Source organism: Balaenoptera musculus, chromosome 11, assembly GCF_009873245.2.
Source record: "Balaenoptera musculus isolate JJ_BM4_2016_0621 chromosome 11, mBalMus1.pri.v3, whole genome shotgun sequence".
NCBI lineage: Eukaryota > Metazoa > Chordata > Mammalia > Artiodactyla > Balaenopteridae > Balaenoptera > Balaenoptera musculus.
In genome coordinates, this window is record NC_045795.1 from 51804358 (window position 1) to 52034330 (window position 229973).

Below are 229973 nucleotides of genomic sequence, written 5' to 3' on the forward strand. Positions count from 1 at the left end.
GGGTGGATTGTATAAACATGTCATTGGAGGAATGGACATCCCATCAGGAGGCTTCCAGGCAGAAGATGAGCACCTGAATTTAGGCAGCAGTTGGAAAGGAGCAGCCCGTTTGTCAACAACCAGTGTATAATTGCTTCTTTGTAATTCTGAAATCTAAGAAGCTGAAAACCGAAAGTTTCAAGTTTGCAGAAAATGTATTTGGTAGAAACATATGACTTAACCTGGTGTGAAGTTATGGTGTGAAGTTATTGTCTTTTTTTATCCCACTTCATGGATTAAAAGATGAAAGGCCGTGGATTAAAAGCAAAGGCCACAGTCCTTTGCTGCTTCTCTCATCCAGACATGGTGTCTATTTCCCCTCTGTTTGAATCAGGCTGCCCTTATCACTGGCTTTGACCAATAGAATGTGGCAGAAATGATGCTCTGTAGATTTCAAGGCTGGATCTTAAGAGATCTGCAGCTTCTGCTTATTTTTTCCCCTCTTGGAAGCCAACTACTGTGTAGAAGTCCAACTACTCTGAACCTACCATGCTATGAGGAAGCCTAATAAGCTTCATGGAGAGAGAGAGAGGCCAGGTAGAGGAGCACTGAAGTGCCAGAAAGGGAGTGAACAGAATGTGAGTGAAGGCTTTTCAGCCTTTCCACACCTGCCCTGCCACCGGCTGAAAACAGCTGCATTAATGACTCCAACCAACACCGTGTGGAGCAGAAGACTCTGCCAGCCAAGCTCCGCCCAAATTCCTGACCCACAGATTCATGAGTAAGATGGTTGTTATTTTAAACCACTGATGTTTGGGAGCATTTATCGCACTGCAGTAGATAAGCCAAACACACACTTAATTCATTCACGTATTTTCATTGCCGAAAACTAGTGTATTTGATTAAAGTACCACTCCAGACCTCACTGAGGGTGTTATATGGTGTATGGTATATGTACATTTTTACCTTTCTAAATTAAAGATCTGAGTTTTGAAATCCATTTGGCCTCAGGGGTTTTCTGAGAAGGGCTTGTCCTTTGTAATACAGAAATAGAGCTGTTTCGACTTCCTTCCTGCCTTCGCTAAATGTCCTGCACGATGCCACAGACAGCTTCTCCAGCCATTCCATGTGTGTATCTCTTATTTCCACAGCTGCAAAATTGGTTTCTCTAAACCAGTAGCTCTCAAACTTCAGTATGTATCAGAGTCTCCTGGAAGGCTGGTTCAAAAACAGCTTCCTGGCCCCTGCCCTCAGAGTTTCTGATTCAGTGGGTCTAGGATGGGGCTTGAGAACTTGCATTTCTGAGAGTTCCTGGTTGACACTGATGCTGCTGGTCGGGGTACCAGACGTTGGCAACCGCTGCTCTAGGGGAAAGGGCTATATTTCTTATTCTCTTTACCCACCAGCCCAAGATGCTTAGCAAACGCTCATGGATGGAATTTGTCTAAATCGTCGTCTTTGTAATGCTTTTTTAAAAAAAAATAATTAATTAATTAATTAATTAATTAATTTATTTATTTTTGGCTGTGTTGGATCTTCGTTTCTGTGTGAGGGCTTTCTCTAGTTGCGGCGAGTGGGGGCCACTCTTCATCGCGGTGCGCGGGCCTCTCACTATCGCGGCCTCTCTTGTTGCGGAGCACAGGCTCCAGACGTGCAGGCTCAGTAGTTGTGGCTCACGGGCCCAGTTGCTCCGCGGCATGTGGGATCTTCCCAGACCAGGGCTCGAACTCGTGTCCCCTGCATTGGCAGGCGGATTCTCAACCACTGCGCCACCAGGGAAGCCCTGTAATGCTTTTGAAGCCTTAACTTTTACTCCCTGAGGTCCTCCTGAGTAGGCCCTAGACTAAAAGAAACGAATTCCTTGTTTTGTTTTATTAGATTGTATGCAATAGTTTTTGCTTTCTCAGCTCAGCTGATAGGACACTGTGGAAAAAAATGTCCCTTCTGATCTTTTTTAAACGTGTCTTGGGACACATAAGAGGGAATGGCTTTGCGGTGACACCAGAGCAACCCTTTATTTGTGAACAAGGATTATTTCCTTTCCTTTTGGGGGTTTCTGAATAAAATAGAACATTTCTTGCCATCCTTTCACAATACAAGAGAGCGCCACGAAGATGCTTTTGTTGGCAAGATGGCCATCTACGCATTCTACAGATGGCACCACTGAGGCACAGAGAGGTGGAGGCCCTTGCTCCTGGTCACACAGCTAAGAAATGCAAGTGCCGGTGTTGGAGCTCGGGTCACCCTGACCCTCTAACAAGCTGCCTCACTGTGTGGGCCTCCCTCATCCTCTCCCGCACCCCAGGAAAGTACAGCCCGTTAGTCAGAAACTTCAGTTTGCACAACACACACCGTTCAAGCTTTCCTCCAACATTTCCTACCGAGGGTGATGGGACACGGATTCATCATGACCAGGGATCCCAAATATCTCCCCGCTCTCATCTCCGGGCCAGGCGCCGGCCCCGAGGCTCCACGGATCCCGGCGATCGAGCCACTGCGAGCGCCAGGAAGCATCTCGCCTTCCAAACCCGGCGAAAAAGTTGGTTCCTCAAGTTGTTCCTGGCAGGAGGAGCAAGAAATCACGCCGGGCTTCGGCAGCGGAAGCGGCGGCAGGGGGAGAAGCTCTGGTTGGACAGTCCCGGCGGCCTCGCATCGATCTCGGGTCTAAGGTCCGGCCGGATCGTAATTCCAGCCGCTCTTTCGCCCCTGGAGTCACCGCCCCTCCATTCCGGGAGTCGCAGGGCCCGGAGGCCTGGCTCTCCCCGGGGTCCACGGACCCAGGGCTGGCCGCCGCCAGGTGGAAGGAGACAGGTTAACGGCGGCCCGCCCTCGGGAGGCGGGGCCTGGCAGAGCGGCCGCGACCCCCGCCCTCCCTCCCCCGACTCCCCAAGCCCTCCCTCCCTCCCCCCACTCCCCAAGCCCTCCCTCCCCCCACTCCCCAAGCCCTCCCTCCCTCCCCCAACTCGCCGTGCATGCCGCCGCCCCGCGCGCGCCAGCGCGCCCTCCCGGCTGCGAGCCCCGCAACAGGTGAAGCGGCCTCCGCGGGGCGGTCTCTCTCCGCCAGCCGCGCGCCCGCCCCTCTCCACGCCCCCTCCCCTCCGCCCGGCCTCCGCCGCCTCCCTTGGCTGTTGGCGGCCTCCCCTCGCCCGGTCTCCTGCTGCGGGGCCCCCGCGCAGGCCGAGAGCCCGCGCGCCTAGGAGCAGGGGCGGCCGCGCACTCGCCGGACACGCACTGCGGCCGGACGGATCCCGGCGGGTGACCCCCGCGTGCCCTGGTCCCCGTGCCGCCGCGCTCCCCTCCCCCCACGCCGGTGTCCCCGGGCTCAGGGCCGCGCGGCCAGCCCCGACGCACCGGGGGTCCCCGAGGCGGGGCCGGCCCGGCCGGGGCGCGACGATGGAGGAGCCGCAGCGCGCCCGCTCGCACACCGTCACCACCACCGCCAGCTCCTTCGCGGAGAACTTCTCCACCACCAGCAGCAGCTTCGCCTACGACCGCGAGTTCCTCCGCACCCTGCCCGGACTCCTCATCGTGGCGGAGATCGTGAGTGCCTCCGGGCGGGCGGGGCCGGGGGCAGGGGCGCAGGTGGGCCCCGCGCCGTGCTCCTCGCCTGGGAGCTTGTTCGCATGCTCGGGAGGGCTTCGAAGGAATCCTTTTTGCTCAGCCTCTTCTTCATCCCCAGGTGCCAAACTCAGAGACCCCCTTTCTGAACGAGGTCCCATCACCTTGGGCTCTTTTGGGGGAGAGGGTCGTGACCCTTGGGAGGTCCGTTGGAGAGAAACTCGACTTGCTGGGCCCTCTCTGTGGTCGTGGTGTGTTCTGGGAGCAGGATGCTTGGTGGGCATTGAGTTTGTGTTAATGAGCGTCAGGGACACCTGGTGCCTCTCTTACCTGCCCTCTACCTGGGTGGCCTTTTCCCTAAAAGCAAAACTTTACGAAGATCAGAGGAGAGGAGCAGACTTTTTCTTTTTCTTAATTTATCTACCTGGTAGTAAAATCGAGGTGAATCAGGAGACGTTTACTGAATAAAATCTGAGGGTTTCCTATCTGGTGCTCTTTGAAGACCAAAGGGTCTCCTGTTTGGTGCTGTGCACATCCTGGTTTAAGACTCAGAACGTTCTGGGGAAGGAGGCCGGGCATGTGCCTTCTCCTCTCCATAGGAAGACATGGAGGCTGAGAGGTCAAGTGATCGCCCCTTAGGATCCCTTCGTGGCTGAGAAAGGACGCCGGCCGTGTTAACAGCTAGTGGTGGCCACTATTTATTGTCTTCATCCTGTGCTAGGGTCTCGTCAAGCGCTTTAGATGCTTTTGTGCTCTCATGTACCACACAACAACCCTATCCTGTGAAGGTAGCTTTAATTATTATCTCATTTTGCATGTAAAGAGACTGAGGCTTAGAGATAGGAAGTCGGTCGCACCTGGGGGTGGTGGAGGTGGGATTCAAACCCAGGCCTGCCTGACTCCAGGGTCCTGCTCTTCACTGCCAAGGGGCATCCTTTCTAGCTGTCTAAGCAGCACCCCTTTTGCTGTATCTCATATACTTTCACTTAAACATTTGTGAGATTGAAATCTAGCCTATATGGGGCCATGACGGTGCCAAAGTGACTGAGGACCCCAGTGGTTCCTCTGAGAAACCTTCAGCAAAACCTGTGCACATCAAGTAGCTTGCTTGCTCCTCCAGGGTCTCAGAGCCCAACCCAGACCAACTGAATCAATCTCAGGTGGATCCAGTGCACGAGGAGTTTGAAGTGTTGGCTTAGCCCATGCCCCAGCTGGTTCCCCCAGCTGGTTCCCCCAGCTGGCATTGAGGCCTTCAGGAGATCCAATAAAAAGCTGGGGTATTGGAATCACTGTGCAGGGCCTGGCTTATAGGAATTCAATAAATATTTGCTGTGTGAATGAAGGAGTTGGCAGGCTCCCCTGCTCCAGCAGAATGAGCAGAAGCTAAAATGACAGAGATGGGGCTTCTACCCTGGGGTGGATGTGGACCAGGCTTAAAGTAAAACACCTCTTGTTTTCTGATTTATGGTCAATAAACTCCATGTTACATACTTTTTCCGAAAGTTGGAAAGTGAAAGAAAAAATGTAAATGGTCCACAATCCCGTTACTAGAAATAACCACTGTTGATATGTTGGCATGTATACTTTTCGATTTCAATACGTTTTTTGAAAAAAATGGAAAAATATGTAAGAAAAATTGTCCTTATTACTACTAGAGTTGGGTTTTTATTTTTGACACATCTATACATGCACAAGTTTTAAAGAGTCATAATTCTACGGGTGGAAATGTAAGTTTTCCCCACCATCGCTATAGCAGAGGTACCCACGTTCACATCTCTTAGAGCTCTAAATAATGTGTTTATAATGCTGGTTCTTGATTCCAACTGCGCCCTTCCCCCCCTGCCAACTGTAGATGTTATTCAGTGGCTTCCCACTCTGAAAGATGAGGCTTTAGCTCTCTTGGACCACTTCTTCCCCACCCCCATTATACATACACCTTTCCTGTCTTTGGGTTACATCACTAACCAGTGCTACCTTAGGATACTGGGAACACTGTTCACAGAGGAGCCACTGAGTGGTCTAGGAGTGCTTTTCCTTTTCTGCCCAATTTCTTGTTTTCCCTGGAGTCTGTAATTCTGTTTCCGTTTTTTAGTTCTCTAGATATTTAGACACTAACTTTACCTTAGTTGTTTGAATCCCCTCTCAGGAAACTGAGAGGCAGCTGGTACTCAGTTAGGGTCATCCTTCTGACCAATCCTCTCTGGGAGCTACTGACCTCCTCCCACCCAGCCTGCTCACCTGGGCACAGCTGATGGCCTGGGATCTCCTGCGTGTCCCCCTGGAGATTCTCTTCCTCTCTCTCCTGGGTTGGAACCCCTCCTTCCCATGACCTGTGTCCTTCTCTGTCTTGACTCACTGCCGCTGGGGGAACACACAGCCTCTGGTAGTCTCCTGAGAAAGGATGCATGTGTAAATCGAGATTTGCATCTTTCAAAATGTCTTGATTCCACTGTTACACATAATTAATAGGTTGACTAGGTAAAGAATGGTAGATTGGAAATCGTTTTCCCTCAGAATTTTGAAAGTATTCCTCTATTATCTTTTAGCTCTTATAATTCTTTAAAAAAAATTCCAATTCTTGATTGCCCCCCCCCTTTCTGGAAGCTTGTAGAATCTTCTTTCTCCCCAGAGATCTGTAACATCATAATGATGTGCCTTCATATGAGTCCGTTTTCTTCCATAATACTAAGGACCTGGTGTGTTCTCTCAATCAGGAAATCTCATGGACGTTTAAGGAGATTTTTAAAAATTTGATTTTTTATCTTTCCATTTTCTTAGTTTTTTTTCTGAAATTCCTTTTATACTTTTTTTCCCCTACGCATGTATTATAATTTTTCTCATGGATTTGTTAACTGCTGTGTTTACTTACCATGAACATTTTTCAGGGTCTTGGATCTCTTGCATTATTACAGTTTTCTGTCATATAGAAGTACTATATTTGATTTCCTCAGCTTTCTGTTTTAAAACTAACATGTTCTAGGTTTTACTAGTATAGCCAGTGGTGTAGCAATCTTCCTGTTTTTCCCTCTCTTTCCACACTTTTCCAGTGACTTTCTTTTCTTTTTTTTAATTAATTAATTTTATTTATTTATTTATGGCTGCATTGGGTCTTCGTTGCTGCGCACAGGCTTTCTCTAGCTGTGGCGAGCGGTTGCCACTCTTCATTGTGGTGCGTGGGCTTCTTATTGCGGTGGCTTCTCTTGTTGCGGAGCACGGGCTCTAGGCGTGCGGGCTTCAGTGGTTGTGGCACACGGGCTCAGTAGTTGTGGTGCATGGGCTTAGCTGCTCCGCGGCATGTGGGATCTTCCCAGACCAGGGCTCAAACCCGTGTCCCCTGCATTGGCAGGCAGATTCTTAACCACTGCGCCACCAAGGAAACCCTCCAGTTGACTTTCTTGAGGGAAGGTTCCTTGAAGTATATATTGGTGTGTCAAAGGGTACACAAATGTACATATTCTGTTTTGATACATATCCTGAAGTTATCTTTCCCCAAAGTTGTATTAATTTAAACTGTCATCAGTAATGTGAGCCTATTAAACTAAATATTTTTTTACGTTAGAAGGACTTTTAAAATTAAAAATGCTAAGGATCACCCTAAATGGTATACTATGTTTTATTGATCCAAGATCGTTTTTTGTTCATGTTTTAATATCTGGGTCAGGATGCAGCTTACAATGGATGGTTTCTTGAACTTAGTGAAAATGGTACCACTACTTCTTTATCCCAGGATGGGGGCGGGGCGGTTTCAAACTATTACACTTCCAGCCCTGAGATTAAGTTAGACCTGCCCCCAGAAGAATGCTACTTTCTGCCTTGAAAATACAAAATACTGAGACAAAGAATTACTAAGAACCTGACTCCCCCCTTGAGCCTGGGGGAAGTAATAGAGAACAAAACACAATGTTTCCCCAAATCTGTTGTCAAAATCCCTTGCCCTGGCTTTCTCACAGGGGTGAGTGGTAATAGCTCAACCTGCTAAAATACTCTAGGCTGTGCCAATGTAACACCGTGTAGAAACCAAATTGTAATGGTTTCCTTCCTTTTAAAGTTTTATAACAAACTGGAAGCAATCTAGTACTTGACCTGTGACTCGTAGGATGCTGTGATCTCATAACAGTTATGAGTACATGAAGAATAAAAGTGATTTGTCAGAAGGTGAGTTAATCTCACTCTTCCTGTTATTGGTGACTTCAAAATGAGTTATGTCATCCGTGTAATAATGTCAGATCGCCTTTCATTTACTTACTGTCATGAGCAAACTTAGGGGAAGGACAAAATAGGGTTTCCCCGAGAGCTGGAATCTAAATTATTCTATTCTGTTGAGTTCTTTTTAAAGAATAGTGAACGTATTTTTTCTACTTCACAAAAACAATACCTAGTCTTGGTAGAAAAATTATAAAAACGCAAGTAAGAAAAAAAAACCCTTTAATTCTCACCCCCACGGTGGTTACTATCAGGCATGGTACCAACCTATGTCTGGGAGTGGGGAGGCTTTTCAAAAATTTTTGGTTATTGTAATGCCTGAGGTTTCTATTGGTGTTTAGTGCCCTGGGGGCAGGGAGGCTAATGTCCTAAAGTGCCTGGGACAGTACCCAACCATGAAGAATTGCTTTGCCAGCTGCCAACAGCACCACCGTTGAGGAACTCTGGGTGAACCACTGTTTACTCCTTGGAGTAAACCATTCCAGAGTTTCTTAAGTGGTTGTATGTTACTTATCTGTAGTTTTTTAAAAATGTAGTCACTTGTAAACTACTCCTTGTTTGCTGCTGTGACCATCTGTGCTGGACATCTTCCATTTGTCACTTGGATGCACTCTCCACCCGGCTCTCCACCCTGCAGGCTGACTTGCACGGATCGTGTCCAGGGTCCCCTCTGATGTCCCACTGGATTCCGATGTCCTCCCGGCACCCGCAGGAAGCTGTAAGGTGGGAGGGGAGCAGGTTCCTGGGGTTCCTCCCTGCTGGGGCTCAGCAGCCTGGCTGTGTCGCTCTGTGCTGGGCGGGCTGTCTGGCAGCGCTCTGCACTCGGCTGTTTTCCCTGGCTCTGCTGACTGGTCACTCCCAGCCGCTTCCTCTGGCCAGGCACTGCGCTATGGCTTGTGGTCTTCCTGCACCCTGCTTTCTAAATAAGACCTTTATTAAACTCTGCTCAGATTACCCAATCTAAATGTGCCAGTTTCTGGGGAGACCTGATAAGTTACCTTTCCCCATCAGTGATTAATTTCTTCTGGCATTCTTTTTTTTTTTTTTTTAATTTATTTATTTTTGGCTGATTGGGTCTTCGTTGCTGCGCCGTGGGCTTTCTTCTAGTTGCGGCGAGTAGGGGCTGCTCTTCGTTGCGGTGCGCGGGCTTCTCTTGTGGAGCATGGGTTGTAGGCGCACGGGCTTCAGTAGTTGTGGCATGCGGGCTCAGTAGTTGTGGCTCACGGGCTTAGTTGCTCCGCGGCATGTGGGATCTTCCTGGACCAGGGCTCGAACCCGTGTCCCCTGCATTGGCAGGCAGATTCTTAAGCACTGCACCACCAGGGAAGCCCCGGCAGCTGGGATTTTAATATGGATTGTGTTCAACCTGTAGATCAGTTTGGAGAGTATTGCCGCCTTAAAAAAATTGTTTTCCAATTAATGAACATGGGATGTCTTTCCATTTATTTAGATCTTCTCTGATTTCTTTACGAATGTTTTATAGTCTTCTGCATACATGTCTTGCATTTCTTTTGTTAATTTATTCCTAAGTATTTTATTCTTTTTGATGCTATTGAAGATGAAATTATTTTCTTAATTTCATTTTCAAATTGTTCATTGCTAGATCATAGAAATCCAACTGAGTTCTGTATTCTTGACCTTGTATCCTACAACTTTGCTGACCTCATTTATTAGTTCTAATAGTTTTGTGTGTGTGTGTGTGTGTGTGTGTGTGTGTGTGTAGGGGGTGGGGTGGGGTTGGCTTATGTGTTTTCAAGCCTTTTGATATTACTGCCAAGTTGTACAGAAAGGTTTAAACTGATTTGCATTCCCTCTAGTGGTGTTTCGGTGTTTGACAGGGTTTGTTTCTGCAAATGCTCAAACTTTTAATATTTGCCTGTTTTCTTGGGGTGGGAGATGTTCAGATTAATAAATACTGACTTGGCATAGACACCCACCAGGCAGACCATCAGCTAATATTCAGGGGAGCCCTGCACATGTGAAAAAAAGCAAACTTAAAAAAAAAAATTTTATTGGAGTAGAGTTGATTTACAATGTTGTGTTAATTTCAGGTGTACAACAAAGTGAATCAGTTATACATATCTCCACTCTCTTTTAGGTTCTTTTCCCATATAGGTCATTAGAGAGTATTGAGTAGAGTTGGCTGTACTATACAGTAGGTCCTTATTAGTTACCTATTTTATATATAGTAGTGTGTATATGTCAATCCCAAACTCCCAGTTTATACCCTGCCCCAACCATAAGTTTGTTTTCTACATCTGTGACTCTATTTCTGTTTTGTAAATAAGTTCATTTGTACCATTTTTTTAGATTCCACATATAAGTGATATATATTTGTCTTTGTCTGACTTCACACAGAAAGCAAATGGTTTTTATTTGTGTTCCTGTGATTATTAAAATTGAACATTTTAAATATGCTTATTAGCCTTTTTTTTTCTTTTAGTAACTACCTGTTGTATTTTTTTTCCTTCACCCATTTAAAAAAATGGGGCTCTTTTTTTTTTTTTTTTTTTTTGGCCGGCTGCCTGGCTTGTGGGATCTTAGTTTTCTGACCAGGGATTGAACCCGGCCCCTTGGCAGTGAAAGCGTGGAGTCCTAACTACTGGACCACCAGGGAAATCCCGGGGCTCTTTCTTTCTTTAAAAAATGTTTTAGAGATATAAAAGGGAGCAAAGACGTTAATGAAAATTACCTCCCAGGAGGGAAATAAGAATGGTTTGGGGGACGTGTTTGAATAGGGAGGTTTGCTTTTTAACTCCTTATCTTTTGTATGGTTTAAATTTTTTATAATGAGAATATATTTAAACATTAATGTAATTACAGAAGCTTAAAGCAGTGTGTTCATTGTACAAATAAATTTAAAATCATGTATATATGGAGTGAAAACTGAATGTCTCTGGTCTCCGCTAACCTACCTCCTTAACTCCACATTTCTTTCTTTTTCTTTTTTTGGCCGCGCCCTGCGACGTGCGGGATCTTAGTTCCCTGACCAGGCATAGAATCTGGGCCCCCTGCAGTGGAAGCACGGAGTCCTAACCACTGGACTGCCAGGGAAGTCCCTACCATTCACATTTTTCTGTACACTTGTTCTGTACACTTGCAAATACACACGTAGTATAAAACAAATACACACGAATGAGTGTATTACATATTCTGCAATTTATTTTTCATTTAATAATATCTTGATATTTTTCCATATCGCTTTTTGTTGATTTATGTTTCCTGTGTATTATGGGTATTAATTTTCTTTTGTCATTTGTTATTAGTATCACTCATGACATTTTTCATCAAAATAAGTTTCTAATTTGCATGAAATCTAGAGTGTTACCTTTATTTAGCCTTGCGGGGTTTAGTTTGCTTAAACATGGCTTCCTTATCCCCAAGATTATACAAATATTTGAAGAAAATATAGTTTCTTTAAATGCTAAAAATATTTACCAGTGGGAGTTCCCTGGTGCTCCAGTGGTTAGGATTCAGTGCTTTCACTGCCATGGCCTGGGTTCAATCCCTGGTCGGGGAACTGAGATCCCGCGTGCTGCACAGGGTGTATTTATTTACTGATAAATACAAATTATACAATAAATACATAAATTAAAAAAATATTAAAAAAAATTTGCCATCTAAAGCTGTAAGTTCTTTCTGTGTGGATAAGAATGTAATCTCACTTTTTTCCCCCAAATGCATAGCTAGTTGTCTCACCATTAATCATATTATATTCCCACATATGTGTAACTATTTCTTGACCCTGTTCTATTTCTGAGTCATTTCCAAATTGACTATAGCTTTATCATGCATTTTAATATTCAGTAGGGTAAATCATACAAATTTTTCTCTTTCTTGCTGTGCTTGTGTGCTTACACTAACACTTAGAGGTGATTTTTAAAATCAATGTTCCTTACATTCCACTACAACTTTGATTGAGATTGCATTAAGTTTATAAATTAATTTGAAGAGCTGTCCTTATGATATTGAATCTTATCACCTAGGAATATTATATCTCTGTATTTATTTAAGGTCATTTGATGCTCTTGAAGTCGTAAGTTTTTTCCAGATGAGTTTTATGTACTTCTTAGTATATTTGATAAATAGGATTTATAAAAAATGAATTGGATTTGGCAATTTCTATTTGTGGTTTGTAAGAAAGCTGTTGATTATCTTGTTTTACTCTTGTGTGTAGCCATTTTATTTGAGTAATTAGTTCTAATAGTTTTATTATTTTATAAGTAAATTATAGTAATATCTGTGAAACAACGATGGTTTTTGTTTCCTTTTTATATTTATACTTTTTTTTTCATTATTACTTAGGTTAGGACTGCCAGTGTAATGTTGAATGATTGGGATGAGATGGGTATCCTTGGCGGACTCATAACTTTAATTGCGACTTTTCTAATGCTTTAATGATAATACAGGTTTTACTGTAGGTTCTGGTAGATATTCTTTATTGAATTAAGGAAGGTAGGTTTAACTGTGTAACTGTTTTAATCAGGAATGGTTTTTGAATTGGGGAGATAGGATTTGGCTGGGGGGGTGCCTTTTTATTAGGTGATCATACAGGTTTTTGTTTCTTTCTATTTGCTAATGGAGTGAATTGTATTAGGAAATCTAATGTTGAATCATTCTTGTACTCCTAGGATAATCTCTATTTAGTTGTAAGGTATTCTTTTAATAAACTAGTGGATTTTAAGACTTTTTTTTAACTCTTGGATTTGATTTGTTAGTATCATATCTGAGGGTTTTGTGTATGTTCATGTATAAGACCAGCCTTGTAGATCACTTTGCTGTGTTCTATTTTGTCTGATTTTAATACTGCCACCCACCCCAGCTTTTTTTAGCTAGCATTTATCTGATATGTTCTTGTCCCTTTTTAATTGAAGTTAGATTCACATAACATACCTCAGAGATATTGTGGTTCCAGACCACCACAATAAAGCAAATATCAAAATAAAGCTACTCACATGAATTCTTGGGTTTCCAAGTGTATATAAAAGTTATGTTCACACTATACTGTAAGCTGTTATGTGTATAATAGCATTACATCTCAAAAAACAAATGTACATACCTTAACTAAAAATACTTCGTTGCTAAAAAATGTTAACCATCACCTGAGCCTTCAGTGAGTCCTAATCTTTTTGCTGGTGGAGGGTCTTGCCTGGATGTTGATGCTGCTGGCCAATCAGGGTGGTGGCTGCTGAAGGTTGGGGAGGCTGCGGCAGTTTCTTAAAACAAGACAGCAGTGAAGTTTGCCACATCAATTGACTCTTCCTTTCATGAATGATTTCTCTATAGCATGCAGTGCTGTTTGATAGCATTTGACCCACAGTAGAACTTCTTTCAAAATTGGAGTCAATCCTCACAAACCCCACCACTGCTTTATCAACTAAGTTTATGTAATATTCTAAATCCTCTGTTGTCATTTCAGCAATCGATTAAGTTCACCATCTTACATGGACCAGGTTCATGGCGCCCCAAAACAATTACAGTAGTATCATCAGAGATCACTGATCACAGATCACCATAACAAATGTAATAATAATGAAAAAGATTGGGACTTCCCTGGTGGTGCAGTGGTTAAGAATCTGCCTGCCAATGCAGGGGACATGGGTTTGAGCCCTGGTCTGGGAAGATCCCACATGCCGCGGAGCAACTAAGCCCACGTGCCACAACTACTGAGCCTGCGCTCTAGAGCCCGCGAGCCACAACTACTGAGCCCACATGCTGCAACTACTGAAGCCTGCGTACCTAGAGCCCATGCTCTGCAACAAGAGAAGCCACCACAACGAGAAGTCCGCGCACCACATCGAAGAGTATCCCCCGCTCTCCACAACTAGAAAGAAGCCCTCACGCAGCAACAAAGACCCAACGCAGCTGAAAAAATAAAATTAATTAATTAATTAAAAAAACCCTACTTAACATAATGAAAAAGTTTGAAATATTGCGAGAATTAACAAATGTGACAGAGACACAAAGTGAGCAAATGCTATTAGAAAAATGGTGCCGATAAGACTTGTTTGATGCAGGGTTGCCCCAAGCCTTCAACTTGTAAAAAACACAGTATCTTTGAAGTGCATTAAATCAACGTGCAATGAAATGAGGTATGTCTATAAAATTAACTATTTTAAAATGAACAATTGAATGGCATTTAGTACATTCACAATGTTGTGTGATCACTTCTATCTAGTTCTGGAACATTTTTATCTCCTCAAAGGAAACCCTACCTTTAATTTTCTTCCTTTTTGTCATCTGGTTATATCTTCTGTATTGATCATATAACTAGATTTTAGTTCTATACCGAGTCTGAGAGTTTGTCTTTCAATATGGAAATTTTTAACACATTCATATTTATTGTGATAACTTATTTAGAATTCTTGATTTTCCTTATTTTTTCCTCTAGTGATTGAAAGTTATAAATTCCATTTCTATTTTGTTTGGAGTTACTATTAAAAATCTACCCAGAATATTTATACTTATTTTTCTAACTACCCACAGAATTAAGATGTGTAACCACATTCCATTCAAGAGATAACACTTACCTATTCCTCACCATGCACTTTGTGTTAGACAATTTTTTGTTTTTTTAATAACCTTTATTGAGATATAATTCACATACCATATAGTTTACCTACTTAAAGTGTACAACTCAGTGGCTTTTGGAATATTCACAGAGTTGTGCAGCCATCACCATAATCAATTTTAGAATATTTTCATCATCCCAGAAAGAAACCCCATACCCATTAGCAGTCATTCTCCATTTCCCCACAACTCTCCCTATGCTATCACTAATTCTACATTCTGTCTCTATAAAATTTGCCTATTTTGGACATCTCATATAAATGGAATCCCACAATATGTGGTCTTTTGTGACTGTCTTCTTTCGCTTAGCCTAATATTTTCAAGGTTCATCCATGTTGAAGCATGAATCAGTACTTCATTTCTTTTTATTGCCAAATATTATTTCATTGTGTGGCTACATTTTATCTATCCATTCATGAGTTCATGGACATTTGGGTTGTTTTCACCTTTTAGCTATTGGTAATGCTGCTAAGAACATTTATGTACAAGTTTTTATGTAGACATATATTTTCATTTCTCTTGGATGTATTCCTAGGAGTGGAATTGCTGGATTATGTGATAACTTTATATTTAACTGTATGAGGAACTGCCAGACTGGTTTCCAAAGTGAATGCACCATTTTACAATCCCTGGGCTACTTTTTAAAAAAATGATTTCTTAGGAATAATTACTTGCCAGTTGCCTGAAGCTTTCCACCCATATTACCGAACAACTATTTTGACGACTACAGGTTTAATTTTTTTCATGCTGTTTTTTGTGTTATTTGCTTTCTTGGTTTATTTTTCACTTTTGAAGTACCTCCTTGAGTAATTCTTTTAGCAAGGGTTTGAAGGTGTTGAATTTTTTGAATCCTTGCACATCTAATAACATCTTTCTTTTACCTTTATACTTCAATAATTTGGTTGGTATAAAATTGTAGGTCTTAAAATTTCTTTTCATTAATTCTTTGAAGATGTTGCTTCATTGTCTTCTAGCATCTGGTGGTGTTAATAAGAGACCTGATGGTCTGGTAGTCCCTGGACAGGCCTGTAAGGTTCAGTCCCCCCTACCCACCTTGGTCTCGTGATTGCCATTCCCACAGATTTAGTTGCAGTACAACCTTGCATGAATGATGCCTTGCACATTAAATTACCTATGAGAATGTAGAAAGCTGGTGTTGATGGTGTAGCAAGAAATTGTAGGTGGAATGTTGTTACTATATCAGGGTGAAATGGCTCATGAAAGGCAGTTTTGCAACCATATGAGGTAATTATACTGGAGCATCAGGTTGATGTGGTTGGGAGTAAAAGATTGTTAAGCCTCCACCTGGAGTTTCCTGAGTCCTGGTGGGATCTGTGCCTGGGCAGGCTGAACACCCTCATTCCAGCCTGGGAGAAATCAGGAAGACCTTGAAACCCCTCTCTCAGGACAGCTCTAGCCAGATGTTCCCTGCTGAGAACATGTCCTTTGCATCAGTTGCAGTAAACTGTGAGCTTTATAGTATTTAAGTCAAAGGCTTGTTTTACTAGGCTTCAAACCCACTCTTCTGGGGGAATCAGGTTCTCACTTCCTTTTTTTTTTTTTAAATTTCCTTTTAAGTAACCAAATTAAAAAAAAAAAATCTCCCTGAAAGCTTTTGGAATTTTCTCCCCTTCTTTAGAGATCATATGCTTTACCACTATGAATCCAGAAGGGCATTTTAAAATTCATCTTTCCCAGTACTCGTTGGGCCCTTTATAACTAATATTCAAATCTGTCTTCAGTGCAGGGAAATTCCTTGTATTTCCTGCATCTGTTTTTTTTCTGTTTTCTCTTTCAAAAAATAATCTTCATTCAAAAGAAGTTCCAGAAGAGATTAAACTGTCTTCAATATCTCCTAACTTTTCTTTTATACTTTCCATTTCTTTGTTCTTTTGCAGAGTTCCAGGACAATAACACTTCCAGCCCAAATTCAGGTGGTTTTCAGTTGAGTATGTTCTGCTCTTCAGCCCAACTGCTGAATTTTTATTTTGGCTTTGATAGTTTTAATTCCCAACATTTTGTCATTCTTTTACTTTGTAGTCTGATTGCTTTTTTATTGAATCACTTTAAGACTCTTGGGTATACAGTTGACCGTTGAACAACACAGGTTTGAATTGCCTGGTTCCATTTACAGGTGGGTTATTTTCAATAGCAAATACTGCAGTATCACATGATCCGAGGTTGGCTGACTATAAGTTATACTCGGATTTTCAACCGCAGAGTGTCAGAGGTGCTCCTAACCCCTGTGTTGTTCAGAGGTCAATCGTACTTAAGCTTTTCTTAGTTTACAAAGAGACCACTTCTGCTTGTTGAGTTTGTTGCTTCTATACGGCTGTTTTCCTCAATCATTTGGTGATTCATGATTGTCGATTTGTAATTGTAGATGAAATGGTTGGAGACTGTTTGCTCAGCTTAAGTGAGCATCCCTGTGCCCACAGCAGCGAATGCAGGTTTTCACCACATGACCTGCATCTAATGTCTTTTTCTCAGAGGAAAGGAATTATTAATGGGGTAGAAGGGGCGTTGGGGGCAGTGTGGCTGCTCGGGCTTTGTTATGAGGTATGCAAATAGCTTGTGGAAGAATCTGGAAGTCTTGAAGCTTTATCTTGGAGACTGTTTCCAGAAGTAACTGCTAGAGGGGATGTGGAGAGAATGATTAACTCGACAGCTTTCTAAGTCTTTAAATTTAGTCCTTATCAGATTACCCTTGGCTCATTCCTTTTCTCACTTCTGCTGTTACCTTTTTTTTTTTTTTAAACTTACTGACACAGGATATTTAATATTTTATTTATTTATTTATTTTTTTATATTTATTTTTGGCTGTGTTGAGTCTTCGTTTCTGTGTGAGGGCTTTAGTTGAGGCAAGCGGGGGCCACTCTTCATCGCGGTGCACGGGCCTCTTCACTGTCCTGGCCTCTCTTGTTGTGGAGCACAGGCTCCAGACGCGCAGGCTCAGTAGTTGTGGCTCATGGGCCTAGTTGCTCCGCAGCATGTGGGATCTTCCCAGACCAGGGCTCGAACCCGTGTCCCCTGCATTAGCAGGCAGATTCTCAACCACTGCGCCACCAGGGAAGCCCCTGCTGTTACCTTTTATCTTTGAATTTTTCTGAGCGTCTGCTTAGAAATTCCCCTTTTTGATGGTCCTCTGTTTTCCTCTCCAGGGCTGAACTGGAAACCCCATTACTTATCCTTAGTTTGTTCCCATATGTCTCCCAGGAATCCCTCATGGCTATAGGTTGTTGCTGTTGCTCTTTCCAGCTTCTCAGCACTACTGTGTATTTTAAAATTATTTGCATGTGTGTGGTGTTTTTTGTTTTTGGTCATTTCAGTGGAATTTGGGAAGGATGGAGAGATAAACATACAGGTCTAGTCAGCTGCCTTGAGAGAGAAGTTCTGCTGTTTTGTTATTCATGTAAAGGCATTTTTTATGTATGTAAAGAGTATTGACCTTCTTTCTGTGTTGCAAATATTTTTTCTAGCTTTTCGTGCCTTGACTTTATTTACACAATGTAAAGCTTATCTTTAAATTTATCAGTCATGTTTTTTCCTTATGTCTGGTTCATTAGAAAATTCTACTTCTCTAACAAAACTAAATATAATTAATTATACATTAATTTTTAACCTGTGTTTTTCCTATAGTACTTTTTAATGTTTAACCTTAATATTGAAATTTATTTTAGCTGAAGGTAGAAAGTTGGGCTCTAACTTTGCTTTTAGATATCTTCTCGGTTGTCCCAACATGATATAATGATAATCTATAAATCTATTTTTCATTCACTAATCTGGGTTGCTGTCTTTATTTCATTTATTTGGTGCTTGGATCGACTTGGGCTCAATTCTGTACTTTCTAGTCTATTCCAGTCTTTGTTCCCAAGTTTTAAAATCTGTCATTCTAGGATACGTTTTAACATCTGATAACGTAAACCACCCCAGCCATAAATTTTAGAATTTTTTAAAAAGTCATTCACTGCTGTGTCCCCTCTCCTCTGTCAAATTATCTTGGCTTTTGATTGGGTTATTATATAATACATAGATTAATTTTTGGAAAAGGGATTTACACTATTTTATAGTTCCTAAGAAGAACACTCCTCAGCTGTTCCCTTGTCTTCTGTTACATCTTCTTATTGATTCTTAAGCTCTTCAAGGTCTTTTCCAGTCTATAATGCTGTGAGTTTTACAGTGTAAATTAATAATGTGTATCTTATTTATTCAGTCATCAAATATGTGTTGAATAGTTATTGTGTTCCAGAACCTTTGTCTAGCATTTAGAATATAGTGGTATAGCACCTTTCTATTTTTATTTAAAGGAATGATCAATGATAGGATGTAAGACATGAAAAGAAAAATATGCTTAGGATGATATCGAAAGATAGTTTTTAAAAATCCTCAAATTTTCACATTTGAGCAGAAACTCAAGAGGCATTTATTCCTTGCTGGCCTTTGGTCCTTTATTCATCTCAAGGACTTAAATCTGAAATTTAACACATGCAGAATACAATTTGTTTCCTTTTTTTGCTAAGATTTATGGCTAGAGTTATTCCCAGGAAGGTGGTAGTACTTTTCCTTAGATGAGCATTTTACCATTCATTTTCATTTAAAAGTAAATGAATTTCCATGTTTATTATCTCACTTGATATGAAGCCAGCCCCAGGTTTTGGGGAATTCCTTCTTTCATTCCCATTTCTAGTTGAGCCATTATCTGAGGAAACAGTTCTCAAATTATATGTGAATGAGTCAACCACACCTTTGTGGGGTGCATGGTGAAACAGTTCCATTGGTTGCTTCTCCCTCTTCCATACCTACCCATGAGATTCCTGGTAACCAACCCAGTGGAATCTCCCTTCTACGGGAAAGTACTGTATCCACTGTCTCGGTCAAGGTTCAGTTGCAGACGACAACATCCACTTTAGCTAGTGGGAGCATCAGGAGACTTATTATAAATCACTAGATGGCTTCCAAAATTTTTGGTAGAGCTGGGGGAGCAGGCTCTAGGCTGAGCTTCCAGCAACACCTCCCAGTATAACACCACAGAACTGGCCTATCCTAGGAAGGCAAGGAAGCAGGATCTCCTCATTGCTGCTGGATCTTGGACCTCCATTGTGACACACGGCCCCACGTTCCCCCTGACTTATCTGTCAACACTCTGAAACTAGGGATGGGACACAGGGGTTTCAGTTACGGCTGCCACAAAAAAACAAACGCTGCCTCGGCTGAGTCTGCCAGTGGGAATGCAGAAGCTGCTGAAGCATGTCTTCTGGCCCCACGATGTGGTCTTTGGCTTCTAAATCCGGCATGGGTGTGTCTGCCAGAGCTCCATCATGGGTGGGACCTGAGCTGCAGTGGTCTGGCTTTCCAGGCTCTCGTGAGAGTAAGCAACGCTGCAAGGGGAGGGGCGTGGAGCTGAGTGGCTCCACGTGCAGTGCTTGCTACAGCCACCTTCAATGTTTTTCTAGAACATTCTAAGGACTTGCCCTTTTTCCATTTAGATGTGCACTTTCTTTTCTTTTTTTTCTTTTTTTGGACATGTGGCTTGTGGGATCTTTGTTCCCCGACCAGGGATTGAACCTGTCAATTCTGCCAGAGAATTCCTTCTAGATGTGCGTTTGATTTCTAGCTCTGTGACCTTGCATGACCAACCTAAGATTTCTTGAACTTCCATTTATAATAATGAGAAGGGTGATGATGACTTCACAGGTTAGCAGATGAAGTGAGCTAAAATATACGTAAGCCCTGTCTCAGAGGGAAATATTAGTTTATTTCTTGGGTAAATGTAGGTTCATTTCTTCCCTCAGTAGGTCCAGACTGTAGATTAATCCTCCTTGAACAGGACTGCGTTTGGAATGAGTGGCCAAATCTTAGTTTCTTGTGAGTTCTCATGCACCCAGCAAAGAGCATGAATATAGAATTTAGCCTCTGTGATGTGTAGTGGGGTTAGGGTTAGGATTAGAATTTTAACTAAAGAAAGCTTAAAAGTTACATTGAGAACAAAGACCTGCTTATTTTAACTTTCAACAGGATTAGTTCATTTAGACTGTGAAAGATCAGGAGAGTGATCTAGCCACAATTATGAGTGATGCCAGGTTTGTAGGTGTAATGGAAAGATTTCATCTATTTGTGTTCCTGTGTAGACTTTACTCAGAGAAGGTCTAAAAAGCCACGGGGCGGGTCCGTTTTCCAAAGGTCTGAGTTTAATGCGGTGTTTTGGAAAACACGAAAGGCATTGACCTTGCTTCTTATCTTGCCTCCCCCTTTCCTTCATCTATCCCATATCTAATTATCAGAAGTGCCACTTTCTGGGGGAAAAATAATTCAGAGGAGAAAGACATGTTTATCGTTGATTTATAACCTGCCTTGTTTCCAGAAAGGACTTGGGGCAGGGCAAAAATCTTTGAATTGAGGTTTTTAAAGGATACAACAAGAAATCTATATCAGTCATGGATTGGCAGGCATCAAAGATCACTTTAGAAAAAGAAACACTTTATCTGAAGCACTAAACTTTGAACAGACTCGAAGGAACATTCTTGAATAAGATTCTTGGAGGCACAAAGCCACTGTGTTGCCCGACACTGCATGTGGCCGTGGAGGGGAGAAAGTATGGAAGATTTGTCAGCCAGTCTTCCTTCAGCTTTAGGTTTACTTTAGGGGGAAGAAAGTCTGTGTGCTTTGAGGCTCTGCCTTTCTTCGGATTTCACAGGCCCAGAAGTTTCTTTAGAGATGGATGTTTGAGAAGATCTATAATAGCTGTATTTAATATTCTCCTAGCTTATAGTGTGGAAGTCATGGCTAAGGTTCCTTTAACTGTGACGTGAATCTTGAGCAGTTTTCCTTTTCATTCACATTTCAAATCATGAGCTGATGTTCACACTGCCCTGGGAGGCGAATGTTGATTTTTTAACTTCCCTTTAAGTGATTAGGTTGACTTAGCGACAGGTGCAAGACCAGAGCTCAGGTTAACTAGGCCACTCGTTAAGATCAGGCTGGCTTAGCTGCCAGCTGTGGAACGAAGCTCGGGTGGGAGTTGGCACTAGCATTTCCCAGCTCCCGAGGCACTTAAAAAAGGTGGAGCCACAGTCTTTTCATGGCTGACATATAATTGAGAAGTGGGGAGGTGTGTCCTCTGCAGACTTTATCATGCCCCCAGAATTAAGATTCCTTCAAACTTTTTTGTGTGAAATAACATACATCACTAAACCCATATATAATTTAAAGAATAATAAAACAAGTAATCATATGCTATCCACTCAGTTTAAGAAATAGAACATGACCTTATCTTAGAGGCCCCTGGTGTGCCCTGCCCACTTCCCCAGAGGTAACCCACTGTCCTGGCTTTGTGTTCTGTAAAGTTCATGGTCCGGCCATTCTTTAGCCTTGACTTATTTTGACCGTTAACAGAATATAGGATCACGTGATATTTTCTTCTATGACTTGCTACTTTCATTCATCCCTCGGGGTCTTCCACGTTGCTACATGTGTATTCACTCGCTTTCCAAGTTGTAGTCCGTTATATCAATGTACCGTCACCTGCCTCTTCTGTGTTGATGGCCGCCTGGACTGCCATGTTTTAGATGGATTAAATTCTCTTTTTTGTGTTTCTCTTTTTTTTTCCTTTCTCCTATTTGTTTGGAAGTTATGCTCTGTCTGTTAGGTAGATTCTCTACCTATCGTAACAAGCAGGCTTAGTCTGTCATCCAGGTTAAAATGAATCCGTATTTTTCCCTTGCTCTTACACAGAAACAGAGACCTTGGAACTCTAACTCAGATGACGTCCCTCACAATTTAAAATATGGTCTAGCCATTTAGTTCTGTCCTCTTTTCTACCTACAAGATAGGCATGACACTTGTTGTAGACAATCAACAATTTAGTTTTATCCACAACCCACATGGTTGCCTGACATCTTTGCTCACTGTTCCTTCTTCCATCTCAGACCTCCCATCTGTTTTTGTTTTTCTGAAAATCTTTTTCTTCCTCATTCTTGAAAGATTATTAGGCCAAATTCCAAACTGACGGTCATTTTTGTCTCAGTTCATTGAAAGTATTGTTCTTTTGTCTTGTTGGTTTCCATGGTTGCTGTCAGAGTTGGCAGTCAAAGCGTAATTCATCATTCCTTTTTTTTTAAAAAAATGAATTTATTTATTTATTTTTGGCTGCGTTGGGTCTTCGTTGCTGCGTGTGGGCTTTTCTCTAGTTGCGGCGAGCAGGGGCTACTCTTTGTTGTGGTGTGCAAGCTTCTCATTGCGGTGGCTTCTTTTGTTGCGGAGCACGGGATCTAGGCACATGGGCTTCAGTAGTTGTGGCACGTGGGCTCAGTAGTTGTGGCTCGTGGGCTCTAGAGTGCAGGCTCAGTAGCTGTGGCGCATGCACTTAGTTGCTCCGTGGCATGTGGGATCTTCCCGGACCAGGGCTCGAACCCGTGTTCCCTGCATTGGCTGGCGGATTCTTAACCACTGCACCACCAGGGAAGTCCCCATCATTGCTTTTTTTTTTTTACTATTTATTTATTTACTCAGGCTGCGCTGTGAGGCTTGAGGAATCTTAACTCCCTGACCAGGGACTGAACCCGCGCCCTCGGCAGTGAAAGCGCGGAGTCCTAACCACTGGACCACCAGGGAATTCCCTCCATATAAATTTTAGAATCGTCTTGTTGATTTTTTTTTTTTTTTTAGAATTTATTTATTTATTTATTTATTTTTGGCTGTGTTGGGCCTTCGTTTCTGTATGAGGGCTTTTTCTAGTTGCGGCGAGCAGGGGCCACTCTTCATCGCGGTGCGCGGGCCTCTCACTGTCGCAGCCTCTCTTGTTGCGGAGCACAGGCTCCAGATGCACAGGCTCAGTAGTTGTGGCTCATGGGCCTAGTTGCTCTGCGGCATATGGGATCTTCCCAGACCAGGGCTCGAACCCGTGTCCCTTGCATTGGCAGGCGGATTCTCAACCACTGCGCCACCAGGGAAGCCCCCCCATCATTGCTTTTTAATTAAACTGCTTTTGCTTTTAAAATTGTCTTTGTATGTACAGCAATCTCATTATAATAGGTCAAGCTGAGGATTTCTTTTTATATATCCTTGGGCTTAATTGGGATTCTTGAATCCAGTGATTGATCTTTCAACAATATTGGAAAACCCTCAGCCATTATCTCTTGAAATGTTGAAAGTATTACCTTTCTCATTTTATTTCATCTCCTTCTGAAACTCTAACTAAATATGTGTTAGATCCTCAGACTCTATCTGCTATGTCTTTTATTTATTTTTTTATTTTATCTGGCCACACTGCGAGGCTTGTGGGATTTTAGTTCCGCGACCAGGGATTGAACTCAGGCCCTCGGCAGTGAGAGTGTTGAGTCCTAACTCTGGACCACCAGGGAATTCCCTGCCATGTCTTTTAAATTGATAATTTCCAACTCTGTGTTCTGATATACATATGTATCAATGTTATTGCTATATCTTCCATTTTAATAATTCTTTCTTTAGTTTAATTCATATACTCAAACTTTAATTTCAATTCTCTTACGTTTCTAGAAGTTCTTTACCTTTTTCCTATCTACTATGCCCATCATAGTCTTCATAGACCCAGACCCAACCCAAAGGAGAGACTGCATATGGCTGTAAATTGAAAGGCAGATTTTCCCCCTCTACCATTGCCAAGGGTATTGGTGAAATGGCTCAGAACCTCAGTATCCCTGTAGGCAGAGCCTAAAGGCCTCCTGCCAGTGTTTTCTTGGTCTTCCTGCCTCCTCCCCCACCTCCCCTGCCCTTCGTTGTTGCCTGTCTCCCGTGTCCATAAGAAGCCCACCCGCCCAAGTGCTGGGTTAGTTTTGGGCACTGACCAGTGATGGGGGCTGGAGCTTGGCCAGTGCAAACTGACCTCTGCCTCCATTCTAGTGTTGTTGTGTCACCCTTCCCTCCTGGCTTACTCGCCCTCCTCGCCTCCAAATCCGTCTGCCTCTGTTATGCATCTTAATCCGGTGAGGGTGCCACACAACAAGGGTTCTGCAGCAAGCTAGGAACCAGCTCCCTAGAGGGCAGATGGCACTATAAATAGGAACCACTTTTTCTATAACGTGATTGGTTTTGTTTTGTTCATTGTGCTCCTTGAGCAACAGTAATGCCCTGGTGTTTCTCCTGTCGTTACATGGGCTCGCGAGGATGTCACGTGGTCTGCACCTGTCTGAGCACCTTGATGGGCGTCATCGCCTCTGGGCAGTGAGAGGAGTTGCCTCTGGTTAACCGTGGACCTTTGCGTGGGTGATCCCCCTGCATTCCTGGGCAGAAGGAGGGCTCAACTGAAGTTGCGTCACCAGGAGATTACTTTTTAGAAGGATCACTTGGGGCCCTGCCCGGCGCCGATGCCACTCAGGTGGTGGATGAGCAGTGGATGTCATACCTTCTAGGTCTTCTGCCACCTCCCACTCCTTCTCCAGGGAGCTGTCTGTCTGGGTGAACCTGTTCGGTGAGGCTCCCAGCCCTTCCGTAGGAAACTGAGGGATGCCTTTCTCACCACCTATTTTTTTTGCACAAATGGGTGACATCTCCAGACACTGCTGTCCATCCCTGTCTCATGAGGAATTCTTTAATCTTGAAAAGAAGGGGGAAGGGAGAGAAAGAAAGGGAAACGTTCACCCTGGCAGAGGCCGCTGGTATCCAGGGAGGCCCTGCATGGTGGGCTGCAGGCAGGTCAGACCCCATGGCTGCTGCTGCTGCTGTGGGGCTTGGACAGCTGGTGCTCTGGGGGTGGAGTTGCCCTGAGGCCTGTACTGAGTGATGAGAGCTTGTAGGAACTCTCGTGTGGCCCAGACATTCAGGACTCAGAATGTCTTGTCACTGTTGTCACCTTAAATTGTTATTCTAATGACAAGTCTTGGTTTCAGAGAAGCCCGTAGAACAGAAGTGAGCCTGGCCTGTATAGTGTTGAAAATCAGAATCCATTGCCAATATGTAAAAATCAGATATTTTAAGAAAATTTAGATTTCCCAGGACTTCCCTGGTGATCCAGTGGTTAGGACTCTGCGCTTCCGCTGCAGGGGGCACGGGTTTGATCCCTGGTCGGGGAACTAAGATCCCGCATGCCGCACAGCGGCATGGCCAAAAAAAGAAAAAAAGAAAGAAAGAAAAAAGGAAAAGGAAATCTAGATTTCCCTGTTCTCTTGGAAAATTGGATCAAGGCACAACATGGGGCCTACAGTCCCTCATGGCAGTCATCCTCTGGAACCAAAAGGTGGCTACGGGTTAAATGCACGTTTGACTGTTGTGACAAAGACCAAGATATGGAGCTTAAACCAGGCAGGAATGTGTTTTTCTTGCATTCAGCAGCCAAAAGCCTAGTTTCCCAGAGCAGATAGGACGGCTCCAAGGTGCCAGGGATCCAGCTGCTTTTGTCTTGTTTTCTCTCTGCCCTGAACAGTGGGTTCATCTATGGTCCCAGATCCTACTTGGTTTCCCACCGTCACGTCTGCACCAGGCGCCAGTAGGAGGGCAAAGTGGAGGCTGCACCCCTTCAAGACCCAACCTGGAAGTTGCATGTGTCATTTCTTCTCTGTTGGCATGTCCTGTTGGTTTAGCCACATCTGGCTGCAGCTAAGGCTGAGGAAACATGGTTTCTGTCTCTATGGCCGTGTGAATAACTAAAACCCATTTCTTCATAAGGAGAGACGGTGAGAGTGGGTCCTGTTTTATGCCACTGCAGGCCCTGTGTTCACCTTGATGCAGCCCTCCACCCCGTCCAGACTGCTCACAGCTGAGCCCAAGAGTCCTAGCTGTTCATTGCCTTATACCTCACGGGTTTCACTCATTTATGTTACCTGCTTGGTCCCAGTAGACATTTGAGGTTGCTTGCTCAGCTGTACCCTGATCATCTCTTTCAACACACCTTCAGGCTTTTATACTTCCGTTACCTCTGTTTAGAATTCCCTTCCCTCCCTTTCAGGCCTGGCAAACTCCTTCTCAGGATAACTCAGCCCCTTCTTCCTTTCCCAAGTTGAGTTCTCTCTGCTTTGTCCCATCCTAATACACAAACTGCTAATTCTACACGATACCTGTTACTTACCTTTATATCCTCGATGCCTGGCAAAGCACCTGGTGCATAACAGGGTAATGATCAGTACCATTTATTGAGTGTTTATTCAGAGAAATACACTTTGTAGAACTTGTATAAACATTTTTAATGTACCACAATGAAATAGCGTGTTAATCGTGGCCTTTCTAGTTGTAGATGATGGAAACTTGACCCAAACCGACTTGAACAACAGCAGAAAGGAGAAGCACTTATTGGTTCATGTATCTGAGAAATGGAGGTATGGGTCTAGCTTCAGGTATGGCTGGAACCAGGAACACAAATGATAGCAGAGCTCAGTCTTTCTCCATCTCTTGGCCATGCTTTTTTCTGTGTAGACTTTGTTCTCAGGAAGGCTTTCTCTACATGATGACAAAGATGCCACCCACGGTTCAGTATTATTTTTATAGTTACTGATTCCAGGAAAAAAAAACAAACATGAATCTTTTTCTTCATAGTGGTAACCAAGTGCTGGAGGAGGTCTCGCATTGGCCTACCTTAAGTCGTATGGCCATTCCTGGTCCAGTCAGTATGGCCAAGGAGATAGAATACACTGGCCACACCTGGGTCATCTGTCTACTTCTGGTACCAGGGAGTGGAGTCATCCCCTCTCAAATTACATTGCAGAAAAGGTAGGTCTCCAAGGAGAGAGAAAACAGGCAAAAGCATGAGCCCACTATATCTGGAACTACCCTTATCCCATTTCACAGATGAGGCTAAAAGAAGTTATGGTGACCTGAGATCACAACCAGGAAGTGGCAGAAATGGGATTCAAACCAGGTCTTTCTGACTCCAAATGGTGGGTGCTTAGTTCACTGCACCCAACTGTTTGGAGAGTGAATGACCCTGGAACTCCTGTCTTTGTCTGGGGAAAACTGAGGTTTGATGCCTTTATGTATGACCGTCAGAATATGGAATTATCTAGTAGCCCCACCATGGGAGGATTTTGTGTAGAAGTACACATGTAGCTATAAGCTCTGCTTTCCCTGGAATACATCTGGTGGCTATACCTGAAAACACTTTCCTTGGCTAGCAAAGAACTCATTTTACATTAATGGAAGTAGGAGGAGTCAGGTAGCTGGATTCTTTTCTTGGAACATTTTGGTTACTTTAGCACATGCATTCCCAATGGAGGCAATATTATCTGCAAGGGAGCGAAAACTGGTTCCCAGTGGGGGGGAACAAAAAAAAAAATCTTACTCTTTTCACGTATAAGTGCATATATACGTATAGTACACAAATAGATGTATTGTTTATTTGTGGTATTTTTAAAAATAGTTTTATTTCGGTATAATTTACATACCATAAAATTCACCTGTTTTTAAATGTACAGTTCATTGTATTTTAGTAAATTTACAGTTTTTAAAAAATTAAATATAGTTAATTTGCAGTATTGTGTTAGTTTCAGGTATACAGTAACGTGATTCGTATACGTGTGTGTGTGTATATATATACACACACATACATATATGTTAGATTCTTATCCATTATAGATTATTATAAGATATTAAATATGGTCCCCTGTGCTGTACAGTAGGTCCTTGTTGGTTATGTTTTGTGTATAGTATATACATATGTGTATATGTTAGTCCCAAACTCCTAATTTCTCCCTGCCCCCCATTTCCCCTTTGCTTACCATAAGTTTGTTTTCTATGTCTGTGAGTGATTTGTCTGTGGTATTAAAATTGCATGAGGAGGGCTTCCCTGGTGGCGCAGTGGTTGACAGTCTGCCTGCTAATGCAGGGGACACGGGTTCGAGCCCTGGTCTGGGAAGATCCCACATGCTGTGGAGCAACTAGGCCCATGAGCCACAACTACTGAGCCTGTGCGTCTGGAGCCTGTGCTCCGTAACAAAAGAGGCCACGATAGTGAGAGGCCCGCGCACCACGATGAAGAGTGGCCCCCGCTTGCCACAACTAGACAAAGCCCTCGCACAGAAACGAAGACCCAACACAGCCATAAATAAATAAATAAATAAATAAATAAATAAATAAAATTGCATGAGGAGACTGTGCTCTCATGGGACCCCTCTCGAAAACAACAGCAAATTTCTTCAAGATCGTATACGCCTCCAGTTATCACTCTTTTCTCTGTTCGTCTTTGCAGTAAAACTTTCTTGCGGATCTCAGTTCCCCGACCAGGGATCGAACCCGGGCCACGGCAGTGACAGCACTGAATACTAACCACTAGACCACCAGGGAACTCTCTGCAGCAAAACTTCTTGAAAGACTTGTTTTTATTTCCTAATTCCTCTCATCCCATTTGCTCTTTTTAAAAACTGAATTATAATTGATAAACAGTATTATATTAGCATCAGGTGTACGCATAGTGATCACCACCGTAAGTCTAGTAGCCATCTGTCACCGTACAAAGTTATTACATTATTATTGACTGTATTCCCTATGCTGTACATTACATCCCTGTGACTTATTTATTTTATAACTGGAACTTTATACTTCTTAATCCCCTTTGCCTATTTTGCCCATCGCCTCTGGCAACCACCAGTTTGTTCTCTGTATCTGTGAGTCTTTTTCTGTTTTGTTTTGTACGTTCATTTGTTTTGTTTGTTATTCCACATATGAGTGAAATCATATGGCATTTGTATTTCTCTGTCCGATTTATTTCACTTAGCATAACGCCATCTAGATCCATCCATATTGTCACAAAGGGCAAGACTTCATTATTTTATTTTATTTTAATTTAATTTTATTTATTTTATTTTATTATTTATTTTTGGCCACATTGGGTCTTTGTTGCTGCACGCGGGCTTTCTTTACTTGCGGCGAGTAGGGGCTACTCTTCGTTGCAGCATGTGGGCTTCTCATTGCGGTGGCTTCTATTGTTGTGGATCCCGGGCTCTAGGTGCGCAGGCTTCAGTAGTTGTGGCATGCGGGCTCAGTAGTTGTGGCTCGCGGCCTCTAGAGCACAGGCTCAGTAGTTGTGGCTCACAGACTTAGTTGCTACACGGCATGTGGGATCTTCCCGGGCCAGGGATTGAACCCATGTCCTCTGCATTGGCAGGCGGATTCTTAACCACTGCGCCACCAGTGAAGTCCCTATATGTTGGCTATTGTAAATGATGCTGCAATGAACGTAGGGATCGAACCCGGTGCCCCCTGCAGTGGAAGCGCAGATTCTTAACCACTGTACCGCCAGGGAAGTCCCTATGATTCCCAATTTCTATCTCCAGCTTGGACCTCTCCCCTGAATCTTCCCTGAATCCCTGATTTGTATAGGGCAACTTACCGTCTCTTCTTGTACGTTTCATTGGCAACTCAATGCTAAGTACCAATTTTCGGGAAATATGGGGGTCAGAGAAACATGTTAAAAGAACTCACAAGATTGCAGTTAGTGGGGGCTTCCCTGGTGGCGCAGTGGTTAAGAATCTGCCTGCCAGTGCAGGGGACATGGGTTCGATCCTTGGTCCAGGAAGATCCCACATGCCATGGAGAAGCTAAGCCCATCCGCCGCAACTACTGAGCCTGTGCTCTAGAGCCCGCGAGCCACAACTACTGCAGCCCACGTGCCTAGAGCCCGTGCTCCGCAACAAGAGAAGCCACCACAATGAGAAGCTTGTGCACTGCAACGAAGAGTAGCCCCTGCTTGCCACAATTAGAGAAAGCACGTGCGCAGCAACGAAGACCCAATGCAGCCAAAAATAAACAAATAAATTAATTAGGGCTTCCCTGGTGGCGCAGTGGTTGAGAATCTGCCTGCCAATGCAGGGGACACGGGTTCGAGCCCTGGTCTGGGAAGATCCCACATGCCGCGGAGCAACTGGGCCCGTGAGCCACAACTACTGAGCCTGCGCGCCTGGAGCCTGTGCTCCGCAACAAGAGAGGCCGCGATAGTGAGAGGCCTGCGCACCACGATGAAGAGTGGTCCCCACTTGCCGCAACTGGAGAAGGCCCTCGCACAGAGGCGAGGACCCAACACAGCCATAAATAAAATAAATAAATAAATAATTTTAAAAAATTAATTAATTAATTTAAAAAAAAAGAATGCACTTATAGGACAAATTACCCAATTTCTTCAAAAAACACATTTTAAAGAAAAAATAAAGTGAGTAATGGGAGAGAAACCTTATAGATTAAGAGAGACTTAAGAGATAAATGTCCGTGAGTTACATTATAGGGACCTTATTTGGTTATTGATTAAACAAGCCAGTGGTAAAAACAATTATGAGATAATCAGGGATATTTGAATATTGGCTGAGTATTGGTATTAAATAATTACTGTTAATTTGTTTAGCTGTGATGATGGTGATTTGGTTATACTACAAAAGAAAGTTAAAATCTACCCGGAATGTTACCAGTTCTCCCCACCTCCAGTATTACCACCCTCAGCCAAACCAGCATCCTTTCTTGTCTTATTTTTACAGTTGCCTCCTAACTGATCCCCTTGCTTCTGCCACCCCAGCCGCAGTCTGTTCTCAGCAGAGCAGCCAGGGAGATCCTGCTAAGATGTGTCATGTTATGCCCCGTGCACTTCATCTGGAGTAAGAGCCAAAATCTGTTCAGTCTACAAGACCCCATGTCCTGCTCCGCTCCTGGGTCAGCCTCTCCAGCTACTCGGCTTCCTTGTACCTGCCTTATTTTTCTCCATAACATGTATCACCATCTGACAATCTGACATACGTACTTTTGTGGGGCTGATACTCCCACTAGAATGAGAGCGATGTGAGAGTAGGGACTGTTTATGTTGCTCACTGCTATACCCCCAGGGCCTGAAATATCTCCTTACACATCATAGGCACTAAATAAATGTTTGTTAAAAGAAAAACATGTTTCATGGAGGGGAGAATTGGAGGACATTAGGGAAAAACTGTTTACAAAGGTTCCTTGGGAATGAGGGACAATCACGAAAAAAGGTTGAGAAATGGGCCTTAGCCCAAGTCGTGGGAAAGCACGTGGTCATCTAGGAGCTGCTATTCCCTTCTTACTGTATTGTTCTTTGCTCTTTTCCCATGTGGGACAATCTCTGTCATTTTATCCGTGACAGCTACATGTCATGGAGCAGAACTTGGCTAATTGACTCTAACAGGGGAAAGCCCACTTGAATTTCTTCTTTTTGGACTGAACCACAATCTCTTGAGCTCATCCTATGTGGCTAATGTTGACCATTGCTTGGGACTCTTTCTCCATGATAGGATGTTTACTGCCTCTGGCTCCCAGGATTGATCTTGACACCAGAAACATCTTCAGTACATTTCACACACGTGCACATACCCCCATTTGAGAACTGGGGTACAGAGAGCCTTTGAGGAGGAATAACAAAGAAATGAGGCAATCCATGCAGAGACTCCAACGCACTGTTAGTTTCTGGCCAGAAAATGATGCTCTGTATATTCAGAATGCCTTTGGTGTCTTTTCTGAAACTCCGTTTATAATTATCCACTGGGTATTTTATTTGTAGCCCACTTGTTTCTAAAAAGGATTTGAAGTAGCTTTATGAGTATATATAAACCCCCATGCAAATATACACTTAAATTTAACGAAAGAAAATGGGAAAAACTCTAGCCCGGGAGAGCAGGAGGAAGCAGGTGAGTGAGCACCATGGTGGTGGCAGGTAGGAGGGGCCCACTATGGGGGGGGGTCACCTGCGCCTCGCGCTCTCTGCTGCCCACCGACCAGGAACTGGGGAGGTGCGCTGCCCCCCACGACTGCCGCACTCTGCTTTGTCACTCATAATTTTTTATTCCTTTTAGTCATCATGTTGTGTCTTTTATTGAAAAATCTAAGTAACTGATTCTATAACATCATCGAAAAAAGTGTATTTAGGACTTAGAGTAGACATTCTAGATGATTCGTGTCTGCCTCCACCTCTGGCCAAGATCCCAGCTCACAGAGGCCGTGAACTGTGCCTATTCATCTTGGTACTCCGGTACCTGGAAGGCAGGAGGAACTCGATAAATATTTTATTGAGTAAATGAATGGCATTACAGTTCTCCTTACTGGAACAGAAGAAGCCAGTCAATTGTTTGAGGGAGAGTTTGTTTGGTTGCTTGGTTTTCTTCCTGGCTCATTTTGTTTTGTTTCTCTCTTTTTATTTTATTAATTAATTTATTTATGTATTTATTTTTGGCTGCGTTGGGTCTTCATTGCTGCTTGCGGGCTTTCTCTAGTTGTGGCGAGCGGGGGCTGCTCTTCGTTGTGGTGTGCGGGCTACTCATTGCGGTGACTTCTCATTGCAGAGCACGGGCTCTAGGCACGCGGGCTTCAGTATTTGTGGCACGTGGGCTCTAGAATGCAGGCTCAGTAGTTGTGGCACGCGGGCTCAGTAGTTGTGGCTCACGGGCTCTAGAGCACAGGCTCAGTAGTTGTGGCACACGGGCTTAGTTGCTCCGCGGCATGTGGGATCTTCCCAGACCAGGGCTTGAACCTGTGTCCCCTGCATTGGCAGGCGGATTCTTAACCACTGCGCCACCAGGAAAGTCCGTGTTTTGTTTTTCGTGTGTGTGTGTGTGTGTGTGTGTGTGTGTGAATTTTCTTTTCTTTTTTTAATGGAAGTATACTTGATTTACAATGTCGTGTTAGTTTCAGGTATACAGCACAGTGATTCAGTTATACATATATATATTCTTTTTTTCAGATTCTTTCCCCTTATGAGTTATAACAAAACATTGAACATAGCTCCCTGTGCTGTACAATAGGTTCTTGTTGGTTATCTACTTTATATATACTAGTGTGTATATGTTAATCCCAAACTCCTAGTTTATCCCTGCCCCCCTTCCTGGCTCTTTTTGAGTGTTCTCTCACGTGGACAGTTATATCAGGAATGTTGAGTGGTATCCTGGATCTTGTCCTCAGAGAAGCTTGGGAGAAACTTCAGACGCAGGGTCCATGTGGCCTTTCCTTGTAGAGGGAAGTTGCAGGCCTGGCATCGCAGGGCAGTTGAGTGAGGGAGCGTTTCAGAGTCTCCAGTGATGCAGTCTAGGCACATCTGACCTGACCCAAGAAGGAAGCTTAGGACCCTCAGGGCACATGGAGAGCAGCCTCTAAATGTTACTGTTTCCGGGGCAGCAGTGGGTACATGCTGGAGGGGGTTCGGTTGGAAGTTAGGTAATATAGTAGTAAAAAGCAGGGGCCTTGCACAGAATTATACATAAGCGTATACCCCAAAAAAGTGTTTGCAAAAATGGATGAAATCCACATAATTTCTGTAGACTAGTTAAGTGTATTGTGCCTGTCTTAATGTATCAGTGTCCTGGTTTTAATAAAGTACTGCAGTTACATAAGATGCCACTATTGGGAGAAGCTGGGTGATGGGTACCCAAGACCTTTCTGTACTGTTTTATGAGTCTATAATTTAAAATAAAAAGTTTGTTTTTTGGGGTTTTTTTTGTTTTGTTTTTTAAAGCAGGGACTGGCAACAGAACTGGCTTCCGCCCCACACTACCCTGTGCTGATCAGTGACTTTTCTGTATCCCTTATCCCGACTGATAACTACATCCTGCTCTTTGCCTTTCTCCCCTTGGGAATATAAAGTCCTTGAAAGCAGAAGCTGTATCCGTTTTGTTCACTGCTAAATTCCCCCCTACTTAGCACAGTGCCTGGCACCTGTTTTTTGTACTCAAATGTTTGAATGAAGGTAGCGCAGGTGACTTTGAAGTTGAGGCTGTTCGGGTTTTCTGACAAGGAGAACAATGCCACCTCCTTCGTGCATTGGGAGAATTAAATGTCTGTAATGTGGGTGGAACTCAGGGCCTGCCCGAGAGCAAACACTCGACTCAGGGCTTGGCACACTTTCCATAAAGAGCCAGAGAAAATGTTCGGGGCTTTGCAGGCCATGCAGCTCTGCACTGCAGTGAGGCAGCCATGGGCAGCCTGTAGCTGAGTGAGCCTGCCTGTGCTCCAGTGCAATTTTATCTGCAGACATTGAAGCTTGAATTTCTTTTTTTTCTTTTTAATTTTATTTCTTTTTATTTTTTGGCTGTGTTAGTCTTTGTTGCTGCGCACGGGCTTTCTCTGGTTGCAGCGAGCAGGGGCTACTCTTTGATGCGGTGCGCGGTCTTCTCATTGCAGTGGCTTCTCTTGTTGCAGAGCGCGGGCTCTAGGCATGCGGGCTTCAGTAGTTGTGGCACATGGGCTCAGTAGTTGTGGCTCACTGGCTCTAGAGTGCAGGCTCAGTAGTTGTGGCACACGGGCTTAGTTGCTCCGCGGCATGTGGGGTCTTCCCAGACCAGGGCTCGAACCCGTGTCCCCTGCATTAGCAGGTGGGTTCTTAACCACTGCACCACCAGGGAAGTCCCAACCTTTTTGTTTATCTATTTTATGTATATTAGTGTGTATATATTAATCTCAACCTCCTAATTTATCCCCCACCACCTTTCCCCTTTAGTAACCAGAAGTTTTCTAAGTCTGTTTCTGTTTTGTAAATTAGTTCATTTGTATAGATTTTTAGAAAGTGATACCATGATATTTGTCTTTGTCTGCCTTTCTTCATTTAATGTCATAATGTCTAGTTCTATCCACGTCACTATAAATGGCATTATTTCATTATTTTTTATGGCTGAGTACTATTCCATTGTATATATGTACCACATCTTCTTTATCCACTCTTCTGTTGATGGACATTTAGGTTGCTTCCATGACCTGGCTATTGTAAATAGTGCTGCAGTGAACATTGGGGTGCATGTGTCTTTTTGAATTATGGTTTTCTCAGGGTATATGCCCAGGAGTGGGATTGCTGGATCATATGATAATCCTATTTTTAGTTTTCTGAGGGACCTCCATACTGTTTTCCATGGTGGCTGCACCAATTTACATTCCCACCAACAACATAAGAGGGTTCCCTTTTCTCCACACCCTCTCCAGCATTTGTTATTTGTAGACCTTTTAATGATGGCCATTCTGACCAGTGTGAGGCGGTACCTCATTGTAGTTTTGATTTGCATTTCTCCAATAATTAGCGATGTTGAGCATCTTTTCATGTGCGTATTGGCCATCTGTTTTTCTTCTTTGAAGAAATGTCTGTTTAGGTCTTCTGCCCATTTTTTGATTGGGTTGTTTGTTTTTTTTGTCGTTGAGTTGTATGAGCTGTTTGCATATTTTAGAAATTAAGCCCTTGTGCATAACTGCCGTTTTTATTGGGTACCTTCTGTGATATTTGAACCCAGATGAGGTAAGGGAGTTCCCAGCTAGAAAGGAATAAAGTAAGATTGCCACCATTTTCTTAGACACACACACACACACACACACACAGCTGCTCAGTTCTCTCAATTTGAAGTTTTTCTTCAATATTTTATCTTTATCAGAATTAGCATGACACATAGCCATGAATTTTTTTTTTCAAAGTTTTACTTAAACCTCCCAGATATTTTGTTCCTAACCAGGTTGGGGGCCAATGTGATCATCACTTTTACTCTTAAAATCACGAAATACTTCAGCTGCTAATACTATTAAACTATTACTAGGTGAATTATTTTCTTAGTGTTTAAATAAATTTTAGTGTTAGCTTTATTGGGTGCTAGTAAAGTTTTATATTTTGTCATTGTGTATGACAGGAATTACAGTTATTCTACCAAATCAGAATACATTTAAATTAGAACATTGGATTTAGTGTGATATAAGTTTAGTAGAATATATAAATGCCTCTTGGGAGGCTTTTAAAGGTTGATTAGATTGATAGAATCTGAATAAATACTTTAGAAAATTAGTCTTTGTATAAAAATCCTCATTATTTCATGTATCCTCCAACTGTCTGGAGATGGCCAAGTCAATTCCATTTCTGTACACAAGCAATAAACAGTTTGCAAGTATAATTTTTAAAACTTACTATATATGACCTTTATAGAACAGAACTATGAAAGATGAAGATCTAAAAAAATGGAAAGCTATACCGTGTTCATGAATGGAAAGCATCAATATTGTACAGATGTCAACTCTTTCCCAAATAAATTCATTCAAAATAATTACAGTATAAATCACAAAACCCTTGTGTGGGTAAGTGTAAGGTATGTGTAACTTAAGCTGCTTCTAAAATGTGTTCCTATGTGAAGCAAGATAGTCTGGGGCCAAATTTCGAGTACTTCGGTGCTAGATTATGGAGTTTAGATGGGATCTAATATGGCAGTGTTTCTTAGGCTGGAGTCAGTGTTTGTGTTTTCAGAAATTAAAAAATTTTTTGAGTAACTGTAGTGTTATAAGCAAATTCTGGACATTCTGAGTTTGCCCAAGGGTTGCCAGGCATCTTCAGGGCAGACACTTGTGTTTGTGTTTGCATCACCTTGATGCTGAGCTGTAGTCATCCATCATGGGCTAATGACAAAAGAACAAACAGACTGATTATATAGGGGTCTGGTTAGACCAAGTGAGGCCAAGTAATGCCACAGTTCATGAAGGGGCTTGCAGCAGCTGGAGTGAAGTGACTGGAGAATTGTATTTCCACACAGGATATGACATGGCTAGTAAACACAAAACAACTGACACACTGCTCTCAGTACCATATCTCAGTTGCCAGGAGTGTCTGGTTTCATAAAATCTTGCTACCGAAAAATAACTAGTGTTGTTGATTAGAAGTTTATTGGATTTATGGTTTTGTGTTCTATTTAATTGCAAGTTTGGTTTGGTTTATCAGTGTGGAGGAACCTATAAATAAAAGATGTGTGTTTGGGAATTCCCTGGCAGTCCAGTGGTTAGGACTCCGTGCTCTCACTGCTGGGGCCCGGGTTCAATCCCTGGTCGGGGAACTAAAATCCTACAAGCCGCGAGGTGTGGCCAAAAAGAAGAAAGAAAGGATGTACATTTAGTTCTCATTCATACTGACATTACATGACTTAGTCATCACTGAGGGTTGTTGTAAGAATTATGTTCACTTTAAAGAGGCCCATGTACTATTCAAGATTGAGAAATACTAAAACAGGCTGAGTAGGGCTGGAATATGATGTAGATTTTATTTTTCTTTCTCCGCTGGCAATCTCATGGGAGATGAGAGGCAAAGATGAGTTTGGGTGGAGAAGCGTATTTGTTGTAGGTCAACTGTTGACAAGTCTTTAGGCGTTTCACTTAATCAGATGAAGAAATGGAGAAAAGTTAAGTGACTTATCGAAAGCCACGTCGCTGTAAGTGAAACAGGGAGGACGCCAGTTCAGCCCGCATCCCCTTCTACCAAGCTGTCCTGCAGGGATGAGTGGTGGCCTCACTGGGATGGTCACAGTTGGATCCAGGAAAGGAACGAATCTGGAAACCTTATTCCTTGAATTTTCCTTTTCCCACCTAAAGGTCTGAGGTACCCGGCACCCGCCTGGTTTGTGGTGAGTTAAGCCAGTGACCTGGGCACAAGTCCTGGGCCCTACATCCTGCCCCCTTACACCTAGTTCGTCCCGTGTGAATTTATTTTTTAGAGGAGGAGGTGGCCTTTGCCGCCACTCTGCGGATGGCTAGTGGGAGTTATTTTCCCAGCCTGTATGACTTGGTAATTGAACATAGGCTATGAATTAGGTGAGATTATATCTCCTTAATCATTAAGGGATCACAAAATCCCTTTAATGTCAGGGATCATTAAATCCCTCCCATGATCTGTAGCTCTCATTTTCTTCTGTCCAGGCTTACCTCGTGGCTTGATTTTTAACAACATGCTCTGGAAACAGAGAATGTTTGGTGTTTTTCAAGGCGATTATTGGAGAGAATATTCAGAAAAAAAATCAGCATTCCTGAGTTTGAGTTTGCGTGTGGGAGAAATGTCTGCCCCCTCATTCGACCCACATCACCTTGGGTCGTGACCTCCTTGTGGTGCAGGGCAGCTTGGAATTGGAGGAGATTCCCGAGGGACGTGGAGCTCCTCTTACAGAGGTGCCTCGTTTCACAGATGAGGAGGCTGGGCCTGGAGACTGGGGTGTGGCAGAGCTGGGCCCCCGAGTCCCAGTGTGGAGCCTCTCTTGTTTCACACACATCACGACTTTGTGTTTCTGTTTTCTTAATTGCACTTAGTTTCCAAACAGGCATATACTAGGTAATATGTCTACATGGTTCAAAAGGCAAACTTACGAAAAGCTGTGCCCAGAAATACTGCTCCCACCCCTGTCATTAACCCCGCCTCTTACACAGGACAGCCTTAGGCTTCTTATTTATCCTTCTGTCATTTCTTTAGTCTGGGGTTCCTCACTCAGCCTCAGCACTGTTGACATCTGGGGCTGGGTAGTTCTTTGTTGGGGGGCAGGGGGCTGTCCTGTGCATATGCACTAGATGCCAGAAGCACCCACCTGCCTCATGACAATCAAAAATGTCTCCAGACGTCATCAAATGCCTCTGGGGGCAAAACTGTTTCAAAGTTGAGAACTGCTTCTTCAGGCGAATACAAGCAAGTATCTTTATTTCCCACCTCTTTTTACCTTAACAAGCTCTATATACACAGCTCCTCTTCCTGCGATATCTGTCTGCCTGTCTTTCTGTCTGTCTGCCTATTTTTACTTTTCCGTGTACAGACATCCCAGCCACCCCCCGGGTCCGCACACCTGGGCAGCTGCTCACATCCTTGGTGGCAGCACCGTGATGGAGTCCGCGAGTCCCCTCTCGTTGGGCCCTGGCTTGTAGGCTGCTGCTGGTTAGCCGCTTATTCATGGCCATGGTCCCCTTGTGCGGGTGTATCTGTGGGATAGGTCCCCAGAAGTGGGGCTCCTGGATCAAGGGTAAACACCTCTCATTTTGGTGGCTCTTGCCAGCTTTCCCCTCCACGAGGGCCGTGCCCTTCGGCAGTCCCGTCAGCTGTGTCCCCACTGCCACACCACCGGTGTTGTAGAAACTTCGGATTCTTGCTGGCTCTGTAGGTGAGCAATGCCACGTGTTTCTTCATCAGCCAGCATTACATCTATTTAAAAAAAATTTTTTTTTAATTTTCTATTTTTTTGGCTGCGCCGCACAGCACATGGGATCTTAGTTCCCCGACCAGGGATGGAACCCGTGCCCCCTGCAGTGGAAGCTCGGAGTGTTAACCACTGGACCGCCAGGGAAGTCCCAACATCTATTTTAATAACCTTATTCATGTTGAAGAAGGCGCTCAGTGAGATTCAGCCTCATCTGCTTTCCCGAGTGGCAAGTGTCCTGCACTTGTCCATTTCTCGGTCTTTGCTCTTGTTGTTCCTCCACCAAGAATGCGCTTCCTCCTTGCTTTCAAAATTTTCACTGTCCTTTGAGGCTTCCAAACGCCATCTCCTCTGAGACAGTTGAAGCATAGGACGGACCGTGGATGCTTGTTCTTGTGTGTCTTTATTCAACCTGGCCCAGTTGGAACCTGTTTTCCTTTGTAGGAATCTGGTTTCCCTTTGCCACTCCCTTGAGACAAGCCACATGTTCTGCTTCTGGCCCCATTACCGGCCCGATGACCCTGGGGAGATCACTTGTTCTTCTGGAGCATTTATTAAATGACCTGCTGGGGCTGCAGTGTTGCTTCACTCTGAGGGCTCTGTCGACGTTATTCCATGGGAATGGTGCCCGTAGGGTTGCATAATGTACTGTGTTGCTTCAGATGTTCCTACTGGATTTGAGATTCCATGGGTTTCAACCTCCGCCTTGCTCACCCAGGTTTTTCTTGGGAAGAGCAGTGCCTCGCTTGACCACAGAGGCACAGGAGGGGTGTGTGTGTGCCCACGTTTGCGTGGGTGCCTTTGTGTGTTATTGATCCTTGGCCCCGCCAGTACAGGGCAGCAGAGCAGCCCGCCTAATGTCCACGTTTTTATCATTTTAATAAGCCTCAGGAGGCTACCTTTTCAGCTCATTCCCCATGTGTTTGCTCTCAAAAGATGGTTGTTTTTCTGGGAGATTGGTGTTCTAGCCACTGGACAAAGAATCAATCCCCATATTATGTGTTAGTGTAAAAAGATGATTTTAGGGAAATTGCCCTCTACTTTTGAGGGATCACACCATTTCCTTGCCTTGAATGGACACAGTCTGAACTTGAACTTTTAACCAGGCTATTCTCTTCTATGAAGCAACATTTGTGACTCAAACTCCCCTTGTGGAATAAATGGTTGCCTCACCCGGACAACCCCATAGCTGGTCTCAGCCCTGTCGCTGCTGGGGTGGGTGCTCCAGGTTGCTTTGTCTGCCTGAAGTCCCAGTGGTGTCGTTACAGCGTCTTGCACAAAATGGTGGTGAAAGATAATTTCTTCTATTGTTCACCGGCCTTATCTGGAGGAACACTTCATTACCAGCTTGTGGTAGTTAAAGAAAATAAAGTTCTTAAACTCAGGGGGCTTTGGCAGTTTAAAATAGGAAAAGAAGATCTGTATGTGGGAAGAATTTGGGGGAATAGTTTGGGTACTAATTTAAGGACTTGGAGTGTTTGTTTAAGAGGGAGCCCTGGATGAGAATAGCCAGGGAGAAGTCAGAGATGCCAAGGAACTCCAGGGCGAAGGCAAAGAGGCCTGGTTTGAGTTCCCCTGCACATTTCATGGTCATTGGCAGTGTTCTTTGTTCATAGAATCCCCACACACTCTCGATAATCTCCTAACTAAAAACTTTGAGTATTGGAAGATCTAAAATATGAGACATGCAATTGGCATGTGACTCATTGCTTTTCGAAATCTTTCCTTAAAAATTATTTTCAGAATTCTTGGTCTCTTTCCAGAGAAACCTTAGTGGGAATTTTTCCTTACATCCAGCTTTGCTTATAAAATGAAAACAATCCTGATTTTAAATTTCATTTGCTCTCCCCTATCAACCAGCCCCTCATCACATGGCTAGTTTAAACCCATCGTGGTTGAGTTCATTCTTCAAAGAGTCTGGTGTATTTCCACGGAGAACAGTCCGAGGTCCTAGACAAACAGCCCGAGGTCAGAGGATGTTGCGGCACCATTTTCAAATATAAGTGTCTCTTCTACTCCTCCTTTTGGAGATGTGTTCAAAAGGGAGCATTGGTTTAAATCAATGAAAACGTTTGCTTAGGTTACCCTATATTTTGTAAACACGTTGGAGTACTTCGGTTTAACCATAAGAATGCCAGGATTCTATCTAGCTTGGCTGTTCCTACACTAGACATAGGTTTTTCTTCTACAGGAGTCATTAACTCAAGGGGAGAAACATCAAAAACTGGTGGAAAGATTTAAGAAAAATTTATCCAGAACTTAAAAATACGGCAAAAAGAGATGACCGAGTGCCCTTTCCGTATCCTACTAGAATGTTGTCTAACAAGCCTCCTGAAGATCATCTGATGTTCTAGGGCAGAAGTCAGCAATTTTTTTTCTGTAAAGTGCCACATAGTAAATAGTTTAGGCTTTGCACACCGTTTGGTCTCTGTGGTAACTACTGAACTCGTTGTATTGTGAACACAGCCATAAACAATGCATAAATAAATGCATTCAACTGTGTTCCAATAAACCTTTATGAGTGTTGATATTTGAATTTCATGTAATTTCCACGTGTCATAAAATATTTTTCTTTTGATTTTTTTCAATCATTTGAAAATATAAAAATCATTTTTCACTCACAAGCCCTATGAAAACAGGCTGATATTAATAAGTTGCAAATGATTTTTGTCCAATTAAGATGTGAATGATTTCTCCCAGGTAGGAAAGGCCCATCAAGGCTAAAGCTTTATGCCCTGTAGGACATTAGTTAGTTTTTGGGTTTTGTGTTTTGTTTTGTTTTGTTTGGCCACGCCACGCGACTTGTGGGATGTTAGTTCCCTGACCAGGGATCGAAACTGCGACCTCAGTAGTGAAAGCACAGAGTCCTACACTGGACAGCCAGGGAATTTCCTAACTAGTTTTGTATCAGAATTTCTAATCTATTCCAGAGTTTGTTTTTTCCATAGATTTTTTTTCTCCACTTTGGTTTTTGTGCCCTCCTTTGAGCCAGCTTTGTCATCCTACTGATTCCTTCATCAATGAGTTAAATCTTTGGCATGTCTCCTCTATATTTACATGAGAGGCAAGTGTTTAACTTTTCAGAAAGTATACTTTGACAGCCACATGGATAAAAAGCAACATGGTACCTTTTAATTAACAATGTAGAAATTTCTGTTCATTTCTGTTTAAAACTAAGAACAAGGCAATTCAATAAATCATTCAATATAAGAGTAAAAGATTTATGCCTTATCTTCCAACCTGCCAGTTGAGTGCAGGAAATGGTCAAGGTAGGGCGGAGGTGGGTGAAGAGGGGCAGAGGGGAGACACAGCTGGGGGGGGATCTCTTGTGCCCACTTGGGCTCAGGGGAGCTGTAGCATTGCTCCTCCAGGCACAGTGGTGACATTGTACTGGAGATTCCTGACAGCTCACACAGTTTTCCAAGAATGCTTTTTGGCTCCAGCCAGAGGTTCTTATTATTGATAGTCTTAAAACAAAGAAGGAGGAAAAATTTTTTTTTCAGAAGGCATTAAGGTGGAGAAGCGGGGTGGTATTCCAGAGAACATTGGACTGGCTTTAGAGGTTCTGAGTTTTGAGTTTGTAGCCAGCTAGCTGTGTGACATTGGATAAGTCAGGGTACTTTTGTTTTTGCATATCATATGTAAAATGGAAAGCTGGGACTCTCTAGTCATTAATATTCCTTCTGGTGCTGAAAATTTTGTAACAAAAATAGACTCATTCCTTTGGTGGAATTAAGAGTAGTCACTAATTTCTAATTTTTTTTCCTAAATAAGAATAACATACTCTAAACGACAAGGACCTACTGTATAGCACAGGGAACTATACTCAGTATCTTGTAATAACGTATAATGGAAAAGAATCTGAAAAAGAATATATATATGTGTGTGTATGTGTATATATATATATACACACACACACATATATAAAATGAATCACTTTGCGCTGAACACTTGAAACTAACACAACATTGTAAAATTAACTATACTTCAATTTAAAAAATCAATTAAAAAAAAGAATAGCATAGTCTGTATTTAGAATCTAGACTTCTACTTTAGACTTCTTATATAAAGCATAAAATAATCATATATAATAAAATAACATATAAAAGATAAAGATAACCACTTTCAAGTTAATTCGCTACTTGGAACAAATAACAGTGGAAAAGTACGAAGTGGAATTGTGTGCCTTTGTTTGCTATTCAGTTTATGGTGCCAAGTGCCTTTAACAGGATCTTTCTGTTCCCTATACCTTAGGGCCACTTCTCTGTTCAAAGTCAGTTTTTAAGTCTGAGAGCAAAGATTTCCTGGGCCAAGGGGGGAAAAGATGAAACAAAGCTTCAAAAAAGCAGGTTGGCATCCTGACAAGCCAGAACCTTGGGGAGAGAGATGGAAACAGAAAATAAGGAATCAGAGGCTCTTTTGAATTAAAAAGTACACTTGTGGGGTGCTTGAAGCTCCCTGGGTATTTCAAGCCCAGAGAAGGGATTATAGCAGATCTCAGAAGGCGTTGGCCCTTAACCTTTTGCGGAGGTCAGGGGTCTGTGGAGAACCAGGGAAATCTAAGCTTCCTTTCCTCATAAATGTGTGCACACACACACCAAGTTTTGCCTGTAGCTTCAGGGTCTTTTGAGATCCCAGACAGAAAGAGATTGACTCACTAAGTTTGAACAAAGGAACCAGGGCATTTGGTGCAGAAACTTGTCATCTTTGAAGAAGGACCTGGTCTTAATATCCAAGCGGCCCTATTAAACAATTTAAAGTAGGGACTTCCCTGGTGGTCCAGGGGTTAAGACTCTGTGCTTCCATTGCAGGGGGGCGCGGGTTCGATCCCTGGTTGGGGAACTAAGATCCTTCATCCCGTGTGCAGCGGCGCGACCAAACAGAAAAAACTATTAATTTTCTCTCTCTAACCCCCAACCCTTACAAACAACCATGTGCCCAGCTGGGCAGCCTCCTCCTTTTCTCAGCAGATTGTTCTTGGTCACCATTACATGAACTCTCTACTGACTGTCCAAACTGTACAAGTCTCAGAGTCCAAAGTAAATAAATTTGGGTTGTAAATACATAAGGTTTTTTGAAGAGAATCTTTGTTGTCTTATTCTAAGTTGCTGAGAGTCACTGCTTGCTAGGAAGTGGAGGCCTTTCCTGGCAAGATTTCTCTATTTTCAGTTTGTTGACATGTTACAAAGATTACTTTAATCTTTGCTTGGGATTCACAATCTTGAAGCCCATTATTGTATCCATGAGAAATTTCTAGGATTTTTGAGAACTCTGATGCATCAATACTACTGATTTCAGATCATTCTTTTTATTTATTTATTTATTTATTTATTTATTTCTGCATTGGGTTTTCGTTGCTGCGCGCGGGCTTTCTCTAGTTGCGGTGAGCAGGGGCTACTCTTTATTGCGGTGCGTGTGCGTCTTGTTGTGGTGGCGTCTCTTGTTGAGGAGCACAGGCTCTAGGCACGCTGTAGTTGTGGCACGCATGCTCAGTAGTTGTGGCTCGCGGGGCTCTAGAGTGCAGGCTCAGTAGCTGTGGCGCACAGGCTTGGTTGCTCCATGGCATGTGGTATCTTTCCGGACTAGGGATCGAACCCGTGTCCGCTGCATTGGCAGGCGGATTCTTAACCACTGCGGCCACCAGGGAAGTCCCTAGACAACTTCATTTAAATTTCCCATTTAACATTTTGGCACACTTGCTGTATCTCCTTGTGTGTGTGTGTTTTTTTTTAAAATACATCTTTATTGGAGTATAATTGCTTTACAATGTTGTGTTAGTTTCTGTTTGTGTATTTTATTTTTTCTTCAGTCACCCTGAAGTTGCAGATATGACAGTCCCTAAATACTCCAGTGTATCTCCCAAGAACAAAGATACTCTTTTCTATAATTGCAATTCCTTTATCACACTGAAGGAATTTAGCATCAGTTCAATACTATATAGTTAATGCAGCCCATATTCGCATTCCCAAAATGTTCTTTAATGTCCCAGTATGTCCCTGTAATGTCCTTTCCCTCCACCTTTTCTTTCTTTGTTTTTTTTTTTTTAAACTTTTTACCGAAAGGAACATTTGTTTATTTATTTATTTTTTGGGCTGTGTTGGGTCTTCGTTTCTGTGCGAGGGCTTTCTCTAGTTGCGGCGAGCGGGGGCCACTCTTCATCGCGTTGCGCGGGCCTTTCATTGTCGCGGCCTCTCTTGTTGCAGAGCACAGGCTCCAGACGCCCAGGCTCAGTAGTTGTGGCTCACGGGCCTAGTTGCTCCGCGGCATGTGGGATCTTCCCAGACCAGGGCTCGAACCCGTGTCCCCTGCATTGGCAGGCAGATTCTCAACCACTGCACCACCAGGGAAGCCCTCCCTCCACCTTTTCTGTTCAAGGATTCAATCAGGATCACAAATTGCATTTGGTGGCCATGTCTCTTTAGTCACTTTTAATCTAGGAACGTCCTCAGCCTTTTGTTGTCTTAGGACACTGACATTTTAGGAGTCCCGGCCATTTTCTTCTGGAATGTTCCACAGCCTGGTTTGTCTGTTTCCTCATGATGAGGTTCAGGTTAAACAGTGTGGGCAAGAATACAAGGTAGGAGGTGCTGTATGTTTCTGACCAGGTCACATCAGGAGGCACATGATCATGGCTTGTTTCCACAGCAGCGTTGCTGAGTGTGGTCTCCGGGTTACAGGGGTATCTGCCAGATCTTGTAAAATGGGGCGCTCTTGTCGTAAGTCTGTGGGGGCCTCTTTTGAGACCGTGGGAGTGTACTCCTCCCCAATAGACTTTCACCCACTGATGTTCTTCTTAGCCCTGTTTGACTTGTTGTTGGAGGCTGCAAGGGAAGAAGAAGTAAAAGGAAGGGCGTCCAGTCAGATCTGTGTAGAACCATCCCTGTTGCTCCTTTATTTGTATAATTGCAAGAAATGAATGATGTGAGTGCTCTGTAGTTTCCAGATTGTTTCACTCAGTCTGTAGGAACAAAAGGAGCTTAGCTGAGCTCCGTCTCCCCATAGAGAGACCTGCAAGGCAAATATTTGTCTGGAGCCAGTAGCCTGCAGTGATTACTGAAGGTCTGGGTGAGGTTATTGAAATGCCTGGTGTTTGCCCTGGTGGCGCACACAAGGCAAATGAGGCAGAATTATGTGAGCGTGGTTACGCATCGGTTTTCGTGTTTAGTTAATAGGACAGAACAGGGATGTCCGCTTCAGCAGCGCTGGCTAGATAAACAGCCTCTGCAGTGTCATGAGAAAAATCTGCAGCATCTACCGCTGGCTTAAAGGGACATTTAAACTTTGTAAATAAAAAGTTTGACTGTAAAATGGATAACCAGCAAGGACCTACTGTATAGCACAGGGAACTATACTCAATATTTTGTAATAACCTATAAGGGAAAAGAATCTGAAAAAAATAACGTATAACTGAATCAGTGTGCTGTACACCTAAAACTAACATGATACTGTAAATCAACTATACTTTAATTAAAAAGAAAAGCAAAGGTTTGACTAAAAACTTAGAAATATTTCTGCATGGACTTGAAAACTCAAGTGGATTTTGTATTGAATATTTCATCTCTCCCCTTAGGGTAGTGAGCGAAGACACTAGTTTTGGGCTACTGGATGAGAACCATCTAAGAAGGAAAAATGTTGGCAGTCTGAATCCTCCTGGAGAAGTATTCTGTAGAGTGTGGTATAATTTAGTCATCTTAGACGTTATTTGTTTCAAACGTGTTCACTGTTTGTAAAGTGCCATCTCAGAATCGTAGCATCATGTAGCCCAATCCTTTATGGCAGTGGTCCTCAACCAGGGAGTGGTTTTGACCCATAAGGAACGTATGGCAAAATCTGGAGACTTTCTTTTTTTTTTTTTTGGCTGCACCTCATGGTTTGAGGGATCTTAGTTCCCCAACCAGGGGAACTGCATTGGGAACGTGGAGTCTTAACCACTGGACCACCAGGGAAGTCCCTGGAGACATTATTGATTGTCACAACCAGGAGGGTGCTATTGGCATCTACTAAGTAGAGGCAGGGATGCTGCTAAAATATCCTACAGTAAACAGGACACCGTCCTCCACCACACATACGTACTACCAACAACAAAGAAATATCAGGTCCAAAATGTCAGTAGTACCAAGGTGGAAAAGCTCCTTTTTACAGGATAAAAGAGTTCTGTTATCAACAAATGTTTGCAGTATGTGAGGCACTGGGTGTTGCAAGAAAATTAAGACACTGTGCTCAAAGCTGAGCATCTCATTAGGAAAACAGACCAGTAGACAATCACCAAACTCTGGGAAATGCACGTTCTTAGTTTACAGGCCACCTTAGCTGTTGGAGAGGAACTGGTGCATTAGGCTGAGAACAGCCGCTTCCTCTGAGCTGGAATTTACAAGATGAGTCAGCGTGGAGGGTTACGAAATCACTCTTCTGTTCATACATTAGCATTGACCTCTGTGAGGCCTCTTATTGTTTCCCCTTTATCCTCCTTTTCCTCTACACCATGGCAACCATACTTAGGGTTTAAATGTAAATCTTCGATTTTTCTTTTTTTCCATAAAATGCGTTTTATTGACTTGTGTGGATATCTTAACACAATTGCATTTGCATAAATCATCTCACTCACCTTTTTTTCCAGTTAGCTCTGTGCCGTTAGAATCAATTCATTTTGCTACACACCCATCTGTTCTGTTGCTTCTAGTTGCTGCATAGTACTCCTTGGAGTGTGTTATCAGTTAGTCATGCTTAGCGACAAACCACCACAAACTTAGTGACTTGAAACAACAGTCGTTCAGTTTTCCTGAGTCTGAGTGATTGGTTGAGTGGTTTGGCTGATCTGTGCCTGGCCCTGCTCATCTCAGCTGGTATCACCCATTCATCTGGGGTCTGCTGGGGGCTGGGTAATTTCAGAGGTCTTTGGTATATTGTGATCATCCTCCGTGAGGCTAGCCCGAGCTTGGTCACGTGGTGGCAGGACAGGAGTCCAAGAGAGGGAAGTGCACAAGGCCTAGACTTGGAACTTACACACACTCATTGCCATCATATTCTGTTGGCTAAAACAAGTCGCAAGTTCAACCCATATTCAAAGTGTGGGGAAATACTCTACCTCTTGAAGGAAGGAGCGGAAAAGTCACATTGCAGAGGGCATGGTAATAGGTTAATTGGGGCCATCAGTGCGATTAGTCAGCCAGAGTGTGCGTCCGTCACCTTTTACCTATCCTGTCTCCCAGAGATGCTTGGCCAAGTTGCTTCCAACCCTGGATGCTGTGATAACCATCCTTGTACATGTCACCCGTGGACCTATGTGAGAATATGGGGGACACAGTCCCAGGAGTAAGATTGCCGAGGCATAGCATATACCTACACATAGTTTGACTACGTGCAGACATTCTTCAAGACACTTGCTGTAGGCCTCACTCAGACCAGCCGTGCCCAGTGTTCTTGTAGTTCCACACTGCCACCGACTCTTTGGAAGCACCCAGGTTAGGCCAGCTGAGACGTGATGAGGACCAGACGTAAGGCCCTAGAAATGGAGAGAAGAGGTAGAATTGACCTGGCCTGGTAGCCGATTGGATGAGGAAGGTGAGGGAACAGCAGGAGTCTGCGGTGTCTTGGCGGCTCGTCCGGGCAGGTGGGGATGTGGCATTGGGAGTATGGGAAGAAGGGACCCTGGGGGAGAGAAGAAGTCACTGGGGTCAGTGTCAGCACACCTGCATGTGTGGATGTGCAGCTGGAAAGAAGTTGAGGTTAAAGGTGAGGATCTGGGCACACACGATGAGGGGAGGTGACTGTGGGCTGGAATTGTCGGGGGCAGCGGTTCTCAAACCTTAGGATCACCAGGAAGATCACTAAATCTCAACTCGCTGATCCCCCCGCAGGGTTTCTGACTCAGTATGTCTGGAGTGGAGCTTCCGGTGATGCTGCTCCTGGTCTGGGGACCACCAGTGTAGGGCAGAAGGACAAGCGGAGAAGGCCCTGGAGGACCACGTTCAGGGAATGTGCAAAGGAAAATAAAGCAGCAAAGGAATCTGGCAGAGTGTAAGCTCTTAGAAGACAAGAGGATACTGCTTTAAGAAGAAACTGAGGGGCTTCCCTGGTGGCGCGGTGGTTAAGAATCCGCCTGCCAATGCAGGGGACACGGGTTCGAGCCCTGGTCCGGGAAGATACCACATGCCGCGGAGCAGCTAAGCCCATGCGCCACAACTACTGAGCCTGCGCTTCTAGAGCCCGCGAGCCACAACTACTGAAGCCCTCGTGCCACAACTACTGAAGCCCGTGCGCCTAGAGCCCGTGCTCCGCCACAAGAGAAGCCCGCGCACCACAACGAAGAGTAGCCCCCGCTCACCGCAACTAGAGAAAGCCCACACGCAGCAACGAAGACCCAAAGCAGCCAAAAATAAATAGATAAATAAATAAACAAATAAATTTATTTAAAAAAAAAAAGAAGAAACCGAGGTGCAAGTTAAGGCCATTCCCGTTAGGAGCACAATTCAGAAAGAAAAGAGAAAAAAGGGAGATGGAGAGAAGCAGATTTTTCTTCCTTTATTATTATTAGTAGTACTATTATTAATATTAGTATTATTACTATTATTATTATTCCTAATGTTACTACTTCAGGATGGAAGAGACATAAGCTTCCTTTTCAGAAAAATAGAAGAGGAGCCATGGCTCCCTCAGACTCCACCCACCGCTGGTCTCTAATTTGGCCTGGGTAGGAGGATGCCTTCAGGCTAAACGGTCCTGCTCTCAGCAGCATCAGACAACACAGAAGCAGGTTCATGTCTACAGACTGTTAGGGACCTTAGTGATGTGAAGAAAAAAACAAGCAAGCCGCAGAGTAATCTGTTGAGTTTTCTATATGGGGAGAAACAAATGTATAACGTTCCCTGCCCATCTCTGTGTGTGTATGTGCTCGGAAGAAAACAGACGATTTGCAGGAATGCCCCTTAGCACACACCTGGGTACCTCCACTGCCCAGGTCCTTCTCCAGAGCCTTGGAGTGTTGGGTGGGACAGTGGGAAGGACACTGATATAGGACACAAGGAGATTGGGCTCTGTCTTTGTTCACGACCTCGGTATTACTTAACCTCTCTGTGCCTTGGTTTTCCCGTCTGCAGAGCCCGGATCCCCTGCATTGGGAGTGTGGAGGCTTATCCGCTGTGCCACCAAGGAAGTCCCCTAAGTTCAATTCTTTTTTATTTATTTATTTGGCTGCATTTGGTCTTCATTGCTGCTTGCGGGCTTTCTCTAGTTGCGGCGAGCGGGGGCTACTCTTTGTTGTGGTGCGCGGGCTTCTCATTGCAGTGGCTTCTCTTGTTGCAGAGCACGGGCTCTAGGCACACGGGCTTCAGTAGTTGTGGCTCGTGGGCTCCAGAGCGCAGACTCAGTAGTTGTGGAGCACGGGCTTAGTTGCTCCACGGCATGTGGGATCTTCCCGGACCAGGGCTCGAACCCATGTCCCCTGCATTGGCAGGCGGATCCTTAACCACTGCGCCACCAGGGAAGTCCCAATTCTCTCTCTCTCTCTCTTTTTTTTTCTTTTCCCCTAAGTCATAGAATATATGGACTGCTGTGGGTTTGTTTTTTTTAATGTCAAACATTTTCCATTTATAAATATTTCAGGGCTCCATGCTCAGCTCACATCCGACTGGTTGTGAGTACAGATTTGGAAGTCTGTTTGCCAATATGGTGGACATTTTCCTCTGATAAGAAAATGCTTTTGTGTATAATTTATTCCTAAAAATGCAGGACAAGCCACTGTTTGAAAACAGAACACCAGACTTACATGTTACTGTTAGAGACCTGGATATTGGGAAGTGGCCTGGAATCTGAATTTGTAAGTTTTTCTAACCATCAGAGTGGTGGAGGGAGAGGTGGGGGACCCCTGACATCACCTGTCACTCCCGAGCTGTGTAACCTGGGACGGTCACTCAGTCCGGGCTTCTCTCCTCATCTGAACTGAGACTGGTGATAGAATTGATCTCAAAACTGTACAGGGTCTAAGTGTGTGGGTCCACGGAAAGGGCTCGAAGCACCGCCTGGCTCTTAGGGGCTGCTCAGTAAATGTTAGCTTATTTTTTATGTAAGGACTTAAAACATAGATTAAACAGTAAGCATGGACAATTGAGATTACTTCTTTAAAGTAAACTCTTCACGTCTGACCTGGTCCATCTCACTTGAAATGACATTTAGTAGGAAAACAAGCATTCATGTCGGAGGAAAGACAATGCTAAAGGGAAGGAGGAAAGAGATGCTCGGAACTTTGTCTGGGTTTTATTTTGAAATTCACATATTGTTGGTGGGAAAGTAAATAAAAGTAAATGAAAGTCTAACCTTTATGAAGGGCAGTTTAACAGCAGGTATTGTAAGGACAGGCACAGGTACTCTTTGACTCAGGAGTTACACTGCTGTATAAATCTACCCCACAGCGAACCTGAACGCATACAAAATGGTATTTGTGCAAGGTGAGCCTTTGCAGCACTGTTTGCAGAGCTGGAGACCGGAAACAAACCCAAATGTCCACCAATACGGAACTAGCAGAGACTCTACACTCGGGAACATTATGTAGCAGTTTAATGAGACGTAAGGATGCTTTCTAAGTTCTTGGAAAAGAGCTCCAAAACATATTAAGTCAGGACAACAAGGGGAGGTGGAGGGGGAGAGCTAAGTGTAATTTCGGAAAGATGCGCAAGAAACTAATAACAACGTTTGCCTCTGGATGGAGGGAGGGAGCGGGGGAAGCTGTGGTAGGAGAGACCCAAGAGGGATCCGGTGACCTGGAGACGCTTCGCTGTCTGACTCTTTATACTTTTCCATTTCCAAGCCATGTCACTGTATTACCTGTTTGACGAATTAAAATAATCAGAAGGAATTTCCACCACAACCTTCCACTTTTGATAAAGGTGACAGCAAACTGTTGCCAAACAGTGCTGAGACCCTGGGAATTTCTCTCCGTGTTTAGGTCTCGGGAATGTGTAGTTTTATTTTAATTTTATTGTGGGAAATTTCAAACGGAGGGTAAAAAACTCCCATCTACCCACCGCCCAGCTTCAGTCATTTTTTTTCCCTTGTTTTTTATTTATTTATTTTATATTTTTATACAGCAGGTTCTTATTAGTCATCAGTTTTACACACATCAGTGTATACATGTCAATCCCAATCGCCCAATTCATCACACCACCCCACCCCTCCCGCGGCTTTACCCCCTTGGTGTCCATACGTTTGTTCTCTACATCTGTGTCTCAGTTTCTGCCCTGCAAACCGGTTCATCTGTACCATTTTTCTAGGTTCCACATACATGCGTTAATATACGATATTTGTTTTTCTCTTTCTGACTTACTTCACCCTGTATGACAGTCTCTAGATCCATCCACGTCTCTACAAATGACCCAATTTCATTCCTTTTTATGGCTGAGTAATATTCCATTGTATATATGTACCACATCTTCTTTATCCATTCGTCTGTCGATGGGCATTTAGGTTGCTTCCATGACCTGGCTATTGTAAAGAGTGCTGCAGTGAACATTGGGGTGCATGTGTCTTTTTGAATTATGGTTTTCTCTGGGTATATGCCCAGTAGTGGGATTGCTGGGTCATATGGTAATTCTATTTTTAGTTTTTTAAGGAACCTCCATACTGTTCTCCATAGTGGCTGTATCAATTTACATTCCCACCAACAGTGCAAGAGGGTTCCCTTTTCTCCACATCCTCTCCAGCATTTGTTGTTTGTAGAGTTTCTGATGATGTCCATTCTAACTGGTGTGAGGTGATACCTCATTGTAGTTTTGATTTGCATTTCTCTAATAATTAGTGATGTTGAGCAGCTTTTCATGTGCTTCTTGGCCATCTATATGTCTTCTTTGGAGAAATGTCTATTTAGGTCTTCTGCCCATTTTTGGGTTGGGTTGTTTGTTTTTTTAATATTGAGCTGCATGAGCTGTTTATATATTTTGGAGATTAATCCTTTGTCTGTTGATTCATTTGCAAATATTTTCTCCCATTCTGAGGGTTGTCTTTTCAGCTTGTTTATGGTTTCCTTTGCTGTGCAAAAGCTTTGAAGTTTCATTAGGTCCCATTTGTTTATTTTTGTTTTTATTTCCATTACTCTAGGAGGTGGATCAAAAAAGATCTTGCTGTGATTTATGTCAGAGTGTTCTTCCTATGTTTTCCTCTAAGAGTTTTATAGTGTCCGGTCTTACATTTAGGTCTCTAATCCATTTTGAGGTTTTTTTTGTGTATAGTGTTAGGGAGTGTTCTAATTTTATTCTTTTACATGTAGCTGTCCAGTTTTCCCAGCACCACTTATTGAAGAGACTGTCTTTTCTCCATTGTATATCCTTGCCTCCTTTGTCATAGATTAGTTGACCATAGGTGCGTGGGTTTATCTCTGGGCTTTCTATCTTGTTCCATTGATCTATATTTTTGTTTTTGTGCCATTACCATATTGTCTTGATTACTGTAGCTTTGTAGTATAGTCTGAAGTCAGGGAGTCTGATTCCTCCAGCTCTGTTTTTTTCGCTCAAGACTGCTTTGGCTATTCGGGGTCTTTTGTGGCTGCATACAAATTTTAAGATTTTTTTGTTCTAGTTCTGTAAAAAATGCCATTGGTAGTTTGATAGGGATTGCATTGAATCTGTAGATTGCTTTGGGTAGTAGAGTCATTTTCACAATGTTGATTCTTCCAATCCAAGAACATGGTATATCTCTCCATCTGTTGGTATCATCTTTAATTTCTTTCATCAGTGTCTTATAGTTTTCTGCATACAGGTCTTTTGTCTCCCTAGGTAGGTTTATTCCTAGGTATTTTATTCTTTTTGTTGCAGTGGTAAATGGGAGTGTTTCCTTAATTTCTCTTTCAGATTTTTCATCATTAGTGTATAGGAATGTAAGAGATTTATGTGCATTAATTTTGTATCCTGCAACTTTACCAGATTCATTGATTAGCTCTAGTAGTTTTCTGCTGGCATCTTTAGGATTCTCTATGTATAGTATCATGTCATCTGCAAACAGTGACAGTTTTACTTCTTCTTTTCCAATTTGGATTCCTTTTACTTCTTTTTCTTCTCTGATTGCTGTGGCCAAGACTTCCAACACTATGTTGAATAACAGTGGTGAGAGTGGACATCCTTGTCTTGTTCCTGATCTTAGAGGAAATGCTTTCAGTTTTTCACCATTGAGAATGATGTTTGCTGTGGGTTTGTCGTATATGGCCTTTATTATGTTGAGCTAGGTTCCCTCTATGCCCACTTTCTGGAGAGTTTTTTATCATAAATGGGTGTTGAATTTTGTCAAAAGCTTTTTCTGCATCTATTGAGATGATCATATGGTTTTTCTTCTTCAATTTGTTAATATGGTGTATCACATTGATTGATTTACATATACTGAAGAATCCTTGCATCCCTGGGATAAATCCCACTTGATCATGGTGTATGATCCTTTTAATGTGCTGTTGGATTCTGTTTGCTAGTATTTTGTTGAGGATTTTTGCATCTATATTCATGAGTGATATTGGTCTGTAATTTTCTTTTTTTGTAGTATCTTTGTTTGGTTTTGGTATCAGGGTGATGGTGGCCTCATAGAATGAGTTTGGGAGTGTTCCTTCCTCTGCAATTTTTTGGAAGAGTTTGAGAAGGATGGGTGTTAGGTCTTCTCTAACTGTTTGATAGAATTCACCTGTGAAGCCATCTGGTCCTGGACTTTTGTTTGTTGGAAGATTTTCAATCACAGTTTCAATTTCTTTACTTGTGATGGGTCTGTTCATATTTTCTATTTCTTCCTGGTTCAGTCTTGGAAGGTTATACTTCTCTAAAAATTTGTCCATTTCTTCCAGGTTGTCCATTTTATTGGCATAGAGTTGCTTTTAGCAGTCTCTTAGGATGCTTTGTATTTCTGCTGTGTCTGTTGTAACTTCTCCTTTTTCATTTCTAATTTTATTGATTTGAGTCCTCTCCCTCTTTTTCTTGATGAGTTTGGCTAATGGTTTATCAATTTTGTTTATCTCCTCAAAGAACCAGCTTTTAGTTTTATTGATCTTTGCTATTGTTTTATTGTTTCTATTTCACTTATTTCTGCTCTGATCTTTATGATTTCTTTCCTTCTGCTAACTTTGGGTTTTGTTTGTTCTTCTTTCTCTAATTCCTTTAGGTGTAAGGTTAGACTGTATATTTGAGATTTTTCTTGTTTTTGAGGTAGGCTTGTATAGCTATAAGCTTCCCTCTTAGAACTGCTTTTGCTGCATCCCACAGGTTTTGGATCGTCATGTTTTCACTGTCATTTGTCTCTAGGTATTTTTTGATTTCCTGTTTGATTTCTTCAGTGATCTCTTGGTTATTTAGTAACGTATTGTTTAGCCACCATGTGTTTGTGTTTTTTACGTTTTTTTTCCTTGTAATTGATTTCTAACCTCATAGCGTTGTGGTCAGAAAAGATGCTAGATATGATTTCAATTTTCTTAAATTTACTGAGGCTTGATTTGTGACCCAAGATGTGATCTATCCTGGAGAATGTTCTGTGCGCACTTAAGAAGAAAGTGTAATCTGCTGCTTTTGGATGGAATGTCCTATAAATATCAATTAAATCTATCTGGTCTGTTGTGTCATTTAAAGCTTCTGTTTCCTTATTAATTTTCTGTTTGGATGATCTGTCCATTGGTGTAAGTGAGGTGTTAAAGTCCCCCACTATTATTGAGTTACTGTCGATTTCCTCTTTTACAGGTGTTAGCAGTTGCCTTATGTATTGAGGTGCTCCTATGTTGGGTGCATATATATTTATAATTGTTCTATCTTCTTCTTGGATTGATCCCCTGATCATTATGTAGTGTCCTTCCTTGTCTCTTGTAACATTCTTTATTTTAAAGTCTATTTTATCTGATATGAGTATTGCTACTCCAGCTTTCTTTTGATTTCCATTTGCATGGAATATCTTTTTCCATCCCCTCACTTTCAGTCTGTATGTGTCCCTAGGTCTGAAGTGGGTCTCTTGTAGACAGCATGTATATGGGTCTTGTTTTTGTATCCATTCAGCAAGCCTGTGTCTTTTGGTTGGAGCATTTAACCCATTCACGTTTAAGGTAGTTATCAATATGTATGTTCCTATGACCATTTTCTTCATTGTTTTGGGTTTGTTTTTGTAGGTCCTTTTCTTCTCTTGTGTTTCCCACTTAGAGAAGTTAGCATTTGTTGTAGAGCTGGTTTGGTGATGCTGAATTCTCTTAGCTTGTGCTTGTCTGTAAAGCTTTTGATCTCTCCATCGAATCTGAATGGGATACTTGCTGGGTAGAGTCATCTTGATTGTAGGTTCTTCCCTTTCATCACTTTAAGTATATCATGCCACTCCCTTCTGGCTTGTAGAGTTTCTGCTGAGAAATCAGCTGTTAACCTTATGGGAGTTCCCTTGTATGTTATTTGAGGGTTTTCCCTTGCTGCTTTCAATAATTTTTCTGTGTCTTTAATTTTTGCCAATTTGATTACTATGTGTCTTGGCATCACGATGCTGTCTCACTTGGAAATTGACCATGCTGGGGGTTTTTTTGAAATGTTAATTCTCAGTCTGTACTTTAAAAGGTTTTACCACTTCATTCATCACTTCACCTTGCTTCTTAGGTGCTCTCCAGAGAGCTACTTCCAGCATTTTCTATGTGTGAAGTTTGTTCTTCTCAGTTGGACCGTCTACTGACTTCCATCCTGTGAACACATAGTTAACAATGCTGTCGCCTGCATCGGTGGTTCCACTGTTCCATTTAACACTTGCTCTAATGCGCTAAGAAGGGGAAAACGCCACAAAATATTCAGATATTGGTGCAAACTAGCTCTGCTGAGAAGGGAGGCATGGCAGAGCTGTCAAAACCATCCTCGAAAAAAACAACCCTTGGTAGAAATAGTGGTTTGTCAGTTCACGTTGGGATACTTGACATAAAAGGCTTTGGGAGCTGCAATCAGTAATGTGCAGAGTGAACTTGAAAGTTGAGGCCCCTGTGGACATCCTCCTGCAGGCGTGCTCCACTGGAGCAGCTGTGTCGGGGAGGGAGCACCCCGAGAAACTTCTGCTTCTCACCCGAGATCTGTGCGTCTGTTGTTGAAAACCTAAACTGACCCCAAACGGTGCCACTCCCTCAGATCCTTAGTCAGTTTCCCTCGTACATCTGAAATCAAATCAGACTTCGGAGAAATGAAAATGTATGTCCACACAAACATTATGATAGTGAATCATAAAAGCCAAAAAGTGGAAAGAACCCAAATTTCCATCAGCTGATAAACAGACAAACACCATGTGAGGTGGCATACAATGGAATGTTATTCAGCCATTGAAAAAAATACATGCTGCAACAAGGAAGCCAGACACAAGGGCTGGGTATCGCATGATTCCATTTATATGAAATGTCCAAAATAGGCAGATGTGTAGAGACAGTAGATCAGTGCTTGCTCAGGGCTGAGGGTGGTGATGGTGGGAGGAAAGGGGGAGGGATTGCTGATGGGGAAGGGGTTTCTTTAGGGTGATGAAAATGTTCGAAAATGATGGTGACAGGTGTACAGTTCTGTGAATACACTAAAATGCATTGCATTGTACACTTTAAATGGGTGCGGTTTATAGTGTGTAAACTACATCTCAATAAAGCTGTTATTAAATAGCATTGGATTAATTTACAATGCCTCGAGATGTACCTGAACCTCTTCCTTGGCATCTGTTTTTGCTTTTTGTCCTGGACTTGGGGTGTGGTAGGTGAGATGACGGAGGAAGGAGATGTGGTTTCCTTTCATCTCTGAAACTCCACATAAACTTAGTTTCTCTCCCCGCAAAATCACCGGAAAACAGAAGTGACTTTATTTGACCCTGTGATCTTATTTTACTTCCCGTCCTTCATTCGGGGTTAGGACAGTGGTTCCTTAGCAGCTAATGGCTTCCTTTCTTCTCTACCCAAGCCCCCCCCCCCCCAAACTTATTTTAAAGCATTGTTGTACTTCTTGGGTTATAGTCGGTGACTTTCCTTTTCTGGAGTTTTCCTATGTCGGCAGTTACTTTGGTCTTGAGAAATCAGTGCTGGTATCGGCTAAGGACCAGCCATTTTATTTATACGACCCACAAGGAGACAGGGTTTAAATACAACACCCAAGGGGATTCCCTGGCGGTCCAGTGATTAGGACTCTGCATTTCCCCTGCTGAGGGCCTGGGTTCAATCCCTGGTCGGGAAACTAAGATCCCGAAAGCCAAGTGGTGAGGCCAAAAAATTAAAAAAATAAATATAAATAAAAGCAACACCCAAGTCAGAGGTGTATTTTCCTGCTGGTGTAAAAGCTGTGCCAGCATGCTTCCCAGGGAAACGTGGCGCTATTTAAACGGCATTGGGGACCTAAGTGAGGCTTGGGTCTTGCACCAGCTTGTTCACTTGACAATCTGCTGAAAATAGAACATTGTATGGGGAGAGGGGGAGGACCACACAGTTGGTGAAAGTGTGCCTGTGGGCGTGCGTGTGCGTGCGTGTGCGTGGACTGACTCCTCGGGCCTCCCTCCTGGGACACAGGGGGGAGAGGCACTTCCTGTCCTGACATCTTCAGGGAGATGTTCTGGTGAGTAGCAGCGTGCCTCACAGGTAGGGGAGCCCCACCATAGTATCCCAAACCGCTTTTGAGGTGCAGGGAAATTGTGTCTGTAATCTGCTAGATCAGGAGTTGGCAGACTACAGCCTGGGGGCCAAATCTGTGCTGCTGCCAGTTTTCAGGAATCTTTGTTCAAACACAGCCATGCCTATTTGTTTGCATATCAGCTGCTCCCAGGCCTCAGCCATGGAGATGAGCTACTGCAACTCTCTGTCCTGCGAAGCCTAAAATATTTACTCTCTGGCCCTTTACAGAAAACGTTTGCTGACTTCAGTGCTCAGTGATGAATTCCCTTCCCATGGGAGTCTGGGAACAGACCTATATCCGTGGTACTTGGAACTTTAGCCCTATGTGTGTTTGAGAGGAAAAACCACAGGTCCCAGAGCTAAACTACAGAACCCAAGTTAGCAGGCAGTTCCAGATTATTCTGCACGGCACGTTAGCTCTGCATTAATCAGATGGCTTTTTCGTTTTTTTTTTCCCTTGGAGTTTTATCAGGTAGGTCATTATTTTTGGTCATCTTTCAAGTGTTCTTTAGTGGTGAGTTTATAACTTACTAGGAGCATTTAAAGTCATTGAGAAGCTGGCATGAAGCTAATTTACATTTTGCATGACACCAAGTTTAATATTTTATCCATGAGGGTTTTAATGTCCTCGTGGATTGGTAACTCAGGTAGCTTGCTTGCTGGGCCACTTTTAATGCTGTCCTGGTCCCAGACACCTGTTGAGTTCTTTGCTTACAGGGTTTCTAGGAATTTTCCTTCTCTCTACGAATGGTGGCAGTGGAAGAGGCAATGGTGGCAGCTACCTCCCCCCACACCCAGCCATGGCTACAGTTGGGTGGTCTGGGGATGGGTAGCTGACCCAAGTCAGCCCATCAGTGGTGTCCCCGGGAAGTTTTTTGTTTTTTGTTTTTTTAATTTATTATTTATTTATTTATTTTTATGTTTGGCTGCGTTGGGTCTTTGTTTCTGGGCGAGGGCTTTCTCTAGTTGCGGCAATCGGGGGCCACTGTTCATCGCGGTGCGCGGGCCTCTCACCATCGCGGCCTCTCTTGTTGCGGAGCACAGGCTCCAGACGCGCAGGCTCAGTAGTTGTGGCTCACGGGCCCAGTTGCTCCGCGGCATGTGGGATCTTCCCAGATCAGGGCTCGAACCCGTGTCCCCTGCATTGGCAGGCAGATTCTCAACCACTGTGCCACCAGGGAAGCCCCTCCTGGGAAGTTTTTTTAAAAAAAATATTTATTTATTTTGGTTGCGCCGGGTCTTAGTTGCGGCGCATGGGATCTTCACTGCGGCATGCAAACTCTTAGTTGTGGCATGCATGAGGAATCTAGTTCCCTGACCAGGGATCGAACCCTGGCCCCCTGCATTGGGAGCGGAGAGTCTTACCCACTGGACCACCGAGGAAGTCCCTCCCCAGGAAGTTAGACTTGAGACTTGAGTTGCTGTCATCTCTCCCTAAGTGGCCAGAGCACTGACACTGGCAACATGGCTGGCCTTTTTCTTCTTCGTGGCTGGGTTACAGAGAAATCCAGAGGCGGAGACAGCAGAGGGAGCTTCTTGCCTTTCCCACGGCATCTTGGTCGATCTTCGTTCCTGTTTCTACAGAGTGGGTGTTTTAGGGGCGGGTGGGGTTGGACCTCCTGGAGAACTGCATGAGCTCTCACCATAAACGCTGGCCCAGGTGCCAGCCCTGGGGCCTGACCTTTCCCATAAGCAGGGCGGCAGTGAGGTCCAGCATAGTGGTTGTCAAACAGCCCGAGGATGCTGGAGCGGATGCAGGCGGTTTGGTTGGAAGAGGTTTGGTCCTCCCGACTGCACTCTGACAGCTGCTCAGCCCCCGAGGCCGGCAGGGCTGGGGGCAGAGACGGGACTGCGGGGTGGATGTTGTGGACCTGCCCTGGTAGCTTTCCACTTGCCACTCACCTGCCAGGCTTCCTGTCCCCAGTTCGCTTCCTCGAGATGCATTCATGGGTTTCTGGGAGCGAGCATCAGCGGTAAAACAGCCATTTCCGCTTCTTCCCCTGACTTTCCATCTTCGTCTTAAGTAGTTTACACACACAAGCTCTATGTATAAAAAGTGTGTTTTTAAATTGATACCAGCAGGGCCAGACTTTGACTCTCAAACTTGGTAACTTTCACCCATAATGTAGCTCTGTAGTCTCTACCCCTAATAATCCTCCCACATAAATAGTTCCCCGTAGCTCCTGAACCAGAGGCCGAGTCATCACAAGCTTTTCCTAGTATCCAACAGACTCCCAAGAGCTCTGAGGCTTTGTCACAGAGCGGTGTCTGTCATCCAAGGAGTCTGACCTGCTACATCCCTTTCTGGCTTTTTGAGCATAACTCCAAAGAGGCGGCGCAAGATCTTGTAAGTGACCACAGCCTCTAGAATCAGAAAATCAGGTGCAGATCCTACACCTGCTGCTGGCTTTGGGCAAATTGCCATCCTCACTTCTGTTTCTGCATTTTAAAATGTGGACAAAATTACCAACATTGTCAAGTTGTTGCCTTGATAGGTGGTGATACTTAGGAATCCCCTAGCGCATAATATGGACTCAGGGAATGCTAGTTGTTTCTTTTTTTTTTCCCCCGTGTAAAATGATGCAGACCCAGCCCAAGGCTGATCAGTTCTGCTAGTTGCCAACACATTTGGGTAGATGCGGCAATGAATGGCTTTGAAACTGGCCAAGTGAATTTGGGGTATTTCTGGTGAACTTTGACTTGGATGCCAGCCCCACGTTTCTACAACTGAGTTGGCTGGGCTTTATTTTTCCATCAGGGCCCTCCCCTTCATTTCTGTGTGTTCACAATGATGAGACTTTTCACTGGTGGCTTGCAACACGATCTGTTGGACCATTTACTTAAGAACAGTGAAGTGTGGTGTCGGGGGCCTGGTCGTGAAGCTGTTTGCTTGTAACGTGAAAACATTTCTCCCGTCTAGGACCCCTCCCTCGTGAGTAGTGGAAACCTTCTTCCATCCACAAATGCCTTCTAGTTATCCCCCGTGAAAGATGTTCTCTGGGCTCTCCTTTCTGAAGACAACATGGACTTGTTATAAATATTATAAATGCCTATTTGTTAAAATGTTCTGCCTCCAGTGGGTTGCTGCCAGTTTAGTGTAATCGTCTCAGGTTTATTGGCCTGTGTGGCCTCCTCTTACGTGAAGCTCTGCCAGGCCTCTCTGCGAGAGCGCAGGAAGTAGCAGGTGGACCTTTTTTCCTCATTTAGGGAGTTATTACTGTTAAGCTCGTCTAAGGGAAGAGGAGGCTGGGGTCTCTCACATCATCTTGCCCAGGAAGGAGCTTGGTGAACTGTTTAAAATTGCAGCTCCGTTGGCGGCAGCATCTTAGTTTTCCAGTTTTAATGGGAGCACTGGTTTGTGACCATGCCCGGTGGAGCATCGCTTGCCTATTTAAATTGTGAAATAAACTAAGGGGTTTCTAGGTGTAACTCAGCTGCAGGGAAGAAGTTCCAGTAATAGAGAGATGCATTGTTATTGGCAGCCTTAAAAAACCCTCCATGGTCGCCTGTTCTTCAGAGAAAAGTCCAAGCTGAGCCACGGATAATTAGCTTCTCCCAGGGGAGGGGAGGGGAGGGGACTTATCATTTTTAGACACTCAGTGGAAGGAAAATGTGACAGTAAGTATCCAAATTAACAAGTCTTGTTTCTGTCAGCCTGAGCTTATCAAGTTTTTCAACCAAAACTCTCCCCAACCTCTGAGAGTGAACTCAGGGATCTGAGAGTGAGGCTTGGTGCTGCCCAGGTGGATTTTGTGGGTTTTTTTTTGGAGTTTTATATTTTATTTTTAAAATTCCTGTGAGCCTTCTCCTCTGCAATATTTCTGGTTTTGATTTTCAGCAAAAAGGTACTGTTCTAGTCCGTTCGGCTGCTGTAACAGAATACCGTAGACTGGGTGGCTTGTAAACCTCAGAGATTTCTCTCTCACGGTTCTGGAGGCAGGAGGTCCAAGATCAAGGTGCTGGCAGATTTGGTGTCTGGTGAGAGCCTATTTCCTAGTTCATAAATGGCTGATTTCTCACTGTGTCCTCGCATGGCAGAAGGGAAGAGGAAGCTTCCTGATGACTTTTTTAGAAGGGGCCTAACCCCATTCATGCACTGGCCTCGTGCAAGCTCCACCCTCATGACCTAATCATCTGCCAAAGGCCCCACCTCCAAATACCATCACACTGGGGGTTAGGTTTCAGCATATGAATTTGGAGGGGGCACAAACTTTCAGTCTATAGCAGGTATTTAGTTATTTATCTGTGATAGCACTTTTCCCCTAACTTACCCCAAATCTTTGGATAAAATTGATGCTAAGATAATGTGGCTTCCCATACAACTGTGCTGCAGTGTTGTTTTCTGTTTGTTTCATCTCCCTGGCCACACTGAGCATTCTTCAAGGGAAAGAGCCATGTCTTTTTTCTTGCATGCGCTGGCCTCGTGCAAGCCCATCTCTTTGGTTGTCCTGGTGTACAACCAGGTGTCCTTTGGTGTCCTTTGGTTGTACCTTAGTGCCCCTCATTCAGCTGGTGGAAGAAGGAATGTGGCAAAGTGCCACGTCCTCCCCAAGATTAGTCGTGTGTACAGTATTCCTGGACAGTCACAAAGGAAGTCCCAAGGGGCCAGTGGCTGACTGTAAAATGCCGGGTTGAGCATCTGAACCCACTGAGTGGAGGGACATTACCCTCCCAGGAGCAGTGGTAGGTGATGGCATCACCTAGGATGCAGACACTTAATGGGAGCCGTGAAATAAGCCGGCTCAGGACAGCTGGCTTAGAACCTTCCCTCAGAATCGCAGGTCTGCTCCTAAGGTGAAGCAGACGCAGCCAGGTGGTGCAGAGGCCAGCCCGGCAGGGGCCCCGGCACTCCCCCGACCTGCTGGCCGTCCAGGCAACATTACATTGAAACAGATCCTCCCAATGACGAGCCACGCTCGATTACATGACTGGTTCACCCCATGCAGCCATTGCCAAAGGAGATTTTGAAGGTGTGCCAAGAGAAATGCTGATGCCAGAAATATCTGTTTCCAAAAGTGCCTCTGGTCCTGTCATGCCCTCCTGGTGAATAAAATCTGAACTCCTTAACCTGCCGTCCCGAGCTCTCCACAGTGTGGCCCCAACCCCTCTGTCCCTCCGCGTCTCTCGCTGCCAACCCTCTGCCTTGGCCCACATCCTTAAAGCAGGTGGGTGCCAAGCCCCCGCCTCACCACTGCCTGCCGTCCTGGCCTTCCTGAGGCTGTTAGTCCTCTCCGAGCACCCAGAGTCATTTTTTGCTCCTCCTGAATGAACCTCTCAGCATTTCTTGACGTGATTGCACTTCCTAGGCTCTTACCCTGGGCTGTGCTGCAGTGTTGTTTTCTGTTTGTTTCATCTCCCTGGCCACACTGAGCATTCTTCAAGGGAAAGAGCTGTGTCTTTTTTCTTGCATGCACTGGCCTCATGCAAGCCCGTCTCTTTGGTTGTCCTGGTGTACGGTAATATTAGTGCCCCTCATTCAGCTGGTGGAAGGAGGAAAAAATGGAGTTTCACACAGATGTGCTATAAATAGATGCAGTCTAGGAAAACTCAAGTTTACATGGAGTTAGAAGGTAATTATGCTCCCAAACAGGATTTTATGCATCCTCTTGTGAATGGCGCTTCTCTAAGGCTTTTAAAATAAATTTTGATTTACGGCAACTTGATAACATCTTTTAGGAAAAAAGCTAGAGTGAAGTTTGAATTTGAGACTCCCAAACAAAATTGCCAAAATAATCCCATTGCATTTTTCTTAATTACAAAATATCAGATTCAGCACATGACGGGTTTTTGGAAGGCAACTGGAAGGGTCCATTCCAAACTACCAAATTGTATAAGCTGTGCTGCAGCCTCTCCTTGTCCTTAATATAGAGAGAAATTTCATTTTTTATATGACAGGTCAAAAAGACTGAAGTGTAGAATATACTGATAACGGAAACTGCCTGGACAGTCTTCAGTAATATGGCAAATTGGCCTCCTTCTCCGTGGATTCTTTTCTGTTGCAGTAATAGGTGAACCTTCAATCAAAAAAGAAACACTTAATTGGTTTTTTGAAAAGATCAACAAAATTGGCAAATCCTTAGGTAGGCTAACTAAGAAAAGAGAAAAAAGACAAACAAAATAAGAAATGAAAGAGGAAACATTACAACTGATGCCACAGAAATAAAAATGCTCACAAGAGACTATTGCAAACAATTATACATCAACAGATTGGGCAATCCAGAAGAAACAGATAAATTTCTAGGAACATATAATCTTCTAAGACTGAATTGTGAAGAAATTAAAAACTTGAACAGACCTATAACTTAGAAAGAGATTAAATCAGTAATCAAAAACCTCCCAAAAAAGAAGAACCAAGGACAAGATGGCTTCACTGGAGAATTCTACCAAACATTTAAAGGAGAATTAACACCAGTCCTCTCAGACTTCCCAGAAATTGAAGAGGAGGGAACACTACCAGACTTATTCTATGAGGTGAGGATTACCCTGATACCAAAATGAGACAAAGATACTATAAGAAACCTGCAGACCAATATCCCTAATGAATGTAGATGAAAAAATCCTCAACAAAATACTAAGAAACCCAATTCAACAACACATTAAAAAGATTATACATCGTGATCAGGTGGAATTTATTACTGGAATGCAAGGATGGTTCACCATATGAAGGTTAATGTATAACACACCACATTAACACAATGAAGGACAAAAGCTGCATGATCCTTTCAATTGATGCAGAAAAAGCATGTGACAAAATTCTACACCCTTTCAAGATAAAAATGCTCAACAAACTAGGAACAAACTCAACATAAGTAAGGCTATATATGAAAGCCCATAGTTAACAATGTACTCAATGGTGAAAAACTGAAAGCTTTCCCTCTGAGATGAGGAAAAAGGCAAGGATGTCCACTCACCACTTCTTTCAACATAGTACTGGAAGTCCTAACCAAATTAAGTAGGCAAGAAAAAGAAGTAAAAGTCATGCAGATAGGAAATGAAGAAGTAAAATTCGCTCTCTTCCCAGATGATATGATCTTGTATGTAGAAAACCCTAAATATTTCACCAAACAAAACTCCTGTTAGAACAAGTAATGAATTTAACAAAGTTGCAGGATACAAAATCCACACACAAAAATTAATTACATTTCTATACACTGGCGGTGAATAATCCGAAAAGGAAATTAAGAAACAATCCCACTTACAATAGCATCAAAAAGAATAAAATACTTTGGAATAAACTTAATCAAGGAGGCAAAAGACTTGTACAGTGAAAACTACAAAGCACTTTTGAAAGAAATTAAGACAAATAAATGGAAAGACATCTGTGTTTGTGGATTGGAAGACGTAGTGTTGTTAAAATGTCCGTACTACACAGAGCAGTCTACAGATTCAACGCACTCCTATCAAAATTCCAATGGCATTTTTTGCAAAAGCACAGAAAAATAAATTTTTTAATAACATCTTTATTGGAGTATAACTGCTTTAAAATGGTGTGTTAGTTTCTGCTTTATAACAAAGTGAATCAGCTATACATATACGTATATCCCCATATCTCCTCCCTCTTGCGTCTCCCTCCCTCACCTCCACCCTATCCCACCCCTCTAGGTGGTCTCAAAGCACCGAGCTGATCTCCCTGTGCTATGCGGCTGCTTCCCACTAGCTATCTATTTTACATTTGGTAGTATATATAAGTTCATGCCACTCTCACTTCGTCCCAGCTTACCCTTCCCTCAAGTCCATTCTCTACGTCTGCGTCTTTATTCCTGTCCTGCCCCTAGGTTCTTCAGAACCTTTTTTTTTTTTTTTTAGATTCCATATATATGTGTTAGCATACGGTATTTGGTTTTCTCTTTCTGACTTACTTCACTCTGTATGACAGACTCTAGGTCCATCCACGTCACTACAAATAACTCAATTTCGTTTCTTTTTATGGCTGAGTAATATTCCATTGTATATATGTGCCACATCTTCTTTATCCATTCATCTGTCGATGGACACTTAGGTCGCTTCCATGTCCTGGCTATTGTAAATAGAGCTGCAATGAACATTGGGGTGCATGTGTCTTTTTGAATTATGGTTTTCTCTGGGTATATGCCCAGTAGTGGGATTGATGGGTCATATGGTAGTTCTATTTTTAGTATTTTAAGGAACCTCCATACTGTTCTCCATAGTGGCTATATCAATTTACATTCCCACCAACAGTGCAAAAGGGTTCCCTTTTCTCCACACCCTCTCCAGCATTTATTGTTTGTAGATGTTTTGATGATGGCCATTCTGACCAGTGTGAGGTGATACCTCATTGTAGTTTTGATTTGCATTTCTCTAATGATTAATGATGTTGAGCATTCTTTCATGTGTTTGTTGGCAATCTGTATATCTTCTTTGGAGAAATGTCTATTTAGGTCTTCTGCCCATTTTTGGATTGGGTTGTTTGTTTTTTTGATACTGAGCTGCATGAGCTGCTTGTAAATCTTGGAGATTAATCCTTTGTCAGTTGCTTCATTTGCAAATGTTTTCTCTCATTCTGAGGGTTGTCTTTTCATCTTGTTTATGGTTTCCTTTGCTGTGCAAAAGCTTTGAAGTTTCATTAGGTCCCATTTGTTTATTTTTGTTTTTATTTCCATTTCTCTAGGAGGTGGGTCAAAAAGGATCTTGCTGTGATTTAATGTTATAGCGTGTTCTGCCTATGTTTTTCTCTAAGAGTTTGATAGTGTCTGGCCTTACATTTAGGTCTTTAATCCATTTTGAGTTTATTTTTGTGTATGGTGTTAGGGAGTGTTCTAATTTCGTTCTTTTACATGTAGCTGTCCAGTTTTCCCAGCACCAAAGCACAGAAAATTTTTAAAATTCATACAGAATTTCAAAGGATCATGAACATCCAAAAAATCTTGAGAAAGAAAAAGTAAAGCTAGAGGCCTCACACTTTCTGATTTCAAAAACTTATTATAAAGTTGCAGTAATCAAAACAGTATGGAAATGACATAAAGACAGATGTCAAGCTGAGTACCATCACTAGTTTTCAATCCCAAGGGAGCAGAACATCTTGTACTGATCACCAATCTCAGGCAGCACTTCAAACACTTCTGCCACTGCACCTTGGAATTGGAGTTACCAAGAAAAACACAACTGGATGGGACATCGCTTTACCTACGTGGAGAAGAGACATTGGTTTCAATAGTAGACATCAGTCCCTCCTCACTAGGCAGTGCCTCTGGTGGCCAACACAGGGCAGTTGGCCTGTGAGCACCCTTCTTAAGCCACAGCAGAAAGGCCCCAATGCTTCCCCTGTGGAGTGTGAAAGCTGGGGACATGCCTGAGGGCCATTGTGTACATACTAAAGCAGAACAAAGGAACACTCTATTGCACTTTGAAACAGGGAAAGATACTCCGACACAAGGTGATAAGCCCTGCACAGGCTCTCTGGGTTCTTTATCGCTTGGTAATGCTGTGTTCCAGGCCCGAGGCCCATTCTTTTTTTTAAGGGAACATACATACATACGTTTATTTAATTATTTATTTATTTATTTATTTATTTATTTATTTATGGCTGTGTTGGGTCTTCATTGCTGTGCACGGGCTTTCTTTAGTTGCGGCGAGTGGAGGCTACTCTTCATTGCGGTGCACAGGCTTCTCATTGCGGTGGCTTCTCTTGTTGCGGAGCACGGGCTCTAGGCACATGGGCTTCAGCAGTTGTGGCATGAAGGCTCAGTAGTTGTGGCTCGCGGGCTCTAGAGCGCAGACTCCGTAGTTGTGGCGCACGGGCTTAGTTGCTCTGCGGCATGTGAGATCTTCCTGGACCAGGGCTCGAACCCATGTCCCCTGCATTAGCAGGCGGATTCTCAACCACTGCTCCACCAGGGAAGTCCCTGCAAGATGGATTCTTAACTGCTGGACCAGCAGGGGAGCACGTCGCCGGGGCCTTTCCAGCTCCGTGGAAGCAAGAACTGACTGCTGAGGGATCCGAGCCCTCGGCTAAAGATGAAGCACAACCTTATTTCCTGCACTCAGAGTCAGTTAGACACCCAAAGGGCGCGTGGACCGAGGGAAGGACAAACTGCAGAGAACAGGAGCCTGGACAAGAGACCTGCAGAGCTCCCCACGTCCAGCACATTGATCCAGCTTCCTCATTGTGAGGGTTCGGCTTTTCACACCGCAGCTGTGGGTCGAGCGCTCGGCATCTTTGGTGGAGGAAAGCAGTTCATAATCCTCCTTGCTTGGTTTTTATTACAGTGCTTTTAAGGTTGACATTAAAGAGCGGCCGTGTGACTTCTGATACTGTACTACAGTGTCTGAACTGCTTTGTCTGATCTCCTCCTTCTCCTGGTGCCTCAAGGGCGGAGGACAGAGGTGGAGCCCCACCCCTGGGGTGACGTGCCCACAGGGGGCCTGCGATGCAGTAGAGTCAGCACACAGGAAGGCTCGTTCGTGTGAGATGCTTCCTTGACCTCAAGCAGAGCTGTGCTCCTGTGGGCGGTGCTGGGAGGTTCCATAGCAGAAAGGAGTCCTCAGACCCGGCTTTGTAGACTGTGGATTTGGACCTGACCTTACACTGGGGATCATGATCCTCTACACCACGCGGCTGTGTGTGGCTGAATGAGATGAGTGATGTAACTGGCAATACCGTAGGCAGACACCGATGCTGATGAGAGGCAAGACAGTTATTGTCGTGATGGGATGGAGGGTCCCCCCAGGTCAGAGAGGAAGGTGTTGCTTTGTAGTGATCCCCACTCCCCATAATTCCTTTCTTCTCCTCCTTCCTATCGCTTCTTCCCTATAAGCCTTTCATCTCTCTTCTGCTCCTTAAAAGGTATCCCTTTTCCTTCCGCCCTTTGCCTTTTATACCCCAGCGCTTCACCAAAACGGAAGGAAACCATTATTCAAAGAACTTTGCTGAAAGAAGCAAGCAGCGCCGGGAGCCGGGCCGGCGTCTGACCACAAAGGGCTCCCTCAGCCTCAGGGACTGAGGAGGCCTTTGGGTGTCACTGAACCCAATCCCTTCGCCCTGAGAGTGCTGCTACCACACAGTTTGTTCTGTTTTCTTGAAGACTCTAAGCCCTTTGACCAGGACTGACTGCTCCTTTGCTTACTGGTGACCCAGGACCGTGAATCCAGTGTTGTTCACTGATTCACGGAGAATATTGAGGTGGTGTGTGTCCTTTTTGAGGCCTGAGATCTTTGATCAGGTCATTGTCACCCAAGATCCCTTGTAAGCCCCTGGTGTGTGGGGCTCGGGGGAAAGGAGGGAAGGCAGGCGGGCCTTCTCAGAGCTGAGCTGCTGGAGGCTTTCAGAACACGTGGCTGGACCCCTCCCCCAGGGATGCCGATTCAGTGCTGGGTGGCCTGAGAATCTGCATTTCTTCTTCTTCTTCTTTTTAAAAATATGTATTTGGCTGCTCTGAGTCTTAGTTGCGGCACGCGGGATCTTTAGTTGCAGCATGCGAACTCTTAGTTGCGGCATGTGGGATCTAGTTCCCTGACCAGGGATCAAACCCGGGCCCCCTGCATTGGGAGCGCGGAGTCTAAGCCATTGGGCCACCAGGGAAGTCCCAGAGTCTGCATTTCTAACAAGCTCCTGGGAGGTGTGACTTGCTCTGGGGACCACACACTTGGAGAAGCAAGGCTTGAGGGCAGAGGTTGGCAGATGATAGCCTGCCAGCCAGTCCAGCCTGCCACCTGTTTTTGTAACTAGTTTTCGTGGAACACAGTTACTCCCATCCTTTTGCATATTGTCTGTGGCTGCTTTCATGCCACAGTGGCAGAATTGAATAGTTGTGTTGGAGACCATATGGCCCAGAAAGCCCGAAATATTTACCATGTGGCCCTTCACAGGAAAAGTGTGCCAGCGTGTCCTCTAGCACGTCCTTAATGCCCTGAGCCCCATGGTTCTAACTACAGGAATAAGACCCCACTTTATTTCACTGGCTCTATACTCTAGGACCCTTACTGCCAAGATGCCAGCTCTGCTAAGCATTGCATCATGTTTCCTAGAGGAGAAAAGCATGAGACCAGTGATCACTGCTGTTTATGTAGCTCTTTGCAGATCACAAAACACCTTCAGACCCTGCAGCAACCTAGATGGTGCCATGCCCATCTCATGGAGGCACAGACTGAGGCTTAGAGGGGCCAGAAAGTTAGTGATGAACTTAGGTCTTCGGTCCTCCCTCCCTACCACTCTGCCTCTTGGACACAAGCCCACATTGGTTGAACTTCGTGTATTAGTCATCTCTTACTGCGTAACAGATTACCCCCAAGGGTAACCGTTTTAAACAGCAGTAAATATGTATTATCACTCGCAGTGTCTGTGGATCAGGAATTCAAGATCAACTTAACTGGGCAGTTCTGGGTCAGGCATTTTCCTGGGGCTCAGTCAGGTGTCTTCCGGGGCTGCAGTCAGTTAAGGCTTGACTGAGCCTGGAGATCCACTTCACCAAGGCAGTCCCTCGCCTGGCTGGCAAGTTGGTGGGAGGGCTCTGCTCCTCTCTGTGTGGGCCTCCCCGCAAGACTGCTTGAGTGTCCTCACAACGTGGCTGCCAACTTCCCCAGAGCCCAGGAGAAGCTGGATCCTTTTTATGACCTAGCCTCGCAAATCACATAGCATCATTTCTGCCACACTCCGTTCAACAGAAACATTTGAGAGGAGCCTGCATTCAAGAGGTGTGTCAAAGAATTTGTAAATATATATGAAAACCAGCCCCATATGCAGATTTCCATTCAGTTGCCTGCTGGGAATATTGAGGTTCTGTGGTTTCCCTCAGAGCAGGCCTTTAATTGATCATAGATGTCACACTAAAGTTCCAAGCAAGAGTAAGGTTAAGTCACAAACTACTAGCATCACGTAGGCCTCAAGCTTTGTTCTGCTCTGCAGCACCCAAGGGTCTCCTATAATGGTACTTGGGGAGCGGTCAAGCAGGGCCAGAGGGAGACACCCACCCTCATGGTGTGTGAGAGTGGGAAGACGACCAAGAAGAAAGTGGTTTGAAATACCCCCGGGTGATTCACATATGCATCTCCAGTGGTGCTGGTCCCCCCACTCCCATTTGAAAAGTGCTTTCCTAACTCTATCTTCCCCATTTCCCAGATTGGGAAGCAGAGGCCCGAAGAGGCACAGTTTCTTGTTGAAGAAAGCAGCAGGTATTAAGCATACTTCAGTAAAGCTTAGTCGGGGCGCATGGATTAAATTTGCCCTTCCAAGTCTTTGTATTAATTAATCCTTATCACAAGCCAGCCGAGTACATTTCTTGTCAGATCTGTTTCCAGGCAACGTCTGGGTCTAATGGGTGGGTCCCAGACCGAGTTTATTCTTCCACATCCTGCCACCTCTGTGGAATGTGCTTCCAGTGTAGGAACTTATCCAGACAGATGGTAAACTCTGATCTCATCCCACCAAAGAGGGACCGTAGCTCCTAAATCTTTCATAAGCAGTGTTTGGTCACCCTCTAGTGGGTAAATGGAAAAGTTCGCCATGCTTGCTGAACAGAAGCACTGCTGATCTGGAAGGGGCGTGGAGGTGACTGACAGCACTCAGCAGGTATAGGGAGCTGTCATCTTGAGCATGATACAGTTCCTCGATGGTGCAGGGAAAGGGTGCACGCTTTTCCCCTGTCATCTCCTCTGGCTCAATGTGTTAATAATCTGGTTTATTTGAAACAATGCAGGAAACAAAAATCTAACAACTGTATGTGCATGTGTGTATATTTCCTGATGCAGAGAGTGAGTGTGATGGTTAACAGGATTGGCTAAATTTTTTCTGTAAAGGTCCAGATAGTAGATACTTTAGGCTTTGCAGCCAAAGGCCATGCACTCTGCTGTAGTAGCATGAAAACAGCCTTAGATAACGCTTAAATGGATGGGCATTGGCCGTATTTGTGGATTGTACATAACAGGCAGCGGGCTGTAGGTGACCATGGCCCACAGTTGTCAACCCCCGTGAAAAAGAAGGAACTGGATTGTGTTCATCTCTCACACGAGGTGGTAGAGTCCTCAGGGGTGGGGACTCGTGACCTGCTCACCTTTGGACCCTGAGTACCCAGCACTGTGTCTGGCTTGTAGCAGGTGCTCACGGCGTGGTTGCTGACCTGAGATGGCTCTGATGTCAGCCTCTGCAATATATCAGCTTTCTCCCAGGATTTCCTGGTCTTCATTGAGTTAAAAACAGCAACTCTCTGAATCGGATGTTTAAAGCATCAGAGCAGATAAGATTTGCAGCCATCCCTGTTTTCTTTCCATCTGTCTCTATTTTAACTGAACCAAGGCGCCACGGGAGAGGCCAGCAGATAATAGGCTTTGTAACGATGAGCTCGAGCACTGCCTGGTGGCCCAGCGTCAGTGGGCAGCTCTGGGGAATTTTGTTTTGCAGAACCAGGCATGGGTTTGCATCAAGGCATCTGCTCATTTTACCAGAGCTTATTTCTGCCCAGAGACTTGTGCTTGGGAGGGGTTGGCTGGTGGCATTCTAGGTGATGCTCCGAACCAGCACAGCAAGAAAACAGAGCAGGTGCTGGCCTCTTTAGCCTTGCATGTGGCTGGCCCTCAGGGCAGGTTTGTGGTCTGCCAAATGCTCTGTTGTTGCCATTATTAATCACAATAGTGGTTATCGTTTATAGAGCATCTTGTCTCATGTGAATTCTAGAAGATACATTTTATCCCTGGGTACAGATGAAGAAACTGAGGCACGGAGAAATTAACTGATTTGGGGCATGTTATTGATATTATGTGACACCATAGTTAAAAGTCAGGACTAAGTTATGTAACACATAGTTAGTGCCTGTTTCTCCATTTGTAAAACGGTCCTGATGAAAGTTATTCAGAGGGCAGCTGTGTGGGTTAAAGTGAGGTGAGGCATGTAAAGCTCTTCCTTACTCTCTAGGACATAATATGCTATTACTATTACCTGGGGCCTGGGCACATAGTAAGTGCTCAAAAAATATTGGTTAAAGAGATAAATGTTATTTGCCCAGTCACACAGCTGGTAAGAATTCAAAGCCTGAATCTTTCTACCAGGCCAGATGGCCTTGGCATTGTACCATTTAACCAAATAGGAATGGAGGACATGGTAACCATGATATTGAGGGTGTCCACACAGGCAGAGAGGACAGAGCTGAAGGGTCAGACGCTCCTGGTTCACTTAGCCTGGCATCTTGTTGGGCATCTTGCCCATAGGAGAGGCCTCAAGTTCAGCCCATATGTCAGGGGGCTGGACATAGGTAAGACTCCTCGGCTCCTTACAGGTGTAAAAACCTTGAACGATAGAGAAAAGGATCCTGGGAAAGGAGGAGGGGACGGACTCCTGAGAGTCATTGTCAACCCTGTTAATAATACTAGCATAACAGTAATAACTGACCCAGCAGCCAGCTGGTCCCAAGCACTGCTGTGCATATATTAACTCACTTTGTCTTCCAACAACCCTATGAGGAAAGTTTCTGTATCCCCATTTTACAGATAAGGAAACAGGCTCAGGTTGGTAACTTGGCCAAGGACAGGCTGACTCTGGAGTACCTGATTTCCCCACTGAGCCAGCTCTGCTTCTCAGTCTGACGTAACCACGAGTGCTAGCATCACCCCAGCCAGAGAACGGGGAAGCGGAGAAGGGGAGGAAGACATCAAGACCCGATGCTACAAATTAAAATAACATCAGACTAGACGTTTGGTTCTGCTCTGACCACTAACTAGCTTTAAGCTTGTTGATCCCAAACATCTCCTGAACTTCTCTTCCAGCATTCACATTCTTTGGCCCTCAAACCACTGTGGAATGAGTCTTGACTTTGAGAAAAGGTGCTGTCTGGAGACTGACATCCGATGCCAAGCCATGGGTCCGTCTCCTGTGGAACTGAACTTCCATCTGACCTTCGTGTATTGGGTCGGAGCCTGTGGGAGACTCACGTCATCAGATGGGATGTCTTTGAGATCTCAGAGTCTTGGCTTTCCCTCCATCACCCAAATGTTGCCTGGCTAACTCCCATTGACCTACTTAATCTTAAACTGCCTCTGACCCTCCAGACCTGGTTGGGTCCTTGTGCTTTACATTCTTGTATCAACCTAGTTTCCTTTCATAGGGCTTAACCACAGTTCATAGTCGAATATCCATTGACCGACCTTTTCCAGAGGCAGAGACCATGTCTGTTTTCCCATGTCATTGCACCACCAGTGCACACTCAGTGAGTTTTTTTTTAAAATAAATTATTTATTTTTGGCTGCATTGGGTCTTCGTTGCTGCGCGTGGGCTTTCTTTTTAGTTGCAGCAAGCGGGGGCTACTCTTCGTTGTGGTGCGCAGGCCTCTCATTGCGGTGGCTTCTCTTGTTGCGGAGCATGGGCTCTAGGTGCACGGGCTTTAGTAGTTGTGGCACATGGGCTTAGTAGTTGTGGCTTGCGGGCTCTAGAACGCAGGCTCAGTAGTTGTGGCGCACGGGCTTAGTTGCTCCGCGGCATGTGGTATCTTCCTGGACTAGGGCTTGAACCCCTTGTCCCCTGAGTTGGCAGGAGGATTCTTAACCACTGTGCCACCAGGGAAGCCCTCAGTGAGGTTTTTGAATGATTGAATGTTGTCACGTGTGTGTGGTATTAAACATGGCAGGAGGAGACAGCCTGGCATGGTCACATTGTTTGGTTCTCTCCTTGCAGGACACGTAAGAGTAAGTCTACAGTAGCCAGTTTCCAACGCCACTTTATTGCAAGGAATTAATATGGTCAATGGTCTAAAGCCCATTGAGGTATTTTGGAGGTATGCTGAGCTCACATCTGGATTAACACAGCTCCCCGGGGCAAAGCCAGCCGGAAACAGCTGATGCGTTGCTCCCAGGGTAGCCTAGTTCACTGTCAGAAGTCACCTGTCTGTTTTCAAGGCTGAAGGACAGATGGTGCCCATCCCGGTTCCAGGCTAAAGTCAGAAAGAAAGCAGCCAACCCGTAGTGCCTCGAAAAAACCCTGGCTCATAAGAGATGCTCAGTGTACATTTGAATAAATGAGACCCTTTAAACTCCTCTGAGCAGCAGAACAGCTGTCACAAAGTTCAGAGGCTTCAGAGGCAGGAGAGAACTCACAGACAAACTCAGTGTGTCTTTCAGTGTGATTTTTAAAAATCTAAGGCATCTGTTTCCTTGGTCCACAGGACCCTAGAATAAGGAAGCTGCGTGGGGGGCATGTGCATGCGGAGGGTCCAGCAGGGCTGTTGGAATCAGCTCGCTGACAGTCTCAAGAGGTCACGATGTTGAAGGTTTTCAGTTTTAAAAAACTTTCTTCATAGAAAAAACACAGATATCTGGTACCATTCAGGAAGTGGGGTGGGTGGGGCAATCAGTCTCATTCCACAAGGCAGGTAATTGAAATATTCAGTCCAGTGCATCATCCCTATTGCTTTCCTCCCCTTGTTATCATTTGTTCAGGTCAATATTCAATATTTATTATCTCTGTAAATATTAGAGTCAAGTGTTACAGTGAACACTTAACTACAAACAGCTGCTAATAGTTTCTTTTGGTATTTAGTGACGTTAATAACGTACATATTTTTTAAGAATTTGCTCACTTTTCTTCGTAGCTAATTCACCTTGCATTTTTCTAATAGCCTTTCAGTAAAGTTTCCCACAAGCCATTCCCATCAGATAATCAGAGTTCTCATTTTTATCTTGGATGCATTTCTCCTGGGGATCTCCCTTCACCTTGGCATTCCCTTTACCTTTCTGTTGGGCTGACTTTCTGGTTTCCTGGATCCCTTGTCTTCCTCTTTCTTGGCTTCCTCCCTCACTTGGGGTGGAGCAGATTCCCTAATAGACTCACCAGGTTAAGAAGAAGGTAAAGTGACAAAAGGCACGGTGGTGATGGCCTTCACCATGCCTGTCTTTTGTTTTTGTTTTTTTTAAATATTTATTTATTTATTTGGCTGCGCTGGGTCTTAGTTGCGGTACGCAGGATCTTTTAGTTGCGACATTGGGGATCTTCCCTGACCAGGGATGGAACCGGGGCCCCCCTGCATTGGGAGTGTGAAGTCTTAACCACTGGACCACCAGGGAAGTCCCTGTCTTTTGAGTCACTCGGCTCCGATCTGACCTGGTTACCTTCTGTGCCTGGGGCGTTTGTCATGCCTGGATTTCCCCTCCTTCTGGGGATTACCCTCACCTTTCTCCCACAGAGTTCTGTTGGTTTACTCAGTAGTTCCTCTTTTAGAGTTTATACCCTCATTTTGTTGGGTCATATCCTTCAGTTGATTACTGAGAGAGAAGGTGTGGAAGGTGGATTTTTTTTAGATGTTGCATATCTGAAAAAAAAAAAAAAGTCTGCCTCTTGCTCTTCATTGATTATTTTCCTGGGTAATTTCTGGGTTAGAAACCACTTTCCAATTTGAAAGCATTTGCCATTATTTTCTAACATTCTGTCTGCTTCTGGAAAAGGTTAAAAGCCTTTCTGTTTTCTGATCCTTGGTAGTTCTCTGATTGTTCAAAACATCTTCTCTTTGCACCTGAGGTTCTGAGATTTCTGAACCTCGGTTGGGTCTGTTTTCATCCATTATGCTGGGTACTCAGGGGAGCCCCTTCCAAAAATGTGTCACTTTTGTCTCCTTTCCTATTCATCTCATTCTGATGATAATTTTAGAAGGGTTTGGGGAAGGAACAAAGTTAGATTCATGTGTCCATTTTGACATCTTTACCCAAAAGCCTAAAATACATGCTGAAGCTACAGGAATTGGTGCTAGCACAGCAGTCAACACAGATGAGTGGAATGAAGATTCCAGAAACTGACCCAAAATGTGAGAAGTCACCAGTAAGTGATAACAGATCACCTGACCATCTGCTAGAAAAAAAATAAAGTTGGACTTTCTTCACCCTGTATATAGAATTCAATTCTAGTTTGTTTAAAGATTTAAGTATACACACAAAACTATCAGAAAATATAGGAGAATATTTTTATAATCTTGTGCTGAGGAAGCCCTTCCTAAGCACATAGGAATAGAAGAAGGCTCAAAGAGCTACCAGTTAACTGTGTAAAAATTTTAAACTCCCATGTGACTAAAGACTGAATTTTAAAAAGCTGGATGGGAAAATATTGCCACATGTGTAGTTTGTTACCATCCCTGTTATGTAAAGATTTCTACAGATCAGTAAGAAAGAGATTTTTTTAAAATGTCGATAAATCAGAACTAGAAGTGGCTAATAAGCACTTGAAAAGATGCTTTTCCATCCTCACGACTGATCAGGAAAATGCAAACTAAAATAAGAAGGATACAGCACATCTGTTCTTAGTGTGTGGTCCCTGAACCAGCAGTATCCCCTGGGAACTTAGAAATGCAGATTCTCAGATTCCTTCCTGGACCTACTACTAATCACAAACTCTGGGGGGAAGCCCATCCACCTGTAGGTTAACAAGCCCTTCAGTTGATTCTGACGTTTGAGAACCATCGCTGGGCAGCTGAGAGAGTGAACAAATGACGTTCAGTGTCGTGGATGAAATCACAATGTTGAGTGAGAGAAATCAAACATGGGAGCACGGACGATAGGATTCCATCTCTGTGAAGTTCCAAAACAGGATGACAGAAACCAGGGGAGTTGGGACCCTCGGAGGAGGGAAGGAGTAACTAGGCGTGATGGAGCCCCCCCCTCCGCCGCAGCGGTGCTAAACATGTTCTCTTTTTCTTGAGTGGGTGCTGGTGACACAAGTTGGTCCAGTTTGTGAAAATTCATTGAGCTGTTCACTTAGGATTTGTACACTTTTCTCTGTGCTGTACTTCAGTCAAGCAGTGAAGGGCAAAACATGAGATCTCTTTTGTGTTTTAGTCAGGTTTTTAATCATTTAAAACCCGGGCATTTAATGAGGTTGGAAGGGAAGAGCAGGCATACTCAGATGAGAGGATGAATCAGCACAAGTATTTTGATGAGTAATTTGACAGTACCTCTAAAGCTTAAAATATTCTAGAAATTCCACTTCTAGAAATCTATCCTGGAATTCAGGTTTGCAGAGGTATACATTATATAAGAATGTTCCCTGGGTATTTTTTGTACAAACATAAAGGAGACAACTTAAATTTTTCTCCGTAGGGAACTGGTTACATGAATTATGGAAAACTGGGCAGCTGTTAAAATCGACATAGATCTGGAAAGAGGTCCTCGGTGGCATGGCTGACTAAAAGAAACAAGTTATAGGCACCATATACTGAGTGATCCGTATTTTTAAAGGAGAAAGAAAAGGATTTGCAGGTGGTAGTTATAAATGCAAGCGAAAGAAGTTAGGAAGGCTGGATGTAAAATTTTTATATTGGTTTCTCGAGAATTTACAACTGGTGTTTGTGACTTCTTTGTGTGTTTTATATATAGTTTTTATACTGCTGTGCTTATTTTTACCTGCACTTATCACTTTCTTAAACTTTTTTAAGTCTTAGATTTACCATTCAAAAAAAAGGGTTGGCTTAAAATAATGTTTATCAGTGAAAAAACAAACAGTATTTTTGTAGTCTAAACAAATAAAGATCTAGTTACACACACACACACACACACACGGAGCTGTTTTTGTAGAGTGCTTTTCATCAATATTCGTTATAGTGAGACAAGAAGTGTGCTTCTGGATATATTTCACTTACCTAGGAAATTCACTTGGGTAGAGTAATTCTTTTCTTGACAGTTCTTTTCCTGTGTTTGCTGGTGAGATCTTGGGTCAAAGATTTCTGTTTTTTGAGAGACAGCTCAGTTAGTGATATTATCTCCGTGTGTAAAAGATGACCGCCGCTAGCACTTTAGACAGAGCGTCTCTGGATAGTGAACTCCGCCTGCTTTAATAATGATAACCATTTTCACATTCAGAGCCAAGAGCTGTTAGCCGAGCCTGTTTAGCTGGCACAAGCTTACGCTGGCAACTCTTAAACTCTTGCACACTCCTGGAGAGACAGCTGCCACGTTGCAGTGGCTCTTCCTGTGGTTATTTCCTGTGTGAATCAACAGAGGGCCCTTCTGACCCCTTCAGTTTGAATCAAGAAGCCCTTGTTGTTGTTTCAGACCCTACCATGCTGGATGAGGTGTGTTACCTGTCTTACTGATCCAGCGGAATAGCACACCTGTGTGTGTAGATGACCTGTCAGTTGTGATGAATTCCAGACCAAAACCCCATGGGTGTCGAGGCTTGGCCCTTTCTGGGATTTTATCCTGTTTTGTGCTTCTTCACTTTCAATAAATTCCATTGCCACAGATGTAAACACAAAAATACATCTCCATTAAATGTTTCTTCGGAATTCATATACGACATCAAGCAGATAAAAGAACATCAACTTTCAGCTCTAGGGAGGGGAAGCAGCAGCACTTAGAGTCTGTTCCCTGCTCCCCAGCACAGACGTCCGGACCTCGCCAGGGAGGTGGGTTTGTCTCAGTGAACAGTTTAAAAGGTCCCCTGGAAGCCTGTCTGAGGGCTAAGTGATCCTAACAGGAAGTCTTCTTTCCTAAAGAGGGGCCTGAACTCTTCCCCCTGGACTGTCCACTTCTAACCCCATCCTGAGGTCTCTGGCTCCCCTAAACTGGATAGGTTGTAAACTGAGCCCAGGTCAGTCCTTTAACCTGTTCCTGTTTCATCTTTCCAGCTGAGGAAGTGACACCCTAATCCACTGGGGAGTCTTTCCAGAAACCCGGGGGTAATTCCACTTTATCCTAATCTGATATATCAAATCTGTGAAGGTCCTGTCTCCTTCTGAAATTTGCCTTGAATCACTCACTTCCCAGTATTCACCAGCATCTTGGTCTTGGGCGCATCATCTTCTTCCACTTGGATTATTACAGCAGTCTCCGAACTGTTTCCCTACCCCTACCCCCACTCTGCTTGCCTGTTCTCGCCATGCAGTCAGAGTGATCTTGCAAAAACTTAACCTGATCTTATCATTGTCTTGCTCAGAATCCTCCTGTAGCTCTTAGGATAAAGTACAAAATCCTTAGGTGTCCTGGGCCCACGTAATCTGACCCTCCCCAAGCCCTCTAACATCTTGTACCCATGTCCTAACGTCCTCCACTCTCCTGCAGGTTCTAGAAGGCCCTTCCCCTGCAGCCCTCTGCCCATGCCATGCTCTCTGCCTGGGACGGTGTCTTCTGCCCGTCTTACTAGCTCCCAGAGGGTCTTCAGGCTCTTCCTCAGCACAGCCCCCTCTGACATTTGTTCCTCTTGCCAAAAAGGTCACAGCCCCCGTCACAGACCCTTGTCACACACTTTATTTCCTTCAGAGCATTTTCCCAACTGTAACTATTCAGATATTTCCCCCCATGAGACTCTAAGTCGTGCATGAGCAGGTCTGTTTGGTTTCTGCCCTGCTCTACCCTCGGGGCCCACGGAGCAGGAAGCCTGGCCTGTGGCATGTGCTCAGGGCAGGTGCTCAGGTGTCAACGCCGAATGACCAGCTTTGTGATCAGAGTCAGTTTCATGTCTTGTCCCACATCCCATGGAGAGAGCTGAGACAGGAAGGAAACCGCTTGCCCCGAGTTACACAGCAGCCAGGTCTGCTGCCAGAGTCCGTCCCACATGCCTGATGCTGTCTCCTGGGAATAGGGTTTAGATGCCAACTTTCCTTCCTATGGGTTAGGAATAAAGTCCTCCTGGGCCCTGGAAAGCACACCTCGCCGTGGCCTCCCTCCTTGAGGACCAGAGACTCACACAGCGTAGACCAGCATCCTTCCTTCACTCAGTGGTGATGTGGTGGGGCTTCGGGCTGGTCTTGCTCTGTAGCAGCAGTGAAGTCGGGTGACCGTTGCTGGAATAAATGCATAACTTATGTCTTGTTCCCTTGACAGCTATCGGGAGCAGATTCCAGCCACAGATGTGTGTTGTTTTGCCCCTGTTTATTAGTGCTGACATTTAAAAATCGAGGTCATCATGTACAAACTTGAGTTTCTGTGTTCTCCCTGGGGTGGGGGTGGGAGAAAGATGGAGAAAACCAGCCCACAGCTGGCCGGAGCTGGGCAGAGACTTCCCCCAGAAACAAGGCGTGGGTTTCTTGTTTGTCCTGGTCTCTGCCCTGCCTGTTCTGTTCATTCATTTTACCTTCCTGGCATTTGCAAGAATGTGAGCTTGCGGCCAGATCACATTTGGTACATGTACCCATATATATGAGTAAAAATTGTGATTGACACTTTGTATGATTACTTTTTTCTCTGTCCCCACTTCCTCCTCCTTCTCCATTTTCTCTTCCCCCTCCCTTTTCCTTTCCACGGCCTCTCCTGTTTCACAGGTTCTGGGACTGCTGGTATGGACACTGATCGCTGGAACTGAGTACTTCCGGGTCCCTGCGTTTGGCTGGGTCATGTTTGTAGCTGTGTTTTACTGGGTCCTCACCGTCTTCTTCCTCATCATCTACATAACGATGACCTACACCAGGATCCCCCAGGTGCCCTGGACCACGGTGGTAAGGAAATCATGGGTGTTCTTCCTGTTCACTGCCCATTAGGTAGGACGGAATTTAGTCCTTCTCCAGACAATTCGGGATTGTCTCTGCCAACAAAGCAGAGGGCAAAGTCAGGGAGAACCCAGCACAGGTGTTTTACACCTGAGCGTGAAACAGCATTGTTGGAAGGTCCAGGAATTCCTTTTAGGCAAAGTAGCAAACCGGTCCTCAGAAGACTGAATCAAGAGAAGCTCTGTTCTCTGCGTACACTCTTGTTTTATTAATTCCCTATAAACAGTGTCATCTAGGAACAGGTGTGTCAGGGCATAGCCTCAGCAGATCTTCTGGCCTCCAAACCCCTCCTGGGGCCGTGGCTTTAACCCTTTGTGTACCAGAGTTCTTTGATGTTGAGAGGTGAAGAGTTGGAATGAAAAATGAACGTCACTGTTAGAACAGCTAGGTGACCTCACACTGGGGAGCAGGAGTAGGTCAAGAGTGACTGGATTCTTGTCCTGACTCCATGCTGGATGCATGATTATTACAAAGGGAGACACAGCCTGGGGGCGGGGCGGGGGGGATAGATAAGAAAATGTGTAGATTACAGAACCTATCTTTGTCTGCTTGGGCGCCAAAACAGAATACCCTAGACGGGAAGCTTCAGTGACAGAAATTTCTCGAAGTTCTAGAGGCTGGAAGTCTAAGGTCAGGTGTCAGTACAGCTGGTTTCCGGTGCAAGCTCTCCTCCTGGCTTGCAGATGCCTGCGATCTTGCTGTGTCCTCACATGGCAGAGAGAGGGAGAGGATGTGAGCCCCCTTTCGTCTCTTCTTACAAGGGTGCTAACCCTCTCAGGGGGACCCCACTCTCATGAGCTCCTCCAACCCTAATTACCTCAAAGGCCCCGTATCCAAATACTATCACGCTGAGGGTTAGGGCTTCAACATATGAATTTGGGGGGACACATTCAGTCCATAATATTCTGCCCCGGGCCTCCCTGGTGGCGCAGTGGTTAAGAATCCACCTGTCAATGCTGGGGACACGGGTTCGAGCCCTGGTCCGGGAAGATCCCACATGCCACGGAGCAACTAAGCCCGTGCGGCACAACTACTGAGCCTGCGCTCTAGAGCCCACGAGCCACAACTACTGAGCCCACGTGCCGCATCTACTGAAGCCCACGTGCTCTAGAGCCTATGCTCCGCAACAAGAGAAGCCACTGCAATGAGAAGCCTGCGCACCGCAACGAAGAGTAGCCCCCACTAGCCTCAACTAGAGAAAGCCTGCGTGCAGCAACGAAGACCCAACACAGTCAAAAATAATATGTAAATAAAAATGAATAAATTTATAAAAAATACTAATATTAATAAAAATAATAATATATTAAAAAAAATTCTGCCCCCCCAATCATGACCATCTCACATGCAAATACATTTGTTCCATCTCAACATCCCCCAAACTCATTCCAGCATCAACTAAAGTCTTGGTCCAAAGTCTCCTTTAAATACCATCTATGTTAGATATGGGTGGGGCTTGAGGTACAGTTCATCCCGAGGCAAAATTCCTCTCCAGCTATGAACCTGTGAAACCAGACAAATTGAGTGCTTCCAAAATACAGCGGTGAGACAGGTACAGATAGACATTCCCATTTCAAAAGGGAGAAATAGGAAAGAAGGAAGGGGTGACAGGTCCCCAGCAAGCCCAAAAGTTACAAGGCAAATTCCATCTGATCTTAAGGCTCCAGAACAATCCTTTTTTTGGTTCAGTGCTCTGCCTTCCCGGTGCATTGGGGTAGCAATGTCACCCTGGTGTCTCTGCAGGGTGGCCCTGCCCCTGGGGCACTGGGTAGGGATATCCTGACTCACAGAAATCCCACCCTTTGAAACTGAGGAGGAACCAGCCTGCCCACTGGGCCCGCGATGGGAGTGGCAGCCCTGATGATCTCTGAATCACCTTCGGGTGATTCATTCTTTTCGTGAAAGATAAAGCTATTTCGCAGTCAAATAGTTCTATGGTTCTGTCCCATAGAATCCAAGAAGTTCCACAGCCCTCCTTCATTTTGGCCCATCTGCATCCCCTTCAGTTCAAACTGGTAATGTTTCTACTGGTATAATCCCTTACCTATTCCTGGCTTCTGCTAAGATGGTCGATTAGATCTGTGGTTTGTACCTGTAATCTGTTTATCAAAAGGCTGTTCGGCCACACCCTGAGTGTTCTCTTCTGAAAGAGCTTTCTCATTTTTCGCAATATGGCTGAGCTGAGAATTTTTCAAAACCTTCTTTTTTGTTTTGTTTTTTTTTTTGTTTTTTTGGCTACGCTGTGCGGCATGCGGGATCTTAGTTCCCTGAGCAGGGATCGAACCCGCACCCCTTGCATTGGAAGTGCGGAGTCTTAACCACTGGACTGCCAGGGAAGTCCCGGTTCTGGTTCTTTTTTGCTTAATGATTCCTTCTTCAATTCATCTCTCTCCTTTTGCATTTTCCTCCAAGCTGTCGGGGGAACCAGGCCACTCCTTCGGCACTTTGCTAAAAAAATTTCCTCAGCTAAACGTTCGATGTCATTGCTTGAAGTTCTCCCTTCCACAAAACACTAGAACACCTTTCAGACAAGTTCTTTGCCACTTTATAGCAAGGATCACCTTTCCTCCAGTTTCCGATAACATATATTCTTCATTTCCATCTGAGACCTCACCAGAATCTCCTTAAACATCCATATTTCTAGCATGTGCCTCAGAACTCTCCAGCCGCTCTTTATTAGCCAGTGCCAAAGCCACTTCCATATTTTTAGCTATTTTGTGACAGTTCTGAAGGGACTCAAAGTCTTGGTCTCCTGACTGCTGGTCGGGGTTCTTATTTTGCTGACCTCTGGCCTAGAGCATCTATTAGTCTGTCTCTCCTCCAAGCCTAAGCCTCCTTCATTGATTTATTACATTAAGAACTTAAAATATTGCCTTTAATGTTACTTTTTTTTTTTTCTTGTTTAACACTGCTCCCTTCTGAAACTCCCTGGTTTGAAAATGCTCTGATTTGCATTTTCAGAATTTATCATCGTGAGGTGTGTCCGCATTTTATAGCTAAGGAAACTGAGGTTTGGAGCCTCCTGACTTTGCACGGGTTCACGCACAATTGGGCCCATGTCTCTCGACTTCCATCCAGCAGTTTTTTCTGATGTCATCCTGCTCCGGGAGCTCCTCTGCCGGAGTAGTGATTAGAACCCTGGCCAGCAGTCAGGACACCCCTCCATGTTGGGGTTCCACACTCACACGTGTGAAGAGACCAGAAAGTCATGCAAGTGAGCATGTTGAATCCTTGCCACCCAGATGCACTGACTTAAACAACCTCAGGGTATTCTTCACAGAGAAGTAAGCTGGAAATGTGCTCCCAGGATCGCTAGATCTTCTGTTGTTGTTTTTTTTTCCCCTTCCTAAGAGAATCCAGAAATCTGGGTTTCTGTGTAAACTCCCCCAGTTTTAAGATGTTTACAGCCAAATTTTGAAAATTTTACTCGCTGCTGGCAGATGCTAAACGTCAGACGCGTCTGCCTTCTGGTTGGGATATTTTGTTTGCTGCTCCAAGTGAGGAGCCCCTTTGCAACCCCTCAAAGCGTTGGTAAGCGAGGAAGCAGCGTGCACCGAGTACCCCCAAGGCGCCGAGGAGCTGCCTTCTCATGGCCCTTGTCCCCTGCCCCCCTCACGAGTCCAGGTGGGCCCCTTGCCACAGCCGGGGTGCGCCTCTGGCCGCTTCTGAGGTCCGGGTGTGCCCAGACCTTCCCAGGCTCCCTAAACACTCTGCACCTCTGTCTCCCAGGGTCTGTGCTTTAATGGCAGTGCCTTCGTCTTATACCTCTCTGCCGCTATTGTGGATGCGTCTTCTGTCTCCCCGGAGAGGGACAGTCACAACTTCAACAGCTGGGCAGCCTCGTCGGTGAGTGAGCACTTCATCCCCACGGTCTCCTCCTCCCTCCCCAAGGCCGGCTGAGGATCTGGGCGAGGAGGACAAAGTTAACCTGCAGGGAAAAGCATCACCTGCGGGAGGGACACCTTGGCAATGAACTTCCTGGTTTGAGCATCATGGGGCCTCCCGTTGGCCTGGAGCACAAAGAGGCTGAAAGAGTCCGCTCGAGTGAAAGCCAAATGCTAGAACAAAATAAGTGTTTGAGGGAGAAAAAAACATTTGAGGGATTCTAAGAATAATTCTGCCTACAGTGTCCGTGGGAGAGAGAGGCAGAAAATGAGCACACTAGGATTCTGTGTGTTGAAGTAGAAGTGTTTGTTTATGCTCTCAGGATGCCTGGGAAGATAGACACCAGCAGAGGGTCCTTCCAGGGACTGTGATGGGCCATGAGGAGTGTGGGATGAGGGGCTTCTACTTTTTAATTTATGTGCTTCTGTACTGTTTGCATTTTTAAACCATAAGTGTGTATTTTTCAGATTTAAAAAACTAATTTTAAAAGTTTCTCTGAGACGGGCCTTATAACATTCCGTCCGCAGGAGAAGTGATGGGGGCGGGAGGTGAGCAGTTAGACAGGAAGACCAACAGTATGACGTTAAAGCGGGTGGGTGATCCGTGGGTGTTCATCGTATTCTTGACCTGTATTTCAAAATCTCTATTGAAGGGTAAAGAGCGTGGATCCACGTGAGATTAAAAGTCACAGGGCTCAAGTTAGCACACAGCACGAGTAGTCAGCTGGGCAGATGCAAACTAATATGTATAGGATGGATAAACAACGAGGTCCTACTGTATAGCACTGGGAACTATATTCAGTATCCTGCGATAAACCATCATGGAAAAGAACATGAAAAGGAACGTACATATATGTATAACGGAGTCACTTTGCTATACAGCAGAAATTAGCACAACATTGTAAATCAACTGGACGTCAATAACATTTTTTTTTAAAATGAAGAATCAGGTGGAACTGGGCTGTGGTTGCCCCAGGAGAGGGCCCGGCGTTTTCCCGGCTCTGCACTCACACCCCCTGGGGGCCCCTGGCTTCCTTCCGCCCACTCAGCTTGTTTGTGTAAACTGAGCCTGTGACAATCTGAGGTTAAGCCTCGGTCTAAAATCACCGATACTAAATTAGAAATACACGGGCTTTTCTCAGATGCACACCACCATATTCACCCCCACGTGAACACCCTGGGCTTATTGGAGTAAGACTACAGGCTTTCCAGATAGGTTCCCAAAAAGAAAAACAGCCTAGCCTGAAATTGTTTCAGAAGGAAGATAATTGAACCAATAAAGCAGTTTTAGATGAGAAAGCTTGGAGTCGAGGGATGCCATAAGTGCATTATTCAGTAGAGGTGAAATGATAACTTGTGCTAATTAGGATGTGCCCTAAACCCCCTTTCTATTATGCTTTGTTTCTCCAGTTCTTCGCCTTCTGGTCACCATCTGCTATGCTGGAAACACGTATTTCAGTTTTATAGCTTGGAGATCCAGGACCATACAGTGATTCGCCATTTTGAGAATTAAAAGGGAAAAAAAAAGGAAGAATCTCACTGTAAAAACAGGTGTAGGTATAATGTATATTTCCAGAGAATTGTATTTAACTAATGTTTTTATATACTTAGTTAAATTTGCTCACAGTGGTTTGTTATAATTAAACTGGATACTTACTTGCAAAGTGCTGTAGCTTATAATGAATCTTAAATATCTTGTTGATGTCTTCATAGACCTTATTTTCTTAGGCAGTGTATTAGAAATAGATAAATTGCTAATATTAAGAATGCATCAAGTTTGTAAACCTAACTTTTAAAAATGCCAGATTCTTTTTTCATTAAATGTTTCACAATCCAGGGTAATGTGACATCTGACTCAAGAAAGGAGACCTATTGCTGAAGCCTGAGGCTGGGGGCTGGGGGGAATTCTTCATCCTCATGGTGTTGCCAGGGGTGATATTGCCAGGAGACACTGTCCACAGCCCCCAGGCCAGCGTGGTCGGAGAGACCCATCTCCCCAGGTCTGGGGATCGCCGGCGGCATGAGTCTCACATGCCAACTGGTTAGCCCAGAAAGCATCTAATGAGACACTAGCCTTAGAACTTAGTAATGAGCTCGCCTTAAGTGGTGCTCTGAGCACAGTGGCTGATGTGCTGGTGGTATTTTTTCTAATACAGATTAAAATAAGCTCATAACCATTAAAAGGATAAATACTTGCATGTACCCTTAAAAACCATCTTGCTGACCACAGAGACACAGGTACCATATTGATGGAACATATCGGACCAAAAGGCTCCAAATCTCCAAGCCCTAATATTTTGTAACATTGTTATTAGATATATGAGACAGTGGGAAAGAACCCCGTCCGGAGGCAGATGTGCACTTAGAGGAAGTGTTTTTAGGCTAGGTGGTTCTTGCTGGAATGGCAGTGTATCTTGGGTGATTTTTCAAACTGCAAAACAAAAAACCACAGAAACGTTGGTATAGTTGATGGTAGGGAGAGGGTTTGGCCGTGCACTCTGTGGACATGGCCCCGTGGCCTCCTCTCTTCTGCTCGTGTGGCAGTGCTGTTTTCTTTCTGTTGTGTGTTGTTTGCGTTGGTTTTCCTGTTCATCTAATTCCTTAGCCAAGCTCTGTTTCCCCCTATAAAGGAGAGTTGGGATTTCTTCAGTGTCTAATGACACCCACCCCAGACCTTTGAAAGGAACAATGAAGAATGTTCTTGGGTTGTGTGTCCAAAAAGGTAGGGGGGAGGGGACACCAAGAGGGAGAGGTGGGGTGGAGGGTGGGAGTGAGTGGGCGTGGGGAACACGAGAGGCCTCTTTGGGTCCCGCATGTAGCCATGAAGCTTCAGCTTCAGTGACGCAGACCTGCAGGTGACCGGGGCTGCGATCTTTCTGGAGCTGCGTTCCCAGTCATCACCCGGACAGCCTCTGACTCGCTGATTTTGCAAGAAGAGCTGAAATAACTAGTCAGGGTTTGTGTGTGCTGCCTGTCTGTCCATCTCTCCCTCTCACACTCCCAGAAGCATGTTCACCTTGCATGTACCTGGTGGATTTTTTTTTTAATTGAAATATAGTTGATTTACAATGTTGTGTTAGTTTCAGGTGTACAGCAAAGTGATTTAGTTATATATATTTATATACACATATATTCTTTTTTACATTCTCTTTCATTACCTGGTAGATTTTTAAAGTACTTTATATTGCAATCAAGTCTCCATAAGAGGCAGAAAAACTGTAACCTAAGAGATCTCTGTTTCTGGAAACAGTCATAAAGAAAGAAGCCTGCTTTTATGTTTGTGTGTGTGTGTGTGTGTGTGTGAGAGTGTGATTTCTATAATCATGGACACATACATAGGAAGTAACTTCTGGAGTAAAAGGTTTCATAAGCCACTTTGAAATGTCTTCCAAATAAACCACAACCAGCTGTGGGCCTTTCCTGAACCCGTAGCGCCAAAGAGATCTATTTCAAGAGATCCGTGATTCATTTGCGTCCATGCGGAGGAGACTTGCTGTCATGTCTTTATATGTGTCTTTTCAAGAGCATGACCCTTTGTGTTGCCTTAAAAGTTTACCCCAAAAAACCACCAAAAAACATTTATTTTTGGCTGAAAGGAAATCATTTCTTCTTTTGAATACTGAGAGACTTTGTTCATGAATAATTTTTAAGTGTGGGTTTTTAGACAACAAAATGATTCTCTGTTATTCAGCTAAAGCTATAAGTTTTGAACTGGGTTTAATTTTTCTCTTGAGAAAGAAGGAATAAGCAAAGCCACCTGCAACACAGCCAGCATAACAAGAAGAATAGGTTTCTGGGGTTGAAAAATGTTATTACAGGGATGGTATAGAGTGTGCTTACACTCTGCTGTCTGTGCTCACTGTCTGCATTCACCTCTCAGCCCTTCCAGAACCATCACGTTCTCTTTGATAGAGCCGGGTGGGTTTTAATTTCATGTATTTCCACACTCATGGCAAATCAATGAAATGCTTTAGGCATTTAATCTCTCTCCATTGCTATTTCCAACTCATAGCCCCAAAAGGTAAATATTTAGCCAATATTTTAAAACTGTAAGAAAATCTAGAGACAAGAATGTTCAGTGTCAGTTGCTTTTGTACATTTTTAAATTGCTCCCTTCATAGGAAAATCCCTTCAGGGTATCAGCACACAAAAGATTTTAAATACATAAAATATCTCTGCTTAGAGGACAGACATTTAAAAACACTAACTGAAGATGCAGCCCTGGGTAGAATATCAATTTAAAAGTCTGTATTTCTGTTCCCTAGACAATTATTAAATTGAAAAGAGAGATTTTTCACAGAAAAAAAAATCCAGGCATACAGGCAGACCTCGTTTTATTGCGCTTCACCTTACTGCACTTCACAGATACTGTGTTTTATACAAATTGAGGGTTTGTGGCAACCCTATGTAGAGCAAGTCTATTGGTGCCATTTTTCCAGCAGCATTTTCTCGTGTCATGCCTCTGTGTCACATTTTGGTAATTCTCCCAATATTTCAAACTTTCTCACGTTTCTTATGGTGATCTGTGATCAGTGATCTTTGATGTTACTATTGTTCATTGTTTGGGGGCACCACAAGCCATGCCCATATAAGATGACAAACTTAATCAGTAAATGTGTGTGTTCTGACTGCTCCACCAACCAGCTATTCCCCGTCTCTCTCCCTCTCCTCAGGCCTCCCTATTCCCTGAGACACAACAATATTGAAATTAGGCCAGTTAATAACCCTACAATGACCTCTGAGTGTTCAAGTGAAAGGAAGACTCACATGTCTCTCAGTTTAAATCAAAAGCTAGAAATGATTAAACTTAGTGAGGAAGGCATGTCAAAAGCCCAGACAGGCTGAAAGCTCAGCCTCTTGTGCCAAACAGCCAAGCTGTGAATGCAAAGGAAAAGTTCTTGGAGGAAATTAAAAGTGTTCCTTCAGCGAATACACGAATGATAAGAAAGCAAAACAGACTCACTGCTGATATGTAGAAAGTTTTAGGGGTCTGGATAAAAAGAAGATCAGACCAGCCTCAACATTCCCTTAAGCCAAAAAAAAAAAAAAAAACCTAACCTAGAGCCAGGTCCTAAATCTCCTCAATTCTGTGATGGCTAAGGGAGATGAGGAAGGTGCAGAAGAGAAGTTTAAAGCTAGCAGAGGTTGGTTCATGAGGTTTAAAGAAAAAAGCCGTCTCCTTAACATAAAAGTGCAAGGTGAAGCAGCAAGTGCTGATGTAGAAGCTGCAGCAAGTTGTGCAGAAGATCAGATAATTCATGAAGGTGGATACACGAAACAATAGATTTTCAGTGTAGACAAAACAGGCTTCTACTGGAAGAAGATGCCATCTGGGACTTTCATAGCTAGAGAGGAGGAGTCAGTGCCTGGCTTCAAAGCTTCAAGGGACAGGCTGACTCTGTTGTTAGGGGCTAATGCAGCTGGTGACTTTAAGTTGAATCTAGTGCTCATTTACCATTCTGAAAATCCTAGGGACCTTAAGGGTTAGGCTAAGTCCACCCTGCCTGTGCTCTGTAAGTGGAACAGCAAAGCCTGGATGATAGCACATCTGTTGACAACATGGTTTACTGACTATTTTAAGCCCACTGTGAGACCTACTGCCCAGAAGAAGATTCCTTTCCAAATATTACTGCTCATTGACAAGGCACCAGATCACCCAAGAGCACTGATGGAGATGTACAATGAGATAATGTTGTCATGCCTGCTAACACGACATCCATTCTGCAGCCCGTGGATAAAGGAGTCATTTCAGCTTATTATTTAAGAAATAACATTTTTCATAAGACTCTGACTGCCATAGGTAGTGATTACTCTGACGGATCTGGGCAAAGTCAATTGAAAATCTTCTGGAAAGGATTGACTGTTCTAGATACCATTAAGAACATTCTTGATTTATGAGAAGAGGTAAAGGATATCAACATTGACAGGAGTTTGGAAGAAGTTGATTCCAGCCCTCAGACTTTAGTGGAGGAAGTCAGTGCAGATGTGGTGGAAATAGCAAGAGAACTAGAATTAAATGTGGAGCCTGAAGATGGGACTGAATTGCTGCATCTCCTGATAAAACTTGAACAGAAGAGAGTTTGCTTCTTATGGATGAGCAAAGACAGTGGTTTCTTGAGAAGGAATCTGCTCCTGGTGAAGATGCTGTGAAGCTTGTTGAAATGACAACCGAGGGTTCAGACTGTTCCATAAACTTAGTTGATAAAACAGTGGCAGGGTTTGAGAGGATTGACTCCAGTTTGGAAAGAAGATCTATGGGTCAGATGCTATCAAACGGCACAGCAGGCTGTAGAGAAGTCATTTGTGAAAGGTAGAGTCAATTGATGAAGCTGACTTCACTGTTGTCCTATTTTAAGAAACTGCCACAGATGCCCTGACCTTCAGCCACCGCCCTGATCAGCAGCATCAACATCCAGGCAAGACCCTCCACCAGCAAAAAGATTAGGACTCCTGAAGGCTCAGGTGATGGTTAGCATTTTTTAGCAGTAAAATTTTTTTTTTTTAATATTTCTTTTTTTATTTTTTATTTTTTATTTATTTATTTTTGGCTGTGTTGGGTCTTCGTTTCTGTGCGAGGGCTTTCTCTAGTTGCGGAGAGCGGGGGCCACTCTTCATCGCGGTGCGCGGGCCTCTCACCGTCGCGGTCTCTCTTGTTGCGGAGCACGGGCTCCAGACGCGCAGGCTCAGTAGCTGTGGCTCACGGGCCCAGTGGCTCCGCGGCATGTGGGATCTTCCCAGACCAGGGCTCGAACCCGTGTCCCCTGCATTGGCAGGCGGACTCTCAACCGCTGCACCACCAGGGAAGCCCAACAGTAAAATATTTTTAAATCAAGTTTGTACATTGTTTTTTAGACATAATGCTACTGCACACTTCATAGACTACAGTATAGTGTAAACAGAACTTTTTTCTATGCACCGGGAAACCAAAAAATTTTTGTGACTCGCATTACCGTGGTGGTCTGGGACCAGACCCGCCATATTTCCGAGGAAAGCCCACAGAAGCCTGGGGCAGACGTGTGCACACTTAACACTGAAAAAGGGCAACCTGAGAAGTATTTCCTAACTTGGCCTTACATAAATGTTCTGGCTACGTTCTTGCTGCCAGTTGTAAGCAGACAGCTGTAAAGGAAGGTGAGGTAACTGTTCCAGTGCTGATGACCTAGGATAATGGGGAAGATTAGAGTATGTGTTGTTACAAGTAAACTTAGTAAACTTAGGTGTTCGGTGTCTAAGAGGATCAGTTTTGGGGGAAAGTGCTTGGCAACCTAGAGGTGATGATTTTTCAGAAACTTAGGAAGGTGAGTGGCAAGAAAGTTGAAGAGACATTCCATTTGGAAGGTGTGTTCTGAGAAAACTTGTGTGTCAATGGCCGACTTTTTTCTAGAATATTCGGAATAACTCATCCAGGATGTAGCCGGCCTTGTTGCTGCCTCAGCATCCCTTCTCCCCGCCTCTTGTTATCCGACTACCCTAGTTTTTATTGCACATTCATACCACCCACTTACACCCCAGCAACTTCGGGGAAAGCCAGCTCCACTGTGCTCTAGGAATGGCCTAAGCCAGTCCCACCGCAGCCACAGCGACTGGTTCAGGCAGGGGCACGTGACCAGGCTTGCTGGGGAGTTCTGAGAAAGGAGTTCTGAGGAAATGCGTAGGCAGGAAGTTGTTGGCAAATACCTTGCGACCACAAGGAGAAGCCAGTCGCGGGATGAAGGTGACTGGAAGAGAGATGGAGGGGGAAAGAAACTTCTTTGTAATGACATCATTGAGCTTCCAGCTCCTCCAGCCTAGTGGATAGAGAACATCTGTACTGTGAGGAAAGGAACCAGGTGAAAACTACATAGGCTGTAGGGATGAAGTGGTACATTTCCAGAAATCTATTTCAGTGTACATATGAAGAGCCTTAAAAATTATCCATTCCCTGCACTTGGGGATGTTTCTCTTAGGAGTCTAAGATTCATGCACAAAGATGCTAATCCTGGTCTTATGTATAATAGGGGGGAAAAAGAACTAAATTAGCCTAAAACCCTAACAGGAGGAGAATGATTCAATAATTAATTAAATTCATTGAATGAGACTTTAGAAATGAATGCACTACAACCCAAGTTTATTCAGAGTCAGAATTGGTTAGCACCATCATTAATGATTTAACTTTGTATTTTTAACACATTTTTCAAGCTGTTCTTGAACTGTGGTTGCTAGATTGGTTATTAAAACGAAGATCAGTTGTTAAAGTGCTGTCTTCCTAAAAATATATAATGGAGAAAAATAAGTTGTACACACACAAAAAATCAATGCTGCCACTAAAAACCCTTTGTGAGTAATTTTTAACAGGAAATGTTTGTGGTATAACTTGGTGTTTACAAAAGGCAGAGCAAACCAAACTGTAAAGGGTGGTGGGATCATGGGGTGATTTCAGTTTTCTTTGTTTTTTCTGAATTTCCCCCAGTTTTCTACACTGAGCAGGAAATACCTTCATCATCAGGAAATAAATATTTTTAAATAAAAGACGAGAGAAGGCAGTGGTTTCAGCAGGTCAAAAAGAAAAAAAGGATCCTTATTACTTGTGGAAAAATTAACATCTTCAAGTTCTCTTATAAAGGTGGGCAGGTGACCAGAGCAATTGCGTAAAAACCATTCAGGGGACTATGCCCATTCCTTGGTCTCCTTTTGAAGGGAAGTGTAGTCATCTTTGGTCATCATTTATTTCATTTATGAAAGATTTCATGGATAAAGAAGGAAAAAGAGCCTCCTCTCCTCTCCTCCCTCTCCCCTTCCTTCCCTCCCGTCCTGATAACTTCATAGGAATACTGATGCTGATAGAAAACGTTAGCACAAAAATCTAATTATTCCTTACATTTGTATGTTGCTTTGTTACCTTTCTTAACATTTTCAGATTCATTTCTGTTTGAACCTCAAAAATGAGCGCGATCAGCCCATTTCACAAATAGGAACACTGAGGTCCAGATAACTTCACTTGTGGGCAGACCAGCAACCAAAGTCCCATCTCCTCATTCCAAAGGTCAAGCAAATAAAACCAGGACCCTTATGCAGACTGTCCCACTGCTAAAGGAGTTAGGGGTCCTCCATTGCCCCACTCTTGCAAATGTACAGCCGCAAAGCATAGCAAGTCACAGCCAGTGGAGAGCATTCACAAAGCAGATGGTCTACAAGGAGCCTACCTACAGTCTACTTGAGAAGTCATGGCAACACACAGGAAATTATCAGAAAATGAGAGAAAATTGTCCAAGGCCAGCTTCACTGCTGACCCATCCAATGTCACCATGCTCTCATCAACCACTGCCAGACATCAGTCTGCAACGTGACATCCACCGTAGGGTGGGCTTTCCAGAGACACACTGGGCGGGGGTGGGGGTAATTCGGGGACCACCTGTGTGAGTCAGCGCTAAATTCTCAAGTGTAGGCAGGAACCAAGTACAAACATCCTGAGCCAGGCAGCAAGCGTCAGCAATGTTTCGTGTCCCTCAGTTGTTTACAGACGTTTCTTGGGGGTATCGGAGGGACATGGTACAAGGCATGTAAGCTGGTCAAGGTTTATGAACAAAAAGGGCAGATCTGAACCAAGGGCAGCCCAGAGGTCTTCGCTTTGTTGTTTGCTTGCTTGTTTTTTGCTAGGTCCTGGCTCAGAATGCTGTTTGCCCCGTCTGCCAGTGCCCCAACCTGCCAGACACAGCCGTCCTCCATCCCAACCTATTTCAGGGTCCATTAACGTGTACCGAATGCCTGAACACGTGTAATCTCATTCACTCCTCACAGCAGCCCTGTGAGTAAGCAGCGCCGCCCCCTGCTTTGCAGATCTGGAGATTCCTGCTCCGAGGCACCTGGATTCCCAGCCAGGTCTTCTAACTCTGAATCCAGTGCTCTTTCCATGCTACCCTTTTCTTGAATCTCCAGATAGGTTTCCCCCCATTTTCAAGTAGAAGATTATTCCTTATGCACAACAAACAATGCAGAGTGAGCATTCATGTTCAGACTTAGTTTTAATTTAATAGACCAGTGAAATTGATGTGACCTGTTAGTCACATCTGATAGTAACGATTATCCTTGGGCTTCATGGCAATTAAGCATAAATGGTTCTTCCACTATCAAATTGAAAAGTAATAAAGATGCACCGTTGTGTTCCAGGCATTGTGATTGGTGCCATGGATGTCAGGATAAAGGCCCAGAAGAGCCTGCACACTGCTGAGGACTTGCTATGTGCCAGGCACTTTGCTGAGGACTTTCCAGGCCTTAATTTATCTAATCCTCATAGGAGTCATGGCAGGTGGTTATTTTCCAAAGATGACTTGACAGTATCACCATGCAACTTCCTAATCAAATGATGGGAGCCCACCAGGGTCACCTTACCCTTACTGGGAAGTGGTGGGAAGTCAGGGAAGGCTTCCTGGAGGAGGAGGGGCCATCTCATCCACACACTGAAGGATAAAGAGCTGTTAACCAGCCGTCAGTGGAGAAAAGAGTTCAGACAAACACTCAGAGGCATGATATAGCAGAGGGCGTGACATTCATTCAGGCTTGAGCATGGGGTCCAAAGGAGTGGAAGCTGCTAGATGTGGCTGGTGAGGTGGCAAGACAAGATGGCAAAGGTGGGTGGGCCCCCTCTTTTGAGTGCACCCAGCCCTGCACCCACCAAAGCCCTTCCTCTCCAGGGGGCAGCCCTTCCCACCAAGAAGTCATCACCCCATGTAGACACCTCTGTGTACTTGGCCGCAGGTCTGGTCTGTGGAGCCTCTTCTTGCACTCCCGACCAGCACGCAGCTCTTGTGCTGCCAAGCCTCTCGCTCGGGCTTTTAAGTGATCATGATAAAGTGATTAACACAGAGTGGCCACCACCAGTGATTATTTCCGATCTAAGCTGGGTGGCACGTGGGCCAACGGCAGTCCGAGAAACCCAGCCAAGGCTCAGCTCCAGTGGACTCCGGAAACGCCAGTGGTTCTCAAACTCCGGCATGCCTCTGAATCACGTGGGAGGGGGAGGGCCGACCTTGCCAAAACACAGATTGCTGAGCCTCACCCCCAGAGGTTCTGATTCAGCAGGTCTGGGGCGGATGAGGGGGGTGGGGCTAAGAATTTGCATTTCTCACCAGTTCCGGGGTGATGCTGGTGCTGCTGGTCTGGGGACCATACACTGAAAATCACTGATTTAGAAGATTGCTGGAGAATTGGATGAAGGCCCCTGGAAGGAGGGGAAATTATCCACTGCTGGGTTTTTCTGCTTCCCTGAAGCCTTCACTTCAACAAAGACCCCCTGTCATCTCCATGATGGGGTCCGAAGCCTTGGAAAAGTACAAAAGTGATGATGTAAATCTGTATGGAAAACGACATGCATCTGGAGCTGTCACAGAGCGACTGCACGGCTATCACATTATCACAGCAGCCCCGAGATGCAATTATCTTTGTTTTATAGAGAACGAAATGGAAGGCACTGTGACTATTATCTAAACAGAAAACAGATATTAGAGGCAATTTTTTTTGGTCATGAAGACTTTCAAATGTACACACAAGTAGAGAACATGGTATTACAATTCCTGAAATGCCTCAACTTTGGCAATGATGGTGCTCAACTTGAGTGGTCATCAGAATCACCTGGGAGACTTGTCAAAACAGATTGCATGAGTATCTCGACATTCTAGAATTATCAGGACTTTGCCACATTGACTGTCTTCTGATGACAGGACAGCACTGGCATCCAATGATGTCATGAGGTAGATTTTTTGTGTTATTTCGAAACATTTGGAGATATATCAAGTGTGGCCACAGGGACACTCTGCCCAGAGAGGACACTGATAACATTTCATTTCTGTAGTCCTGCTTGCTCATTTTAAAAGTAACCCGGGGGATGGGGCTTCCCTGGTGGCGCAGTGGTTGAGAATCTGCCTGCTAATGCAGGGGACACGGGTTCGCGCCCTGGTCTGGGAAGATCCCACATGCCGCGGAGCACCTAGGCCCGTGAGCAGCAATTACTGAGCCTGCGCGTCTGGAGCCTGTTCTCCGCAACAGGAGAGGCCGCGATGGTGAGAGGCCCGCGCACCGCGATGAGGAGTGGCCCCCGCTTGCCGCAACTAGAGAAAGCCCTCGCACAGAAACGAAGACCCAACACAGCCATAAATAAATAAATAAATAAATAAATAATTTTTTAAAAAAATAAAAAAAAATAAAAGTAACCCGGAAGGAGTGCAATGTAGCATCTCTGTTTGACAGCGTCTACTAGAAGTAAACCTATGTTCACCTTGTGACCCAGCAAACCCACTCATTAAGTATTTTCCCGGGAGAAATGAGAGCTTCTGTCCACCAAAAAATCTCACCAGAATGTTCACCACAGCTTTATTGGGATTAATCTCGATGCATCTTGTTGAGTGAAAGAAGCCAGACACAAATGAAAATATTCTGTATTATTTCAAGTACATCAAGTCTGAGAAGAGGCAGAACGAATCTATAGTGACAGAAAGAGGGAAGGAGCACGAGGGAACTTTTTGGGGGGTATCGGCCCGGTATTTGTTGCTGTGGGCGGTGGTTGCACAGGTGTACATACACATACATAACAACGGAGCTGAACACGGAAGGTTTGGACATTTCAGTGTATGTGAGTTACACTTCAATCAAGTACCCTTAGCACATATCCGCAGCCGCACCCACACCAGATCCCAGGAGGCTGAGACCCAGCTGTGCCCGGGCCTCGCCCATCTCGGAAAGGCCACGGCCCAGCGCGTCCGTTTCCCCCCTCCCTCCAGCCCAACTTTCGCGCCTCCCCGAGGGCGGGGGCTGCCGCCACCTTTCCGGAGAGCTCAGGCCAGGCCCTCCCCTGCGCGTCCGGCGGAGGCTGGGTGGGCGTCCTCAGCGCGGGCGGGGGGCTCGGGCCCCGCCCCGGCGCCACGCCCCGCCCCGGCGCCACGCCCCCGCGGCCCCACCCAGCCTCTCTGCTTCTGGCCTTCGGCCTCGGCAGCTGGAGGCTGCCGGCCGGCGAGGGCCGCGCGATGTCGCACGGACCCGGGCTCGTCCGCACCACGTGCAGCAGCGGCAGCGCCCCGGGAGTCGGGGCCGGCGCGGGGCAGCTGGGCGCGAGCTCTTCGGAGGGGCTGCTGGACCCCGTCTACCCCCGCACCCACGGAGCGCTGCTGAAAGTGGCGCAGATGGTAAGAGAGGCCCGGGCGCGAGCCGGGGTCACACGGGGTGGCCGCGGAGGGGACGCGCCCGCGGCGGGAGCATCGCGCCCCGGGCGGGGGTCTCGCCGCCCAAGTCAAGTTGGAGGGGGCTTCCTCGGGCGAGTTGCGCGTGCAGCCCCCGCGCTGGAACTCGGCGCACCCATCCGGCCTGCTCGCGCCTCCCCAGCTCGGAGGTCCCAAGTTTTTCCAGCCACTCTGCGGAGGCTGCGAGCTGGTGACCGAAACCACGGCCAAAGTTCCTGTGTGTCTTCCTTCCTCTTCTCGGGCCGCGCCGCTTCGGACCCGGGCCGGGGGTGGAGAGCGGCCGGGCGGCAGCGCTCAGGCCACGGAAGCCGACCTTCTCCCGCCGCCTCTTTCCCCGGACCCCGCGCCGCAGGGCTTCCTGCTCGGGGCTCACCCTTGCCCGAGCGCGGGGTCCGAAGGCCAGGCGTTCACGGGGGTAGAAAGCCCTGGGACCCTTGGGGCAGCCGTCCCGGGCCCTGCCCCTCAAGTTCCAAGGGCGGGCCGGTTCTCGGGGCCGTTGGACGGCAGCGGTCAATGGGGAAGGCCTTTTGGGGAGCCGGTACTTATCTGGGGAGAGCGGGAGTCGCCGGAATGGGGCTCACTGTAGAGTGGGCAGGGCGAAGGCCTGGGCGCCGAGTGCCACCGGCGCTGCAGGGACCTCCAGCAGCGCAGACCTTGCCCGGCCTGTTATCCTGTTCGCCACTCTTCTCTGCCTTCCCATGTTTTTCTTCCTTACAATTTTAAAATTTCAACACCTTTCCCGTTTGTTCGGTATGTTTTGAAACTGGGCTGGGCTCTTTGTGACTCCACTCCTTGTCATGTTTGCAGCCAGAATGGTGAGGGGGAAGTGGTAGTTTTGAAAGGGAGGGTGAAGGAAGAGATGTGGGTTAGACGCAAGGTCACAGACCCAGAGGCAGGGCCTACCAAGGTGGGCCAGCCCCAGGCCTGGACACGGGGTGAGGGCTGCCCAGGCATCCACAGCTCTGTTACTCTGGGTGCTGAGCGTGTGTAGAGGGGGCTCTGGTTTCCTGCCTGGGCCAGACCTGAAGGGGAGAGGGACTTAGTTCCCTTTTCTCAAAGAAGAGCGTCTAGATGGACTAAAAATTAGGAAGTAGAGGCATTTTAGTTACTAACAAAAAAAATCATGCTGAGCTGCGTTGGTTGTTTGTTTTTTTTTTTAATAGTTTATTTATTTTTATTTATTTATTTTTGGCTGTGTTGGGTCTTCATTGCTGCGCGTGGGCTTCCTCTAGTTGCGGCGAGCGGGGGCCACCCCCCACCGCGGTGCGCGGGCCTCCCACTGCGGCGGCCTCCCCCGTTGCGGAGCACAGGCTCCAGGCACGCGGGCTTCAGTAGTTGTGGCACGCAGGCTCAGTAGTTGTGGCTCGCGGGCTCTAGAGCACAGGCTCAGTAGTTGTGCACAAGCCCAGCCGCTCCGCGGCATGCGGGATCCTCCCGGACCAGGGCCCGAACCCGTGTCCCCCGCATTGGCAGGCGGACTCCTCACCACTGCGCCACCAGGGAAGCCCGCTGCTTTGGTTTTGAGCAAGGTGACATTTGAGTTGAATCTTGAGACATGAATGTGGGTGTGTCGGGCTGGGCATGCCCCGTTGGCCTCTCCACGTCCTAATTCAGTGTGCTTAAGTCAGAGCTGGGTGATGCTGGGGTGGTGGAAAGGAAGGAGATACGGTGAGACATGGGCCAGTGTTGGGCAGTTCTTCCCCTTCCCACCCTGACATGTAGAAAGAGGCTTCTCTCACTTCTTGAGCATTTGCTCTCTTCTTACCTCTGTGCAAGCGAGGCGTGGGGAATACAGCCGTTAACAAGATAGATCCTTTCGGCAGTGACTGGGACATTTGCAGAACCATAATAGGGAAGGAGAATCAGAGTGTAGTTTCATAAGCAGTAAAGATGGAAATGTAAGTGTCTTCCAGAAGATTCCTTGATTTTATTTTTATTTTTTGGCTGCACCACGGGGCTTGTGGGATCTTAGTTCCTCGACCAGGTATTGAATCCAGGCCCTTGCAGTGAGAGCACGGAGTCCTAACCACTGGACCGCCAGGGAATTCCCAGAAGGTTCCTTTATTTACTCAGTAAATATTGAGCACCTACTGTATGCTAGAGCAGTGTGGAAAGCAGAGTAAACCAGACAGGTCAGCTCCTGTTCTCTTTATAATGTAATAGGGAAAGTATTAGTCAAATGATTTTAAATATAAAATTATAAACTGGGACAAAAGCTATGAAAGAGAGGTCCTCAGTGTCATAGAGAATTAACTAGGGGGTCTGCCCTGTCTGGGAGGTAAGGATGGGCTTCTTTGAGGAAGGAATATTTGAAGGATGAGGGAACAGTGTTACCAAAAGAAGGAAGAGCACAGACAGTGGCTCTGAGACTGGAGGAAGAAGTAGTGATAATGGTTGGAGGGTAGGAACAAGGCTGGGAGTGATGTGGATGAGTCTGGAGAAATATGCCAAGACTAGACCATCTAGGGTCTGCCAGATAGTGCTGAGGATATGGTCCTTATTCTAAGACTATCCCAGAAGTCATCATGTCGATAATCAACCCACCATTGAAGTGATGGTTCTCAACCTGGGGCTGTACAGCCCCCTAGGGGTCATTTTGGAACTTTGTGGAAGCTTTTTTTGGTTGTCACAGAGATGAGGATCATATGCAGGATGCATTTTATTCATTTCAGTACAGTAATGAAGGCACTGCAAGTACTTACTATTCTAAAGAGGTGAATTGTCCGAAATATGATTGAAGGAGCCTAAGTGGGTGTGTGAGTCGGGGGAGAGTGCCTGAGTTTTCTGGCCAGAGAGAGCATCCTAAAGACTTTCTAGGAGGTCGGAGCAAGTATGGGCTTCCCTTGGACATTCACAGCCGAGATTCCAAATGGAGTTAGACTTTGGGGGATCGCAGCCTCCGATATAACCGTGAATAGACCTGTGAGTGGAGAATGAGCCAGCATAGCCCAGAATGGCCCACCCCTCCGTGTTCTGTTTCAGATCATTTGGTTCCCAAATGCAACCTGCACCCCCATGCCCTGTTTCCTGGAAGCTGCAGAGTTAAGGGCAGCAAAGAACCTCACTGTCAAGAGTCTTTGACCCCAACCCAATCCCGATGCAAGAAAAAGAAACTGCTGTCCATCAATGGTCAAACAAATAAAAATAATAAGACATAAGTTATGGGCTTTATTCCCAATAACAGAAGTAATACTTGTTCATTGTAGAAACTTTGAGAAACACAGGGAAGAAACTAGAGTCTTCCCCCAAGTCTCCCCCAAGATTGATATTTAAAGTAAAATTTTCTACTATTTCATAGGAGAGATATAATTTGTGGTTGTTGGTTTTGTTTTGGTTTTACAAAAGAAGGATGATACTCTACAGTTTGTAAAATGCTTTTTTTGCTTAATATGTGATGAATGATTTCTCATGTCACTTAAGGTTTGTCTGCAATTAGGTTTTCAACAGTGTTTTTATAGCCAGTCACGAATGTCCCTTTGTCTGTGTGACCAGCCCCCTCCCCCTTTTTGTGGCTCAAGGAGCTTCCAGTTCTGCCCATTCACGAACAAGACAGTGATGAACTCCCCTGTAGAGAAGTTTTGGTGTGCAAAGCCATAAATACTTCCCAGGGATAAATGGCCCTCACCTTTCACAGAGAGGAATGGAGCGCCTCTTGCCCTGCTGAGCATGCTGGCATTAAATAACTGTCTAGACTTGTTAACATCTAGAAATTAATGGTTGTCCCTTTATCATCCAGAAATTTCAAGGAGCCAAGTGTGATAGTAGTAATATTTTAAGTCATAGTAGTATTTTTGGTGTCTGATGGTTTGGAAAAGGAACAGTGACATGGATGGACTGGGAAATTTTGTAATGCTTTTATTTTATTTTTTTAGAGCTTAATAAGAAAAGATTTATTTCTTCATAGTTTATATCAGTCATTGGTTGCTGGTGTGAAAATACATCTTTTTCACAAGTCACACGGTGCAAGGCTGATGGAGTCACCACCGTGACTTTGGGACACCCTCTATGACACATGCCTTCTTCAATTGAAATCAAAGAAGATAATAAGCACATAAGGATCTTACAGGTTCTCTTTTATTCTTTGGCTCAAAGGTGATACCATTGGTCAGAAGCAGCCACATGTCCTTTCCAAAAGCAAGGGGTCTTGGAGAAATCATCTTCTGTATGTCCAGAATGAAATGAGAACTGTATAACGTCTACTGCAGTCTTTCTTTTTATCAAATACTTTTAAAGGCACTTGTATTTAAGCTATGGCAACAGCCGCGTACATTGGAAGGATGATAGTACCACGCAGGTATGAGGCATTATTTATTCAGGCTGCAGAGCATGTGGATTTCCTAACTACTGGCAAGAATTCCCCTCCAGGGCACCCCAAATAACTGCCTGTCCCCGCCACCCCCGATTGGGAACCACTGGCCAGAGAAGATGGTCCTGATGCAAACAGCAGCTGAAGGGTCCATGAGGCTGGGGTACCAGGGTGGGGATGGGGCTGGTGCATTGTCCCGCATGAGTCTGGACAGAGTTGCACAGGGTTTCTGGCATTACAGTGGGTCCTGGAGACCCTCCGGGACATTCCGAGGCCTCCCTGTGTGGGTCAGTGCATTGATTTCAGTTCTGTACCAGGGAAGGCCTTCTCTCTGCTCCCTTCCTCCCATCCCTCATCCCCCACTCTCAGTGCTGGCGCTTCCTGCCCGGGCCCCTGGCTGTCCATCTGTTTCCTCCCCCTGCCATCTGCCCGAGGTGCTGCCCCAGGCCTGCTGCCTGGGGGCCTCCCTCTGACCCGCCGCCTGCCACATGCTCTCCTTCTTTGTCACCAGTTTGGCTCAGCAGTTCCTTTGCCCACTGCTCACTCCCGGGCATTCCTCTCTGGGGTCCTTAGCAACTCCTGGCATCCGTGGCCTGGCTCAGGGCCTGGTGCTGGCGGCTGGCCCTCCAGCCCCAGGTCTTCCTGGGAGATGAGGGCTCTCAAGGAGAACGGGGCCTCTCCCCAGCGCGGCCCTGTCCTGCTCCCTGGTGGAAATCAGCACCGAGAAGCTTCTCAGCATCCTGCTGAGAAAGCCTTTCACCTGCTTTGTGTTTTACTTCGCAGCGGCAATGACAAGGCTCTTCCTTTCCCTTGAGCCGCCTTTTACTTTAGATAAATAGAAGGATAGATTGATTGATAGAGAAAGAGAAATTGTCTATAAAATGGTTGCCACACATTACTCACGGAAGGGGTTGCTGTGAAATTTAAGAGTAAAGAGGGTGTCATTTTCTTTTTTTAGAGATGGAGAAAGTGAAGGGAATTCAGAAGGGAATGAGAAGGAGGGGGGAGAAATTAAAGGCTTTCGGGTACAGAGTAAATTGGACCTTCTGGAAGGCAGAGGGAGTGATTAAATATAGCATGACCCTCCATATCTCTTTACTCACTTTTTCCTCTTAGGTTTTCTTTATTCCCCTAAGGAGGTGGCAACCATGCTAATATTGTTTATAAAGAAATCTTTTTTAAACTTTTCCTCTCAAATGATGAAAGTCATACTTAACTAATATAATAATAGCATCTATCACACATTGAGTTCCTGTTAGGTGACAGCCACTGGGCTAGGTGTTTTACATGTGTGACCTCATTTAATCCTCATGATAGGTAGGTCCTATTATTATCTGCACCTTACAGATGAGGAAACACAGAGAAATTAGGTAACTTGCCCAAAGTCACAAAGCCATAAATAGTGAAGCAGTTTGAGTCCAGATCTTGAGCTCATAAAAGGACAATTTGGGGTTATTTTTTTTTCATTATCATTATGCCATGAGAATTTTTCCATGTCATTAAACCTTATTTGAAAAGGATGCTGTGATAACTACACATGGTAGTTGGTTGGACCATAACTTATCCATTTGGCTCCTCATTGGTGGGCAGACGGTAGCAGAGCTAAAAGGAGGTGCTCTGAGATGTGACAGCAGGTACTAATGACAGTTTCACCTTTTGCCAGAGATGAACTCAGCCAGAGTGGGGAAAACCCCTCACTGGGGTATAGGCCAGACAGTGTGTGTCGTATTTTATAAAGCGTTTCACATGTTACTGTCTGGGCTGCTGGAAGGCTTAAGAGGAAACCATTAGTATCATCTTTGTGTTTAAGTCCTAAGTTCCTCCTGAGAGGAGAACTAAGGTTCGGGTGTCTGCTTTATTATGTCAGGCAATTTTACATGCAGTTGCCCTTTGTTTAACCCTTAATGACTCTGTTATTTATTTTCCCCTTCTGTTGGTTGAACGAAGGCTGAGAGGTTTTGTAACTTGCCCAAGTTTCAAAAATTCCATTAAATTCTGGAGCCAGCATTTGAGCCTAGGTGTGGCCAAGGCCCAACCCTTCCCCGCCATGGTGTGCTGTCTGTCTGTCTGTGTATGGCAGACAGGTTCCCAGGCTAGCCCACTGTGGCAGACACACCCTAGGGGGACCCCCAATGAGTCACAACCTTATGTAATTCCATCCTCTTGAGTGTGGGCAAGACCTATGACTTGTTCTAACCAATAAGAAATAGCAAAGATGATGGGATGTCATTCCCATGGTTATGTCATATGCCAAGGTGAAGGGATGCTGCAGATGTAATTAAGGTTCTAAATCAGATGATTCTGAGTTGATCAAAAGGACATTATCTCCAGGTAGGCCTGATCTAATCAGGTGACAGCCCTCAAAAGAGGTACAGTTAAGTCCCCCACATATGAACGAATTCTGTTCCAAGAGTGCGTTCGTAAGTCCAGTTTGTTTGTAAGTCCAACAAAGTTAGCCTAGGTACCCAACTAACACAATCGGCTGTATAGTACTGTACTGTAATAGGTTTATAATACTTTTCACACAAATAATACATAAAAAACAAACAAACACAAAAAATAAAGAAAACATTTTTAATCTTACAGTCCAGTACCTTGAAAAGTACAGTAGTACAGTGCAACAGCTGGCATACAGGGGCTGGCATCGAGTGAACAGGCAAGAAGAGTTACTGCCTGGAGGAGGGAGAGGAGGTGGGAGATGGTAGAGCTGAAGGATCGTCAGCAATAGGAGACGGAGGGCAAGCTGCAATTTCACTCACGCCTGACATTGATGGCACAGGTTTGGTTCCTTGCTGGATTCAATTCTATCTACCCTCTTGAAAAATGATGCAGTGATAGTAGTAGCTATCATTGGGTAGTAGCTCCTTTTTTCTCATCATAGATGACACGGTAGCACTGGATTGCGCTTTGAATGGCTGCTGCAACCTTTATCTACCATTCTACGTTCAGGTCCTGTGCTTCAAGAACTAACAGTGCCTCCTCAAATAAAGAAAATCCCCTTGCCATTTCCTGCATCGTGAATCTCTATGGATATCCTGGGCTTGAATTAAAGATACTGTACTACTGTACTCTATACAGAACTGTAAAGTACACAAAAGCACAACCACTTGTAGAGGATGCACGCACGTGACAGTGTACGCCAGATATGTGAACTAACTTATGTGATTGGACTTGCGAACGCACGTTCGCATCTTTGAAAGTTCGCAACTTGAAGGTTCGTACATAGGGGACCTGCTGTACTGGGTTCTTCCCAAAGGAGAGATGCTCCTGCTGGCCCTGGAGAAGTGAACTGCCTTGCTGGGAGAGGGCCTGGCAGAGGACCACGTGGCGAGCATCTATAGGTTCTGTCTAGAAGCTGAGAGCAACCCTCTGCTGACAGCCAGCCAGGAAACAGGGACCTCATTCCTATAGCTGCAGTAGCACATGAGCTTGGGTGAGGACCCCAAGCCTCAGATGAAACCCCTGTCTGGCCACCACCTATGCTGCAGCCTTGAGCAGAAGTCTCTTGCCAGGGCTTCTGACTGGTGGGAACTGTGAGATGATAAATGAATATTGTTTTAAGCTACCAACTTGGGGTAATTTGTTATGCAGCAGTAGACATCTCACACACCCACAGAAGCCCGGGCCTCCTGCATCAAATCTGGTGCTCTCACGGCTGCTCCTTAGCAAGAAAACATGGGGCAACAGCCGTGCAGGAGACAGGAGGTACAGTGGCCATTTTTACAGTAACAGTTATACAAGTTTTTATCTGGGCTGTGGTCACGTGTCATTGAATTCCTGTGGAGTAAATCTGTTGGTTGAGTTCTTGCTCTTGGCATTGTGCTGAATGCTTTAAATGCAAGAACTCAGTCATCGTTACAACATCCCTAAGAGGTGTCAGTATTTCCACTTTACAGATGAGGAAACCGTGTGGGGAATTTAAATACCTTCTGTGCAGCTACTAGACATGTAAGAATGGCCCCCATCGCCCAGTAGTCCCACTGACCTCCAGGGTCACTTCCCAGAGCCATTCTAAAAAATAAAAATCCTGATGCAAACAGTAATTATGGTTGTACAATTGTTAAAATTGTATTTGGTTTTTTTGAACAGATAACGTTCACATGATCAAGATTTTAAAAGTTCAAAAAGTCCTCCAATTCTCGCTTTACCTTCCTGGAGGCTACCAGTGATACTGGTTTCTTGTATATCCTTCAGGAGTTATTTTATGTTTCGATGTGTGTGTATATGTGTGCGTGTTTGTCCATCTTCTTTCCATCTTGGGGATAATTCCGTATGTGTTCAGTGTATTCTCATTCTCCTCATTTTCCTTAACAGCTGCATTGTGTTCCAGAGAGTAGATTTACCATAATTTATTTAACCAGTCCCCTCTCAACAGGCATTTAGGTTATTTCCCATCTTTTGTTACGTCATAGTGCTGTTGTAGATACCCTTGTACATATCATAGTTCTGTGTGTGTACAAGGTAATCAGAAGGAGAAACTCCTAAAAGTAGAATTCCTGGACCAAATGTTGCCTGCTCTTGGTAATTTTTTCATCTGTCCTGTAATTTAGATTCTCACACATCTCCTGTGATCTTCTCCCAGAGGGTTTCAGGGGTCTTCCACATTCATTGCCATTGAGAGACTCTACTTCGTGTTCAGGGTTCAGAGTTCCACTGCTCTAGACTCCCACTTAACTTTATTTAAGATGTTAAGAACCAGAAAAGTCTAGGGAACAAGAAGACCTGCGTGACCAGCATTTTTCTTAGAATTTCCCAACATCCATCACAGGGAGTGTTGAAGTCAGCTTCCCTAAAAAGGCAGAGCTAGAGATGGGGATTCTTGTGCAACTGGTTCTTGAGTGAGGGCAGCAGTCAAGGGCAAGAGGAGGACTAGACAGATGGGTTTGAGAAGTCTCGCCTCAGCCTGATCTTGCGGGGAGCTCTGGAGAGTGAGGTGCACCATAGAGATGCTCCTGTAGCCGTTAGCGAGTCATAATCTTTTGGCTGGTGGAGGGTCTGGCCGTGGTGTTTGATGGCTGCCGACTGATCAGGGTGATGGATGCTGAAGATCGGGGCTGCTGTGGCAATTTCTTAAAATAGGACAACTGAAGTTTGCCGCATGGATTGACTCTTCCTTTCACAGATGATTTCTCTGCGGCCTGCAGTGCTGTTTGATAGCATTTGACCCAGTGGAGAACTTCTTTCAAAATTGGAGTCAATCCTCTCAAACCCTGCTGCTGCTTTATCAACCAAGTGTTTGTAATATTCTAAATCCTCTGTTGTCATTTCAACACGCTTTATCGCATCTTTACCAGGAGCAGATTCCATCTTAAGAAACCACTTTTCTGCCCATCCATAACAAGTGACCTCTGTTCTGTTCTAGTTTTATCAGGAGATGCAGCAATTCAGTCCCATCTTCAGGCTTCACGTCTAATTCTAGTTCTCTTGCTGTTTCCACCACATCTGCAGTGACTTCCTCCACTGAAGTCTTGAACCCCTCAAGGTCATCCATGAGGGCTGAAATCAACTTCTTTCAAACTCCTGTTAATGTTGCTATTTTTTTTTTTTTTTTAATGTTGCTATTTTGACCTCCTCCCATGAATCATGAATGTTCTTCATGGCAGCTAGAATGGTGAATCCTTTCCAGAGGTTTTCAGTTGACTTTGCCCAGATCCATCAGAGGAATTCCTATCTATGGCAGCTATATAGTCTTAACAAAATGTATTTCTTAAATAGTAAGACTTGAAAGTCAAAATGACTCCTTGATCCATGGGCTGCAGAATGTTGTGTTAGCAGGCTTAAAAACAACATTCACTTTGTACATCTCCGTCAGAGATGTTGGGCGACCACGTGCTTTGTCAACGAGTGGTCATATTTTGAAAGGAATCTCTTTTTCTGAGCAATAGGTCTTACCGGTGGGCTTAACGTGTTCAGTAAACCATGTTGTGAACAGATGTGCTCTCATCCAGGTTTTGTTGTTCCATTTAGAGAGCATAGGCAGGGTAGATTTAGCATAATTCTTAAGGGCCCAGGATTTTCGGAATGATAAGTGAGTATTGGCTTCAATTTAATGTTGCAATAGCCCCAAACAAGAAAATCAGCCTGTCCTTTGAGGCTTTGAAGCCAGGCATTGACTTCTCTCTAGCTATGAAAGTCCTGGATGGCGTCTTCTTCCAGTAGAAGGTTGTTTTGTCTACATGGAAAATCTGTGGTTTAGCGTAGCCACCTTCGTGAATTATCTTAGTTAGATCTTCTAGATAACTTGCTGCAGCTTCTACATCAGCACTTGCTGCTTCACCTTGCACTTTTATGTTATGGAGACACTTCTTTCCTTAAACCTCATGAACCAACCTCTGCTCGTTTCAGACTTTTCTTCTGCATCTTCCTCATCTCACTCAGCCTTCATAGAATTGAAGAGAGTTAGGACCTGGATCTGGATTAGGTTTTGACTTAAGGGAATGTTGTGGCTGGTTGGATCTTCTAACCAGGCCCCTAAAACTTTCTGTATATCAGCATTAAGTCTGTTTTGCTTTCTTATTTTTCGTGTATTCGCTGGAGGAGCACTTTTAATTTCCTCCAAGAACTTTTCCTTTGCATTCACAGCTTGGCTGTTTGGCCCAAGAGGCCGAGCTTTCAGCCTGTTTGGGCTTTTGACATGCCTTTTTCACTAAGTTTAATCATTTCTAGCTTTTGATTTAAACTGAGAGATATATGACTCTTCCTTTCACTTGAACACTTAGAGGTCGTTGTAGGGTTATTAATTGGCCTAATTTCAATATTGTTGTGTCTCAGAGAATAGGGACACTAGAGAAGAGGGAGAGAGATGGGGAACAGCTGGTCAGTGGAGCAGTCAGAACACACACAACAGGGACTTCCCTGGTGGTCCAGTGGTTAAGACTCCATGTTTCCGCTGCAGGGGGTGTGGGGTCTATCCTGGTCGGGAAACTAAAATCCCACATGCTGTGGGGTGCAGCCAAAAAAAAACCCCAACAAACAAACAAACAAAACCCCACAACACCTACTGGTTAAGCTCACCATCTTTTTTTTTTTTTTTTTTTGTATTTATCTCTTTTTGGCTGCGTTGGGTCTTCGTTACTGCGTGCGGGCTTCCTCTAGTTGTGGCGAGAGGGGGCTACTCTTCGTTGCGGTGCGCAGGCTTCTCATTGCGGCGGCTTCTCGTTGCAGAGCACGGGCTCTAGGTTAACAGGCTTCGGTAGTTGTGGCGCGCGGGCTCAGTAGTTGTGGCGCACGGGCTCCGTTGCTCCGCAGCATGTGGGATCTTCCCGGACAGGGGCTTGAATCCGTGTCCCCTGCATTGGCAGGCGGATTCTTAACCACTGCGCCACCAGGGAAGTCCCAGGCTCACCGTCTTTCATGGGCATGGTTTGTGGTGCCCCCGAAAGAATTAAAATAGTAACATCACTGATCACAGATCACTATAACAAATATAATAATAATGAAAAAGTTTGAAATACTGCAAGGATTACCAAAGTGTGACACAGACATGACGTGAGCAAATGCTGTTGGAAAACAGGCACCAATAGATACTCCAGGAGATCAGTGATGCCAGTGCTATTGTAAAAAATGCAATAAAGCAAAATGCAATAAAACAAGATATGCCTATATTTAGCGCTGTGATCACCATTTCAACATATAATTGTCTTAGTGTCATTTAGGGATAAAAAATTGATTTCCAGATGTAGTGGGTCATCTGGTCCCCCTCCCCTCAAATTTATATCCCCGTCCTAAACCCAGGGACCTGTGAATGTTACCTTATTTGGAACAAGGGTCTTTCCAGATTTAATCATGTTAAGGGTCTTTAAATGATTATCTAGATTTTCTGGGTGGGCCCTACATCCCACGACAAGTGTTTTTATAAGAGACTCAACAGCAGGGTTGTGGGGAAGGCGATGGTGATGTGAAGATGGGGCAGAGCTTGAGTGATGCAGCCATGAGCCAGGATGGCCAGAGCAGCCATGGAAGCTGGGAGAAGTAAGGAGCACACCCTCCTGAAGTGTCCAGAGAGAGCTCAGCCCCGCCAACTCCTTGACTGCAGCCCAGTGATATTGATTTTGGACTTCCGGTCTCCAGAACTGTGAAAGAATAAATTTCTGTTGTTCTAAGCCACCAATTTTGTGGTAACTTGTAACAGCAGCCACAGGACACTAATACAACCAATTAAAGACTGTCCATTGTGGGCAGACTTTTCACAGTTTGTCCTTTTAATTGATTAATTTATTTATTTTTAATATTTATTTATTTGGCTGCGCCGGGTCTTAGTTACAGCACGCAGGATCTTTAGTTGCGGCATGCATGTGGGATCTAGTTCCCCGACCAGGGATTGAACCCAGGCCCCCTGCATTGGGAGCGTGGAGCCTTAGCCGCTGAACCACCAGGGAAGTCCCTAGTTTGTCCTTTTAGAAGCGCTTTGCTTATTTCCAGGCATGCAGTTTTGGAGAGGCAATGGCCACCCTCCGCCACTCTGGCTGGCATTACGCCTCCATCTTCTTTATTTTAGCACATTTTTTTCCTTAATAGGTTTTTCAGAGAGAGAAGCGGTCCTTGAATTTTTGCTGAGAAAAGCAGAACCATAAAGACAGAGCAAACTTGAAGAGAGCATCAGAGTCATTCTCAGATGGCAGGGTGGAGGCAAAAGATGAAAAGTGGGTTCCAGAGATGTGCTGTCTGGCCTTCCACAGACAGTGAATGAAGTGTCCCCAGTTCCCCCAAACTGTTAGAATGCCAAATAAATTTTACCGCATTCTAGTAGAATCTTTACAGGTAAGAGACTGCAGCTCAAATACGTCTTAAAATGGTCGAGTGAACCCTGCTTAATTTACTGCTTGTGAAATAGTTCCTGTTTTAAATGTTTGTAGAAGTGCCCAATGATTTGTCTCTAAACTATGTATACTTTTGTAACTTTTTATTTATAAATAATTCCAGATATACAGAAACTTTGCAGGAACAGCACAAAGAACTCCCCACATACCCTTCCCTCAGGTTCTCCAGTTGTTAACATTTTGCCACATTTGTTTAATCATTTTTTATTTATATACATGTTATTTTTTTTCTCTGGACCATTTGAGAGTAAGTTGCAGACATGATGCCCTTTGGTCCCCAGTGCTTCAGTGAGCATTTCCTAAGGACCTTCTCTTACAAACTGCAGTATGGCTCCCTCCATCAGGAGATCAGTGACACCAGTGCTGTCGTGTCTAATCTATCAGCCTTATTCGGGTTTCCAGTTGACCCACTAACGTCCTTTTTCTGGTCTAGTGTTGCCTTCAGTGGTTGTGTCTCTGTAATCTCTTCAACCTGGAACGGTCTCTCTTATCTTTCGTGACTTTGACATTTGTGAAGAGTCCAGGACAGAGCAGCCCCATCATTGGATATTGAAGTTGGTTCGGAGGGACCCTCTGATTCTCCGTGTTTTGTGGCTACAACAGAGGCAAAAGAGAAAGAAAGGAAAGAAAAGTGTTTGGATCATGGTGACTTATCTCCCTTTTAGTGCTTTTATTTTCACAAAAGTCCCTTTTGCAGACTTCCTATCTGGGGGTAATAGTTCATGTTGAGCTTAACTGCATGTCCTGTTAATAAAAAGAAAAAGCAAAAATGGCTTAACTCAAAGGTAACATCCTTAGGGGACTTCCCTGGCGATCTAGTGGTTAAGACTCCACGCTTCCACTGTAGGGGGCACAGGTTCAATCCCTGGTCGGGGAACTAAGATCCTGCATGCCTCATGGCTCGGCCAAAACGAAAAAAAAGGGTAATATCCTTGGGACAATGGCTAAAATTGCTTGGGGGATTCCTCACAACAGCCTCTATCATTTTTTTTGCCATGCACCCGAGTTCACAGTAGTTTATGCCATCAGATACAGAGTTCAGCTGAAGTATTTAGCTGTTGACCAAAACCCCGGGCTCCCTCTCCCAGGGTGCAGGCTTGTTTCTGGTCCACAGCTATGCAGCCGTGCAGCTAGTTCTCACCCATGGAATGAGTGTAGAAGTGTTATTTGTCGCTTCCTGTTTGAGGCTTTTAAGAGGCAGGATTCTCTACTCTTTTTTCTGTCAGCTGTGTGCAGAGGACTCCAAGGCCCCATTTTTCATACTTATGGTTTAGTTTTGTTTTTTTGGGCTGCATCATGCGGCTTACAGGATCTTTGTTCCCCGACCAGAGATCAAACCTGGGCCCTCGGCAGTGACAGCACTGAGTCCTAACCACTGGACCGTGTGGTTTTCCCCTTTTTTTCCTATTTAAATATAAGGAAACAGAAACAATCCTAGGTCTAGAGATGGCCTGCTTCCCCCTGTTCTGCCTCTGAAGGACCCCCCCGTCTGAAGTAGTCCCCCACAACTCCACCCAGCCAACCCCCATCACCCTGTTCTGTTGCCCAGTTCTGCTTTCTTCCCAGCACCTCTTTAGCTGAAATCCCCTTGCTCACATCTTCATTACCTGTCGGTGGTGGGTCTTCTCTACCAGGACCTGAACTGCGTAAGGGCAGTGACCGTCCTGTCTGGGTCACCACAGGGTGCCTGGAATTTAGAAAGCAGTCAGGATCTTTTTTTCTTGTTGTCGTTTTTGTTTGTTTTTGCTTTTTAAAAAAAATTTATTTTTTTATTGAAGTATGGTTGATTTACAGTGTTGTGTTAATTACTGCTGTACAGCAGAATGATTTAATTATACATATACATACATATATATATATATATATATACACATTCTTTTTAAAAAATATTCTTTTCCATTATGGTTTATCACAGGATATTGAATATAGTTCCGTGTGCTATACAGTAGGACCTTGTTGTTTATTCATTCTGTATGTAATAGTTTGCACCTGCTAATCCCAGCCTCCCTCTCCATCCTTCCCCCGACCCCCTCCCCCTTGGCAACCACCAGTCTGTTCTCTATGTCCGTGCAGAATCTTTTTTTTTTTTTTTTTTTTGAATGAAATGAAGGAAGATTTTCTTTGCCAAAGCCTCTGGTAACAGCACTCCTTTCAGAAAAGTCAGCTTGGGTGAAGTGCTTGAGAGGCGTGGACCTCCTCAGAAGACCCAGTAATGATAATTATTAATCATGATCATTAATAGGGATAATGAGGGGGAGGGGAGTGGCCGAGCTGTGGAAGGGCCCGGGGCAGTCACTTCAGGCCTGCAGGCCAGGAGGCAGGAGCCTGCGGGGAGAGGCTGGATGCCCGATTTTATTTAGTTGGGTCAACAGCTTTCCACTGACTTACGCACTCAAAACGGGGTTCCGACGCCAAAGCAAGCAGAGGTGAGCCGAGGGATGAGAGAAGTGTCTGCCGGTTTGTCAGGCTGTCAGGACGGAGCTCCTAATTTAAAGCAACACCAGCAAACACTGAACAACGGCATCGCTGCAGTGGATCAAAGGCTGAGAGAATAGAAGACCTGACGCAGCCGGCTCACTTTCGGATTTCTAGTTCTGGCCCGAGTGATAAACCTTTGTGTGGTTCTAGTCGTGGCTCTTTGTCTGGCAGAGGCTCTGCTTCAGGTCACTGCATCAGATATTTATTTGATGCTTCCTCTGTCCCAGCCCTGTGCCAGATGTTGAGGGGGACAGCGGTGAACAAGGCTGATCAGACCTTTCCCCTTGGGCAGAAGATCTGGACACTATACAGGTGTTGTATATCATCACCTCCAAGGCCGCATTGTTTTAGACACTGCTAGGAAAGGAAGCCAGTGTTAACTATATGAGGATGCAGATCTCTTATCATTTAGAAATTTTATTTTATGCTCCTTGAAAGAGTTCCTTTAGACTTAACTAAATGGAGATTTTATATATTCTTGTGAATGCATAAAAAGGAAACTTGATGAAGGAAAATAAATTGGTTAAGATATTCCTAAAGTGGCCCTCTTCTAAATTTCTTTTTTTTTTTAAGGACTCTTTTTAAAGAAATCCTTTTTAAAGTATCTTTGCATACTCTGGTCCTCTGTGCCATCCAAAGTGTGAGCAGTGCAGCATTCTTTAGAAGAATCTGTGAACTAAAAGCTACTGGTGCTGGGCTCGTAAGCTGGCTTTTGACTGTTTTGATGTGCCTGTTTCACCATCTCGCCATGTCAGCCCCACAACCTCTGGTTCCCAGGGCTTCGAAGAGTGCTCCGCTCTGGCCTCTGGGATTTTCTTCCATGTGCTGACACCCATTCGCAAGTTTTGATGCGGGCACATGACAGGCAATGGTAACTGCTCCACAGGTGCTGTCTGGTCTGGCCAGCAGCAGGTATAGCTCCGCCTCCGGTTGGAGGGAAGAGATGGTGTGAAAAGACGGGGCGTCTTTGAATCCGTGAAGTGTGATTAGCATAGGGGCCGAGGGTTTTGCGGGAGGAGTCAGAGGGTGCTCTGGGTCCTCCCAGCCTGTGCTCAGACCTTCCTGGGAAAGGCACCTCCAGGCTGAGACCTGAGCGTGGGATGATGGCGAGGCAGGAGGAAAAGGCGGGAAGAGCATTCTGGAGGAGGGAACGGCCTGTGCAAAGGCGTAGAGTTTGGAAAAATTCTTGATTGGTTCCCAGAATGGGCGTTTTGGTAGTGGTGAGGTATGGAAGCGCTGTTAGCCATAGAAATCAGTTCGTCATGGTTCTGTCAGGCTTTGACAGCTTCACCGTCATTGTCAACCGCCTCAGCAAAATTGCTGGAGGAATTAATCAAGCAGTGAGGGTGTTAATTTTCCTGTTTCATCTGGGTCTTGCATTGAAAGTCTAAAAAGGATAAACCGGGAAATAGTTTCTTGACACCTCTGTTCAGTTGCCACCCTTCCCTGGTCGCAACATTATTTCCATGGTTCGGGTCTACTCACAGTTCCCTGTACGTTGCTTTTTAAAGTTTTTATAATGGGGAATTTTCAACATAAAAATATTGAGAATATTATAATGACCCTGCATCCATCACCCAACTAAAACAATTATCAACACATGGTCAGTCTTGTTTTATGTCTGTCTCCCATCTACCCCATAGATTGTTTTGAAGCAGATCCTAGATTCCATATTTCAGTATGTATACTTTTTAATAGTGACCACTATGATTATATTATATTATATTGTTATATTACTATTGTCACAACTTAAAAGACAAGCAACATCAAATATCCAGTCTGTTCAGGTTTCCCCAGTTATGGGTGTGTGTGTCTAAACAGTTGGTTTGCTCAAATCAGGATCCAGATAAAAACCACACACTGTATTTTGTTCATGTGTCTGTCTCTCAAGTCTCTTTTAATCTGTGGCTTCCTCCTCTTCCTTCTTTTTCATTACAATTTATTTCTTGAATAAAGCTGTTCATTCATTCCTGTGGTTCACTCCCATTGAGTAGATGCATCTGAGTGCATCCCTGCAGTGTCCCTAACAAGTTCTTCAGTCCCCAGTATTTCCTACCAGTTGGCAGTTAGATCTGCAGGTTCAGTTGATTGTGGTATTGATCTTGAAACCTGTAACATTGCTAAACCCATTTATTAGTTCTAGGATCTTTTTCTGTAGATTCTGTCGGGATTTTCCACATAAATAATCATGTTGTTTACAAATAAAGACATTTTGTTTCTTCCTTTTCAATCTACATGCCTTTTATTTCCTTTTCTTACTGCAACCTTCGGAAATATGTTGAATAAGCGTGGTGAGAGAGGACATCCTTGTTCCCTATCTTAGGGGGATACATGCAGTCTCTCATTACTAAGTACATTGTTAGCTTTAGATTATTTTGTAGATGCCTTTTATCAGGTTAAGGAAGTTCCCTGCTATCCTAGTTTGCTGAAAGCTTTTATCATAAATGGATATTGAGTTTTGTCAAATGCTTTTTCTGTATCAGTTGATATGAGTATTTGGGTTTTCCTCTTCGGTCTGTTAATACGGTACATACATTGATTTTCAAATGTTGAACCAGCCATGCATTCCTGGGACAAACTTTAGTTAATTCTTGAGCATTTATGTTTTTTTATAGATTGTTGGATTCAATATGTCAATATTTTGTTGAGGGTTTTGATAGCCTGGAAAGAGTTGATCCAGCAGCTTGCTAATGACCCAGCCCACTTCCAGACCTTCTCTTTGAGATATTCACATACTGATAAGCCAGTGCGGGTTGTTCTGAATCCTTGTCTCTCATTCCTCTTCCTGTGGTTGCTGCTCTTTTGGGCTTTACCTGTGTCTCACTTCTGCCCATGTGTTAGAACAGCATAACGTAGTGAAACTCAGTTCAGAAACAGGATGTAAAAAGAAGCATCTGAGTCCAGATCCAAGGTGATTTGTCTCACCTTACTGAGGTCCTGCTCTGTGCCCAGCCCCAGTGCAGCCCTGGGGACAGTGTATTTGTGCTGCATTTATCTGAGTGGTCTGGTTCCCTCTTAGCAGGTGCACGAGAGGCGGCTTTGTTTAGGATGAACTTTACGTTCGTGTCTCTGTCCTTCCTGCTTCCTCCACAGGCATCTAGACCAGGGCAGAGGCAGGGCTGCTCCGTGGGGACCAAAAGGCCCTGTGTCTTACCACCAGGCAGCTTTTACAGCAGCCAGGAGGCTCAGGGTGACCCTGCAGGCCTGGTGAGGGGAAGTGTAGGGAGGGGCCGGGTTCCAGCCTGACCGGTTATTTTGTAAGTGAAGGTCAAGGAGGTGGGGAACTTTCTGAAGGAAAGTCTTTGTTTTCACCTGGCACACAGGTGACTCGAAAGTGAGAGAGCAAAGGAGAGCGAGGCATCAGAGAAGGGCCTGCTTTTGGGAGTGATGTCACTGAAGCTGGGGGCGCAGGTCACAGTGACTGTGCCTTTGAACCGAGGACATGGTGGCTGGAGAGGGAAGAAGACAGGGGCGAGGTGTCCGTGCCAGCCCCGTGGTCTTGTCCTCTCTGGGGAGTTGTTCTCTAGAATTGGGCCAGAGGGCAGGAGAGGGGGCACTGGTAGCCCGCAGGAGGGGGAGGCCTGGCGCATTTTTCTTTCATGAGTGGCTTTATCTGTGCCAAGGTCTGGACAGATGGGGCTGCCAGCTCATGTGGAGCCTGTGGTCAGCACTCTGAGGAATCCGAGGCAGCCGCCTCCCGAACGGGCTCGCAGGGGGAGCTTCCTGTCGGCCTCCGCCTGCTGTGATGCGGGGGCCACTCCCCACGTCACCCCCAAGGGTCCCTGGGACATCTGTGCCACCTGCCGCCCTCCTCCCACCCGCCTTCTCCGCCCGTTCCTCTGGCTGTATCTCTGATTCTGCTCCTTGTGCCCCTGCAAGGATGGGCACAGCCTCCTCCTAACTGACCGCGCGCTCCTTCTCCCCCATCTCCACTAGATTCGTTTTCCAAGCCTGCAGTTCTGTTGTGGTTCTTCCCTGCTCGGTAACCTTCACTGGCTCCCCATTGCCTGCCCGGAATGTCTACTTCCTCAGCCTGGAATCGGACTCCCCCCCGCCCCTGCCAGCTTTGTTCCCGTCACGCACATGTGCGGTTTGCCTGCAATGGAGAACAACTCACCTGTCCCCGGATACGCCTCGTGCTTTTCCACCCCACGCCTTCCCACCGGGTTCCCTCAGCTGGAAGCCTCCTTTTCCCTTCCCTGTGTGTTCAGATCCTGCCTCCCGTGGGTCCACACTGGGCCACACCCGCTCTTCACAGAGGACGTGCCTGGCCTTCCTCTCCTCCAGCATCCTTCCTCACAGATGGTGCCTCCCTGTTGGCATTCGTCCCCTGTTTTCTTTTTAGGTACCTGTGTCCGGGTCTGAGGCTCCTCGCCCTTTGGGCAGCACGGGTGTCTAAGCTGTCCTACGTTGTGCTCATCTCCCGGTGACAACTCGCTGCACTTCAATGAACCGCCATTTAAGTGCTGCTCTGTGCTAAGAGCTTCTCAGACATCATCCTGTTTACTCTTCCCAAAATACCTCTGCAAGGACTTTTTAAAAAATTAATTAATTTATTTTTGGCTGCGTTGGGTCTTCATTGCTGCGCGCAGGCTTTCTCTGGTTGAGGCGAGCAGGGGCTACTCTTTGTTGCGGTGTGCAGGCTTCTCACCGCGGTGGCTTGTTGCAGAGCAGGGCTCTAGGCGCACAAGCTTCAGTAGTTGTGGCACATGGACTCAGTAGTTGTGGCTTGTGGGCTCTAGAGTGCCAGGCTCAGTAGTCACGGCGCACAGGCTTAGTCGCTCCGCGGCATGTGGGATCTTCCCGGACCAGGGCTTGAACCCGTGTCCCCTGCATTGGCAGGCGGATTCTTAACCACTGCACCACCAGGGAAGCCCTATCCCCATTTTAAAGATGAGGAAACTGAGGCCCAGCGAGGTTAACTGGCCCATTAGTAATTGTGTTTGTTAAGTGACAATTTGACCTATCATGGTTGCTGGCTGTGCTTTACTGTTCCCCTTCAGCCTCACTCATTCTGATTGGAGGCGGCCTTTGGCCAACACTCAGGCTTCCTTCTCCACTCCTCACAGGATACCAGACGACAGTCATGCATCCTTAACCACTGTGGTTTTCCATCAGTGACACATGCTTACAATCCTTTAATGGTTCTTAGGTATTTGCTTTGTCATTTTTTATCCCAGACTAATTTCTTTTTCCCCCAGGCTGGCACTGGTTTGGCATCATGCTGCCTGGGTTTTTTTTTTGTTGTTTTTTTTATTTTTATTTTTTATTTTATGGCTGTGTTGGGTCTTCGTTTCTGTGCGAGGGCTTTCTCTAGTTGCGGCAAGTGGGGGCCACTCTTCATTGCGGTGCGCGGGCCTCTCACTATCGCGGGCTCTCTTGTTGCGGAGCACAGGCTCCAGATGCGCAGGCTCAGTAATTGTGGCTTACGGGCCCAGTTGCTCCGCGGCATGTGGGATCTTCCCAGACCAGGGCTCGAACCCGTGTCCCCTGCATTGGCAGGCAGATTCTCAACCACTGCGCCACCAGGGAAGCCCCGCTGCCTGGGTTTTTAATCAAGGTATCCCACACCCGCATTCTCAAATTCAGCAGGTGCTTACTTCTGGCACGTGCCCAGGTCTGGATACCAGGCCTCCTGCTGGGGCCGGCCGCACAGCTTCTTCAAATATTTACTTCCCCAGGATCTGGCCAAAGTACTGAGTGGCATAACCCTTTCTTCTGCATCAAGGTTTCCGTAGGATTGTTTTTGGCAAAGTGGAAACCAATGTAGCCTTGTGTCCCTCAGCAGGGCTGGGAACATGGTTAGGACTCAATAAATAATCACTGAATAAATAATTTATTCTTCTTTTCACTTTAAAAACTGGGGTTGCCTAAATGGGAAATCAGGGAAATTCTGAAAACAGATGCATCGGTTAGCTTTTGCTGCATGACAAACAGTCATAAAATCTTGGTGGCATCAACAATGAGTGTTTGTTGCTCACATGACGGAGGTCAGCTGGGGTTGACCCTGCTAATCATGACCCGGGCTGGCTTCCATGTCTCGAGGTTAGCTTCTAGTCTGATCTGAGCTGGGTTCAGCTGGAGTAACTGGGTTCAGCACTATCCACGTGTCTGTCACCCTCTGGGAGCAGCAGCCTAGCAGCTTGAGTCTCGTGACATGGTGGGAGGTGGCGTTGTCGCAGAGCTCATGGTGGGCAGTACCCGCTCCCCAGACTCAAGGACCTGCCTGTGCTCAGCACTGTGTAGACGGTTGCCTCCCTGAATTTAAAGAAAATCAATACGTAGATGTATTTGGTAGGAGGATCTTCTTTTCAAGTGAAATATTACCAGGAAGCATAAATAAGTGGTTCTCACCAGCTGAGCCACTCGGGGTGAGCCGAGAGGATGCTAAGGCAGCCGTCCTGGGCTCCTGCTTTTCCCTCTTAGTTGCCACGGCTGCAGGGAAGCCCAGACCGAGAGCTCGAGGATGTAGCCTCTGACTGTCACTGGCATTTTTCATTTTTCTCAATCGAACCCGGAGCCTCCAGGCCCAGCAGTTTTTGCCCCATCAGGGCCTCTCGTCGAGGACGATCCAGGACAAGCATCCTCTCGGATGCGATGTGGGACGGAGGTGGGGATCTATCGAGCCATCCTCCGCCGTCCCCTTTACAGCGGCTTCATTATGTAATAGTCAGCGACAAGGTTCTCGGAGGCGACAGCTGCCTTCCAGCTGAGCTGCCCCAAGAGCATCTCCGCAGAGGGGACGTGTCTAAGCCAGAGTGCCAGGTGCGAGACGCAGATGTGATCTCTCACCTGGGCCCACCACTGCCCTCTGAGCGGACCTCAACTTCCCCTTGCAAAGAATCAAAACACGAAACCCAGAACAATGCATACTTTCAGAACAGGCCAAGCGGGACCTTTTTTTTTGTTTAAGCGCCTGCTCCAGCTACTGTGCTTGCACAGCAAATCACGCCCAAGGTTAGTAGCTGTAAAACAGCCACTTATTACGCTCACAGAGTCTGTGGGTCAGGAGCTCGGGCAGGATGCAGTGAACGGGGCTTGTCTTTGCTCCAGGATGACTGGGCTGCGTCTGGGAGACCTCGAGAGCTGGGGCCGGAATGATTGAAGACTAGCTTTCTCACGTGTGGTGGTTGATACTGGCTGGTGACCAGCCCTCAGCTGGGGTTTTGGCCAGACGCCCACCCGTGGCCTCACCAAGTGACCTCTGGTGGGAGAGTTCCAGGGGTGCGTCTGCAGATGGGGGGGGCCACAGGGAAGCTATGTCGGGGCCCCTAACCCAGCCGTGGGAGGCCTGCCATGTCAATCCCACCACATTCCAGGCGGTGCCAAGGCTGCCCAGATTCAAGGGGAGCGGATGGATTCTGCTTCTTGCTGGGGAGCAGCAAGGCTCTGGAAGAGCACAGCAGCCTGGAAATGTTGCTGTGGCCGTTTTTGGAAAACACAGCCACAGTGTGCTAACGGGGGGTCGGATGTTACTTTTACCCTGCGCTGCTGAGGCCGAGGGAGTCAGAATATCTGGTTGCAGAGAGTTTAAGCTTCTTGTGCAGCCCGGTCGGGTCCCGCCCCGTCTTCTACCCCAGCCCATTGAGTCCTCAGGGAAAGCTTTACAGTTAAAGCTTTGCTGATGAAGTCATCTGCCCAGTCCCACAGCTTGGGAAAAAAAAAAACACATAAAAGAGGCAGGAAGCAGGGTACTGTGGTTAAGAACCGCATTTGGGAAGCAGATGGAAAAGACTGAATCCCATCTCTGTGCAAATAGCTCTATGGCCTGGGGCAGGCACCTCTCCACATCTGTTTCCTCATCTGTAGAAGGGGAGTCATAATAGCACAACCCTGTGCCGGGCACGTGGGAGGTACCTAATGAGTAGTAGCCATTCGTGAGAATCATCGTCATTATTTCAGCACTTTGTAAAAAGCTCATGTCCCAGCAAGGGCTGTGGACCCCGCCCCTGCTCCCCCGGTCCTGGAGAAGATTCTTGGCAGTCAGCCTCTTTTATTTTATTTTTATTATTCATCAGGGAACCTCTGAGAAACACTAGCTCCTACTCTGAGTCAGACCCTGGCTGCACACAGGGGTCTTATCATCTGATTTTATCCTGATCTTAGAATCTTAAAAAAGAGCATTTAATGTATTTTCTATGTTTTCCCCTATAAGTTAATATTGTGTTCCCTCAATTGAAAACCCACCACTGGGGAATTCCCTGGCGGTCCAATGGTTAGGACTCAGCGCTTTCACTGCCAAGGCCCAGGTTCAGTCCCTGGTTGGGGAACTAAGATTCTGCAAGACTAGAGGCCAAACAAAAAAACCAGGAAAAAAAAAAACCCACCACTGTTTCAGTAGGATAATTTACTAGAGATGGCATTACTGGGTCAAATGATATGCATTTTTTAAAGATATTTGACAATTTGGTGTTGAGCCCAGCAGTGCCTCCCAAGCCCATGCTCAGTTTTTTTTTTAATTAATTAATTTATTTTTGGCTACGTTGGGTCTTCGTTGCGGTGCGTGGGCTTCTCATTGCAGTGGCTTCTCTTATTGCGGAGCACGGGCTCTAGGCGCACGGGCTTCAGTAGTTGTGGCACACGGGCTCAGTAGTTGTGGCTCACAGGCTCAGTAGTTGTGGTGCATGCGCTTAGTTGCTCTGCGGCATGTGGGATCTTCCCAGACCAGGGCTCGAACCCATGTCCCCTGCATTAGCAGGCAGATTCTTAACCACTGCGCCACCAGGGAGGTCCCCAATGCTCAGTATTAACCCTCACATGTTAGTTCACTGTTAATGTTATTTCACAGTTCATTGCATACTTGTTTGGGGTGAAGCACCAGGACTTTCCATGTGTTAACTGAAGTTAATCCTCATCGCATCCTTAGAGGGTGTACTGTCACCTTCATCACCTGCTGTAACAGTCACCAATTCATGCCCAGTCCTCCTTGAAATACATCCTCATCCCCTTACTCTTCCCATATTACATTTTAACAGCTTTATTGAGGCATAATGTACATATTGTAAAAGCTACTCGTTTTAAACATACTATTAAGTGATTTTGAGTAAACTGACAGGGTTGTGCAGCCATCACCGTAATCCAATTTTAGAACATTTCCATCATCCCCCAAAGACCTCTCATGCGCACTTGCTCCCATATTATTGTGAAGCAGCTCCTGTACTACGTTTTGGCTCATCCATAAATATTTCCGGGTGTGTCTCAATTGCTGGGCACTCCATCTGCTTGTTGTGCTGGCCCCTGCTAAGGCAGCCCCCCTCCTGCTTGTGCCCCCAAAGCAAACCCCTGTGTCCAGTGCTGCCTCCTGTAACCTGAGAGCCAAGGGGACACGATTGCGGAGAAGAGGCTGCAGTCTGCCCACAGGCCATGTTTACTACGGGGTCCCGGTGAGAATCCAGTTTCACCCCAAATGCAGTTCTGCACACGTCACTGAAGGCCTCCTCTGCGCTGGGCCCTGGGGGTAGAGCAGGGAATTCGCTCTGGGCCCTGCCCGTGTGCCCACAGCTGACCCATCTCCAATGAGGAACGCACTGGCCAACGGTGGCCCCGGCTGGGGTGGCCAGCTTGTCAAAGCATCACTCTGGCCTGATCCACACCTGAACGTGTGCGTGTGTATTTTGCACAGCTTCCCTGGTGACCCCTTGCTTCTGGGGTTAAAGCTCGCAGTTGTTTCAGATGCGCAGGAGAACCGCAAACGTACTGGTCTCCTCCCGCGCGTAAAAGGTAGGGCCTGTCCAGGGCAATGCTTTTTCCTTTCTCTATTCCCCTCTCAGCACGAGGGAGCAGGAGCGTGGCCCTGCCCAGTGCCTGGAACGTGGAAGGCCTCAGGGGTGCACCGTAAACGGTATTCATTCATTCCAGCCACAAATAACTGTGGAGAACCCACGCACCATTTAGGGTTCCTGGCTCTGGGGCAACAACAGTGAGCAAAACAGATCAAAGCCCCCATCATCAGGGGGCTTATGTTCGGGGGGGTGACAACAAAAATAAACAGGTGAAATACACAGCTTGCTGGAGCTCTAAAGCAGAATAACCGAGTGAGGAGAGACTGCAAATGATAAAATACTTAATCTTTTTAAAAAGCAGAGTATAAAACTGTATATAGCATGTAATCCAATCTTCAAAAAGGAAAAATAATATATATGTGCTCATAACATCCATATGTGGAAAGAAATACCCCAAAATACCAGGGATGGTGGTTATCTCTGAGAAGTGGGATTATGGGTGACTTTTGTTTTCTTAAATAGACACCTGTATGAATTAATTTTCTATACTGAATAAGTATTGATTATGTAATTAGAGTAACCCTATTGTTTGAGCAGGACACTTGACATGACCGCCATTTTTAACGGGCCCACCTTTCTGAGTTGGAGCCCCAGAGCCCTGCCTCCTGAATCAGGGTAGGATTCCCTTCTTTTATCCGGGGTCCCACAGGCTATTCCGTGCTCGCCCCTAGTGGGAACCGGACAGAGAGTTCAAGCCCTTGGCTGAAAACAGAGGCAAGAGCCAGGAAACGGTCCTGGAGAGAAACAAGCAGGTCCTGTAGGCAGGGCAGTATCATGGTGGGGAGCAAGGACATGCAGTCGCATGCCGGGGGCCCAGCTGGCTCTACTTCCCTGCTGTGTGACTTTCAGCAAGTCACTTAACCTCTCTGTGCCTCATTTTCCTTGTAAAATGATGACAGTAGTATTTACCTTCTAGGACTGTTGTGAGGATGAACTTGGTTAAAAATTGTAGAGCACTTAGCCCTGGGCTTGGGTATAGTAAGTGCTCGCGAAGGGCTGTCCTTTGTGGAGCATCAAGGCAAGGAGGGCCAGTGCGACAGGAAGGAAATCCACATGTGAAACAAGAGACCGGGTGGCAGCTAGGCATCCTGCAGGGCAGCCGCCCACGACAGCGCGTCCTCCTGGTCAGTGTCAGCGGTGCCGAGGTTGAGAGACCCTGAGTCCAGTGAAGCCGCAGCTGATTAAAAGGAAAGGGTAGATCTGTATATGTGCCATTAAAGAGCTCCAAGACGTGTCATAAAGTGCTTTTTTTTTTTTTTAATTTTATTTATTTATTTGGCTGTGTTGGGTCTTAGTTTCTGTGCGAGGGCTTTCTCTAGTTGCGGCGAGCGGGGGCCACTCTTCATCGCGGTGCGCGGGCCTCTCAACTATCGCGGCCTCTCTTGTTGCGGAGCACAGGCTCCAGACGCGCAGGCTCAGTAGTTGCGGCACACGGGCCCAGCTGCTCCGCGGCATGCAGGATCCTCCCAGACCAGCACTCGAACCCGTGTCCCCTGCACCGGCAGGCAGACTCTCAACCACTGCGCCACCAAGGAAGCCCATAAAGTGCTTTTTACAACTTGACGTGCGATCTTTGTAATACAAGAAAGCAAAATAAGTGAATTTTAATAACCAATGAATAATCCTTTGGCACGTGGCTGTTCATGAGATTGCACGGGGCCATTTCCTGGTCCCTAGAGGGGGCTTCACCAGCAGACAGGTGCGTCTCCCCGCGCCCCAGGCCAGAGCTCAGCCACAGCTGGAACACTGCAGAGTCTCCTGCCTGCCAGCCTGCTGCCAAGCAGAGTCACTAGGGGCCTGCTTGCATCTACAAATGCAGTTTCCCATCACTGTATCATCGTCCACATCTCTGACTTTTTGAACAAGCTTGGCCTTCATCTCCTGGGCTTTTCCAGAAAAGCCTCTTAGAGTTGGTCTGAGGCCTTTTGATGTTGCCTTTTATCAGTTGCTTTCCCTCCTCCTGCCTGTCTCTCCCACTGAGACATTATCCCAAGGTCAGAATAAAAACCCTGCGAGAGGGTGGGGTGGGTGACCTGCTGGCATCCAGCCCCGGCCTCTCAAACAGAGGTGTCTGGTGCCATCTGCAGCCAGACACAGGCACACTCAGTGCCCCAGACGTGGCAGGGCATCGGGGGACAGGCCTGCCGAGGGAATGTCCCTGGGCACAGGCAGCCGGGACCCTGAGACCACCAGAGGTCATCTCCTGAGCACTGCCTCTGGAGGCTTCTCCAGAACTTGTCCATCTTAGACTTCAAAATTCCATTTCCTCCTTGAGGGAGACCCACCCAGGCCTGGGCCTGCTGCCTGGCACCTGGCCATGGACTTAGGGACCAGCCTGTTTTAGTTGCAAAATTCTCAGGGGACAGTCGTCTCTTTCAGGTAATGTTCAGTGTGCTTCGTCTCCTGTGAAATTGAAACACACTGCTGCTTTCACAAAAATGATCTCTTCTTTCTGATAAGAATTCTGATAGCATGGAGTCAGAAAGGACACGGTTTGAGGGGGACGAGGTGGTTTCTAATCTGAGGGAAAGCCAGTGGCTGTAAACATGCCGCGGTGGGTCTGTGAGACCCGGCTTTGAGTTAAGGGTTCTTGCAACATGACTTTTAAACCCCTGGACATTTATGTTAGATACCTTATTTTCAACTTTTCATGACAGTTCGTTATAAAAGAACAGACCTGGGACTTCCCTGATGGTCCAGTGGTTAAGACTCTGCACTTCCACTGCAGGGGGCATGGGTTTGATCCCTGGTCGGGGCGCTAAGATCCTACATGCCGCGCAGTGAGGCCAAAAAAGATAATAATAATAAAAAATAAAAGAACAGACCTTTATGAGAGGAGCTAGGAAGCACCCAGAGAAACAAGTGAGTCCTTTAGGTGGTATCACATTGACGTTACTCCAAACAGAACCAGGACTTCCTTGGTGGTCCAGTGGGTAAGACTCTGTGCTCCCAAATGCAGGGGGCTCGGGTTCGATCCCGCATGCGTGCTGCAACTAAGAAATCTGCATGCTGCAACTAAAAGATCCCACATGCCGCAACGAGGATCCCGAGTGCCGCAACGAAGACCCAGCACAACCAAAAACTAATAATAAATAAATTTAAAAAAAATAATAAATGAATAAACAGAACCGTATGTGTCTTCCAAAAGCCTCCCAGCCTTCTTCACTTCAGCTTCTCTGAATTCAGGCTTTTCTCACTGAGAACAAGAAAAGGTCCTAATAGGTAAACAACAGGGTCCTACTGTACAGCACAGGGAACTATATTCAATGTCTTGTAATATTGAATAATAGAAAAAGAATCTGAAAAAGAACATATATGTATAACTGATGTATATATATATATACACACACATATACACACACACACACATATAACTGAATCATTTTGCTGTACACCTGAAACTAACACAACATTGTAAATCAACTCTACTTCAATTTTTTAAAAAGGGTGGGGGAAGAAGAGGTCCTGAGAGGGCTGGTTGCGGGGAGCGGGGCGGTCGCCCACATCCCAGGCCTTTTCTCTCCATTGTCCTTTCTTCTGCTTCACCTTCCTGGCTGCCCCCTGAGTATTGATCTAGAGGATTCAGGGCACTTGCAGAGGTTACCCACTGGCCCTGGAAGAGTTCTTGAAAAGTTTAGAGTCAATCAAGTCTCTCTTTTTCTTAAGTGCACTAGCTAAGATGCTGGCTAGCTAAAGTAGTAATAAATGACTCCTTCGGCAAAAAGGACACTTTCGGTAGTGTGCACAAGTACACACCATCTGCTGTCTAAACGAGATTGTCCAAAATTGGGCTCTGCTGGAGAAGAGCACGTGGTAGGTGGCCTGAGACCCAGGGGTCAGAATTCAGGAAGTTTTATTTCACAGTCAGGTTTCCCAGACAGGTCTGAGACAGTTTGGGGTAGAGCAATAATGTACTTCCTGCTGCACGGCGCTCAGCCCCGGGGCTCAGAGGGGAAGACCTGCCCGGGCCCCTTTCGTTGGTTGGGGAAACTCCCACCCACGTGTCTGCAGACTTTGTCACAGATGAAGACCTATAAAAATTATTTTAATCTTTGAATTAAATTAGGTGCAAAACAGCTTCTCCACCTAGAAATCCACTGCATAATCCTGGGTTATTTGCATTTTAAGGCAGGCCTTGAATTAAAATGCCCCAGTGTGTGTGAGAGGGTCAGTGCAAGGCTGGGGAGACCCCCCAGACTCCCCAGAGAGACGAGGCCTGGAAATGGGGGCTTATAGGGCAGCAGAGCTCTGACCATCATGCACACTCCTGAGTGAAGCAAAGCCTCCCTTTGAGGCTTTAAAACAACCTCTAGGTGTGAATCATTATGTCACTGTGGCCGACTGGCTGGAGAGGAACTGAAAAAATGAAAATCCTCTTGCTGCTCATTAGCAAAGGGAAATACGCAAATGTTGAGGGTCCCTGTGTGTCAGGGCCACACTCTTCTGCTTTGATCTGTTAAGCAGAACACTCTTCATGCCCACTTTAGGCTCAAGCTGAGTGTTCTTTGCTAGCTGGTGTCCCTGTACCCGAGGACCTTGGTAGAATGCTAGCAATGAGGGGCTTTGGAAAATAGAGTTCTTAGCGTTAGCCACTTTAACCAGCATTAGATCCATTTCGTGATCTAATTCTCATTGTAGACTCACATTTTCTACAGCGGGGTTTCTCCACAGTAGGGCAGTAGTTTGAAGGCTGCACTTGAGGCCAGATAGTTCTGTATTACGGGGCCTGTCCTGTGCATTGTGGAGGGTGGGTAGCACCCCCCCTGCAACTGTGACAACCAGGAACGTCTCCAGACATTGCCAAACGTCCCATAGGACACGAAATCACACACACACCCTCTTGGAGAATCACTGTTCTGTAGGAAAGAGGCAGTGTGAAATATTTAAGCTTTGTCCTAAATTAGTTGTACTTTTAAAATAGATCCTGAGACTTTACATACGTTTAACACCTGTGTGTTATTGGTTTATCCCCTGTGTGGGGTGAACAAGACTTTGTTCTCTGTGAGTGGCCTTCCCAGAAACTCAGAATCTTCTCTCCCCTCTTCCAGTCTGCCCTTCCATGGTATTCTTATGTTGCTAATAATTGACCTGATCTGTTCATTCATTACTAGGTCATTAGTTTATTGATTCTGCGCACTCATTCATTCATGTTACAATATACTTAGCAAGCTCTCACCGCAGGCCCGGGGGGGAGCAAGTACCACCTTGTAGTCAGGATTCCCACACATCTGGTGGCACATCCACCTTCCTCAGGTCGTTTGTGGTGAGGGCTCACAGTTTTTGGAAGGCAAAGCTGCATCTGACATGGAGGAACAGGGTCCCTGGAATCAGACAGACTAAGGTTCAAATCGTGCCTCCGCAGCCTACAGTGGACGTAGCCTTAAGCTAAGTATGGTGGCTTGTGTGCCTCCGTTTCCCCTTATGAGCATGGGGATGATCTTGTTGACCTGGTAGAGTTGTGGGGAGTCTCAAGGAGATCATGTACATCAAGCATCAGTAAGTGGTAACGGTGAGGAAAATCGTAAATTTTCTATGGCAGGACAAACAAACAGAAAAAAACAAACAGAACAGCAACAACAAATGACATGCCCCCTTTGTGGTAGGCCTTACCCCATGGGCAGTGTGCATCTGCATTACACATTAACCAGACCTCCTCAAAGCAGGAGGATGAGATCAACGTTTGAGAAAAAGCTGGCCCCTTTCTTCACATGCCAGCATTGTAATTCTATGATTAATATATTTCTTTTTCATCTCCTATAAGGGGTTGCATTGACTAAAATGTTTGTCTCTACATGCATAATTGAAAAAAAAAAACAAAACACTTGAGGAACTGTGTACACAATGCTAACCTGTCAATATGATACATAATTTCTTTGTCTCAAAAATATATAAAACTGCGGGACTTTCCTGGTGGCGCAGTGGTTAAGAATCCGCCTGCCATTGCAGGGGACACGGGTTCGAGCCCTGGTCCGGGAAGATCCCACATGCTGTGGAGTAACTAAGCCCGTGCGCCACAACTACTGAGCCTGCACTCTAGAGCCCATGTGCCACAACTACTGAGCCTGTGCACCTAGAGCCCATGCTCCACAACAAGAGAAGCCACCGCAGTGAGAAGCCCACGCACTGCAACGAAGAGTAGCCCCCGCTCGCTGCAACTAGAGAAAGCCCGTGGGCAGCAACAAAGACCCAACGCAGCCAAAAATAAATAAATAAATTTATAAAAAATATATATGTATATATAAAACTGCATTTCTAACTCCTGATCAATGGAGCAGTTCTCAGAGCTTCTGATAATCTGTTTCCCAGGTTATAGTCCTCAGGGTGGCTCGAATAAAATGCTCTTTTCTTTCTTCTTAGCTTGCTGGTTATTTGATTTTTCGTTGACAGTAACTTACTGTCTGCCAGCTGGTAGGTTATACGTATGAACTGATGTTTTGGTGGCTCAAAAACAGTCAAATACTGGCAACTTCCTTCAGTTCAGCCTAACATGGAAACCTGGGGTTCAATATCACGCTGACTCCGTGGAGGTCCAGCAAATAAGGGAGGTGGTCCTGCCTGGGTATTTCCAGAATTCCTGCCCTCTCCCTGAGGATGCATCCTGCTGGCACATGGACCTCAGAGAACAGAGAGAACAGACCACTCCCTGCCGTCCTCAGCATTCACAATGGCTTGTGTTTCAAAAGCTTGTACTGTGGGAAATTGCACTGTTCCAGCCAATTTGTGGTGGGGTAACCTGGATTGTGGCAGCTCCTCAGTTCCCTGTGGTTGTTTGTGTTTCTGTTGTTTTGTTGTTCGTTCCCTGGGTGCCCATCTTGGGTGGGCATTTCTCTGATGTCTCTGTGTTCACGTCCCAGATCTCGCTGCTGATCGCCTTCATCTGCGTGAGGAGCTCTCTGTGGACCAGCTACAGTGCCTACAGCTACTTTGAAGTGGTCACCGTTTGCAACTTGATCATGATTCTCGCCTTTTACCTGGTCCACCTCTTCCGCCTGTACCGCGTGCTCACCTGTATCAGCTGGCCCCTGTCGGTAAGGGAGTGGCCGGGCCTGCTCTCGGCCTGCACGAGTCAGAATGCTGGCTGGGCACTGAGACCTGACGGAGTCCTTCCTGTCTGCCTACCCTGCCTTCCTGCACCATCCTTGGCTGCTTCAGCTCTGAATTTCCCACTGTTAGGTGGACGTCTATGCCTCATGTCCCACTGGTTTCTAAAACTCACCACTGGTTTCTAAAACTCACCTTCCAGCTACAAGAAGGCTGTGCCTCTCACCTCAGTGCTTGTTTTCTCAAGTGACAGAAAATGGGCTGTGTGTGTGTGTGACTCGGAGGAGGAACATGGAAGGAAGAAGCTGACAGGGGTGATGGGTATTTACACTGTGTGAGTATTGATAAGATTTGTCAGCTAAAGTCGACTGGCAGAGTCTGAGGAAACATGTCAGAAGTTGCTAGGATTTTTTCTTCCCACTATATTCTTTTTAAAAACAGCTTTATTGATATATAATTCACATGTCATACAATTACCCATTGAAGTGTACAATTCAATGGATTTTAGTGTGTTCCCAGACTTGTGTAACCATTACCTCAGTCATTTTTAGAATGTTTTCATCACCTCAAAAAGAAACCCTGTACCCTTTAGCTGTTACCTCCTATTCCTCATTCACCTCCAGCCCTGAGCAACTACTAATTGGCTTCCTGCCTCTGTAACTTTTCCTATTCTGGACATTTCATATAAATGGACTCATATATTTGGTCTTCTGTGACTAGCTTCTTTCATTTAGTAGAGTGTTTTCATGGTTTATCTATGTTGTAGCATATATCAGTACTTCATTTCTTTTTATAGCTAATATTCCATGGGAAGGATATACCACATTTTGTTTATTCATTCATCATTGATGGACATGTGGCAATTATGAATTTCTACCTTTTGGCAATTATGAATCATGCTGCTATGAACATTTTGTGTATAAACTTTGTGTGTGGACATATTTTCATTTTGCTTGGGGATATACCTAAGAGTGGAACTGCTGGGTCACATGGTAACTATGTTTAATTGTTTGAGGAACTGCCAGACTGTTTTCCAAAGTGGACATACCACTTTACATTCCTAGCAGTGGTATATAAAGGTTCTAATTTTTCCACATCCTTGTCAACACTTGTTAATTTCCAACTTCGAGATTTTATTAATTCTAGTGAGTGTGAAGTTACAGCTTGTGGTTTTGATTTGCATTTCTCTGATGACTAACGATGTTAGTCATCTTTTCATGTGCTTTTTGGCCATTTGTATATTTTCTTTAGAGAAATGTCTTTTCACATCCTTTGCCAATTTTTTGATTAGGTTGTTTTTTTGAGTTGTAAGAGTTCTTTGTATATTCTAGTTAAATGTCCTTTATCAGATATTTTCTCCCATAATTTTTTCTTTTTTTTTTTTTTTACTTTCTTGATAGTATCTGTTAAAGGAGAAGGTTTTTATTTTGATGAAATCTAATTTATATTTTTCTCTTGATTATGGTTTTGATATAATATTAAAAAGCCATTGCCAATTCAAGATCATGAAGATTCACCTCTGTGTTTTCTTTTAAGCCTTTCATACTTTTAGCTCTTACATTTAGGGTGTTTGATCCATTTTGAGTTAATTTTTGCATATAGTATGAAGCAAGGATTCAGGTTCATTCTTTTGCATGTGAATATCCTGTTGTCCCAGTTATCTGTTGGGAAGGCTATTCTTTCTCCCATTGAGTGGTCTTGGCAGCTTGTTGAAAATTAGTTGGCCATAAATGCATGGATTTATTTCTGGACTCGCAACTCTGTTGCACTGATCTTACTATACTACCTTGGTCACTATGGATTTGCAGTAAGTTTTGAAATTAGGAAGTGTGAGTCTTCCCATTTGTCCTTTTTTTTCAGGATTGTTTTGGATTTTTGCCATTTCATATGAACTTTAGAATCAGCTTTTCAGTTTCTACAAAGAAGTCAGCTGGGATTCTAATACGAATTGCATTGAATCTAGATAAGTTTGGAGAGTATTACCATTTTAACAATATTAAGTCATGATCCATGAACATGGGAGGTTTTCCCATTTATTTAGATCTTTTAAAATTTCTTTCAACAGTGTTTTGTAGTTTTCAGAGTATGAGTTTTATACTATTTTTGTTTAGTGTTTTCCTAAGTATCTTATCCTTTTTGATACTATTTCAAATGTAATTATTAATTTCATTTTTGGAGTGTTCATCACAAGTGGATAGAAATACAATTGATTTCTGTATATTGATCTTGTACCCTCAATCCTGTTGAAATCATTTATTAGATCTAATAGATTGTTAGTGGATTCCTTAGGATTTTCTATCTATAAGAGCATACCATCTGTGAATAGAGACAGTTTTACATTCCTTTCCAATCTAGATGCTTTTTGCTTCGTTTTCTTGGCTCATTGCAAGAAATTAGTTGAATGTTGCATTGAAGTGGCAAGAGCAGATATCATTATCTTGTTGCTGATTTTAGGAGGAAAGCACTCATCTTTTATCATTAAATATGATGTTAGGTGGGGGTTTTGTAGGAGGTTTATCAAATAGAAGATGTTACCTTCTAGTCCTACTTTGTTGAGTGTTTCCATCATGAAAGGGTGTTAGAATCTGTCAAATGCTTTTTCTTTGTCTGTTGAGATAGTCATGTAGGTTTTCCCCCCAGGATTCTATTAATATGGCGTATTACATTGATTTTCACATGTGGAACTAACTTTGCATTCCTGGGATAAATTCTGATTGGCTGTGGTGTATGATTCAGTTTATGTGTAGCTGGATTTGGTTTGCTAGGATTTTTGCGTTTGTATTCATAAGATATATTATTGGCCTTTAGTTTTCTTGTGATGTCTTTGGTTTTGTTATCAGGGTAATACTGGCCTCATGGAATGATCTGGGAAGTGTTCCCTCCTCTTGTGTTCTTTAGAAGAGTTTGGGAAGAGTTGGTATTGATCCTTCTCTAAATGTTTGGTAGAATTCTGCAGTGAAGCCACCTGGTCCTGAGCTTTTCTTGTGGGTAGTGTTTTTATTGTTAATTCAGATTCTACTTATTATAAATTTTATTCAGATTATTCCTACTTGAGTCATTTTCGGTAGCATGTCTTTCTAGGAATATCTCATCTAAGTTATCTAACTTATTGGCATATGATTGATCATAGTATTCTTTTAAAATCCTTTTTAACTCTGTAACACCAGTAGTGATGTCCCCACTTTTATTTATTTATTTATTTTTGGCCGCACCTCTTGGCTTGTGGGATCTTAGTTTCAAGACCAGGGATTGAACCCAGGCCCCAGCAGTGAAAGCACCGAGTCCTAACCACTGGACCACCAGGGAATTCCCATCTGTCTTTCATTTCTGATTCTGGTCATTTGAATGTTTTCTTTCTTTTTTCTTGATCAGTCTAGCTAAAGGTTTCTCTATTTTGTTGATCTTTTCAACGAACCAGCTGTTGATTTCATTGATTTCCTCTGTTTTTCTTCCATTCTCTGTATCATTCATTTCTGCTCCAATCTTTATTTCCTTCTTTCTTCTTGCTTTAGGTTTAGTTTGCTTTCCTTTTTCCAGTGTCTTAAGGTAAAGGTTAGGTTATTAATTTGAAACCTTTCTTCATTTTTAATATAGGCCTTGACAGCTATAAATTCCTCTCTGGAGCACACCCCACTGTCAATGGCCGTAAGCCCCAGTTCTCCTCTGATCTGGCGTTTGTGGGGAGGGGAAAGGATGAGGCGAACCATTCCCTTGTTGTCGAATGACAGAGGCGCCCCGCCTCATCCAGGGCCTGCAAAGACCCCATTTTATCACGGAGAGTGAATGGGGCGGAAATGGGTGCCCCTGTGGACCCAAGGGAAGCAAAGGCGGAGTCAGCCCTTCCTGCAGACCCCTCGGCAGTCTGGCCTGAGGGCACACTTCCAACAGAAGAGAAGAGAGAAGACAAAATGAGGACAGAACTGGGAGGACTTTTGTTCACAGAATGGGGAGACCCTCCAGGCAGCCACCAAAACCAGCACATTGCTAGCCCAGAACTTTCTCTGAAGCAGAAGCGAAGGCATACATCTTTTTAAGGGGCTTTGCTTCTCAGAGCTGGAGCTTCATTTAAACTCTCCATCCTTGGAGTTGCAAGCAGCTCATTTGCTTGTTAGTAGCTTTGGCCGGAGGTCAAGGTACCATGGACAGATTGACCTCAGGAGTGGAGTGGTCCTAAGGGGACATCTCTCCTCACCCGAGAAGCATCCTTTCTCTTTGTCGCCTCTCTTCCTGCCTGCCTGGCGTCTTTTCTCTCTTGTGTGGCCTCATCCTGGCTGGCCTTCCTTTCTCGTTGCCTGTGAGCTTCGCTGCTCCTGCCGGGATGTTACAGAGAGAAGAGGAAGTGTCACTCCCTCCCCTCCATGCATCTCTCCTGACGCCCAGGTGCCTCTGAGAACCAGGAGTGGAGCTCCCTACCCACTGCTCTGCTTTGTTTTTGCCCCCAGGAACTCCTGCACTATTTAATCGGTACCCTGCTCCTCCTAATCGCGTCCATCGTGGCAGCTTCCAAGAGTTACAGCCAGAGCCGACTGGTGGCTGGAGCGGTGAGGACATTCTCCGGGAAGCGGCAGGAATGAATTCCTGTTCCGAATGCTCATTTTCTTCCTCTCAGGGCAGCAAAGGGGTTGTTCTCTGGGGCCTTTCTTTCTCAGAATCAGTCCGGACCTTGATCCACCAGCAGTGGTCTCCAAAGAGCCTTAAACTTGGGCCCACGGTGGAGGGTGTCAGAAGGTGGATGGGCAGGGCTGTTACAAACTCAAATGGCCCCAGCGGCCCAGGCCTCTTTCTCTTACAGCCACTACTTAAATCAGGGGGCAAGTAGGTTTTAATTCTCATGTTCACTCTGGTCATTTGCTCATGGCTGTCTCAGCCCCGTTCAGGGAAAGGTTCTGAGGCCTCTTTCCAGCCCAGGGGAACATTATTGTGATCAGCTAGTGATAATCTGCCATGAGTCCTAGCTTTGCCATTCCTGACTTTTAACAGTATTCAGGCCAGGAAATAACACTCCTATACTTTTCAGAGGTGAAAATTGACCCATCTGCTAACCTGAATAGAAGTAGCATGGAAGTGGACAAAACATAGTGCTATGGGAGCTATATATATTTATCACACAGATACACATATGTGTATATACATTATTTTAAAAAGATCTATAGATTCCTGTCATCTGATTTCTGATTTAGCTAATTGTTTACAGTTTGGAAGTCTGTAGGCCAGAACTGATTTGCCTCACTTTTCAAATGAGTTTTAAGAAAAGCTCTCTGTGTGATAGTCACTCACTTCCACACGGTACCAAAATTCTCTTGACTTTGGGCCAAGAGTGGGTGAGTGCCTGGAATTCCACGGAGGGGTGGAGTCTGCGTGGGGCAGAAGGTCACCGCGGCGGGGCAGCCAAACCCCCGAGCACTCGTGCCCCTTAAGCACCTTCCCCCCCTCCCCAGGCAGTTTCCAAGAAGAGGGATGGTTGCCCCCTGCCCAGCTGCAGGCAGGCTGGCAGAGGGGGCACAGAAGAGCTTGGCGCCCGCTGTGTTTCAGGACCATGTGGGGAGATTCCCACTGGGTTTCCTGATTGAGGTGGCACATTACAATGTTAGCCCTGGAATCCCAATAAACCCCATTTGTCATACACGATCTCTGTGCCTAGGACCAAGCATGGGCCAGGCGAGGGGCCAGAAGAAATGAAAAGACATGGTCCCTGCTAATGAGAAAGTGGTGATCTAGCTTAGGAGGCCAGGGCACATGAAACGATTAGCACACAAGGCACTGTCATCCAGAAGAGCATTGTGTAGCCCTATAATAAACTGTTCAGTTATGCAGTGTGGACAGTTGGAGACTGGGATGGTGTATAATGTGCTAATTGTGCAGAACAGACAATGAGAGGCCAGGCCAGGCTCTAATAGGCCGATTATGTGGTGCAGACAATTGGTACAAAAGGAGCCACAGCAGTGGACGGGGTCGGGGCGCGGTGCCGGGCAGCCACGTGTGGAAACCAGCAGCTAGGTTGGATAATCCTGCGCTTGGTCTGGCTGCTCCTGGGCCGTTCCTTCTGGACCTCAGGGAGCTCCCAGCCGTGCACTTGGAGGGCCCGAGGGCACCTGGGCAACAGGCAAGCAGAGGTGGACTCTGGGCTCAGATCTCTGGTCTGGCCCTTGCTGGCTCCACGTTCCCGGGCTGAAGAGTTGACCTCCTGTCCCTGGTTTCTTGAGCTGAAAAATGAGCGGGGAGAGGTAACAGCCGCGCCCACCTGGCAGAGCTGTGCGGGTTCCTTTAAAGGGCTTAGAACACTGCGTGGTACGAAGTAAGTGCTCAGTCAGTGTTAGCTGCTGCCGCTGCCAGTGTTGACAAGTCAGGAGAGGCTACAGGCTTCCAAGTTCCAGGCAAAGACACCTGAGTCCCTGCCTGCTTCTTGCTCCATCATTTAATGAGCCACCGTGAGGCCCTTTCCTTATCACAAACGAGGCGGCTGCTCTGGGCTAGGTGCTCACAGCTGAGCACAGAAAGGAAAGGAGCGCTGCCTGAACTTATTTCAGCCTAACGTTACTTAAATACATGCAAACCTAAGACTAGGTATTGGGGCCTCAGCTTCTGGCTCCGACACAGCTGTAAAGCCAGACAGACAGAAAGCCTTTACGGATGAAGTGCAGATGATGCTACCACACCAAGAAAATCCATTTGAATGTTAATGTGTTAAAAACCCAAGTTAAAATGTACTATTCCTCCTTTTTCTGTCTTATTAGCCCAGGATAATTAAAGTCCGGTGGCTTGGCCCCAGCTCGGTTGTAAACATAAACCCGAGCGTGGGCAGGTAGTTGCCTAGAGAAGAGGTGAGGGGTGGCGACCGGAGGCCTGACTGTGTCCCAGCTGCGGGCCCGGGCGTCACCTCCACACCTGAGCGAGGACGGGTGGCCGGGTCACTTGAGTCCCTGAGCTCCCTCCCAGCCACAGCTGGTATAGGAAACAGGCCCAGGGATGAGCAGCAGAAAGGGCTGCCGCGTGACTGCCCTTGGCCTGGGCTCTTCCTGCCCCCTTTCTCCCGTGCAGATCTTCGGTTTCCTGGCCACCTTCCTCTGCCTGGCGAGCGTGTGGCTGTCCTACAAGATCTCGTGCGTGACCCAGTCAACAGGTGAGTTCTGGCCTGAAAACAGATGACCGAGAAGGTTCCCTCTGCTCAGGAACGGGAGGACACAGGCTCTGGAGCTCGGCAGTAGGGAACCACCCTGCTGCAGAGGACCCTCTGCTCCGTCTTGTCTCCACAGCGCCCAGGGGCACCCTCACATCTGCGTCTCTGATGGCCTAGCGTTTTCTTTAAATGAGTTTCCTAATGACAAAAATAAAATGTAGTACATTTAGAAAATCGAAATAAGAAAAAGAAATTTTAAAAAATAAAAACCATTATCACACTACCCAGAAATAGCACCTGCTGGGTGTCTATCCCTCCTGCATTTCCTCTCTGAGTATATATATAGAGATGTGCTTGTTTTGTTTGTTTGGCTGCCCCGTGCAGCTTGCAGGATCTGAGTTCCCTGACCAGGGAGCGAAACCATGCCCCCTGCAGTGGAAGCACGGAGTCTTAACCACTGGACCGCCAGGGAAGTCCCTGCACATGTGCATTTATTAAAGGATCAGAGTTCATGTATTATTTTGTAACCTTCTCTTCTGCTTCTACCTAACCCCCTATCAGGCACTTTCCCCACATCATTAGGTGTCCTTCTCTGGCATCCTTCATGGCTCCACGGTGTTGCACTGGCTCCACTGCGTGTCGGTGCCGTAGTTTACTTGTCTCCTATTTGGGGACTTTATGTTTGTTTTTTTATTTTTTAAAAGAAAATTCTTTCCTACTAAACAGTGCTGTAATGAATATCCTTATAAATATATCCCTATACACACACTTAATATTTTTTATCTTTAGAATAAATTCCTAGAAATAGAATTGCTGAAAGTCAAACCAGCTATTTCGGTTAATTTACTTCTTTCTTTGATCCAGCACTTCCTTTCTTTCTTCTTTTTCTTTGTTTTTTAAAAATACATTAAAAATATCGAAGCACCTTACCTTGCCCAGCAGAGAGGTTGCCACAGCAGCGCTTCAGTCTTAATGGTCCCAGTGGCAAAAAGCTAACAGAAGGCTAGGTGAAAGGAGCCAGTCACCAAGGACCACATATTGTAGGATTCCATTTAGGAAAAATGTCCAAAATAGACAAATCCACAGAGTAGGGTAGTGGTTGCTTAGGGCTGGGGGAAGGGATACAGGGGTGACTGCGCATGCCTGTGGTGCTGCTTTTGGAGGCGATGAGAATGCTCTAAAATTGGGGTAGCTGCACAGTTCTGTGAATATAGTGCAAGCGGCGGAATTGCACACTTTAAATGGGTGAACTGTATGGTATATGAATTATATGTCTGTGAAACTGTTTTAAGAAAAAATGAATGATAAAAAAATGCGAAAAAGTTAATAGGTAATGTCTAAAAGTAATCTATAAATGTAAGTATACATATACTAGGTAAAATTACGGAGGAAGAGCCAAAAGAAACAGCTGAAGAAGTTACAGTACCTCTGAGGAAGAGGCCTGGCTGGGGTGGGGAGGAGCAGGGAGGGGAATCATCATTCCCACGGGCGGTGGTGCGGCCGGGGGGGGGGGGGGGGGCGGCGCATGCGCAGCCGTTGGGCAGCCCTGCTGGCCGAGCTCTGCCAACTCTTCCGCTTCCTTCCCCAGATGCCGCCGTCTGATACCCTAACAGCCCGCCAGCCCTGTAGGAGGCGCTGCAGGACGTGTGACCCACGCGGATGGAGGGGCTTGAGCCGGCGGCCGCAGGAGAGACCGGGGTCTGGGTCCCCGGGCCGGTCGGTGCGGGAGGGGCCCTTCCTCCGGCTCCTGAGCGGGTCCAGCCTCTCACGCCAGCCTTCTTCACTTCCTCAGAGAATATTCCTCCCCGTCCGGGAAAGAAAAGCAGCCTCCAGGGAAATATGATCTCTCCCTCCTTCTTTAGGACCGCCTCAGGGACTGATGCCCCCCTCCCCCCGTTAAGGTGAAGGGGGTGGTTTTTGAATATTCCTGCCGAACCCTTCCCCTCTCCCCAGCCCTCGGGGAGGGGCGCTGCCTAAAATCCTCTTGTGAAAACACAGCCACCTCCTAATTTATCTCGCTTGGAAATCTGGTCTTGAAGGTACCCTCTTTCTTAAAGTGAGGCTTATGGGAGCACCATGCAGTCAGCCTGTCCCCAAATAGGAGATCTCGGTTCCTTTCCTTTTGTTACCATTGTGTACGTGTTTGTATGTTTTTAAATAAAATGTTGACTTGGCCAATTGCAGAAGGATTTCTTATTAAGTTAGAAGAAGGCTGTGAAGTGAGCGCTACCTGGGGGCCCACTGGGTTTGTGTGCCCCACCGGCGGTAAGAGGAGCAGAGGATGCAGATGGTCCTGGCCTCTCAAGATTTGAGTATTTTCTTTCTTTTTTATAAATTATTTATTTAATTTTGGCTGCGTTGGGTCTTTGTTGCTGGGCGCGGGCTTCCTCTAGTTGCAGAGAGCAGGGGCTCCTCTTCCATGCGGTGCGCAGGCTTATCATTGTGGTGGCTTCTCTTGTTGCGGAGCACGGGCTCTAGGCGCGCGGGCTTCAGTAGTTGTGGCACACGGGCTTTGCTCCGTGGCATGTGGGATCTTCCCGGACCAGGGCTCAAACCCGTGTCACCTGCATTGGCACGCGGATTCTTAACCACTGCGCCACCAGGGAAGCCCTTGTGTATTTTCAAAGTAAATTGATGTAAAGGGTGGAAGCCAGTACTGTTTACACAAGACTCAAAAGCAACACAGGCAGCCTTTAAAAAGAGGGCAATTCTGACACATGCTACACCATGGATGAACCTTAAAGATATTATGTTAAGTGAAATAAGCCAGACACAAAAGGACAAATACTGTTTGATTTTAGTTACATGAGGTGCATAGCGTAGGCAAAATTCAGAGAGACAGGAAGTAAAATGGTGGTTGCCAGGGTCTGGAGGGAGGGGCCATGGTGTGAGTGTTTAATGCGTACAGTTTCCATTTGGGAAGATGAAAACATTCTGGTTGGGACTTCCATGGTGGTCCAGTGGTTAGGACTCCGTGCTTCCACTGCAGGGGATACGGGTTTGATCCCTGGTCAGGGAACTAAGATCCCACATGGCGAGAAGCCAAAAAAAAAAAAAACATTCTGGAGATGGACGGTGGTGATGGCTGCGCAATAATCTAAATGTAATTAATGCCACTGCACTGTATAACTAAAATTTGTTAAAACGGTTAACTTTTATGTTATGTATATTTTACCACAATTTTTTCTTTTTTTAAAGCAATGCAGGACCTTCTGTCTAAGGCACCTAAGTAGCTGCAAAGCTACTTGGGAAATGGAGGAAGGCAGAGGTCCAATTACGCACACCCCACAGCAGGCACCACAGCCCAGCAGAGGCCAGCGCCGTGTTCTAACAGCTAAGCGTCGCAGGTCTAAAGGATACAGGCTGCAGGATGTGGGTGTCTTCTCTACACCAGGTGCTCTCTGGGGCTGCTCACCCAGGGGGAGTGCCCACGCGTAAGCCAAACTCTGTCCCAGCACGGGGAGGTGACCCACTGCACAGACCCAGCCAGGCAGGACCAAGCCAAGGTGTGAGAGGAGGGAAGACTGGACCCGTGGGGGGAGGATGGGAGTCAGGTACCTGCCCCAAGGACCAAGAGCCAGCCTTGGCTCACTGTGGCCACCACAGGCCCAGGATAGGGCGTTGGCACCTGTGGCACTAGGGACACTGGGAGATGAGACCAGAGTGGGTCTGCCCACATCATCTCCCACGAGCGGGCAGCTCCTGGCCAGCAGAGACCTGGGGAGGAGGGCTGGACAGTGGGCTGGGGCCCTTTGTCTGGCAGGCCTCTGCACAGGTGTTTTCTCACCGCCCACAAGAAAGACTGCTGCTCAGAGAGGCTCTGGAAAACAGCTTAGCTGTGCTGCTCTCTGCAGGAGGTGGCGTGCAGCCATAGCACTGCCTCTTTCTCTGAGGGCCCTGCTAGGAAGCACATCTATCCTGAAGGTCGGGCCGTGGAGTAGGGAGATCCAAGGAGAAAGCCGAGGGGAAGAGAGGTTAGGGCTAGAGCTGGGATTTGAGTCCAGGTCTGGCCTGTGACCACCCCACCCAGGTCCTCTGGGTGGGCAGGCAGGGCGGGGCCAGAGCCAGCCTGTGCTAGCTGGCTTCCTCCACAGGCAGGTGGCCCTGGTGTCTGCAGGAGGCCCAGAGAAGGAAACAAGTGTGTTCTTGACGGAGGCCCTGGCCTGACACAGCCCTTGTGCTGCAGCGGGCCTGGCGGCTTCTCTTCCAGACATGGTGACCTGCTTGGCCCTCAGCCTGGGCCTCCAGCCAGGACGCTCAGGTGACCCAGAGCTGTCCCACTCCCTGTGCCACCACCTCCCAGGCCTCTTCCTTAGCAAGGATAGCTAACTTCTGTTGCCATGGAAACACCGCAGACCTTTGGGCCCCTTCTCAGCGCCATCTTTTCCCCACTGTAGTGGTTTCTGAACTGCAGCCTGTGAACTCTCACAGGTGCTCCGAGGAGCTCACAGATGTCGATTTTATGTGCAAAATATATGTTAACATCTTAAAACGCACACTCTTCTGTTATCAGTGGCAAGCACTGAACGGTGGGAACCCCTGGGCCGGCCCTGCTCCAGCACAGGCTCCCTGGCCTCATGCAGCCCTCGGGGAAGGCTGGCCTTGCACCTGGGCTGGTCCAGGGAGACGCCAGGAGTGGGAGGTGAGCGGCTGAGAACCTTCCACGACGTCCTGGGCGAGCCAGGCTTCCTCCAACTCCTGCCACCAGGACCAAGCAGCGGAATGAATGGAAGATGAGGCTACAGCCCCAGTTAGCTCCTTCCTCCAAATCGTGCGCTTTTCAAATTAGTCCCATTACTCTTCTAGACTCACTTCATAAGAAGTCAATGTTATAAATGTAAATGAGTAATTTATATGAATACTATATTTCCTGTTTTATATAATGGAATTTCATGGGGGATTTAGATTGAGAAAAGGGATTTCTCTGCTTTAAAAAAGATAAAAAGTCAGGCACCCCCTGCCCTGAAGGGAGCTGCCAGGCTGCCCACGGGGCACCAGACAAATGGACACAGCGACCGGCCCAGGTTGAAGGGGGCAGGAAACCAGGAGAAACTTCCTCAGGAGACCGCGGTGAGAACACCTGGTGCCTCTGGACCTTGTAAGGAGACTGAGGCCACTGGTGGCTTGTTGAGGATTTACTGTAATTTTCTGTATAGATAAGTAATTATGCCAAAAAAAAAGACCATGATTAATATATAAAGTTGTGCAAAAGAGGAAATGCTATGGTATGAAGCGTTGCGCAGGGCTCAGTTCTGAAGAGTGATAGCAGCCAGGAAAATGGGCACTCTATTGATCTGACCAAAACTGTAAAAAAAAAAAAAGGAAAAAGAAACCCTCATTCCCCAAGTGACTGAGAGAAGTGGAAATCTGGATTTTTAGGCCAAACAAAACTTGCGTGGGGCTGGCTGCGGCCTGCGGCGGCCCCAGGTTTGCTACCCCGCCCCCGGCGGCGGTGCTGGGGCGGGTGGGCGCGGGGGCGGTCGGGGGGTGGGGGGGGGACGCAGGAAGTCAGCTGCTTCCTCCCGACCGCTGGGCGGGGGCGGGGGCGGGGGCGGGGGCGGGGGCGGGGCCCTCCCCGGGGAGCGGGAGCCGGGTCCCCAGCCCTAGGAGCGCTGCCCGGCGCCGCCGCGGCTCCCCGGGGGCTCGGCCTGCCTTTCTACGGGAAACTCACCGGGCCCCGCAGGTGGCCGCCCGCGCCCACAGCGCCGCCTTTTGGTGGCCGCGGGGAGCCCGGTTCGTCCGACTCCAGGGTTCGGGAACAGAAGCGCAACTTGCACGTTTTATTTGGACTTCAGGCGCTCAGATGAATCATAATTCTCTGGTTTGCGACCGCAGCCTCCATTTAACTGTAACTACACGCTTCCCATCCCCCACCCCCACCCCCGGTCCTCTTCCGAATCTACCATTCACCACACCTTTGCTTTTCTTATTACATAATTCTACCGTCGCTCGATGTATTGCCTAAAAAGTGCAGCGAAGTATGGCAGTTATTTATTAAACCCCACGCTGTATGTCATCCTTTCGCTGTGTTGCTGTAACAGACACCGCATTTTAGGCAGCACTGGACATCCTCTTGGCCCCCCCATCTCTTAATCCAGCCGGCACCGTGTGCCTGCCTTGCAAGGGCTGTGACCAGTTTCACTCCAGCGCAACCACGGAGCTGGGCTGCACGCTTCACTGACAGCTCTTGACTGTCACACCAGAGCTTTCCCGTGGTCGCCGCCAGGGGTGTCCAGCCCGCAGGTTCAGGAGTTCCTGCCCCGTGGGGTGATGCTAGCTAATGGGACATAGGAGTCAGTGGATACATTCGTCCTCCTTCTCTCCCGGGACAGACTGTCCTGAGGCAGGTTTTATACAGTGTCTCCAAGGACAGTCCCGTGGGACCATGCAAATGCTAACACAGGGTGGTCTACTCGGCAGCGCATCCTCGTACTGGCTGGTTCTCTCTCCTTCCCGGCTTCACTGCCCACGTAGATGGTTCATCTGGATCTGTGGGTACAAGCCGACAATATGCGGCGGCTGCACCAACAGCCTTATTCAGGGGCAGCCTCAGAAGACAATAGTGGAGATTGGCGGCCCCATTGGCCAGAGCTCTGAGCATCTGACTCATCCAAGGAAAGAAAATACACGGCCTCAAGGGGGCAGTGAACGGCCAGGGACCCCAAGAAGTGGGTGGACAGAAAGCCACTAAGATTCTCAGATGATCAAGTCGTTTGAACGAGAGGTGAGTCACCTACCAAATAAAAACCCTGGCTAATGAGGCCACTGAATGCCAGGAAGAAGGCAGCCCAGGAAAACTCCTGCACAGATGCATCTATTTTACGACTAAAAGCCAAGTCAGGTGATTGACAGCCTTAAAGGGGCGGGCGGAGCGGACCAGCAGAGGCAGAAACCTGGAGTGAGTCCACGGCTCCTGTGCAGCAAAGAACTACTCAGCGTGAGCTGATACCACTCAGACCGGATAAACTACAGCCATGAGACAAGCAGGGACAAGACTCAGGTATAGGATCGGGTGGCGGGATTCACCCCCACCCAGGGGGAAGCCCTACATATTCCTAAACTCTATTATAGATACTGCCTGTAGTTTTGTGGGGTTTTGTTTGGTTGGTTTTGGTCTGGACTGTGCTTGCTGCTCTTTTGTAAAAACCTGCTCACAGGATCCGTTCATTGCATCCACTGTTGGTGGCTCATGTAAGGGGTCAGAGGCAGAGCCGCCAACAGGGTTTCCCCATAAAGCTTGCCGAGCGTTTGAAACAGTGCCTCTTCCTGGGAGAAGAAAAGGTACAAGGTCTTTTCACCCAAGGTTTTGGATGGCCAGGGGTGCTACGCATAGCTTCCAAGCTTCCTTGGAGGTTGCACCCCGCTGTCTGGCCGATGGAAGCTGGGAGCTTTACTGTGGACTCTGGGCGCTTAAATAAGAAGGTGGCCACTTTCATTTCCACAGTGCCCGACGTCTCCAAAGTGGATGGAGGTGCTGCTGCCGTCATACCTGGCTCTTAGTTTGCAGCCTGGGGTACTGCTAACACTTTATTTTGTAAATGGGGGCGTGGGGGGGTGAGGGACGGGTGGAATGAGTTTGCCTTTACCTGGCACAGCACACAACACACTTATTGCCCTGAATTCTCCAGTGAGAGAGCATCAGTGGTTTGGACACACCTGGTATCATGTGAACTGTTGGTGGGTATGCAGGCATCTCTGTAATGGCTCCACAGAGAAAACTGCTTTGCTGCATCAGCCAAGCACAGCTGATGAAAGACAGATGGGCCCCTCAATGAGGACAAAATCCACGTGACCTGCCTTCCAACTAACCATCTTGGGAGCTGCGTCACAGCCAAAGAGACATTTCACAATCAGTTAAGGACAAACTTTGTCGTAGCTACCGCTTACCAAAAAAGGGGCCCCACCCCCAAACTAGCCACTTTGCATATTGGCTGTTGGAGACAGTAGTACATCCCAAACCTGGAAATATTCCCACAGCCTCCACCCCAAGTCATCAGATGTGTGGCCACCTTTGAATGAGGGCCCCAAATAACCAATAATCTTGGAAGCCATTTGGGCAGCAATGAAAGACGCCTTACCCTAGCACCTCTGTCTTCTTCACACCTAGAGGAAGTACATGTGTCTGTGACCAACCGCACAGCTGAAGGGGGCCTTTGGCAATGACCACTCCTCCAGTTCCTCTGGGCCTCTGAGCTTTTGAACTTGAGAACTTTCTCCTGCCGCTGAGAAGTGACTGTGAGAATGACTGAGCTCTAATCAAAACAGCCTCCAACTTGACATCCTGCAAGTCTGAACTAAATTCCATAGGTGGGAAAGTTCTATCATGAAAATATCATGGATCTTCCAATTAAGGCCAGCCCCTAAGGCTTTAACTAACTTCACAAACAGGTGTCTTCCCTACTGGGCTTCTGGTTTCATGAAGGCCAGCTGACAAGAATCAGTGATGAAGGAGCCCACCCGCCTCCAAGGTGAGCAGGTCCTCTATGATGCTAGAGCCTTTCAGTGAGAGCAAACGGCCGATGGCCCGCAGCAATGGACGTCCCTTGTGATGAGCTGAACTTAAGGTGGGACTTCTAGCCAGAGTGCACCCCCCCAGGATTTAATGAACAATATCTGTATATAAGCTCATGGGCTGTCGCTAACGGCCTAGCTGTAATGGTCAGGTCTTTGGGCCGCCCAGGACTGGACTTGTAAAGACATACCATATATTGGGTGCATCCCCCGTGTAAACGTAAATAATTACAGACTCAATATTTACATTATATGTATGTTTAGATGAAGCAACCACATCTAGAGAAAAGTGTTGAGACAAACATACATGGAAAAAGCCAACACGTGTGGCCATCACCTCTACCACAGACTAGTGGGCTGTGCTCAAGTCCACCATGGGTAAGCAAGCAACATAAAGCTTGAGATGCCCAGTGAGAAATCATGCAAGAAACTCTTCACTGCAAAGACTTGTATTATTTGCCAACTATAACAGAGTCCTCAGTGATGACTTCCACAGGGCCAGCTGGTCTGTCTTCACCTATTTACAACTTGCACAAGGTGATTACCGCCTCTGTCTACCTGAGCTCCTAGGTACTCAAGGACTTTTGCACCTGCTTTGACCTCAACAGATGAATGGGTGGATGTTTCATTTCATTCAAATCTATGTAGACAAACTTGGACACTTTGTCCCAGGTATTCTATGGCCACCCTCTTCTGCCCACTGTCTACTTACATTGGAAAATGGCAACTCCTGAGTCCAGAAAGGAGGATGGTGTGGCTCATCCCTGACGGGGGATGACAGATCTCAACTGATCAGGTGTGAACATGTCTGACCCCAGAAATACACGGAGGTCAAGGGGACATGAGTAACTTTTTTTCCCCCTTTTACAAGTATGGACCAACAGTTTCAAATGTCCTTCCCCTAATCTTCTAGTTCTCATGATGTTGACTATGTCACCCTCATCTAACCCAGCTGCAGGGCCCCAGGGCCAGGGGTGGATTAAGACAAATTTGGATGGCCCTGGGGGTTCATTTCCTCCCTCATTTTGGTAGCTTATTGGAGAGACGACTCTAAAGGTTTGAGTTAGCACAATGGAAAAACATACTGATTGCAGCCCTTGAGTTGTTTTCTTTTTTTTAAAATTTTTATTGGAGTATAGTTGTTTTACAATGTTGTGTTAGTTTCTGCTGTGCAGCAAAGTGAATCAGTTACACATTTACATATATCCACTCTTTTTTAGATTTCCTTCCCATTTAGGTCACCACAGAGCACTGAGTTCCCTGTGCTATACAGTATTTTCTTATTATCTATTTTATACATAGTAGTGTATATATGTCAACCCCAATCTCCCAGTTCATCCCACCTCCCCTTCCCCACTTGGTAACCATAAGTTTGTTTTCTACATCTGTGACTCTTTCTGCTTTGCAAATAAGTTCATCTGTACCATTTTTCTAGGTTCCACATATAAGTGATATTATACGATGTTCGTCTTTCTCTTTCTGACTTACTTTACTTTGTATGACAATCTCTAGGTCCATCCATGTCACTGCAAATGGCATTATTTTGTTCTTTTTTATGGCTGAGTAATATTCCATTGTATATACCACATCTTCTTTATCCATTCCTCTGTCAATGGACATTTAGGTTGCTTCCATGTCCTGGCTATTGTAAATAGCTGCAATGAACATAGGGGTGCATGCATCCTTTTGAATTATGGTTTTCTCTGGATATATGCCCAGGAGTGGGATTGTCCAGCCCCTGAGCTCTCGAGGGTCTCCTTTTCCAATAAGGCCGCTCTTCCAGAGAGCTTCCATTCTTTGAGAGTTGAATGATTACTCGAGTGCCCCCTGTACCTTCTGTACATACACATGGGAGCACTGTGGGGTGGGGTCCCTCTCTGCCTGTAGTCTGTTTATGTCCCGAACAAACTATAGGCTAATGAAAGCTTAGGGAACTGCACACGCTCAACTTCTAACCTGCTTGATTCCCCCCAATATGCCTTACTTATATCTGTACCAAGAGGCACAGTGTCATATGAAATTGGATATCTTTCCATATCAGTAGAGAATTTCTGTATTCCATTCAGTGAACGTATTCCCCTATAGATTCACGTTTGAGGGAAAATAGTCTTTAATCAGAGGATGCCCATCAGGGTGGCAGCTACCACCCTTCGTTGTGAGGGCATGTGCTCAAGGAAGTAGAGGCATGGGTGGGATGTTAAAACAGGATAAAACAGGGACCTGAAAAGCACTTTCCCTTTGGGGCTTGTCCCTCTTGCTTCTCCCACTGCCATGAGAACATGTTTGGGCCAGCCTGCTGGCAGGATGTGAGAGGCACATGGAGGAGGACTGGTTTCCCCTGTTGACAGAGAGATGACCCAGAAGCATGAGCTTCCAGCCAACAGCAAGCCTATGCCCAGACTTCAAGTCAGCCCTGCCAAGGACAGAAAAGCCACACAACCTAAACTATGACCCACAGACTCATGAGCTAAATACATAGTGTTAAGTCACTGAATTTGGGAGTTACTTAGTATGCATCATTATTTGTGGAGATAGTTACAGAAGGCACCAAGGCGGGGTTTAGAACTTCAGAGTCTCCAGCTATACCTCCTGCTCCATAGAGGCTGGTTTTATTAAGAGCTGGCTTCTGGGAATTCCCTGGTGGTCCAGTGATTAGGGCTCCGGGCTTCCACTGCAGGGGGCATGGGTTCAATCCCTGATCAGGGAACTAATATCCCACATGCCTTGCAGTGCGGCCAAAAAAAAAAAGATCTGGCTTCTCTGTTGCCCATGTAGATTTTAGGTTAAACCCTAACTTGAGAGGATTTCAAAGGCAGAAGCAATGGGTTGACATTGGTTTGTCCAGAGCCAGGATTAGGTTCCAACTGGCTACTGGCTTCTGGTGGAACAATCTTTTTGTAGATGTTAAATATTCTGACTGTGAGGGAAGGGGGGTAACTGGTGGCTGGGAAAGGTACTCAGAAGCTAGGCCAAGTGTACAGGTGGTTGAGTCGAACTTGAGGATCAAATAAAAAGGGCTGAGCCATTGGAAACCTGGAGTTTGCACTTCCAAAGGATACAGTGGAACCAATGTGAGGAAGATTCAGTAAATCCAACAAATAGGAGAATTAGCATCAAAAGAACGTAGGATCTTCGTAGAATAATCTGAAAGAAAATAAAGTAAATGAAGTTAAAAACTCAGTGGAGCTGCTATACTGTAAATTAGAGTTAAAATTCAATGAATAAGTGAAATACAGCTTAAGAAAAAAATTAGTGTTTGAGGCTACCATCCAGAATGTAGCACAGAGAGATAAAGAGTTAGAAAATATTAAAGAGTTCATTGTTATAGAGGATGGGACTTCCCTGGTGGTCCAGTGGTTAAGAATCCATCTTGCAATGCGGGGGACGCTGGTTCAATCCCTGGTTGGGGCACTAAGATCCCACACACCACGGGGCAACTAAGCCCATACCCCACAGCTAGAGAGCCTGTGTGCCGCAACTACAGAGCCCACATGCTGTGGAGCCTGTGTGCCACAACTACAGAGCCCATGCACTCTGGAACCTGCACGCCACAACTAGAGAGAGAAGCCCACACACTGCAACGAAGAGCCCGTGTGCCGCAACTAAGACCTGATGCAGCCAAAAAAACCACATTTCTCATAAAAAAAAAAAACTTTACAGAGGATGGAATGAGAAGGTCCCATGCATGACTGGTGCAGAATCTAATCCAGAGGGAGAATAAGGAGAGCTAATTTCAAAGTGGAAAACAAATGAGAATTTTCTAGAAATGAAGAATGTCCATCCTCAGACTAAGGAAGCATACCACATCCCTCGCAAGTTACATGAAAATAAATCCACCTGGATGTCTTCCAGTGAAACTCAATACCAAATGCAAAGATAAAATCTTAGAACCAAAGATGACCTACTATGAATGTAGGCTCACAGCAGATTTTTATTTTGCAATTTTAGAGCCCGGATGACAATGGAATAATATCTCTGAAGGATTGAGATTAAAAAAAAAACCCAAAAACTGTCAATCTAGAATTCACCATCCAGCTTAGCTATTTTTTAAGTATAAGGGCACTCTTGCTGAAAGGACAACTAACCCTTGAGTCAGAAGAAAATGGAATCCAAAAATAAGTAGAATGTAAAGAGGCAATGGTGAGGAAAAAATAAAATATATTATCAAGTCTAAAAAAGCAATGGTTGCATAAAACAACAATAATAGCTAACTTGAGGGAGATGTTAAAACAAGATAAATTTAAACAACTAGGCAACAACAATGCAGTAGATGGGAAGAACTGATGGGCATTCATTCTAAGGTCAGTTTTGTTTGGGAGATGGGTAGGAACACTGATTAAATTTATACGTTTGTATAAAATCAAATATGCATGCTAAAAATGTAACAGTATTACTGAAGAATTTTAGTTAATAAAAGTGGCAGGAATTACAGTATAAAGTCACCATTTTGCAACCCTTACTAAAATAACAGATTTAGACAAAGGTCAATGGATGAAACTTTTCAGCTAAAAAGGTGATGGGAAACTTTACAGTGGGAGGAGTCAGGCTGTCAGCACCTGAACCCACTGATTAAGTGTGCACTAAGAGTGGCACTACGTCAGGGTACACACTGCCTGATGAAGTACACAACATCACCTACAAGAAACGCTTAAAACAAGAAGAAGCCTAACCTGAATTTAAGCAAGACTTTAGAGCTTGCTTCTGTTTAGAGGAAATACTAGGAATAGAGGAACAAGATAAATAACACAAGAATACAAACAGATAAATCCAGAATGTGAGATGTCTTACAGGAATCGAAACTATTAGAGGGAAGAAAAGATGCCAGCAACATTGCTGAATACAAAGTAATCAAAATTAACCCCATCCTTGTTCCACAATTCTAATCAGAATATGTAATTTTTAAATAAAGATCCCATTCTGGGGAATTTCATGGTGGTCCAGTGGTTAGGATTCCATACTCTCACTGCCGAGGGCCCGGGTTCAATCCCTGGTCAGGGAACTAAGATCCCACAAACCACATTGCGTGGCCAAGAAAAGAAAAAGATCCCATTCTGGGTAGCTACAAAAATAAGTATCTAGGATAAATCTGACAAAAGATGGGCAAGACTTTTATGAAGAAAACCATGAAACTTTACTGAAAAACAATAAAGGACCTAAATCAGTGAAGATGCTATGTTCATGACTGTGAGGTTCAATAATAAATCATTTTTCCACAAATTAATCTATTAATTCAACGCAATTCCAAGAAAAAATCAAAAAGCTTTTTTCATTTTTAGTGAAACTTGCCAAATCCATCTTAAGAATTCATAATAAAAACTAAAGTGCCTCTGTAATCTTCCTCTTCATTTTATTGTAAACCCAAAACTTCTCTAAAAAGTCTTTAAAATTAAAAAAAGTGCCAAGAATAAAACAATTTAGAACTTGCCATATCAGATATTAAGATTTTTATCAAGACCGTGGTATCAGCAAGGGAAAAAATAGCCCAAGAAAGTTAGCACCAGACCCAGGCATATACATAAACCTGGTAAATGACAGGGGCAATATTGTCTATTAGAGAAACAGAGTCACTCACTGAAATAATAAATCAGAGGGGATGAGAGACTCACACCACACACAAAAATCAAGGCACAAGCAAGTACTAAATATAAGATGCAAATCCTTAAACATTTTAGAAAGTAGAGGAGAACATCTCTGACCTTGAGGTAACTACAGAAGCAAAGTTAAAATATAATTCACAGAATATGAGAAGATATTTCCAAGGCATATTACAAAGGGTAATATCTATAATATGTCAAGAACTCTCAAATGAAGAAAATACTCAATATTTTAAAAAAAGGCAAAGGAACACTGCTATATATAAAATAGGTAACTAATAAGGACCTACTGGAACTCTATTCAGTATGCTGTAATGACCTATATGGGAAAAGAATCTAAAAAAGAGTAGATATATGTATATGTATAACTGATTCACTTTGCTGTACAGTAGAAAGTAACACAACATTGTAAATCAACTATACTTCAATAAAATTTTTTTAAAAAACGATGAGGCTGATTTTTGGCTCACTGATAAATTTAAGTATGGTGATAGGCAGTGCATGAGAGTTGGAAAATATCCTAAGAGGTGAGAGAATTTGAAGAGGTTTGAAGGATAATTCAATTTTAGATTTTGTGTAGTCAGGTTGATTTCAAGGGCCAGAATAAAACCTGACACAGTCGCGGCCAGGGCAGTTCATTTCCAATAATGAGGCATAGTTATTTGTGGAATTGTTGGTGGGGGAATATTGTTGGAGAGAAGGAATCCAGTGAAGTTGCTTCTGGCTAACAGACATTTTTTTTTTTTTAATAAATTTATTTATTTATTTTTGGCTGTGTTGGGTCTTCGTTTCTGTGCGAGGGCTTTCTCCACTTGCGGCGAGCGGGGGCCACTCTTCATCGCCGTGCGCAGGCCTCTCACTATCGTGGCCTCTCTTGTTGCGGAGCACAGGCTCCAGACGCGCAGGCTCAGTAGTTGTGGCGCACGGGCTTAGTTGTTTCGCGGCATGTGGGATCTTCCCAGACCAGGGCTCGAACCCGTGTCCCCTGCATTGGCAGGCAGATTCCCAACCACTGCGCCACCAGGGAAGCCCCAGGCTAATAGACATTTGATGGAATCGATTAAGAGCCGGTGTTTTCACTGATGAGAATTAATGTAGAGAAGCGAGGTTGCCCTGGGAGCAGGAAGAAAAGAATTCCAGTGCTGTAGACAGCTGGGAGCGACGCGGTGATGAGAGTGATTAACAGCGCTCAGGCGTTGGTATTTGACGCGTCAGGAGTTTCCATCATTAGGTCTTTGGAATGAAAACCTGTGAGGCAGGGTCTTCCTGTTCCCGCGAGGCTTCCGATGACCAGAGATGTTGCGGTAAAAGATACGGCTTTCCATAAACCTCCTATTGTTCGAATGTCTTGTTCATCGTTTGAATCGTGGATCATGGATCCGGAGCATAGAAACAATATGGCTTTGAAGAAGGCGCGTGTACAAATGTGCAGGAAGGCTCAATGAAGTTGATTCATGCCATTGTTACTATGATGAGGCCTACTTGGCTGAAAGTGGAGAAAACAACCATTTTTTGGATGTCGTTTTGGGTGAGAACTCCCGTTGCTATAAAGGGTGTGGTGATTGCTCCTAAGCGTAATGCTCTTGTTTGAAGGAACTTGTTATTTTCTACTAGGGGGTAAACGTGAATAAGTAGGAAAATGCTGTTACCAGTCTTGCGTTTTTGTACTTGAGTGGAGTAGGGCTGGGGGCGGGGGAGGGGGTGGGAGGGATAGGGCCTTCCCTTGCTGAGGGAATTCAAGGGGGTAGGCCAAATGGGGTGGGTTTTTCAGTTGCAGCTGGAAAAGAAGTCCTATGAAGGGTAAGTTTGGGTAGTCTAGGTTATGTATAAAAATTTGTTGTAAATCCCATGCGTTCAAGTTGAATAAGAATCATGCTATCGATATAAGAAATCCAGTATCTCCCATGCAGTTATAAAAGATTGCTTGAGGGGGAGTTCCCTGGTGGCCTAATGGTTAGGATTCCGTGCTTTCACTGCCAGGGCTGCTTGGATCCCTTGTTGGGGAACTAAGATCCCACGAGCTGCATGGCATGAACACAGGAAAAAAAAAAAAACATTGCTTGAAGGGCAGCTGGATTTGCTGCTGCTTGGCCATGTCATCATCCAATCAGTAAAAAAGATATAATTCCAACTCCTTCTCCTCTGATGAAAAGTTGGAAAAGATTGTTGGCAGTACCAAGAATTAGTATTGTAATTAGAAAGAGGAGTAAGTATTTGAAAAATCAGTTAATATTCGGGTCTGCGTGTATATATCACATTGAGAATTCTATAATAGATCATGTAACAAATAGTGCTACTGGTACAAATATTATTGAGAAGTCATCTATTTTGAAACTAAGTGATCATTTGACGGTTTGGAGGGTGACTCAGTGTCAGTTTGAAATCATTATTTCTTGGCTTGAGTGAATGAATAATATTGTGGGGATTAGACTGGTAATAAAGCCTCTGAGATAGTGGTTTTTATGTAGGATGGATATACGTTACTTTCATAGATTGTTAGAGTTTGTTGTTATAATTGGTGGTGTTAAAATAAATCATGTAACTAGTGTGAAAGCGGCAAATAAGTTTATTCCATTTATTTTGAGTTGCACCAGTGTTCTGGCTCCTAAGATCAAGGGATGACTACTATCCTTTAGAAGTTTGAAAAACCCATCCTGTTAGGTATGGAGGAGTGAATTAGCAGTTCTTGCATGCTTTTTTGGTAAATAAGAAGGTTTGAGCTTCTGTTACTAGATGCACAATCTAGTGGGGTTTTTTAAAACTATATTTACAGTAGAGGGGCCCCCAAATAATTTGGGAATTAATTGATAGGAGTAAGAGAGGTAAGAGGTGGAGAGTTATAAGGGCATTTTCTCATGTCAGTGATGGTTTGATGTTATTAACGTAATGTATATATTTACCTCGTTGTGTTATGATTAGCATTTATAGGGAGTCTAAAGCAGTCATTACTGTTTTAATTCCTATGAGGATAATTGTAACGTTTGATCATGAGAAAGATGATATTACTACAAATAGTACTCTAGGAACCCTCCTACACTGTTGGTAGGAATGTAAATTGGTACAAGCACTATGGAGGTTCCTTAAAAAACTAAAAATAGAACTACCATATGATCTGGCAATACCACTCCTGGTCATGTATCTGAAGAAAACCATAATCCAAAAGGATACATGCACCCCAATGTTCAGTGCAGCACTGTTTACAATAGCCAAGACATGGAAGCAACCAAAATGTCCATCAACAGAGGAATGGATAAAGATATATATTTATGCACCATTATATATACCAATATATATAATATTCCATTTTATATATATATATATATATATATATATATATATATATATATATATATATATATATTATGGAATATTACTCAGCCATAAAAAAGAATTAAATAATGCCATCTGCAGCAACATGGATGGACCTAGAGGAGATCATACTAAGTGAAGTCAGAGAAAGACAAATATCATATAATATCACTTATATGTGGAATCTAAAAAAAGGTACACATGAACTTATTTACAAAACAGAAATAGAGTCACAGATGTAGAAAACAAACTTATGGTTACTGGAGGATAAATTGTGAGATTGGGATTGACATATACACACTACTATATATAAAATAGATAACTAATAAGGACCTACTGGATAGCACAGGGAACTCTACTCGATACTCTGTAATGACCTATATGGGAAAAGAATCTAAAAAGAGTGGACATATGTATATGTATAACTGATTCACTTGGCTGTGCAGCAGAAACTAACACAACATTGTAAATCAACTATAGTCCAATTAAAAAAATTCTCCAATTAGAATGAGAGTTGGAGGTAGGGCTAAATCTGTAAGGCTTGCTAGTCATCATCATGTTGCTGTGAATGGGAGGAGCGTTTGTGGGCCTCTGTGCTGGGATGATTGTTTGGCTGTGAATGCGTTGGTGGTGTGAGTTTGCTGGGAGAAGAGTATAGATGATGTGAGACGGTGGTAATTGTTAGGGCGGCAGCTCCTCTATAGCTTCAAGGTGTTTGGATGAGAATGGCTATGACGACTAGTGCTGTGCAGCTGACTGATGAATATGTGGTGAGTGACCCTAAGTCTGTTTGGTGTGAGGAAATGGAGCGAGTGAGAATTATTCCTCGTCAGGAAAGGATGAGAAAGGGATATGCTCTGAAATCTGTGCGTGGATTTAGAGTTGTTGTGAACATAGCACGCTGTAGCCTCCACGTGTTGGTAGTACGGCTGCAGGGACTATGGGTCCTGCACTGGGGGCTTCTACCTGGGCTTTGGGCGATCAGAGGTGAAGGCTGTCGAGAGGTATTTTTACACTGAAGGCTATTATGCCTGCTAGTCCCATGAAAATGTTAGATCAGGAGTCGGGTATTATTTGTGTTTGATGTTGAATTATTAAGAAGTTTTAAAAAATTTTTTAATTGAAGTATAGTTGATTTACAATGTTGTGTTACCTTCTGCTGTACAGCAAAGTGACTCAGTTATGCATATATATACATTCTTTTCCATTATGGTTTGTCACAGGATACTGAATATAGTTCCCTGCGCTATACAGTAAGACCTTGTTGCTTATCCATTCTGTATATAAAAGCTTACATCTGCTCACCCCAGCCTCCCTCTCCATCCCTCCCCCACCCCCCTCCCCCTTGGCAACCACCAGTCTGTTCTCTGTGTCCGTGAATTATTAAGAAGTTTAATGAGCCTGTAGTATTGTGGATATGTCCTAGTGCTACTAAGAGTGGGTGGGATCGTGCTAGCGTGCAGAATGAGAAAGTCCTGTGTGAAGTCGTTCTGTCTCATTATCTCATCGGGTAATGACAGTAAGTGTTGGAACTAGTGTTGCTTCAAATAAAATATAAACTAGGATTCGTTCTACAGCAGGCAATGTTATGATTAGAAATATTTGTAGTATCACTAGTATGGTGATGTAGAGTTTTTTTTTTCAGATTAGGGATTCTTGGACGGGTGGGATTGGCTGGCTAGAAGTATGAGTGGCAAAAGTCATGTTGTTAAAGCTAATAGTGGTGCTGATGGGGAGTCAGGGAAAAAAACTAGTGAAGAGTTGAGGCTATTATCATTAAATTGGCTGAGAAGAAGTAGGCTTATTCAACTAATCAGTAAGCTGTGGGCTGAAGGGTTAATTCAGATTATATTATTCTTTGATAATCCTGTTAGTGGTATTAATATAATTGTAGGGATAATGATTTTTGACATTGGAGAAGGTTAAGATTTTGTACCTAGTTGGTGCCATACATGTTTGATTATTATTATTACTCTTATTATTATATCCCTTTTGTTACTAACAGGGATAGTCCAAGTGAAGCTTTGTAAGCTGCAAATACTAGTAGGAAAATGGGTATTCTGCTGGCTAGAGTGAAATGTGTGTTTAGAATTATTAGGGTTGCTATCATGAATTGTAATAATATTATTCCTTCTCAGCATAATATCTAGTGAGGCTATTAGGTGAGATTAGTATATTAATAATCCTACAAGAGATACTGTACATGCTAAAATAATATTTATACATACTAAAGGCACTTGATAATTATGAACTTAATCATAATTTAATGAGTTAAAATCATTCATTTTAGCTTAAACTAATGATCATATTAAGTTCATTCTAGTCCTTTTTAGATTCATTCATAGGCCAGGCTCGTCGCTAGTAGTATGATTAGAAACAGAGCTAAAATGAGCTTTTTTTTTTTTTTTAATTATTAGCACCTTTAATTATTATTTATTTATTTGGCTGTGTTGGGTCTTCGTTGCTGTGCTAGGGCTTCCTCTAGCTGCGGCAAGCGGGGGCCACTCTTCATCGCGGTGCGCGGGCCTCTCACTGTCGCAGCCTCTCTTGTTGCGGAGCACAGGCTCCAGACGCGCAGGCTCAGTAGTTGTGGCTCACGGGCCCAGTTGTTCCATGGCATGTGGGATCTTCCCAGACCAGGGCTCGAACCCGTGTCCCCTGCATTGGCAGGCAGATTCTCAACCACTGCGCCACCAGGGAAGCCCTAAAATGAGCATTTTTTTAAAAAAAATTTATTGGAGTAGAGTTGATTTACAATGTTTCAGGTGTACAGGAAAGTGATTCAGTTATTCATATACATATATTCATTCTTTTCCAGATTTTTTTCTCATATAGGTTATCACAGAATATTGAGTAGAGTTCCCTTTGCTATACAGTAGGTCCTTCTGGGTTATCTATCTTATATATAGCAGTGTGTGTATGTTAATCCCAAGCTCCTGATTTATCCCTCCCCCCAACATTTCTCCTTTGGTAACTATAAGTTTGCTTTCGGTATCTGTAAATCTGTTTCTGTTTTGTAAATAAGTTCATTTGTGTCAGTTTTTAAAAAAATTAGATTCCACGTATGAGTGATATCATATGATATTTGTCTTTGTCTGACTTCACTTAGTATGATCATCTCTAGGTCCATCCATGTTGCTGCACATGGCATTATTTCATTCTTTTTTACGGCTAATATTCCATTGTATATATGCACCACATCTTCTTTATCCATTCCACTGTTGATGGACATTTAGGTTGCTTCCATGTCCTCGCTATTGTAAATAGTGCTGCAATGAACATTGGGGTGCATGTATCTTTTCGAATTATGGTTTTCTCTGGGTATATATCCAGGAATGGGATTGCTGGATCATATGGTAGCTCTGTTTTTAGTTTTTTAAGGAACCTCCATACTGTTCTCCATAATGGTTGTACCAATTTACATTCCCACCAACTGTGTAAGAGGGTTCCCTTTTCTCCACACCTTATTGTTTGTAGACTTTTTAAAAAATTTTATTTAATTAATTAATTTATTTTTGGCTGTGTTGGGTCTTTATTGCTGCATGCGGGCTTTCTCTAGTTGCGGCGAGTGGGGGCTACTCTTTGTTGCGGTGCGTGGGCTTCTCATTGCAGTGGTTTCTCTTGTGGAGCACGGGCTCTAGGCGCACAGGCTTCAGTAGCTGTGGCTCGCGGGCTCTAGAGTGCAGGCTCAGTAGTTGTGGCGCGTGGGCTTAGTTGCTCCGCGGCATGTGGGATCTTCCCGGACCAGGGCTCGAACCCGTGTTCCCTGCATTGGCAGGCGGATTCTTAACCACTGCGCCACCAGGGAAGCCCCCTGTTTGTAGACTTTTTGATGATGGCCATTCTGACTGGTGTGAGGCGATACCGCATTGTAGCTCTGATTTGCATCTCTCTGATAATTAGTGATGTTGAGCATCTGTTCATGGAGCATTGTCTTTAGGTTATTTGTTTGGGATGCTCAGGGTAAAAGTACAATAAAAGGAGAGCAACCTCTAAGTTGAAGAGAAGAAATATCATAGCCACTAAGAAATTTTATGGAACACGGTAAGCGTGCCAATCCTATGGGGTCAAATCCGCACTCATAGACACTTGTTTTTTCTGCGTAAATATTTAATGGAGGGGGTCAGAATGCGATACATATAAGCAGTGAGGCTAGTGCTCCATTTGTGATTCATGTCAGTATAAGATTTCTTCTTTTTTGGATTATACTGACACTGATTGGAAGTCAGTTGTACAATTTAATACTAAAAGAGTAAGATCCTCAATAATAAATAGATACGCAAAGGAATAGTCATACTATGTCTACAAAATGTCAATATCAGGCCGCAAAGTCCAAGTGGTGATTGGATGTAAAGTGAAATTTTAATTGGTGTAAGAAGCAGACGATTAGGAAAGTAGAACCAATCATTCCATGTCGGCCGTGGAATCCTGTAGCCATGAAGAAAGTTGATCCATATACACCATCTGAAATTGTAAAAGGCATTTTGTACTATTCTGAGGCTTGTAGAAGTGTGAAGTAAACACGCAGCGCAATTGTCATAGAAAGGGCTTGGAGCATATGTGTTTGGTTTCCTTCTATGAGGTTGTGGCAGGATCAGGTGATGGGTACCCCGGAGGCTAATAGGACTGAGGTGTTGAGGAGTGGTCCCTCTAGTGGGTTTAGAGGGCAGATGCCTGGGGGGGTCAGCATCCGCCTAGTTCAGGTGCGGGGTGAGGCTCGAGTGATGGAAGACTCAGAAAAAGCTGTTAAGAAAGAGGGCTTCTGAAATCATGAAGAGAATGAGTCCATATCAAAGTCGTTTTTGAACAATTGGTACAGGATGGCCTTGGAAGGTGCTTTCTCGGATGATGTCTCATCATCACTGATATATTATTAGAGTATTAGTAAGCCTTGTGCTATCAATAATATTGAATTAAACTGAAATCCTGTGACGAGGCCAGATGTTATTAGGAGGGCTGAAAGATCTCCTGTAAGGGGTCAGGGACTAGGATTTACCCTATGACATGCAGGGGTTTGGTGGGTCTGTGTGTTGTCATTTAAGTAGAGACTTAAAGTAAGTCCCCTACATACGGACCTCCAAGTTGCAAACTTTCAAAGATGCGAATGTGCATTTGCATGTCCAATCATGTAAGTTAGTTCACGTGTCTGGCGTACACTGTCACATGCCTGCATCCTCTACAGTTGTGCTTTTGTGTACTTTACTGTACAGTACTGTATAGAGTACAGTAGTACAGTGTCTTTATTTCAAGCCCAGGATGTCTGGAAACAAAAGGGTGGATAGAATTGAATCCAGCAAGGAACCAGAACCTATGCCATCAATGTCAGGCGTGAGTGAAATTGCAGCTTGCCCTCCGTCTCCTATTGCTGACGATCCTTCAGCTCTACCATCTCCCACCTCCTCTCCCTCCTCCAGGCAGTAACTCTTCTTGCCTGTTCACTCGATGCCAGCCCCTGTATGCCAGCTGTTGTACTGTACTACTGTACTTTTCAAGGCACTGTACTGTAAGATTAAAAATGTTTTCTTTATTTTCTGTGTTTGTTTTTTATGTATTATTTGTGTGAAAAGTATTATAAACCTATTACAGTACTGTATAGCCGATTGTGTTAGTTGGGTACCAAGGCTAATTTGGACTTACGAACAAATTGAACTCACGAACGTGCTCTTGGATCAGAACTTGTTCATATGTAGGGGACTTACTGTACTATTAGGGTGAATATGTAAGCTTGAATTAGGGGGAGAGCAAATTTGAGGATCGTGAGATAAGAATAATGACTGTCATAAGGGCTGTGGTGGTCCTAATATTGAATAGTGCTAGAGTTGCCCCTCTGATTCAATGAATTAGTAAGTGACCTGCTTTAATATTGGCTGTTAACCGTATGGCTAAGGCTATTGGTTGCCAAAATAGGCTTATAGTTTTGATGATGACTAGCACAGGGATAAGAGGCACTGGGGATTCCTTGTGGTAGAAAATAGGCAAGGGGACTTCCCTGGTGGCTCAGTGGTTAAGAATCTGCCTGCTGAAGCAGGGGACACGGGTTTGATCCCTGGTCCGGGAAGATCCCACATGCTGCAGAGCAGCTAAGTCCATGCGCCACAACTACTGAGCCTGTGCTCTAAAGCCCGCGAGCCACAACTACTGAGCCTGCGTGCCACAACTGCTGAAGCCCGCGTGCCTAGAGCCCATGCTCTGCAACAAGAGAAGCCACTGCAATGAGAAGCCCGCACACCACAACGAAAGCCCCCGCTTACCGCAACTAGAGAAAGCCCATGTGTAGCAATGAAGACCCAACGCAGCCTAAAATAAATAAATAAAATAAATAAATTTATATTTAAAAAAAAAGAAATGATGCGGTTATGGATTCATGGGTTAGGAGTGAGGAGTACAATGCTTGGGACTAGAGCAATGAAGATAGCAATAGGAAGTCCTGTTATTGTTGGGGTAACGAAAGAGGCCAATACATTTCCATTCATTTTGTTTCTCAAGGGGTGGATTGTTTTTGTGTTTGAGTGAGTTGTAGTTCTGGGTTTAAGTGATAAACATAGTTTGAAATGTTTCATTGGAATATAATAAATACGGCTAGAATGATTGATGAAATAGTAATGAGTCGTGCTGATGTCTCTAGTTGTGGCATATCATTAAGGGGAGGTTTAAACTCTCATCTTTAACTTAAGTTTCATGCAGTTTAGCTTCTTAATGAATTTATGATATTGTTGCAGATCAATTTCTTGAAATACTTTAGTGGAACTAATTCGAAGATGATAGGTATGAAGGTATGATTTGGTCCACAGATTCCTGAGCACTGTCTGGCTGTGTTGATATAAGGGTTGTTTGGTTTCAGCATCCTGGAGTAGCATCTCTTTTTAGGCCCAATGAAGGCCCAGCTCATGAGTGTAAAACCTCTTCAGAAGAGGTTAATGTTCGCATTGTCACTTCTATGGGTAGAACTACTCGGTTATCTCCTTCTAACAATTGCAGTTCTCCTGGCTTTAGGTCTGAGGCAGGGATCACAGAAGAGTCAGAATTTAAAGCTTCATAATCTGTGTAGTCGTAACTCCAGTCTCATTGGTGCCCTAGAGTTTTTGCAGTCAGAGAAGGATGATTGATATAAAGAAGTCATAAGGATGCCAAGGCAATTAAGATTGGGATGATGGCTGTTAAATTGTTCAGATTGTTTCGACTTCTTGTGCATCTCTTGTGTTTGTATGTGTTAGTTTAGTCGTTAGTATGAGTGAAATAATATAAAGAACCAAAGAGCCAATGAAAAATATGATTTGGGACTTCCGTGGTGGTCCAGTGGCTAAGACTCAGCACTCCCAATGCTGGGGGCCGGGGTTCGATCCCTGGTCAGGGAACTAGATCCCGCATGCTACAACCAAGAAGTCTGCATGCCGCAACTAAGAGTCCACATGCCGCAACTAATGTCCCGAATGCCGCAAGTAATATCCCGCATGCAACAACTAAGACTCGGTGCAGCCTACGTAAATAAGTAAATTTTTAAAAAAAGATGATTCACGTGTGATCATGGAAATGTAGGAAGCTCTTCTATCATGGGTGATGTTGCATCTTGAAAGCCTAGTTGAAAAGGATATGCCATGGAGAGGGATAGGGCTTTCACCTATAATTTAACTTGGACAAAGTTATGTACTTTTTACCAATATCTCATTTATTGAGAAAGACATAATGGTTATGGTATTGGCTTGAAACAGTAGAAGAGGGTTTGGTTCCTTCCTTTCCTAGTTTTCTTTTTTTATTGTGGCTGCGTTGGGTCTTAGTTGCAGCACACGCGATCTTTGAGGCATGTGGGATCTTTTCGTTATGGTGCGTGGTGTGCTCGGGTTTCTCTCTAGTTGTGGCATGTGGGTTTTCTCTTCTCTAGTTGTGGTGCGCAGGCTCCAGAGCGCGTGGGCTCTGTAGTCTGTGGCACACAGGCTCTCTCGTTGAAGCTCGCGAGCTAAATAGTTGTGGCTTAGTTGCCCCGGGGCACGTGGGATCTTAGTTCCCTAACCAGGGATTGAACCCGCGTCCCCTGCACTGGAAGGTGGATTCTTTACCACTGGACCACCAGGGGAGTCCCCTAGTTATTTTATTTTATTTATTTATTTGGCCGTGCCGTACATCATGTGGGATCTTAGTTCCCCAACCAGGGATCGAACCCATGCCCCCTGCATCGGAAGGGCAGAATCTTGACCACTGGAGTGCCAGGGAAGTCCCTTTCCTACTTATTTTAGACTGACATAAGTGGGTTCTTCAAATGTGTGATATGGTGGAGGGCATCCATGTAATCACTCTGAGTTTGGAGTGGTTACATCTACTGTTGAGACCGCTTGTTGTGATGCAAATGCTTCTCAGATGATGAAAGTTATTAGTATGACTGCTGTCACTGAAATGCAGGAACCTATTGATGAAATGGTATTTCACGTATATGCGTCAGGGTAGTCAGTATATCATTGTGGTATTCCAGATAAACCGAGGAAATGTTTTGGGAAGAAGGTTATATTTATGCCTACAAATATAATTCACAATGGATTTTTGCTCCTGCTGAATTGAGTGTATAAGCTGAGACTAGCGGGAATCAGTTGCACAAAGCCTCCTATGGTGGTGAAGACCGCTCCTGATGCATAGTGGAAAAGTGCAACTCCATAGTGTGTGTCGAGAAGGACAGTATCTAGGGATGAGTTGGCTCTAACAATTCCTGTTAAACCACCTACTGTAAAAGGAAAAGAAATCCTAGGACTCATAATATAGCGGGGGATCATTTGATGTTACCTCCGTGAAGAGTGGCTAATCAGCTAAATTCTTTTTTTTTTTAAATATGTAGTATGGTTGTGTGTGTATATGTGGCTTTTTTAAAAAATTAATTAATTTATTTATTTATTTTTGGCTGTGTTGGGTCTTCATTTCTGTGCAAGGGCTTTCTCCAGCTGTGGCGAGTGGGGGCCACTCTTCATCGCGGTGCACGGGCCTCTCACTGTCGCGGCCTCTCTTGTTGTGGAGCACAGGCTCCAGACGCGCAGGCTCAGTAGTTGTGGCTCACGGGCTTAGTTGCTCTGCGGCATGTGGGATCCTCCCAGACCAGGGCTTGAACCCATGTCCCCTGCATTGGCAGGCAGATTCCTAACCACTGCGCCACCAGGGAAGCCCCAGCTAAATTCTTTTACTCCCGTGGGAATAGCGATAATTGAAGTAGCTGATGTAAAGTATGATCGTGTATCAGCATCTGTACCTACTGGTATAGATGGGCTCATGACTTAAAAGGTCAACAAACATATTAAAAGATGCTCAAGCTCAAATGTACATGTATTTGACTGTGTTAGGGCCTCAGACGCCATAGCTGAGGTGAAGCATCCCCCAAATTTAAAAACTACTGAATGGGGGGACTTCCCTTGTGGTCCAGTGGTTAGGACTCAGCACTTTCACTGTCGTGCCACAGGTTCAGTCCCTGGTCGGGGAACTAAGATCCCACAAGCTGCAAGGTGTGGCCAAAAACAAAAAACAAAAAACTAAAGTGGGAGGGATCCTACTAGTGTGTAGAATAAGAAATAAAGTCCTGCATCAGTCGTTCTGTTGGACTATATAATCGGGTAATGATAATAAGTGTTGCAACTAGTGTTGCTTCAAATGAAATGTAAACTAGGATTCGTTCTATGGCAGTCATTTTTTTTTTCTGGGAAACATTTTATTAATTTTTATTGGAGTATAGTTGCTTTACAATGTTGTGTTAGTTTCTACTGTACAGCAAAGTGAATCCGCTATGCGTATACATATATCCCCTCTTTTTTGGATTTCCTTCCCATTTAGGTCACCACAGAGCATTGAGTAGAGTTCCCTGTGCTATACAGTACATTCTCATTAGTTATCTATTTTATACATAGTATCACTAGTATATACATGTCAATCCCAATCTCCCAATTCATCCCACCCCTCCTTCCCCCTTGGATCCATATGTTTGTTCGCTACGTCTGTGTCTTTATTTCTGCTTTGCAAATAAGATCATCTATACCATTTTTCTAGATTCCACATATATGCATTAATATATATGTTTTTCTCTCTCTGACTTACTTCATTCTGTATGACAGTCTCTAGGTACATCCACATCTCTACAAATGACCCAATTTCATTCCTTTTTACATTTGAGTAATATTCCATTGTATATATGTACCACATCTTCTTTATCCATTCCTCTGCTGATGGACATTTAGGTTGCTTCCATGTCCTGGCTATTGTAAATAGTGCTGCAGTGAACATCAGGGTGCATGTGTCTTTTTGAATTATGTTTTTCTCTGGTTATATGTCCAGTAGTGGGATTGCTGGGTCATATGGTAGTTCTATTTTTAGTTTTTTAAGGAACCTCCATAGTGGCTGTTTCAATTTACATTCCCACCAACAGTGCAAAAGTGTTCCCTTTTCTCCACACCTTCTCCAGCATTTATTGTCTGTAGATTTTTTGATGATGGCCATTCTGACCAGTGTGAGGCGATACCTCATTGTAGTTTTGATTTGCATTTCTCTAATAATTACTGATGTTGAGCATCTTTTCATGTGTTTGTTGGCTCTCTGTATGTCTTCTTTGAAGAAATGTCTATTTAGGTCTTCCACCCATTTTTTGATTGGGTTGTTTGTTTTTTTGATATTGAGCTGCATGAGCTGTTTGTATATATTTGGAGATTAGTCCTTTGTCAGTTGCTTCATTTGCAAATATTTTCTCCCATTCTGAGGGTTGTCTTTTCATCTTGTTTATGGTTTTCTTTGCTGTGCAGAAGCTTTTAAGTTTAATTAGGTCCCATTTGTTTATTTTTGTTTTTATTTTCATTATTCTAGGAGGTGGGTCAAAAAAGATCTTGCTGTGATTTATGTCAAAGAGTGTTCTGCCTATGTTTTCCTCTAAGAGTTTTATAGTGTCTGGTCTTATATTTAGGTCATTAATCCATTTTGAGTTAATTTTTGTGTATGGTGTTAGGGAGTGTTCTAATTTCATTCTTTTACATGTAGCTGTCCAGTTTTCCCAGCACCACTTATTGAAGAGGCTGTCTTTTCTCCATTGTATATTCTTGTCTCCTTTGTCATAGATTGGGTGACCATAGGTGCGTGGGTTTATCTCTGGGCTTTCTATCCTGTTCCATTTATCTGTATTTCTGTTTTTGTGCCAGTACCATACTGTCTTGATTACTGTAGCTTTGTAGTATAGTCTGAAGTCAGGCAGCCTTATTCCTCTAGCTCCAGTTTTCTTTCTCAAGATTGCTTTGGCTATTCAGGGTCTTTTGTGTTTCCACATATGGTAGTCAATGTTAAGATTAGAAATATTTGTCATTTTACTAGTATGGTGATGTACAGTTTTTTCTGGGTTAGGGATTCTTTGGACAGGTGGGATTGGCTGGCTAGAAGTATGAGTGGCAAAAGTCGTGTTGTTAAAGCTACTAGTGGTGCTGATAGGGAGTCAGAGAAAAAAACTAGTGAAGAGTTGAGGCTATAATCGTTAAATTGGCTGAGAAGAAGTAGGCTTATTCAACTAATCAGTAAGCTATGGGCTATACGGTTACTTCCTATTCTATTATTCTTTGATAATCCTGTTAGTGGAATTAATATAATTGTAAGGATAATGATTTTTGACATTGGAGAACGTTAAGATTTTGTACCTCGTCGGTGCCATGTGTGTGTGATACTATTGCTTATAGCTTTGTAAGCTGCAAATACTAGTAGGACAATGGGTATTCTGCTAGAGTGAATTTAGAATTATTCTAAATAGTGTGTTTAGAATTTAGAATTATTCTGAATAGTGTGTTTAGAATTATTAGGGTTGCAAATAATTATTAGGTTGTTATAATGAATAGTGATAATATTATTCCTTCTTGGCATAATATCTAGTGAGGATATTAGGTAATATTGGTACATTAGTAATCCTACAAGAGATACTGTACATGCTATAATAATATTTATATATATTAAAGGCACTTGATAATTATGAACTTAATCATAATCTAATGAGTTAAAATCCTTTATTGTAGCTTAAACTAATGATCATTTTCAGTTCATTCTAGTGCTTTTTGGGTTCATTCATAGGCCAGCCTTGTTGCTAGTAGTAAGGTTAGAAACAGAGCTATAATGAGCATTGTTTTTAGGTTATTTGTTTGGATGCTCAGGGTAAAGGTAAAAGGAGAGCAATCTCTAAGTCAAAGAGAAGAAATGTCATAGCCACTAAGAAAACTTTTCTGGAACAGGGTAAGCGTGCCGACCATATGGAGTCAAATCCACACTCATAGAGACTTGTTTTTTCTGTGTAAATATTTAATGGAAGGAGTCAGAATGTGATACATACAAGCAGTGAGGCTAGTGCTCTATTTGTGATTAATATCAGTATAAGATTTATTATTTTTTGGATTATACCAACACTGATTGAAAGTCAATTGAACGATTTAATACTAAAGAAGAAGATCCTCATCAATAAATAGATATGTAAAGGAATAGTCATACTATGTCTACAAAATGTCAATATCAGGCCGCAAAGTCCAAGTGGTAATTGGATGTAAAGTGAAATTTTAATTGGTGTAAGAAGCAGACGATTAGGAAAGTAGAACCAATCATTCCATGTCGGCCGTGGAATCCTGTAGCCATGAAGAAAGTTGATCCATATACACCATCTGAAATTGTAAAAGGCGTTTTGTACTATTCTGAGGCTTGTAGAAGTGTGAAGTAAACACGCAGCACAATTGTCATAGAAAGGGCTTGGAGCATATGTGTTTGGTTTCCTTCTATGAGGTTGTGGCAGGATCAGGTGATGGGTACCCCGGAGGCTAATAGGACTGAGGTGTTGAGGAGTGGTCCCTCTAGTGGGTTTAGAGGGCAGATGCCTGGGATGGTCAGCATCCGCCTAGTTCAGGTGCGGGGTGAGGCTCGAGTGATGGAAGACTCAGAAAAAGCTGTTAAGAAAGAGGGCTTCTGAAATCATGAAGAGAATGAGTTCATATCGAAGTCCTTTTTGAACAATTGGTACAGGATGGCCTTGGAAGGTGCTTTCTTGGACAATGTCTCATCATCACTGTTATATTATTAGAGTATTAGTAAGCCTGGTGCTAATAATAGTACTGAATTAAACTGAAATCCTATGACAAGGCTGGATGTTATTAGGAGGGCTGGAAGAGCTCCTGTAAGGGGTCAGGGACTAGGATTTACTCTGACATGCAGGGGTTTCGTGGGTCTTTGTGTGTTGTCATATACGTAGAGACTTACTAGTAGGGTGAATATGTAAGTGTGAATTAGGGGGACAGCAAATTCGAAGATTGTGAGTAGGATAAGAATAATGACTGTCGGGACTTCCCTGGTGGTCCAGTGGTTAAGAATCCTCCTTTCAATTCAGGGGACGCAGGTTTGATCCCTGGTCGGGGAACTAAGATCTGACATGCCGAGGGGCGACTAAACCCGCGAGCTCTAGAGCCTGCGTGCCACAACTAAGACCCGATGCAGCCAAATAAATATTAAAAAAAAAAAAAGAATAATGGCTGTCATAAGGGCTGTGGTGGTACTAATATGTAGTAATGCTAGAGTTGCCCCTCTGATTCAATGAATTAATCAGTGACCTGCTCTAATATTGGCTGTTAAGGCTACTGGTTAACTAAATAGGCTCATAGTTTCAATGATGACTAGCACAGGGATAAGAGACACTGGGGTCTCTGTGATAGAAAATAGGCCAAGGATGCTTTGTTTTGTGGGGAAAACCAGGCATTACCATTCCTGCTCATAGAGGGATTGCTAGACCTGAATGCATTGAGAGTTGTGTGGTGGGTATAAATGAAGGTGGTAGGGGTCTTAGTAAATTTGTTGACCCAATAAATAGAATGAGTGATTGAAGTATTCGTATTCAGGTCTGTCCTCTGTGATTATGAATGGCCATTATTTGCCTTGATGTGCATTGGACTCGTCACTGTTGAGTAAAAATGATACGGTTGTGGGTTCGTGGGTTAGGAGTGGGGAATACAATGCTTGGGACTAGAGCAATGAAGATAGCAATAGGAAGTCCTGTTATTGTTGGGGTAATGAAAGAGGCCAATACATTTTCATTCATTTTGTTTCTCAAGGGGTGGATTGTTTTTGCATTTGAGTGAGTTTTAATTCTGGGTTTAAGTGATAAACGTAGTTTGAAATTTTTCATTGGACTATAATAAGTAGGGCTAGAATGACTGATGAAATAGTAATGAATCTTGTTTATGTCTCTGATTGTGGCATATCATTAAGGGGAGATTTAAACTCCCATCTTTTTTTTTTTTAATTTATTTATTTTATTTTTGGCTGCATTGGGTCTTCGTTGCTGCGCATGGGCTTTTCTCTGGTTGTGGCGAGTGGGGCCTACTCTTTGCTGTGGTATGTGGGCTTCTCATTGCGGTGGCTTCTCTTGTTGCAGAGCATGGTTTCTAGGCACGTGGGCTTCAGTAGTTGCGGCACGCAGGCTCAGTAGTTGTGGCTCGCAGGCTCTAGAGCGCAGGCTCAGTAGTTGTGGTGCACGGGCTTAGTTGCTCCACAGCACATGGGATCTTCCCAGACCAGGGCTTGAACCCGTGCCCCGTGTTGGCAGGAGGATTCTTAATCACTGTGCCACCAGGGGAACCCTATTTATTTATCTTTTGTCTGTGTCGGGTCTTAGTTGTGGCACGCGAGATCTTTCATTGCAGTGCACAGGCTCTTCGTTGCAGTGCGCGGGCTTCTCTCTAGTTGTGGCACATGGGCTCTGTAGTTGCAGTGTGTGGGCTTAGTTGCCCCGTGGCATGTGGGATCTTACCAGCATCCCCTGCATTGCAAGACAGATTCTTAACCACTGGACCACCAGGGAAGTCCCTATATCATTAATTATTTTAAGGCACTTTTATAAAGTAGGCTTTATTTCCCTTGCCCTTTCAAACTGGGAAAAATATAGAGTAGATAGAAACCGACCTGGATGACTCCTGTCTGAACTCGGATCAAGTAGGACTTTAATCGTTGAACAAATCTTTAATAGTGGTTACACCATTGGGGTGTCCTGATCCAACATCGAGTTTGTAAACCCTATTGTCAATATGAACTCTAGAATAGGGTTGTGCTGTTAGCCCTAGGGTTACTTGTTCTATTGATCAATTTTTTTGGATCAATAAATGATAAATTATTTTGACTAGTAGGTCTAGATTTTAATCACTCGGAGGCTTTTTTGTTCTCTGAGGTCACCCGGACCAAAATTGTTAACCCACATGAAATTTTTGTTGTCCCTTAATCATTTATTTTTTGGGTTAGTTAAAGCTCCATAGGGTCGTCTCATCTTATTTTGTCATTGCCACCTCTTCACGGGAAGGTCAATTTCACTGATCGAAAGTAAGTGACAATAAAACCCTCATGTGGCCATTCATATAAGTCCTCATTTAGAGAACAAATGGTGATGTTACCTTTGCATGGTCAGGATACCTCGGTCGTTTAACAGATGTCACTGGGCAGGCAGTGCCTCTAATACTTCTTATGCTAGAGGTGATGTTTTTGGTAAATAGGTGGGGTTTGCGTTTGCAGAGTTCCTTTTACTTTTTTAAAATCTTCCTTAGGTGTATAACTGTATAAAGGTTAACAGTGTATTTGATAAATAGTTTATCGTTGGTTTCGTTTATTTACTGTTAATTATCAGTATAGCATTGGTCACTGACGTAAGCTTATGCAAGGAGAAATATTTCTTGTTACTCATTAATATTACTGCTTCTATTAATAAGTCCAGTATTAAACTAGGAGTTGATTAATTTGTTGTTGGTATTAAGACAATTATTTTGTTGGTAATTCCGTGGCAGTCCAGTGGTAAGGACTCTGCACTTCCACTGCAGGGGGCATGGGTTCAATCCCTGGTCGGGGAACTAAGATCCCGCAAGCCACATGGTGTGTCCAAAAAACAAAACAGAACAAAACAAAACAAAAAAAGGGAGAAGATAATTATATTGTTGAGCTTGAATGCCTTCTTTTTTTTTTTTTTTTTTGAATGCCTTCTTAATTGGTGCTGCTTTTAAGCCAACTAAGGTATTGTTTATATTTACTCTCTAGATAAGATTGTATCCTGTTTCTAAAAAGCTGTACCTTTTTAGATGAACATTTAGAAATACATTAAAATTTATAGTTTTTTTGGTAATTTTTAAAGTTGAACTAAGTTTCTGGACAACCAGCTATCACCAGGCTCATTAGGCTTATCACGTCTACTTATAAATCTTCTCACTATTTTGCCACATAGGTGAGTTTATTCTGGTAAACTGTTCATAAGTAGCTCGTCTGGCTTTGGGATATTTAACTTAAATTCTTTTTGTTAAATATTTACTAGTTAAATCACTATGCAAAAGGTAAAAGGGATAAGCTTTGCTTTTTATTACTTTTAATATTTCTTTCATCATTACCTTATGGTACTTTATAATGTCAAAAAATTTTTGGGGACTTCCCTGGTGGCGCAGTGGTTAAGAATCTGCATGCCAATGCAGGGGACATGGGTTTGAGCCCTGGTCTGGGAAGATACTACATGCCACGGAGCAACTAAGCCTGTGCGCCACAACTACTGAGCCTACGCTCTAGAGCCCACGAGCCACAACTACTGAGCCCGTGTGCCACAACTACTGAAGCCTGCACGCCTAGAGCCCGTGCTCTGCAACGAGAAGCCACTGCAATGAGAAGCCCGCAGACCGCAACGAAGAGTAGCCCCTGCTCGACGCTACTAGAGAAAAGCTCACGTGCAGCAACAAAGACCCAATGCAGCCAAAAGAAATAAATAAATAATTTTAAAAAAAAGAATATAAACAAATTGGTTCCACCGCTTTGCAGACCCATTTGGAAATATTTAGCCATGTTGAAATTGCATATACCCTCTGACCCAACAATTTGATTTCTAAATACACACCCAACACATGTACACAAGATGTTCCAAGTATGTTTGCTCAATGCAACACTGGTTGAAATGATCAAGAATTTTAAAAAATTTTCTATAAACAGAGGAATGGTAAGTAAATCGTGGCATGTAGTATACGTATGATGGAACACCAAGTAGCAGTTAAAATGAATGAACTAGAGTTACAAGTATCAGATAAATTTCAAAATACTATTGACTGGGACTTCCCTGGTGCTGCAGTGGTTAAGAATCTGCCTGCCAATGCAGGGGACATGGGTTCGAGCCCTGGTCCGGGAAGATCCCACGTGCTGCGGAGCAACTAAGGCCATGCACCACAACTACTGAGCCTGCGCTCTAGAACCCGTGAGCCACAACTACTGAGCGTGTGTGCCACAACTACTGAAACCTGAGCGCCTAGAGCCCGTGCTCCGCAATGAGAAGCCCGCACACCACAACGAAGAGTAGCCCCTGCTCACAACTAGAGAAAGCCTGCGTGCAGCAACAAAGACCCAACGCAGCCAAAAATAATACATTAAAAAAAATACTACTGGGGCTTCCCTGGTGGCACAGTGGTTGAGAATCTGCCTGCCAATGCAGGGGACACGGGTTCGAGCCCTGGTCTGGGAAGATCCCACATGCCGCGGAGCAACTAGGCCCGTGAGCCACAATTACTGAGCCTGCACATCTGGAGCCTGTGCTCCACAACAAGAGAGGCCGCGATAGTGAGAGGCCCGCGCACCATGATGAAGAGTGGCCCCCACTTGCCGCAACTAGAGAAAGCCCTCACACAGAAACGAAGACCCAACAGAGCCATAAATAAATAAATAAATAAATAATTAAATTAAAAAAAAAATACTACTGACTAAAAAAAGCAAACTATATCACGCTGTACACTGTTTATGGATACATCTATATATATGTCAGATAAGAAAAACAGGAAAGATATCCACCAAATTCAAGACAGTGTTTACCTTTGGAAAAGGAAAGAGAATAAGATTAGAGGTGGTGGTACTTGAAAAGTATAACTTCATTTTCTCTTTAAACAAGGGCCTTAAAGCAAATATGGCAAAATGTTATGATCTACTAAAGCTGGGTGGTATCTACAATAAGCATTATCCTCTGTAATTCCAGTGCTTGACATGTTTCAAAAAATTTTAATGTAGCTAAATGCTAAGATATCAGGGAAAGAACAATACTTTCCACTTTTGTTAAACCAATTTTCTATGGTAGACATTATTTGTAGAATTATAATTTAGTATAAAAAATAAAACAAGTTTTTCTATTTTAACTTGTTTTGGGGTAGTCAGGCCTACAGAAATTTTTTGCTTTTAATTTTAATTGAAGTACAGTTGACTTACAATGTTGCAGAAATTTCTTAAACTGGGAATTTTATTTCTCCTAGCTAGGTCACAATCCTTTACATGCTTATGACAGACCGTTGATCCCTAACCCATGACGCTTTCTCTTGCTAACAGAACCAATTTTGTTCAGGTATCAGAAGGCTATATGCTTCAAAGGATATTCACAACCTAAGGGGAGGAATCTTGATTACTTTAAGCCAATCACAGCAATTCTAGTCTCCATGTTAAAAAGTGATTTGGAAACAGGTATTTAATATCTCCTAGTAAGATAAGTAGGTGAAGTCCACCAAGGGGCTTCTGTGAAAAAGGAACACCTTGGAAGGACATGGAAGAATCAACAACCTCTTCTCTTCTGGCCTTTGGACATTGTTGTACAAGCAGATGATGCCTGGAGATGTTGCCACCATCTTGCAAAACCATAAAGGGTCAATCCAGAAGACAAAAACTCTCACAGCAGAAGGTGGATGGGCAAGGACTTCCCTGGTGGCCCAGGGGAAAGACTCCGTGCTGCCAATGCAGGGGGCCTGGGTTTGATCCCCAGTCAGGGAACTAGATCCCACACGCATGCCGCAACTAAGACCCAGCATGGCCAAAATAAATAATAAATTAAAAAAAAAAAAAAAGTGGATGGGCAGAAAAACATGGAAAGAGCCTGGGTCCCTGGTGAGCCACTGAATTTACCAGTTGTGGAACTGCCCTACCCAGACTTCTTGTGAAGTAAATTTTCCTTACTGTTTAAGACCCACTTACTTAATTAGGTTTCTGCTCCTTGCAGTTGACTGCATATTGATAAAATCATGCTCTTTATCAAAACAAAACACAAAACTCCGAAGAATGTACAAATTCCAGTGAGTTCTTGACGACTATAAAGACCTTGTTATTCTGTACGTCTGGAGGCAGGAATTTTGCAAACTACACAAATAGTTGTAGCTTTACCAGAACCACCTCAGTTTTGCTTCACACTTTCCCAGTCATTGAATAGCTTGCAAGAGAATGTACCTATTTTGTTTTTAGGATTGTTGGCCACACCGAGAAATGTGATCGAGTCCAAATTTGCTTCTTTGGGAGTATTTAAAGGTATATTTAGTCCGTAACATTCCTTTGTAACTCTTCACACACGGCTCCCTAAAAATGTTGTTTCAATGTGTATTCCAACTTTCCAAGAAGAGGGACAGCCCATGGGTAGGAGTTGGACGTGTTTCTTTTCTACCCATGCCCCACGCCCAGGCAGATCCAAAGTCCAGTATTCTTACCAAGGTTGTGGAGCCAACTCCTAGAACTCTGGAGAAAGCTTTCATTTAAACACCATGTTTTTATAATAATTAAACAACTACAAAGGTGTGAATGATAAAGTGGGTTTATTTAAAAAGAAGACTACAAAATTTGACATTGAGAGAGATATAAAAGACTCAGGATTTAAAATTATTAAATACAAAAATGATTGGTTATAAACAATGTAAAAATACATTTCCCAGTCCCCAAACAAAAGTAGAGCAGTTATAAAATTTTTGTACTGTATGTGCATTTCCCTTATAATTTTTAAGAACCATTCTAAACAGTCTATTTGTGTACAATATAAATTTACCATAAACGTTAATAAAAAATTATTTTACATTTGAGTTTACTAAGTGTGCCCTTTTCTGTAAGTAACAGTATCTTTGGTTTCAAGTTCACCTTGAAATTTTTATTTACCACGAAGATCTTTTTACTCCTAACTCCTTCTACAATAGAAGATGGAGGCTAATCAGTCATGGGTCCTGTAAAAAACAATGTGAAGAAAGGTTCTAGAGTGACCCAAAATACCAGTGAAGATATTACCTTTCGGTGGCCAGCTAAGAGGTCCATGCTGTGCCAATGAAACAAATGGAAGTGAAACCTCAGAACAAGCAGAGCTTAAGTTCCACGCCAACATGCTGTGGATGTGAGGCCAGCAGAGGACATTCCATCAAACTCAACTGAGCCCAGTGCATGAGTGGGGACCCTGAGGTAGCCCAGCTGGTCTGCTCTGAATCCCAGCTGGGTGCAGATGATACTTAAAAGGACAACGGTATAGCTGGATGTGAAATTTGAGAACCTGCCTATCATAAGCTGCTTATCTTTGAACCCAAGACCCAGGCTATTTCTCCTCTCTCAGACAGCACACCTAGTAAAAACAGCATCCAAGATTGGTTTCATTATCTCCCAAGCAGGTAGTGGTGACATCACCACTAGCACTAGCATCCAAGCTCTGATACAAATGGATAAGGTTCTGAGTCAGTAAGAGCAGAAGCTGTGTCCGGCCATCTGCGTCTGAAAACCATCTACAACACACAATTGGCAGATGAGAAATTAAAAAAGGATGAGGTCATTAAACTGTCTCACTGGAAACATGATTCCACTCTTTCAGACAGAAAACCTACTAGCCCAGGAGACTTTAACCAAAGTACTGAAGGATCTGATGCATGGGCTCATTGCCTGAGCCCTACAGTCTTGAGTCAAAAAAAATCTACCAGGAGGACAAGAAAGGTCTAGTCTGTGAACCACTTGGTCACAAAGGTCCCGTTTAAAAAAAAAAAAAAAAAGGACCCACTTTAAGAAAGGTCTTAGGTCTTGTTCAAAGTGCCCTGGCTGGCTGGCTCTAAGACAGCCTGACAGCAACAGACAGTTCTTCCAAATTATCAGAACTGGTTATGAAGTGTCTTCTGAGAATAGTTTGACTACTCCCTTACACCATCAACAGTATTAAACTGGGCGGGAATCTCTGGATATTCACTTTCTTAAGAAGGGCTCCTTTGAAGAAAAACCAGAGCAATGCCTATGTGGGAACAAGAACCCTAAAGAGCCTGCTATATACTCTATGCAATTAAAAGGGCCCAGGATTCTGGAGAATCTGCCATCAAGGAAGCCAGAGCCAGAGGCCCAGCTATGCCTGATGAAGTGGCACACGGACCATTCTGATAAGGAGACAGAAAAGGGAGGCTCTCAAATCAAAGACTGGGGTTTTAAAAGAAGACTGGCTCCAAAGAAAACACTGAACAGAACCTGCAGAGCTGTATTAACTTCAGTAGAAATAATCATATGGCAAAAGGGAACAAACCATTTTCTATCTCGTAGTATGAACTCATCTCTTCAGGCATTTGGAAGTGGTCGAGGCCTACTTTTATAACTACTTTCACTGCATTGTGCAAAAGTGTATTTTATCTTTGGTCCTTAGTCATGATAGCAGTTTCTTCCATTTTTCTATCTTTCTATATAAAGATCTTTTTTTTTACTTGATACTGACAACCAAAGTACAGTATAAACATGGGGTTACTGATGCTGTTGCTTTTGTAACATGGACAATACCAACATCTCCCATACATTTTCTATTAGGCTATAAAAGGTCTCAGAAAGAGTTAATTATTATTATCCTAAAATGTTACAGTATAATTTTAAGGCTGAGTGAGATACAGTAAAGCCTGGGTTTTACATTTTAAGGAAAAAACCTAGACCAACATTTAAAATATTGATCTCTTAAATATACATTAAATTTTATCCAGTCATCAAAAAGCAAAGTTATAGTTAAGCAAATTAATTTAAAAATGAAACCATTTCTAAATGGATAAACTTAATCATGCTGTTTATACAGCTATAAAGCACAATTTGAAAGCTAAGCCTAGTAACAATGACAGAATAATTTATCATCAGTTGAGCTATGTGATTTAAAGGAACAATTGCCCTCACCTCCAAACAAAACAAAACAAAACTTCATCTGACACAAGTTTCAACCGTTACCAAAAGAAAATATATTTTTTAAAACAAAAAGCCCTCTGGCCCAATTTGTGGTGACTGACACACAGTCCAATCAATACTGATCAAACTGCCTTTCTGCCTTGCACTCCAAAGGAAGTGGTTTAATAATGACAGACTCTACAAGAGCTTCTGCCAGGGCTCAGGCACCACGCAGTGGCGACGTAACACCTGTTCCCTAGAGTCTCTAAGCATTAAGTGGTTCACTAACAGTAGCCTCAGGTTTTCTTGGCCGGGGCTCCTTACGTTTTTCATAGACCATAATGAAAAAGTCAGACAGGAACACAAAACTTGCTAGAAATCCAAACACCTGAGGAGGAAAAAGGGGCAAAGATTATATGAGGAATTCTGCAATATACTGTCACATTTCCTACTTGGCTCTGATCATGCTTTATACAAGCAAGACAATTCATCAATTTATCTTAAACACATCATTCTTAACATTAGTGGTTAAAAAATTTTTAAGGTCATCAAAAAATGGAAAGAAGTTACAAAAAAAAATTCCAGAATAATGGTCATTAGTCAAAGTCTCACAACATATTAATGTCCTGTCTTGTGTGTGTGTGTATGTGTGAGGTGCCAATCTATGAAGCTAAGGTTAATAGATGAAAAACAAAATCCTATAACATGATACAAAACACCGGATTGTTAGCAATGGTTTAGACTGACACACAGATGAGAAGAACAGGCAGCCACGCCTAGGTAAAAATGGAAAAGGTTATTTGTATCAAAACAGAAATTCTATTTGGAAGATACTTTTAGGTTAAATGGTTCAATTACCTAAAAAATATTTTCCAGCTCACTGTCACACTGTAATGACACAGCAACATGACGCCACTACCTACACTTCCTCTTCCTTAAATCACTTCTTCCTCATTGTACTCTTCTAACATCTAATCAAACATTCTGAGAATTCTGTCAAGAGACAGAAGACCATGGTGCAAATTTAGCTTCTTCACTAGCAAAACCCTTAAGGAAGGGGGCCAAAGAAGTGCTCTGTAAAAAGAGAAAATCGATGTAGGTCACGGCTAAAGTCTCAATTCTAAGGCTCCATCTCCATGAAGTTTAACATTTTGTCGTCGTTTGCTGCAGTCTCTTGCCCTTCACACCCCATCCCTCCATTCTGCCTCATTTCACTGTAAAGCAAACGGAGCTCCTAATTCATTAATTCAACTGGATGTCCCCAACACATCCAACCAAAATGTAATTATCAATTCCACCCCTCGAAACCCAAGTCCCTTCTTCACTCTGGAGTCTGTATTTTGGCTTGATGGCATCTGTCCCCTTATTTGACTGGCAAATTTATTTGACACTTTAAAGGCAGATCAGATGTCATCTTGTCTACGAAGACATCTCTGACCACCTTAGAGAGCTCCGGTCCATACAGGACCCTCTATGCATATAACCCAAATGATCTTCTAGCTCTTCTGTTCACATCATAATTTTTAAAAAAGTGGACTCCCTCACCCATTTAAGTCTATATAATTTTCATAATTTAAATAGTTGCAAAAGGTAATTTCCAGCATATTATAAATACTGAGCTTTTAAACCACCAGTCACTCTTAAATATATCTAATGAAATCTGAATACTGTAATATTCTGACACACCACCTAATTAAAACACACAAATAAGCTTTTTTTTTAATAGCTGGTAATTTTAGGACATGCTTTCTTTTCCCCCCACGAACTCAACATTTCCTCAACTTTATTTTACTTCCTCCACAGGATTTTATAGTAATACATTTTTATACTAGGAAGTATTTTACTGATTCACCCTATCATACTCTTCTGCAACAAAAATATGATTACAAACAAATTAAGCATAAGGCTTTTTTTCTCTTCAGCTGTTTCATGTATCCATGACTAAATATTACTTACTGCTAGAATGCATCAATGTTCGGCATTAATTTTATTGTTTTGTTTTTACACATTAAGTACTAAGAAACCGTGTTCACATAAATAGGTAGATATGTTATAGCCATCTAATTCTCTGAACTCCTTTTGAGTTGTTCTATCATAAAAAGCAGTTTTAATGATCTATTAGCTGACAGTTCAATTAATTACAACTTCAATTTTCTTATGAACAAAGCATTAATTGGAAATCAGCTGACTAGTAAGAGGTTTGTTAACCAGTTGTTAGTTGTTCATGTTCACAGCACTGGCAACAATTAAGTCCATGATCCTTGATTTCTAATTCTGAAGTCCAAAAAGCAACAAAAACTCGAAGTTTCATGATTCACTTGGCTCAAAATTGACACAACGTAAAACTCTTTACAGTCTTTACCTATCTCTTTTACTGTGAATATTCAGATGCTTCAGAAATATTAATATGTTGGATTACAAGGTGCTGCCCAGGCCCTCTGAAGGTGTGTAATACAGTATATGCACAGTATTACCTTTCTAAAATGCAGAATATTCTGAATTCTAAAAAACATTTGGTCCCTCAAGGATTTCAGATAAAAACATTTACTTATCTATCTCTTATACTAGGCTGAACTTTGGGGTCATTTCTCCTGTCTATTCTCTACACCTAAAACAGTACCTGAGATGTAGATGTGTTTCTGTTGAACCAAAAAGGGGAGAAATGTAAGATAATCAAGTCAATTTTACCACTTCCATTAGCAATAAAGTTCATATGTGGCTTCAATGGATTTTTGTTAACAAAACTCAGTCAAATTCTAAAGACAGTTTCTAGGTTTTTAAGGCTATCATATTTATTTGCTTTTAGGCCTCTAATCAAATTACACTAAAAAATAAGTTAAAAGACAAACCACTCTCCCTTACTGTATAACCTGTCAAGTACTTTCCAAATTCCATATTTCTAAGCAAATAAAAATAAGCAAAGATAAAAGTTACTTACAATTGCAGCAAGTTCAGCCGTGGTACTGTCATGTGTCAAAGAGAAAAAGATGGATGCCACCAAAAACACCAATCCTGTTCCCACAGTAATATAAAAATCCTATACATACACATAAAACATAAGGAATACAGCATGGTTAGGGTGGCTGAAAACAAATGTTTTAATTTTTAACTTTTAAAAAACTTCAGTGACTTTTTTTTCTTGACTCAAACTTACATACTTCAACTTCTAACTTTTCAATAAGCCTGGTATTTGATAAAATACCCTGTAAAGGAACACTACGCACACTCTGGACAGGGCATATTCAGAGAGTACATCACAAGATAATGTTTTAATAAAAATAGTTCTCCATTATTACTTATTGTGGAATCTAAAAAGTAAACAAATGAGTAACAAAGACCCACAGGCACAGAGAATAAACTAGTGGTGACCAGTGGGGAAAGGGGTGGGATAAGATAGGGGAAGGGGATTAAGAAGTACCAACTATCACGTATAAAATAAATAAGCAACAAGGATATATTGTACAGCACAGGAAAATCTAGCCGTTATTTGGTAACTAACTTTAAATGGAGTATAATCTATAAAAATATTGAATTGCTATGTTGTTCACCTGAAACTAATACTGTAAAATCAATTATATTCTATTACAAATAAATAAATAAAAATGAAATAAAATAAAAACAGTTCCCCAAAGGTCATGCATGTGTGTGCTTATCTTTTTTTCTAGGATGTATTAATTTTTTAAAAATATTCATTTATTTATTTGGCTGCACCGGATCTTAGTTGCAGCACGTGGGATCTTCGTTGCCGCGTGCGGGATCTTTAGTTGCGGCATGTGGGATCTAGTTCCCTGACCAGGGATCGAACCCGGGTCACCTGCACTGGCAACACGGAGTCTTAGCCACTGGACCACCCGGGAAGTCCCCTCTCTAGGACATATTAAGATCAAAGCCAAAGGATTTATTAAATCCCACATTACTTCCAGCAAAGAACAGCATTTTTCTTCCCTTTCAACATAATCCATGCTAGGATGGCCTCTCTGAGAGTACTTCAGTGCTTTTAAAGCACTTCGGAAAAGAGAGACTCAAAAGGATCACCCATCATTAACTAAAGACACTTAGGCTTTCTTGGAATAGCATGTCGTTTTCAATTGTGCCAAGTGGGTAATCCAACATGAGCTTGTATGATGAGATTATCTACTACATAAAAGCATCCACATCTCATCATAATGCAGCTTACAGCAATGGAATTCTTCATGGTTTGCAAGTGCTCTCTCAGGCATCACCTCAGGAGGCTCGCTCTCAAATGCCAACTGAAAACAGTGCTTGACATACATACTTGATTCAGAGGAGAAACTGGAAAAATGACAGCCACTCCGAAGTGTTTTAAGTCTGATACTTTTTGAGTTTTCTGAAATGCAATCTCCACTAAACCTAGTATCAGTAAAACTACCCAAAACAGAATTCACTATTTTGTTAGTTCACTTAACACTTACAAGAAATTGCAGAGATTGCCTCTTTGCTTCTAAAAGAGGTGTTTTTCTGCAGCACTTTCTTTTTTCCTATTCCTTTGAATTGAATATTATTTAAATCTGTTACATACAAATATAAAACTCTATTTACTAATATTTGGAGTACACTCAAGGAGGTATTTAAACAAGACAATCATTTTGAGACAAAATAATGTAGTATTCAATAAACACGGGTTCTAGAGCGAGACTACCTGAGTTCACATTCCAGTAATATTACTTCTTAGCTACATGACTGAATTAGTTACCTAAGGTCTGTGTGCCTTTGTTTCTTCATCTGCAAAATGAGAGTAGTAACAATATCGTATTCATAGGTGATTCTATAGATTAGAGTTAATCCATGGAAAGTGATCAGATCAGTGCCAGAAACACAATAAATGTTCCATAAACATTGGCTATTGTTATTCTTGATACAATGGGACCCGCAAGAGCATGGGATAGAAAAGATTCTCTTTCCAAAAAGATTACTCTTCCTCCCTAGACACTACCACCACCACACACTCAAAACATTTTCTCTATAACAGAAAACTCCTTACATAAAGGTTTTTTTAATTTAAGTATATTACTAAGCAGACAGTAAAAGTAATTTTTAAACCATTCAAGCAAACATGACTTCCTTATGATGTTAGGTGAAAAGTAGAACATACATACTCTACAATTACAACTATGTTTAAAACTTTCTATAAGACCCAAAAGACATACAGTAAAATATTTACAAAAGCTATTTTAGGATGAAATGACTAATTTTTCTTTTTTTCCTCAGTATTTTAAAATCAGTATTTACTCTAAAATAACTTTTTAAATGCTCAAATTTGATGTAATAAGTGCTTTACATTTTGCTTAGTTTGACCATTATACTAAACTGGGAAATATATTGTTTCTTGTCAAAAAGATCAATGTTCTTAAACGCTACAGATGCAGCACTAAAAAACTATAAACATTTCTAAAAATATTTTTATGGAAAGTAGTGCTATTTTGCTGTTGAGATAAGAAATGAAAAAAATATTTTCAATCTTTAATGTTTAAAATATGAATTTACACATTCAAGCTACAAATCAACCAGCTCAGATGCTACTGAATTTTTCCCTTGTCCAAATCTTATCACATACTAATCTGTAAAAAGGAAGACTTTTCACAGATTAAAAATATAATTAACAAAAATTCTAAGATATTCTCCGCATCCTCTTCTTAATACGTATTTCATAAAACAAATGGGTTCTGTTGTCACTGCTATACAAAGACTCTTGTGGTGATGATATGTGCCATGATAGCATCTAAATATACTAGGGCACTGGTTCTAGCAGCGTTCTGCCTAGGCCACATGGTAGACTTCAGAGTGTGAGAACTTTCCTGGGTTCAAATCTGTTTATTTTTACCCTCACTGTGTAACTTTGGACAAGTTACTTAACCACTCTCAACCTAAGTTTCCTCAACAGAAAAATGGAGCATTGAGGTGTGAAGATTCTAAATCACAGCACATAAAGTGCCTGGCACACAGTAAACACTGACAGCAGCTATTATCGGGTAAGATAATGGGAACTGCCATATATTGGCCATACCAAGAACTGCATGTATGTGTTCATCAAAGTCTTAATGGATTTGACTCAGACTCTACCTGTTTTTCAAAGTTATTTTTTTAGCTGTTTGGTATCAACTTTTTGTTTTTTAATTTTTCAAACTTAAAAGAATCATTATATATATATGTATTTTTTATTAAAGTATAGTTGAGTTACAATATTGTGTTAGCTTCAAGTATACAGCAAAGTGATTCAGTTATATTTTTTCAGATTATATTCATTATAGGTTATTACAAGATATTGAATATTGTTCCAGTAAATCCTTTTTGCTTATCTATTTTATGTATAGTAGTTTGTATCTCTTAATCCCACACCCCTAATTTGTCCCCTCCTCCCTTCCCTCTCCACTTTGGTAACCATAAGTTTGTTTTCTATGTCTGTTAAGTCTGTTTCTGTTTTGTATACAGATTCTTTTGTATTATTTTTAAGATTCCACATATAAGTGATATCATATAGTATTTGTCTTTCTCTGACTTACTTCACTAAGTTTAATATTCTCTAGGTCCAGTAACTAACATATTACTGCAAATGGCAATATTTCATGCTTAAAGAATTATTTTAAAAGAAGGGAATAGGAGCTCCAATCAAGACAGCAGAGTAGAAGGACGTGGAACTCACCTCCTTCCACAAATACACCAAAAATACCCCTACAAATGGAACAATTCTCACAGAACACCTACTGAACACCAGCAGAAGACCTCAAACACCTGAAAGGACAGGAAAAATCTCCATGTGACCAGGTAGGACAAAAGGGCATCCCAGCCTGAGACACACATCTGCTGGTACGGGCAGGGGCTGGGTGCTGAAACTCAGGGTTTAGAGGACAGAACAGGGAGAGGGCTGCTGCTGGCTGTGTGGAAACAGCCTGAAGGGGCTGGAGTGTGGTGCGGTCGCAACCGGGGATGTTTGCGGAAGAAGCCCAGGCCTGTCACAGAAGTGAAGCGCCATCGTTAAGTGGCGCACGAGGAGGGGATGGAGGCCGCCATAGCAGCCTCTTTCTCACGTGCCAGCCCCCACCTCCGCAGGCTCCAGGGGAGCGCACCCCAGCCACTGCCTTGGGGGCTCCTGCCTTGACAGGCTCCGGCGTCCCAGCCGCTGCCTCGGCGGGCTCTGGGAGCAAACGCCAGTGGGTTGCCCACACACAGAGGCAGAGCTGAAACCACAGCTGGACCCCAGCGGCCACGCGACTTAGGAAGTAGGGCTGAAATCTCTCCCTGCAGCTGTGCAAGCCACAGACTTACACCTCCGCTGCCAGCTGTGTAAATTCAGCACCTGCAGGACATCCGAGGGACAACGGGTCCTCCCATGGCTGGGACAGATCTGGCCTTAGCAGCTGTGGGCTTTGTGGGCACATGCATGTAGGGACTGGGCTGGGCCAGGGTCTGAGCTGCCTCCATAGCCCCCACAGCAGGTCCAGGTGCACAACTACTGTAGTACTGGAACCTGACTTCAGTGGATCTGCGCTGGTGGTCTTGTGAAAACAAGGCCAGAGGGACACCAGGGCTGACTGATGGCATTCCCAAGGTTGAGACTGGGGCAAGGGCAGTGCCAACAACAGTGTACTTTGTGAGCCCGCACAACGGGTGACAGGTGAGCACACTCACCTGTGAACAGCTCTGGCAGAGGAATAGTCAGTGGCTCCGCTCCCAATGGGAGCACGCCAACCCCACCTACCTTGCACCATCACTCAGAAATGCACCTGGGGGCTTCTACTCCAACAACTAGGGAACAAACCCAGCCTGATAGAGCAGTGAAAACCACAGAGCAAGGAGGAGGCCCCACTCAATATCCAGTGCAGGTTCTGGTCACCACAACACCAGTCACACCTCCTAGCAAGGGGATAACAACAGCCAGCATACACTGAGGAAAGAGGTGGCAGGCATCCAAGCTAAAAACAGCCCTCGCACCAAAAAATATCAAACCCACAAAGGCTACACAGGAACACTCCCACATAAAAACAGCCCTCCAAACCACAGTAGATAATTGTTTGTCCTCAACTCATAGAGCAAGAGAAATATAAGTAAAATGAAGAAGCAGAGGAACCACTCCCAATTAAAAGATCAAGAGAATTCCCCTGAAAGAACAAACAACAAAACAGACCTCTTCAGTCTAATAGATATCGAGTTCAAAAAGGAGATAATGAAAACACTGAAGAAGTTAAGGACTATTTATAGAAATGCAGATTACTATAAAAAGAAATAGAAACTATAAAAAGGAACCAAGAAAAATTAGAGAACTCATTCACTGAGATGAAAGTTGAGCTAAAGGCAATGAATAGTAGAACGAATAATGCAGAAGAACAAGTGACCTGGAAGACGGAATAATGGAAATCACCTAATCAGAACAGCAGACAGAAAGGCAAATGAAAAAAAACGAAAGCAACATAAGAGACCTGTGGGATAATACAAAGCATGCCAATCTACGCATAACAGGGATCCCAGAAGGAGAAGAAAGAGAAAAGGGAATTGAAGATGCTATGGCTGAAAACTTCCCAAACCTAAAGAAGATAACCGATATCCAGGTACAGGAAGCACAGAGGGTCCAAAACAAGATAAACCCAAACAGACCTACACCAAGACATATTTCTCTACAGAAATGCTGCAGGCCAGGGACTTCCCTGGTGGTCCAGTGGTAAAGAATCTGCCTCCCAATGCAGGGGACACAGGTTTGATCCCTGGTCGGGGAACTAAGATCCCACATGCCGTGGGGCAACTAAGCCCGCACACCACAACTACTGAGCCTGTGCAACTCAACTAGAGAGAGAAAACCCGCACACCACAACTAGAGAGAAGCCCATGCGCTGCAACGAAGAGCCCACACGCCACAACAAAAGAAGATCCTGCATGCCGCAATGAAGATCCCACATGCCACAACGAAGACCCAATGCAGCCCCCCCGCCCCCCCAAAAAAAGGTGTCTATGGAAAAAAAAACAAAGAAATGTTGCAGGCCAGAAGGGAGTGGCAAGATACATTCAAAGTCCTGAGAGGGAAAAATCTGCAACCTAGGATACTCTACCCAGCAAGATTATCATTTAGAATAGAAGGAAAAATAAAGAATTTCTCAGACAAACAAAAACTAAAAGAATACAGCAATACCAAACCCATCCTAAGGGAAATATTGAAAGGTCTTCTCTAAATAGAAAAGAAAAATCTATAGGAAAGAGAATATCCTAATCAGAAAGTAAATCACTTAAGTAAGCTCATATACAGATTTAAAAAAAGAAAATCAAAATTTTCTGTGAAAGTGATGATAACCACAAAGAACAGCAAAAGGAAGAACATGAAGATGTAAAAGAGGACATCAAAATCATCAAATGTGGGGGAGGAGAGTAAGAAAATGTAATTTTTTTTTTTTCTAGAATGTGTTCGAACCTATATGATTACCAGTCTAAAGCAAAATGGGAAGGGTTAATATACTTGAAAAACAGGGCAACCACAAATCAAAAACACACAATAGGTTCACAAACACCAAAAAGAAGAGAACATAAGCATAATACCAAAGAAAGTCTTCAAACCACAAAAGGAAAAACAAAAAGGGACAAAGAAGAAATATAAAATCAATGGGAAAACAAGGTTTAAAATGGCAATAAATACGTATCTATCAATAATTACTTTAAATGTCAATGGACTAAATGCTCCAATCAAAAGACACAGAGTGGCAGACTGGATGAAACAAGAGCCTACATACACTATGCTGCCTACAAGAGACCGACTTTAGGGACTTCCCTGGTGGCACAGTGGTTAAGAACCCGCCTGCCAACACAGGGGACCCAGGTTCGAGCCCTGGTCCAGGAAGATCCCACATGCCGCGGAGCAACTAAGCCTGTGTACCACAACAACTGAGCCTGTGCTCTAGAGCCCGCAAGCCACAACTAGTGTGCCCACGTGCCACAACTACTGAAGCCCACGTGCCTAGAGCCTGTGCTCTGCACAAAAGAAGCCACTTCAATGAGAAGCCCACGCACCGCAACAAAGAGTAGCCCCCGCCTGCCACAACTAGAGAAAGCCCGTGCATAGCAACGAAGACCCAACGCAGCCAAAAACAAATAAATAAATAATTTTTTAAAAAATGACCCACTTTAGGGCAAAGGCCACACCTAGATTTAAAGTGAGGAGTTGGAAAAAGATGTTTCATGCAAACGAAAATGACAAGAAAGTGGGGGTTGCCAATACTCATATCAGACAAAATAGACTTTAAAACAAAGGCTATAAAGAAAGATAAAGAACACTATATAATGATAACAGGATCAATACAAGGAGAGGATATTACACTTGTCAACATATATGCACCCAACATAGGAGCACCCAAATACATAATACAAACACACACCTAAAGGGAGAAACTGACAGGAGTACAGTAATAGTATATTTTAACACCCCACTCACATCAATGGACAGATCTTCTACACAGAAAATGAATAAGGCAACAGAAATCCTAAGTGATACAATAGAACAGTTAGACTTAGTTGATATTTTCAGGACATTACACCCCCAAAAAGCAGAATACACATTCTTTTCAAGCGCACATGGAACGTTCTCTAGGATTGACCACATACTAGGGCACAAAACAAGCCTCAACAAATTTAAGGGTATAGGAATTATTTCAAGCATCGTTTCTGACCACAACAGCATGAAACTAGAAATCAACAACAGAAAAAGAAACAAGAAAAAAAAACAATTACATGGAGACTAAACAACGTGCTCCTAAAATAACCAATGGGTCAATGGTGAAATCAAAGAAGAAATTAAAAAATACCTTGAGGCAAATGACAATGAAAACACAACCATACAAAATCTATGGGGAAATTCCCCGGTGGTCCAGTGATTAGGACTCCATGCTCTCACTGCTGAGGGCCCGGGTTCAATCCCTGATCAGGGAAGTAAGATCCCACAAGTCGTGTAGAGCAGCCAAAAAAGATAAACAAAATCTATGGGATGCAACAAAAGCAGTTCTTAGAAGAAAGTTCATAGTGACACAGGCCTTCTTTAAGAAACAAGAAAAATCTGAAATAACTTAACCCACCACCTAAAATAATCAGAAAAAGAAGAACAAACAAAACCTAAAGTCAGCAGAAGAAAGGAAATAATAACGATCAGAGTGGAAATAAATAAAATAGAGATTAAAAAAATAGAAAAAAAAATCAATAAAACCAAGAGCTGGTTCTTTGAAAGGGTAAACAGAATTGACAAGCCTCTGGCCAGGTGCACCAAGAAGAAAAGAGACAAGACCCAAATAAGCAAAATAAGAAATGCAAGGGGAAAAATCACAACTGATACTGCAGAAATACAAAAAAACCATAAGAGAATACTATGAACAATTATATGCCAACATATTTGACAATCTAGAAGAAATGGACAACTTTCTAGAAACATACAGCCCACCAAAATTGAATCAAGAAGAAATAATTTGAACAGACCAATCACGAGAAGTGAAACAGAATCTGTAGTAAAAAAAAAAAAAAAAAAAAAAAAAAAACTCCCTACAGGGACTTCCCTGGCTGTCCAGTGGTTAAGACTCCACGCTTCTAATGCAAGTGGTATTGGAAAAGTTGGACAGCCACATGCAAATCAATAAAGTTAGAACACACCATCACACCATACACAAAAATAAATTCAAAATGGCTTAAAGACTTAAATATGAGACATGACACCATAAAACTCCTTGAACATAGACAAAACATTCTCTGACGTAAGTTGTACCAATCATACCAGTCACCCAAGGCAATAGAAATAAAAGCAAAAATAAACAAATGGGACCTAATCAAACTTACAAGCTTTTGTAAAGCAAAGGAAGCCATAAACAAAACGAAAAGACTACCTATGGACTGGGAGAAAATATTTGCAAATGATGTGACTGACAAGGGCTTAACTTCCAAAATATACAAACAGCTCAAACAACTCAATAACAAAAAAAGCCCAATCAAAAAATGGTGAGAAAACCTAAATAGACATTTCTGAAAAGAAGATATACAGATGGCCAAGAGGCACATGAAAACATGCTCATCATCGCTAATTATCAGAGAAATGCAAATCAAAACTACAATGAGGTACACCACCACACACTGGTCAAAACAGCCATCATTAAAAAGTCTACAAATAATAAATGTTGGAGTAGGTGTGGAGAAAAGGGAACCCTCTTACACTGCTGGTGGGAATGTAAATTGGTATAGCCACTATGGAAAACAGTATGGAGGCTCCTCAAAAAACTAAAAATAGAGTTACCATATGATCCAGCAATTACACTCCTGGGAATACACCCAGACAAAACTGTAATTCAAAAATATACATGCACCCCAATACTCACAGCAGCACTATTTACAATAGCCAAGACATGGAAACTACCTAAATGTCCATCAACAAATGACTGGATAAAGAAAATGTGGTGTGTGTATATATATATATATATGTGTGTGTGTGTGTGTGTATGTGTGTGTGTGTGTGTATACACACACATACATACACACGATGGAATATTACTCAGCCATAAAAAAGGGAAATCACACCATTTGCAGCAACATACTATGATGATCTCTAGGTCCATCTAAGTGAAGTAGGTTAGACAGAGAAGGACAAATACCATATGATATCACTTATATGTGGAATCTAAAATACAACACAAATGAACTTATTTACTAAACAAACACACTCGTGGACTTAGAGAAAAGACTTGTGGTTGCCAAAGGGGAGGGAGGGTGGGAAAGGGAAGGATTGAGAGTTTGGGATTAGCGGATGCAAACTAGTATATATAGGATGGATAAACAACAAGGCCCTACTGTATAGCACAGGGAACTATACTCAATATCTGTGATAAACCATAATGAAAAAGAATATATATATGTACAACTGAATCACTTTGCTGTACAGCAGAAATTAACACAACACTGTAAATCAACTATACTTCAATAAAATTTTTTAAATGCAAAAAAATAAATAAGTGAAAGAAGGCAATAGATTCTTATGGTACAAAACTAAAGAGTACAAATGAGTATACAGAAAAAAGTAAATCTTAGGTGTATGATCAATACAGGACCCAATGCTTGCTTCTCATTAATTTAAAACAATAAAATCTTACTGCTTTGTATTTATCCAGTTCTCTCTCTATTTATTTTTGTTGCACTGGGTCTTTGCTGCTGCACACTGGCTTTCTCTAGCTGCAGCGAGCAGGGGCTACTCTTCACTGCGGTGCAGAGGCTTCTCATTGCAGTGGCTTCTCTTGTTGCGGAGGATGGGCTCTAGGCGTGTGGGCTTGGGCTGCGTAGTTGTGGCTCGCGGGCTCTAGAGCACAGAGCTCAGTAGTTGTGGCGTGCGGGCTTAGCTGCTTAGCGGCATGTGGGAATCTTGCCAGACCAGGGATCGAACCCATGTCCCCCAAATTGGTAGGCGGATTATTTTTGTTTTTTATTTTTTTTAACATCTTTATTGGAGTATAATTGCTTTACAATGGTGGGTTAGTTTCTGCTTTATAACAAAGTGAATCAGCTATACATATACATATATCCCCATATCTCCTCCCTCTTGTGTCTCCCTCCCACCCTCCCTATCCCACCCCTTTAGGTGGTCACAAAGCACCAAGCTGATCTCCCTGTGCTATGCGGCTGCTTCCCACTAGCTATGTATTTTGGTAGTATATATAAGTCCATGCCACTCTCTCACTTCGTCCCAGCTTACCCTTCACCCTCCCCGTGTCCTCAAGTCCATTCTCTACATCTGCATCTTTCTTCCTGTCCTACCCCTAGGTTCTTCATAACCATTCTTTTTTCTTTAGATTCCATATACATGTGTTAGCATACGGTATTTGTTTTTCTCTTTCTGACTTTACTCTGTATGACAGACGCTAGGTCCATCTGCCTCACTACAAATAACTCCATTTCGTTTCTTTTTATGGCTGAGTAATATTCCATTGTATATATGTGCCACATCTTCTTCATCCATTCATCTGTCGATGGACACTTAGCTTGCTTCCATGACCTGGCTATTGTAAACAGAGCTGCAGTGAACATTGTGGTACATGACTCTTTTTGAATTATGGTTTTCTCAGGGTATATGCCCAGTAGTGGGATTGCTGGGTCCTATGGTAGTTCTATTTTTCGTTTTTTAACAAACCTCAATACTGTTCTCCATAGTGGCTGTATCAATTTACATTCCCACCAACAGTGCAAGGGGGTTCCCTTTTCTCCACACCCTCTCCAGCATTTACTGCTTGTAGATTTTTTGAAGATAGCCATTCTGACTGGTGTGAGGTGATACCTCATTGTAGTTTTGATTTGCATTTCTCTAATGATTAGTGATGTTGAGCATACTTTCATGTGTTTGTTGGCAATCTGTATATCTTCTTAGGAGAACGGTCTATTTAGGTCTTCTGCCCATTTTTGGATTGGGTTGTTTGTTTTCTTGATATTGAGCGGCATGAACTGCTTGTAAATTTTGGAGATTAATCCTTTGTCAATTGCTTCGTTTGCAAATATTTTCTCCCATTCTGAGGGCTGTCGTTTCTTCTGGTTTATGGTTTCCTTTGCTGTGCAAAAGCTTTTAAGTTTCATTAAGTCCCACTGGTTTAGTTTTGTTTTTATTTCCATTTCTCTAGGAGGTGGGTCAAAAAGGATCTTACTGTGATTTATGTCATAGAGTGTTCTGCCTATGTTTTCCTCTAAGAGTTTTATAGTGCCTGGCCTTACATTTAGGTCTTTAATCCATTTTGAGTTTATTTTTGTGTACGGTGTTAGGGAGTGTTCTAATTTCATTCTTTTACATGTAGCTGTCCAGTTTTCCCAGCACCACTTACTGAAGAGGCTGTCTTTTCTCCATTGTATAGTCTTGCCTCCTTCATCAAAAATAAGGTGACCATATGTGCATGGGTTTATCTCTGGGCTTTCTATCCTGTTCCATTGATCTGTATTTCTGTTTTTGTGTCAGTACCATACTGTCTTGATACTGTAGCTTTGTAGTATAGTCTGAAGGCAGGGAGCCTGATTCCTCTAGCTCCATTTTTCTTTCTCAAGATTGCTTTGGCTACTCAGGGTCTTTTGTGTTTCCATACAAATTGTGAAATTTTTTGTTCTACTTCTGTGAAAAATGCCATTGGTAGTTTGATAGGGATTCCACGGAATCTGTAGATTGCTTGGGGTAGTATAGTCATTTTCACAATGTTGATTCCTCCAATCCAAGAACATGGTATATCTCTCCATCTATTTGTATCATCTTTAATTTCTTTCATCAGTGTCTTATAGTTTTCTGCATACAGGTCTTTTGTCTCCTTAGGTAGGTTTATTCCTAGGTATTTTATTCTTTTTGTCACAATGGTAAATGGGAATGTTTCCTTAATTTCTCTTTCTGATCTTTCGTTCTTAGTGTATAGGAATGCAAGACATTTCTGTGCATTAATTTTGTATCCTGCTACTTTACCAAATTCATTGATTAGCTCTAGCAGTTTTCTGGTAGAGTCTTTAGGATTCTCTATGGATAGTACCATGTCACCTGCAAATAGTGGCAGATTTACTTCTTCTTTTCCAATTTGGATTCCTTTTATTTCTTTTTCTTCTCTGACTGCTGTGGCTAAAGCTTCCAAAACTATGTTGAATAAAAGGGGTGAGAGTGGGCAACCTTGTCTTGTTCCTGATCTTAGTGGAAATGGTTTCAGTTGTTCACCATTGAGAATGATGTTGGCTGTGGCTTTGTCATATATGGCCCTTATTATGTTGAGGTAAGTTCCCTCTATGCCTACTTTCTGGAGGGTTTTTATCATAAATGGGGGTTGAATTTTGTTGAAAGCTTTTTCTGCATCTACTGAGATGATCATATGGTTTTTCTCCTTCTATTTGTTAATATGGTGTATCACATTGATTGGTTTGTGTATATTGAAGAATCCTTGCGTTCCAGGGATAAACCCCACTTGATCATGGTGTATGATCCTTTTAATGTGCTGTTGGATTCTGTTTCCTAGTATTTTGTTGACAATTTTTGCATCTATGTTAATCAGTGATATTGGCCTGTAGTTTTCTTTCTTTGTGACATCTTTGTCTGGTTTTGGTATCAGGGTGATGGTGGCCTCGTAGAATGAGTTTCGGAGTGTTCCTCCCTCTGCTATATTTTGGAAGAGTTTGAGAAGGATAGGTGTTAGCTCTTCTCTAAATGCTTGACAGAATTCGCCTGTGAAGCCATCTGGTCCTGGGCTTTTGTTTGTTGGAAGATATTTAATCACAGTTTCAATTTCAGTGCTTGTGACTGTTCTGTTTATATTTTCTATTTCTTCCAGGTTCAGTCTTGGAAGGTTGTGCTTTTCTAAGAATTTGTCCATTTCTTCCAGGTTGTCCGTTTCATTGGCATATAGTTGCTTGTAGTAATCTCTCATGATCCTTTGTATTTCTGCAGTGTCAGCTGTTACTTCTCCTTTTTCATTTCTAATTCTATTGATTTGAGTCTTTTCCTGTTTTTCTTGATGAGTCTGGCTAATGGTTTATCAATTTTGTTTATCTTCTCAAAGAACCAGCTTTTAGTTTTATTGATCTTTGCTATTGTTTCCTTCATTTCTTTTTCATTTATTTCTGATCTGATCTTTATGTTTTCTTTCCTTCTGCTATTTTGGGGGTCTTTTGTTCTTCTTTCTCTAATTGCTTTAGGTGTAAGGTTAGGTTGTTTGAGATGTTTCTTGTTTTTTGAGGTAGGATTGTATTGCTATAAACTTCCCTCTTAGAACTGCATTTGCTGCATCCCATAGGTTTTGGGTCGTCGTGTTTTCATTGTCACTTGTTTCTAGGCATTTTTAGATTTCCTCTTTGATTTCTTCAGTGATCTCTTGGTTATTTAGTAGTGTATTGTTTAGCCTCCATGGGTTTGTATTTTTTACAGAGTTTTTTCCTGTAATTGATATCTAGTCTGATAGCGTTGTGGTTGGAAAAGATACTTGATATGATTTCAATTTTCTTAAATTTACTGAGGCTTGATTTGTGACCCAAGATATGATCTATCCTGGAGAATGTTCCATGAGCACTTGAGAAGAAAGTGTATTCTGTTGTTTTTGGATGGAATGTCCTATAAATATCGGTTAAGTTCATCTTGTTTAATGTATCATGTATAGCTTGTGTTTCCTTATTTATTTTCATTTTGGAGGATCTGTACATTGGTGAAAGTGGGGTGTTAAAGTCCCCCACTATGATTGTATTACTGTCTATTTCCCCTTTTATGGCTGTTAGCATTTGCCTTATGTATTGAGGTGCTCCTATGTTGGGTGCATAAATATTTACAATTGTTATATCTTCTTCTTGGATTGATCTCTTGGTGTCCTTCTTTGTCTCCTGCAAGAGTCTTTATTTTAAAGTCTATTTTGTCTGATATGAGAATTGCTACTCCAGCTTTCTTTTGATTTCCATTTGCATGATATATCTTTTTCCATCCCCTCACTTTCAGTCTGAATGTGTCCCTAGGTCTGAAGTGTCTCTTGTAGACAGCATATAGATGGGTCTTGTTTATGTATCCATTCAGCCAGTCTATGTCTTTTCATGGGAGCATTTAATCCTTTACATTTAAGGTAGTTATCAATATGTATGTTCCTATTACCATTTTCTTAATTGTTTGGAGTTTGTTATTATAGGTCTTTTCCTTCTCTTGTGTTTCCTGCAGAGAAGTTCCTTTAGCATTTGTTGTAAAGCTGGTTTGGTGGTGCTGAATTCTCTTAGCTTTTGCTTGTCTGTAAAGGTTTTAATTACTCCGTCTAATCTGAATGAGATCCTTGCTGGATAGACTAATCTTGGTTGTAGGTTTTTCCCTTTCATCACTTTAAATATGTCCTGCCATTCCCTTCTGGCTTGCAGAGTTTCTGCTGAAAGATCAGCTGTTAACCTTATGGGGATTCCCTTGTATGTTATTTGTTGTTTTTCCCTTGCTGCTTTTAGTATTTTTTCTGTGTATTTAATTTTTGATAGTTTGATTAATATGTGGCTTGGCATGTTTCTCTTTGGATTTATCCTGTATGGGACTCTCTGCGCTTCCTGGACTTGGATTAACTATTTCCTTTCCCATGTTAGGGAAGTTTTCAACTATAATCTCTTCAAATATTTTCTCAGTCCCTTTCTTTTTTCTCTTCTTCTTCTGGGACCCCTATAATTCCAATGTTGTTGTGTTTAATGTTGTCCCAGAGGTCTCTAAGACTGTCCTCAATTGTTTTCATTCTTTTTTCTTTATTCTGCTCTGCAGTAGTTATTTCCACTATTTTATTTTCCAGGTCACTTATCTGTTCTTCTGTCTCAGTCATTCTGCTATGGATTCCTTCTAGAGAATTCTTAATTTCATTTATTGTGTTGTTCATCATTGTTTGTTTGCTCTTTAGTTCTTCTAGGTCCTTGTTAAACATTTCTTGTATTTTCTCCATTCTAGTTCCAAGATTTTGGATCATGTTCACTATCATTACTCCGAATTCTTTTTCAGGTAGACTGCCTATTTCCTCTTCAATTGTTTGGTCTGGTGGGTTTTTACCTTGCTCCTTCATCTGCTGTGTGTTTCTCTGTCTTCTCATTTTGCTTAACTTACTGTGTTTGGGGTCTCCTTTTCGCAGGCTGCAGGTTCGTAGTTCCCGTTGTTTTTGGTGTCTGCCCCCAGTGGCTAAGGTTGGTTCAGTGGGTTGTGTAGGCTTCCTGGTGGAGGGGACTAGTGCCTGTGTTCTGGTGGATGAGGCTGGATCTTGTCTTTCTGGTGGGCAGGACTGCGTCTGGTGGTGTGTTTGGAGGTGTCTGTGACCTCATTATGATTTTAGGCAGCCTCTCTGCTAATGGGTGGTGTTGTGTTCCTGTCTTGCTGGTTGTTTGGCATAGGGCATCCAGCACTGTAGGTTGCTGGTCGTTGAGTGGAGCTGGGTCTTAGCGTTGAGATGGAGATCTCTGGGAGATCTTTTGCCGTTTGATATTACGTAGAGCCAGGAGGTCTCTGGTGGACCAGTGTCCTGAACTTGGCTCTCCCACCTCAGAGGCACAGGCTTGATACCCGGCCTGAGCACCAAGACCCTGTCACGACTCCATCTGTTATTGGACTCCATCTGTTATTCCTCTCTTTTTTCTGTTTTTTTTCTCAAGAGTTTCTTCCTCCTGTTTTCTGTTTATCTCCTGCCTTCTTTGTCCATTTTTTCTTGATTGATCTCCCTTTGACTTTCACCCTGTAGCTCTCTCTGGGCTTCTATTTCGACAGCAACTATGGGACTCTCGATGGTGTGGGCCACTTCTTTTTTTTTTTTTTTTTTTTTTTTTAATTTGTTTTTTTTTTAACTTTTGGGTTTTATTTATTTATTTATGGCTGTGTTGGGTCTTCGTTTCTGTGCGAGGGCTTTCTCTAGTTGCGGCAAGTGGGGGCCACTCTTCATCGCGGTGCGCGGGCCTCTCATTATCGCGGCCTCTCTTGTTGCAGAGCACAGGCTCCAGACGCGCAGGCTCAGTAATTGTGGCTCATGGGCCCAGTTGCTCCGCGGCATGTGGGATCTTCCCAGACCAGGGCTCGAACCCGTGTCCCCTGCATTGGCAGGCAGATTCTCAACCACTGCGCCACCAGGGAAGCCCTGGGCCACTTCTTTTGCCAGTTGGCCGAGGAGAAGTGTTTGTAGGCAGATTGTTAACCACTGTGCCACCAGGAAAGTTCCTCTCTTTTTTTATTAGTTAAAATTTACCCTAATTTTTATCTTTTCCCTCAAAACTGTGAATTCTTTCATAAATCAACCCTGATAGTTACAATTCCTCATAAACCACTCCTGATAACTTGAATGCTATTGAAGAAATAAACTGCTCAATTCTTTCTTCCTTAAATGCAGTAACTATGTAAATTATCTTACCTGTTATCTCAAAAATCCATATTATACTCAAATAAAAACAGAGGGTCAGCAGACTAAGTCTTTAGAAAGTTACACATCTCTAATTTTGTGAGTATAAAATTCTCACATAGACTTTTATTAAAAGGGAAATTTCTGCGCAATGAATTTAACAAATACCTTCTAAATTCACTTATAGAGAACTTTCTTTCATAAAATCAAATCAAAACAAAACAGGTAGAATTACATGTTCTTTTGTTTAAAGGCTTCAAAAATATCAATATATCACATTAGTTCATTACTCCATCTCTTACGTCCGGCATAACGCCTGGCCTACAATAGGCACACAGTGAATAACTGTAGAACCAGTGAGTGACAGTCTGAAATGTGAGAAATCAAAAGTGACAAAACCCTAGTTTTTACAAAATACCTCATGTGAATTAGATTAAACCACCAATAACTGTAAATTATCAGCAGTGTCTGTCACTCTCATTCTAATTTCACCGTCCCCCTCTACCATACCATCTGGCAGGGAAAAACTGAGTTGCTTAGAGGCAGAGCTGGAACAATGGATAAAGTCTTTTCCTGTTACTGAGTTATGAAAGCATTACTACTGTAAACAATACAACTACAGAAGATCCAAAAATATCTAAATTCTTGTTATAGGAATTATATTTTTTCATGCTTACCGATGACTTGACTTTTGCGGGATCAACTTTGTCATAAACTGGAATGCAGTACACAATCAGCATAAGGAGACTCAGCAGAAAGGCACTGCAGCTTACAAATTCGAAAAAGTAAAGGCCTCCACACAAAGTACATTGTGACACAACTTCCTCACAGATAAAGGCCAACAGAGACAGCACCTACAAAAGAAACAAAACATTTTGCTTAAGTTTTTTTCAGGGAAACCTACAGTATTCAGAAAACACCACTTGTTCACTCAAATATTTATCAAGTGGAGACTCAGCAAACAAGATTACTGAATGAGGGCTTCCCTGGTGATGCAGTGGTTGAGAATCTGCCTGCTAATGCAGGGGACACGGGTTCGAGCCCTGGTCTGGGAAGATCCCACATGCCACGGAGCAACTAGGCCCGTGAGCCACAACTACTGAGCCTGCGCGTCTGGAGCCTGTGCTCCACAACAAGAGAGGCCGCAATAGTGAGAGGCCCGCGCACCGCGATGAAGAGTGACCCCCGCTCGCCGCAACTAGAGAAAGCCCTCGCACAGAAACGAAGACCCAACACAGCCATAAATAAATAAATAAAATTTAAAAAAAAAAAAAAGGAAAAGAAACGGAAAGCTTTAAAAAAAAAAAAAAGATTACTGAATGAACCTGATCTACACATAATTTACACTCCAGTTGCCTTGAAGGGAATACAGGTACACAGATAATTAACTACCTACTGTGTGCTAAATGCTAGAATAGCAGAAATCCAGGGTGTTGTTATAAAAGCACACAGAAAAGGCACTCAACCTGGAGGTTGGGAAAGGCTTCCGGAAGGAAAGCTGAGACCAGAAGGACAGTAGAGTCAGTTGTGGGATGAAAGATTGGGGAAAAAGTTCCAGGCAGAGAAGCAGTGCACAGAAGGACCTAGAAGTGAGAGAGCTCGGTACCTTCCCACGCTAACCACACACAGATATCCCACAACCTCCACTCAACTGTGAAAGTGAGTTGAGTCAACATGGCTAATGCATCAGAGGGGAGGGGATGGCAGCACAGAAATGATATCAGAGAGGTAATAAGCAGAGAACAGATCTAAATGCCTCCTTTTACTAGTTTAAGGAATCTGGATTTTAAGGGTTTTTAAAGCAAAGGGGTAGGGACTTCCCTGGTGGCGCAGTGGTTAAGAATCTGCCTGCCAATGCAAGGGGCACAGGTTTGAGCCCTGGTCTGGGAAGATCCCACATGCCGTGGAGCAACTAAGCCTGAGCGCCACAACTACTGAGCCTGTGCTCTGAAGCCCGCGAGCCACAACTACTGAGCCCGTGAGCCACAACTAGTGTGCCCACGTGCCACAACTACTGAAGCCCGTGTGCCTAGAGCCCGTGCTCCACAACAAAGAGAAGCCACTGCAATGAGAAGCCCACGCACCACAACGAAGAGTAGGCCCCGCTCGTCACAACTAGAGAAAGCCTGCATGCAGCAACGAAGACCCAACGCAGCCAAGAATAAATTTTAATAAATAAATAAATAAATTTATAAAGCAAAGGGGTAACATGATCAGGTTTATGCTTTTAGTAGTTCTTTATAGCTACAATATAAAGAAGGGACGGGGAGGAGAGATGGTGGGGGAGACGGGGAGGGGGAGACAGTGGGGGAGGGCAAAACTGGGGCTGGACATCCAGTTGGGGAAGCTCATGTCAGAAATCAGAGGAAAGGTAGTGAGCAGGGTAGTAGTAATGGACAAGAGTGAAATCACTGGAAGATGCAGTAGAAGCCCTCATCAGACAGGATGAATACAAACGGAATAGGAAACAAGATAATACATATATGCTTAAACCATTTTATTTTCATTTAGAACAAAAAGGCACATTTATTTATTCAGTCTTTTGAAGTGGGCCTTTTCTTTGAGAATGCACCTGATTGGAATTCCCCATCGTGTTCTCTGCATTAATCACTTCCATCATTTATGACTACCACTTCCAGACTGATGTTATTTGAAGTGGAGCAAGATCTGGGACACCTGAGAAGCAGCGCGCAGAATCCTTCTAGAGTCGGACTAGTTTTACTGGCCTTTCACAGTTGCCTTGCTCTTACTTAATTCCACTGCACGTATTTTAGTAGCTTTTTTGGTCTTTCCAAAGCATTCAATTTATTTTCATAGAAACAATTCCTTTTCACATTCAATTTTAGTCTTGCAGTTATTTAACTGGCCATAAAAAGTATAATTTTGGGGACTTCCCTGGTGGTCCAGTGGCTAAGACTCTGCACTCCCAATGCAGGGGGCCTGGGTTCGATCCCTAGTCAGGGAATTAGATCCCCCATACCACAACTAAGAGTTTGCATGCTGCAATGAAGATCCCGCACGTAGCAGTGAAGATCCCACGTGCCGCAACTAAGACACAGCGCAGTTAAATAATTTTTTTTAAAGTATAATTTTTATGCATTTTCATTGAAAGGAGAACAGTTATCTCTGGCTAATTCGGCAACTCAATTAAATGCAGATGGTTTTAACAGCGCTCCCACTGTTGTGTGATGTGGTATTAACACACTGGTGCCTCACTGAAGAAAGAAGAGTTTTTCTTCTTCTTTTTAAGAGGCAAGGGTGCTGGGAAGAAAATAAATTCCATTTTAAATATGCTGTATATGAGAGGTCTGCAGAAGAGTTAGGTGGAGCTGGCTACGAGGCAAAAGGATATATGGGTCTGGAGCTCAGGGGACAGGTCTGAGGTGGAGACCAAGATGTGGGAGATTACCCAGAATGAGGAAAGTCGGCCCTGTGCAGAACTGTGAGGAACCCCAAGATTTAAGGGATGAACAGAGGGGGAGACAACAGCAAAGGACAATTAGGAGCAGCAGTCCAAGGGGTAGTTGATCAAGAGAAAGTATTTCTACTCAGAGCAAGTAATCAAGAGTGCTGAATGCTACTCAAGAGTACTGAAACGCTTACATGAGACTGAGCTACAGGGTTGCTGGTGACATCAACAGGACCATTTCAGTGTGCTCAGGGAGGCAACCTAGATTACTGTACTGTACACTGGAAGTGAGGGCTAGACAAGGCAGTACAATAGAGACAGCCCAGTCACCCAGTGGATGAGGTCAAAGGGAAAGGAATTTAAAGACAGGAGAGAACTGAGCATGTTTAAATGCTTAGACAGAAACCTGTAAGATGTCTAAAGACAGAGAAAGAAAAGAGGATCTCTAAAGGCAAGATTCAGGGCTCAAGGTGTGAGGCTAACTCTCCTCTAGAAATAGGAAGGAAGAGAAGAGATTCACTTGTGCAGTTTGTGTGGGTTTTGTAGAAGCTAAGGGAATTTCCTTCTGGGCATTAAACCATCAAAATGACTGATGACCCAAGTCAAAGCCTTTTGGGAAATGCTGTCTCACAGAAGTCAGGCCAGCAGGAGCAACCAGATATATTAATGGCACTAAGACTGCTACCAAAATCCACACATACGTAAGTATATAATCAAAATTTTATCCTACGAAACACTTTCATCAAATCAGAGGTCAATAGTACAGCCACTCTGGAAAACAGGTTAGCAGTTTCTTTAAAAACTAAGCATGCAACTGCCGTATGACCCAGCAACTGCATTCCTACATTCTGTATATGACCCAGAGAAATGAAAACTTACGTTCCTGCAAAAACTGATACATGAATGTTCATAACATTTTACTCATCAAAGACCCAAACTCTAAACACTACAGATGTCCTTCAATGGTTACGCAAACTGTGGTAATCCATACCATGGAATACTACTTAGCAATAAAAAGGAACAAACTTGGTATATGCAACAATCTGGATGAATCTCCAGAGAACTATGCAAAGTGAAAAAAATCCAATCTCCAAAGATAACATACTGCATGACTCCATTTATATAATAACAAAGCTTATAGAGATGGAGAACTAATTAGTGGTGGCCAGGGGAGAGGGGAGAGGTGTGGCTATAAAAGGAGTGGCACGAGGGAACCACGTGGTGATGGAAGTTTTTTTTTTTTAATTTTTATTCATTTATTTATTTATTTTTTGGCTGCATTGGGTCTTCGTTGCTGCATGCAGGCTTTCTCTAGTGGTGGTGAGTGGGGGTTACTCTTCGTTTTGGTGAGCAGGCTTCTCGTTGCAGTGACTTCTCTTGTTGCAAAGCATGGGCTCCAGGTGTGCGGGCTCAGTAGTTGTGGTGCACGGGCTTAGTTGCTCCGTGGCATGTGGGATCTTCCCGGACCAGGTATTGAACCCGTGTCCCCTGCACTGGCAGGTGGATTCTTAACCACTGCGCCACCAGGGAAGTCCGATGGAACAGTTCTGATTCTTGATTGCAGCAGTGATTAAGGAAGCTACACTTGAGAAAACAGCATAGAGGTGTACACACACACACACACACACACACACGCATGAATGCAAAGGACCTCCCTTTACATTTTGTTTTTGCAAGTTCCTGTGATTCTATAATTATTTCAAAAGAAAAAGTTAAAAAAAGTCAAATCCAAATTGGCATCTAAACCTCTAAGGGATTTCCCCCTTCCTGCTGGCAATACAAAATTCATATATTCCCACAACTGAAAAGAATGCATGTAAGGACGAAAATAGGTCCTATTGCTGTGATTTCCTGTAAGTTAATGAGGCATAAAATAGTCCAGAATATCCCAAACAACTTCCTCACATCAGACAGATGCTAGGCGAGGCATTCCCAGTCACCGCAACACAGGATAAAGCGACACACCAAGACAAGTCCCAAAAGGTCATTGTATAAAAGTACTTCTCCACCTGTAATTATAATTACAAGAGAAGTTTTTATAAGTCTACAGTATAATAAGATCCCAAATGTCTTAATATTCCATTTGCTTTATTCTCGACTCTATGTTAAATCTTGTCCAAGTTTTAGGAGTTTCTCTATGAGACATTTGGAAAATATACCTGAGGTGTATGAAAGTCAATTAACTATGAGAAGATATGAGCCTAAAACTCTAATTGGGGTGTGAGAATAGCTGATCTTGAACCATTCTTCTCTACAATAATGAAATTATCAGGAACACTCATCAGTGCAGGCTATAAGACAATAAAATCTTATCTGCAGTAGAGACACAGACTGCTTATCTACTCTCCCTAAGAAAAGGGCAGGATCCAGCTGGGCCAGAAGCAATCAGTGACAAGTCATTACAAGTCCTATTCCAAACTTATTAAAGGAGTCATTCTTACTGACCTTAAGCCCTAAAGCAGTATCAAGAGTAGGGTTCTACATGGACATCCTAGAGAATGAAGGGGTACTAGATCAAGTTCAGAATTTACTAGTTCCTATTCCCAGATAAAGGCCAAGAAATTAGCACGACAAGCTATATTCAGTATGAAAATTTCTCCTGATTCCCCATCTCTGATGCTACTAACCTTCCTTTAAAATCTCCCACAGCACTGTACAGTCTCTAATACAAAATAAAGGGATCATTTCACAATATATACAAATATCACATTATTAAGTTGTACATCTGAAACTGTTACATGTCAATTATACCTCGATTTAAAAAATAAATTAGAGGGAGACGTTCCAGATGGCGGAGGAGTAAGATGTGGAGATCACCCTCCTCCCCACAAATACATCGGAAATTCATCTACATGTGGAACAACTCCTACAGAACACCTACTGAATGCTGGTAGAAGACCTCAGACTTCCCAAAAGGGTGCACGAGGAGAGGGGATTCAGGGCACCGCCTAAAGGAGCTCCAGAGATGGGCGCGAGCCACGGCTATCAGCACGGACACCAGAGACAGGCATGAAACGCTAAGGCTGCTGCTGCAGCCACCAAGAAGCCTGTGTGCAAGCACAGGTCACCATCCACACCTCCCCTCCTGGGAGCCTGTGCAGCCCGCCACTGCCAGGGTCCCACGATTCAGGGACAATTTCCCTGGGAGAACACACGGTGCAACTCGGGCTGTTGCAACGTCATGCCAGCCTCTGCCACTGCAGGCTCGCCCCACATTCCACACCCCTCCCCCCAACACCCCCCAACACCCCCCCTCCCCCCCCGGCCTGAGCGAGCCAAAGCCCCCTAATCAGCTGCTACTTTAACCCCATCCTGTCTGGGCAGGGAACAGATGCCCTCAGGCGACCTACATGCAGGGGCGAGGCCAAATCCAAAGCTGAACCCCCAGGGGCTGTGCGAACAAAGAAGAGAAAGGGAAATCTCTCCCAGCAGCCTCAGGAGCAGCCGATTAAATCTTCACAATCAACTTGATGTACCCTGCATCTCTGGAATACCTGAATAGACAATGAACCATGCCAAAATTGAGGTGGTGGACTTTGGGAGCAACTGTAGACTTGGGGTTTGTTTTCTGTATCGGATTTATTTCTGGTTTTATGTTTATCTTAGTTTAGTATTTAGAGTTTGCCATCATTGGTAGATTTGTTTATTGATTTGGTTGCTCTCCTTTTTTAAAAGAATATATAGATATATTTTTTTCCTTTTTCTCTTTTTGAGAGTGTGTATGTGTTTGCTTCTTTGTGTGATTCTGTCTGTATAGCTTTGCTTTTACCATTTGTCCTAGGGTTCTGCCTGTCCGTTTATTTTGCTTTGTTTTTTTTTCAGTATAGTTTTTAGCGCTTATCATTGCTGGATTTGTTTTTTTGGTCTGGTTGCTCTCTTCCTTCTTTTTTTTTTTTTTTCTTTTTTGATTACTTTTTAAATTTTTTAAATAATTATTTTAATTTTTTATTTTAGTAACTTTATTTTATATTTTTCTTTCTTTTGTTCTCTCTTTCCTTCTGAGCCATGTGGCTGACAGGGTCTTGGTGCTCTGGCCGGGTGTCAGGCCTGTGCCTCTGAGGTAGGAGAGCCAAGTTCAGGACATTGGTCCACCAGAGACCTCCCGGCTCCACGTAATATCAAACGGCGAAAGATCTCCCAGAGATCTCCATCTCAACGCTAAGACCCAGCTCCACTCAACAACCAGCAACCTACAGTGCTGGACACCCTATGCCAAACAACCAGCAAGACAGGAATACAACCCCACCCATTAGCAGAGAGGCTGCCTAAAATCATAATAAGGTCACAGACACCCCCAAACACACCACCGGACGCGGTCTGGCCCACCAGAAAGACAAGATCCAGCCTCATCCATCAGAACACAGGCACTAGTCCCCTCCACCAGGAAGCCTACACAACCCACTGAACCAACCTTAGCCACTGGGGGCAGACACCAAAAACAGCGGGAACTATGAACGTGCAGCCTGTGAAAAGGAGACCCCAAACACAGTAAGTTAAGCAAAATGAGAAGACAGAGAAACACACAGCAGATGAAGGAGCAAGGTAAAAAACCCACCAGACCAAACAATTGAAGAGGAAATAGGCAGTCTACCTGAAAAAGAATTCAGAGTAATGATAGAGAAGATGATCCAAAATCTTGGAACTAGAATGGAGAAAATATAAGAAACGTTTAACAAGGACCTAGAAGAACTAAAGAGCAAACAAACAATGATGAACAACACAATAAATGAAATTAAAAATTCTCTAGAAGGAATCCATAGCAGAATGACTGAGGCAGAACGGATAAGTGACCTGGAAGATAAAACAGTGTAAATAACTACTGCAGAGCAGAATAAAGAAAAAAGAATGAAAACAATTGAGGACAGTCTTACAGACCTCTGGGACAACATTAAACACAACAACATTGGAATTATAGGGGTCCCAGAAGAAGAAGAGAAAAAAGAAAGGGACTGAGAAAATATTTGAAGAGATTATAGTTGAAAACTTCCCTAACATGGGAAAGGAAATAGTTAATCCAAGTCCAGGAAGCGCAGAGAGTCCCATACAGGATAAATCCAAAGAGAAACATGCCAAGCCACATATTAATCAAACTATCAAAAATTAAATACACAGAAAAAATACTAAAAGCAGCAAGGGAAAAACAACAAATAACATACAAGGGAATCCCCATAAGGTTAACAGCTGATCTTTCAGCAGAAACTCTGCAAGCCAGAAGGGAGCGGCAGGACATATTTAAAGTGATGAAAGGGAAAAGCCTACAACCAAGATTAGTCTACCCAGCAAGGATCGCATTCAGATTAGACGGAGAAATTAAAACCTTTACAGACAAGCGAAAGCTAAGAGAATTCAGCACCACCAAACCAGCTTTACAACAAATGCTAAAAAAACTTTTCTAGGCAGGAAACACGAGAAGGAAAAGACCTACAATAACAAACCCAAAACAATTAAGAAAATGGTAATAGGAAAATACATATTGATAATTACCTTAAATGTAAATGGATTAAATGCTCCCACCAAAAGACATAGACTGGCTGAATGGATACAAAAACAAGACCCACCTACATGCTGTCTACAAGAGATCCACTTCAGACCTAGGGACACATTCAGACTGAAAGTGAGGGGATGGAAAAAGATATATCATGCAAATGGAAATCAAAAGAAAGCTGGAGTAGCAATTCTCATATCAGACAAAATAGACTTTAAAATAAAGACTCTTGCAGGAGACAAAGAAGGACACCAAGAGATCAATCCAAGAAGAAGATATAACAATTGTAAATATTTATGCACCCAACATAGGAGCACCTCAATACATAAGGCAAATGCTAACAGCCATAAAAGGGGAAATAGACAGTAACACAATCATAGTAGGGGACTTTAATGCCCCACTTTCACCAATGGACAGATCATCCAAAATGAAAATAAATAAGGAAACACAAGCTATACATGATACATTAAACAAGATGAACTTAACCGATGTTTATAGGACATTCCATCCAAAAACAACAGAATACACTTTCTTCTCAAGTGCTCATAGGACATTCTCCAGGATAGATCATATCTTGGGTCACAAATCAAGCCTCAGTAAATTTAAGAAAACTGAAATCGTATCAAGTATCTTTTCCGACCACAATGCTATGAGACTAGATATCAATTACAGGAAAAACTCTGTAAAAAATACAAACCCATGGAGGCTAAACAATACACTACTTAATAACCAAGAGATCACTGAAGAAATCAAAGAGGAAATCAAAAAATACCTAGAGACAAATGACAGTGAAAACACGACGACCCAAAACCTATGGGATGCAGCAAAAGCAGTTCTAAGAGGAAGTTTACAGCAATACAATCCTACCTCAAGAAACAAGAAACATCTCAAACAACCTAACCTTACATCTAAAGCAATTAGCGAAAGAAGAACAAAGAAGCCCCAAAGGAGCAGAAAGAAAGAAATCATAAAGATCAAATCAGAAATAAATGAAAAAGAAATGAAGGAAACAATAGCAAAGATCAATAAAACTAAAAGCTGGTTCTTTGAGAAGATAAACAAAATTGATAAACCATTAGCCAGACTCATCAAGAAAAACAGGAAAAGACTCAAATCAATAGAATTAGAAATGAAAAAGGATAAGCAACAACTGACACTGCAGAAATACAAAGGATCATGAGAGATTACTACAGGCAACTATACACCAATAAAATGGACAACCTTGAAGAAATGGACAAATTCTTAGAAAAGCACAACCTTCCAAGACTGAACCAGGAAGAAACAGAAAATGTAAACAGTCCAATCACAAGTATTGAAATTGAAACTGTGATTAAAAATCTTCCAACAAACAAAAGCCCAGGACCAGATGGCTTCACAGGTGAATTCTATTAAACATTTAGAGAAGAGTTAACACCTATCCTTCTCAAACTCTTCCAAAATATAGCAGAGGGAGGAACACTCCGAAACTCATTCTATGAGGCCACCATCACCCTGATACCAAAACCAGACAAAGACGTCACAAAGAAAACTGCAGGCCAACATCACTGATGAAAACAGAGGCAAAAATCGTCAACAAAATACTAGGAAACAGAATCCAACAGCACATTAAAAGGATCATACACCATGATCAAGTGGGATTTATCCCAGGGATGCAAGGATTCTTCAATATACGCAAATCAATCAATGTGATAAACCATATTAACAAACTGAAGGAGAAACACCATATGATAATCCCAACACATGCAGAAAAAGCTTTCAACAAAATTCAACCCCCATTTATGATAAAAACCCTCCAGAAAGTAGGCATAGAGCGAGTTACCTCAACACAATAAAGGCCATATATGACAAAACTACAGCCAACATCGTTCTGAATGGTGAACAACTGAAACCATTTCCAATAAGATCAGGAACAAGACAAGGTTGCCCACTCTCACCCCTATTATTCAACACAGTTTTGGAAGTTTTAGCCACAGCAGTCAGAGAAGAAAAAGAAATAAAAGGAATCCAAATTGGAAAAGAAGTAAAGCTGTCACTGTTTGCAGATGACATGATATTACACATAGAGAATCCAAAAGGTGCTACCAGAAAACTACCAGAGCTAATCAATGAATTTGGTAAAGTTGCAGGATACAAAATTAATGCACAGAAATCTCTTGCATTCCTATACACTAAAACGAAAGATCAGAAAGAGAAATTAAGGAAACACTCCCATTTACCATTGCGACAAAAAGAATAAAATACCTAGGAATAAACCTACCTAAGGAGACAAAAGACCTGTATGCAGAAAACTATAAGACACTGATGAAAGAAATTAAAGATGATACAAACAGATAGAGAGATATACCATGTTCTTGGATTGGAGGAATTAACATTGTGAAAATGACTATACTACCCAAAGCAATCTACAGATTCAATGGAATCCCTATCAAGCTACCAATGGCATTTTTCACAGAAGTAGAACAAAAAATTTCACAATTTGTATGGAAACACAAAAGACCCTGAGTAGCCAAAGCAATCTTGAGAAAGAAAAATGGAGCTAGAGGAATCAGGCTCCCTGACTTCAAACTATACTACAAAGCTACAGTAATGAAGACAGTATGGTACTGACACAAAAACAGAAATACAGATCAATGGAACAGGATAGAAAGCCCAGAGATAAACCCATGCACATATGATCACCTTATTTTTGATAAAGGAGGCAAGACTATACAATGGAGAAAAGACAGCCTCTTCAGTAAGTGGTGCTGGGAAAACTGGACAGCTACATGTAAAAGAATGAAATTAGAACACTCCCTAACACCGTACACAAAAATAAACTCAAAATGGATTAAAGACCTAAATGTAAGGCCAGACACCATAAAACTCTTAGAGGAAAACATAGGCAGAACACTCTATGACATAAATCACAGTAAGATCCTTTTTGACCCACCTTCTAGAGAAATGGAAACAAAAACAAAAATAAACAAATGGGACCTAATGAAACTTAGAAAAGCTTTTGCACAGCAAAGGAAACCATAAACAAGACCAAAAGACAACCCTCAGAATGGGAGAAAATATTTGCAAATGAAGCAACTGACAAAGGATTAATCTCCAAAATTTACAAGCAGCTCATGCAGCTCAATATCAAAAAAACAAACAACCCCATTCAAAAATCGGTAGAAGACCTAAATAGACATTTCTCCAAAGAAGATATACAGATTGCCAACAAACACATGAAAGAATGCTCAACATCACTAATCATTAGAGAAATGCAAGTCAAAACTACAATGAAGTATCACCTCACACCAGTCAGAATGGCTATCTTCAAAAAATCTACAAACAATAAATGCTGGAGAGGGTGTGGAGAAAAGGGAACACTCTTGCACTGTTGATGGGAATGTAAATTGATACAGCCACTAAGGAGAACAGTATGGAGGTTCGTTAAAAAACGAAAAATAGAACTACCATAGGACCCAGCAATCCCACTACTGGGCATATACCCTGAGAAAACCATAATTCAAAAAGAGTCATGTACCACAATGTTCACTACAGCTCTATTTACAATAGCCAGGACATGGAAGCAACCTAAGCGTCCATCGACAGATGAATGGATAAAGAAGATGTGGCACATATATACAATGGAATATTACTCAGCCATATAAAGAAACGAAATGGAGTTATTTGTAGTGAGGTGGATGGACCTAGAGTCTGTCATACAGATTGAAGTAAGTCAGAAAGAGAAAAACAAATACCATATACTAACACATATATGTGGAATCTAAAAAAAGAAAAAAAAATGTTTCTGAAGAACCTAGGGGCAGGACAGGAATAAAGACACAGACATAGAGAATGGACTTGAGGACATGGGGAGGGGGAAGGGTAAGCTGGGACAAAGTGAGAGAGTGGCGTGGACTTACATATACTACCGAATGTAAAATAGATAGCTAGTAGGAAGCAGCCACGTAGCACAGGGAGATCAGCTCGGTGCTTTGTGACCACCTATAGGGGTGGGATAGGGAGGGTGGGAAGGAGACGCAAGACGGAGGAGATATGGGGATATATGTATATATATACATATATATGTATATGTATAGCTGATTCACTTTGTTATGCAGCAGAAACTAACTGTTACACTGTAACTAACACCACTGTAAAGCAACTATACTCCAATAAAGATGCTGAAAAGAAAAATTTTTTTAAAAATACAGTGTGTTGAGTATCATGTATCCAACATTGTATAGGAACATGTATAGGAACATGTAATAACAGAGCAACAAGATTAATGTATAAGAAAAAATAAAAAAACAATAATTTTATATCTCATAATTGAGCATTTGTTATACATAAATTCAGGAAATCTCAGGAGAATGTTCAGATCCACCTGCACTAATAATAGCTGGAGAAAGATGAGTGGAAAAGCAAGACTCAAATCCGGGCCAAGAGACACAACGGATCAGGATAGGCAGAGGGCATTCCAGGTGCAGCACAAAAGGAACAGATTCATGCCAGCAAGGATTTGCACAGTAGCCCAAAAGGGATAATAAGGCAACCAACCTAACTGGATGGGAAGTGATGAGGAAAATGGTTAAGGAGTTGAGTGACAGTGATTATCATGCCAGGGAGTATGGACTTCTAGATGCAGGCACTGCCTGTCTGATTTAGTTGGTTAGCAGACAGGAGGAGCGGAGGACTGGGTGAGGCCTGAAGGAACATCAACAGTTCAAGGGGAGGAGGGAACAGGGCAACTTGCACCAGACAAGCAAGTCACAGGAAGTTTAACACTTCTTTCCTAAACTCCTTAAAAAGCAAGGACTTGCGGGACTTCGCTGGTGGCGCAGTAGTTAAGAATCCACCTGCCAATGCAGGGAACACGGATTCGATCCCTGGTCTGGGAAGATCCCACATGCCACGGAGCAACTAAGCCCGTGTGCCACAACTACTGAGCCTGCGATCTAGAGCCCGCGAGCCACAACTACTGAAGCCTGCGCACCTAGAGCCCGTGCTCCACAGTGAGAAGCCTGCGCACCACAACGAAGAGTAGCCCCTGCTCGCCACAACTAGAGAAAGTCCGCGCGCAGCAACAAAGACCCAATGCAGCCATAAATAAACAAACAAACACATAAATAAAAAATTTTTAAAAAGGACTTCCCTGGTGGTCCAATGGTTGGGACTCCGCGCTTCCAATGTAGGGGGCTGCACGGTGCGGCCAAAAAAAAGAAAGTAAACACACTCCTCCAAATTGTAAATCTAACAGTGATGCTGCAGAGTGTGTGAGTGGTGTGAGGGCTGAAGTGTGGCTTATTTTATTAATCATATATATGTAAGTAATCATATATATTTATGTTTATATCTGTAAGCAGACACTTTTTTGTATTAAAAAAGAAAAAAGATGGGGGCTTCCCTGGTGGCGCAGTGGTTGAGAGTCTGCCTGCCAATGCAGGGGACACGGGTTCGAGCCCTGGTCTGGGAAGATCCCACATGCCGCGGAGCAACTGGGCCCGTGAGCCACAACTACTGAGCCTGCGCGTCTGGAGCCTGTGCTCCGCAACAAGAAAGGCCGCGATAGTGAGAGGCCCGCGCACCGCGATGAAGAGTGGCCCCCGCTTGCTGCAACTAGAGAAAGCCCTCGCACAGAAACAAAGACCCAACACAGCCAAAAAATAAATAAATACATTTAAAAAACAAAAAAAGAAAAAAGATGTGAAAGTTACGGGAAGAAGTTTGAGAAATGTGTGGTCACCAGCATTAAATACCAAAGTGGTTAAAGACTGGAAAAGAGATAAAGTCACTGAATTGCGTAAGGAAATAATGGTGAATGCAACCCATAAATTTAGAGGCTCACTGATTATACTTTCTGGTAAACAGTTTTGCTCTCAATGGCATGAAGGCACGTACTAAAGATTGCTTACTGAATATTAGGCTAAGCACCTAACAACAGTACGTACACCCAATGCGGCTCCTTCTAATGACATGAAATTTTACCCAAACATAATTAAGGGAATTATCAAGCTGTTAGAGTTGGCAGAGCCCTTGGAGAGCACAGTCTCCCAGCCTCATGCTTACAGTTGATTGACTTAATCTCTGACAGACTATATCCCAAGTTAGCCAGGCACAGACAAGAACCCGGGTCTCCTAACTCCCACTCTGTACTTGTTTCCCCCCAATAAAGCACTGCTTATTAAGTTCATTTTACGACTACGTATGTTTGTGTAAGTTTTCCCTGTAAGTTGGGTTTTTGAAGTTACAACTATAGTTTTGTGCATTTCCCCTTTTGCTGTTAAACCATACATTAAAACCAACGTGCTAGGGTCAACACATTTGGGAAGTCTTAGTGACTAAAGATGGTCTTACAGTTCTGGTGACTTAAACATTCAGATAATGACTACCCTGTGTCTCTATTTCAGTTTCACTACCTTTTCTGAAACTTCAGTCTTCCCTAAAATTAACAGTCATCATACTACATACTAATTCTCCATCATTTAGCAGTCTACCACCAAAAAACTTCTCATAAAAAGAACTTTTTAACGTTTGCTATTGATTATAAGGCTCCATCTACACAATTATATTAGTCTGTGAATTTCTGAATTTGCTACTAAAAACCTTGTAGTGATACATAAGGTTCAAGTAAACATATCAGTCAGCCTGAAATCAGGTAAGCCTCTCTTGCCTTCGGCAAACATTCATTCTCCCAAACGTTCGAAGATATAATTTGCTGACATTACAGATCTTCAAGGTAAAAACAGAGCATTTCAATGTAGTGCCTATCAGTTTTCACATTTAAATCATGAAAAGAGCACCAACATAATACAAACTGCTTCTAAGTGATCTGTTTCTTGGCACTTACAGAGTAACAATATTTATAATTTAATAAATTTAAATGACTGGCGAATTCTAAATCAAACTGCTTGCCTGAAGAGCCATTATGGGGACTTCCTTGGTGGCGCAGTGGTTAAGAATCCACCTGCCAATGCAGGGGACACGGGTTCGATCCCTGGTCCAGGAAGACCCCACATGCTGCTAAGCAACTAAGCCCATGCACTGCAACTTCTGAGCCTGCGCTCTAGAGCCCGCAAGCCACAGCTACTGAGCCCATGTGCCACAACTACTGAAGCCCGCACACTCTAGGGCCCGCCTGCTGCAACTACTAAGCCAGCATGCCCCAACCACTGAAGCCCACGTGCCTAGAGCCCGTGCTCTGCAACAAGAGAAGCCACCGCAATGAGAAGCCCCCGCGTGCCGCAACTAGAGAAAGCCCGCGCTCAGCAACAAAGACCTAACACAGCCAAAAAAAAAAAAAAAAAAAAAAAAGTCATTATAATCATAGTACTATGCAGCCTTCAGGACATTCAATTGGTACCATAAACACAATGTCGGCTTGTGGCAGAGAGAGTATCACACATACTTAGATCACTGCACCAGTTTACTAGCAAGGAATTAGGTTGCCAAAGGTCTGTTCTCCCTTCAAACAAAAACAAACTCCCTCAAAAATAACAATAGCAACAAAAACGTCACAAAATAAAATATGGGCATAAGGACCAATCTAAGGATAGAATAAACTAATAAAGTGACTGCATAAATTTAGAACTGCAATGACTCCTTATGGTAAATTCTCAGCTGAATCTCTATTTCTTCTTCAGCTCTGGAAGGGTGGCTGGACAAGCCTCTGACAAAATTAAGGTCACATCTGAATGGTAGACAGAGCCATGTAACTCCCAGAGTATGTTAACTCAAGAGCTGGTTATTCTCTTTTCTCTCTAACCTCCCCTTCTGTTTGCAGGCTCTGTTTTCTGTCTACCCTTTGGTGTTCAGCTCTGTATCAGCAAGCACATCCCACAGAGCCTCAGAGATTTCTAAAAATCTTAAGAGTGGAAAGAACCTCAGAGGAAATCCAATGCAACTTCCTAGGTAGGACTCTAAGAATTTCCTAAGTACACAGTGTTTTTTAAGTTTTAGAATAAGATTCATTTCCCTTTTGGGGTCTTTGAGAATCTGATAAGATTTATGGGTCTAGAATAATTTACCCAAACACAGAAATGCACTATATTTTGAATAAAATGTCATAGGGCTTGCAGGTCTCTTATTAAAGTACCTCCTCTTTTGGTTATGGGTTTCTCCACTACGGCTGTTTCCTTCTTGGAGCTTTCCAATTCTATTTAATTAAAAAATAAGTTATCTAAAGTAAAACAACTTAAAGCAGAGTTTGAGTTAAGGCAAAGAAGACTCTGCCTGTTGCCCCTGGCTGGATGACAGTTTTCATTTATTCCATATATAACTTCCTTGGGACTTTCTGGGTAACTCCTATAATATACTGTTGTGAAGAGGTAAGACATTAAAACAGACAAAGCAGGAACAAAAAGAAAACCATCAAAATGAAAGGCAATAACGAAGAAATATTTTTTTAAATCTATATTAGAGAAAGTGTTCTTGTAACATTACAAGTTCCCCATAAACAGAGGGAATTCCCTGGCGGTCCAGTGGTTAGGACTCCGAGCTTTCACTGCGGAGGGCACGGGTTCAATCCCGAGTCAGGAAACTAAGATCCCGCAAGCTGTGCAGTGGCAGTTTTTATTCTCTCGCTCTTTCTCCTATGGATGATGGAGAACAAGCAGGAATAGTCTAACAACCCTCGAAAGGCAAACTCATCTTCCTCTCCTCACCACATCCAAGTAAAAAGTCTATCCAAACTTCTGGCTGTATTCTATTTTGAAGACATGGAACTACAGTTTACTAAACTATAAACAAGCTACTGGGAAATTTTACTTTAGATTTGCCAGTTCTGATTAGAAAGGGAAAATAAAGGCAACTAAAAAGAGATTTAATGGGCAACAGACCAGAATTTATGATGTCTTTTGAGCAGCAAGAATGCTTCAGATGAATATTAACCCTCTTCTGTTCTAAAGAGTTGTACTACTTATGTAGAAACATTTTAGCTCTAAGGCAGAGAAACATAGCTGATATCTAAAAGCCAAGTGAGAGCTGACAAGAGGAAGAGAATAAGGAAGCCCTTCTAGGTAGAAGGAACCGCCCATGCAAAGGAACAATGGCAGGAGGGAGCTGATGACACCTGGTAAGAACAGAAAGGTTGCCAGTATGGAATTAAAAGAAGATAGAGCCAGACCCTTCGGTTCCACAGGCCACAGTGTCATTTGCTTCCAAATGACTCCCCAATTATTCTCAGAAGTGATCATTTTGGTGGCTAAAAAGTACTGTTTGTTTTCTGACTACTATTTTTCTATCCAATAAATGTAGGTCATCTGCGTTCTAAGAATATAAGTTCTGGTTACCTGATTTCTAAGAACTTAAGATTTTTCCAAGGAAACTAACTGGCTATTTTCACTTAGTTGGTTCAAAAAACCAACCCAACCCATAAACACTCTAAACAGTCTGAGTTTTCCTCCTGCAGAAAATGTTACCTATCACTGGTTAAAACAGAACATAAGAGCTTAATATGTGTGTAGTCTGAATTAAAATTTAAATCTCAAAGATGTTTTGATATTTTCAGTAGTAGGTTTAAGGTCCTTAACCAATGCCCAAAGTAAACTGAAACTCAGCGACACTGAAAAAGAATGCCCTCGCTCTGCTGCCTGCACACAACACACACAAAAAGCTGTCCTTTTGACTTCGTATTTGGTACACACATATTGCTCATTCAGAAGTAATTCTTTTCCAGTCAATATAAAACTTTTGGGAGACAATTTATTGGACACACACATCTCTATGCCTTGCGTAGTATCGGAAGACTTTGTCCAACAAATTAAACTGCCCCCTTGGGCTCGCACCAGGAAACCCGCAAGAACCAGAGAAAGATAAACAAAAAGCGTTTCATAGTCTAAATACAGGCACTTCGGGAGATAACGCAGAGTTACAGCTGGGAGAAGAGCCGAAGTCCTACACAGGAGGAGAGAAAGTCTAAGCGGCTGACTTCGGTCTCTGACGCATTTCCTGCGCCCGCCAAACACGCTCGGTGGTCCTAGGTCGCCGTCGGGGACCCAGCGGGGAGGGACCCGGGATGAGGGGGCGCCGGCGGGAAGGGGGAGCCCCGAGGGGAACGGCCCCTCCCCAGGTGGAGAGGGAAGGAACTGGAGATGTGGAAACGGCCGCTTCTTAACTGCCACTTGAGAGCCGCTCGACTGTCTCCTCTCGCCCGCCCCGGCCGCGGACTCACCAGCTGAAGGAGTTTGAGGATTAGCCGGGTCCGCTTGAGCCGGCGCAGGGTGAAGTAGGCGGCGAGGCCGCTCCGGGCGCCTCTGGCGGGGCCCGGGTGCGCCTCGGTGGTGGATCTGTAGACCGCTCCGTTCTCCATCGCCCACGGTCCGGGAACGCAAGACCGCAACTGGCGTCGCCGACTTCACCGACTCCGCTACCAGGGCTTTCACTTCCTGGGCCTCCGCCCCACTTCCGGCCGACTCCGCCCCTGCCCCGCCTCCTCCAGAGCCCCGCCCCCTGCCGCGAGGCCTTACCTCTTCTCTAACTTCTTGTAAAGATCTGCGGAGAGACTCAAGGAAAGGGAACAGCAGGTGCAAATGCCGTGAGGATCCAATGACCTCGGCTCGTTATGAAACGGCTGGTGTGGCTAGGTTAAATAAGGGAGAAAGAGAGGCGGTGAAGCTGGAGATGTAGACAGAGGCCAGATAATGTAGGGGCCTTGCAGAGCAAGGGAAAAAATTGGATTTCATTTTAAGTGCTATGGGTTGTCTTGAAGGGCTTTCAGGATTTCTCCCTCCTGCTTCTCTCTGAATTCCTTCTAGAGTTAATTATCAAAATTGTTTCATTTACTTGTCTCTTTTTTTGTTCACCAGCTGCTACAGCCCTATATGTTAATTTTGTGTGAACTTAAAAGATACTCATCAAGGAAGGTAATTATATTTTAGCAACTGGAGTTGATCAAGTTACATGCTAGGCACACATATTTCCTCCACAACAATATAATGTAGGTACTGTCATTACTTTCATTTTACAGATGAGAAAACTGAGGCTGGAACCCAGTCCTCCCAGGTACAAAAGCCCCTCCATGTCCCCCAGTTCTTGTTTTTAAAAAAAGGCTTTAGTCTCCTAGGCCTTCCCTGAGTTCCCAAGAGCAGATTCAAGCAATTACTAATTATGGAAGTGAGGAATGCAGAAACAAAAGCAAAGCAGTCAAGAAATGATAGCTCAGGGATTAAACAGAGTCCTAGTTCTTCCTCAGGGGATATATACACATAATCTGACCACAGATCTTTGAGTTGTTCTGCAGGAACTAAGATCCCCACACTGGTGGAGGATGGTGACTACATGCTGACCACAAGCACACAGACCCCAGACTGGTTGGAACCAGAAGCTTGGTGATTAATATTCCTGAAACACCACCCTGTTACCTCAACACCAACCAATCAGAAGAAAGTCATGCCCTCTGCAACTCTCACCCCAAATGTTGCCTTTAAGACCCTCCCCTGAAAACCACCGAGGAGCTCGGGTCTTTTGAGCATGAGCTGTCCATTCTCCTTGCTGGGCCCGCCGATAAATGCGGTACTTTCCTTCACTACAACCCAGTGTCAGTAAACTGGCTTTGCTGTGTGCTGGGCAAGAGGACCCAAGTTCGGTTCAGAAACAAGACCAAGAGGCTAAGTATCACATCCAAGGTCAAACACCCAGGGACAAGTAGAATGTAGGCCTAGGCAGTCTGACTCATGGCCTTGCTGCTAACCACTAAGCCAGCAACCTCAGCCTGTAACCCATCTCTCCATTAGGGCCTTGAAACCGTGTTAAAGGGAGGGGTTACTGCTGCCCTCTGCTTCCACATTTATCTTCTGTTCTACACAGCCCCAAACCTCCCTTTCTTCTCCCAGTAACAAAACAAAAGCTCCGATTCAAATGAATAGAGACAAATAGATACTACTCTGCTGGAGGGGGTGGGGGTGGGGGGCAGGGAGATAATCTACTGTCAGCCAAAACTATCCTTCTGTCTTTGATTAAACACATTCTTAACCTCTTGCTGAGGTCAAGCAGCCACCAATCCTGGCCAATAAAGCCACTGTGCTTTCACAAGGGCTACAAGAATTCACTGCCTTGTTATTCTCCAAGTCACCATCATCCCAAATTAGACACTACCTGTGTCTGAAATTTACTTTGAAATTCATGAAAAAAAAAAAGATGAGTTAATGAATAGAGAGATGGATGAAAGGAGAGATTTGTGATAAAGCAACTGTGATAACATGTTAATGGTGTAGTACATGGGTGTCCATTGCACAATTATTTCAACTTCTGTGTTTGGATATTTTCAAAATAAAATATTAAGGGAAAGTTACAAAGAAGAAGGACACTTAGAGGAGAAAAAATGGACACCTCTCAACGCTCTTGGTTTGTTTATGGTGCACTTGGGCAAGTCTAAAAAGGTTCTCCGCTTCTCTTTGAACTTAGGATAGAATGTAGCCTGTGATTCACAAACTTCAGGGTGCCAAATAATCATCTCGGAAGTTAAAAAAAAAGCTCCTTGGAGATCCAGCCCCAAAGTGTCTGGATTTGGGTGGGTCTTCGGAATATAATTTTGTAAGAAGCTCTCCAGATACTAGCGGTGAGAAATCCATCCACATGTGGAGGAACACTGTTTCATAACATGATGGGAATGAAAGCTATTAGGTAGGAGACAGCAGACGTGCCATAACCTCCTTTGCTCTGATTGATTTGGGGGTGCCTAGCATTTAGACACTAATATCCCTGCCAGTTTAAAAAAATGTGCATTGCTTATTGTTTCTTTTTTTTTTTTCTTCTTTTTTTTTTAACTTTTTTTTTTAAATTAATTAATTAATTTATTTATTTATGGCTGTGTTGGGTCTTCGTTTCTGTGCAAGGGCTTTCTCTAGTTGCGGCAAGCGGGGGCCACTCTTCATCGCGGTGCGCGGGCCTCTCACTATCGCGGCCTCTCTTGTTGCGGAGCACAGGCTCCAGACGCGCAGGCTCAGTAACTGTGGCTCACGGGCCTAGTTGCTCCGCGGCATGTGGGATCTTCCCAGACCAGGGCTCGAACCCGTGTCCCCTGCATTGGCAGGCAGATTCTCAACCACTGCGCCACCAGGGAAGCCCGCTTATTGTTTCTTAATAAGTTAAAAGACCAACTGAAGATTTTAGGTCTTCATGAACAAACACTTGTATAGTTGGTCCTCTGTATCCATGGGTTCTGCATCTGCAGACTCAACCAACCACAGATAGAAAATATTTTTTTAAATTCCAGAAAGTTCCATAAAGCAAAACTTGAATTTGCTGTATGTCAGCAACTACTTACACAGCATTTACATTTTATTAGGTATTATAAGTAACCTAGAGATGATTTAAAATGTATGGGAGGATGTGCATATGTTACATACAAATACATGTTTTTATATAAAGGACTAGAGCATCTGAGGATCTTGGTGTCCAGGAGGGTCCTGGAACCAGTTCCCTCCTGGACACCATAGGATGACTGTACTAGGGAGTCCTTTGGATGGGGGCAACCACACAGAAAACTTTCGCTTCATTAATGAATAAACAACACTGTATAGTTAAATACTGGGACTTGCTACATTGAAATGAGAAATCTTATTTATGGAGAAAAGATACACTAAATAGAAGAAAGGAATATTCATTTAAGTTTTGGAGAGTATTCAGTTTTCTCCTTTCATATAGTTAATATTTTTTAAATGAAGGAAAGAAAACATTCACAAAAAGAGATAGTTTGGGAAAATATAATTTGGGGAGATTTTCAACATTAAAAAAATAATTTGGTGCTACTTTTTCAGTTGAAATTTTAAGTTTTCAGCAGCTCCTACTGAAAAAACTTCATGGCTCTCTTATCTATGTTAGCACAGTTAGGCAGTAATGTGGATGCAAATTTGGACCACAGACACTGTCCTACAGTGAGGCCACAGAAACATACATAACAAACCACCTCACAAAACAAAGTGTATGTGCCATAAAAGAGATACAAAGTAAATATTTTGGGAATTCAGAGTAGAGGGAAATGATTTTCAGCTAAAAGGATCAGCCTGGTAGAGCTTCAGGCTGGGGGTTAAAGAATACTGAGCTTTGGACATGCAGAAAGAGGACAGAGGGCACTGTAGGCAGAGGGGCAAGGGGATGGAAAGCAAAGAGACTGCACAGAGAAGAGAGGGAGGAAGGACAAAGGGTTGTCAAGGAGGATAAACTGAGGGTCAGATTTTGGAGGGCCCTAGAAATCAGGCTAAGGAACTAGGGCTTTCCTTTACTGTTGAACAATGAGGAACCACCGAAGTAGGGAAGTGAAATGACCAGAGCTTTTGCTTGAGGATATTTTTCTAGCAGCCTTGTGTAGACTGGGCTGGTTACAAAGAGCCAGGTAGGGGCTGTTGTAGAAGTTCTGGAAGCAGGAAAGAGAGGCTCAAATTCAGACAGTGGTCATGGAAAGAGAGCAGAAGGGATGGCTTGAAAAGACCCTGTGGGAGGGAAAACCAGTGCGGTTTGGCGATTGATTTGTTTGAAGAAAAAGGGAGGAACTGGAACAGGTGCTAAACTTTCAAGCCATGTAACATAGATTGACAGAGACAAGGAACACAGGAGGAATTAACTCTTGTCAGGATCAAAGTATAAACTTCAAAAAGTGAAAAACATGACGGTCCTCCAAGTATGTCAGCATCCTTCAAAGACTTATTTAACTCACTAGCAATCAAAAGAATGCAAAAATGGTTCAGAGAATGATATGAAAGATCGTGGTATGTATATGTCTGTGAGTGTGTCTACGTATGAAAAAAAGCTGGAATAAGATTACTAGGTTAGATCCGAAACTGGCTAATGTTTAGCCATTAGCTAAATGGCTAATTTATAATAATCACAAATTATTGCCTTTGTGATTAAGTCTAGCAGAGAAATCATTTTCACTTCTATCAGAAAACAGGGAAGTAAGTCAGAGAAAGACAAACATCATATCATATCATTTATAGGTAGAATCTAAAAATTGATACAAATGAACTTATTTATAAAACAGAAACAGACTCACAGACAAAGAAAACAAACTTATGGTTGCCAAAGGGGAAAGGTTGGGGGGAGGGATAAATTAGGAGATTGGGATTAACACAGACACAATAATATATATAAAATAATCAACAAGGGCCTACTGGATAACACAGGGAACTCTACTCAACACACTGTAATAACCTATATGGGAAAAGAATAGATATATGTCTATGTATAACTGAATCAAGTCACTGAGACTTGAAACTTACACAACACTGTGAATCAACAATACTCCAATATAAAATAAAAATTAAATTTAAATTAAAAAGAAAAAAAAAGAAACGCCTACTATATTCCCCTCAGGCCTTGGTGACCCAAGCTGGTGTCCCATCCCTGGAGCCTGAGCAAGCTTGGGTCCCAAGGCTGGACTATCCTGGGATTCAGTGAGTTAGGAAGGATGTGCCGTCAAATGAGCCCCCCTTGGCCCTCTAGTGCCTGGTCCCCTCTGGATGGGACCACAATCTCCAGATTCAGGCGGGCCCTCTTACAGCTAAACCAAGCCCAGTGCATGCAAAGAAGGGTGGACCCTCTGGGCTGGAAGAGTTTTGAAAAGTCACCTGGTCTCCATGTCTCCTGGTGGTGGGCCTCCCACCTCCAGCTTCCTTCCTTAGAATCGCCCCACCTCCAGATGAAAGCACCCTCAGCATAGCAGTTTTCTAGGGGTTGGGGTTTGTCAGGGGAAAGGTGAAAAGTAAAGGGGAAGAAGTAATGAGACACAAGTCCTTGGGCCTTTGTTCTGGCACATTCCACTCTGACAACCCAGGAACACCACTTTCGCTAAGGCTCTGGTTGCCTGAGTAACCAGACCTGGGCATGAAGAAATCCTGCCACCTTGTGGCTATTTCCCATAACAACAACTTTAAAACCTCTACTTACGGGCACTTCCATCTTCACAAGGCCTGAGGGGCTGTATACGACACCTGCCCTCAAGAAATGTCCTGGGGTAGTTCATCAAAAAACAATTCAAGGGACATCCCTTGTGGTCCAGTGGCTAAGACTCCAAGTTCCCAATGCAGGGGACCAGAGTTCGGGCCCTGGTCAGTGAACTAGACCCCACATGCCACAACTAAGAGTTCGCATGCCGTAACTAAAAGATTCTGCATCCTGAAACTAAAAAAAATCCCACATACTGCAACTAAAGATCCCGCACCGACAACAAAGATCACACGTGCCACAACTAAGACCCAGCACAGCCAAATAAATAAATAAATAAATAAATATTTTTTAAAAAAGAAAAGAAAAAAATAATTCAAAACAGGGCAGACTTTCAGGAAGCCAATTTCAAGAGGTAAATTTTACTCACACTGTTTAAAAAAAGAAAACCACACAAAAAGATGCTCAACATTGCTAATTAGAGAAACGCAAATCAAAAATACAATGAGGTATCACCTCCCACCAGTCAGAATGGCCAACCATGAAAAAGTCTACAAAGGATAAGTGCAGGAGAGGGCGTGGAGAAAAGGGAACCCTCCTATACTGTTTGGTGGGAATGTAAATTGGTAATGGCCACTATGGAGAACCCTATGGCGGTTCCTTAAAAAACTGAAAATAGACTACCGTATGATCCAGCAATCCCACTCCTGGGCCTATATCAGGAGAAACCATAATTCAAAAAGACACATGCACCCCAAGGTTCACTGCAGCACTAGTTACAATAGCCAAGACATGGAAGCAACCACAATGTCCATCGACAGATGAATGGATAAAGAAGATGTGGTACATATACACAATGGAATATTACTCAGCCATAAAAAAGAATTAAATGATGCCATTTGCAGCAACACAGATGGACCTAGAGATTATCATACTAAGGGAAGTAAGTCAGACAGAGAAAGACAAATATCATGGTATCACTCATAGGTGGAATCTAAACACTGATACAAATGAACTAATTTACAAAACAGAAAGAGACTCACAGACTTAGAAAACAAACTTATGGTTGCCAAATGAGAAAGGTAGGGGTGGAGAGATAAATTAGCAATTGGGATTAACACAGACACACCAATATATATAAAATAGATCAGGGGTCCCCAATCCCCGGGCCACGGACCCGTGCTGGTCCTGGCCTGTTAGGAACTGGGCCACACAGCAGGAGGTGAGTGGCGGGCGAGCGAGTGAAGCTTCATCTGCCGCTCCCCATCACTCACATACCCTCGCCTGCCCGTGGGTCACTGGGGCGGGGGAGGTCAGTGGAAAAATTGTCTTCCACGAAACTGGTCCCTGGTGCCAAAAAGATTGGGGACCACTGAAATAGATAATCAACAAGAGCCTACTGGACTACTGGATAGCACAGGGAACTCAACTCTCCGTAATAACCTATATGGGGAAAAGAATCTGAAAAAAATTGATATATGTCTCACTGATCAAGTTGCTGTATACCTGAAACTAACACAATGTAAATCAACTATACTTCAATCTTTAAAATTAAAATAAATAAAGACACAAAATTATTTGTAGCTTATATATCTTCTATAATTAACATCTAACGTTATAGACTCTGGGCCCAATTCAATAATAAATAGTAAGTAAAATTATCTTTCCCTAGACCACTGATGACCCTTCCGAGGGTGTGGGGGACAATGCTGTAGTTTAGGGGTGTGTAAACTTTTTTCTGTAAAGGGCCAGATGGTAAACGTCTTAGGCCATGAGGGCAATGCAGTCTCTGTCGTAAGTACTCAATTCTGTTGTTGTAGAGTGAAAGCAGCTATAAATGATACATAAGTAAATGCTATATTGCAACCATATCCCCATAAAACTTTATAAAAACTTTTAGGCACTGGGCCGGATTGGCCCACAAGCCATAGTCTGACAATCCCACTCTAGTTCAGTAGTTCCTACCTCAGATTCTCAGCAGAACCACCAGGAATGCCTGTTGAATCACAGACTTCTAGGGCTCCACCCCGACAGTTTCTGACCCAGGAGATCTCGAGTGGAACTTGGGAGTTTGTATTTATATCAAGTTCCAACATGTTGCTAGTCCAGGACCACCTTTTGAAAAGCACTGCTCTAGTCTGATATATGGCATTGAAAGGGCACTTGGTAATCCTTCGGCCTTATTTTCAGGTTTTGGATCTTTTGTCTAAACAAAGCCAAGGTGAAGAACTCAGACCAGGACACACCAAGGTTACCGTGCCAGAAGTAAGTTCAAGTGGAGTTCTTCGTACCTAGTTTCAAATATGGAGCTGGAGGAGATAAAACATTTGGGAAACTCATCAAACTGACAGAACTGTACAAATGTTCCAGGCAAGGGAGTTCCCTGCTGGCCTAGTGGTTAGGATTCCGGGCTCTCACTGCCATGGCCTGGGTTCAATCCCTGGTCAGGGAACTGAGATCCCACAAGCTGCGCGGCCAGAAAAAAAAAAAAAAAAAAATTCAAGGGAAGAACCTACAGAGAGAAGAAGGATTTAGGCTAGGACTTTGGCAGGAGTGGGAGAGAAGTTGAACAGGAGTCACAGAAATAAAGGCATGTTTAGAGAGCAGGAGAACACAGAAGTAGTGTCATAGCGGCAAAGAAGAAGGTCTCAAGTTTTCCTCGTCAACGTTTCCAAAAACTTGAGTGTTTGGTGCTGTGTTTTGCCAGGTAAGCAAAGAAAAGTTTGGATCAGAAATCTCCTAGGGATGATAGTTTATCAACAAGACTAGAGGATAAGCAAATGACTTCATCAATCTCCACATTTTATGTATACCAGCAGAGGGCTGCGATGGCAAAGGAATGCTAGTGATGCCTTCCGTGCACTCCTGCGCGCGGAGTTAGTTCCTCAGAGGTATTTGGGGGGAAAAGACTATAGATAACTTAGCCTCCTTCCTCAATATCAGTTGGGTATTTTAGTTCAGGACAGTCTGATTGCTTGGGTGGGAGATGTGATGGAGCAAGGTGGAATCTTCTGACTGCTTTGGGAAAAGAGGGTGGGGTCCAGTTTGGGATTTAGATTACAGGGTGTCTCTGTCATTACAAGGCCACTCTTAACACAGGGTGCCTCACACTGAGCGTCATTAAAGATTCCAGAAAACAATCTGTTTTCCCCTCATCATCGATTAAGTATTAGTTTTTGAAAATGTGAAGCATTAACAAAAGTTCCAGAAGTAAAAACATACAAAAAGGTACACTTAGGTGTTCAGTCTATCTGTTCTGTCTCATTTTGCTCAATCACCCCCTGCAGGTAACATTTTGTTTGCTTCTGGTTATCTTCCCTGTGTTTCTTTAGTGGAAAGAGACATATACTGTCCTGAAGTTGCTGCATGTCAGTTCATAGAAATCAGCTTCGTTTTTTGGTTTTGTTTTTTTGAATAATTACATTGAGTGGCCATACCTCACTTTACTCACCCAATTTCCTATGAATAGGCATTTAGATTGTTTCCAATATTTTGCAATTACAAATAATGTCACAATGAATAACTGTGTGAATATTATTTTTGTATTGTCAGCTATGTATCTTTGGGGTAAATTCCTAGGTAGGTGATTATTAAGTTTGTGTAGTTGTGTTAAATACTGCGAATTGCCCTTGCGAGAGGTTATACTGTTTTGCACTCCCAGGAATAGTGAACACACCTGTTTCTCCAACATCTCCACATCTCCCACAAAGTGTATTATCAAGCTTTGAATTTTCTTCATTCAGATGGGGAGAAATAATATTTTGGTGTAATTTTAATTTGCATTTCTCCCTGAGGAAAACTGAACATACTTACATATGTTCAAGGGCCATTTTTGTTTTACTTGTCTGTTCATGTTTTTTGCCTGTTTATTTATATTCTATAAGGATTTTAGTTCCCCCACCTCTATTTTAAGAGTTCTTCAAATATTAGGTATATCAGCTCTTTATCTGTGATATAACTACTATCTCTCAAACTTTCTGCTTGCCTTTTGACTCTGCTTATGGTGCTTTTTGCCATCATGCTTTTTTTTCCCAATTATTTTTAGGTAGGTGAATATAAAATTTTTCTTTCATTGCATGTGGATTGAGTTAAAGTTAGAAAGCCTTTCCCCACTCAGATACAAAATAATTTTATGTCTTCGTTTAGTAATTCTATGGTTTCATATTTTATATTTAGGTCTGATAACATTTGGAGTTGATTCCTGTGACTGATGTCAGGTATGGATCTAATTTTATCTTTACAAATAGCTAGCAGTTGGTATAATACCATTTTATACATATATGTATAAATATATACACATGTATAAATATATATATGTGTGTACATATATAACTATTTTGTTATGGAAACAAGCATACAAGGCAGTAGGCGGTTCAGAAGTGGTCTCATTACGCTAATATATTTAGAGCAGATAGCTAAACATACTTGAATAATCATGGGACTAGTATTTAAGGAATTTATGTAAATTAAAACTCCTTCCCGGCGGCTATGAAAATTTAATCTGTGTAACAATTCAGTTTACAAAGCACCCCCACAGCCTCAATCTCATTTACCCCATTTGTAACTCTACACCTAAGCAGGTTGTCCTTGACACTACGCAGATGATGGAACTAAGGCTACAGAACAATAAATGACTTACAGAGTCAAGGGATTAATAAATGGAGTAATCCAGCTTTTCTGCCTCTTTCCACGGTCTTCCACAGCGTCCTGGCACCGCAGTTCTTGCATATGAAGATGCTCGTGGCTTTACAAAGCCCATTTAAGGAGAAGGTGGTGGCTAAGACGCTCATATCTTGCAAGGTAGGGTTGGACTAAGACTATTTTACTTGAAAGTTAATGCTCTCGAAATATTAAGCATCTACTGCAGTTAGAGCAGCAAAAGCTTTGGGAGTACAGCAAAAGATGTGGCCATCCCCAGCAATTCCACTCCTGGGTGCACACCCGAAAAAAATAAAAACACTAATTCGGAAAGATACACGCACCCAAATGTTCATAGCAGCATTATTTACAATTGCCAGATATGGAAGCAACCTAAGAATCCATCAACAGATGAATGGATAAAGAAGATGTGGTAGGGCTTCCCTGGTGGCGCAGTGGTTGAGAGTCCGCCTGCCAATGCAGGGGACACGGGTTTGAGCCCTGGTCCGGGAGGATCCCACATGCCGCGGAGCAGCTGAGCCCGTGCGCCACAACTGCTGAGCCTGTGCTCTAGAGCCCGTGAGTCACAACTGCTGAGCCCGTGTGCCACAACTGCTGAGGCCCATGTGCCTAGAGCCCGTGCTCTGCAACGGGAGAGGCCACTGCAGTGAGAGGCCCACGCACTGCAACGAGGAGTAGCCCCCGCTCATCGCAACTGGAGAGGGCCCGCGCGCAGCAACGAAGACCCAACACGGCCAAAACTAAATAAATAAATAAAATAAATTTATTTAAAAAAAAAAAAAGATGTGGTACATATATACAATGGACTACTACTCAGCCATTAAAAAGAACGAAATTTTGCCCTTTGCAGCAATACTGATGGACTTGGAGGGCATTATGCTAAGTGAAATAAGTCACACAGAGAAAGACAAATACTAGGGGATTAACCAGGGGGAATTCTAGGAGAGTGGACCAGGGCAGCACACAGACACAGGGAGACAGGCACACAAGGTGCAGGTGGCTGCTCCAGGCTCAGATATGACATCATTTATATGTGGAATCTTAAAAAATACAACAAACTAGTGAATATAACAAAAAAAGCAGCAGACTCATAGATACAGAGAACAAACTAATGGTTACAGGGGTTGGGGAGTGGGAGGCACAAACTACTGGGTGTAAGATAAGCTCAAGGATATATTGTACAACATGGGGAATAGAGCCAATATTTTGTAATCACTGTTAATGGAAAGTAACCTTTAAAAATTGTGTAAAAAATTTTTTTAATTAAAAAAAAAAGATTTGGTTATCACCTTTGGTTATCATTTTAAGAGTTATTTCCCATCTGAGTAGACCAGAGTGCACATGCACAAAACACAGAATAATAGGAGACTAACCCAGGTAACTATTGGCAAAGTTGTAGCATTAAAGACAGAACACACTCTAATAGAAAATGTTTAGAAGAGTCACATCCTACAGGACATCAACCAAAATTTCTGAACCAAAGCCTTGTTTTAAATTCTAAGGCAACACAGGACAAAATCAAATGACTGATTTGGCTACTGGGTTATAATGGCAGTTCTGAGTGTGCTCAGAGGACCCCTAGAGGTCTTGAGAACTTTGCTGGGATTCCATCAAGTCAAAACTATTCTCATACTACTACTAAGAGGTCATCTGCCTTTTTCACTGTGTGAACATTTGTTTGCACCACAGATGGAGTAAAACTGCTAGCACTCTAGCACACGGCAAGGCAGTGGAACCAAACTGAACTTGTAGTCATCGTATTCTTCACCACTCTACCACTCTGTGGGAAAATATAAAGCCAAGTTCACTTAAGAATTCCCTTGATGAAGTAAAAATTAATTTCACTAAGTTGCAACCATTTAGTACCAGTTCTTCTAAAATTCTGTGTGAGGAAATGGAAGGACACATGGACCACTTCTGCTGCTTACAGAAGTGTTTTCGTGCTATTGAGTGGTAAGCTGAACTGGCCACTTCTTCCACCAGGCTTACTTGAAAGAACTACTTACAGCCCAACTGGTTTCTCAGATGTATTTGGCAGACATTTTCTCAGAAATGAACGAAGTGAGCCTGTCAGTACAAGGAGTAAAACTGACAGTATCTGTTACACTGATAAAATGTGAACTTTCAAAAAATCAGAATCTTGGAAAATTTGTATCCATCACTCAGCCTGACAGTTTCCCACCACTTAATCTTTTCTAATGAGATCTGATAATAACTAAAAATATGTGATTTGGGGAGACATTTTATAATGTGACATGTCAATATTTGGAAGAACCTTGTAGTTCAGTGAACTGATATTTTCTAAATCCAATGAATAATGTTACAAAATCACATAGGGGTAAAAATCCACTCAAAGGGCAAGAAAGACCAATGGATTCCACACTGCAATTAACCTTTAAAAAACTAACACTTGTCAAGCTTTAGTATCAGAAAAGAAAATTCACAATTATCTGGAAAAGCTATTAAAATACTCCTACTTTTTCCACCTATGTATTTGTGAGGCTGGATTTTCTTCCTGGAATTCAAATAGCACATCAGATCAGATGGAATACAGAGCAGATGAGAGAACCCAGTAGTCTTCCATTAAGCCAGACATTAGAATTTGTAAAAATGTA

The 229973-nt window shown here is 43.7% G+C and overlaps 3 protein-coding genes and 1 long non-coding RNA gene across 6 annotated transcripts; 3 read left to right on the forward strand and 1 right to left on the reverse strand.

Annotated features, from left to right (window-relative positions):
* Positions 1-3086: 3086 nt before the first annotated feature.
* Positions 3087-87909, forward strand: CMTM8 (CKLF like MARVEL transmembrane domain containing 8). 3 transcript variants are annotated; one of them, XM_036867815.1, is made up of 5 exons: positions 3087-3519; positions 81930-82103; positions 85881-85997; position 86225; positions 87446-87909. In XM_036867815.1, exons 1-5 carry the CDS (start codon positions 3373-3375, stop codon positions 87526-87528), a joined length of 522 nt encoding a protein of 173 aa, XP_036723710.1. In that variant the 5' UTR covers positions 3087-3372; the 3' UTR covers positions 87529-87909. The 3 variants fall into 3 exon arrangements, with proteins under 3 accessions (XP_036723710.1, XP_036723708.1, XP_036723709.1); XM_036867813.1 differs by lacking the exon at position 86225 and adding an exon at positions 86359-86484 and having other exon boundaries at positions 87446-87527; XM_036867814.1 differs by lacking the exon at position 86225 and having other exon boundaries at positions 87446-87712.
* Positions 87910-98550: 10641 nt separating this feature from the next.
* CMTM7 (CKLF like MARVEL transmembrane domain containing 7) lies at positions 98551-140969 on the forward strand. The gene is made up of 5 exons (XM_036870433.1): positions 98551-99189; positions 131483-131656; positions 136112-136210; positions 138708-138789; positions 140375-140969. The coding sequence occupies exons 1-5, from the start codon at positions 99031-99033 to the stop codon at positions 140386-140388; spliced, it is 528 nt and encodes a 175-aa protein (XP_036726328.1). The 5' UTR covers positions 98551-99030; the 3' UTR covers positions 140389-140969.
* A 368-nt stretch (positions 140970-141337) lies between these two features.
* Positions 141338-144004, forward strand: LOC118904389. The gene is made up of 2 exons (XR_005021976.1): positions 141338-142220; positions 142881-144004. It is a non-coding gene; the product is annotated as an uncharacterized LOC118904389 (long non-coding RNA).
* A 31762-nt stretch (positions 144005-175766) lies between these two features.
* Positions 175767-217221, reverse strand: CMTM6 (CKLF like MARVEL transmembrane domain containing 6). Its single transcript, XM_036869952.1, has 4 exons — positions 216992-217221; positions 198631-198807; positions 181054-181152; positions 175767-178503 (listed from the first exon to the last, which is right to left on the reverse strand). Exons 1-4 carry the CDS (start codon positions 217127-217129, stop codon positions 178381-178383), a joined length of 537 nt encoding a protein of 178 aa, XP_036725847.1. The 5' UTR covers positions 217130-217221; the 3' UTR covers positions 175767-178380.
* Between the last annotated feature and the right edge of the window lie 12752 nt (positions 217222-229973).

Excerpts from the sequence above, each read along its gene's own strand:
- CMTM7 (XM_036870433.1), top strand. The coding sequence starts at position 99,031 with ATGTCGCACGGACCCGGGCTCGTCCGCACCACGTGCAGCAGCGGCAGC. Across the intron at positions 99,190-131,482 it reads TGCTGAAAGTGGCGCAGATG|ATCTCGCTGCTGATCGCCTT; the intron begins GTAAGAGAGGCC and ends TTCACGTCCCAG. Across the intron at positions 136,211-138,707 it reads GCCGACTGGTGGCTGGAGCG|ATCTTCGGTTTCCTGGCCAC; the intron begins GTGAGGACATTC and ends TCTCCCGTGCAG.
- CMTM6 (XM_036869952.1), bottom strand. The coding sequence starts at position 217,129 with ATGGAGAACGGAGCGGTCTACAGATCCACCACCGAGGCGCACCCGGGC. Across the intron at positions 181,153-198,630 it reads CCGCAAAAGTCAAGTCATCG|GATTTTTATATTACTGTGGG; the intron begins GTAAGCATGAAA and ends GTGTATGTATAG. Across the intron at positions 178,504-181,053 it reads CGGCTGAACTTGCTGCAATT|GTGTTTGGATTTCTAGCAAG; the intron begins GTAAGTAACTTT and ends TTTCCTCCTCAG.
- CMTM8 (XM_036867813.1), top strand. The coding sequence starts at position 3,373 with ATGGAGGAGCCGCAGCGCGCCCGCTCGCACACCGTCACCACCACCGCC. Across the intron at positions 82,104-85,880 it reads AGGTGCCCTGGACCACGGTG|GGTCTGTGCTTTAATGGCAG; the intron begins GTAAGGAAATCA and ends TCTGTCTCCCAG. Across the intron at positions 85,998-86,358 it reads ACAGCTGGGCAGCCTCGTCG|GATGCCTGGGAAGATAGACA; the intron begins GTGAGTGAGCAC and ends TTATGCTCTCAG.